The sequence below is a fragment of the Aythya ferina genome, assembly GCF_964211825.1.
Source record: "Aythya ferina genome assembly, chromosome: 6".
Lineage (NCBI taxonomy): Eukaryota > Metazoa > Chordata > Aves > Anseriformes > Anatidae > Aythya > Aythya ferina.
Genome location: NC_140303.1, coordinates 8,382,973 through 8,640,476, shown reverse-complemented (window position 1 = coordinate 8,640,476; position 257,504 = coordinate 8,382,973). Strand labels below are relative to the sequence as shown.

General features: G+C 38.7%; 1 long non-coding RNA gene across 2 annotated transcripts; it reads left to right on the top strand.

The window, feature by feature from the left end:
- Positions 1-87,159: 87,159 nt before the first annotated feature.
- LOC311438508 lies at positions 87,160-255,780 on the top strand. Of its 2 annotated transcripts, none has more exons than XR_014694149.1 (4): positions 87,160-87,259; positions 160,302-160,424; positions 224,245-224,316; positions 255,355-255,780. It is a non-coding gene; the product is annotated as an uncharacterized lncRNA (long non-coding RNA). The 2 variants fall into 2 exon arrangements; XR_014694150.1 differs by lacking the exon at positions 255,355-255,780 and adding an exon at positions 226,556-226,978.
- The last annotated feature ends 1,724 nt before the right edge of the window (positions 255,781-257,504 follow it).

Below are 257,504 nucleotides of genomic sequence, written 5' to 3'. Positions count from 1 at the left end.
CCATGCAGGACTGGTCCCCAGTGGTGCATCTGGGGATAGGATTGTGCTGCTGACTTCAGTGAGATTGAGCAAAGGCCTGCAAGATTTTCTAAGTGTGCAACATAATAGCACGTAGGGTCACATTTCAGTAGATGAAATACAGTTAAAATTATCCATCATAGAATAGTGTAATGGGCTATTGATTTTAGGTCTAACAAGTCCTTTCTTTGAATTGTGTTTGTAAACATATGAAAATGTTGATACAGCAGTGGCAGTTGGCATTCTGTGAAATGAAAGCAAGTTTACTGGGTAGATGAATTACAGCTGTAACAGCATATCAAAATGGGATGCTGGCATAACTTGTTTATTTCTAGAAGAACTGAGGTATCTGACTCTAGATGGCCGTATAATGAACCTTGGGAAATATCCGGAATATCTGTTATACGCACAGTACAATCTACAGTATATATTGTAACAATAAACAAACCATTTCTTCAGAAACTAATAACAATTTTAAGGAACGAAGGGTAGTTCGAAAAAGCTATTGTGAAACTTTTCTGCCGCACAAATATTTGTCATGGCGCCACTTCAAAGTTCAAGTATTAGAAGCTTATGTTTTGTTATCTTCTGCTTCAGATGCATTTGAAAAGTTTCAAGCTCTAACTTAAATTTAACTTTGCAGAACTGTAGCAGTGATGCATTTATCTCAACCTTAGCACCTTGCATAGCAAAATGAGGTTATGTAAATTTATCATTTGCTTTCAGGCCTACTACAGCACGAAGAGTAAGCAATGTGGTTCAGGAATATTTCCTAAACATTATTTCTCTGCCTTTTTTTTTTTTTTTTTTTTGTGCAATTGAAGCAGTGTGATAAGAATTGCCGCCTCTCTTTCTGGAAAAAACTGCCACCTCTGCACTGTTGGAGGTTGCATGTGCATGAAATATGGTTGACCTAGCAATGATGTAGGTGCTTGTAGTGAAAGGACAGCATGGTGTTTTCTATACCTACTATATTTTTTTGGCTGGTGCTGTATGCCAGGTCTTTACTCGTTGGGTGAACAATTTCTCTTTCACAATTAGAAGTGATCTTGTGGGTATCATTCTCTGACCATCTGGAATTGCTGACATTTGAGTCCCTGTAGGATGTACAGAGAACAACTCTGCACACAGTTTGTGTGAAGTCTTTTGGCTGGGGAAAAACTGTGCAGGGATTTGATTCCACAATCTCTGTGTTAAGTTCTGATACATTTTTTTTTTTTTTTTCTCGCTCCACTATCGAAAATTCTGCACTGCGAATTGGGAGAGATCAGTTCTACTGAAAGATGTGCCAGCTTTGTTAGAAAACTGAAAGAAGTGAGATAATGTTGGGTGGTGTTCTTTTCTAAAGAGAGAAGGAGCTGGAAGCTTGGCAAACTTCCTTGCAGCAGCGTTGCTGCACTGCTATTTTAGCCTACTGAAGTTTGAGCTACCAGTGCCAGTAACACCTTGCAGACACCGTGGTAGTTTTAGACTGATTGGAAATCATGGCCCCCATAAGACTGGGGGGTTTCCCTGCAATTATATATTTTTATATAAAAACGCTATATTATGGTAAATGAAGAAAACAGTTTGGCTTAAACTTATTTATTGGAAGTGGTGTGTATAGACTTGGATTTTTTTGGATAAAACTGATTGGCATTTCACTTAAACTGTAAATCTCAAGACTTACAATACTATGTTTCATACCGTGTGTTTTTACCAAGAATGTTTTCCTTCAAGCTTCTTTATAAGTCAGCAGAAATTTTAAAATTGAAATTGCTAATTCTGTAATGTCAGGACGTAAATAGCCAATGAAGTTGGTGCATTAAATGAATTGCAGGTATTTCTTGCTTTAATAACCTTACACAAAACAAATGCGCTAATGACAAAGCAAGTTCAGTAGAAGCAACGTAAGCTTTTGTGCAACTTGCAAGCTAATGGAAGAAGGCATCATGTTTCCAGCACTGCCTTTTAAATGGTCTAAATGTTCATGTGAAACGGCCTTTCCAACAGCAGCCCAGCACTGTTAGGCCTCCTAGTGTAGACTTTTTGTGATAAATAATACACGGAGAATATAAAACTAGCTGTTTGGAAAATAAAAATAGATATTTTCTGCTGCAAATTCAAGCAGTAGAATCTGGTATTTTAGGTCAGTGCTTGCTGACATAAGATCTAGAGTCTGATGCTAAGGTTAAATGTGAACATCTTTTCCTATAGCTATGGAATTTAAAATGATCTGTTATTAACCTGCATACTCTTATTATGGATGGTTGATCATTATTCTCTTGATCACAATTTTCTGTCTTATCCATTATTTTTATCCAACTCTTTTCTTCCCTATTTGTTGTATAGTAAGTGAAAGAAAAAAAAAGTTCCAAAGGAAGCAAAAATGTTCTGCAGTAGAAAATGTCAATTATTGCACCATCTTAACACACTCAAGGGTACTTCAGTGGACCTGTGAAACTTCTTTCCTCTTGTGTTGTTAGCGTTCATATTCTCCAATGCCTTCTTTTCTTATATTTCAGGTTGAACTTGGCACAGCTGGAAAGGTTGTCTCAATTTAAAAAAGACCAATACCTCATAATTCATATACTAAAACCAGTGATTTTTTTTTTTTTTTTTTTTTTTCTTGCCTAGCATTCTGGCAGATAAAGATGCAAAAGCTGCATGGTATTTAGAGTGCTGGGAGATGAATATGATGGTTGTCATATAAACGACAAATCCCATAAAGCATGGTGGCCTAGAAGCTTTAGGTTGCTATAAAAGTGTATGTTTCCAGAGTTACACTATGACATGGAAAGAATCTTTCTCTTGCAGGAGAATCTGTCTGTAAGCCAGGGATCTCCTCTTTTATGCTGAAGATTGTCCTCAGCAGAAGTATCTGGAGTCATCTGCATGGATGTCTGGGGCCTGTTGGAACACAGAGCTGTTTTGGCATCTGTACGTTTTGGCATTTAGACTTGTAATTTTGTGATAGTGCCTCTCCTCAGCACTACGTCACCACTTCATAAGTAGGTACTGGCAGGACTTGCAGCCTGTAAATGAGATGGAACTGCAAACAACAGTACGTTCTTCCTAATTTCTGTCAATTTCTCTATTCGTAAAATGAAAGATTGAGTGACCGATTCCAGATTACACGGTAGATTTGGAGCAGCATAACGCATGCAGGCTGGAGTTTGGTTTAGCACTGCAATAGGAAGAATGTTCACTATCTGTTGTTCCTCATATCACTATGGACCTGGAAAGTTTTTTAAGAGACTTCAGTGCTGGGTAGTTTCTGCTAAAAAAAAGTAATATGATTAAAACTATTAAATCACCTTTTCCTTTGCTGCATAAAAATACACAGAAATGAAAATACCCTCTCCCCATCCTGCCTCTTTGTTTGCACAATATTTGCAAATAGGAAGCCAACCATGTTGAGAAGTGTAGAAATAATGCTTTCAGGCAATACTTTTTACCTTGTCCATATGCAAAAACAATAGAAATCTGATGTTACATAGAAAAGTAGAAAAACACTTCCATATTTTAGGTATTAACTGCATAGTGAGGCTTATGTGAGAGGAAAAAAGGCTTGCTTTTTTCACTCAACAGAGGCCCTGTCAGTTTGAGAGATTAGTTTTGTGGAGGAGTCTGGGTATTTATATCTTTGATGCAAATATCAGGATATACTTACTAATATTTTCCAAGCATGAGCTTGGTAGGAATATTATAGTGGATTGAAATTTCAGTGACAAATAGAATTAATATGTCACTAATATTTTCCTCTTTTTTTCTCCCGTTTTAAATAATCAATTTCAATAATGAGTTGCTGTCTGTATTCACAAGGATAAGGATTGTAAGCTTAAAATTAGCATCTTGGCAGTGGGAGATATCTTAAATATACTCTGTATAAAAGCAAAGAGCAAACATGTCAGTATATCACAGGCTTTGCAAGCCTTTACCTCTGGAGGGGCTGTGTGGGTTTGAAAAGTTGGCAGAGATGATTGCAGAGAGTAATAAGCTCATGACCCAGGCTTTTGAAGCAGTGTATTGATCCAAATGTGGTAATTGGGATCTCAAAAGCGACAGCTGCAGCTAAGATTTTTGCTAGATTTCATCTGGTCTTTCTACTGGTAGTGTGGTTTTAAACAAAAACCTCAGCAAAAAGATACTCAGGATGGCAAAGAACTTACTGAGATGCAGTTTGGAGTATTCTTACCAGATAAGTATGCAATACTTGCATATTTTCTGGTGAGACAAATTAGTCTTGCTTCTGCACACTAGAAATATGAGGGATGTTGCTTTGTGCCTAGTGGCATTAGCAGTCTGACTCACAGTGCTCTAGAATTACTTTATTGACTTTGAGATTTAGGCCCTATTTATAGCAGTGATATTAGATTGATTTTTGAGCTATGTGCCCTATATCATTTAGAAGAGACAAAGAATTGAATCAAATGACCAAAATTGTCACTGTTTTAAAAAAAAAAAAAAAAAAGTTGGAAATTGATTGGTGTGAGAGTGATAATTACAGTACCTGCTGTTGTACTGAAACTAACTTTTTTGCAACATTGAGCAAGTCAGAAACTGTACATCTCCATTACAGTGTGATCAGTATAGTAATGTCACAGTTTTATATTTTGTTTCATCAGATGTTGGCAGTGTAAGCTCTTGCTTTGTTTTTGCATCTGCATGAGGGTGCTGGGAACCTGATTCTTCAGGGAACTGAATGCTTTCACAGGATTGCTCCTTGGCTAAAGGTGTTACAGTAGACGAAAACAACCCCTGAAGGAGAGCATTAGATAGCCTGTCAGATGCCACCTTACAAATTCTCCATCAAGATGACTTAAAACAAAAAGAAAGGAATAGTCGATTTGTTTTGGTGGTCTTGTTGATGATAGTCTACTTGGTTTAAATTTTCACAGTATCGTTAGTGTTTGCAATATAAAATTTATAACGTTGAAATGGGAAATCTACTTGGCCCAAATGAGAAGTCAGGTATTGAATTCATTTGTAACTGGAGTTTCTACTTGTAAATCCTTTGCCAACAGAGGCAGCCTTACTGGAGACTGGACACATGCCCAACTAGTTGTCATGTTGTCCTCTGTCATGTAATGAGGTTGGGCTGCACCTTCCTTATTGTAGAGCCAGAAAGAGAATACTTTTACTCATTGAAGCATCAGGTAAGTTTTTGAAATTGAATAAATTAGAGCTTCATTTTGATAATGTTTTCACTGTGTTCACAAAATAGCCTGTAATTCAATATATATTCAATATATACCTGCTGTCTCACATCTGTCTTAATTGGTTTGTAAATACAGCCTACTCCGAGTAGCTGGCTGGCTTTGTAGAGCTGCCATTGTCCGTCTGGGTTTACTAGTTCCAGTGTCACATTGTGTTAGTACAATTCGGGACCTGAGCTGGCTTTACATGTTCATGACGTGCTGAAACTAGTAAGTTGCCCTGGTGCAGGGGAGCAAGGCACATAGGCCCTGTCCCTCATGGGCTGTGGAGTATACATGTATATTGATAAATAAAATCTTTGGAATATTTTATACTATTTAAATGAACTGCTGAGTACTACTAAACTGCTTATTTCTTGTTTAAACTGTAGGACAGCTTGACAACCATCTTGGATAATACTGTTTCTTGGCACTGATTAGTTCAGGTTCGTGTTCACCCAATCTGAGGATAAGGGTTCTTATTCAAGGAATAATATGTAAGTTCTTATGGAAATCTCCAATAAGCAAATTATTTGGGGATACATTCCACCTAACCAGGTACTTAAATACCATTGACTTAAATGTAAGCTATACAGGGAGCCTAAAGCTTAGTTTATGCATCAATACCGTACTGAATAGAAAAACAGAGGAAGTCAGAAATGCTTAAATATACTTTTTTGGTAACAAGGAAATGCATTAAGAAAGTCTTCTTTCACTTATGTTTACAAACTGAACTATGTTCTAGTAATAAAACACTAACCTTGCCTGTGCTTATGTGCATCCATATACAAAACTTACCTGGTTTGTATTTTTCAGATGTAAAACTATACATAACAATATACACAAAGCAGAGATTTGATTGTTGTCTTTAGTGAAAATTAGAAAGAAAGGCATTTTAAGTTGATTTTTTTTTCTCAATCTGAATGTGAGATGTCAAAGATCAAAACCTGTTTCATTTCTATTACTTAAGGAATGTTATGACCTGATCTGCATAGAACGTGGTATGTTTTCAAGGTAATACTTTAAATGCATCCAGCAACAGCTTAAACTAAACAAGCTGAGAATGTAGAAGTAAACTCTGTTCCATCATTAGCTCTCTATGGTTCATTAGTTCTAACATTTGGAATTGGAATGCCACCTGGGTAAGAATGCATTAGATTATTTTCTGCAGTGCTGTCTATCTTGATATAATGCTGACTCTGTTATTCTTGCATCTAATGTATTCAAGTTGGCATGAATGTGAAAGACATAATTCTCATTACATGTGCTAAGCCAGGCAGCAAGGGAAACAAGCTTGCCTAAATGCTTGAATTTCAACCAATGATGCAGCAAACTAATGTTGGTTCTGAAAATAAAAACTGTATCTATATTTTCATGAGTTGGACAAACTAAGTTTTGAGGTGTTTTTTAAAGAAACTGAGGATACAGTTTTGGCAAGGCAATGCTCTTCAGTTTAAAAGCATCAAAAAGAAAATTCCTGTGAATAATAAAGGTACTTGTTACTAATAAATTGGTGATTTTATGCTGAAGGACGTTGTGTGGCACTTGTATTTTGAGTTGATGCACTCCTTGGCAGCAACAGACAATAAAAAATGGATAAAATTTTTGAGTACCAGTAGTTGCTTCAAGAACTCCTGTAGGTCAGTTTTTCAGAATGTTTTAAAGCTAAGAAAGTTGCATCAGCAGAGTTCCAGTTGTCCTTGAGAGCTTGCTACCAACTTTGAACTCCTTGCTTTCACTGCAGTATGTAATTGTCCCACTGTGTTTGTGTGCTGGCAGTGCTCTCAAGAAGAGTACTGCCCTGCTCTTGGAAACAGGCTATTCTCTCTTACACAGCTCAGCTTCTTCCACAGCTTAAAAGCATTTTCGTCTATTTTTTTCTCTTCCAAATGCCTGCAGAGTGCATGGCTATTTATTAGCACGTGTGACAGCTTAAATGGCTCTTGTCAACAATTACCATTTAGAAAAGTGGCAGTCTTCATTTGTGGTGCTGTAACAAACATGATCTCTGAAGAAAAGTCTTCTGTGACTCTTAAAATATAAAGTGATATCTCTAATGTGTGTTCTCTGTGAGGCTGAAAACAATTCAGAGAAAGTGTTCTAACAGGTCAATATAGAGTATAGTGCTAAGATTTTTTTTTTTCTGTTTACGTTTTGAAGACCAACTGACTCATGTGTTTACCAGTGAAGTTATGGCTCCAACATTATTGCTATAGTCAGTAGAACTTGTTTAACAAAAGTATTTAGGATATAGGGTAAAGCAGGTGGCAATATATTTGTATCAAATGTAAAATAAAATGTGTGTGTGTGTGGGGGGTTGTATTTCTAGTGGTTACAGCAATACCTATATTCCGGAATATTGACTTTTTCTCAAAATCTTTCAGTGTGTTTTAAATATAGTAAGCAATTCTGTGACCGCTGAAATTGATGCTTGGTGAAACTGATTCCTGCATGGTGAGGGTTTGACCTCTAGAGTTGTCCTCATCCACTGCTGACCGTGCATTGTTTCTGAAAACTATGAGCAGAGATTTGCCAGTGTTGTTGCTAAATAGCTGTGTGAATAACTGCTGAAATTCAGAATGGATTTAAGATCAGAAAGTTCTCAGTAAAATATAAATGCATCTGTTCCAACTAATGTGAAGTTTTAGTTGGGAAATGGAGAAAATCATGCTGTGTGATGACCATACTTCCTTAGTCTGAAAGCATATGAAAATAGTTGCTGTGACTTAACATAAATTAACCAGGAGCATTTTAATGATGAATGTAGTATATGTGTGCTTCTATCTCTGTAATAGCAGCCACCTCTCAACTGTGTGTGTAGCTGCAAGGTGTTCAGTCTCTTTTCTCAGATGTAAGCAATTCTCTGTATAATTCTAAGCATATAATAAATAGTTGAGTGAACTTTTATCCATCTACTTTAATGTAAATTTGTTTGTGTTGTTGAGATCAGCCTCAAACCTGTTCAATTTTTCTCATTCTTTTTCCGATCTTTCACTTGACAAATACTTCAAGCTGTTTATAGCTAATTCCAAAGCAGATAGATGCATTGCTTGCATGGAGGGAGAGCATGCATACTTACAGAGTATCTGTCTTTCTGAAACAGGTAAAGTAATTAAAATTATTTAATCATTATAATTTATGTGCATAATTACACGCATAATACGTATGTGATTTATGTGTAGACAAGGTGGGGAAATCCTTTGCTGTGGAACTAGGACTCAGAAAATTAAGAGGTGAGTTGTCTCAAGATGAAAGGTGATTGCAAATTTTAGTTTCACATTTTCTCCTTTCCATTTTAATTGTTGCTATTTCATGGGCATGTTTCTTATGGAATTCTGTTTTGAGGAGAAACCTGAAAGCTAAAGTGGAAGCCTGGTAGATTATGGGGAAAGAATTCAAAATAGTCTGTGTGTTAGGCATATCTTGCTGCATGCTGTATGTTTGCAGCACAATCGTGTTTACTTGATTTTTATTTTTTTCAAAACTGAGTGGTGTAATTGCTCATTGCTATACAGTAGCTTCATGTTAACAGTTTACCAACCAAATACATAAGACATCTTGATCTCATGGATTTATGCCTCTCTAAGAGGGCCCCTATCGTGGGAGTTTCTGGGCATAACTAAAAACGCTGCTGATATAAAGCTTTCATGGAAGTCCATAAATTGTTCACTAACCTTTTCTTAAACTGGAAGAAAAGGTGACCTACTTCATGAATAACGATTGGACTGTACTAAGTAGCCTGGAAACAGGTCAAAGAAAACTATAGCTGTTGTTCTTAATCATATTAAAATACCGCCCTTGAGCACTTCATTATGCTAGCCTGTAGCCCAGGATCAGAGAATTGTAGCATAATCTCTTTTTCCCCATCCCACAGTTTTTGTCTTCCTTAGCTTGTCTGGTTTTCTTTTTCCTGGAGCCAACTGTTCTATTTTCTTTCAAACTGTGCAAAATAATACTGTAGGTAAGCTGGGAATCCATGCTTCATGAACAAAGTTTCTGATTTAGGAAAATATTTTAAGAGGTAAATGCCTTTAATTTCCAGATATACTTGTATTGAGTCAATGTTATGGGCTATGAAGAATGTTCCTGATTGTGCTGCATGGTTTTCAATAACTTTGTTTTAAAACAGGCGTTTTCCTAAATGCAATTACTATACGACAGAAACATGGACATCCAAAAATAACTGCTTTAGATTTAACAAATATACAGACAACCAGACCAGGAATATAATTTAGCCTTTATATATGGTAACAGTAAACAGTGAATATATGGAGAGTTAACAAAAGACATTTTAAATCTGCCACTGGAATATTTCGTTTTAGAGAAACATGAGTTCACTAGGCATTTTTATTAATAGACACTATTGTTCTTTGGTTCTAATGGAGCAAAATCTAAACCTGCACTTTACTACTGCCTTCTCTACTATTTTTGGGGTGTCATGATGGCTTTGACAGAGAACAGTACAACTCAAATACAGCAGTTGTTACAGCACTACTGACAACATCCTAGTTGAAGTGTTCATAATTGCAGTTTTGGTACTTCAACTCTGTCTTCAAAAAAAAAAAAGTGAAAGCGATGTGATAGATACCCTGGGTTAGGAGAAAAAATAATGTGTTTTTGTTCTGTTTTGAGATGTATTTGGCAGGGGTGGTCTTACAGAAGTATTCACTGTCAGGTTGGAATTTGTGTCACTATGCTGTATGGCACTGACAAGAGCCAATTGGTTATGTAGTTCTTGAGTTTCTTGCTGTTACAGGTGAAGGAATCATAGAGTATCTCAAGTTGGAAGGGACCCACAAGGAGCATCAAGTCCAACTCCTGGCTCCACGCCAGACAATCCAAAAATCAAACCCTATGTCTGAGAGTGTCGTCCAAATGCTTTGTGAACTCTGGCAGGCAACAGGCTGTGACCACAGCCCCAGGGAGCCTGCTCAGTGCCTGACCACCCTCTGGGTGAAGAAATTTTTCCTAACACCCAGCCTCACCCTCCCCTGTCCCAGCTCCATGCCATCCCCTCAGGTCCTGTCACTGTCCCCAGAGAGCAGAGCTCAGGGCCCGGCCCCGCACTCCCCTCGTGAGGGAGCTGCAGGCCGTCATGAGGCCTCCCCTCTGGGCTGAGCAAACCAAGGGACCCAAGCTACTCTTCGTATGTCTTGCCCTCCAGATCCGTAACCATGTTTGTAGCCCTCCTTCGGGCACTCTCTATAATAGTTTTATGTCTCTTAAATTGTGGTGCCCAAAGCAGTATGCAGCGCTTACTGCAAAGCAGTATGGCTGCACCAGTGGAGAGTAAAGCGGGAAAATTTGAGTGCATTGAAAGGCTTGGAAAAGTTAGACACTGTCATCTTAGAGTAGTTAATTTACTGTTCTGGTAGAAAAGGATCAAAAACTGTATAAAAGACAACCTATCTATATACTTTTGCACATGGCACATTGAAGATAAGGCAGTGTAATAGGAAGTAGACCATCTGAAACAGGACAACTTTCGTCTGTGCCACTCAAGGCAGCTGCACAGCATTGGATTGAATTATGATAACTTCACCTTTGAGGTTCTTCTTGAAAATGTGGCAAAGTTGTTGGAAAAGCTGTAGGGAAGATTGTGAAAACCAGAAATATGAACTAAACATGGATGGTTACAGCATCTCTGCAGGGGCCAGTGAACAATTAAGATTTGTATACGATGGAGGACGTGTGCCCTAGGCCTTTGCTTTAGGAGTGGATTCTGCAAAATTCCGAATCACTGTTGGAAGTGCTAAGAAAACAACTCCTGCATACAGTCTGTATCTGAATCACCTTTTCAGAGATAAGAATTTCCAGAAGCGGTTCCAACAGACTTCTCTATGAATTACAAGCAAAAGAAGGACGAGACGGATTCTGAGAAGGAATTAAAGGTTTAGTTTCGTTCTTAAGAATGTTACCGATAATTGCACTGTGATTATTATTTAGATGCTGTTTGCCAACGATAGGATGCTTGAACTTCAGAAATGTATCGATAATAACCTTCAGAATACTTTTCCTTGGCCCTGTAGTGAAATAAATGCTCCCTGTGTAGTGGATCAAAGATATTAAGCATTACTAAAAGCTGGGCTGTGTGCTACAGAACTCATCTATTTTTTATGTATAATGCATTTGCCTGTTTTGAACAACAGAGCTGTGAACACAAAACAACCAAGTTAAAACAGAGTATCTCAGCTCAACAGCGGTGAGCACGTGCATGTTTGAGAAGACCAAAACCTTGCAGTGACAGATGCCAGGGATTATGAGGTACTAAACTTGTACAAGTAAACAGTCATACTTGTGGGACTACTGCTTATGAAGTTTTCAGGCTAGATACAATATGGGCAACGAAACCAAACCAAACCAAAATCGGTGAAGGCCTTTTAAAGAGGGGAGGATATAATCCATATGACCAATTCAGTTAGTGCTGTGTCAGAATATTAAGGGTAAATGTGAATAGCAAAGCTATAGCTTTTCACGTTAAAAGCACAATACTAAAAGTAACTGGGCAGAAACTATGCAGTGTGTCTGGGGGATAATAAACTCTGACTATTGGAAACTTCAGAATTTATTTGGAATGGTGGTAGATGCAATCCCATAGTCAGTCTTTCTTTGTAAAGCTCCTTCTCCTTATCTTATGCATGCAAACGTTCAAATGTTTGTCCTGCAGATGCATGGGTGCAGAAAACAGGCAGATAACTTTTTTTTTTTTTTTAAATTAAACTTGAAAATAGGTACTCTAAGGCATTCTTGTTAGAGTTTGACATAAAATAGTCTCATGATTTTTCCAGGTTAGGAGTAACTTGTTTATAATAAGGCCAGGGAAAAAATCAGCTTTGAAATTGAGGGCATCTACTCTTCTGTTTGCTGTGCTACTTACTGTTTGATGAAGATTAATCAATTCACCCTGTGTTCTTTGCTGCAGATATAGAGTCTATGAAAGCCTTTTAATCTATGTCTAAAATAGTCTTGCTATTACTGAAATTGAATCTGCTGTGACCTGTCATCAAATAGATGCACTAGACACATTCTTTTTCACTTTAAAACATGTAGCTTTCCCATTAGCTAAACTGTCCAAATGCTTCGCTGTGTCAATTTGCTTAGGACACTGAGGGAACTCTTTTCCACGTACACTCTTCCACAAGTCTATACAGGAGCAGGGGAGGTGGGAGGTATTGGGCCTGTGTAGGGACAGCAGAATTAGTCATCAGTAGGGGTAGTGGTGTGAGGAAGATTAAAGTGAACTGGGGACTGGTAGGTGAGAAATTGGCATCTTCCCTTCAGGTATTTTCACTGTCGCATAGCCCCTAAATTCTTCAGAGACACAAACTCAAAATCTACCAGTTTGCTTTCCATTTTGTCCAGGCAAGGTAGATGAATTCTGTGACACCGATGTGTTTCACACTTACTGTTTTAGGGAAATACTACTTATTATTGTATCTGCAGGTTGCTTTTGTTCTGGGGATCCTTTGAACTAGAAGGCAGTGGATAAAATTGGTGTTGACTCTTATTTTTTGAAACAGCATTCTGAAGGAGGACAGGAGTGCCTGCATCTGTGGCCTCCGTGTAAAACCAAGAGCTTGTTGGAGTCATGAGGAGAGCAACAGAGCAAACAAGCACTTGCTCTGTAGCCTCAGGTCTCTGTCAAATGAGAGGAGAGCCCTGAAGCAGCACAGCAAACTGGCAAGAGTAATTTTCCCAATAGCAATGATGCAGTCTTTAAAAGAAAATAAAAATTATAGGTTAAAAAATAAGCGTTGAAAGCGTCTTTGCTAACTGGTTAAAATTAGTACAAGAATACTGAGATGGGCATTGTGCTAGAGGCAACAAGATCTCTTGTAGTCTAGCTTCATTGTGGTTAGAAATACTTATCTGTGAAGAAGAGACTTGCCACCAGGATTTTGTTTGTCAGCCTTTTTGAGATAGAGGCATTAGCTACAGAAGGACCTCAGGAGAAGACTGTTGATGGTGTAATAGTATTCTCTTCTTTTCTGGTATTTATCGGAGGCTTCAAGTCCATCGCTCTGCAACTGAAGAGCTCATGCTTCGTGCCTTCCAACCAGACTGTAATCCGTAGTAGCTCGTTGAGCTAATTGTTTGCTTGTTTGAGTGTTTGGAAACAACAAAATGAAAAGAGAAATAGAAAGAGGCAGGCTGCCTTCTTAACAAACTCCCAGAAGTAACAGTCATTTTCTGTGTGCCGAAAAAGCCTGCAGCCCAAGTCTCTCTTGTCTAAATGTGACATATTAGTCAGAGTTCCTTGGGAAAGAGGAAAATTACTGGCCAGTGGGGCCATTTATTTTTGTTTCTGTGTGTTTAACGAAAAAAAAAAACCAACACACCACAGTAGCTATTGCTTGGATCAAAATGAGTTGTTCACTAGATTTTTTTCACCACTCCGGATTCAGAAAACAAATACCCATAGTGAAATTCTAATGATCCTGTTCTGAATTTTGATGCCCTTCCAGTTAAAATACTGAATTTTGAAACTACTAAGGAGTTGCATATGTATAATTACAGAAAATAACAAATTAATGGTTGAATTGCTAGCTATTTCTCTACCACTCAGGGACTCAGCTAAGAGCAGAAATTTATACTTAAGTTATTTTTGATCAAGTTTCTTCCATATTGCAGGCAACCTGTGAATAAAAGAAGATACAGTTTGTGTTGGGTGTTAGAGCAGTGGCCAAGAAGGCATTAAACTCTAAATTTTTTAGTAACTCTTGGAACCAAGAAAAAAAAATTACAAACATGAGAGGAAGAGAAAGGATGGGGAAAAATACTGATATAAAATTAACCTGTCTCAAACTACGTAGTAGTAAATCTTTGAGGTTGGCTGAGGAAGAAGTAGGGCTCATTCTCACTGAACAAAGATGTTACTACCCTTTGGCTGAGTGTTTCTGTCCTCATGGCAGACATGGTCAAGCTCATAGTCCTGTATTTTAGTGTGAATTGCTTCATCACAGTGCGGGTAGCTGGGGAGCTGTACCAGGTTGACACCCTGGACAGCAGCGGCCTTGCTTCCTTGAAAGTCTTTTATTTGATTGCTTTTTCTCTCCTGAGTGCTTACTTAAATTTCCTGATGAGAATGTGGTGATATGCTGTTTTGATTTTTTTTTTTTTTTTTTTTTTTTTAAACCGAAATGATTCATAGTGCTAAATGGAAAAGAGAAAGCTACGTGTATTTTATCTGCGGTGTGCAGAGGTTGAGCTGTTACACTTACTCAGATCTTAAGTGGTCATTTGGATGAGGTTTCAACAATAGTTCTTAAAAAAACAAAACAAAACACACAACACAAAACATCAGAAAATTACAATGAAACGGTAGTTTGGAAGGATTCAGTTTTGTGCAATGCTTTTCTTCCCTAATCTTGAATTTTTAAGCACATAGAGTAGAAGAATACAGCAGGATGGAAATGCTGTGAACACAATCGTTTAGGCTTATCCTTCCTATTCTTGATGTGCTTATCTGTCTGTATTAAAACTATCTGGGATCTGCATAGCTGTGAAATTCCACAAACATGAAAAGCTTCATGCAAATATAATTTCCTTAATAGTCTAACTTTCATCTGCTTTGATTTATCAAGCTTTCTTGTAATTAGTGGAGAAATCCTCCACTCAGTGTGTACATGACAGCAGTGTGCAGGATTTCTATGTCTATTTGAAAACCTCTTTCTGAAGTCTCTGAACTTGTTTGACAAATCAGTGGAGCAAAGTAGCTTTTGTGGAATTATTCCTATAAATAAGAAAAGAATCAACTTGCTATCTGGAGAATTAGATCTCAGAATAGGTTTCACTGTGAGCTTGCACTGTTTTTGCAAAGTCAGGTCTAAACATGGTTAAAATCACTAAGGGCTATGTTATCCTCCTAGATATATTTGAGAAGTAGTCAATGAACAGTATGTACATATCCAAAGGCTAATTTACTTCCTTGGGGAAGTTGTGTCTATTCTTGGATTTCAGGATTTTTCATCTTGTAAAGATACTGAAAAAAGAAAGCGAAGAAAGAATTTCCTGCTGTGGAAGACCAGCTTCTCCTTGACTGGTTATGCTGGCTAGCAAGTTCTGCGGTATGCCCAGATGCAAACCTTTAATCTGTTAATGCATTTAACGCATAAAGCAAAGTACTTTTCAGAGCAGTCATAAATGAGTAAGTGCCTAATTTGCAGCATTTCGTAACTCCTACTTTGTTGGTGTAGCTATAGCAAACATTAATTTTCCTTTTTTTTTTTTTTTTTTTTTTAAGTCTCGTTGAAATGGTGATTGGGCATAGCACTGTATGTATACAGAAACTTGCCATCTTGCAGTACCTCCTCTGCATTGGAAGCACCACAAATGACAGCAATAAGCCGCTAGATGTGGGGTGTCACAGGGAGCTCAGTAAGGTGCTTGGAGTGTGATCAGCACAGATTTGTTCTGGAGGGGATGCAGCTTCCAGAGGTCCTACTTACATGTGCAGGAAACCCATGGGGTTTTAAGATGAAGGACAAAATCCAACTACTTAAGGTAGGGCTGTGCTTGACTAATCCTCAGGACTTTCCCTGGAGGATTTGCATAGAGCTTTCATGCTAATAAGACTCCTCTACATGCACAGGAATGCATTACAGACAGCAAATGCTGTGCTCATCCTATTTGAGGTGGCTGGTGGGGGCACTAGGGTATAATGTGCTTTTTCACTCTTGGAGACCAAGGGCACCATATACCTCTCCTGGAGCTTGTTGCACACAGGATAGTGAGACAAGCTTCTGCTGGTGAAAAAGAAAGGAAAACCAGACTTTACCATACTGCCCTTGTAGTCTTACACAATGTTTGCACTTACAGCTGTGTAGCAGCAAGAGAAAACATTGCTTTGGTTACTAAACTTACAATTGAGCAGCAGAAAGGGTCTGTTTCCTGCTGCTCTTTCAAAGGTCCTATTCGGTCTTTTTCCCCTCTGATATTAGAGGAAGGGTAATCTGGAAATCACAACAAACCAGATGTTAAACTGGTAAAATCACAGTTGTTGCTGCCTCTTGGTGTTTGTGCTTCTGGTAAAGAGACTTCCAACAACTGCTTGCTCCTATGGGTGCTGTGCCCCTTAGGATGATATAAAATGCCTGGAGAGAAAAAACTCACTGATGTATATTTAAGATGTGTTATGTGCAGATTATGTGCTGGAAGTGCTAAAGGGAACAAAGGGGAAGCTTCAACAGAGAGGGTTGGATTTTTTTGTGTGTGTTAAATGTGAAGAATGGAAACCACGATGATGATTTCCTCCACTGATTAATAATTCTCTCCCACACTGCAACAAAACTGTACAAAATGCTACTTTACTAAGATCTGTCTATTAATTTTCAATCCTGCTAGAGTTTCCATTAGAGGAAGCAAAGCCTCTCTGTTCACAAGACGTGGCTTTTTGGAAGGGAGGAAGTTTGTACTTTGGATAGTGGAGGAGGGTTGGATTCTACTATTCTTTCCTTTCTTTAAATCCTTTTTGCTTGAACTGACAGCAAGATTCTGTCCTTGTCCTTCATGTTCGTGAGTCTCAGGAGAACAGCGCATACCATTTCTGTGCTATTTTTATTCCTTCCTCCTGGTAATCTATTGGTACGTTCAGCCCAAATCAGGTCACCTTGAGGATTAAATAATGGTGGTATGGGGAGCCATTTCTGGAAGAAATTCACTTGTTTTATTTATTTATTTTTGTTTTGTTTTGCTTTGTTGTATGAGGAAAGGGGATTTTTTTTTTTTTTTTTTTTTTTCCCCTCTGGAGAAGATTCTTGAGTAGCTTTTTATTTTTGGTAAATTTAAGCTATAATATAAAGGTCTGGGACACTTGATATGTTTTTCATGCTAACAGAATAATTAATCTTAATTACGCTGTTTATTTTACCATACTTTAGAGGGTAAGTGATTAGAAATAGCTTTATATCATGCGACAGAATAAGGTGTCTTATCCAAATGTCTCTGAGTTGGCAAAAAAATAGCTACCATTTGGTGCGTGGAAAATGGAATTGCCTTGGCTATGCTGCTGTAGCGATACAGCCTTCTACATCCTTCTCTTTAGCCTGTTTGCGTGTGGAGCTACCCCCATGAAAGCAGGAGATGAGTTATAGCATGTTTGCAGCTCTGCTTTCCCTGGGTTAGAGGTAACCAAAGCATGGGTTCAAGCAGTGGCTCTTGAAGAAAAATTGCTCATCAGATGAATTCTGCTGCTGAGGGTACTAGTTTTGTGTGTATAATATCTATGTTTTATAGATATCGTGCTTACATTCTGTATATATAAATTATACATATACATATATATATATATGTATATACATATTCAAGTCCTATAGGGAATTACAGCTGAATGCAGCCCTTCATCTTTGATCCTCAAATACCAGAGGTCTCCCCAGGATGTAATGGGACCTCTGGAAGCTGGTTCCCCCCCAGGTCTGTGCTGATCACACTCCAAATACCTTACTGAACGCGCTGAGATGAGGTACATATAAAAACATCAGAAGAACAGAAAATCTGGAAATCCATGTGGAAATTTCATGCAGGCTCTTGGCAAGCAGCCAGAGCAAATGTGAGAGGAAATATTCATATCTTTTTTTTTTTTTTTTTTTTTCCTCCAGGTAGCTGGGCAGTGATACTCATCTATCCCAGACAGTTTAGGGATGCACTTATGTGCAGTAGAGCTGTAATGATGCATATTTCCCCATTATCTTTATCTCTAAACTTGTCTTCCAGCAACAGTGCTGCATGCTGAGAGTCAAGTGGGGCTTTTGACACCCGTATTCACGATGATGTCTATTCTAATGAATTACATTGTGTACTTAATACTTTTGTTTTAGGGCATGAAGTCATTAGTAGGAATGGAGCCCAGTTCTCCAGCCTCCCAGCGGTGTATGTACTTAATAAGCCCAAACCAATGCTTTGTCAGCTCAGATCAGCCAAAACTACTTTGTATTTTATTCTGTCTGGCTGTAATTTCTACCTGGATCATATTACTTAGTGTCTAAGCTGTACCCATGCATTCTGGTGTGCACGTAAGGGATGTCGGGATAAAAGATGCCTGAAATGATAACCACTCATTTTTCCTTTCTGTCCAGTTTATTTCCTAGGGGTTCTGTACTTACTGACTGCTGATGCATTGCTCTACAATTCTAGCTGGATCCTAGGTATTTTGAGTACCCTCAGTCTTGTAAACCTTGGCAGCTGGTTTGTGCTTGCAACAGCAATACTCTTTCAGCCTCTGGAGACCTCTCCATGTATGCTTCCGTGTCAGGGCTAAATTATGGAGAAGCCAATTAGGACCCACACCCAACAAATCCTCTGCTGAGATAAAGCAGTCTTCAGGGAGGCTGTCTTATTTCTGCTTATGGAGGGGTTTCTTAATAGGATGCAGCAGATCCAGGAACTATGTGATTACTGGGGAGTTTTTTTGAGGGGGCCCTTGAAAAATTACAGGTTTCTGTAATTTTTCAGGATAATTTTCATGTTGCCTTGTTTGTGTGAGGCACAGTCAGAGCTGGGATTTCATTGTTTATTTTTTTTTTCCCCTGGATATTTCTTGCTTTAACTCCTCTTTCTCTGCCCTGAACTTGGTGTAACTGAAAGGAGGAGAGGGCAAAGATTTCAGCAACTCAAATGGCAGCAGAACTCGGTCAACTACATTAAAAACAAATGTTAGAGCTAGTTTTACTGCTGAGACGGGAGGGAAGAAAGGATTGTGTGAAGTGTCAGTAGGGCATGAGAGCTATAGCGGAGTCCAGTTGCCCCTGAGCTTTGAATTTCCTCAAAGTTTTTTGAAATTGTGTGGTGTTTCATGTTTGCTTTCAGCCACTTTAGCTTTTAACAAGGAGGAGGAATCAGGGCAATGGTGTCAGCAGAACTGCAGGTGAATAAAATTACAGGGCTGGAGCTGGAAGAGAGATGGTTTTTGGTGATATTTCCTAGAATAGCCTCGGACTGCTGGGCAGGACGCTGCGCTCCCCATTCAGAGCCCCTCAGAGTGAGGACAATGTGGGGCTCTCCCTGAAAGCCAAGGAAAAAAAATAGCTTTCAGGTACTTCTGTCACCAATAACCAATGTCGGGGATAACTGCTCTGTTCACTTAGTTTTTTTGTAAGTAGTATACAGAGCTGCTGAGTTCTATACTGTGGTTTGGATGAAAATGTGCTTTCTCCATAGTCTAGGAGAATCACGGGGTGCTTGAACATAGGCTGACTTTTGGAGTCCGTGACCACCTGATTAGGAGCAAGGAAGAAATTTTGCATGAGATTCCAAACATGTCCACTGTCACTGCTTTTTCTGTAGCATCAAGTGCTGTGATGCACAGACAATTTTACATGGAAATTCAGGCTCAGTGATGTGGTCTTTGGGGGTCCTTAAGTGTGTTTTGTGTTCATCTTCCTTGTTAATTTTCAGCTTTTGCTATCTGCTGCTCAGAAGTCTGAATTTAAATGTAAACCTTGTGATTATAGCAATTACACTTTCTTCATTTTGTTTTCAGTCTTTCTGAGGAAGCATCTGGGGACAGAAAAGGCATCAAAAGAACAAGCTGATGATAAGCATATTTTTAGGAATTTCCAAGTGCTATCATTTCTGTCACCTAAAAAAGTCTGAACTGAACTGCTAACTAAAACAGCTGGACAAATTTAAATGTAAAAGTATAATACACCTCATTCCCTACTGTCTTTTTAAAACAAGATGTTAATGTGGTCGCTTGTAGTGGGTGGATTTGTTTTATCTCTGTCCATTGGAACCGGGAGTTGGAGCCATGTAGGGTTTCTCTGGTAAAGTCAACACCAAAATATGAACTAGAAATCAGCTGAATTTTTATCTGGCAAAATGAGAATCATCTGTGTGTCAGTGGTGGGTTTACTCCTGAAGTCAGGCTGCATAGCCATATAGCCCATGTAGGATTCACACTTGGGGTCGGAGGGCTTGCTCATGCTTCTTTTTATGAGGCTGGCATATCAAAATGGAAAGTGCTCAGAAGAGCTGCCCATGGTGTTGATAAACTCCGTTTTTTCTAACTTTTAGGAGAAATCCTTAAGCTCAGAAGAATTTTAGAGGTTTGCAGTTACTGCCTTTTGACACAGAGCTTGTGCCTGAGCTGAGTCTGAAACAAGCAACGCCTCGTACCCGTGGCCAGCATCTTTTTCAGAACTTGGCTAAAAAGTGTCCAGCAGATGGCGCGATGTGCTTTATTTAGGCGCAGAAACGCTGAGATCGTGAAGTTTCCTTTTGTTTGAAATTAAATTAAGTTTTATATGCTCTGATCAAAAGCTACCGTTTGAAAGAACTGAATTTTAGATCTAAATACACAGGTTCTGTACTGGAACGTAGCATCTCCGTAACCTTCAAGAAATAATAGGCACTTAATGCTGTGTTGGTAGGAAAGTCTGTTCCTCGTACAGAATGTTTGTAGTTTAAAACCAGCTGGCAGTTAAAAAAAAAAAAAAAAAAAAAAGTTACTTTTTACCCCCAAAAAGTAGTTTCCTGATGTGAAGTAGTGCCAGACAAGACCTTTCCAAATTTCTAGTTGATAAGCGTTAGGCAACTTTTTTTTTTGTTTCTTTTTCCACAGATAGATACATGGCTTGCTTGTATGTTATTGATGCTTCTCTTCTACAAAATCAAAGGGTTAGTTTGCTACTGGGAACTGCAAGCTGGAATGCTGTCAACTAACCAAATAGCCTAAGATGCCACTGCTTTTTATGAGTTGTCTGCATCCTGGACCCCTTTACAACTCAAGAAAAACAAAACAAACAAAACCTTGACCGCTCCCACCCTGGCAAGTGCATGTATGTATATTTACATATGTAAGGGTCAAAATTGGTCGAAATCACAGTAGCAGGAATTTTAGCAGTGCAAAGACAACGTGAATTAGTTTTCCTTCTCTGGTTCTCTTCATGTGCCTCCAGCTTCTTAAAACTTCAGAGAGGCTGTGATGCTGAAAAATGCAAGCTGAAAATCAAGAGAAGCTGCAGAGCTCTACAGAGTCTTGAATTCCTTGCAGCAAGTGCTGCTTCTATGTGTTCTGCTCCCTTTTCTCCATTTCTGCTACACAAACTTAGGTTTGGAGCCACAAGTGATGTGGAAGTACAAAAATGGTCTTTTTTGAGGAAAAAAGTCAGTGTCTAGAAAAGCATGCACAAATCCCTTCCAGAGTTGTATGGACTTGCTTCAACAATTTCCTCATAATGTTTAAAAGCCATTAAATTACTTGGCCATCTCCTGTAATAATGGAAAACTTCTCATAGAACTGAAGGGCTGAACAACGGAGATAAATCATTGATTGTCCCAAAAGTGCCATAGGTTTTACTGTAATTGTGAAACCACAGTCTATAAATATTTTAAATCTCTTAAAACTGTGTTTCTAACTCTCCCTTCTGTGGGCTCCTGGATGCAGCACTAATGTAAGTGAAATGCTTCTGGGAAAGCCAGGGAAATGCAGCTGGATTTAATTTAATCCCTACCTACTTCCTTGTGCCTGCTGGATTTTGGCAGTAAATCAGCTGTAGGCCACTTAGTGCTTCCTTCTGCAAATGTGGGTACAGGGAGGGATCCAGGTTGACTTCTGGACTTCAAACACTAACTGTATAAGCTGGTGTGGGATGGGAACACTGAAGAAGTGGGCAGCTTAGTTCGTGTAGGAGGAACTAAAGCTCTTGTTGTCATTTTATACAAGTTTTTTTCAGTTTATTAGGCACTGATGCAAGTCCCCTGGCTCTGAGTGACAGGGCATTGAGTGTGATGTGTCTTAGCTGGAAAATCTGTATGGCATGGACATGAGGAAGCAGAGTGGCAACCTTTGCCAGGTTGTGTGGGCTGGTGTGTGATGTTTCTGAATTCTGAAACACTCTTCAGCCCTTAATTGTGCGACTCGTCCCAAGTTAGGAAGTTTCTTGTATGCCGTGGAGGTTAATTTGCAACATAACATCAGCCTGGCCTTTCACTGAGAGGCATGCTACTGTCAGTTGTGCTGACTGATGTGCTTTCCTTGCTAGACTGCTCCTGATTAATAAAATATATGAAAGCAAAAGAGAAGTCCTCCAGAGCTTTTTTTTCCTGTATTTAAGACTAGCTTACATGCATAGAAGCATCTTCAGGCCCTATATGGTCTTTCTTTCAGCTACACTTAGATTGTTCTGCCTGCGTTTTAAGCTGTTCAGAGGCAGACCTGCTCTACGCTGGACACTGTTGATGCATTAGCACAAGTCTTTGTCCATTCTAATAGCTCTTGGTGAGCAGCAGAGTGCCACAGTAATACAGTGTAATGGCTTCTTGAGGGGAGCTGTTGAGGGTCTGACTGATTTGGAGGATAAATTCTTCCACAGACACTGCCAAGAGGCAATAGACAGGAATGCTGGGATTCTAATGACAGCTATGAAAATATTTCAAAATCCAAACAATGCACTTCTCAATATGTAGTTACTCTCAAATTAAATCAAAGCCCATTGGCTGTGTTTTGCCTGCATAAAGACAATAAATAGCCAGTGCTACTAATAAACTAAATCTGAAAAGTCTCCAAAGTTAGTTCTCCTTTAATAAAAGATGAGTCACTGTTTACTCCCCTTCTGTTTTCCAGGCTGGAAGCAACATGAGATTTATGTCAGCGGGAACAACATGTGGCTGATCTGCATGGTATTCACAAATAGGCAGGAGCACTCTCTTCCCCCAAGCGTCTCATTTCTCATTCCTTGGATGATCCTTCAAATAGATATGCAGCATAGCTGGGACTTCAGAAGTGTTTAAACAGGTGAACATCTTCCTCTAGCAGAGCATAATGGAGCAGAGTTAATAAGGATAATTAGGTGTTGAAAGGCACATTTGGCACTCAGTGTTAAGCAAGTACATGTACATGTATAACGTACCTAAATGGGCTGCCCAGTGGGTGAACAGGTCTGCCTCTGTTTCTCTGTCCCTTTTTTGGGAGATATCCTCTCTTTTGTTGCTGTTTTGCCACTTGACTGGCAGTTGCCGTTTTGCTCTCCTGGGACAGTATTATGCCTGTGAAATGCAGGTTGCTGTAGATGATATGGATTTCTCTTCTGTGAATGAGGATTCGAGGAATTGTTCCATTTCATGCTTGTCCTGAGAGTCTGGGCACAAGACGTTCATTTGGGGAAGTCAGCACAGACTGGTTGGTTATCCGACCCTTGCTTTTCAACTCATCCAGCATGATTACATCAGACGTTTCTGCTATTTAAGCCTACTGGAAGTTTATGGACTCATTTACTGCACAGGCTGTTCTTGTTTTCCCACTTATTGCTGTGAGCCAGAAGGCACTTGCTGTTTTACATGCGGTGCAAGCAACATGGGTCAGTAACTGAAGCAATTGATTCAAGTTAGTTAGGAGAAGTAAAACCAAGTCGGTAGCTCACAGACTTGTGCTCCCAGTCTCATACTCAGAAATCAAGTCGTCTACTCTCTCATATTAACGCCTCGAGCAAACTCTTAATTATTAAATCTATGTACCTATTTCATTTTAAGGTTTAGGGATAGCACTGCTGATTTATCAGTCCAGTGAAGCAGAGAGGTATATACAACCTATTATTTCCTGATAAAAAAATTACATGCTGGTTGTACGTAGAACATGTAGCATTTATAATTTTAAGCTTGCAATTGTCACTTGAGTTGAACTTTCTATCACACCACACTTATGGTAAGGAAAGCATATCCTAGATTTCACTACAAACGAGTGGTAAGTAAACATAACGGTAGCAGAGCTTTAAATACATTTTACTTCATAAAGAAAAGCTGGAAACAGGTAATGCACAGCAATTACTTTTATTTTTTGTCTTTTTGCACTTTGTAGTCTGATTTGAATTCAGAATGCTTTGACTAAGCAGCAATGCTGCTGGACTTGGACCCCTTGTTTCCCTTGCTAAGGATTTAATTTAGAATGCTGATTTTAAATAACTTTTAATGGCAACAGAGCTAGCTGTCTATTTAAATAAATTTTCACTAACTTTTTCTTGGCAAATATTCTAAGATGCTTCCCTTCTGAAACTGTTGTGTATATATCTGGTTTGTTCTGAAAACTCTACTGCATTCACAAAATCCCCTTCCCTTTTTCTTCCTTCCTAGGCAACAGAAAACTGTCATCTCGTATCTTAGAGTAGAATGCTATTAATGGTCCCTTTAGGTTTTGAAAGATGATCGTTGTTCTTTTTTGCTTAGGGCCTTTTCCTATATACCATTTGTATGGCCTTACACAGAGAATGTGGCTCCTCAACCCCACCAGAATGGGAGTGGAGACAGGATGCACAAAATTATCTTACAGACTGGGTCTTGCTTGACACTGTCTTTTACATGTGCTGTTTCCATTACAGAACCTGGCAGGAACAAAGCAGAAGAGATTTATTGGAGAGGCTTACAGTTATGGCTACACAGATTATAGCAATAATCATAATGAATTTGCTATAATAAGGATTTCAGAAAAGGGCGAGTATCTAATCAAAATAGCATTGAATCCCAAAGGAAAGGTAAAATTGGTGAGATAGGAGGCACAGCTTGATTTTTTTTCAGGATTTATCACCTAATTTATTCACTTTACTTCAGATAGATTAGAGCATAAAACGTAGCTATCATCGTGCAAACATCAACAGGATTAAATAATATAGTCTTTGGAGACAACTACTTAAGTCAAGTAATTTAGCCAATCATTTAAACTTTTCCTTCCCAAACATGCATTTTAGCTCTTATCTGCAATGCAGATCACTTGCATTCTGCTCAGCATTTGGTGTGTATGAATAATTCCCATTAGGAGTTCAGGATGCAGAATCAGGTGAGAATGCATGTAGAGCTCTGCCATGGGGTGTGGAAATTGGACATCTCTTTTGAAAAGGGCTGTTCTGTATCTGCAGCTGTGTGATCCTACATATGAACCTACACGTAAAAAAATTAAACCCCGTATTTGCATCTTCTGTTCCACTGCAGAGTCAATCCTGCTTGCTGCTGCCTCCGTTGGATTGGAGGATGGTCAGGTACTTCTTCCAAGTTCAGGCCTTTGGCTGTTTCAGGTCAAAGAGACAACTATCAGAAATATCCTGCCCTATCAACAGTTAATTAAACTTTGTGAAATCTGGAAAACAAAATGCTAATGTAAGCTGCAATATCAAGCAGGCAACAAATGAAGCCTTTGAGACCTTCTGTGGCACGTCTAAACCCTTCTTCCTTGTGATTTATTTTTTGCTTAAGGGTCAAATGATCCCATCTAGTGATTCGAGTGGCCAACCACTTTTACTCTCACTCTCTTTTCTTCCTAATAATCCTTTGGCAAACTCCTGAGTGTCAATAAGGCAGTCCCAGGGCTTGGGTGAAGGTGTAATTCTCAGGATGTGGCACTTTTGCCACGGCCACATCATCTATGTGGGGAGCTCCAGGATTGGTACACCTGCCTGTTTTGGCTTGAATATGAATTTATTTTGCTGTTTAGTCTCAAAGCAGCCTATCTAGCTGCATGTTCTCAGCTGAGAGCTGATCTGGGGAGGGAGCTGCTCTGGCTCCAGCATTTCTGCTCTCTTCTTCCCATTTTCATCCCTGAATAATTTTCACTTTACTGAAGAAACCATCTCCTTTTAATTGTCTTCCAAGTGTTGCAGGTTTCCTTTTTCCCCTTTGTTATTCACATTGTTGCTGCTCTGGTTGGCTTTGTTATTACAGCTGTTAATATTGCATGGTAAAATGAAATGTTAATTGCTGAACCTCTGAAGAACAGGCAACAGGCTGCTTATGGTGGCAAACCTGCCTACAGGAAATGTGGGAGGCTGCCGAGTGCTGTTGGGACCTAGTGTCAGATCAATCACAGGCCGGAGGTTTACATCAGAAAGTAGTTTTGAAAGTGAGAAAGCAGCTCCAGTGTGAAGAATATACCTCAAACTGATCGGTTCCTCCCTCTTGCTGAAAGGCGCTCCTTGAAGTGTCAGTCCAGCTTAGCTGAATTACTTGCTGGATGTAAGCAGTACTAGCTCGTGTTAGCACTGCTAGAAGCTCCTACAAACTGTATTTTCACTTGATGTGGGGAAAATTGGATATGTTTTTCTTCCATAGGTTTGTCTGAATCTGTATTCCTTGTTGTAGGAGTTATTTAGAGACACGGACACAACGAATCATAGCAGTGCGTGAGGATGCTGATTTGTTTTCTCCTTTCCCCTCCTTACTTCAATAGGGACCAGCTGTCTCTGTGAGCACTGCTGCCTGCCATTGTGTGACTGCTGTTATTTAAGGAAAGTTGATGCAGATTTGTTGTTTTCACTTAGTTTTATGAACATGTGAGGATATTTTGCTTCCTAGGCAACACAATTTTTTTTTCCTGCCTCAGCTCATTTTTAGCTCTCCCCAAAGTATTAGGGAACACTATTTAGAAAAACAGAAGAAAAAAATAACACAGGAAAAACTGGAGAGCAGCTTGCTGAGTGGGTCCTTTAGTTTGAGATTAGGCAAATAGTTCCATGTGAATTTATGATGTGACATGGCAGCATAAAGAGCAAATGTAATTTCATATTGCATTATTATTTATTGGATTTATAATAAAACTGCAATTACATGGGAACCTGGCTCATTCAAATGTGCTGAGACATGATCAGCATGCACACTAGAAGAAGTTTGTATTATTGCAAAGTATGCACAAAAATGGGTTCTTCAGCGATAGAGGTGAGTTTTTGTTCGGAAATAATGAAACTGTGACTTAAAAATTCAAGTTCCTAAAAAAGTCTTGTGGTGGCAGTGGTCTGAGAACAGACTGGTGGCAACAGACTTGCAGTGCAGTGACGTTGCTCTGTGTGCTCTTTGAGTCACTTTTACGTATTAAAGAGACTGTCCACAGATGGATGTTCCATCCATTCTTTTGGCTTCTGCTCATAAACAGAGCTGGTGAATCTTCTGACCCACTTTCTACCTCTGAAAAACAAGCAAACCCTATAGTGTATATTTGTGTATTAAAAAAACCCTGTAGTGTATATTTGCTGTGGTGACAACAGAAAGGTAAAATCTTAGTAACAACTCAGTACAAAGGTGGCGTGGATTACTGTCTTCCCTGATTTTCTCAGTTCTTGTAGAACTGGTGGTTATATTTTGAGAGGCCACAGCATTGGAAAATTCACAGGCAAACAATAACTTACTCTTGTAAATGCCAATTCCCATCAACTTCCATTTTTTCTTGAATCTTGTGACAGGACCAACAGAGGAAGGATGGGAAGGGTTCCTGAGAAAGGTCCCGGAGAGGGTCAATCCAACAGTTCATCTTTATTTTAATCTGTATTGATTCATTACAGTGACTGCACCTGCAGAAATTAAAATTGTACTGATCAAATGCAACAATGCTATTTGGTAACCAGCATTTGTGAAGGGAGTCATTCACGTGCACAAAGGTGGTATGCCTCTGAAGTAAGAGAATTGCTTGCTAGTCCATTTGTTTTACTTGGAAAAGGCTGTCAGGATGATACGCTCTGGTGTTTTTTGGAGAAATTGCACCTGGAGAGTATGTTCACTTAGAAGTAAAGATAGTGAGAAGCTGGAGGAGTTCAGGGACAGAACACAAAAGGCTTTCATGACCAAGGTTATCCAGCTCTCCCTATTATTTTCTCCCAATTTACGGTGACGTTGGGTAGTTAGCACAAGCACAGAAGCAGTGAATATCAGGTGTGTAAGATCATTCCTACATCCAGCTGCCAACTCAGTGCCAGAAGTGCAGTGCTACAGGATGGACCTTGGTGGACCTCCACGGATGCTGTTATGCTGATGAAGGCAGATAATACTCTCTGGGCTTTTATTCTGTGCAGTTCTGTTCTTGCTGAAATAATAATAATAATAAATTAGCCCAATATGTTTACTGGAAGAGAGGAACAGCGATATGAAGGAAGAGTAAGGCTCTGCTGGAACTTGTCCATATTTTGCAAGTATAGGCTAATGATCAAATGTGATTGTAGGGGAAACTCATTTTCTTGAGAGCATATATTTAAAAAGAGATATTAACGCTGTAGTGTGGTAATCAGACGCTGCAATATCTGTGGTAAAATGCCAGCGTTCCAGAGATCTGACAAACCCCGCATTTGTTATTTACCTATCCAAAAATCTTGGCTTTGAAAAAACAGTGCTGAGTGCCAGCAGAAGGGCAATCATTACAAATTCAGCACAACGTGCAGTCAGCTGCAGCATGGAGCTAACGGCAGGGGGTTTCTTTGGCACTGCTTATAAAATAGAAAGTATATTAATCTGTCCATAATTCAAGCTGAAATAAGAACAGGAGAAAGTGAGAGAGGATGAATTGTCAAAGGAAGGAGCTAGGTGATTTTTAGGTAACAAGTTGAGGGAAGGGAGCACTTACCCTTGAGAACTGTACAAAATCATTTGTAAAGTAGTTAGTCTTATGACTTATTTTGACTGCTACTCTTATTAATTATTTGTGCTGAAGTAGCACTTAGAGATAAGACTTATGCTAAAAATCCTACTCTACTGACTACTGCAACAGCACACAATAAAAAGGAAATCTTTCCCCTGAAGAGCTTTTAATCTGAAAGCCACTCATTACTCACACTGTTTTTTGCTTCTGATCTTCATCACTTCATTTGGTATTTCATTTGGTATTTCCATCCTTTCTTGTATTCTGGTGAACGGCATCAGAACCTCTTCCTCAGAGCTGTGTTGGTGTTTGGCAAACACGAAAGTCATGCATCTGCACTCTCTCTGACTATTCATTCGCTTCCTTCTTTTCAGTTTGTGCTTCTCTGAGTTAATTTCTCCTTATTTTCTCTTATTTTCTCTTATTTCTTTTATTATCAGTCTTCCTTTTTTAAACTTTCTCACACTTTAGCTTGCCTTCATCTTCTCTGTGCGCTCTTTTTCTATGACATTCTTCCCTCTTGGCTGCTTTTTTTTTTTTTTTTTTTTTCAATTTCAGGGGAGACTTGAGAAGAAATAACACTTGTCTTTATTTGTTCAAACTGCACGTTCTCTAGTGAGCTGTTCCATCCCTCCTTACTTCTTACATCCGTTGAGAATCTGCCAAGATCAGAATTTATTTGGGGAAAGTATGCTTTTTAACAGGAAGATATTGCTTCGTGACTCAGGACGATGCTGGGTGTCACCAACTGCTGGAAGGTCCAGCTGGAAGATTTTGCTTCTGGAGAGTCCTCGGTACAGGACAACTGCACTAAATGCACTTGGGATATAACCTAGTTATATTTTTTATAAGTAAGTTTACTTCATGAACACCCTGGCAAAATTCCAACATGATCTCTTGGATCATGGTAAAGAAGCAGAAACCAGGGGAAAAGGGCAAAGTTAGCTGTTGGCAGCTTGTCCTTCTGCTCTGCTTTTAATTATTGTGGCTTGTGATAATTTGCTTGCAATAATTACAGCTACATTGCCAGAGTAGCCTTTAAACGGGATTGTTGTTGTTGTCATAACTGTTATTGTTCAAGAACTGCATTTTTCAATTAAGGGAAATACATGAGATACATTATCTATAACAATCTCTTTTAATGATAACAACGGATATGGAAATTAGTCCAGAGCATAAAATTAAAGATATTTGAATAATTATAGTGTAATCAAGTCAAAATTACTGATGCCTTTATTTGAGGCTAGATTATGTGGAAAACAGCGCAAGAAAATACGTGCTTTGAAATCTGAAAGGCACCAGTATTTGACAGCACATTTGCATGTATTGCACCAAATAATAATTTTGCTTTGTCTGTCAAATATTTAAAACATAAACAACAGTCACTAGGCTACTTTTCAGATGCTTGGGAGTGTTGACAAACTCCCTTGTAGTTCAGTTTGCTGGCATGTTTGGTGTTTTGATATGGTGGATTTGCAGAATAAAGGTGAATTTAAGAATGCTCAGCAAGGTGGCTCAGAAATGTCTGCATTATAAATACCTGTATTGGATTTTCTTGGAGAGGTTTCAATTTCTGTCAATTCTTTCTCCCTGTCCTTACCTAATGCTACACATACTTTTTATTTAAGTCAAGTAAAGAAAAAGGCCAGGGAGCCTAAGGGAGGTCAGAGACAAATGTTCTAGGGATAAAAATATAATTTTTATTGTAAATAATAATATATCTATATCTATATATAGATATATAAAACTCTCTGTGGGGAAAAAAGCCCAACACTTATTTTCAAATTCTTTACCTTTAATAGTAAATGCTGACTCACCAAGGCAGAAGAACTGGAAGGAACAGTTGAAAGCTGTGCAGACTACCAGCTGGTGAGTCTCAGACACTGTCTGTGTCAAAGGAAAACTGGAAATGGAGCTGTGAACTCCAGACTATTTGTGTAAAAAGGGTGATGAGAAAAATATTTGTATTATTTGACTCCATTGCAGTAGGTGAAAAAGACTAAATTTATACTTAACTTTATTTGAGGATTTTGATTTCAAAATGTAACGTGAAAAGTAGAAGGCAAAACCTTTATAAGAATTCTGTATCCATAAGCCAGCTGGTAGATAGTCATGAGCTTTATGTGAGTGGAAAGAAAGACATTATAATTCAGTTACTTGTTAAGATTTAAAATAACAGCAGCACTAAGAAATCTTCTGGAAAGTTGGTGCTAAAATCAGTGAGCACTGATTTTCATGCAAGCAACTGGCCAAATATAGATGGGTAATTCAGGATTTTCAAATTCCTATCTGTTTTAGATAGGAAATAGGCCAAAACAGCTAAGAGAGAATTCCCTCACACCAGTAAAGTACTGTTGGGAATAACAATGTAGTTATTCTGACATCAGGCTCATAAATCTGATAAAAAACAGAACTGCAAAAGGTAGGAATAAACATGGATGGCAGTGGTCAAGAGGCATTTTAGTGCCTTATGATAAGCTTGTGCTGCATTCAAACACTGTTTTGAAACAAAAATCTGAACTGGAATACCTAGTGAAAACAAGATTGCTGTTTTCCTTCTTCATATAATAAGGAAAGGTAGAGAATGAAGAAGATTCAGGGCTTCAATTCTTGATGCTGGCTCTGGTCCAGAAAGCATAAGAAAAATTTCTTTGGGGATGGCCAGGCAGAAATTATGGGCAGTCTTGGTTAGTAATGGAAAGAAATATTTTCACTGGCAGTTAAGACTTACTGTAGTTGAGCAATTTTACTATAGTGCTGCCTAATGAAAGTTTCACGAGTTGTGTAGTGATCTCTCTGTGTAGTTTTGTGCTGCGTGGAGAGTTCCACCATCATAATGCTTCATAACCTGTAACGTAGGCTCCTCACCTGCAAAATCCCCAGAGTACTGAATCAAAAATGAGCAGGAAATATTCTGTGTTAATAAACTGTATGACCTATTTTTATAGCAAGCAGAACAGTTTTCAAAAGATTAAGTAGCAAGTTTTGGGAAACGGATAAGAAACTTAATAAAGCCGAGTGGTTCTTCAGTCTGGCTGAGGCAGCTAATGTTGCAGATGTATTACAGAGCTGAAGTTGATCCAAATGAGGCCTTTGGCGTGTGCAGCTAATGGGAGGGGGGGAGTAAGCAGCACTTCCAAGTTCAAGAACTCAAGAACTTGAAGTTCTTATGATATTGTACATATTTAAATCTTCCAGCTACTAATTTTGGGAATTACTTGTTTAAAACTTTGTTCGTTGCCAGTTAAAATAATTCACTAATGAACTCGGCAGTGAATCTGCTGTGAATTGGGCTATGGGGTCTTAAATCATGTTGTTGTAGACCATCTGAACTAGTAGATGTTTACTAATGCCTTGCAATATTGCCTTTAATTTGAAGAACCACCGGAAAATTAGAAAAGATTTAATATTTCTATTTCTCTTTTAGTCTCTTAAAAGAGAGGAGTTCAGAGTCTCTATGCAGAGCAGGCATATCAGGTATGACCATATAATAGAACCAATTCCTGAGACCCTAGGGGATGACTGTAGTGAGTTACAGAAGATCAGAGTGGGATTTGTGCAAGGCATGGGATGTTGAACCAAACCTTGCTTTTAGTTAGGGTTATAATTGGGGTTCCTTGAGTCGTAAACTAATACTTTCTGTGTTGGGACCATACTACTGCCTCCTCCTCTGGCCCTGAAGTGCAGCCAGCCCAGTGTTAAACCAAAAATACACTTAGTGAAGTCAAGGGCAAAATTTAATGCAATCTAATGTGAGAAAACAGACTCCTACAACTAAATTATAAACAGAAGACAGTACAAGCAAACATATCTGCATTTCTGTTGATATTCAGGCAAAGCTCGGTGCAGTTTCAGGTGTCAGTTCCACCACTACCTTTGTGGTATCATGGTAGGCTTGAAATGACCAGGAGAAAAAGGGTCATTACCTAATCTACTGGAATGAGTTCAGGTTCATTTCATAACGTGTAATTACTTGTGTTTCTCTGTCACTCCTGCTATTATTTAATTTGAGCTGTTGACAATTACTTGTGAAGAGGTTGGGCTTCTGCTGCTTCAAAAGGTGTTTCATTCGAAGAAGGGAGGAACATGTTTCCAGTGGGAAGAGTCAAGGAAGAAAGGAAACTCAGTTCTGCTGTGGGTTTTCCTTAACTACTACTAATCCAAGGCTATTTAGTTGTCACCAAAATCTTGTTTTTCTTCTGAATGGAAGTTATTGTTTAAATTGTGTCCTCTAATACCTGCATGTGGTTAGAGATAGTGAAAATCATTTCAAAGTTCTTTTGTTCTTGAAGAATTCAAATGAATTGACTTTTTAAAAAGAAAAACAAACTGGATTTGCTTGGGAAAGGGAAGGGTTGGAAAAGGAAGATAGCCTGTTGCAAAGAAAATTTGTTATTGCTTTGCTAGAGTCTAACTTTGAGGGGAGAAAAATATTGCTCAAAAATTGTGATTCAATATGTGTTCTTTTTTGGGGTGTGAGGGGGTTCTCCCTTAAACCCCATTACTCATTTGAAATGCATTGACTGGTCTTATGAAATGTTAGAGTTAAGTACTGGGTTATCCTGAGAGCCTTGTCTCACCATCAGAGGTAGAGATCCATGAAGAACAGTGTTTAACCATCCCGTGTACAGTGCTTTCTCAAATAGTCCTTGAGACCTCCTTCTAGCTCATCCTATAGCAACCACTGGTGAGCATTTACAAAGTGGACTAATTCAGAATTTACCATTTCCTATTAAATGTGTTTTCCTTACTTTTAGTGGATTATACAAATGAGACATCATTATTCCTTCCTAGGAAGAAAACTAAACAGAAAAATAAGGGAACGGACTAAAGAACTCGATTCTCAAAATGCGCATGTGATTGCCGGAGTTAGAAATATAATTGACAGATCAATTATACTTTCATTTCCTTGAGCCATTCTTCCATGCCATTTCAAACCTAGAGCTGGCAGGTCAGAGAAAGTAACTGTCAGCCTGTGTGCTGCAATTGGGTATGTGGCAAAGCCCTCCACCAAGGAGTCACTTTGTAGGAGGTTTTCTTCTTCTCTGCATTTGACAATAATGTGAATGAGAGCTTTGACTCTTTGTTGGCTTCTGATGGTGAGCTACTTATTTTTTCAGGCAGTTTCTTGTCAACTAAGGATCTACAAAATAAGCTCAACAAATAGTGCATAAAAATGTTTATCTAAGATATCCTTCTTCCAGTGTGTCAAACATGAGATGTTCTTTAAGCAGTGCCTAAATAGTAAATCGTTTTTTAAGCTTAAAGCTAGGCCACTTTTATTTGTTTAAAGTCAATTTATATTGCTACAAAATGCCTGTTTTGCATTAACATCTAAGAAATAATCAAGGCTCAGGTTCAGATCTTGCAAGCTTGTTTTACATAAATTTTCAGTTGCACACGTGCTGACTCAAGGCAGTGGGTCGTGCACAGCCAAATGAATCTGGGTCAGACTATTAAATGGAATCAAATCCTACTCTCCAGTGGAGCTGAACATGCATTTGGAAACATTTGATGGACTTAAAATCCTGTCGTGCTATATACTCCTATTTATAACAGAAATTGTGGAATTCTTCCCTTTGTGGGAGTTTTTCTTTCTCCCTTACAGACAGAGAGGAAGGCTGGTCTTCCTCTTCTGAAGACCAGAGGCTGAAGACCAGCCCTTCTTTCAGTGCACAGCTGGCTAGTGTTGGTATAACTAGCTTCTAGGCAAGGAAGTGGGCTTCTTGCAAAAGGTACTGAGGTGGGCCAATACCATTATAAGAAAATCACATGTCAGTGCTATGCTAAAATGATTGGAAACATAGAACAAACTTTCTTTTAAAACTTGGATGACTGCAGAGGTGCTACAATTACAACAGAAAAGGTACTGGCTTGCAGCAAAGCAAGTACATGTTTCTATTTAAGCTGAACCATATCCTACTGAGCTGTACACAACATCAGTGAAGTGCAGATGTTTGTTTTGCTCGTCAAAAATGTCTGTCTTCTAAGTTTAGAAACAAAATTCACTCTCATTCCTTTTTGTCCCTCATGATAGATGCTACTTATAGAAAATATAGTTATTCAGTGTAAAAAAATAAATGAAGCAGCAACTAAAACCCCTTTTTACTTTCTCATTTATTCACATATCCATGTTATCTTGGTGTATCTTTACATTTAGTTTCTGGATATATTTAAAATATATACAAATTATTTGTATTTATGTTGTAGTTATTTGGCAACTCAAAAAAGACTTCAGGATTGTATTTTTCCTCACTAAACCTAAATATCTAAGTAACAGACAAAATACTGTAGTTATTTCCTGAAACCATGAAGGGTTTTGTGGTGATCAACCAACCATAGCTGCCACGTAGGAAAAGCCAGATTCAAAATTCATTCATGCAAAAGGTTTCAATTTACATCCTGCATAGAAATTTGATGTGTTTCACTAATATTTTTCATGCTTTTTGTCCCCTTTGCCTAATATCCATGTTTATAACAGTTCCTAAGGTTTGAGGGTACCTTTTTCAAATTTCCATCTATTACAACAGATCCCTTGCCATATGGTGTGTAGCTTCAGTTGTAATAAGAAAAAAAAATGCAGTGGTGCAATAAATCAGTTATGTTCAGACTGAATGGAAAGCATCTTAAGATGGTGTAATTGCAGAGTCTGAGGCAGAAAGGAGCAAGCTAGCAATAAATGAACATACAAACAGACTGCACTGTCCTTCTGTGTCTGTGTCCTTCTGTAGCTGGACCCTTCTTGAGCTTCTCCCTGATGCACAGAACCCATTTCTTCCTTCTCACCTTGTCAGGCTCTAGCACTTCCCCAGTTCAGGATAGCAAGGCTGTTAGGTAGGTCAGGTAAGATTCCCAGCAAGGGTTCTACAGGTTGGAGTTAATGCTTTCTTTTCCTTCAAGCCCCTTCTGCAGTGGACGTCAGGGCTGAGGATGCCTGTGGAGGGAATACAGATGTCTCCTGAGAAGCTGTTGCTTGAGCTATTGCCTGTTGGATTGTCAAAACATTTTGTTTGTTTTAATTATTTTTCAGCCTGATCATTGATTTTTCTTCACTTGAAAGAGTAGCAGTGTGCAAGGAAGGCATTTATCATTTACCTAAGTCTCTAAAAAGTCAAATTTTACTTAAACATAGGCCCATAATGAAGTGTGTGGTTTCTAAATACAGATAAAATATCTTATACATTAGGGGCTTGTGGTACCAAAAGGCCAGCTAACTTCCTACAGAGTATATTTTAAATCTCGGTGTGCCTGCTGGGTATTACATTCCCCAGAGTCTCGGTAAGAACAGCAGTAGAATTTTATTATGAAATAAGAACTAGGTGGCTCATTACCTTTGTAGTGCATCATTCCCCATAGGATCATCTAATTGTTTCCTGAATGATTCCAGTAGTTTTGCTCCAACACCCTTGCCTGGGAAGAGGCTCTCTCTCAGGATTGATGATTAACTGCATGAATGGATGAACTTTTTTTGTATTTTACTTATGTTGATTTTTAAAAAAAGTAAAATATACTTATTTAAGTGACATGTAGTGCACTTAATTCCCATTACCTTCATCCATTTTTACATCTCCTAGGCTTTCTGTAAATGCTTGTACTTGGAAGGTGACTCTCTTTTAAAAACAGTGTAATTCCACTGTCTGGGGTGCTCTTGTGCTGAACCATGACGAGTAACTTTTCTGGAGTTTGTGGAACTATACTGGAACAGCATCTGACCAGAGTTACTTGACGGATCAGGAAACAACAGATCATGAACAGGATGTTAAATGGAAGAGCATGTCAGACTTGAGGACAGAAAGAAAAGCAGAAATATTTACTCCTCCCAAGATAAGCGGAGGAGATGCCTATGACTCACATGGTAAGAAGATGACTAGACAGCATTGATGCAGTTTCCATGACAATATTTCCTTACAGCTTCAAAAGGATGGAAGCACAAGGAAAATTAAGTGGAGGTGAGCAGGGATTCTTCTAATTATTCGGAGAACACTGGATTGCATGATGCATTCCCAGTTCCTGAGGCCAATGTGTGCTGCTTGGATTCTGCTCTAAGAGCAGGTTAGATGTTGCTCTGTGGTATACATCTATGTCAGGGACCCTACAGGGCTTTGAGGACAAACTTTGGTTAACAGTTTTTAACAGAAATCCTAAGGAGGTCTTTGTTGTCTGAGCCACACCCTAATATCAGCCATTGAGATGGTGACTATGGTATAGTAAATATATTGTTTGCATATTGTTATGATCTTCCTATACTCGTTCCTTCTATAGATTGATTTATCTTTTAAGTTTTTTTTTTTTTTTTCCTAGTATGTAGCCTAAATCAGTTCCAGTTCAGGGAGAATTTGTCCCGGTATTTCTGTCTAAAACCTTACAGTATAACTTTGTGAAAACAAAGGATTCTGATGTGACATCATGCTGGCAAAATAAGTCACTTGGATTGAAAGATTTTTCTCACTAGAATCCTCTGAGATGAGGAATGTAATGATATATTTATACTCTGTCCATGACAGATTGAATAGGATGGCAGTGGGGGAAGGCTATCTCTAGGGAGTCCAAGGAGTAAGCTGTGTAAAATGGCTTGTAATCAGATCATTTCTACCAGTGGGTACCCAGAGAAACTCACAGGTTGCCTAACTCACACGGACTTAGAGATGTCTCTAGCCCATCTTAATACAAGTGTGATCTTATATTAACAGCAAATAAGTGGTTAGAGAGAAAGAGCTTGTCTAGGACATATAAAAATATGTTTGCTGTAGAGAAGGCTCTGTTGTGTCCTACTCTGGCTAGATGAACCTGCAGTAGAGGCAACTTCTGCCTGTAAACCACTGGGCACTTGCACGATAAAATGTTGAGGTGTTTTCAAGTGCTTTCTGGGGCACTTCTGGAGGTCACGTTGTGAGGGCAGACAAGATGGCAGTGGGTGTTAACATTGGCAGGTTGCAGAGCATTGCCTCCAGGTCCTCATGACACTGCCTGTGGTGAGAAGAGCTTCCAGCTCTTAGTTAATTGTATAGGAGTGGTTTTGAGCTTGCTACTTCCAGTCTTTCAAGCAAGCCTGCCTTGAGAGGGATGGCTTGGAAAAATTTTATCCTCTCCTCCCATTAATATAATATCCCTCTACCCTGTATTGCTCACAGGGACAGAATTTTGACCATAGGCCTTCAAAGGTGGTTGACTCATTGTGTCCAAGAATCTCTAGTGGCAAACTAAGAAAACAGTAGGAGATGCAATTTTTAGACAGATAACTGTCTCCTGTCCCTGTCAATCTTTTTTAAAGTCAAAGCTTGATGTATGGCTTATGAGCAATGACTAGGAACAGGAAAGTGTAACTGTATAGTAGTACATTCTGCTATTTCCGTGAGTGATTGGATATATTTCAGACAGTTTTAATTCACTTTAAAATAACACCACTGACTTGTTTTCAGCCTTTACCTGTCAGCTCCCTGAATGCCTTCTTGCTTTATCTTTGTCTGTGGGTTGTAGAGGTACGGTTGGAGAAAGACAGCAGAGATAGGCTTTTAGGATCCTGTTACCTGCGAGAAGAAAAGAAGCCTCAACCTCGGAGGCACTAATGTATTTGCTTGATTGTATACACTCCACTTGCTCCCAGTGAAGTCAATGGAACACTCATCTATTTTGAGTTGAGCATGTGCTTAATTTTAATTACCTTACTAAATCAGGGCCTGTGTGCATAAAATTAAGTATATGTGTAAGTGTCTGCATATTCAGGGCCCTAACGGAAACCAGAGTAAAATACAGACTTGCATTTTACATTCATTAACTGAGGAAAAATCTCCTTGAAGTCAACAGGCATTTTGCCGAGTAAGGCCAAGAGGCATCTGGCCCATACAGCTTGCATCCCCAGCTGTGACTCTCCATGTACAAGACTTAAAATACAGCACTGATGCACCAGGCTGCAAGTGCAGGAAGAGGGGCCTGATCAGCAATTTGCCACGTTTGCGAGAAAAAGTTCTAAAACAAGGCTTCAGAATGGCACAAAATACTCAGTTTAGTCAGAGGGATAGAAGAAAGCAAATTAATTCATGGTTTACTACGTGCATCTAACACAGAGCCTCATGTTGTTGCATTGTGAGCAATGGGTGTTTTGCTGAGGGACAGCACAACTGTGATAAAACGCATATTAATATCATGTAAGTTTTAAAAAGACAAAAGAAGAAAAACCTAAACATATAAAACAATGTGGGACTGTATAAAATCACACCTAGTGAGCAGTTACTATCTAATTGTTTGACTTATTACAGGCACTTAAGGAATGCTCATGGAGGGAAGAGTCCCAGATGTGATTTTTATGCATCTCTGCAGGTTTCCCTTAACAGGAAAAAAATATCAAAGATACCAATATCAATTCTTGACACCCCATTCTTCTGTGTGTACTGAAAGAGAGCTTTTCTTTTAGGAAAAAATGATGTTACTGGGAGAAGACGGCCAAGGGCTGATCTTTGAACCGGGGCTGGATGCCGAGTAAGTACTTAAGATTGTTTCATACAAAAAAAAAAAAAAAAGGGAAAAAAAAGAGCCCAAATGGCTTAGGTCAATAGGTGCCACCTCATTTTGCTAAATGTTTAACCCATGCTAACAGGTTATAGGATCCTGCCCAAAGGCAGAGTAAGGTCTCTCTTTGATTTAGGGCTTACAGTTAGGTACCTGGAGATGCTGTAGATGGCTCTGAAATATTCTGATGTATATTTCTCATTCTTTTTCCTCTCTTAAAGCTGTGGCATGAGAAAAGCCTGCCTTGGGTTAGCTGTCTTTCTCCAGGACAGAGTTTGCTGGTGTCAGTTCTAAGGAGGTGGTAGATGATTAGAGGAAGAGATGGTGTCATCACTAAGCTTCCTGGTATCTAGTTTGACTAGCACTTTATTCAGCCTACTGACTCTAGAGAATTGATCCTTAGGTTTCAGTTTCTCTCCAAGCAAAACTCCCTGCAAAAGAGAGCAACAGTTGGAGTCTGAGCTTAATGAGTTGTAGAGAGGCTGTTTACATCAGAAGTCTAGGAAAAAAGATTAGTTGAAATGATGAAAAAGTCAAAGACATAGTTTTAAACACACAATAGTTTCTATAGCATGTTATAGTGATTGTGTTTTCTATACTATGGTCATAATAAGCATGCAACTTTAATTGCTAGTTTTCTTAAAAACAAAACTTTTCAACAATGCAAAACAAACCCTGCTGAAAAATCATCTCTGAGAAAACCAGAAGCAAATACTTATTAGATTCAGAGTAGACTATGGTAGTTCAAAGACTTGTTTATAACTGATAATCTGATTTATAATCAGTAATTAACTTAGTAAATTAAAATAATTTAATTTTTTGGACCTAAGAAGTTTCTGTAAATTCTAGGAATCTCTTTTTTTATATTTTTTTTTTTATTTTTTAAAATCTGAATTTCTAGTAGTTCTTAAGGTTTTCTTCAGGTTTTTTGCTTCTAATACTGGATTAAAGTCATACAGTTAAGGCAGACCAGAGCAATAATTGAAGGTGTAATGCAGACACTGCCATAATCTATATTTCCAACCTTAAAAGCAGATTATAATCTAGCTCTTGTGACTCTCAGCCAAACTACTCTCTGTCCTCTGGTCTGGGAACTGCATTTCTCAGTTTGACTTCAGGTGGTGAATGTGGTCAGCTTTGCTTGGAGTGGAAACCTCAAAGCACCTCGGTGCTTTTCCCTCCTGTAGCCTGCACAAAGATGTGTTTCAGCCAGTAAAAGCTTTGAGTGCTTCAGAGGGGAAAGGAGCATCTCATATTGCTGATGTTTGTTATCGCAACCTTTAGCAAAGATACGGAGAGGGAGAGGGGCTGAGCCTGTGCTCCAGCTGAGGTAGCAAAAGCACAGAGTCACAGAGGAGAGGCAGTAGGAAAAACCAAGACTACCAGGGCACTAGTAAGAAGCATATGATACAGAATTAAGTAACTCAAAGTATTGACTTAGTCTTGTCCTTGTATGTATTCTTTGTAACTGTATTTCCCTTTCTGCCTGCTCTAAATGGTTGTGGTTGACACCAGTAAAAGGCCTGAACTTGCAGTCCTGGCTTCTTCACTTCTCATGTGGTTATTGAATATACAATACATTGTACAGTTATTACTAAAAATAATTACAAAGTTGAACAAAGAACAATTAGTGGTTTATGGTAAACAGTGAAAATGAAGAAGAACAGATTCAGGAAACGAAATGAGGTTACAAAGCAAGTTGTTTCTACATTTAGGCAATTGGGGGTTGTTTTATATGAAGATCTTTCTGCAGAGTCCTTTTTTTTTTTTTTTTTTTTTTTTTTCAAAAAATAAGAATAACTAGTTAACTAGCTTTCTCTTTATACATTTCTGTAACTTTCACTAGAGACAAGTGTACTCATAGAAAGCTTAGAATTATTAAAAAAAAAAAAAAAAAGAAAAGTGGTGAATTAGATTAAATTTATCTTAAATACCCTTCTCTGCAGGTTAGAAAATGTATACCTCATTTTTGGTGTGTCACACAGAATGAGATTTGACCTGTTAATGACTTTATTTAATGCAGTTGAATAATTTCTACTCAGAGTTTATTTGCTTTTTCATTGTCTTGCTTAATTTGTTTTGTGAATCTCCCTCTTATTTGTTTGAAAGTCACAGTTTTTAATTTCAGTTTTTCAAATGCCTCAGCAGTAACTTCTGTTATCCTTGACATTTCTGTGTCACCATAATGTGAACTGCTGCAGTGGGAAACATAATCCTCTAATCTGGCTAGCTCAGACGCATTGTTCGTATGGAGACATTTTCCAAGTCAGTGTATTTATTAACAGCTCTGAGCGCTCTGTTCACTTCGGCATCTGCACTGGGAACAGTCTTCTGAATGGAAACTGTAGCCCAACAGTGGGTTTGTGCCTATGACTTCTTAAATTAACAAGAATAACGGTGCTGGTTCATGTGATTGTAGGATCCAGATCTCTGCCTTTAGTTTCAAAAGCTGTAAAGTATGAGTATGCACATATGCACGTGTGTGTGTATATATGTTTGTATGTACTCAGATTGACAGTTAATAAACTCTTTTATTGAGAAAGCACATCTGAATCTTTTTGAGTAAAAAACAAAAACAAAAACAAAAAATAACAAACACATGCTGTATCGAGTTAAGAAAGCAAACTCCTTTAGCCATTTTAGGTTTTCAGACGAATGTTCAGTTTTCTGTGGAAACATTGTTTCATGCTATTTATTCAGAACCTCAGTTTTAGAAAACTGAATATTTCTGAGCAGTTTTAGTATTTAATTACCTTAATTTTCATCTATTACAGCTAAAGTTTATGCAGAGTTGCTATCTCTGGGTATCCTAAGCTTGAGCCCAATGCGATGGCTGCATTCAGTTCTAGCATATGTAGACATTTGGCCTGTGAGATTTGTCACTGCTTTTGTGAGACATGTTTTGGGAGTCCATGTTGTGCTTTCTCTGTCACTTCAGTGACGATGTACACAGCTGCCTGCAGGAGGCACTTCTAGGAATCATGCTAGTGGCCACTGTTAAAATCAGGAAACTGGTGTGGATGATTTTGCAGTATAACCAATCTGCCACTTAGGTTTTCATCTGAGAGCAAAAAAAAAGGGCATGCAGCAGAGTGAATATATAGTACATAGAAATACTCTTATAGATTTAAATAATATTTGGATATGCAGTTACTTTTAGTAAAGTCAAGGCAAGCTGTTGCTTAAATATGTACAAAATCCCAGGGTGGGGTGGAAGATCATTAATGATATGATTTAATTTAGAAGGTCATACAGTTGAACTAGAGGTTAATGGCAAATACCATCATGATCTTTAGACAGGAGATAGAATTACAGTACTGTATTTCCATGAAATTAAGATATGTCTTAATATGGATATGATATGCTAGAAGCATGGCATATGTTCCTGTATGTGCATAACTTTCTTTGCTCTCTCCTTACCCTTGGAAAAGCCAAAGGGGGGAAAAAAAATAAATATACACATAGTTTCTCAGAATGAAGCAGAGGATAAAAACATTGCTCAAGCTGCAAAACAAGAAGGAAGGCCCTTGGAGCTAATGATGTTTTCTATTACCAAATGCTCTGAGATGTAAAAATCAAAAACAAGAGCAAATATTATTTGTATTTATCTGTATGTGCTATATTAAACACATGCTCAAAGGTTTAATGTTTTTTGAATAAATACTCATTAATGGCTGTGATTCATTGTAAAAAATATATATATACATATATATAAAAGCTGATTGGGAAAAAGATTAGTTTATAACATGCAGATTTGAAGATTGGGAAAGGAATTTTCTGAAAAGTGGGCACACTTCCTAGGATGTTATAACACCAAGCTTTTGGAGAAACAAATACTGCTAGTTGGTTTCATTCTTTATTGACACTGGCATTTTGGATTTGGACAGTTAAGATTTGGCAGTGTATGGAAAACTGTTTTCAGCTGAAGTCAATGGCACCATCACTTAGTGATGCTATCATTGTAAAGAGAAAATTAATTGCAACCCTACTGACGGCTGCACTGAGATCATAGAAAAGATATCTGTTCATGTTGCAATGTAACATGCTAAAAAGCTGCGCAAAGGTGCATTTTGACCATGTTGGAAGCAAAGGCAGTCTTCACTGGCAGTGTTTCCATTATACTGTTATTAGGCGCTCTTGTTCCCCAGTAACTTAAACATCCATCTTGTATCCATATGTATTGCCCACAAATTATTCCTTGTTACTACCTGACCTTTTGAACCTTCCCTCTTTAGGTCAAAATTTCCTCCTAATTCTTCCCTGTTCACACACTGTTTCTTTCTGTACCTTTGTGCTATTCCTTTCATATGCTAGCGACTGGAAATGTCAACCATGTACTTGTGTATTTAACATCTCCATCAGCTTCCTCACTTAAAATTTCTTGGAAAGCTATACATCAATGTTCCTAATAAAAACTGTTTGAAGAAGTCCTGTGATATCTACAATAACTAGAAATATGTGACTACACCTGTCTACATATTCTATTTACTAATGAGGGTAATCTTGTACGAAATGACAACCCTAAAGTTACTGAATATATTTAGAAAAATCTGTTGTATATCATTGACATTTCCTTTTGTAGCAAATAAACCCTTAAAATAGCTGCAATGTGAAATTCAGTGAGCCTGACTACTCTCACCTGCCCATTGTATTTATCATTTCTGTTCTCGTTGACCCTTTCCCGGGAGTCACTGAGCCCAGTACAATAGTTCGCTGCAAATAGCTTTTATTCAAATGACGGATTGCTCACAAGAATTATGAGTTCATATAGTGATAGCTCTTACAGGATCAGATCTAATAAAAGTTCACCTGATACAATTTCTTATGTAAACGAGTTTTCCACACTATTTCTTTCTGGTTTCTCTGTTGCCAATGCTTCCCACCGTACTCCACAGAAATTAATTATTCCTCCATTTCTTTACTTTAAATGAAATGTTTGCTGAACTTAATTGATACTGCAATGTCTCTTCTTGCAGGGCAAAAAGAATTGTGCAAGAGTAATTCAGTCATTGTATTTGACTGTGCTCTACTGACACTGTATTTTTCTGAAAACATTGGAAATCATTTTCACTGATGGAACCGATGGAAAACAATGAGTCAATCAAATGAGACAGTAGATTCAGAAAGCTCAATGCAAATTACTGTAGAAAGTTCTAAGTGCCTTAGTCCATACAACGTCAGTGTTTTTTTTTTTTTTTCTTCCTCAAGGTTACTTGAAAACAAATATTTGGAGGCTACCACTTATTCTTGATTATTGAGAGCCAGTGAAGAAAGAAAACAAATATCTGCAGTAAGAGAAAAACATTGGTAAAGAAGTAAAGAGAGGTACAGCCGGTTCTGTGGACTTCAGGTATGGTGGTGCAGGTTTTTGTCTGTTCCTGTAAGATAGGTGCTTGGGGTCTCTTTCTTATAGACCCTGATGAGCCACTTAGGTATGAGGGTGAATCACAGAGCATTGCAAATTTCTTTTCTACCCTGGCAATCCACAAGAGCAAACGTGTCATGCCAGTCAGCAACAGTTCCTGTAATAAATTAAAAATACAAATGAATAAGTGGTTAGTCAGACTGTTCTATGGACAATTAATTATTTTTGGCTAATGCTAATGTACACTGCTAGATTTGGTCCCATCAGTCTCACACTCAACTCTGCTTCTGACGGTGGCAGTGTCCTAGGGCCATGCACATATTTCCTCTTCTGTGTGAATGAACACCTCTCGTTTGTTTTGGCAAGAGCTTGCTGGCGTGGTCTCAGTCCATGAGCAACTTGCTTTCTTCTGCTCTTCAAGAGCTCCATTCATTCAGGCAAAAACAAAATTAATAAATTTCAACTATTATTTTATTTTGCATTAATGTAGCATTAATTGCTTTAAAAATATGGTAGCTGTTTTGAATGTTAGTTGATTGTACCTTGTTCTTGATTTTACTACTTATAAAGTTAATGGAGTGCATTCTTCCTGTCTTGGTTCTCACAGCTTACAAAGAGTGAGCATTAAATGTAAACTGGTTTTAGAGTGACATTACTTGATAACAGAAGGGTTATTTTGGTGAAGAGACTATGTCTAAGGAAGAAGATTAAGGAGGAAGTTTAGATGTGAAGTACACTTGTGTTCATTTTCCCCTTTGTCTAACACAGCAATCTTTGTCGTCATGATTACTGTACTACATTCATAAGCAAGGTATTTCATAGTGTGAAATTTTTATTTTCTTCTGATTGCCATTTCTCTTTCCTTTGTAGCTTTGGTAACTTTAAGAAAAAACAATAACAACAAAAAACTGATGACAATCAAAGTGTAGAATACGTGAAAAGCTTAAAGTACACTGCTTTTCTGCCAATTGCCCAACAAATGAGATCCTGTACTCTTGAGTCTATATTTTTTCAGACAAAGGCTGTGAGAACAGCAAGTGGCACGACGTGAGTCTATTCTTGTGTCAATTACTGTAGTGAAAATGGAAAACAGTGCTACTGCAGCCTGCGAGTACCCTTGAAATGGTCAAGAACTGCAAACGTATTAGCCATTCTGCTCAGCACAGCTGGTTTAAGTACACACACCATCTCCGGAAAACTGCTCTGCGGAGCTTAGTAATTTTCTTCCCACTGTGAGGGGATGTTATACAGGGTTGTTTATTATAAACTTTAATGGAATTGAAAGCCAAAGTATATAGACACCTTGTATCAGAGATGGCCTTATGATGAAAGTGCACAGCATGCCTTGCTCTCGATACCTGAGTATAGGCTCCGATGTTCAGGGAAGAATGTAACAAGGCTGAACCGCAAGAAATAGCACAGCTCTCCATCTATATATATAAGAAATAAAACTAAAATTATCTATGAAATACATAAAAAGCAGACGATTTAAGTCAATGTCTGACTCCAGATCTACTGCTATTCCTTTATGGTAGCAGGTTGCTTGCGAATAACTGAAATTAACTTGCCGCTAAACACTTTTTCATAGCTCATCTTTAGAAATGAAATCAGTATCAACTCAGTTGTGAAGCACAGTCTACAAGCCAGTAATATTGTATTGCATAGCCATGTAACTGTGGTTGGAGCTGTTTTTTTTTTTTTTTTTTTTTTTTTTTTTTTTTTTTTTTTTTTGTCCTCTTTCTTAACAAAGACTGTAAGTGCAACATGAAAATTATCGAGCTTGTAAGCAATCCTGTTGATATATGCAATCAGGCTTTATTTTTGTAGCCTTCTGAAATAGGGTATGTTGTTTATGAAACTCTTCCTAGCCTGTTGGAAGTAAATGCTTTCTTGGTGATTTTCTTGATATAGATGTTGGAAATCGAGTCATAGCGAGCACTAGGCAGCTGAATGAACACTTGGACAACTAGTGCCTGGAACTTGAATTTACGGAAGGAATATTTTCCCAAATAACACCAAAAAAAGCAATCCTGACAGCATTTGCCTGCCCTCCTGCTTTTTATTAATCCAGATTCTGTTCTCAAAAAACTTCCAGCATAGATTCAAACCCCACCTTGAAGTTCAAGTTAAGTCCATTGGCACTTCTGAAGACTTAAGTACTTCAATTCTAAAATCACAGATCCATTAAAGACAATTTCAGAATTACCCGCCCAGCAAACCACAATTTTCTCATCTTTCAAAGCTTAGCCAGCTTTGTCCTCAGCTTGAATCTTTTTTTCAAAGCTTTTTCTGTCTGTTGTACAAGATGAAAAGCTGCGAAAAGAAAAATGCGTAAGGAGAGGGCACAACAGATAAAGCGTAGTTACACAGCAGTTGAATTTGAAAGATATGCTCGCTCTTTTAATGTCTACTTTCAGCATTGTAAAAGACTATCCTCCACAATAATCTCTTAAGTGCCTTATCTAGCGCTGGCACTCAGCGCTCACTGGTACAAACTGTGCTAACATCTTGGCTAAACTGATAGCTGGCAAGTTCTGTTACACATGTAAGTTCGGTATTGTTTATAGAGCAGCGGTGGTGGGTCTCTGCCACAGAAACGCTTATTCTAACAAGAAATATTGAACCAAGGCAGAAAGTTCCTATTCTTAAATTAAAAATAGTTTTGAACTAAACCCAAGTGGCATGTGGAGTTTTTGCTGAATATAACTCTTGCATACACGTGTCATGCCCTGAAGCACTGCATAAATGCAATTAGAAAATTGAATTACAGCATTTTGGTTATGAAGAATTGATTTTAAGCATCTCATTTCTGATCATAGAGCAAAAGTTCTTGTGAGGACTTCATTTATGGCAAGGAGGAATTTTATAAATAACTTTTCCTTCTCTAATAAGGCAAATTTGTTTGTGCTGTTTTAAACCAAGTCCATTGTAAAAGGAAGATAGTTGAAGGGATTATAAAAAGTCACTGCTGGCAAACTTTTTTAATAAGTAGTTCATGCTAAATTCTTCTTTGTGATAATATTAGGCCAAATTCTCTGAGAATGTAGCAGGGAATGAAGGTTCCCTGACAACTTTGTCCCATCAAGGATTGTTAAAAAAGCTTACTGAAATGTCTACATCTAAACATATGCTTTAAACCTAAGACTTTATTATGCCAATAATGGTTTTAAACAGGAAAAAGTAAAAAAGTTCCCCAGGGTTTGTCCAGTCCTTTATTCTCAATGATATGCCAGTGGTGTGTACTGCTTTTTGAAAATAACTTATAAGAGCTATTTTATCAGAAATTATGTTCTAAATAGAGAAATCAGGACGCTCATTGAATAGGAAAAGGTGATTTTTTTTTGTGCAGACATTTTTCAGTGTAGCCAGTTTCACAGCATGAGCCTATGGTAGACAGAAATAGAGGTAAATCTGACTTTCAGAAATTTTTTCCAGATGGAGGTAATCCACTGTTTAGCAGAACTGAGGTCTGGGGTTTAAAAAACTGGTAGTGACTTGTACTTCAGTTGAGACCTACTTTCTGTTTGGAGGACTGGGATTTTTGTTCCATCTTTAGTTGGCTGGGTCTTATATGTGCACATCTTAAAAGCACCTGTGTGGCTTTAAAAGTGTCCTAACTGAATTAATTGTAATAATGGTGAAATGGAACTGTACAAAAGAGAACAGGCAGATCAAATAGCTAAGCTGCACAGCATTATATTTTTGGAGCACTTCATCCGTTTATAACGTTGCATGCTTTCCTTTCTTTCCTTTGTAGCTGATGTGTAAGTGTCTATTCTGCTTTAGTCTACAATACATCTTTTGAGGCATGATGTTCCAAAGAAGTCCTTGTGCTGTAGATATTTGAGATCAAAGCAAGGACCTATCAAACATGCTAATGAAAACACCTTAAAGCCAGTTCAGTACATAAATACACTTCAAGAAGAGGAAAAAAGTTACTTGGCTAACAACAACAGTTTTCATGTAGCATGTAATGGAGGATGGTTGATGTATCTACAGCACAAATTAATTCACTTTATGAAGTGGACAGAGTTAAGAGACTTAAAAAGAATTGCATTATACTATTGCAGTGAATATCAAACAGTCATTTTAGGTAGTTTGCATTTGTAATTCTACTTCGAATATTAGGTGTAGGAAATGTTTCTGTTGCTCAATTACATTTAATACAGCAAATGAATTCAGGCAAAATGTGGCTGCCCCATTCAATTCTAAAGTTAACTTTTTATGGAGTATCAAGGTGCTGCGAGTAAATCCAGACTATTTGGTCTAATGTGTAATTAAGAGCTGTAATGCTGTGAATAGATACATGGTCTAAATGAATCCTCTAACTAAGGTATAGCTTGTTAGTGTTTGCTTAACTATGAATTATGTATCTGAAATGAACAGCAAACAAAGCAATACTGCAACCACTACAAGATCCTAAACCCTCACCCAGTGTCTGGACAAGAGGCAGTGGGTGCAAACTGGAACACAGGGGATTCTGTCTAAACATCAGGAAACAATCCCTTACTGTGCAGGTGACCAAGGGCTCGAACATTTGAGGTTTCCTGGAGAGGCTGTAGAGTCATCCCCCTTGGAGATCATCAAAAGCCACCAGGATGTACATTTGGGCATCCTGCTCCAGCTATCCCTGCCTGAGCAGGGGGCTGGACCAAATGACCTCCAGAGGTTCCTGCCAACCTCAACTGTTCTTTGATTCTAAACAGTTCTAAAGGAGGATTGAAGAAAAAAAAGTACATTACGATAATCTCTAGATAAAATGTTCTCAAGTGGAAAATGGAGTTTCTTTCATTTTTTCTAATCTCCTGATGTCTCTGTGTGTGGCGCCACACAGGCTTCTCATAGAAACCACACAAAATAAGGGGTCCTTATTCTTATGCTGGGAAATGTTTTGTTGCACACTTTGGTCCTAGGGATTTCAGTGGGCTGTGCTCTGTTTTCTTCTCTATCTGCTTTAAGGGTCTCTGGGTAGGTATTAGCTGTTAGCTCCAGGGGTGAAATGGCAAACTAGAAAATGAGCTGAAATGCCTGCTTTTCTGTTCCCCAGCTCTCAGTGACAGTTTACAGGAGGAGTGGGTAGTATGTGGTCTCCCCTAGATGTTCCTCTACACTCAGCATACATCTATTAAACACAGGGAAATAAGAGAACTCCTAATGCATCTTCCTGGATGATCATAAAGCACCACTCTGAATTTAGGCTAGAAAAAGTGCTTCTCATGTCAGACAAGGAAGCATGATCATCCTATCAAAAACAAGAGAGAATGTTATTAATCTGTATTAAAAAGACTGATGAAATGGAGGACGATATCCTGCCAGCTGTGGTTTAGAAATCTCCCTTCTTTATTTGCATTGTGAAGCAGGAAAATCCATAATCAGTGCAGGGCATGGAAGTGATGGAGAAGGAAGTAATTTAAAAGTGTTTTTTCATTTCCCACACGTGTAGGCTCGGAGGGACCCTTTCAGTTCTTCATTCAAATAAGAGCAGACATCTGACGGGCTGTATCCAGAAACCACAAGTCAAAGTCTGGGTGGTGAGAATAGAACACGTGAATTTTTTTCTTATGTTTTGATCCTTCATGTGTAGGAATTTACTATTGGAGCGAGATTTCTCTGGTGCCTGGTAGTAGACAAATTACCTGGGCATATCAGAGGTCTGATCCTGCATCTGCAAGTCTGCATGTTCAGAAGCAACCGTTTCTGCAAGTTTTGGTCACGGCACTTCATGGTTCTTCCAATCTTTTATAACATTAAAACAGCTGAGAGATTTTAATAATACTGGACTTAAGCTGTGCTTTGCGATCAAATAAAAATGGCTTTCTGGAGTGGCAGCCGGTATGAGGTGCTGGTATAGAAATTGTTTTCTACGCAAGAAGTCATAATGTCGCCCCTGAAAATATCTGTTATGCATTTTGAAGTGCACTGAACAAATATTCCAAAGGGAAAAGGGCATATGTTATTGCAGTCCTGGGGCAATAACCAGAGTTATAAGATCGATTTTTATCTGGTATTTATTCAGCTTTTCTAAATGAAGTGCATCATCACTCTGCAACACTGCATTATGTGAAGCCCTGATATCTGGTGCAGTTTCTGTCAAAATATACCTCAGTGTATAATTGTGTGCTGCAAATAAGGCCAAAATGTAATGTCACAGGTCAACTCGACCTGTGAAAAGGTGCACCAAATGTAAGCTTTAGGAGTCCTAAACACAATTTTGTGAGACGACTTCTTAGGTTTCATGTTTTTTTACTATCAAACCATAAGAACAGTGTATTCCTAGTCCACTCCTATACCTTTTCTTCTACTGTGTTGATCGCTGCTGAGATGCATATAAATGCAGGTCGGCTGAGCTCACCGGGTTTAGTCTGGGCTATTTATGTGGAAGAGCATATACAAACAGGGCCACTGAAGTCCCCGGACCTGCAGGGCTCACCTGTGTGAGCTGAGTGAGGGACCTGCCTTCTCTTGGAATTAGGTGTCCACAGATAATTATGAGGACAACAATTTTGTGGCAAAATCCCATGGCAGGTAGGACAGCAGAGGGGGAAATTGGAAACCCGGAGGTGAGCTTGCAAATGGACTTACCTATTTGTCTTGTGCAAGTAAGTAGTTGTTAAGCACAGAAATGGTCATTCACAGGGCAATATCCATCCAAAATATTGTAGGTTATCACAGTAGCTGTGTTTATATGAAGTTGTACACCCATAAAATCCAAGCTTGCTTAGTGAAACCTTTGTATAAAAATCCTAGAAAGCAAGTAGCATCGCCTCATCTTAAAAAAAACAAAAAACAAAAAACAAACCAAAACAAAAAAAAACAAACCACAGATGACTGTTTTCCTCTCCTAATGCATTGAGCATCACATTAATGCTTAGAACTATCAAATCTATGATGGATAGCTAGAACTATGGATAGATAGATAGATAGAACTATGATTTTATTATTGCAACAGAACATCATACTAGAACTTTGGATAAATTCTTAATGTTTTCCTGTGTAATCCATGCCATTTATTACGGTTCAAATGGCTAGGATGTATGTGAGGAGACACAGTATCAGCATTTAAGAAGAGAATGTATTTCACTGAAATATTGAAACAATGCAGGAGCTGATTGGACATGTTTGCTGTGTTGCCTAAGCATGAACTTGAACTAAAGCAAACCAGGGAAATGTAACGCTACTGACACTGTGCTCTGCAATGTTGTAACTCAAATTAAGTCTATACGCACCACTTGTTTTCAAATTTGGTGTCATCCCTTTATCTAGAGTGCAATTAGTGTTTGAAAACAAGCGATAACCAACCGAAGCCATATAAATATAATTATTTATATATAAACTTGAAGACATTTATATTGAGCAAAGAGTTCTCCACAATGCCTTGCCTTTTGTTTTAGTATCCAGTATTTCTTAATTCCACTCAAATCTGAGTTTCTGATATAAATTACTTAGATGAAGTAAACTTGTGATTCCAGTGGATTTCTTGAGGAGCAGGGCATGCACTCAAATGAGTAATGGAGGGAAATTTTTAAAAATTGCAAACTGACCTTTGAAATGTCAGATCTTGGATGTTTCCTGTAATCAACGTTCTGTGATAAATGAGAGCAGTAAATGTAAAGATCCTCAGTTCAAAAGTGTGTGTAATCGAAACCCAATGAGGGATCGATGCCCTTTCGATGACCTTTTCAGAAAAGGTCAGATGACAACATTCATAGGAAGCTTTTCTTGTGCTTGGAGGATGATGATAAATGGATTTGTAGTGTTTTGGTGTCCTAGCTGTGAAGAAGACATATGTTTGTATGTCTGAGTTCCATATTTTATATAGATATGAATCTATAAAATTCACAGAATTGTTTGCTTTCCTCATGAACATTCAAATGGAGATCTAAGAGCTCAACTGAATCGTTCTCTCCTTTTGCATCATTCATCATTAATGATATAACATGGCTAATAATGTCATTATTCTGTTCATGATAAAAAGGTTTGATGACTACGGAGACAAGCAACCTGGTCACACACTTTGCTATATGGTTGCTGTACTTGTAAGAGTTAAAAACAAAAAAAAAAAACAACAAAAAAAAACAACCAAACAAACAAAAAAACAAGATATTTGACTATGTAAAATAGTAAAAATGACTGGAGGTAGAAATAAATCTGTAGAAAGGTAAACAATTTTTACCGTGTTCTCATAAAGAGTTGAACTGCAGTTCAAATTGCAGTAGTATGTCTTAGGTGATACATTTCATGGATATGCAAATATATAATGTCAAATCACAGTGATAAAAAGCACAGGTGCTCTGCTTTTAGAGTGGCCTGTACCATTAATACTTCTTTACAGTATGCAACTAATTTGGGAACTCTTCGAAGCTTAAAGATGTCCATTATTTCACAGCATTGTTCTGCGTTCTGAAGCTTGAACCACAATTTTGATGTGTCGTGTTTTTACTTGCATTGCCAGATGGTTTGATGTTGCAGACAAATAGGAAATTGAATCCAATTCTCCTGCGATGGCTGACTGATGCATTTTATACCAGATACAATAAGTAAAAATGGGCTGGGAATATCTCATTTCATGACTATTACAACTTTGATTAAACGGTGGGATACGCTAAGGCAGTTTTGTCACAATCTTTTTTTGAAAGGCAAGCTAAATATCTTTAAGTTCAGGCAGTTCACACAGCATGTTAAATTGTTGTCTTTCAAAATAGAGTGGAAAGAATTACTTCCTTTCTTAAGCATTTTAGACTTAACTATGAAATGAATTTTCAGTAAATGATTTCTCTAACAATAGCATAGATGAGAATAGTAAATTAGAATAGTAGAAGTCAGTGAAAAGGTCAAGAATGCAACCATTTACTCGCTTATTTTTGTACTTTGTGTAAACTTTCAGTGCTCTGCACAATGCACCTTTATTATAACAGAGACCTGGCATTTTAATTCGCTGCACATAGCAAACCTTTATAAACCTTTCTGTTTCACCAAAAATGATAAATGCCAGAACCTTGCATGCTCTAATCTATTGTTTAACCACAAAGGTATAAACAAATTAAGACCTCCAATCTCTCACAATGCTACATACTTCGTTATGAACAGAGAATTCAGTAATAATAGTGATTATACAGAAGATGGCATGTTGTTTGGAGACAACAATGTGGACACGCATTGTGGACATGTCACGTGTCACACAATGCCAGTAAATATTCAGAAGAATGACTTTCTTCATGTGAGCTAATATTTCACCTGCAGTTTTGCACTTATCTTTACAAATCTTAGTTTGATTCTAAATATAAAAGAGCAAATCAGGCACTTGGAGATGCAATTACTGAATTTTGCTTTCATAACTTAGTTTGCAAATGTACATTACATTTCCGGGTAGTGAGGCCAGGCCTGAACTTCTCTGTAAAAACACCTATGGTAGTAAAATATTTGTCCTTCTAACGTGAAACGATTTTTTAAGCTATTACTGGAGAATATTAATTCGAAGACTCTTTTTGGCTGGTACTTTTTACTGTTAAAATAGTGTGGTGTTTACCTGAGGACACACTCCATCAGGGATGTATTTGTTTGCAGAAACAAAGCATTTGAAGACACTTTGAAGCTCCAGCTAGCGTTATGAAATCTCTTTGAATGTCCTCAGGAAGTTGCCTCCATTGATACATGAGAAAATGGGATCTAACTTATTTAAGTATTTATTGTTATCTTTTGTCCTTTTGTCTTCTCTTCAAACTAGATCAATTCCTAATGTTAAACTTGTCATGATGCCCCACACGAAACTTCTGCTGTGCTAGAAAAAGCATGAGTTGTTTCATTACCTGTGTGTGACAGCTGGTTTTAAGAACAAACCAATTCTGTTCAACAAGGTGGGTTTTGGGCTATCAAAAGCTGCCAATAAAGAGTATAAGAGTGTAGCAATAATATGCAAAGTTTTAAAAGTTTTTTCCTTTTTAAGAAAGTCTACTTGCCTTGAATTAAAATTTCTCTCATAGAGTTACAGGCTCTTGATTTAGAATTAAAGTGTGTATTTTGTGAAAGTTCATCTAAAGAAACAACTGCTACCCAGTTGGCTGTTACAGCAAACATATCTGAAATACCATCAAATGCCATCATTTTGACCTCCTGTCATGCGCTTGTCCTTTCACTGTGTTTGGCCAAAGATAACTATGATGATAGAGTTATTTTTTGGGGAAAGATGGTAAAGCTGTGTGAACTGGTATAATCATAACATTTCTGCAGCTTTATCTGATAACGATGTTCCAGTAGAAAAAAATGCTGTGGTAATTTATAAAGGAGACTTTCTACTATCATTACGTTTTCAATTGCTGAAAAGACGTATGGCATTTATAAATGCCAGTTTCAAAAGAGAAAGCTAGCATCAGTTTTTTCTTTTCAGTGTTTCTTTAGATATTTCCATAAAGAGTTTGTCATTATCATTTTCCTTTCATGAATAGAGCTCAAAATGCTGATGCTACCAACTTTCAGCTTTGTAGAAATAAACAATTCATGTTCATACAACACAGTCCCTGATTGAGGGAGTGTAGAGATCTATAGATTGGTGGTGACTTGCTATTTGAGAGGTTATTTGGAGGGGGAAAAAAAGTATTCAGAAGACATAATAAGTTCTCTCAGGGCAATTTCAGAAGTTTGATCCATAGAAATTTTTTTGGTTAAAAACAATCAAAAAAACCAACACACACTTTGTGGCATTTCTCTGCTTTTACCTCTATATTCATTTGGCTTAGCTTTACTCAGAGCTTACACCTATGTTAAGCAATTCATCTTTCCCTGTAAATTATCTTTTTTAGTTTTGATTCGTTTCTGTAGCATAACACAAATGCTTCCTATTAGTGTGAACTGGTTCTAACCTCAGCAAAGGTGGGGAATGAACCTGATATAATACAAATTTTCCATTGGCACAGAACAGTTGAAAAAAACTCTTATGCAACTTCTTATAGGTATGTCAGCACAGAGAGGCAGCATGACTGATGCAAAGGGAAAACATCCAACCGCAGCTGTGCCACAAAAAGCTTTTGCATCTTCATAGCTATCTATTTTCAGCCTAGGTTAGTATATACTTAGTTTTTCCATATTTTCTTTTGTATGAGTGTCAGTCTTGGTGGGTGAAATCATGGATTTTATTCATGTGAGAGGTAAAATAAGCTTGTCTGAGAACTGTTAAAACCATGAGGTTTAAGTTTGGCTTCAGGAAGACAGCAGCTGAGGACTAAGAGGTGTAAAGCAGGTACAAAACAGCACACTGCTCTATAATAAAAAATTAGTGCAGGCAGTATACTTCAGTGTGCAAGGATTTGCAGCTATCTTTCTAAGTTTCAATCCCCATTCCTAAATTGACCAAAAAGGCCACAAGTGACCTTTCCTCCCTTTTGCTTCTCATTATTGGAGGTGAAAAATAATGACATTGCATTTTGTGCTTTTACTAGAATCTGACTCAGAAAACCAGGAAACATTAACAAAGTTAGTAGATACGATGTAGTTTTAGGAAGGAAAAAGTAGGATTCCTAGCATATTTTTATCTTTTTCTTGGATGGGGCATAACCACTGCTTGTGTGGAGTCACCTGTAGCTGAACTAGGAGGTGATGGTATAAGACTGGCTGCTGATGGGCCAACAGGAGACCAACAAGAGAGAGTGAGAGGTTGAGGGCTTTGAAAGACTGTGGACAGCTGCAACATGATCAGTGACTGGTGGTTGGTGATAAAATACTGCCAGTCACTCTGTGGGAGATTTATAATGGTTTCCTTCAAGTACTCACATCTCAGACCTGGTGGCTGAGTGTGTGAAGCAGATGTTTGACTGCTCCTGTGATTTGAGACCACGATGGTGATAAACAGTCTGACATCAAATGAGCAGCAGTAGATTCAAACCTGTTGCATGGGAGATAGACACAGTAACATATTATATGTGGGATGAGCAATTTACTGAAGATTCAGAGCTTGAGTTATGACACTAAGTTATCAATCACATGAGATTTGCATTGAGAGGTGTTTGCTTTCTGCCTACAGATAAAAAATCTCCTGTGAATAACTTGAGAAATTTGCATGTAAACCTGGTCTGCAATGTAAATGTGAGTCAGGGTCTTTTATTTTCTGCTTTGTCATGAAGAGGTATGTTTAAAATTATATTTAAAGTTTATTTGTATATACTTTATATACACATACTTTATTTACATAAAATAAACCTCAGTTTGGGTACCTAGATAACTACAGTGCTCTTTGTAGAAAACACTGAGAAATTTTTAATTAAATCTGCTGTTTTTCTAAACATTCCATCTTTGAGATATACCATTTTAAAGCCTTAGTTATTCTTCAGGGACTCTAATATTTTCACATGATACAATGCATCCTGCTTGTTGGACACTGAATCAGAATATATAGGAAACTTCAATGTTTAATCTGTCTATATCCCTATAAAAATCTGGTATCAATATACTGATGATTTGGTAGGATGAAATCTAATTTTGTTGTTGATGTTCAGGGCTATTTCTGCTTGGAAGGGATAAAGTATTCTTCAGTTCTATGTTGTTGTAATTCTTAAATTATCTCTTTGAATAAGTGATTTTTTTTTTATTCAGATGTAATGAATCTCACTGCAATAGTCCATTATACTAGGATTTTCCTAAGATAAGCAAGAAATTACTTTTTGCAAAATTTTTATAGAAGGTTAACTCAGAGCCTGAAACATGATTGCACTCTATCTATCCACTGAGCGTTTTGAAACAATGAAATCCAACAACAGGAACTTACAATCTTGTCCATCAAAACACTGTGCATGGGAAGCAGAACCCCCTGCACAAATCTGATCATGGCACCAACGCTTGGCCTCATAAATGTCACCTCGTACCGTATATTTTTTTTTTAAACAGCAAATAAGGTTACAGTCAAAGCTGAACATATTTTAATCAGCTCTAGATAACTCATTCCACAGAAGAAAACTTAAATAAACGGGAATCTGTTGAGGCAGAACTTAGGTCTCGTTCTGTTTGTGTTTAAATTGGCAGGAATTTTGCAATAAACTCTAATGAGATCTGGATGCAGAGCTATTCCGAGTTTCCTATGGAAACTTTACTGAATTTCATTTCATGAGATTCTGCTGTCTCCTGGTAAGTGCTGAAGACACGTACATGGTATTTTTGTCGTCTTGAATACAAGAGGAGCTTTGTCAGATAGCTCTTGATAGGATTGTGAGGCCATGGTCATTTGGTCTTTTGGAATTGAGGTCTCTGCCAATTTGTTTAGGAATCAGGTTGCACAGTCCCTCTCCCCTTAGCACTTAATTGTGTTCTTGTCAATTAGCTAGTCCACAGGGCCTGGACGCTGTCGGAGGGGAGGCCTCATCAACCAAAGCCTCAATCATATAAGTAACAGGTGTTAAAGGGAGTCAGGTAAGAGGTCAGGCTTCACCACACTTTGTAGATAACATAGCAATGGTGTCAAGATGACTTTTCCTTTGATTATGGAAAGAGATGAGGTGCCATATTTCTTAGATAAGGTAGTAAGGTGCCATATTTTAGATAAAATGATTGATTTGTAGTCAAGATCAGATTCCATCATTATTTCCCATGAGAGATTTCATGGGGAATAAGCTGTGCCTGGGGCCCTGTTGCTAACGAGCTGTCCAGTTCAAGGAGCAATAACATGGCCTGCTATGGCTCACAAGCCTGAGTAAGACTTATGTGAAATAGAGGAGCAGTGTGTGTACCCATCACACTTCTGTATCGAAACATTTGCATGCAATTGCATGAAGAAGATGGTGCCTTTAGCAGCAGGTTCTGTTTGAGAGGTCTGCTGCCTAAAAGGCAACTGTCATTGGAAGTATCCCAGAATTAATTGTTGTAATTAGATCGGTTGCTTTGATTCTTTTAATGTATAAAATACCACGTATTTTCATTTTTGTTAGTGTCCATTCATTCCTCAAAGGTATTTTTAAAAATCTTTTTTTTTTTTTTTTTTTTTTTTTTTTTTTTTTTTTTTTTTTTAAGTAACTAGTACACTCTTGAAGATATCTTATTTATGGTAAGAATTTTGGCTAACTATTTAAGCTCGCCATCACTGGATCAACATCTACATGTCCCATATAATTTGAACATGAAAATTTTTGTTGCTTACTTATTCCAACTTCATAATACTAGCCACTTTTATTTCTGCTGAACTACGAGAAAATAATAGGCTGGCGATTCAAAGTGGGTTTGGAAGGGAAAAAAAAAACAAACACAAAAAAAGATATAATGTGCAGAGGTCAAGGCAGGCTTCAAAATTTAACTCACAGGAAATTAGTATTACTTAGATCAATGAGTTAATGGTCAAATGAAAAAAGTTACTACTTAGGTAACTACATGTAGCTATTTAGACGGATCTATGTTTCATACTTCAAGAAGTTTTAAGTGCTGCAATTACTATTTGAAATTATAAATAGTTTTCTTAAAACGTATTCTTTAGGTAGGCAACCTAGCAATCAGTACAGAACTACAAAATGCTAGAATAATGGGTTCATTGCTGAGTTCAGCTCACAAAGAAAATGGTTCTTTCCTCAAACTTTTTTTTCACAGGAAAGGAGATAATGAAAGAAAAGGATGTCAGGTGTGGGAGTAAACTGGGTAGAAAGTATTTTAGTTCCTGAAGAGAAAGCTTCAACTAAGCGGTTGATCAAAATGGGATAAATGATCACTTGTATATATTATTTTTTGCTATTTATATTTGTGAAAAATCAAATGAGCAGCAACACTTTAAATTTTATTTTGTTTAACATTTTTTTAAATAATTGTGGCAATATTAAAAATCTGAATGTTTGCAGAACTGGGACTAGGGCTTTCTTTTATCCTTTACCTGGCTGACATCACTAGAGCATACAAAAAGGAGAAATATATAAGCACAAAATATTTTTTCGTTTTATATATGTACAAAAGCTTTGGGTGAGATTAGGGGATCCTTCTGGAAAAAAACACAACAAAAACAAACAAACAAAAAACCACTCAAGAAACATTAATGCTTGGTGGACACTGAATCTGAACACAAAGGAAAATCCAGATGTTCAGTCTGTCTATATTCCTGAAAAAAACTGGTACTGATGTGCTGAAGATTTGGTAGGATAAATTTTGAATCTTTCTTTTATTCTGGGCTATTTCTGCTTAGAACTGATAAAGTATTATGTTTCCATTCTATATGACTGCAGTTTTTAATTCTTCTCTTTTAAATAATTGATTTAATATTTTATTGCTCCATATTTTATATCTCTGTAAAGGATAAAGTATTTGAAGCACAAAGCATTCTTCTTAGATATTAATCTCTGGAAAACAGAAGGCATTATATTACTAGATTTGCTACAAAGAGCAATGACATTCATATTGGACCAAAGCTAATAAAAAGGTTATTCTCAATTTTAAAAGCTAGTAATTGGCATGTTAGACACTGACTATTAAAAAGCACCATAAAGAGTAAGGTCTGATTTGAAGACTACTACCAGCAAGGCTATCTGTAAAAAAAAAAAAAAAAAAAAAAAAAGGATGTAAACGGAAAGAAGAGAATATTCTTTTATTTGATATACAGTCCAGGAGTACACAGAAATAAAGAAAGCTTTCTGAAAGCTATGGCAATTTGAAGATATGCCATGGAGAAATCTGGATGAGAGAGAAATTTATATACAGACCTGAAATACTAGATTGGAGAGGGTATTCATTTTCATCTCTTGCACCTAGTTCAACATGATGGATTATGAAAGCAAAAAGCACAGACTGTGACTTATTTGATATGAACATTTCTGTACCTTTTCTTGATCTTTGTCTTAGCACATCTTTTTCTAACTGTCTGGATTGCTCTGTATTCTCATGCACACGATTAACAACTTGGGTCTCTCCTACTTCTGTGCCATCTTCAGAGGGCTTTGAACTGCACCCTTTTAGGCATTCCCAAAGGAGTTAGGCACTCCTATGTCCTTTTTGTATCTTTATGTGAAAATACTTTCTTTTGTTGTTGTTCTTCTAATCTAGTTTAGGGCTGTGATTCACACAGAACCTTTTTATCTGTTTTTGTACAGATGAGATGCTGGATGAATGCAGGCTCTCTGCAGCCTCCGGTTCCACTCACCTCAATTATCTATTTAAGACCCCAATGACTTCATTAATTCATTCTCTTTTCATGTATCATGGTCATTATCTTGACTACTATTACTTAATTACTATCTTATGTCTTTATAGCAGTTTATAGCCTGACAGTGAAACATGGAAAAACATGTGGGCATGAGCACAAGCATGCATGTAACTTTTCCTGGATTTTCACTGGATTTAGAAGTGGATGGTTATTTCCTTTTTGAAATAACTTTTCAACTGGGGTTGGGGGGGAGAGAGAGAGAAAGTACCTAGGCTTCCTGAAAAGGTTATAAAGTTATTTTTTGGATTAGTCCCGAAGTCTTTTGTTCCAGTAAGTCCCTGGAAGTTGGATAACTAACGGAGCCTTGGATTAGCTGTCTGAAACTAATGGCATTAAATCAATTGCTGCAAGAATATATTTAGGCCGAACATTAATAATATGGCAGGCTGAATGGCATAATGATGGAACTCTGGCCTGGGACTCAGGAGTTCTGGACTGTGTTCTTGGCTCAGCCAGTAACTTGCTGGGTGACCTTAGGAAAGTCACTTTACCTACTTTTGCCTTATTAAAAAGTTCGATGCGGAAAATGCTTTGAACTCCCGTGATGTCAAGTGTTATATCCCTGCCATATACGTTATAAGTGAAATCTGTTAAATGTCAAACAATGAAAGTGGTGAGAGCCTCTGCTTAAAGAACCATTTATGGAAATGCTTTGGACTCCAGTCAAATCTTTATTTATGTAACAATCTTCTACAAGAAATGGAAGCAACACGAAGATGCACAACATTCTGTTTTTGTCTTACAAATAGCCCTCTATGCTGCTAAGAGTGGTTTAACAATGAAATAGTGTACAATGTAAGAGAAAACTAGAATGATGTATCAAGGGGGATTCTGCAGGAGTTCATCCTAGTTATTGTAGTAGTCAGCATTTTCATTAAAGCACAAAATAAGACACCAGGAGGAAATATAGATAGTATCAACCCTGGAGAATGCTGATCTATTGTTTTCGATAGCAATTTTATTGATAAGTAACTGAGAAAACCAAAATGCTTTTTACCTTCTTTATTTTCTTCTGGATCAGAGTTCAAATCTCAGTAGGAAAACCAACAGCACATTACTAGTGGCAAAAAATCAAGATTTAGGGCTACAGCTGGGGAAGGACTCATCAGAGAGAACAAGTTCAGGTTTTGAAATTGGATGGACTTGGTCTCTCCTAATTAGGAGGCCAGGAATGAGAGAAATCAAATGATGCTATTAAAGGCTATCTTTGAGGAAATGTAGAGGATTTACAGAGCCTGGAGAAGGGAAAATGCAATCCTTATCTTTAAAAATATTAAAAACAACAAAACAAAACAAAAAAACCCAGGAGGATCAGAGGAATGAAAGACCAGCCACCCTTCCCAGAAAAACAAACAAACAAAAACAAACAAACACGACTGAAGAAACAACCCAATCGATCATTTGTAAGGAGGAAAAGAAACCAACCAAACCAAAACCCAGCCAACTAAACTAACCAACACAAGAAGTGGTGAGGCAATAAGGATTCATCAAAAGAAAATTATCTGAGTTTTAAATCAACTTTTTTTGCTGTGAAAGCATAGAGTGACTGCAGGAGAAGTAGTCAGTGTCATGTACTTCTGTACTTTTTTTGTACGTTTTACCTTTGTAATTGTAACATGACAGCTTCACTGGAAAAAGTATGACTATAAAGTGCCCTCAGATTGGTGCAAGACTGTGTGGAAAACTGTATTATTAGCGTAGAGGTTATTAATGATTTACTGCCAAAATCTCCAGGATTATGTGTGTTCTGGTTGCAGCAATTCTCAACATCTTCATCAATAACTTGGATAATGAAACAAACCCTATGCTTATTAAATGTGCAGACAATACCAGCCTAGGCAGCTTCAGGCTTGTTGCAAAAATAAGTAAAAAAAAAAAAAAAAAAAAAAAATCCCAAGAACTCGATAATTTAGATAAGTGGCCTAAAAGTAGAGTGGAATTAAATAAAGACAAATATGAGGCACTGAATTTGTGCAGCAATAACCAGCTGTACAGCTTCAGGGCAGTTGGGTGGCAGCTCTGCAGGAGGATCTGGAGTCTTAGCATCACCAGTGGGAGGCTGTCAACTCCTGAGTGAAATGCAAGATGAACAAAAAGAAACACAGGCCGCAGGATCAGCAAAGACATCCTGCTGAAATCCTATGCCCATTTTCAACACTATGCTTCATGGAGAATGAGACTGGAGAACAGCCAGAGTAAGGCAATGAGGATGACTGTACTAGCGAAGAGTTAATGAGCTGGTTCTATTTCATCTAAAGAGAAAAGAAGATAAAGGTGCTATATAATAATTGCCTTCAAATTCATTAGGAGAGCATCACAAAGATGGGGGGAATAATTTTTCTCCATGTCCAAGGGAATGAGACATGAAATAACAAGTTCGACCTGCAGCAACCAATTTTAGACATCAAGAAAAAGTTCCTGACAGTACAGGCTGTCCGGTGTGAGAACAGATCCTGTGCTCTGCCCAGACAACCTCTGCAACGGGAAATTGCTGAGAACAGATTAGACTAGTGTCTGAAAGAGCGAGTGCTGTTTTGACTCAGCCCTAAAGCAACCACACTGCCCAAATCTTACTGCTCTTTGAGGAGGGCAGACGACAAGTTGGAACAGCAGCCTGGGCTTTGTAGGGTTTGGAGCTTCAATTCTAGTCCTCTGTTTTTTTTTTTTTCTGGGGCATGTTTTCTCTTCTACTTCTTGTTACCTCAGTGCAATTTATATACAGCTAGTCTAGGATAGTTTCATTAGAAGGACAATGTAAACAAAAGTGGTGAGAAAAACATATTGAAGTTTGTAAAGCACTTTAAGAACCTCAGATGAAAGGCAGTATATAAGCACAAACATCATTATGGGAAATCAATGAATAAAGTAATAAATCAAATTGAATAAAAAATGAAACAACCCTTTCTCCCCACAAAGTGCTGAATGCTGCACACAAACCCCATAAACTATATATTAAACTTAAATAATAACAGCCCATTTTCAGGATTTTTTAAAACTAATTAGGGCTTTTTCATTTACCAAAGTTCAAACAATTAATCACAGGCCTATGTAATCAAAAGTAAAGTTTGTTTCTTATTACCTATTCATATTGCAATCCTAGCATTTGAGATGATTACATGCTATATATAAACACATACCTAGTATGTAATCATTTAAAGTGCTGGGAGCAGTGTATAGGTAGCTCAAAATGAACACTGTATGTGCGGCACAAAACATTAATAGCATCCCAGAGCACGATGCATTATGAGAGAGAGTCTAATCTGTCCCTGAAATGAATTTGACTTATTCATTAGTGAGATGAAGAAAACTGATTACGGTGAACTATTTTCTTTTACATCAAATAAGGGATAATCTTACCCTCTAGATTTTTTTTTCTTTAAAGAAAAAATATGTTTTGATGAAGACAGTGTTTTTAGAGCTGTAACCGATCAATCCTGGATCCTGTGGCATTTTTTTTTTTATTGATTTTACTTAATCATTTAATTTTAAGATGGTCTGCTCTGCTTTATAGCAAATAAATATGATTTTCCTATTTCTTAAATGATAATAGCTTCTTTGGCATTAGTCCAACGCTCTTTGGTTAGTTAAAGAAAAAATAAAGATGCAGAAGCATTAATTGAAGAATTGTTTGAACTGGAAAATGAGTGAATAGTACAGGCAATAGGGGATGGAGGAAAAAGTTCAGGATCATGGCCTAAAACGAGCAAATGCATTAATCACAAAGAACAACATTTGTTTGTTCATTAATGTTTACAGGATACATAAAAGTGCATAGGAACAAATAAAAAACCTGTGAACAGCCTGTTTGTTTCCTTTCATAACCAGGTTATTCAAATTTGCACTTAGTCTAACATTAATCCCCAGCTGCAGCTGGAAAGAGTTCCACAGGCAGCAGCACCTTGATAAGGACATTGGGAGGAGGTCACAGAGGTAGTTTATGAAATGCATTAATTAGACATAATAATGTATTCTACATTTACAAGTCCTTTCATCTAAGGCTCTTAGAGCAATTTATAAACATTGCTGCACTGCTGCAAAAAGAATAAATAGTTACTGCATAAAACTCTCAGGAGTATTTAAGTATTACTGATCTGCTGTAGTAAATGGGTATCAAAATGACCATGTCACCACAGAAAATACAGCTTCAACACCTGAATTCAGATGCGTTTAATAGCATCTAAGTGTTTTTAATTCATCCCGATTTCCTTTATTTATTAAAGACTACACAGACACAGAACCAGACCTCTCATCCAGTTAGGAGCTGTTGGCACCAACAAAGCTTGAATCCATGAAATGCTGAGTTTCTTCAGTTCATAAAATAAACAGCAGGAAATGGATCTATCTTGTATTTGCAGCATTTTAAAAGGTTTCTCTGATCAGAACCAGGCCCGTAAATGCAAGGTTGCTGAACTAATGTTGCTTAAGTAGTCAAGTAATTGTGGCCAACTATCAAGTTTGTAACCATGCCTGTACTTAAAACACAGAAACTATCTACTTGCAGTCACAGATTACTAAAATTCAGTGAATTGCTTGCAGAAAAACAACAAACCAATTAGCTTTTAAGGATAATTTGTTTTTAGATGGGTGAAGAGAAGCAGCCAGAGTAGGGAAAGAACTGCACACCAAGCACCGGGCTCAGTCAGAGTGATAAAAATTGAAACCACATTGGGACATAAGAATTCTAACTGCTAGGAAGTGATTCAAAACTGTACAAAAGTCTCACTTCATAATTGCTACAAATGAAACATGGTATTGTATGTAACAGGATGTTAGCTAGGTAAAAAAATGAAGAATTTTAGGAAAATCCTGCTGCCCCACCTTCAAGCAGTAGGACTAAACTGTGAGGCCAAGCTGGCAAAGCACTAAGCCAACCTAAGCTATTCCTTCACAAAAATGTGCAAATGCACAAAATAAACATACCACTGACGGTTTGTGACAATACCTGCTTACACTAATTGGGACCCAGAAATGCACACCTCCATCTAAAAAAGTACATGCCTGAAGGTAGGTCAAAAGCTTTCAGATCACACTGGTGGTGTTTGGGCTACAAGTGCACAGACATTTCCCTGGTGTGAAGGAATGGCCTATGAAGAAATGCCACATGGAGTGGGTGGGATAGGAGATGGCCACCAGCTTGGTATGACACGGGATCTTCTAATTTTATGTAATTCTGCTGTTAAAGACACATCAGTAATTCTGGCTCTGCAGAACATGTTCTGAAATACTTCTGCACAGGGGGCTTTGTGTGTGGGCATGTGTTTGCAGACAAGTATGTGTTAACAGCTCAAAATGATGTTTGTCTTCAATTTCTCTTTTTTTGTTTGTTTGTTTTTGTTTTACCTGGTGTTCAGACAGAAGATTGAAATCTGCCAAACGTGATATAAACCATGTTTTTACTGCTGAAAAATCAAGGTCACCCAATGTGAAGTATATAGATGATAACATGATCACAACGCCTTAGGAAAAGAAAGAAAGAACATTTTGAAGAAAGGGAGGAAAGCATCATACACTCCAATAACTGCATGTTAGATGCAAAACACTGTACAAAGCTTTATTATGAAATAATAAATCAGCACCCTGAGGCTTCATTAACTTCAGTAGAACCAGGGTGATTTATGCCAGCTGAGTACACGGCTGTGTATATATGTCTACATAAGTCAAAATTAGCTATATTTGGAAAAATGGAAGCTTCTGGGAATATATCCCAGCAGAGATAATATGTGACCAAAACAAGATTTATAATTCGAGAAATAAAATGCGATAAACAAGAATGAAAAGGGAAGAAGCCAAAAACAAAACTTGTGCTACGTAGGCCTTTTCCATTATCAAACATAGGAGAAACTGCATTGTCTTTGGAGGAGAGAAGACCAGACAAAGCATTTTACCTTCTTTGTTTTCTTGTTTCTTAGATGGTATTTGGCATGGGCCTGCCTGCTTCCCTACAGTACTCGGAGCGACACAACTGTCGTGAGGTGGTCATTTGACCTCTTGCTCGGAAAGAAACAGCTACAGTTAAAGCATTGTGATACTTCGAATGGGTGTTTCTTGAGATAACGGAGGACCATGGGATAGATCATCACTTTTTTGGTTAATATTTCTTCAAAGTATCACAATGAGCGAATACAACAAGCTGTGGGAGCACAGCTGACTTTTCAGGTGCTGGAAATAGGCAGAGGGCATCCACACTGTGTGAGGGTGCTTCCCCCAACGTCTGGGTTCCTTAAGGTGAAATAAAGTAAGATTTATTGGCAGTATTTGGTGTTTGGCACTGAAGTAGAGTACAGCTTCTCAGAACTGATGGTTTTATGGTCTCAAACAGTTCACTGGGATGCAATTTGGCTGGTTCAACAGAACTTGGCTCAGGAGTTTACTGTGTTACATCATGTTTGTACCCAGTTCTTGCTTTTTGGCATTTAGCTGTAGTTTCTGCCCTCTATCTGGTAAAGGATGAGAGGAAATTGTGAAGATTTAAGTGGTAATGAATCAGTATCACTGTCTGAAAGCTTGGAAGTTGCTGACCACTGCCTCAAACAGCATAGTCTCTGCAAGAGGGTGACTGGTTGATAGATACCTCCACATTTAGGCAGAAGACCAGACTCAGGTTCTCATTTGTCTTGTGTTTGACTGGAGATGACCAACTCACTGCTCAGGAAGAGATGTGATGCAAGAGCTTTTGGACCTCTGCAGTTTCTGATTTGTCTGATTGTGAGTTGGAATACTTCATCCTAATTCTGACGTAGGTTTTGGTGCAATAATCTGTGAGTGAGTGTAACGTCACTCCATCTAGCTGTTCTTACTGTCAGATGAAAGGATTAGAATGAATTGGCTTGGCTTAGACCTCTTTGGACTTGATTTATGCAGAGAACACAACCAAAATTGATTGAGCATGCCAGTGGTAATCTCTTCTTCTGATGTTAGAAGCAAATCTGAATCTCACAATTATCTTTTAATTCATATCAATGAAAAATGGGGGAATCCACTGATTTCTTAAACTAAGATGCTGTATGTCTTTGACTCATGTAATGTTCAAGCTTAAAAAACAGGAGACTGTGCTTAGCATCTCTAAGTCAACCATACCACAATCACTCTGAGAAAGGACAGTCTTATAGTTCAGTCACAAAAGTTTTATGAAGAATCAAACTTTCCTGCCAAAATGTTTTGCCTAGTGCTTGCTTTAATTCCCAGTGGAGTAAAACAAGGTGTTCCTATTTGCTAATATTTGGATCTGACTTACAGTGAATCATAGTACTTCAAGTACTGCAGCACAGGCTTTTTTTTTTTTTTTAATTATTATTTATTTATTTATTTTGTAGTTTCCTGTCCCTTTGTAATGCTGACACAGCTTGCATGAGTTTTTCTCAGCTACACATGTCCTCTGCCAGTACTCCACATCTCCAGCATTTGGATGAGGTGCTATTGCTACCTTCCTGTTAGACCACATCCTAATGTGGTTTTCCCAGTAAGAGGAAGAGAGCTGTGGAGAGCAGAATAGTTATGGTTTCTCCTATGGTAAGTCAGAACTGAAAAGTAAAATGTCATCCATGGGCTTGAGTGAACAAATAGCAGCTCATTCTTCAGGATCCTTCCCTACAAATGCAACAGGAGAGCTGTCATGAGTGTAGCCCTGACTAGTGTCCATCTGAAATGTGATCATATACTATATTATTCTTTCGAGATCCACTCCAAGGAAATGAAAAACCCTCTCTTTTTCCAGTTTAGGGAATTTGCCAGTAGATGGTGCTAGCAATTGCTCCATTCACAATGGCAGCATATGGCACTGATATCTGAAAAAAAGCGATGTTTTATGACAGCAGCAAGAATTACTTCTCTTTGTGAATCTATATTCTGTCAAAGAGTTTATGTTTGGCCTTGCTGAAGTGCTGTCATTTTCATTTAAGCTAAAGGCCCTCTGCAGCAGTCAGCTCCACAAAGGGTCTCACCTCGTCAACAGCAATTTCATACAAGTGTGAGATTAGCAGAGAAGCTGCTGAAACAAAAGATACTTGTTAAATACAGCAAGGGTCAACTACAGGAAGGTGATGCTCGATGCTTCAAAAACAAGGCCTCAAGGTGCACAGAATAGGTGCAAACTCTTATTAAGAGTGACTGCAGCCCATGCTAACTCGTATGCTTTGCAAACTGGAGGTTTGGCAGTGGTGCTCCACAGCTCCTGCACTGGACTTGAACAGGAGTGGAGCACAGCTGAGGGAGATGAGTTTAAATCAAAGTTACGGGGCAGGAGTCTGCTGATCATCAAGCTTCCTATTAATAGATGGTACCTTTGCAAATCTGGGAGGTGAGTTAGGAAGCCTAAAAGTCTCCCATAAGTCAGTAAACTCAAAACTGGCTGAGACAGTCCTTTCTGTGATGTACTAGGAAAGTACTCAGCCAGATCCTGTTACATTCTCCTCAATTTTGAAGTCTTAAACAGAGGAAACAAAGCCCACAGCCATACTTTCACCAAAAAGCATGGAACCATGTTACTTTGCTTATTGTTGGTGTACATGGAACAAGCTGGTGTGATGTACTGCCTGGAGGACACCAGATTGGAAAAAAAAGTTAATGGCGTTTTACTGGTGGAATTTCACGACAGAGTTGAGACCTAGGTGGGAAGCAAGTTTTCTTAGACCTCAGTTTAAGCTTCCTGTTCCTCCTGTAAGACAGCAAGAGTTGTCTTCTCCAACTAATCAGAAAATGTTCAAAAACTGCCTCATGAAAACCTGAAAATGCAGTATCTGCCGTTAGCTGGCTTGGTTTTTCAGACAGCATAGCATTCATCATTTCTCTGTTGTTCCTGGGATTGCTAGTTGCTCAGCACTAAATCAAGTTTCTTATTTAAGTTTCTGAAGGTTAGGGTCCTAGTTTAAGACACGCTGCTTTGAAGATTGTGGTCAGCAGCTGTACAGACTTCAAGAAAAAGTTACCCTGATGAAGCAGGTCTCCTCCTGAGTTTTAACCCTGAGAAGTTTTTAATTTCTTTTGTCCCTCCCAGGGAAGGGATTCTCTAAAGATACAAAGAACTTTAAAGTTGTCAGATCAGATGCATGAAATGTATAATTAATGACATAGAACAAAGAGATAAATCCTACCCTGAAAATCATGTATATATATTTTTTTTATATTGCCTCCTGCTTTCACCCTTCCAATTTCTGTAGAACTGTGTAATGCAGTTTAGATGAAATCAATTACTTCAGGGTAAGAAAACAGTGCCAGTGTTCCAGTTTTCATTTGCACTGAAACATTGCTAAACCTGAGAAAGAATCACTGGCTCGTGGCTTTCCTTTGGCCTTGATGTCACCTCTCCAGTTTTCAAAAAAATACCTGCTTGCCATGTGTTGAGCTGATGGTTGTGTTAACGAACTATATCACAAAGGTCACTTTATCTTGCATTCCCAAATCGCACTGTGATTAAGGCAAAGCAAAAGTGAGGGGCTCCTATCTATGGCACATCTGACAGGTACGATAGAAAATGCAGACATTATGTTTTCTTGAAGAATTGCTGAGAAAGCAGATGATGGTTCTGGGGCCTACATGAAAGCTATAACATGAGCTTGTCTTAACTCCTTTCATCTTTAATTAGCAAGTATTCATGTTAAGATGCAGGATGTAGAGTTTGCATAGTTGTTAATTATATGAATTTAGATTTTTTTAAAATCAAACCATAGTTGTTTTAGAAATCCTTGTTTGCCAAGTTACTTTGGAAGGCAAAGTGGGGCTTTTTGATTCTTTTGGAGGTCTTGAAAAAGATCCCATTTAAGGGACAGCCTGCACATAATCTCATCTGGTAATTATAGGTGCAGGTACTACTGGATCTTTATTCTTCTTTGGCTTCTTGCTTTTATAAGCAAATTTAAATAAAATATGGTAAAGGAGAAATAATTTACACACAGAAAAATATCACAAAGAAACTTGAAATATAATAGCCATCAGAAATAATCACCTTAAAACTGCCATTCTGAGAGTCAAGATACCATACTCCGTAAGGGGAATCTTAAAGTTGAAATGCTCACAACCTGCTGAGTAGTTACATTTGTACAACCCCAATGTGCCTTGCAGACAGCCTAAGTGTTAAGGTTAAGGCCCAATAAATCATAGAATCATACACAATCCATGGGGCAAAAAATCCAGTAGAAAGTATTTAATGTGGTTTTAATAATTATTCTGAGGTTTTAATAATTCTTCTTTGGGCCTTTACAGAATCACAGATCGGTTGAAGTCGGAAGGGACTTCTGGAGGTTATCTTCTCCAGTCCTCTGCTCAAATGGCCACTCCAGATGGCTTTTGAGTATCTCCAAGGACGGAGACTCCACAATGGTTACACTGCGGTGAAACTTTACGAACCAGGTATCAATCACATACAGAAGAAGTACTACCTTTTCCTGACGTGGCAGCTGCTGAAAGGTCTAGTTAGTAGGGTGCAAGGGCATGGCCTGACCACAGCTCCCTAGACAGCTGTGTCTTTGGGTATTCAGCTTCTGTTTGAAATTAGTTTTCAAATGCATCAGATGGTAATTGTTTAGAGGAATAAAGTAAAGAAATCATAAGGATGCTTTTGATCTCCTTCAGGCAACAGAATGATTTGGCTTTCATCTCTGAGGGAAAATTGGAAAGTTTAAAAACTTAATTTTCAAGTGAATAGTTTGCATTTTTCTTTTGGCATGGAAACTATGATATGCACTAAATGTATGTCAAATGAAGTGTTCTGCATGTCTGAATATTATTGCTCATGTCAGAAAAGAGGACTCCTTTTCAGAGAAGGACTCCAGGGAGTGAGTTGTCATTGGAAAATTCTCTGTATTTCAGTGGAATTGGGTATGACATGGAAAACCAAAGATGACAGAGGCAATGTTGCGGTAGGGGATTAAGTGTCTGTCGTGATGGCCCTCTGGCCCATAGGACACACAAACTTGGAAGAAGAACCACCATCCATTCTGTGAAGTGTGACTAATAAAACTTGCCGACCTTGGGAATGATCAGGAGTGGTTTACACAGAGATACAGTTGGCATTGCTTCCTTCTTCACAGGGCCTAACTGCAGGGAAGAAGCTGACTTATGGTTAGGTAAGAGTAGAAAACTTGTTAGAGAGTGTTTGATGTTTTTAGTATTTGCTAAATGTGTTGTTTAGTGTTTCTGTTGGGTAGCAGATGTACAACGGAGAACACATGAGCCAAAGGGAATGCTTTCTGATGCTTGATGCAGGGAGAACAAGTCTATTCTACTCTAAAAGTCTCAGTTCATGCAATGTCCTTTTGAAATCCGAGCAGGTTTCACTAACCTGCTGTGTTTAATCTCAGTATGTACTCTGTCATTAAAGAGCTGATTTGTTCTTTCATCTGTATTGAAAATTACAGTGTTCTCATGGAAACTGCCATCGCCTCTGGAGAGGACTACAGCAAGTCTTCTAAACCTTTCTAAGTGGACATTAATGACTTTATATGTCTTTAATGTAAAATAAATAGCGAAAAGCCACAGTTCAGCACAGGAAATGAACTGAAGCTCCCAGTGATTTAGTTTCCAAAAGTTTGCTCATGGAATTTAACTTTGTTATGGTGTCTATTTTAGAAGTTAATTTTTGAGAGAGAAATGTAGAACACAGACTAATAGCTATTTTGGTCAGGAATGCTTGAAAAAAAGCCATCTGCTTCTATAGACACATGAGGAGCGGCTGAGGTCCCTGGTTTTGCTCAGCCCAGAGCAGGCTGAGGGGAGGCCTGATGGCGGCCTGCAGCTCCTTCACAGGGAGCGGAGGGGCAGGCGCTGAGCTCTGCTCTCTGGGGACAGCGACAGGACCCGAGGGGATGGCATGGAGCTGGGACAGGGCAGGGTCAGGCTGGGGGTTAGGGAAAGGGTCTGCACCCAGAGGGTGGTCGGACCCTGAGCAGGCTCCTCAGGGCCTTTGGTCACGGCCTGGTGCCTGCTGGCATTCAAGAAGCCTTTGGGCAATGCTCCCAGGCACAAGGTCTGATTTTTGGGTGGTCCTGTGCAGACCCAGGACTTGGACCTGATGATCCTCGTCGGTCCCTTCCAGCTTGAGAGTTCTGTGAGCCTGTGATTCACAGACTTTCATTAGAGATGGTAAACAGAGAGACTGGATTTGTGCGCCTGAGATGACATGTTCTACCTGTATTTTCTGAGGCAAAGTGGCAATATAGTTTTCCTTCTGGCAGAATTTGTATTATTAATTTATGGAAACTTCAGGCAGAGAGGAATCCAGAAAAGTGTTTTTAAATGCTTATAATCCAGGCATCTAAAAATAAAATGTTAAAGTTCTTTCTATAGCCTGTTTTCCCGTAACTTTTTTTTAGTTCTTTCTAGAGTGAGCTTTTCTTTTTCTGTTGGTAAGGCTACTACAGTATAACCCCATATGTATAAAAAAAGAAAAAAAATGTTTAGAAACATCTGCTCAGATTTTTTGTTTTAATTATTTTTTATTTATTTTTATTTATTTATTTTATTTATTTATTTATTTTATTTTATTTATTTATTTTATTTATTTTATTTATTTTTTATTTATTAACAACTAAATTCTTTTCTGGTTGTGGGGAATGTAGCAACTTGAATTGGCTTCATTTATTCTCTTAAAATTGAAAAATGTAAAGACTTGAATTTCATCACTATCTTCATCCTCAGACCATTTTGAGATGATGCAGTTTCAACTTGCATAGTGTCTCATAATATTTTACATGTTTTTAATATGAGGTTCCAGTTTATTAACTTTGCAGTGCTACAGTATGCTATTAGACAGCCAGGTTATAAGGACAGAACTCAGCACACATTTCAATTTCCTTACCCTTACAAACAGGACTTCAGGTACCACGGAGATGGAGTCCTCCTCATTCTTTCAGACTCTAAGTCTTCATCTTTATTCCAGACACCGCTAGAGTAGATGAGCAAAGTTATGGTAAAGCCTTTTTATAAGGGGCTTATCTTCCCTCCTTTATGTCTGCAGTTTGTATCATCCATCAATTTGTGGTCATAAGTTTGAAAACAACATTTTTCCACTGAAACAAAATAAAATTCTTGACTCGATTCAGAGCAGGGCTCCAGGGTACCTCTTTGGGTTATAAGTTATAGGCATCCCCTGCCTAGCAGGACTTTCTTTTGCCTTTTCTGCATTTCCAGAGAGGTGCAATGTAGAAAAGAGGTGTTCAAAATGAGGGTTTGGGGCTTTGCCACCTCGGGTGACACTGGGCCACCTGGGGTCATACCAGCCAGAGCAGCAACTGGTTCACTCGCATGGCAGCAGAGCCCAGTGAGCACCTGCTCTGTTTGGTCTGGTGAATGCATTTAACTATGGATTAGTTAATTGGTTACAACACAAGAGGTTCTGAGGTGTTCCTCCTAGTTCCTTCATCTTCCTTGTCCCAGAATGTCTTTTAGGTGGGACACCTGGGGACTGAATCAAATAGTTTCATGTTTTCTTGCAGAAGAAGAGACTAAAGATTTATAGTCATCTATGAAATGATGAACGAGGTGGCAGTGGTCCCTCCTCCTGCTATTTGGTGAAATCTGATCTTGCATTTCAATCTTTGATGCAGTCTGTTTTGTTCCAGATCAAATGAAACATTTTGTGTGGAAATGACCTTTTTGTTTAAGCAAGGAAAATAGAACAAATGTATTTGTTTCAGATTGAACTGATTTAATTTTTGGTTCAGTTTTTGATCTGACATCATGGTACTGAGGACAAAATATTAAGCAGTGAAGTAAAGAAGGATACACTGGAGTTACAGCTCATAGCTGAGAAACCTCAGTTGGTCTGAAATACTACCACAACAAATGAAGTGTTAGTGTCTGGAAACCTTTCTAGTCACTTTCTGAGCCATTAATTTGGCGTGCTGTGGAGATCACATAGGAGTTTCCGAATTTGTGAGGTTCTGACTTGGTTCCTTGTCCCATATTTTTTGGTGCATAATGAAGTTAGAGATGTAACAAGAGAGCATGAGAATGTATTTTTGAGTATTGGAAAATACAGCCCCAGTAGCTAGCCCTTTGGGAACTATTTATGTATAGCTAAGGTCTGCCTCCTGCATGTGTTATCTGATGATTGCCTGTGTGGAAAATACGTAATTTTATATGTAATGAAGCAGTGTACCATTCGTACAAGCAGACATGCTAGAAATTAAACCATGAATGAGAGTATTTCAATCCACTATTCTCAATGCTGTTCTGGGAACGTATGGTTTCCTAAATCACAGCTGGACATCTCTGATAGGCACATCTTTAGGTGTTTCATACAGAAGAACTTAGTTGGCGGTGCAAAATAACCAGAATATATCATGACAAATGTAGCTTCAATGTTTTATTAAAACAAAACAAAACAAAATGAAAACATAGTTTTATGTTGCATTATTTTAAATTTATTTTCAGTTTTTAGTATCAATAATAATGAAGAAAACACTTTTTCTTTAATGCACTTTTTTTTTTTTTTTTTTTTTTTTTTTTTTAGCTTCCTCCTTCAGACAAACTGCCAAGCCACTGTCATGGCACCATCCTTTCTTGTGAGCACACAAGTTAGCTGCATACAATACCTTCAGCAGGTTTGGGAAGATGGGAAGTAAATGATATGGTCGCCTGCAGAAATATTAATTTATTTTTTTCTCAGACTGAATATGGGGTTGCTTTTTTTTTTTTGGTTGTTTTGTTTTTTTCATTTAGGACAAGTGAGTTTCATAAAATGTTTTATTTCTATTCTTTTGCCCAGTATTGATTGAAAAAAAGAAAGCCTTTTGGTACAATAAATATAAATGACTGAAATTAAAGGTATCCCGATATGCTGCCAAATAACTAAAATGCATTATCAAGTGATGCACACAGAGAAGTTTTTTTTTTTTTTAAATCTCCCTTTCTCCCTTACATACCTCATCACAACTAACTACTTCTGAAGTATGCCAGATTGATAGCCCTGGAGACAAAATGTAACACTGCAAGGGCCAGAACAGTGTTAGGTACCTGCCTTTTAGGATGCTTCAGCTAGAACAGGAGTGATCACTTTGGAAGTATGTCATCTCACATCATTAATCTTACCCACTCAGTCCTTTCTGAGTTGTCCAACAAAGACACCTTTGTATCAGTTACTACATCTGCTACCACCAAAGAAGCTTTTGTAATGTGAATATACTTTTACTTACAACTGAGTGGAGAGAAGCTCATTTTTTTCTAAATTTAATTTCTATTCCTGCTTTTATTTTTCCATTTTAACATAGATTTAGAACATGATAATTCCAAAAATACTCCTAGCTTGTATGTGGCTCTTTGTAGCTCAGAACACCACCACAGGACATCAGAGGGACAAAATGAAATACAGGTAGATGTGGTATTTCTGTATCCTGCCAGTATATAATGAAAAGGTCCCTACTGATGAAGAGTATTTAATCATACTTTATATTTGAGTGTGTCCATATACATATGATCTCTTTTTTCCCAATTAGATGGAAAATAGGACTATTCATATGGTAAACCTCTTTTATTTATTTATTTATTTATTTTTTTTACATGAAGAACTGCAGGTAGGATAATCTGGGTTTAGTTTATATTCTGTAACACTGAAAACTCTGTAAATTCCATTGTTTTTCCTGGGAACGCACAGCTGCACTTGAAGTTACTACTAATGAAGCGGTATGTTAGGATACAGAAATCCTTACAAATATTTAATCTCTTCTGGTAAACAGACTGTGACTGGGGTTCCTGGAGCTGTTCCTACACACTCCTGTGTGTTCAGCCCTCTCCTAAGGTCCGAAGTGCCCCTTTCCTGGCTAAATGATTTTTCCTGCAGTATCCCTGGCAGACCTTTTTTGACATTCCATGTATACAGACCACCAAATTAATTGTAGAAATAATTTGCTGGAATCTTCCAATCATCCTTCTTTTCACTTTGTTTTGCTTCCATTGAAGGTCTCTCTCCTACCAGATAGAGCTTTGCTAAGCAACAAAAAGTATGCTTTTTCAACAGGTGTATGATGAGAGTTCTGAAGTGTGGTACTGATTTTTAGAAATGACAGTCGTCCTTAATTCCAGCTGAGGTCTGTGGGTGCCACAGAAAACCAGACCTGTGTGAGCTCAGAAGAGAAAGCAAAATGCTGTCTGTTCCTACACTGAGGAATTCAATGTTTCTTGAGCATTGACATGGATTTGATGATTCAGGTCAATGCAGCATTTCCTACTATCTTTTTTACTTAAAAACTTTTTTTTTTTTTTTTCTTGAGAAATAACTGTCTTTGTTCTAGTCATGTGTTTGTACAGACATCACTGCTGCACTGGACCTGATATGAAATTGTTCATAGTCCAGTGAGAAGCCATTTAAAAATCAGTCCTGGCTCCACAGATGCTATAAACATCCATTTTGATCGGTTAGAAAACATGGTTGCTTTTAGTAAAAGTACAATCTGGGATGATTTTGTTTTGATTGTTCAACACTGCTGATGTTGAAAATAGGTATGTCAGCATTCGAAAGATGGTCCTGAGGCACTCAGATTTTTTAATAGCAAGCAAAATTTTCATTAACAGGCAATTTTAAAAAGCAATAACATTCATTTTTTGGACTATTAAGCATATAGAGTGTTTATATTTCCAGCAAAGAATGAACTAATGGAAAATAAAATTCTGTCATGCACTAGTGCCACAGCATTGCAACATAATGTATGTGAGGCTGATTACAATTCAGCCTTTCAACAGGATTATACATGATCAAAGCTTCTGGAGTGAGAACTATGTAACTTAAATGATCGAAAACAGTTTTAATGTTTAACTTAGTCTTCTCTCTCCTTTCAAATCAAAGCTCATTTCTTGTTAATGCGTTAAACTAAAAAAAACCAGCTGTCGATCTATATACCTTCCTAATTACAGGCAGACGTGTTCAGTGTCATCTCCATTAGATATACAGCCTACGCAGGTGCACGTTACTGATAAGATTAACTATATTTGCCTAAAACGATCTGCCATTTTTGCTAAGTAACAGATCAGCACCAGTTCATGCAAAGGCAAAACGCAGTCCTTCAAAGTCTGTTTCCATGCTGGTGTGAGAGAACTTCCCAGACCTCTTCAGGAGGCTGCACCTCCACCGAGAAGTACGGCCCAACTCTTCTGCAGTGCCGTGACTTTCCGTGCTCACCTGCGACCTCTCTGAGAGAGATAATTCACTTTGGAAGGCCTGGTACGTGGGGTGGTTATCCATCACGATCAGCACATCTCAAAGTGTCAGATACACTTCCTGGGGGACTCTGTCAGATGTTAACTTAATGATTTTAAGTCACTAAAGTTTCTTCTGAATTTTTATGGACATTGGCACAATGCCAATGTCAAGAAAAATTCTGTAGTTTTGACAGAAGTAGTAATGAGAGCTAACACCAAACCTCTTATTAAACCAACTGTTAATCAGTTCTCAAAAAAGACTCATGAAACCAAAAGCAGTCTTCTGGTTTTGATACAGAACTCATGAAGACCTAATCTCATTCTCTTTATTTTCCTACAAGCTGGTATCTACATCAAGTAACTTTCTGAAGGGCCTGGTACCTGATGCTGTTTGATGCTTGGAACAAACCCAGGGCTGCTTCACAAGGACCAGAACAGGTTCTCTTCCATGACTACTTTCACAATCACATTGATACATTTTCTTAGCAAATTAAACCTTTGTTTTAATTGCTGTTGCTATTTTAACTCCCACTAAAGCCCGCAAGGCAGAATTCTCAGTTCATCACTGCAATCCCCGTCTATTAGTTAATTATCCCAGACCCAGATTTGTAGAGCTTCTTTCAGTCTTTACAGGTGCACTGCTGAGCTGTCTCAGTGTACAACTCTGTCCCTCAGTATCAGAATATTCATAATATGTGGCCTAGGAAAGACACAGAATCAAATGGCAGAGGAAATCTGCTTGCAAGTGTATTTAACAGACAAATCAAATAAAGGAACGATGTATGTAAGTACTTTTCTTGAACAGACAACGCTTGTCAGGAATATTTCAAAAGCAAAATAAATGGAAACGTTTGAAACACGAAAAAATAGTGTCCCCTCTTCTCCCCTTTCCTCCTCTTTTCCCTTCCAATTTCATCCACCATTCCGATGGAGGAAAATCCAAAGTATTTTGGCCATAATATATCAGTTAATTGGGTTGCCTGCTCTTCTAGAAATATATACTTTTTTAATGAAAAAAATATTTTTCTCATATTTGATGGTGGCACTGAATTCTTCCAAAAAAGAAATTTATGGTACACATGGTTACCTGAAAGTAAGGAAAATGAACTATTTTGTTTTAGGACTGTTATCAAATGTCTTATCTATATCATCATCAGAGTGTTTTATCTTTTTACTAACACAAAATTATGCTTATATTAGAGAGTGAAGAGACAAGTTCTGTAAATTAGCACTTCAAAGGATTGGCTGATGTCAAAAGAGATGCAATTTGCACAACACTTTTTCCATCTATTTTCCTTGCTTCCAGATCTCTTCGGAAATCATTATGGAAAGTGTTGAACTGGCAACTTCTGACATTGATATGTTGCACTACGTCTCTGCAGCATATTAAAACTCTCTGTAAGCTTCTAGCGTACTGATATGCATCAGCCAGAAACAGTAGACTTTGTCGTATTCTCATGTTTTTCTAGTGAGACTGCCCTCGAGGCAATTTACAACACTGCTGTGAACATATGAAATCCTTCTTCCACTGAGAAGTCAGCTTGCCACTGGACTTAACGGAGCCAAGACATCATTTTCATTCACTGGAGTGAGGCACAGCTTGGACAAAACAATGGTGTGAAAATGAGCGAGTCAGCAAGCTTTTGGGATGTTTGCAAATGAGAATCAGACACAGAAATTCATGCCCCAGTTTTAAAAAGCACATAAGGAAAAGATTGGCCCTCACTGTTGTAGCAGCAACATAACACGTATAACCAAGTCCTGAAATCCAAAGCAACATTTATCAGCCCGTCAGCCCTTGCAACAGCATACGTCTACTTTTATTTCTGCACTTAAAATTGTCCTTGTTTCTTTTTCTGAAGGCCCCCAAGATCCTGATTATGCCTGTCAGTGAATGTCTATATAAAATAAACAACTCTTGTAGACCAAGACAGGCAACAGCATTGAACAACCTTTTTTTTTTTTTTTTTTTCTTTTTTTTTTTTTTTCAGTTTCTTGTACAATAACAATTAATCTTTAGGTAAGAATTTGGGTATAAATTAAATTCACTTCTTTTCTACTTTCCTTAAACAATTTATTCTGCTAGTGAGCTGATAAAACTTTTGTTTGGTTCATTCCTATTTAAAATTAGTAACAGTTTTAGGTTACTGATTGTTTAGAAATTGGCAATGTGGAAGAAGAATGCAATTCCCTGTGCTTTTATCTATCCGTTGTGTGGTGTTTAATTTTTTTTTTTTTTTTTTTGAGTCCACAGATCTGCCTGGAAAGTGCAGTAAGACGAGGGAGCTTATGTTGTACTAATGACAGGTAAATCCATTTCAGGAAAGGCTTGCGATTGAACTGCTAGGGAAATTTGCTCCTACCACTGTTAATAGCAAATCACAGTCTGGAACTGGTCAATGACCTTAACTGCATTAGAAACTATTTCTCTTTTTATGCAAATTTGAAAGACAAAAAAAACCTGACTTAGGATTCATAACCTAATTCTCTCTCTCCCCTCCCGATTTCTATTAGTTACTGTATGAACAGGATGGAAAGAAACTGAACTTAGGAGTTTTTAAGAGTTTCTAAAAGCGTTAAAAGTTTTTAAAGATCAGCTCCTAGCAGCTCTGTCATGAATGCAGAATGCCCATGAACTCAAGAAACAACTCTATTTTAACGATGTCCGTTTTCTTACCCAAACTGAAATAAAACATTGCCTCCCTATCATGTAATAGGTTTCTCATTTTGATTACTTGTTCAGATGCCCTTGTGCTACAGCATGAAGGCATCTGAACATTTACCTTTCCCTCTGCTCATGCTGGTCACCAGTGTTCTTTGCCAAAAAAGCCAGGAGAGAGAATGTCATTAGGTACTTTAACAGGCACCAGACATTGGCTAGCAAGGAAATTTGAGGAGGACCAAGTAGTGTTATCAAAGGCAGAAAAAAGAATTTCTCTACAACATTTTTTGTGTCTTCCCAAGCTGCTCTTCACTCTTCAGCACACCGTAATTTTTACATGGCTTTGTGTTTCCCACAGTTTACCAGAAAGTCGACAGATTGAATGGTTTTAGGTTTTCATGGCAAGAGAGGGTATTACAAAAGTCATAAGTGAAAAAAGCAGCACTGGAAACCTGTTTCCTTACGGATGCTCCAGTCGAGCTGTTATAATTTCCAACACAGTCATAATTATTTAAGCAGGGAAAACATCACACACTAAATACATATAATTATTTGGATAATTTTCTACTTTGGACAGATTGCGACAATCTTACATAAACACTGGCACAAAGCATTAGGGCTGTCTGATTTTTGACCCAAATCTGATTATTTTGCAGTACACACAACCGTGCTTCCAGTGGTAGATTCCCCCATGTAAAGTTCCTAAATGCAGTAAATAAAGCCATCTGCTGTGGAAGCTGGGTTTTTAAATTATATGCCCCGTTAACCACTGGTCTGCATATGGAGCTATTCATGTCTTAAAACACAACTGTGTGCCTTTCTAAAAGGAGTTTTGTTCTCCTCATTTTACATATTTCTGGGCCAGTCATCAGATATCTTTATTCTTACATTTACTTGTGTCAGACTGACTTCAGTCTTTTCCCTTTTTATTGACCTTTCTTCTTCCTTTCCACTTCATACATTCTCTTCATCTCTATCATAAATACAAATTCAATAAAAAAAATCAATGAAATTGGATATTTATTTAAAAATGTAAGTGTAGCATACATAAATAGTAATCAAATAAAGTATCTTGTACGGAAGGGATCTCAGCAGCCTCTAGTCCAACTTAAACATCCTCCTCTCTGTTGAAGTGAGTGAAAAGCACTCTTAAGTAAGGGGGAATTTCTATGGTAGTCATGATTTTTCTGAACCTGCCAAACAGCTGTTTAGTAAAGATAAAATCCTTTGTTTTCCTCTTTGATAATTTGTTTAGCTAAATTGTTGTTGGGTGAGCAAGTGGTTAAATTGCTATTTCCAGTACTGCTCTTTTGCTCCAGTCATTCTCTTCAGTCACTAAGAGTGATAGTTCTGGTTAGAAGAGGGGAATGAATATAAGTTCGTGCTGCAAATTTCCATATGGAAGGAGCATTGTGTGCTGTTCCATCAACCATTCTGTCACCTATGCAGTCTGTATGGGTTATTTCAATAGGGATAGTTTAGTATTTGTCCTGTTTTTTATTCTTATGGGAGTAGATATAATACATCAGACACTGATCTCTCCTTAAGGAAACTGGGGCAACATCTGGATTGATACCAGCTAAGATTCTGCTCAGCTGGATTTATTTTTATCTAAGTCCTAGAGACTTCTTATTTTATTTTATATTATGTTATGTTGTGTTATTTTTTTAAGAGGTACTTTTATTTCCTACACCAGAGTCTTGCCCTGTTAGTCTATGCCAAGGCTTCATGGCTCTTGGTGATTCTGGCATTATCATTACGAATGTTCCACCAGTCACACAATTTGCAAAAAGGAAGTTAAAACGACAGAACAGTACTGTGGGTAACAATAAAATGTAAACATACACCCCAATAGTATATGATTTTTTGCAAATTTTTAGATCTCTGGTCTACCTTTCAGCAGGCTCATGTTTCTGTTTGCCCTGATGCCTGTGTTTGAAGTATCAAATACCCTAAATGAGGCTGGAAAGACTCAGTGACATTTTTTAAAAAGTTACTATTCTCATAAGGCAAATCTTCCAGCATCACTCTGAAGATAAGGATTTGAGTTTTTATCAATCAATCCACAGCTTATTGGGGCTTGTTTCAGTGGTCAATTACCCTTGTTGTTAAAAATCTGTGCTCAGTGTCTATGCTTACTTTAAACCTTCATTTTCTGTCATATCTATTAATGAAAATACAATTTTATGAAGAAAATAAGGAACAGGAATAGCTACAAGAAACACCGAGGAAATTAATTGGAAAAGATCTGAGGCAAGTCTTGGCTATTTCTGAATCTCAGAAGCGGCCAGAACTAAACCAGAACTTTTCACATGAACCAAGTACTGAGCAAACATTTTTAAATTATTCAATCAGTTGAATTAAAAATACAAATTAGTATCTTTAAGGTGGGATGTTTTATATAGTAGCTACCCTCACTGACTCCTAGCTTAAAGATTACTTGAGGATGAAATACGTATTTTTTGTTATAGACTGAAAAACGTTTCACATTAATCATTTCAGAGAGGGCAGATAAAAAAACAACACCTAGATAGAAAATATAATGAAATATCCTGATTAGATAGAAGTAACAGAGTGTTTGAAATGCAAACGTTGAAAAATGGCTAAATTATTTGACATCCATTTTTTTTTTCCATGTTCTTTTTCTCTGTAATTTTGCTTTTTTGCTAAAGGCTTAATCCTGCTACTTTTAAAATGGTACATTACCCACAAGATCAAATGAGATCCTGAGGGAAGTATTCAAAGAGAAGGAAAATGGGGATGTTTCTACTTCTTGCCATTTGGCAATTAACTGAAATGTCTAAATTAGAAGAATAGTTTCCCTCAGTTTACCACACGATTGATACAGAAAGGACATTCGAGCAGGCAATTCAAAGTGCTAACCTAAGTTCTTGCTATGAATGGTCTTTTGGAGGTCCTGTATATTTTCCCCTAGACTGCACGAAGAGCTTACAAAATGTAAGATAATTGCTTAAATTTAGGGGATGTTAATAGCCCTGAAAAGTGTTGGTAGACTCCTGAACAAATAAATGCCACCTGATACCAAATGGTGGGCTATTATGCCATATGGGCAGTTAATCTAGAACTGCTTAGAATTTATTGGCAAATAAACTAGTTAGAAGTGGATATAATTCAATCCAACCTTTATCTAGGAATTTAGTGCTATAAAAAAGTACACTGAAAATCTACATAGAGAACATTTTGCAATTAATTATAATGTTTTTTTTTTTTTTTTTTTTTTTTTACATCATTGTGGCACCAGTTTTTATTAAAGAGTAATGTACCCTGTACATTAAGATGCCTGCAGGCATCTTAAGAAAAAAGTCTCATTTTCACAGAGCTGAGATGATCTGTGTTTAGTTAGATTTTCTGCATGCTCACATCAGGAAACAGTTTCCTTAGGATTGCCTTCAACTTTGTATATATTTGAAATATTTCATTTCTTTCCCTTTTTCCTTTCTTCTCATTTTTCCTTGTGACCGGCTACAGCATTCTTCTGAACTTCTTTGTCACAGTAAATATGCTGCAAGAACAGCACAGTGACACAGAAAGCAAAATGGATCCATCATTTATTCAGCTTTGCAGGGACAGGCTCACAGAAATCCGGATTCACTCCCTGTTCAATCACTCTTCTCCATACTAGGAATACGGTTGTAAAGCAAAACAGACCAGCTGCAGTTTAGTAGGTCATTAACTGTTTTGAAAGCTCCATCACGTCTCTTCTTACTGCCAGGCAGTTGTGTGCACTAACAGAGCACCGGTATCTGCAGGGGGAGAGAACTGCATCCTCTCCTCTTACATGACATCTTCATCCTTTTCCTGCAGGACTGCGCCCATTTGGAAAGAATAACCTATATGATATATTCCTCATCATTGAACATACTTTTTTTGTGTGTGTTTTTTTTTTTTTTTTTTTTTTTTTTTTTTTTTTTTAATTTATTTCAGACTAGTGGAACTGTGTTATTTCTGGTTTAACTGGGCTTTTCTCTTTGGTACTTCCTAACATCTTAAAAACTGCCCCGCTTCACAATTCACAACCTGTCTCAACTTGAAGGCTTCTTGTCTCTCACCCTTCAAGCAAGACCTAGTTTTGCATAATTTACACACTTTGCAATTCAGAAGCTTTTTGGATGATATCCCATAATGATGCTCAGCTCTTTTGTTTCAAAGACAGCTTGCTACTGTTTGACGGAAACATCAACAGAAGCCCATAGCAATGAATGATCATCACTAACTCACATTGGAAAGTATGTTCCACAAACACAGTCATCATTGTTAAAAAAAAAAAAAAAAGTGTTAAGAGTAAGAATATAGACAAGGCAATGATGAATAATTAGATAAATAAAAAGATTTTTTTTTTTTTTTTTTTTATATATAAAAAAGGTAAATTGTTCCTTGACATAACCATGATGCTCTGGACTGATTGACATGAAAGCCATAGCTCCACTGTGCCCTATAACCAGTGGTAAATATTTCGCTTTGCATTAGGAATGTTTAAAGGACTCCATGCTGAAACACACAAAAAAATACTAAACCTAACATTAACTATGAAGTTAATATAGCAGAATGTGTAGATTTAAATAACTGTCAACGTGACTTCTGTTTTTCCTTTATCATATTTTTATGTGCGATCTACCTGATTTTAAATGTGATGCTTATTGAAAATGCAAAGTATGCCATACATAAAACATGGACACATGTCCATGTTTTGTGTGAGAAATTTAACTTTGCTTCATGGTCACATATAGTACAGCAATATGTATATTGTCCTCCCACTAGATGGATCCGTTCTGTTCCCTCTCCCATATGTATTCGCATCTGCCATAGTAGGAGGTAACCGGTTTAGAAATGGAGAACAGATCCTTGGACCTAATTCTGATCTAATTTACATCACTTAGTAACAGCGTTAGCAGCCCTCTGTGCTGAACATCCACTTTAGTTGTGATTTCTAACCCCTTCACCCAGTAAGGATTTATTTTTGTCAGGTAATTCCCACATACATTATAATACAGTTTCTGTATGTATGGACACTGGCAGAGGCAAATCTGCTTTAGCATTTTGAGATGCATGGGAAGATCTGAAATATTTTTATTTTTGAAATATCGCCTTCTGTGTCTTCTCTTGAATACAAACAAGGTTTGTAAGTTTAGGTTTTTAAGTTTCTTTCCCAAGGACAGCTTTTTCTGTCTTAATCCTTTTTGCCGCGTAACTTTTCTGATACGGATCAATATCGAGCACAGTATTACCACTGTACCTAAGAGCATTATAAATACCATCGACGTTAGTCTCATTTCACATACATCTGAATATCTTGTTCAATTTTTTGGTTTCATTGAACAGAGACCTTCACTGAACTATCTCTGACAGTTTTGTCCAATTTCAGAGCTGTTACAGTGAACTGAATCCTGTTAAATCCTACAAACCCTGAAATTTGTAGAAAGTAAACAGGTTGGTCATAAGCACCAGCTTCTTTGGTCCCTTCTTGGATGTTTTTAATAGTGTTTTTTTTTTTTTTTTTTTTTTTTTTTTTTTTTTCCCCCAATTGTTCTGTATAATTGCATTTAGCTTCCCAACAATTGGTTACGGTGATGTTTGGCAACACTGACACAGAAAGCATGATGCAAGGGTAAGGCTTTTCCTTTAATTGTAACTGGAATTCTTGAAGAAAAAATAAAACAGTAAAATTGGACAGTAGTAGTTATACAGAAGGACACATAAAAGCACAAACAAATAATTAAGTCTGTAGACTCCTTATTAAAAATGAGAGAAGGGTGGGGCACTAGATGTCACCTTGTACAAAAACTGGATATTGACAGCAGCAGACCAATGGAAGTCAGAAATAGGGAGCATATCAAAAAAGATTAATTCTCAGTGGAAAGGTGATTTTCTCCTAAGAAAATGCTTAATGCTTGCTGTGAAGTTAAAGAAGAGCACACAGCAGAAAATGATACCTGATAGCAACCACAACTTTGCTGCTCATAAAACTGTTAACTAAGCACACACAGTATTTGCAGCTCAGAAATGTGCAACTTTCCATAAAAATTTCCATCTGTGGGAAACTATGTGTATTGAAATTCATAGAAATGTTTGCTCACTGCAAAAATATTCCACGTCCAAATTAGATGCCTTTCGTGAGGCAGTAAAATATTATAAATTCACTATCTTCACCTGCACACTTTCAAGTTGATTTTACACTAGACTTGTAATAGTATCAACATTGGCAGACTTCTACCACTGAAAAAGTAATTAGTATATGAATACTGAGGCCCATTTCTAGGTTCACATAGACAGTCACAACTGTGCACTGAAGGACATCTTAGAGTTGATCTTTCTTCCCTCTCTGAGGCTGTGTCTTTAGGTAGATGTCAGTATCACAAATGACAGCAGGGACTTATTTTCCCAATCTTGTGTGCTTAGTTAGGGAAGATCAGACTCCACTGGATCTTGGAGGCTCTGTACAATTTTTGTTCTCCTCAAGGGGGAACGCTGCCCTATACTCAGGATAAGAAAGGGGAAGGTGAGGCTTTCCTTCCTGCCACCCCCATGCTGAACAATTCTTGCTGTGCTGTCCTCCTGCCTGATACCCTGTATGTCAGCACCGCTAGGTGAGCACTGATTCCACAGCGAATGCCACAGGAGAGCAAGGAGGACACCACGATCCTTCACGTCCTTCTAGCACTTTCCACAAGGCTTCACCACCACACATCCTGTATCATTTGCACCTGCACCCTTAGAGGGCCTGCAGCACCTGCTAGCTGGTCCCAATTAACCAAGTGATGGTTCAGGTGCACTCTGACATAAAAACTGGGGAGAGAGCATGCTGCCCCTCTGGCAGGAACAGCCCCTGCAGCACCAGGTATGGAGGACGCAGGACCACATCCCCTACTCTCCTATGGAAAAAGAAACAGCCTATTGCAGCTCAACCTGGAGGAAGGTATAACTTTTGCTGTGACTACTAATGGATGATGCTCTTCAGGGTTTGTGCCGACTGGAGGTGCTCACTGAGCTGCTTTTTCACAGTGGGGCTGAAGCATTTGCTGCCTTGGAGGCACAGGTGCCTGCCCTCAGGCCTGTGCTGCTTGCTGGGTGGCCTGCCACTGCCCTTAAAAGCCCCTCAGGGGACGCTTAACAAAATGGCCGCCGCCCCAGCCGTCCCCTCAGGGCTGTCCCCTCCCCTCCCTGCCCCAGGCCAGCCATTGGCCGCTGCTTCGCGCCGCTGCTGCTGTGACAAAATGGCAGGCTGGCGGCCATTTAATTCTGATATAAAGATTTAATTCTGTTATAAAGGAGTTCAGGAGAACAGTTTTTCTCCAAGAATCTTTATTTCAAGATAAAGCTCTTTATGATAGTATCCACTGTATATTCCAGCTCTGGAATTGCTGTTTTATTTCTCCACCGAAGACCAAACCCAGCTAGAGATAATGCTTTTGCCTGCATGAACCTTCAATAGATGTGTAAACACGATACAAAAAGTGGTATTACTGTATATTTGTATTAAACTGTGTTGAGAGATCATAAATGAGGATCTCTCTAGAGTGCTTGGAGCTGCTCAAGAGATGTTGGTCTAGACTGAGACCACAGCAGAGCTGAGGTGATGTTCCCAAGGCACAGCACCCTACCAGTCTGGGTACTTTCCTTTCCTGAACCTCACATACAGATTCAGATATGGACCCAGCTGCTCATTGCAGGTTCAGCTGGCTTTTTAACTGCAGCACCCTCTGTTACAAGCTAGAAGCTATTTCTAAAGGGAAAGCTTATGAGAGCTTTACATTGTACTGCAGGATAACTGAGGCTGAAAGATGTGTCTGGAGCTCATCAGCTCCAGGCTTGTGCTTAATGCATGGGCCCATATCAGAGTTGGTCCATGCTGCCCAGGATGATGTTCATTTGAGTCCTGGAAGTCTTGAGATATGGAGGCTCCTCTTTAGACTGGTGATGCCACTGCCTAACCATTTCCACCAAGAAATTCTTATTTTCTTGCATGTAGTTGCAATTTCCTCTCTTGCAACTTGTGGTTACTCCTGTGTGTCATTTTGCTGACTCTGTCTTAGGAGGGTGTGCTTCATTTCTTCTATGTAAACTCGCTTTACGTTGCTGAGAACACCAGTAATATTTTCCTCCTACAGGATATCTTCACAGTGAACAACACCTGTTTGTTCAACCCCCGTCTATAATTACATTGCTCCAGCCTTAATGTTGGTGGCCTGTTAGAGGTCCGTGCCATTTCAGCCTCCATTCAGAGGGCCATTTTAGTGGCCCCGCACTGGGTTTGTTCCAGTTGTCAATTCCTGAGTGGAGAGGCTCAAAGCTAGACAGGGCATTCTGGCTGCCAAGGAGGGGGATGCAGACACTCGACTTCCTTTATCCTTGCTGTGCTCGCTAATCTGCACACTATCAACTCGAACTGAAATCCTTGGCCAGATGAGACCCCAGAGTTCCTTTTCCAGCCTGTACTGTTTGATGGGGTATTCTGTCCACGGAGCAGGACTCTGCATTTGCCTGCTTATTTTATCAACTTCTCTTTCTACTCCTCTAAAGCAATAATATAGAGCAGCAGTGCAGAACGAGAGCCTGCAATCTTGATACTAGGTATTACAGCTTCCTTACTCTCTCGTAGCAGATGCATTCGGAATATCTGAGTTAGCTTTAAAGTTTTGTGCCTCTTAAAAAATGAGGAAAAGATGTCCCTTTCTCAAGTGTCTTCTGGATTACTTTGCAAACTGCAATAAACTACAAAGCAAAATCTGAAATCTGCTTGTATGAGTTCAGGATAATGTGCTAGTCACTGTTATCTGTTGTAGTGAGTGGAATTGAAGGTACATCAGCCTGGCACAGATAATGATTCCTCTGTATCTCTTTTGCTGAGGTACTTGGAATATCCACCCTACCTTCAAAAGACTGTAAAATCTGACAATTTGCAGGTTTACATTCTGAATTTTTATCTTTTGGCAGGGTCTGCCAGCTATATTGGAATGATATTGTATCATGTACAGGGAAATAGAAAGCTATCATCTCAAAATAGACCATAATATTGCACCTTATTAAAAAATACAAGTGGATTTTCTGCCAGCAACCATGACTTATGATAATGACTGTTATCAATATGCAATTACTTCTGTTACCCTAGAACATATTGACATTCATTTACTTAAAGATAATGTAACACATTTGTATTCATTGAGGTAATCTATGGATATGATTAAATGTGAATGCCCATCTTATACCAAATAGTAAAATGAAAAAAAAATATATATGTAATCAGACCTTCTGCAGTGCTAAAAATAGGCTGCATTAAATTCTGGAAATTGTATTTGAGCTTATTTGAAACGGTGTCAAACAACCATAAAGAAGGAAAAGCACAACTTGGGTGATTACTAATACCTACCTCCATCTGTAGTAATGATGTAGGGGGAAAGCTGGCAATAAGGAAGATTTCGACCTGTAGTTCTCTGTTTGTGAACTGCAGAGCACACGGTGTAGGACAGAAGTCCATTTAAATGGTGAATCAGTAGTGCTGAGCGAGAGTGGTTCTCCAGTGTCAGGTTTTTATGATGATGGTAACTTTGAGGTCCACTCCAGAGCCACGAATTATCCTGAATATTTTGAGCTTAGAAGTGTTTTGGTGGTGTTTTGAGAATGAAGCTCAGCACGTTTGCTTCTCTAATTGTATGGTATGAAACGTTAAATGCGTTTTTATAGCTAACTATGTATGCTGTTAGCTGAGACTAGGATTTCTGGACAAAAGCCTTTGGATAGTTTCTGGTTCCTTGCTTGAAAATTACAGGTATCCCAGAGAACTGCCAGCTGCTTCAGAGCCGGATTGCTGATCCATTGTTATTTCTTTCCAAATAACGAAGCTGCATTTTGTCAAGTATCACTAAATGTGCGGATGCATTGCTCAGGATTTTTCTGAAATCCGTACAGATACAATACAGATGTATAACCTTGAACCATATGTTGTGGAAGTGCATGCTGCCTTAGTAGGTGTTTCTAGCTTAATATGATTAAGAAGAGATAAGAAGAGACTGTCTTTACTTCCTTGGCTGTCTCTGTCAGTAACTGCAGAACAAAACAGTGATTTCGAGAGGTCCATCTCCAGAATGTCGTCGTCCAAAGCTGGAAAAGAGGAAGTGAGATTTCTCAGAAGTCTATTTGTTACAGACTGGGCATGATGGGCAGCAGCCAAGAACTCTCATGTGCGCAGTAGTCCCAAACCTGTGCCTACCAAACTAAGCTTTTAAGGTGAAGTTAAGCATCTGTTGCTTTGCATGGGGCCTCACTGCAGTATTACCAATGCTGTTAACAGTTTCTCTTCCCATTTATCTGACAATCAGTTTATTTCATAATGTGGTTCAGGCTGTCACTGAGAAATCCCCCTTCACTTAGGGGGATTTTGCATTAAATCTGGAAGAAGGGTCTCCCACCTGACTTGGGGCTGACGGCTTGTTTGTCCTGTGCTGCAGGGATGTCTGTTCCTCCTATGAATAATTCCTTTTGAATGGGCGATGCTTATCTGTGCTGAGAGCTCCCGCTGGAGCTTGCAAATGCTCGTGAAGCGGTTTCATCCATCAAAGGCTTTATGTACCTCTGTGTAAGCCAGTGAGTGGGTCCTGCTCTGCGCCCTGACCCTAATCGTGGGCACACATTGATGCAGGGAATTTGATGCTCTGGGGCAGCATCTGCAGTCTGTTAATATGGTCAGGCTCGTGGTGTCCCCCCATAGGTCAGCCTTTCTATCCAACATCCTGTGTGGCAAGAAACTGCTATTTCCACTGGGCAGTCACTATGAGTTAGTGAATATGACTGACTTAGTTTGCTGCTCAGACCAGCAGCAAAAACAAAACAAAACAAAAAAAAAACCACACAACCAAACAGAAAAACACTTCTGTTTCTTATCATCTGGAGTTTTTGTGTCTGGAGCCTTTAAACCCTGTCTATTATTTCTGTGCATGGGCTATTGCTACTAAAAGGCACGGTGTCAAGCCGATGGACCTCTGGCATGGGGCAGCTCCAGTAGCAGGCGTTATTCCCCAGGAGGAAGCTGCATTTCCCTGCAGGGCGTCTCCTGGTAGACAGCATTCCTTGAGGAGAAGGCTGTCCGCTCTTCAGAAGCTCTAACTGTAATGCAGCTGGGGTCAGAAGAGATGGCCTAAATTAATACCTGTCTTCTGGAACTTTTCCTTCCAGAATCCTTAGCTATATTCTTGCAGATGGCCCCAGTAACACTCCTGGAGGGAAAAATTGGACAATATTGAACTCTCCTGCAACACAGAAAATGGAGACTTTTAAAATAAACATACTAACAAAGTCTCCTGCCAGAAACTCTTAGAAAAAGCTTGAATGCTGTAATTTATTTTAAAGTGGCCAGATCTCGACATATAATTTTTCATCAATTATTGTATAAACTATTTTGGATTTTGAACAACTGTAGTAGGTTTGACAAGCACTTGACTGACATCATGTTGATTAAATATAATTTCCTCTGACAACCCCAGTGAGACCTCCTACTCAGAGTAAATGTGTGAGCTAATAGAATCATCTCGTTAAATCTGCTCTTACAGTTGAGAATACTGGAGTGACACCAAGCCCCCTTCTTCTCCTGCACAGCTCAAGTATAAATCTTTCTGCTGGTTCATTTTGGTGTTGCCACTTAAGCAACATCGATGTTTGGGCAAGTGCGTCAGGATATTTATACTTTGTTCAGAATGAGAAATTTGGAATTAGAGTTTTCTGGGGAAAGTTAGGCTGAGTTCAAGCACAGAACCATCAATTTCCAGTTCTGTGGGTGATCAAAAGCCTGCGATAGCGCAGGTCTATAGAGACAGTGTCACAAGATCGGATTGATTTAGCAGTGATCTTCTTGTCTCAGTTTCAGTGGAATAAAGTTCTCTTAGGTAATAGGGTTGCTGGGAGGAAATAAGGCTCTACATACACCTTATTGCATAGTCTCTTTAAAAGATGGATTTTTGCAGAACAAAAATAAATTTTTGATATCAGGCAGGATAGGAATAACTCTTCTCATTTCATAGGAATAAATCATTAAAAAAAAAAATCATGGATCCTGTAGCTTTGCTTTAAAAGAAGCCAATATGTTGATATTTGAGCACACATCACTGGTGCAGCCCAGGTTACCTGGCAGAAGCCACCTGGTCACACCTGGATATTGATAAAAGCAGCGAGTAAGGTTGAGGAAGGCACTACTGAGTACTGGTGTTCATGTGTAACAGTGTCTGCATTCCGGCTGCAATTCCTAATGCTGACAGCCATAACTGAGGAACAAAGTCTGAGAAACAAAGATGTGGTTTTGCAGTGGAAAATTCCACTAACCTTGCATGTTCAAAAGTCATTGTGCAGGTGGGGAGTATGTTAAGCAGCTAAAGGGAAGGTCCCACTGTCCCAAAACAAGGAGGATAGCTTTGAGAAACAGGACGAGCAGTGCAAAATCAGTGAAAACAAAAATCACGGGCCCTGTAGTCACAAAAGAAGAAGAAAAAAGAAAGAAAAGGAGATATTACTGGTTGGTCAAGTACAATTGTACATATGTGGTATAGTAGTAAGCGTCGAGTAGTTTGTGAACCTGTAGTACTCAGTCAGTGAGGAAACGGGAGGCATCAAGCGTCGAGTACTAGGGAATATTAGGTTAGGGTGGGCTTCTACTGGGTGCTCCTGCTTGCAGGACGCCCAGCATTGCAATCGTGAATAAAATAGCTTCACAGAAGACCCTTTCAGAAAAAATGAAAAGGGAAAATAGGGCCTGTACACCTTGAGTGCAGTGTATGCCACTGCCTGTCTCTTTCTATTCTGCTTTGTACAGAGCTGGGCACTCTCATCACCTAGATAGCACGGCACACCATATTAACCAGAACGTTTAATGGAGGTACATCGCACTGTTCCAGCTCTGACTATAAATTAATTTTATTTCTGTCTACAGTCACGAGTTTATTATCCAGACATTAATGGTTATCTGGGGAACTCTTCTGCTGGCATGGGCGTGATGCTTTCAGAAGCGAGATACTTATGTTCTGATGTAAATCTGCTTTACAATAACAATTTATAATAACAAGTAATAAAACTGCTTTACAAGTGAATGGTAACTGGGAGTGTACACAGAGCTCCATTTTCCTTCCCCAGCAGGAACTGGCAAAAACTTTTCAGACGCTCAAAGAAAAATGCAAATATAACAGTGCCATTTCACTATTCACAAGGAAGTGAAGATTCACGTGTCTAAATGCAGGGTTTAGAGCCTGAATGAGTAACTCACAACAGCAAGTAGCTTTAAGAAGCTGAGTTACTGTCGTCCCTTTCTAGTCACAGACTGTCTGTGAGCAGGGTTCTGGTAGCTCGGAGCGATGAGCAGCCTCAGTTGGTGTTGGGAACTCGTGTGTGTGTGCTGATTGACATAACCTGAGCCTAATCCAGAGAAGTTGCTGTTTTATGGCACAGCCTGGTTCTCTCTTGGTGTGCAGCAGCAAAAACTTGCTCCACCAAGAGAAATACCTCTTGTCTCTTGCCATCAAGCCTTATGTCTTTCAAGCAAGACCTTGGTAATCCTGTTCAAGGGCTCCAGCTGGCTGTTAGTGTGGCTCTACGTGCAGCTGTGGGGAAATACCTCTAACCTTGAGCTGAATGCTTCCACAAAAGCCATGCCAAAACGCTGCGCTACTTCGGGATTCTCTAATGGGGGGAGGGAAGAGGGTGGGTTGGGGGTGTCTCTTCTGATACTAATTTTAATGTCTATAAATTCAAGATACATTTTTGCTTAAATACATTCAACTCCCATCTGAACTCACCAGTAAATGATCATATTAATCTGCTAATATTTGGAAAACTTGGTTGCTTTTCCTTAAGATGTTCCTAGCTCCAGTGTTGGGTAGTGCTTGGAGTGGGCTGCTTCTGTATCGCTTTCTAATTAGAGACAATGAGTGGAAACTTGTTCAAGAGATCAAATTATGTAGTTATTTTGACATGTCAAGTGTTTCCCATTTTCATCTATTCCTTTATAGCATTGGGCTGCAAAAGTCAGCTACCTGAACTTGTTTTGTAAATAAAATTTGGGATTAATTATTAAGTAACTTGAACAGAAAATTGTATTTAACACCCTAGCATCAATTTAGAAATGATTTCCACCTCAACATTTACTGTAATTTTATGCACACAGGAATAGAGGTAGTAATTGCGATGAGAGATTAATGGTCGTACTTTATGATGGAAGACTCCTATATTGCTGTGTTTCAGATAAATTATCTTTATTAAGTCCAGCTAGTTTGGTTAGCGCTTGACTACAGGAAGCTATTTAATGGCTCTTGTTGTAAGTTGCCTCAACTACTGGGGGCATGCAGTGTTTTGCAGTACCTTTCAGCTTTTCTGCTATCAAGTGTCTTAAAGTCTGAGTAGACTCAAGCTGAATTTTATTTCACTAACTTTGATATCGAACTCACCTCCTGCGTCTTTTGTGCCTTTCAAGTAGGCAACACATGATCCCACTGTCTGGTCATGTCACTGGCAGAGGTCATTGTCACCTTCCACCCACGGTGGCCACGTTGCCTATTGAGGCTCTTCCACTAGGATCTCCCTTCCCTTCAGTAGGTGACGGGAATCCTGGGGGGTCCTGGGTGTAGCTGCTCAGTGTTGCAGCTTTCCTGCTACTTAGTCCCGTTTCAGTGTATGAAGACTGTATATATGTGGTATAGTAGTAAGCGTTGAGTAGTTTGTGAACCTGTAGTACTCAGTCAGTGAGGAAACAGGGGAGGCATCAAGCGTCGGGTACTAGGGAGTATAAGGTTATGCTAGACTTCTACTGGGCACTGCTGCTTGCTGAACGCCTGCCACTGCAATCGTGAATAAAATACCTTCACAGAAGGCCCTGTCTGAGAAAACTGAGGTACTTCTCAGTGTCAGGGTGGAGTAGAAAAATGGCAGGTGTTAAGACCAGCTCTACGGACAAGCAAGGCTGCTCCAAGCCAGTTGTGTCCCCTTGGGTCTCCAGGAAATAACAGGCCCCCCAGCTCGTTCAGACAAAAGCAGGTTAACTCTCTTTTCCCGGACCTTTCTCCAGGGATTTGAAGCAATACCCCAGGCCGGTGTTTTCTCAGCAAACCAGAACAAAAGCTGAACTCTTCCTAAACATACGCAGGGCTTTGTTTATGATGTGTGATATAACACAAATACAAGCAGGCTCTAGAAATTTCAGTTCTTGAACATATGATGTATGTGACAGATGGCAAGGCCATGGGAGCATGCTGGCTCGGGAAGGTGCTAGACATAACAGCGATGTGACCTGCTCACTGGTTTGGTTCGACATGTTGCATAGTGCCCCGAGGAACATCATTTCTGCAATGTTACTAATGGATGTTTCCAACAGCCCACAAATTTGCAGAGGCCTTGCTAGCTCCTTTCTTCATCAAGCAAAGAAAGGCTTGCAGTAAGAAGAGCTTAAAATGATCAAACATTTGGTATGGACATTACTGAGATGTGCCAACTCAGACTTTAAATATCAAGCTATGCTTTCAGGACTGATGTGCAGGCAGCTGCTATGGGCCCCACCTGCAGGCTCTGGGCTGTACTGCTTGACCTCGCAGAGCAAAAGGGGATTAAATAAAGCTGTAAAGAAATGTACTGTACTGAACACAAACTTCTAGAAGGTTGCTGTTTTGGTATAATGTTTATGTATATCAAAAATATATCTAAATAATCTACTAAAGTAAAGATGGAAGTACTGCCTGAGGCGGTTTGTACCACTCAATGAAACTTATTTAGAATTCAACTTTGATCTTCAAGGTTTCATTTCAAAGCACCCGTCCTGCTTTCCTTGCAGGCGATCTTCAGCAAACCTTCCTGACCAGGGTAGATAGAGCAAGGATGTCTGTAGGTGCTCCTTTGCATTTCTGAGCATTGCACCTTTATTTGCAATGACTTTGTGAAAACTTGTCATGTTGTTTTATATTTTAATCTCAACTCCGATAAAATTATGTGGGTGGCCTGTGCTTGGATGGAGTTCATGCCTGCAAGGACACCTGGCTTGGTTCTGACAAAGTCCACGCCTGGAGCTGTTGCTGCAAACTTGTGAGTTCAGGCACAGCTTACTGCAGCAGGTGTTTAGTACCACAGGATTATATTTGCTCAGTCTGAGTTGTGAGTCAAGGCTTCCTTATCAAGTCTTGCAAGAAGTGACGTTATCTGAGTATCTTGGATGATACTGAGGTTTGGGGGTGTTTGGTAGCTTCCTTCTACCAAAGATTTTGCTCCAGTTTAGCTTCTGTTGATTGTGCTGCCTATCCATTTCAAAATTGCTTTGTGGTCAAAGCAGATCTATACTTCAGAGTACAAATTTCTGTATTATTTCTGTATCCGAATCCTACAAATTCTTTTAGGCATCAGTGTTAGTTATACCAGTTCTTCTAGGGCAACAAATAAAACGAGTTTTATCAACAAAAGTCAACTCTACAGGCTTTTCTTAAAAAAAAAAAAAAAAAAATGTTGAACCTCATGTAACTAAACCCCAAGTAACCTGTTCCATATGTAAATGTGAATATATATCCGTACTCTGTCAGACTAGAAGCAACTTTGAGATGATTCAGGGGTATTGGATTTCCAGCCTTCGCTGTAGACAATGTGTCATTTGGCTTGAAAGGGAGATTTCAGATCAGTTTAGCGTGCTGAAGCACCTCTGTTTCTCAAATTTCCAACTAGTTTGTTCAAAATACTGTCACATCTTCAGGTTGACATTTTTGATTGCATTAAATGAGAGCTTTCTTTAGGAGTGTTATATACCATTCTGTTCAGCATTGGCTGGAAAGTAACTTTGGATATTTTTACATTAAAAAAAATGTCCAAGTTCTAGGGGATCTCAAGCAAAGCTTGAAAACAAAAGAATACATTAGCAAATTTAACTTGAAATTAGAAATTGAATTGCCTATTCACAAAATTGGTGGCTTATTTATTAAACTTTACTAAACTTTACCCTTTGAACCAGTAGCAATTTTCTATGGATTGTCTTTAGTTTTTAAGAATTCAGATTTCAGTTGAACCTCAGTGTATGCAAGATGAGCTTAAATTTAGTTTGGTATTCATAGGTTTTCATAGGTTTTATCCTCTTTTTTTTTTTTTTTTTTTGAGAAACTCGCCAAATAAGTGGGTATTAGACGGTGATAATTGGTGTGTTAGTGTAATTACACTAAAGAAAACACCGATCATTATCAAAATTGTGAATATGAAGTTGGTGTTTATAGAAGTGTTTTTAAATGTCTGAGGGAAGTAAGGCTGTGTTTCATGGGACCAGAATGAGCATATTAAAATAGTATAAATGGTGTTGAGAATAAGTGGCTGTGACAATATATTGCAGGGATGTACAGGGAAGCCCTGATCTTTAAGATAACAGGAGTAATCACCAAGGTTTCAGTATGGATGGGAGGGAGAAAATTGACAATGATGTGCAAGTGATGAGCTTGGAGATAGCAGAGCATCAGCTTGCATGACTAGGAGAAGAGTTAACTTGAGTGGGAAGATCAGGATTTCCTTTTTTGTCTCATTGAGCTATAGCTGAAATGTCAACAGCCATAAGGAGATAGCAGAATAGGAAGGTGAGAGATGAGTCATTCCTTCAAATGATGGTTGTATCTGGATTTCCAGAGAAGACTAGACTGGGGCATGGTACAGAGGGAAGTAAAAGAAGAGCAGGTAGAAAGTCCTGTACCATTGCTGGAGTTCAGATTCCCCCTCTGTACCAGAAACTTAGAAGGTTGTCTGACCTTCCTTAAGGAAGATTAAAAATCCAGAAAATTAGATTTTATTATGTGAATTCCTCTGGCTCCTTTATTGAGGTCACTTCTTCAAGTTACTTCTCTTTTTCCAGTTTCTGTGAATACACTCCTCTGAGATCTTTTAAAGGATCATCTTAAAGTGTGCACTGTCACCATGCATCTGTTTTACTTTTAAAGCCTTGAGACAATTTCCGTTCCATATATCACCACTAGCAGCAAGTCAAACTAAAGAGCTTATTGCTGTAACAATTCACGTATTTCATTCCACTGTTGTATTTCTACGTTGGTTGTGGGGCTCTCTCCTTTTTGTCTGAAAATGAGCAACCATGTTTGAAACACAAGTGTGTTGCCTAATGGCAACAAGTCAATTGAGCTACTTTAAAAAAAAATACATTATGATATTAGCTCTGAGCTATTTTGCATTTAGCTACCCCAGAAAGTGATAGTTTTCCCTGTGGAATGGTAGGGGAAGGTGGAAATGAACAACTGAGAAACTTGCGTATGTAAATCAGCATCCTGTCACTGATGGAACAGCAGTGGTTTAGAGCAGTAGATGACATGCTGACTTTCTTCACTTTGTCCTGAAGTGTGCTGTTAAGCCAGAGAAGAGAGTCTTCCTGCAATAACAGCCATGAGTTTTCCTACATTTGTTCCTTGGCAAATTGTTTGCCTTGAGATAAGTTTTCACTTATTGCTGTGTCTTAATAGTTGACCTTGATCCTTCTGAAATATTTGAAGGAGAAAACTCTTAATACAGAATAGGACTGGGAATGTGTTTTGTGCTATGTCATTGCATGCTAGTTATGTGTGTATATCCTGTATATACTTTTTCTAGCTAGCCTGTACTTTGCATCATATTTCTGCCAAGAAATGTGAATCTAATGCAGTTTTAATATTCTCAAGGCCTCATGAGGTGTTGCAGCCATTCTCCATTGGCTGTCAGCTTGTTGGTCAAGCCATGGCCTAAGAGCATACTCATCTGCACTTGGGGTCACTCCTGTATGCAGGTGGACTGATGGCTGGATCTGCCTGTGGTTAAAAATGGACTTTGCAAGGAAGGTTGAGAAATAACAATTTGGGAGACCCAGAGATATTCCAACTGGTAAACCAATTTTACTGGCTTACCTTATTAGAATGTTTTTACTGACTCACTGAGCCGAGGATTTCTGTTCCAATTTCAGGGACAGGAGGCTTTTTTGGAGCTTTTTCCATCTGATTCTCAATATTGGACACTGCTATATTTAAAAAAAGGCACATTGGTTTGCTTTAATCAGGAATGTGTGTGCCTACAGTGACCCAGAACACTTGGGCACACGATTGCTGAAGTCTATCTTTGAGAAATGGGCTCCTAATTCCACTGCTGCCTTCCGTGCTTAGGGCACAGTGGGGGACAAAATGGCGCGCGTGCTTCCCACAGGCAACTCGGTGCTGTGCTGAGGACTGAAATCTGTTTCTGGCCTGTTCGTTGGGGTACCACAGCACTTGTTTGTAGGGTATGTGTAGTCAGTATGTTGTGTGTGACTACGTCCTGCCGAGTGGAGGACTTCTCTGAGGTGAATACACGTGAAGTCCTCGTGCATTCCTTCAGCCTGCGGCCTGTGCTGAGTGTTAGCGTAGGGGCACGTCATCCACTGTAACTACACCGCAAGGGAATGGCCTCCGTAGGAACAGACTGTGACCGCCACCTGGAGAGATGTGCTACAGTCAGCCCAGGCCTCGATTCCTGTTAAAAGTGAGTATAAGTTAACATGTTTAAGTGTTATTTGGTATAAATAAAATTCAACATTTTTTGTTGTACTTTCAAGGAACGAAGTGATTCCTTCTGAATTTTAAATGGATTAGCTTAGATTGTGACAAGATTTACCCAAAAGGTTTGTCCTTCTGACACACGTGAAGCTTCTCTGTAAAAATACCATTGAGTACATTGATACACTGTAAATACCTTCTGCTTTGAAGAGCAGAGTCCCCACTTAACAAATTACTGTCACTTTTGCTATCAACTATGGTGGTCTGCTTAACTTTTCCAGTCATATGTTGATATTCACCAACAGCCTCTTCTATGTATAAAATATTTTCATACTGCAGAGGACTTGAGTCAGGCTTGCATATTTTCCCTCAGGAAACAATATTAAAGCAGTCTGCTAGGTGTTAAAGGATGTTTTATGGTGTCTGTTTAAAGTAGCTCAGTTGACTTGTTGCCATTAGGCAATATGTTTTAATAACAGCTTAAAGCTATTTTGCTGTTAGCAATCCCAGAAAGTGATGATTTTCCCCTGTGGAATGGGTAGGGGAAGGTGGGAATGAACAAAATGATTACTTCTTGAACAAATAGGTATAACTTTCTGCCTTTATTTTTTTTTTTTTTCCAAAATCATAAACCAATGATGAAACAAGTCAATGTAGTGTAACAGCTCATTACCATTAGAAAGTAAATGGGATGATTATATAAGTATTACTGATAAATGAATGTTTACCTAAGCAGCTTGGGTTCAGTAGTAGATAGTGGGGGAGTAGATGCTATTGCTAACTATCACTTTCATGAAACAATAGTAAAGATGAGCAAAACTTTATTTTAGAAAAATATTGCCACACCAAGTTGGTGTGCGTGACTTGCTGTTTTGTCGAGCAGCACTGATTGATTGTAAATACTTGACTTAAGTTGATTACTGAGCAATTATATGCTCAAAATAAATTGTAACAGGGATAGCACAAGCATAGCAAGAGTCCAAGCCATCTTTAGATCCACATATGCCAAGACATCTTTGTTCCCAGAGCGTTAGGTTGAAATGCAACATAGGACAGCACAGCACTGCAGCAACTTTGAGACCTCTGCTGTGTGCAACAGTGATCTGTAGTAAAGATCACATTTGAAAATGCATCTGCAATCTTTGCTCCAAAGATTTCTTTCTGGAAAAAGTTTGAAGGCATATCTCTTTGTACAGGTTCTCCTGGGTGTCAGATGCTGACTGTAACTCAGCAGGTGATACAGTGCAGATCTGTATTCCTGCAGCAGGGAGGTCCTGTCATTAAGTGCTGGATTATGTTCAGAAAGACAAATGCTGCATATAGAGCAGAACCTGTCATCCACTTGTACCATGTGGACAACCTGATTATTAGATGAACAGGTAGCTCCACAACAGTGCTTTTCTATAGCTCAGAAGAATGAGCAGCTAGTGGACAAAGCTCTTGAATTTTGTACTTTCTGATCCTGATCTAGGCTTAAGTATGTTTAACTAGAGCATCCTGAGAGGCCAGGATGCTCAACATCATGTAGGCCTAGTACTGGAGATCTGGTCGAGTTGAGATGTATTTTATAGTAAGGATAGGCTTTCGGGGTTAAATAACTGGAAAAGACAGTGTTTGTCTCAGATAAAAGGTTTATAAGTACTTCACGATGCTGTGTTGCAGTTGGGCTCATAGAATGTAAAGACGAACATAGAAGCACTGAAATAACCCTTCACCTGTAGCTCCTGGGCATATTTTGCTGGAACCTCTGTAAATGGACGGGAGCTAATAAGTAAGTTAACTTCTTAAGGAAAGCTGTGCCTACTTCAGTGAATAGTCTGATGAATTGGACTAACATCCATGAACTGGTCAGTACACGTCCCCTGCCTAGGCACAGCTGTTGTGAGCCACAGGCATGCTCGATGTGTTGAGCGGTTGGTGCTAAGCACACTGCAGGTGAGTGCAGGCACAGGCAAGGATCTTGCCCATCGCCTTGGCATTATTGCCTCGGTCCTGGGAGCCCTGCTCCTTCAGGTGCTTTTCTGCTTGTGTGTGTGGAGTAAAAAAAAAAAAAAAAAAAAAAGGCAGCAGTGCTCCAATTCGAGCAAAAGAACCTAAAATCACTTTAAATTTCCCATAGAATTCTCAGGTTTCCCAAACAAGGCTGCATTATTTAACTGGTTCGGTGCTTTTTTTTTGTGGAAGAGATGGAAAACCCGAAATCATTGCATAATCAAAGATGCTTTAAAAAAGCATAAATACAGCCATGAGAAATGGTAATGAGAAGCAACAGATGTTTTTCTCTTTACAGCAATTATGGGAGGGTAATTACAGATAGAAATAGAGCCTCACAGCAACAGTGAGCTTTATCAGGGAGTTCTCAAGAATGAAGCAAGAATAGCTTTGAACATAAAAGAAAAGAATGAGAAGTTAATTCTTAAGTGAGAAAACTGCATGTGGAAGCATGCATGTTTTGTGTGATGGCTGGAGGTGCTGTCACCAGATATCCTCTGTTTGTTAGCCGCTTTTTAGCGTAGGTCAATAAGCATGGGTGTTATTGAGGCAATAATCACTGTAAAACTTTAATGATTTTTTTTTTAAAGCTTTTATGAAATGTTAAAAGTGGTTCTACTTGCTGCACTTCCAAAGATTAGTGATATGTAACCTTTTTATTTTAATTTTCAGTGTTTCTTCTATTTCTTCATCTGTTGGTTTTAGTGAGGTATGAAATGTTAATATAGCTTGCTAATTCTCACATATGAAATCATCCTGACACCAGATGTGGTGTCACATTATTTCTCCATATTTGCCTTTTTCCTCTAAATTGGTAAATTAATATGAATTTCATATGAAAAAAAAAAAGGATGCTATACATTAGTACAGACTTGTGGACTTCCCTGCTCTTGTGTCTTTGGTCAGCTAATACTCGATGTAGAGGAAAATGCAGGTTCCAGGAAAAAGAAATGTAAAACTGTTATGTAGCATAGGTGAGAAACACCTGGACTGAACTCTGAAGCACTCAGTATGAGAGCAACAGAACTTTTTTCCTTTTTTTTTTTTTTTTTTTCTCCATATGCAAGTAAAGTAAGAAGTGGTTTCTGGTTAAAAGTATTCAACTTTCTCTTCAAATTCTTAGAAAATACTTATTTACCAAAACAACTTGAATAGGTAAGAATTTTTGAATAATGCTAGAACCGATGGTGGGTTTCTGAGGGCTAGCAATGTTGCTTGTTGGAGAGAGATCTTTCCCTGTAGGTAAATTTGGTGTCCAAAGTTCTTATATTGTAAGACCTGCTGCCGCGTGAGGCATGAGGCACTTCATTTATAGCTAGTCCAGCTTTTTCAGAAGCACTGACTCTGTCTCCTTGAGTAAGCCAGCATTTGTAAGTGGTCTTGCATTATCTCAGCTTGCAGATCCAATGCTTGAACAAACTCGGAAAAGCTGGAAGCTGCTCCCCACAGACCATCGATTTGGAAGTTGCTGTGTGGCTGGTCATTACAACATAAGCACTGGTTTGATTTCTCTGAAATATCTGTTCATCAGGATCCACTCTGATTGCCTGAGGGTCTGCTTTTTATATATTTTCAGTCAAAATAAGCTCATTCTTAATATCTTATGGTTTTGAACTTTGATCCAAATGAATGACAGTCATTTGAGAAGTGAGATAATTTTAAAAACAGGATAGATATTAATGGTCAGTTATTATATGGTACTCCTTAAGTATATTGTTTTTATTGGCCTTATTCTAGGAAATATGCAGGCTTTCCTGATGTATCTGATACTGAATATTTTTACTGTCTTGTTGCTAATATTACTAGATCAGTGTATCTGTAAGAGTATATTATTATAATTTGGTCTGAGGAAGGGGATCAAGGATGCGCTAAAACTTGCCCCAGTTTTTTTGTCGTGTTCATATGAGAATCTTAATTTTGTCTGCATTTGTAATCAATTTCCATGTTAAATTTTACAAGTAATAGTAGTAGAAGGCCAATAGTGAATTTGCAAGTCCCAAACAGCAACAGAATCTTGTTAATAGCTGGAAGTAGAGGTGGTGACAGTCCTAGCAGTCCAGCAGTGTATCTGGCTGAATGGAGGACTCTCACCCTCTGGAAACAGACACAAACTGCCTGATAAGCTGTTAAGAACTATGTGCAGTTCCTATATATTTCCCTATCACATTTTTGTAAGGATTTCCCTGTCATAAATAACCTGAGATGTCTGTCTCCATGACTAGTTAAAACATCATGCACCAGAGTTTCTACTAGCAGATGGTACTACCTGCAGATTTTATAGGAACAATACTTTATTCTGTCTGGGCATGGAAAAGAGCTTTATTGATGTAGGTTGTTGCAGGGAGTTCTCAGTCAAATTTCAGTGAGATGTTATTCTGAAAGTGAAGGGTTTTTGTGTTTCCACATGATTTTTTTCGTTTAAATTTTCCTTGAGATGGTATGTTATGCATTTGCAGTTGATGTTGTTGCTTTTTTACCTGTTCATCTGTGATGAAGACTGGCAGCATCTGTGATAATCAAGGATGCAACACTCAGAAGATGCCAGCGAGCAAAAAGGGAAGAAGTTGAGCTGCTGAGCGACTAGAGGCCACAATTGCTGTGAGCTCTTAATATTAATGTTTAACAAAAGGTCAGCAAGACTTCTGCACCAGAATGTATTTTCCCGTGAGCCTTCTTACAGAAAGCTATTGAGCTATTTTTCCTCATAATTCTGATATTCAGGATTTGGGTGTCTTCCCTTCAGTGAATGGCCTATTGAAGGAAATGTGATTTGAAACCCAACTTGAGTCAAACTCAAACAAGGAATAAGCTTTCTGTTTTAGAATTACAAATTACAATTACTGTGATTGACTCGAAGTCTTGAAGTGATCTTACAGTGTTTGAGTGAGCAAGAATTAGTTTCTTGCACTACCTGAAAATCCCCCTTTTTAGAACTATTTCAGACTCCATTCTGTGGGGTTTTCTGTGTCATGTTGAGTCCCGTCTATTAATTCTCATCACCTTCATGTCAGTAATTTTGCAGGAATAGAAACCTGAATGTAAGTAGTCTGCTTGCAGTGTGACTGCCCGTTGTGATGAAAAAATAAAGCTTTCTGATCCTCGAAGGGCAGGCCAGTAATTGTTTGCAGGTGCTTTGTCAGCAGTGTGTATATGCACCTTGCTGTTGGATTATCGTGACCATTAGAAATACAAAGAAATTCATTTGAGCTTGTTTGTCATGGCACTTTGTTCACAAGCTTACCCTTAGCTGACTTACTGCAAAGCAAGCAGATGGCATGTATCGTGTTTATCATCACCAGTTTGTGATGGGAAAGTAGTTTTTCACAGTGTGTGATTAATGACTTTGAAATTGTTTTGTGTATTGAATTCTGTATCAGAGTACTTTACAAACCTGTTTTACTGCTGAATAATCTCTAAATCTCAAGGCATTAGGTGCACAGTGTTTGCTGTTCTGTCTAACTACAGCTGTGAGAGGAGAGATGATGATTTCATTTTCTTCATGTCTTCTTGAACTGCCTAGCCCTGTTGGTCGCAGTGGATAAAGGCATGTTATCCAGGCTGGTTGATCAGGGATTGCATCTCCCCTGGATAAACTTATTTCTGACTCCATTTAGCTGCTTAGCAAATAACGGTCATTTTTATGACTTCAAAAAAGTGAACTGTGGTATGAAAATAGCAGGAAAGCAGATGATCTAGAGACACATCCCTTTGAGTTATTATTCGAAGAGTTGGAAACACTGTTCACAAGTATCTTCTGTACTGTTCAGTGAAGATGCTTTAGATAGACTGTGCTGAAGCAGAAACAGGTAAAATAATCCAGCAGCTGAGGGATCTATCTCTTGCTCAATGTAAGTTGATGAATACAAAAGGCTTGGGGGTGTCGGAGGCCTGGTGGGTGGCACCGTCCTTGCTGCCAGGAGCACTCTCAGTGGCTTTAGAGCCATCCATATTTTGGAGGAGGGAGGATCAATTTTGGTACTTGACCCCTAGGGCTGAAATTGGCATGACAACAAAATGTTCACTCAAACATAATTATTTCTGTGAAGGAGGTAAAAGGCAAGACTCTATTATGTCTCTTTTTACTCATTTGACATCTGGGCATGTGTTGGTTCACTGGAGAACTGGGAAGTGACCAACACTTGGGAAGCTGGATAGTGGGGGAAGATGAACATGAAATAGTCAGTGCACATTAAGGCTTTCTGTTTTCCCTTCAGGAGAAAAGGATAAGGCTATAAAAATTAAAATGGGACTACATAAAATAGCTGTGGAAAGAGATACTATATTACCGATCTGTTTTTATAGGGAACACTAACAAAGATAAAATATGATGCTTTATGAAACACAAAAGTAAAATGTAGTTTATTCACATCGACTATTCCTATATATCCACTTCCAATAAAAATTCAGCTGGTCACATTTTACTTAAAGAAATCCTCACTAAAAACCCGTAAACTTCAATTTTTGTCCTTTTGCCTAGGTAATTTAATTCATAGAAGTTGTAACAGAATCCTAATGCAATTGCATGGCTAGGTTCAGTTGCTGGGTAACATAAGTGGTACAAACCCTGGAGCAAATGATGCCTCCTGAGTTACAGGGGCTGGGTTTGGATGAAACCAAGGGCATGTCATGCTGAAGACTCTGAGTGGCAAGCTACTGCAAACAAATAGGCATTTAGAACAAACCTATTTGTTAATGTAGAACTGGGGGGAGTGTTGATAAATCGAATAGCAGCAATCAGCAAGCACATGTGTGTGCTTTTATGTCTAGGTCTAGTGCTAGTTTTTGTTGAGGTATTGAGAAAGAGCTCGATTCCCTTGATGGCAAGGGATGTGGTACATGTTAGAGCTGTCCTATGTCACTGGTGTCCTCAAGTGTTATGTAGCACGCACACATGCTTCTGAGTGGACAGTCAAGGCAGATATTTGTCTCCTAAAGAAATTGTAGGGTAATTCTTCATTGGTATCCAGTGATTGAACAAAACTTCTGCCTTGATTAATGTTGACCTAGCTGTATTACTGCGCTTTAATACAGGATGCCACTGAAGGAGGAAATACTTATTCTAGAAAAAGCTTGTCACACACCTGTCCTTTTCATTTTCCCTTCAAGCCTCGGCGTTTAGGCCAGTGACCCAGTGAGAAGTGATCAGACTGGATTTGAATTGGTGACTCATTTTGATGTTGTCCACCCTTGGAGCAAAACAGAAGTGTAGCAGTGAGGCTAGTGAGGAGATGCTGGATGTGCAGGTTATACATGGGTTTAAAACAGGTTATACATGGATTTAAGGGACTGCAGACTTGTGTTACCTGGGTTAAGAGAATGAGGTATGCCTGTGGGTTGTCCTGGGTCCTGCAATATACTGCACTGGGCATAACTGGGAGGTGAGGGAGCTCGAGTGTATTATCTACTGAGTCTCTATTTCCAGGGCCGTACCGAAGGACAATGAAGTGTCTCTTGCTGTTCCTTACGTGTGTGATTTGTGGGTTATAAACTATGGTAGCACTCCTGAAGCTTAGCTTATAGTGCCTCTTGACAGGGTGACATACCATTGTCTTGGTGATTTCCTGAGTATCTCCTGTGTACAAGGTGATATGCAAAGCTTTGGAGAATGTGATGGATGACTTTACAGAGCCTCACAAAGTCCAATGACATATCAGACTTGATCTAAGTCACAAAGCAGCTGAATGCTGCAGCCAGGTTTTTGTGATAGATGAGATGTGTGGGTGATTTACCTACAGGGGAAAGGCTGATGGACATGAAACTTGCACTCCCTTTTATTTCCATTGCAGCTATACCTCATACTAGGCACATACTCCAGCTAAACTGATCTAAGTAGCCGTTGCTGTCAGGGGATATTTTGTTCTGAAATGCAGTCAGATTACTGTTTTTCCTTATTTTCAGTGATACATCAAAAGAAATCCATTTATTGTAGGAAAAGATTGGATAAAACTGACTTCATGCAGCTTTCCATTGCAAATGATGCTAGGTAATCACGTTGTGAGACAAAAAAATAACTTTTTAAGTGCAACCATTTGCAGACCTTCAGTTACTTCCCTCCAAGTTCTGCAATCCAGTGTGGTTTTGCTGAAGTTGTGTTGGCTCCAAGAACAGTCATTTCTGCAACACGTCCAGTCTTGTCTTCCTTCCTTGCTCCAACAGGGAATGTAGATGAGAAGGGAGGTGGGTCTCTGAGAAACTTCCCATTGCCAATATAATTGGCTATGAGGAAAATATTCAGGCAGGTTTTCTTGAGACTGTTAATGGAGTCTGTTGGCTATTTTGACTACGTGTCAGATGAGCGTTTGCCTGGTACAGGGTCTCTGGTAGTCTAATTTTCATTAGAACATAGGTGCGAAAGAAGGGGAGGGGAATGTAAATGTGAGAGTCAAGCAGTTCTGTCACCTCTGCTGTTCATATAAAAATAAAGTAGCAAATATCGCTATTTTCTAATTAGGCAACAAAACAACTTAGGATAGCTACTTCTGTTTTGGCGTGTATTCCTATATTTCCATGGAATTGCTTGCAAGTGGCTTGCAAGTGCTTTCTCTAGTCTTCCTTGGGGGAAAACAAGTACTCAAAGGGCTAATTGTATTTTATGGAAACTGTAGGACAACAACTTCAGTATTTTATTTGATAATAACTGAAAATCACTTTAAATTTAATAAGCAGAAAAGCCAACAGTGGTATCAGTATTTCCAATCTGTGAGACTTCAAGCACAAAGATACTGCTCTGGTGCCTCCAAACAGATGGATACAAACTAAATGGATCCTTGTGCCCATTAAAAAAGGGGGTGGTGGTGAACTCAGTTGCCACACAGAGCCTTTGAAGTTACATATATGAAATGAATTGCATAGATTTTTTTTTTATCCGTATAAGTTTTTTTTAAGGATTGATGTGGCTCTTCATTAATCTTATTTCTTTGATTAGAAGGTGTTAATAGAGAAGGTTCATAGTGAGGATGGAATCCTCAGTACTGGTCTTTGCTGGCTTACTATTCTTTTAATAAAGACAGACATAGATTAACAGTGAGGTGGTGTGGGAAATAAGTCATTAACTGCAATAAAGTGCTGGTAATGTGAGGAGACACATTAATAATGACAATGGCAATGTCACTGATGAAAAATGCAACTTCTAGACTTTGAAGAAGTTGTTTTTTGGGGGGAATTCCTATTAATTGTCTGTTCTGTGGTCTCCATCTCTAGCTCTTTTTTTTTTCCTTTTTTTCTCTGACTCTATTATTTTATTAACAAGCTAAGAGAACAAAAAAATCAGTAACTGAGGAATCATCTGGTGAGTACTGCAAGCATGTTGTTCACAGGTAGTACTAAACCCAGGAATAAAAAGCTTTCCTGAGGCATAAAAATGTTAATAGTTCAGAGAGATAAACCTCAAGAATTCTGTCCAAGTAAATTAATACTTCAGATGGAATATATATCACTGCACAACTGGAACTTCTCAGCAGTCTTTCATAGCTGGGCATTGAAAACCTCATTTAAGTGATGCAAAGGGATGTCACTAAGTCTGTGCACTAGAAAAATCCAGTTGAAGATGAATTTTACCTTCAGAAAAGTATTGTTTAAATTCATAGCTTAAACTGTTGCTCTTTGCACTAAGTGTCCGTGTATCACCTATTTATGGTCTATAATTCATTGTTGAACATGTTATTCCATAGAGAGATTTACACTAGAAAAATAGAAATTAAATACAGTCAAAGAATGATACAGTAACTGGCTGTTCATGCGATATTTATTGGTGTTCATTGTTAATGTTCCATAAATACTCAGTTATTTGGATATTAGCACTTCATTAGTCAAAAATGACTATCCAGTTATAGGAACCTGTTACTAAGAACATTATGGCTGTGCTTTCTAAAATCTTTCCCTGGCTGGTACTGAAGTTTGTGCTGGGATGGAGTGAAGAGAGCTGTGTGCTTCTAGGGGTGTGTGTTGCCAGAACCTTGTAGAGTGTGATTCAGGAGGGAGACGGGCCAAAAATGGAGTGAGTCTCTTACAGTGGAGTCTGCCTTGGTTAAAAATCTGTCATTTTAAGTTTCTACAAGGTTGCTTTTGTGTGGAAGGAGTGGCATTTCCCATATCCTGTTATTTCATAATTTGTTGGAACTTGCAAGCAAACCCTCAGACATCAGGAGCATTAATGCCACTTGAGGTACTCTTGCTATGTTACTAAAAGCATGGAAAAATAAAGGTGAAAATAGCTTTCTTAGATGGATTATTTATCAGAATTACTTGAGAGTGACCCAAGTTTTGCTTTTAGCTGCAAAGGAGCTGCAACCCAACGAATGTCTTGTCAGACTTCTGGGAAGATGGCAAAGCAACCAGCTCAGTAGCAGCAACCTGTGATCTTCTAGAGAAAATATGTGGGTGAACGCTTGTTGGACACTTCTTTGGAGCTCTTCCTTCTGCAGTTCACAGATGTGGTGCACCCCTTGCTGGGGTGGGTCTGCTCTTGTCTGCCAGGTGCCCGTGCTGTCTCCATGCTCCTTGCTGTCTCCAGGGCTCTCTTTTGCAGAGCTGTAGCAAGGGACTTTCTTACTAGGGTGGGACTTTATGTTGTCCTTCCTGAATTTCTGGAAATTTCAGTCCATTCTTCCAGCCTGTCTAAGCTTCTCAGGAATGGCAGCCTCTTAAGGTTTTTCCAACCTTAATGAGTCTATGGTAATTAGCTTTTTCTCATTTGTGTCCAGAAATGTGTTGCAAGAGGACCTGCTCTGTGATTTCAGTCGTGTTAGTGCGTAACCTAAAAGCATCAGACTTCATGTGGCAACAACAGCACGGTAAATGACATGCCTAATGTTGTATTTAATGAGTAATTGTGTAAAAATGATTAATGGTTCAAGCTGTACTATTTGGGTTGGGTTTTAATTGAGTAATTAGCAGCATTAGTAAAAGATATATGTTCTTGGTGATACACTTCCAATAAACTTGCAGGGGTAGTTTCTCATGCACTGGAGATCAAGCAATATTTTGTTTCACAATTAGTTTAAGTATTTTCTACCCATTGGAGTAATTGTTTTACATTTTGACCTAGTGAAATACTTACGATTATTAATATGGGCCAAAACAAGAAAGAATGAGGGTGTGGGAGAACATCTTGCCTCAGTTTTGGCAGGGTTCCTAACAGTCTTATTTACAGTCCATGTAATAATATTAATTTGCATGGATTTAGGAATATTGGTGGAATAAAAGACTATGCTAATCTGTCAGAAAAGAGGAAGAAAGTGCTCTGATATAAATTGCTTCATAAGTAAGTCTGGAGAATCAATTTCATGACATTAGGTTCTATATCTCTTGAGTGCTTTTTGCCTTTCTGTGTAACTGGACTATATTAAAAGCGGATGCATTCTGACTGCAAATCTAGGAAACTTGGTACCAAAGTATTTCTTTAGCATAAAATGTATTTGGGGGTGGATTCTTGACTCGCTAAATGTTTGGAAGGTAGTAAGAGCCTCATACTAGTTAAAAATGACAGATCAAAGGTGCCAGCCTTGCAGAGCTGTCTGAGAAGGGTGGGGAAGAGCAGGCAGAGGACAGACTTCACATTTTGTACAAAGTGATGGCAAGAGAGGTAACTGCTGCTCTGATTGTTCACCATTTGACTGTGGGTTGAGGCAATGTCTGAAGCTCTAACACGCGTGACAATGAAAAAACAGTGGCAGTGAGAGCATTTATCCTGCTGTGTTCAGTGGCAGTGTCCCCAGACAGTTATATTCAAGTTATGAAGGGGAGCGTGGTGATAGTGCTACAGGGATGTTGCTTCAGGGCTTTGTGTTCAGTGTAAGTAGAGGTGATGATGAAAAAGATGCATTTGAAAGGGGCCCTTCTTCCTGAAGACATGGAAGCAATCTAACTGGAATCACACTTATGTCAAAGTATCAGTTGAAAGCCAAAAAGCAGTCTTGGAGATGGTTATGTACACCCAACATTAAAGTATAGGTCAAATTCGCTTGGATGTGATGATGCAAACCCTCCCCAGCTCTGGCAAATACTGTGGAGCATTTAATGATGGCTTTTCCAAAGGACAAGCCTCGGGCATCTTACAAAGACCTGTCCTGTCAAACAGGTAAGTGTGGTAGTTGTCTTACCGCTGTAATCAGTGTGTGTTGTCTTAAATTATTTTTATTGAAAAGGGATACTTTAAATAATTGCAATAGATTTTCACTAAAATAAATGTTTATTTTGTAAAAAAAAAAAAAAAAAAAAAATCAATGCATTTTAATTTGTGTTGCTGCATTTCATATATGCCAGCAGGCACTCTGGGCTGATACGGGAAAATATAAAGAAACAAAACAACTTTCACTGGATCATCCTTTCTACTTCATCACTTTTCAGTGCCTCTACCTTGGTCATTCCCTCTTTCCGGGTCAATTGCACTCCTCTTCTGATAGGACTTTGCAAGCCCTTTTCTTGAGTTCTTTGTAATGGGTATCAGACTTCATTTCACATCCAAAACATGTTTAAAGTATAATTGAAACCTTGCTGTACTTCTGCTTGGTGTGCCAGTGCAGCTCTTTTCAGTGCAGTCCCTTGCACAGCATTTAGACTGGGAATGGTTTGTTTGGAAAGTATAGTTCTGCTTTTTTCTCTTTTTCTTTTTTTTTTCTTGAAAGTGAGGACTGACCTGTGATTCTTGCAGTGCATTTTACTGACACCATTGGTCAGTCTTATCATTGCCTTCTTACTGTATAGAACAACTTCTCTCTATCTGCCTTAAGCAGTTCTGATTACTGAGAAGACAGCTGGTGAACTTCTCCCTGAAATGGGCGCTACTGTTGGTGCTCCTTCTTCTGCTTCAAACTGAGTAGTGGTCTTCTCCTTCCCTCCTATGGCAGGAAGGGCTGTGCCTTGATTAAAGCAAGAGAAGGAGATGAGATCTCAGTTCTGTAGGTTTTCAAGCCAAACTCTTGTTTGTCTATACAAGTAGCCACTGTATGAAACTTTGTGGGATCAGCCACCCTTTTTGCCCCAAATATGGCTTGGAGTAACACAATCAGTGGCTGTTTCTTAATCTTAGGAGAATAAGAGGATGTGTCTAGCACCAGGCATGCAAAGTAATGACTGCTAGCCAAAGCTCTCGCTAATTATTTGTAATTGAGAGCAGCATATGCCCACTGCACTCTGTACTCAGTGTCACACCTCACTGGTACAAGGCTTTTGCTGGACTTGAAAACCTGTCTGTAAGCGCCATGTCTCTGGAAATACACAGCTGTCATGAGCAGAGGGGAAACAACAGTCACTTAAAGTAGTTCCTACAAATAGTTTAAAGGGATCTTGTCACTTGGTATGACTGCAGACAGCCGTGTTAATTCCTAGATGAGTGGTATTTTTCATAGCAGGCTCTTTAATTCAAGCATGACGTTTCTAACTTCATATTCTTGGTGCATTTATTTAGAGCAGTGTTCTTTCTTGCTTCCAAAAGGAAACTGGAGGTGGTTTTCTCTGTGGTGTCTTCAGCCTTCAGCGTGCCAATCCTCGGGGAAGAGCAGGCTGGTTTAGTAAGAGCTGTTACAGCATTTGCTTATGTTTTGCTGTGGACAGTTGGTGTGTAAGAGCCAGGGTATGAGTCAAGCTCATTTTTTTAGATGACATGGCTTACGCTGTCAGTGGCTCTGGTGTATTGCAGTAGGTAGAGGTGGTAAGGAGAACTGTGAATAAAAGCGAGCCAGTTGTTCAATAAATCACAGGGCTAGACCTTAATCACTTAAATGATTTATAGATTAAATGCAAGGGGAATAAAATCTTTGTAGAAGAAGGATGGTGACTGTTCTTGTTTTGCTTAGTACTTACACTGGAAAATATGAGACAAAACACTACAGTAAATATGGGTTTGACAAACCAATTTAACTTCCATATGAGTCTCAGGCTTGTGATGCAGATGTTTAATGAAGTGAGCTGATTCCCCACTGACTTTGCATTACCATTTTGAGTCATTTCCCTAACTTGTAGTGCTTTGTAGAATCTCTTCAAAGTAAAATTAACAGCTGTCTAGTCTGGCATTTTTCCTGTGTATTATGTAGAGAAGAAAATCACTTTAGTTCATGCAAACGATTTGATAATACTGTGGTGGGAGAGAAACCTGAAACCCAGCGTTGCAGCTAATGTGAGAATGTTCTACTTAAAAGCTTTCAATATCGACAGTCTTAAAAGAAGTGTACAGTTAAAGCTTTGTGGGGTAATAATTCCATTTTTTTTCCTTAACAGTAGACTTTCATGGTTGTGCATTTACTTCGTACACTGTGGTGCTCAAGACTTCGCATCTAGGAGCAGAAATAAATTTAATAATCTTGTAATCCAAACAATTGTTTAATATAGCTAATATATAGTTAAGTTTCAACAGTTTAACATAGCCAATCATTGATGCTATATTAATGTTATTATAAGTAATCATAATAATGATTCTTAACCTATTAATACTACACTTACAAAGCATGTAGAGTTGATGCTAAGAAGGGAGAACAGTCACTCCCCCAGAAGTGGAACGAAGGGACAAAAAGACCTTTTGTAAGACATAGCAGTCTGTCTGCTGGGAAACAATTACTGAAATGCATTCAGCCAGGAGAAACCACAGATTCTTGGGGAAAGATGTCCTGCAAACCAATTAAACCAATTCTGAAAGTATTTTGGATAAAATCCGAGATACATTGGCTTGAAACATGCAGTCTTTATATGCAGAAGCCTATATAAAAAAAAAAAAAAAAAATTGTATTTGAAGTACTTTGTAAGGGACCTCAGTATGCATTGAGGAGAACTGGACTTTAATGGGATGTGATCAGTTGGAACTCTGTTTCACTGAGCTTCAGAAACAGTAAGTGGTGTAATCCTTTTTCCCCAGTGTTACTTCATAAAGGACAAAATTGGATTTGGTCTCCACATTACGATGGGTACTTGTCCTTCTGTAATGGCGATACACCATTCTCATCAGGTTGAAGGGTAAATGCTAATAAATGTGCGAAAACTCCTTGCTCTAATCACCTGCTAGTACCTCAAAGGTTTAGAAAAGCTTGAGATCAACTTCACAATATTGGATCACCGTGGGATGTGTAAATATAATGTTATAATCAGTTTTCATTGCACTTTTCATCCTGTGACCATTCCTCTTACACACCTCTTCTGTTCGGTGTTGCTGATAATATCCTAAAGTGAAACTGTTTTGGAAGGAACCCTTTGATTCTGTTCATTTGTTTCATAGAATATCCTGAGATGGAAGGGACCCTTAAGGATCATCAAGTCCAACTCTCGACACCGCACAGGTCTACCCAAAAGTTCAGACCATGTGACTAAGTGCACAGTCCAATCTCTTCTTAAATTCAGACAGGCTCGGTGCAGTGACCACTTCCCTGGGGAGCCTGTTCCAGTGTGCAACCACCCTCTCTGTGAAGAACCCCCTCCTGACGTCCAGCCTAAATTTCCCCTGCCTCAGCTTAACCCCGTTCCCGCGGGTCCTGTCACTGGTGTTAATGGAGAAAAGGTCTCCTGCCTCTTGACAACCCCTTACGAGGAAGTTGTAGACTGTGATGAGGTCTCCCCTCAGCCTCCTCTTCTCCAGGCTGAACAGGCCCAGTGACCTCAGCCGTTCCTCGTACGTCTTCCCCTCCAGGCCTTTCACCATCTTCGTAGCCCTCCTCTGGACACTTTCCAACAGTTTCATGTCCTTTTTATACTGTGGTGCCCAGAACTGCACACAGTTTCCTTGTTCTTTTATTTTTTCCAATAACAAGATAACTGTTTGAGACTTTTGCAGATGAAAACCTGCATCTGATTCAGTTACATGCTTTCTGTAACTGGATTCAAGGTGCAAAAAAAAACAAACTAGGGTGAAGTTGCAGGATTGGGATGGCTGTGTACTGCTGCTGACAGCAAACTGCTGCTTTTCAAGGTGAATTTCCAGTAACTGGCTAATTCATTAAGATGCTCGAGTAGTCTTACCTGTCTTAGGATATCTGTTCTCCAAAAGGAGATAGCACTTTGTTCAGTTTTGCCATTACTGAGGATATTTGATACAAATATTTGAAAATACTTTGCTTCAAAACAGATATGTCAGCACTTGATTATTCTCCCTCTAAACTTTTTTTTCTCTTCACTCCTGGTAAGGTTTTCTTTACAGTCACTGATGTGTTCATTGCCACTTTACCAGAGAGCTGTGAACATATTTCTAGTAGTCTGTGAATGTGTCTAGGAATAATCTTAAATATTGTATTTGATTTTTTGTATAACACTGAAAAAAATGGAGAAAGGCGTGAGCATACAGTTAGTGGTTTGGTTCCGATTCTGCTCAACAAAAGCAAACAGCCTGTTTTGAAACTGACAATTTTGCTGTGATGTTGCAGCTATGAAGTTATTTTTTGGTGCAGCCCAATCCCCACCGGTAAGGACACGGAAGGGATGAGGAGCAGACATGATGACACGTGCTGTTGCTGTCCCCAGCTTTTTGCTCCCCTCCCCTGAGGGCTGTTTCTGGCCCCAAAGCAGATGTGGCTGATCAGGTCCCAAAGAGCAGCAGTTCTCAGTGTGGGGTGCTATGAACTTCAGTTTGTGCTTGCCTTACTACAGAGGGCTAAATACGAAGTATATCACTTTATATATATTCAGTGATATAAAATATATCACTTAATACAAAGTGATTTGAGACTAGTTCATTACATCAGAAATAAAGAAAAGTCATATAACTATTGAAGAAACATTTTCTTCAAACATCTTTTACATATTTCTTCTTGCCATATGCTAATTTAAATTTGTTAGTGTATATAGGAGTTCATGCATGTTGCGTATCACCTTCCAAAACTACTTGTAATGGACCTGAATGTGCCAGAGCACTTCTGAATATGTTACTTGGTGTCAGGGAGAAGAATCACAATGCAGAGTAGGACAAGCAGTCACTGATAGTTTTTCATCTGCTGCTTTTGCAAGTTTTAGCAGGTTCACCACTGGAAATGCCACAAGCCAGGGTGCAGTGGTCTGGCTTTCTGCTCTAGTGTGACTGGGTCAGGAAAGCTTGTGAGTACGTCCTAACTCTGTCCTGAATGCAGTTGAAACTATTCATTCATTCCTTTGTTTTCTTTTGCACTTAGACCCGAAACTGTTTTTTTTTTAATAATGACACATGTAATGACTTAACTAGGATCTAGTGAACTTTCATACATTTTTAGATGCATATTAGACCTTTCTTTCTTACTTACATTTTTTTTTCCAGATAGCATGTAAGTAATTTTAAACACTTCTAATTTTGTTAACTCCAAAGGCTCAACAGGGAATAAAGTAGAATGTGAATTTACTGTTTTTTTTTCTTTATTTTTTTTTTTTATTTTTTGCCTGGGAATGATTAATTAGTTGGAGATGAATTTGCACACATTTTCTGCATTTTTTTGGTCTGTAATGTTTCTCATTAGCTCTTTCATAAAAGCATGACTAATTGTGCAAAATACATTGAGAATATTTGAGAATACAAATCAAACAATCAGAACAGTCTTATTTATAATTGGCGAAGACTTATTGAATACTTATGTGCTCTCAGTTTTTGTGTAAGCAAACCTGTGTCGCACATCTAGCATGCTATGAAGTTTGTAATGCTGGCCATTTATTTCACCTGACACAGACGTGCACACAAACCAACACATCTTATCATTGTTTTAGCATGGAGGCCATGAAAAACTGGAAAGCATTGCAGCCCTGCATTTAGAGAAGAGACCTGGGAGCTCCTTGTTTTTTCTGCCATCTTCTAGCAAGCTTGCATAGCTGCAGGAGTGTGTGTCAGCTCCAGTGCAGTATTTTACCCCGAGACAAATGAAAATGAGATGCTCTGGCGTGATTGTTGCTGCCTGAGGTGTGATGCTCCCAATTCTGCAATACCTCGTGTATAACGCTTAATGCGGGGCTAAGATAGGTTTTAATTAGTGAGGGATTTTAAGAACATGGCAGTATTAGAGGCAATACTTCCTGGTTGGCGGGTGGGCATGATTTAGAGATGTCTAGCTTCTGTGATGTTAAAAGTGTGCTGTGGTATAAGCTGCAACCTCTGGGATTCAGTTGGGAAAACACACGTCAATTTAGATTTTGACTTGGCTCCTATTGAGGCCATGTTCAGCAAAGCGCTGTAGTGCTGCAGCAAGTGTAACAGTGCTGAGCTCTGAGATTTTCTGGAACAGAAAGCAGAAGAAAAGGCAAAATGTAGGAGAAATGATAAAATGAAAATACTGAAAGGAAAGACAAATCAATGAGATTTAATCTAGGTATACTCATGTTTCTGGATTACATTTAGTATGCAGGAGAAGTGCATTGTACTTAATTACTTGAAAATTTGGCTATTATGCTATTACTGTCTTTTTTCAATTGAAAGGAACTTTAATTTTCTTCACTGCATCACTTGTCTTTATCAATTCTCATGTTTTAATTGTTACACTTGCTCCTGTGTCCTGCAGGTTCTTGCCTTTAAAAGAATGCCTTGCTCTCCTTACTCAATGTGCTTTTCACAGAGTATTTGAAGGTAGCTCTATAGAGGGGAAGCACCTGCACCTTTTCTTTCCCCTTTCAACTGTAGGAAAGGTCCTCATCTGAATTGCACGCTGTGTTTGTATGCCCAGAGATCATAGTGCATTAGAATACACGCGAGTTACAGAGTGCAAGTCTCTGTCGCGGTGCTGGAGTCATCTAAGCATCACGGATAAATACAACAGCAAGCAGCCGTGGGGGTTGTGTGCAGCCAAGTGTTACAGTTCACTCCTCTTGCTGTTGAAATGCTAAAATGTCTGCTAGTAAAATGTGCTCTACTCCTCTCATTGAATGTATAATAAAAGAATGTTCTTAAAAAAAGCTTTTCTCACAGTAGGTAACTTCTGACCTTAAGTACTTGTCAAACCAGCAGTGAAACAAAAGTAGCTTTGTGGGTTGAAATCAAGCCCAAGCATGGAGCTCATTAATTTTTATCTAAAAAAATCGAAGTAGATTTTCTCGTGTTTAGATGAAGTCCTCTGTTTACCTGTTTTGTTTTAGAATTGCATTACAGCTTGGCAAAGAGATGTTCCTGTATTTAAATGCAAGGCCAAGAAGCGTGCTCTGTGCTGTTTGACTCGGGCAGTGCTGCTGGTGTTACTGGGAGTTCCTCTGCCCTGCTGTGAGCATCGAGTTCGTGCTGTGGGGAAATGCCTTGAAGGCGTCAGCCTTGGGAAGTCGTGTGAGTAGGTTGTAGCTGCTTTGCTCTGTGCCTTCTCCACGCTTCATGCAAGTGTTGCTCAGGCTGCGTGTATGGTGCGAGTGTGGAGCCCTGCAGTGTGCCACTGCCACTTTGCACTCTGTTTGCAAGGCCTTGGGATGGAGGCTTGCCAGGCGTGCCTGGTGTGAACTCTTCCTGAGCTGTCTGCAGCTTTGTTTCACCTGGCGTGGCTGCAACAGCGATTTCTCCAATTGATCCACGGAGTGGATGCTAGAGTGAGGAAGAACAAGCCATCCATGTAGGCATCATCTTCCTCCTGGCAAAGGACAAGGGATGCTGACAGCTGTAACGCCACCCTGTATGTGAGGACCCAGAGGAGCAGGGGAGGGGTAAGCATAACATCATAAAAAGGTGGAAACTGTGCTTGTATAATGAGTTTTATTGTTCATTTTTTCTGTAATAATTAATCCTTGTTAATTTAGATCTAAATGGTTAGGATTTAAGATGGACTAAATACATTCTTGCTGTATGTTTTAGGATATCTCATTTGCATAAATGATGTGCTTCATCTTTTCCCTTTAAATGAGATTTAAGCATAATGATAGCATAGTGGCCTTCTTTCTCAGGGGAGACATTCCTCCAGACTTGAAAGCTTTTTGAAGTCATCTGCTTTCATGCTCAGACAGGATGCCAGGTTGTGATTCTCTAATTCCATCTTAAAAATCAGATGAATAAGCTATCAGCAATCATGAATATTGTGCCAGAACCACATATCGAGTACAAGAGTAGAGATTGATTACGCTGTGCTTTTGCACTGAGGTATTTTGCAGGAAATCTACATCACAATACACAGCTTCCTATTGGATTGAATTTAATAAAACAAACTAGAGGTTCAGCATTTTTATACGTTCCACTTCTGGTGATGGCCAGATCTATTGCTCTCCAAAAATAATGTTATTCTGCAGCTGAGGAATACAGAACGTTCTGTCAGTTACTGCAACATCAGTGCTTTGCCATCTATTTTTCTAGCACGTGTTAAAATGATCCCTTTTATGAATCTGGCAATGTGTCAGCATTATGGATGAGAATAGCAGGGATGGACGTGAACCATAAACTAAAAGCCAGAGCCCCCTTGACTTAAAGGGATCACTTCAAAACTGGCCAAGTTAAGATCCTGGCATCAAGTACTCTGATCCTCTGGGTTCATTTTAAGTAAGTAATTTCCTTTATTATGGTGAAAGGAAAAAAGGTCGCCATTTAAGTGGTAGTTGTTGGCTAACTTCTGTTAGATACTGGAAATATTTTTATGTAGTAGCATAAAAGCTGTAGATTTGACTCTACACCAAGGGACTGAGATGAGCAGACATGAATAGAGCCATACCTAGACTTGGGCGCTATGTTTTGGGGCTATGGCTCTATAACTGGACTCTGAATGCCCAAAATACGAAGTCCGAGTGGGCTTCTGCAGCTGTGATCCAGTTCTGTGAAGTACTGTATTGCAGTGGTGGTGATAAAAACTACTTGAACCTCTAGTAGCTTGTGGCTCTGATGTACATGCAGCAAAAAATACTGAAAGCGTTTTCTCTGTACTGTAATTGAAGTCCTTGGTGGTTGTTGGCGCATCTCCGGAGAGGGCTATCAAATCTGATCGTGAAGCACTTATGGGATGATTGCATTTTTCTGCTTGTGTTTGGAAACTTTAACCAGTTTACCTAAAAATGCTGATCTGAAACTGTCATGGTCCCTGAGGTGATGGAAGTCAAACGGACCTGCCACTGGGATGGTTTGTCATGGGGCTGAGCAAGGGGTGGTGAGTGTCTGCTGCCACGCGTCTGTCAAGGCACCGAATCCCCTGGAGTTCTGTGTCTGAACTGGAAGATAATTGTCCTTTCTTTCCTCTTGTAACCCGAACAGATTGGTGTGCTACTTCTGGTATTCTGGTTATGGCAAGTCAGAATCAAACCCAGTCTTTCTATGGATTTGATTCTGTTTTACACTATTTTAGTCCTGTGTCAAAAAGGGATCCTTGTTCTGTAGCCTAGCTTGATGGCAAACAATTTTAGGTAGATGACTTGTAGCATCTTACCTACCTGACTGCATGTTTATGAAACCCAAAATGCCACCGAGTGTAAAAATAAAAATTTCAGCTGAACTTGGCAAAGTAAAATGTGCAAAGTGTTGAGAAAATCATCTAATTTTGACAAGTTGAGAGTTTTAGAGTGGGAGCTTGTAGTGCATCTAAAAAAAAAAAAAAAAGAAAAGAAACAAACCCTGTGCCTCTACATCATATTTTCTAACAGCTTTCCATCCTGAAAACACATTAGCATTCTTTGTGGAGAAAAAAAAATGTTCACTATATATAGCAGTATCTCATACAGTTTTATTGTGTTGATGTGTGTAATGAGCTGAAGCAAAATACACAAGAGTGGGGAAAAAAGTACATAATAGAGGATGTTATAAATACAAGATTTTAAGTCTGCTAATATTTAACCTGTAGTTCTGACAAGTTGAAGAAAATGCCCTGATGAGGTGGAATTTCAAAAAAGAAACAGGTGAATTTGGCACACCTTGCTTTTAATTTGGGAAACAATAACCTGGTCTAAAGCTTAACCTCCCAACACTTGGTGTAAAACTAGTGACAGCCAGTTGTATCTGAAATAACATATCAAAATCATCTCTGTAAACAAAGGGTAGGAAAGGACTTAATGATGTACTGCGTGCTATTCTATAACGAACTTGTATTGCTTTGACTTGAAATACAACCTCATGTGTAAATACATGCTGTCTATATGATGTGTACATGAAAAGCAGGGCAGATTGTGCTGGTTCAAATATAGCTTTGGTTCCAGTGCAAGCTTCAAAAAGAAATTTTGTTAGAATTCAAGAAGGGTTTGCACATCATATCTTTGCGACAAAGCAGTCGGGATTGTTATTTCAGAAATGACATATAGCAGTAGTCTCTAGTTTTGCAGCTGCTGTTTTGCAGAATGGAACATGAAAAAGCTTCATCGTGTTTGCCACTTCTCAGGACTCCCCTGAGGCTGCTGGGCTTGTACACTCGTGGCCTCATTTGCGTTTAGGAATCTAGATCAGGAGGAATGTAACTTCCCACGGTAGCAAGTTTTTCACGAAAGGGAACAGTTTAAGGTAGGAGAGGGTGCCTGTGAACACTGCTTCAAGCAGAAGTACTATCAAGGGTGCGCTGTTTGTTTCCCTGATCTGACAGCTCCAGGCCAATGGCCACATTCAGCTCCAGGTGAATTGCTCTGCAGCTGCCAGAACTGGCCTTTAAAAATATGCTTATTCATTGGTGCAATCAAAACCAAAACACCCCAAACCTATGTACCGCAGTCCTTTTTGGACTGAACCAAATAGCTGTGCAAGTGAGATGGTGGCATCCTACATAGGTTTTTGTCTCCTTGAGAGACAGAAATAAATTTTTCATTGAAATAAGAGGCTTGTCAAAATATTGTTTAATCAGCACTATCAAGTCAGGCAGGGATGTAAACAGTATGAGTCCAGCCCCACACAGCTCTGTTGCGTTGCCAGGAACATGCTCCTCTTGTGCTTCTCCCAGTGGTGACGTGGTGCTCCTGTCTCCACAACGGTGTCTGCTCTGGGGACGCAGCTGTGCTGCTATTTCTGCAGGAGAGTTGGATGAGACGTCTGTTATCTGGGAAATGCCTGACTAGTATTGACTTCGGAGATTCTGCTCCACTAGCTCTAGTAAAGTATAAATATCACTCAGTGTACGCTTTTTGAGGTTTACTCTTGCCTTGTATCATCTTTCTTCTCTCTACCTGGCCAGCTGAACTCAACAAGGAGCAGTAGGAGATCTCAGGAACGTACCTGTTAGTCAGTATTATCCCAGAAGAGGAGTATGGGAGGAGTGAGCTGCAAAAAACAGATACTTGGAAATTTTTTTAAAGCTTTCATAATATTTTTTTACTTAAAACGAGCCATCTATGGTATGCCACAACAGATTTAGCAGCAGGGTAAATGGTATTATTAGCTTTGCTAGCTTTCTGCTCCTGAAGGCGAGTGTTCAACTTGGTTTTGTCATATCAGACAATTTGCTAATTTTGGTTCAGCTCGCGTTGACTTGTTAGAAAATACAGTGCTCTTGTGCCTGCAGCAAAACACAAATGAATGCATCTGCAGAAATTTCCTGTTGAATTTTTCAGGTGTCCTTAAGACTGACCTCAAGGACATGCATAACCTTTTGGTACATCTACTTGGCTGATAACTTGAAATCACAGAGGACAACTCTCTCTAAAATCATGGCAAGAATCATGAGGTGTTTGCCTACTGAATTTTGAGACCAAAGTGTTAAAGCATTTATGTTGATAAATTGCAGTATCTAATCAGCAGGTCTTATTCTGTTCTTGTTTATAACTATCTACTACTGAGAACTGGTGGGGTGTTTTGAAACTAGGAGAACCTGGAAAAGAATTGATCCTCTAATGAAAATCACAACAAAACTTATGTGCTAGATCTGGTCTTGGAGGAGAACACTCTCAAATCCACCGGGGTGATGTGGTATTTGCACTGATGGTAGCTTACAAGGACAGAATGGGGGGTATTAACTGCTCAAAATCGGCTTCATCTGGTTGTGTGATTGTTGAAGGAACTTAAATGACTCATCTGAAAAAGAAAAGCAACCAACAAAACAGCTTGAAAGAGCAAAGGTAACTATCAGTTAATTCGCTAGACAGAAAAATCCTTCTAATACTTCATATGCCATAATGTACTCAACATATCTTGAGGAAAAGGTATGAATCATGATGGCACTCAAACTACAAGCCCTGTTGAAAGGGGATTGCACTCTATTTTTGGGTAAATATAATTTAGCTAACTGTGGAAATAGCTTACCATCAGGCTGTCAATTGTCTCTGAATAGCAGAGGCACCAGTGTTCAGTTGAGAAGTGCTTTATACGAAAAGCTGTGCTAACAAAAGCAGGTGCTTAGGTGTAGATCCTGTCTTGTGGGAATGCTGTAGATGAAATTCTTCGGCGCTGTGGCTGCCGAGTAGGAGTCCGAGGCTGCTGTGGAGGCTTGATGCTGCTTTATTCTGGTAGTGGTGTCTAGCGGCCAACTGAAATGAAGGCATGGAGATGCCAAAACCTTCATGAATTTAGTCTTTTCTTAGAAATTTTATAATCTTAAAGGATTAAACTCTGGAAGGATGTGGGGAAAAGGAGATAAATGTCATATGTATGCATTATCTCTAAAGGTGCCTCCTTAAACTGCTTAGTTAGACTTATTCTGCTACAAAAGCCCAGGGACATCTTGGGAAGGGTCTGCAGGAGAGTGGGTTTGTTTTGGGAGAACGCTCCCTGCATAGGGGACACAGCAGGAGATGCATAAAAACGGTGAGAAACTAGGTGGAAATGTATCTGTCACTTGCGCCTCTTGTTTCTCACCTACCCTTCACCACTGTCCATACCCTCCTTAGGAGGCATTCGGTGGTAGCAAAGGAGAGAGGAGGTGACTGCACCATAATACCACTTCTCTGCTGGGTTAAATATCAAGCTTGTTGTCAGTGAAATCAGTTCAAACTGACCCTGCTTTTAGAAGATGCAAAGGGGATCCCTTGTGGTTCTGGTGCTTCTCCTAGTTTCTGTGGCCACAGCTACTAATTCTCTTAGAGATGCTGTTTATGCACTCATACTAATATTAAGAAAAAATATTTTTTAGATATCTCTGGCCCTTCAGATATGAAAAGACACATTAAAGTCAATCTTATCTAGGTAATGTGCGTGTCACTAATTTGATATGAAGTTAGTAATTACTAGGAAACTCTCTTTTTTTTATCCGTAATGTCACTACATTATAGGCTGGTAATCTCTTATAATCACTGATAAACTACCAGGAATACACATTACACATTTATCAAGAAGCAATACTGTGGCTTGAAGTAAATGTGTAGTGGTAATATATAAGAAACAAAAACTGTTTCAGACTGTTAATTAAGCTGTTGAGTCAAAACACCAAAACTTAGGAAATGGTGAAGTTGCAGTGGCCTAAGCAATTTGTTATTTATTTTGAATCCAAACCCCACTAACTGAGGTGGGCAGCTGGGTGGTGGTGGTTATGCAGTTAAGGACTGTTTCATAGCCCATCTACAGAGTGGGGAACGAAAAGACTTTAAAAAAACAAAACCCCTTTAAATCCTAAAGGAAATCCTTTGTATGGAGAGAAGCCGTTCTTTAAGGTGATTCAAGGTGAATTATCAGGGGGCTGCTCCATGCAGTAGGGATGTAAAACGATTGTTTCTCAGCCTATTAAAATAGGAATTGTCACTCCCTGATGAAAGGCAGGTACTGTGATGACCAGAATTAGTGAAGTGTATTTTTCAACCCTCAGTCTTGGTCTCGGTTGCATTCAACACTTTCATATGGTGTTTTCCATTCTGGTTATTACCTTCTGCCTCCCCCTTGCCTGCAGTTCATTCAGCATTTCCTGGGTCAATGCAACACTGCACACATCTGGGCTGTGGTGGATTGATGCAGGGTGCTTGTGGAGAGGCCCTGTCCCCATCTGCTTGAAGCCCACAGGCTGATGTTGCCCCAGCCCTGCAGGTCCATGTGAGCTGTTCCTGCTGCCAAAAATTAAATACTCCTATCCCCTGTGGTCTCTACCCGCCTGTCTGTGTCCAGACATCTGTCCTTTTTTGCCAGCCATGAATACTTCAGCTGCCTGGCAGTAAACAGTATTAGTGCAACTGGTTTGTTGTATTAGCTAATTAACTGAGCTCCCCAGCGTAGTTCATCGCTTGGCACGTAGTTGGCAGCGTAATGAAGGATGGGAAGTGGACTATTGCAATTGTACACTGAACTATGGCAGAGTTGTCGCTGTTTGCAACGAGCTTTTACTGTGGGATAATGAGACTTGGCTTAAATCAGTGAAATAACACAGCATGTCACCTAAAAAGAAGGAATAAATTTGAATAGTTATATTAGAACTTTACATTTGGTGTTATATTGACGGGGTAGGAAGGTTTTAGGCTGCTGAACAGTTTTGCCTAATTGCCAAGGAGATGCTGAGATGGGGAGGGCTGTAGAAGGAACAACAGAGGAAGCAATTTACTGATACCTGGGTCTAGAGCTTGTCTGTGGCTTTAGTTTGGCCCTGGGACCTACAGCGTCCTCAGGTTTCTCCAAGAATGCTGTTTGGCCTGGAGCTAGAAAATAACTTGCATCGCAGATTTGTAGGATTGCATTGCAGGACCATGACCTAAAAAGGAAAACAACACACACAACTTCCGACAAAACAAACTTTAATTAGGTCTGGGACTTATCACTGAATTGCATCTGAGATGCTGAGCTCTTTATTACTAGCACCAACTTTTCAAGAGCCTTCAACAAAGCAAACTTTATACGAGTCTGACGTTACTTACTTGGCTTCTGATTTGAGCACTGTTAAACTACTAAACGGCATTGTATTTGTACCTGCATTTTTGTCCACTGCATTTATATTTGTACGTGAAGGAGAACTTCTGAAGATTTTCTAATAAAGTAGTAACTGGAATTATTACCACCATTGGACTGTCAGGACAAAATTGGAATGGTTTTCAGGTAAAACTTATCAAAACATCCTGTTGAATTTCCAACCATTTTAAGAGATGCAGGTGAATGAAGACATGCTTTTTGTTACCTTTCACGAAAATACAGATGGAAGGTCCAGCTGCAGCAGCTAATGTTCAGTTTTAGTAGAAGGCTGAGGTTTTTCGAGTGCATGCAAGTAAACAATTTCAGTGTATGGTGTTGTAGAATACTTTATGGCTGTACTATTTGATGTAATTATGGTACAAATTTTGTGCTTGCTGGTGCTTCCCTTTCAAATGGCAGGCGGGCAACTCCTATGTATTTCCAGTCTTAGCTATAGTGCCAGGTTTTCTCTTGAATTGCTAGAGGAGACATACTGGTCATGAAAAGCCCCAACTTGTGTTCATCATAGCAATTTGAATTGAGATCATAGCTAAGAAATCTACATTTAGATGGGGGGGAAAAAAGTAGGAAAACTACACAGCACTACTAAAACATAGTCAAATGTGGTGCCCCAGGTTTTAGAAGTTACTTCTGGGAATAATATCAGTTGATAATTGGTATTTATAAAACTTCTGTTATGCCACTGCTTAATTACCCTCGTGAATATGTATGAGAATTTTCAAATACTATCAATACAGTAAATATAAACTGGGAATGTACTTATTTGCAGATATAACAAAAAGGATTGTGTTGTTCTTTGTGTACACAGTGCTAAAGAGAAATCTAAATAATAGCAACAGCATTTGTGATATCTTAATGCTGTTTACCCCTAGCTTTTGCAGGACCTGGTTTGGATCTTGATGTGTTTAAAAGCACATTCACTTTATGTGTGAATGTTTGTTTTGGGGTTGCTGAAAGAAGTATGCTGAAATAGCGTACGTATTTGATGATGTTTCTTTTATTTAGTGCAAATGGAATGGTGTAGGCAGGTGCATTTTAAAATATGTAAGTACCAGAAACTGAAACAAGTGCGTTGTAGTGGGGGGTATCTTCCGAACTGGATGTATATGAAGCATTTTATAAACACTGTTTTCTTAAATGTGGCTGCAGCTCATGGATTGAAGGCTGCCTCAGTTTTGCAGTGAAAGGAGTACTCACGTGGATGCTGTTTGAGGGAGAAGGAAAAAAGCATAAACACTGCTTGTCTAGCAGAACCAGGTCTCAGCTGACCGGCACTTCAGAAATGATCTGGGCTTTCTGACCTCACAGCTATGTTTTGCTTCTCCATGTTAATCTTTCTGGTTTACTGTGTCTTGCTACAGCAACATCAGCCATCCTCCCTTAGCTTCTGAGCACATCTCACTTGAGTTAATGCTGAGATAAAGACCATCAAAATCAATATTCATGGGGACCTGAAGCAGTATTACTTGGACCTCAGAGCTTCCATGCAAGCGTAATTTGTCTAGCAAAAGGTTAACAAGATGGAGGGAAAGAGGCTGTGGAAGTGGACAATTTGAGGCAAAGTGCTAGACATAATAGGAAAACTGCCAGGTTAAAATCAGTGCTTCAGAGTAATTATAATCAGTGTAAGCTGGTTCAACTTCTTACTGTACCCTTCCCTTTACTCTGGCATGCTTCTCTGGCCCCTGTTTTCAATAGTTGGAGTCCTTGGCATCTCTCCCGTAGCTTTTCTGTTGTGGCTGTAGGTGACAGATCATCCAGGTGAACTGGAATGCTTCTATATGGGATTGGTACCCTCTGTACTTAATAAAGGATAAACCTCTGGAGAAAAGCATTTGGAACATACGAAGGGCTTAAACAGTACTGATTCTAGCCTAAGGATTGCCCTCCAGTGCCAAGATTAAGCCGTCTGACTTTGATAGTGTGACACTGCGTGTCATCACAGCGACTGTCACCTGCCTGGGGCAAGGAGGAATACTGGTCGGGCTTCCAAGAGGATTATCATCATGGAAGGGCAAACCTTAGCATCTCTCAGTTCACATCCATCACCAAAAGGTCAAAAAAATAAAGTAAGTAGAGCCTAGTCTGACTTTTTTAAAAGCATTTTAATGGCTCTGCGCCCCTCTGTTACATAAATCCTTAGCAAACAGGCTGAGCACTAGGGATGGCTTCAGTGGAAGGGCAGCAGAGCTGCCTCTACAGCACATCAGCTGGTCCTGGTCTCTGTGGCATCTTTAGCTGCTGTATGAGAAAGGATTTGGGTTAATTGAAACACCTAGGGTTAAGAAATGCTCCATTCGTGTCTAATCCATTCTAATTGCTCTTTCCATGGGTTTTATATGTAGTGCTTATAAGGACTTGTTTTGCAGGTCATGATAGCTCATGTCCCATGTGAACCTGTTGCATTGCTCCTTTCCCTTTGAGCAGATGCTTTTTTGGTTAAATGTACTGATGAAAGCAGGGTTAGGGTATAGTTGAATATTTGTCTTATAATTAACAAGCAGATTCTTCTTCCCTATTCTTAACACAAAAATCTTCAAGATAGGGAAAGTCTGTGTTAATGTTGAACATGCCAAAGAAAGGTTACCATGGGAATAGCTTGTGACCTGGTTAAGTGCCTTTTTTTTTTTTTTAACAGTATGCTTACCTGTAATTGAGTCTTTTAATGAATACCTCAAAGAAAATAAACATTTTTCTCAAGACTATTTTGAAATCATTAAAGAAAGAAAAAGACTACAAAAATGTTTGGCTGAAAACAGCTCATAACCAGAGACAAGAAAGATGTGATAAAGTGTGAAAGGCAGAATATGAGCAAAATATCCAATAACCTTTCAATCCTTCTACAAGGTGGAAAAAGTAAGGTAGCAATAAAGATTTTTAAGTCTGATAAAGTACCTCCAGAGGACCTAATTTCTTTGTAATATTGTGGTTTTACTAAATCAAGGTCAGAAGAGAACTAGATTAAGCTACATGATTAATGTGCATATGGGGCCTAGCATAGCAAAGTCAGCCAGCATATTGAGGGAATTTTCTTCATAAAGATCCTTGCGAGTAAGCGGTGATGTTGAACCATGCAGTAGATTTGACTGAAGCAATGAAGTGCTTCTAAAGTTTGTAGTTCACTCATTTCAACAGAACTTCATTCACAAGAAACTGGCAACTTCTAAAATGCTTATTGGGAGTGCAATAACCAGCAATAACTGATTTTGGATTGTTTTTACCAAGAATTAACATCTCATGGAATAAAAAATGCACTGTAAAGGTTATAGGAAGAAAATGTGGCAAGCACGCACAGACTTGTGTACATCTACTATGCTGTGCTTTAATGTGAGTCACCTGTCTGGTGTGCTAGAGTTGGTGTGCGTACCCAGCAAATAAGAATTAACCCTTAGGGGCCCCCTCCAAAAAAAAAAAAAAAAAGAGAGAGAGAGAAATATTCAAATTACGAAAAGAAACAAGCTTTAGATCTAACTCCTTAAAAAGGATACAAATGTAGGTTACCTGTTAGTGACTTTTAAATAGTTATTGCTTTAAGTATAGTCAGGCAATCTAGAACTGATGTAGAAAATATTGATCACCCATTTTCTTCCCAGAAGAAACACCTTTAAAATGTCAGCATAAGTTTCCCTTAACTTTCATCAGACTTTCTGACACTGATGTGAATTACTAATCAAAATGTCACTTGTGGATTTTTAATTTAATGCAGATTCTATTTCTGTGTGTGTGTTATATGATGTCAGCTGGCCAAGTCTGAGCTGTTAGAAATGCATGTTCTTTTGCTGGGCTCATAGGATGGTCATAGCTACAGCCAGTGGTTTTATTAACCCCACTTGGAAGCTCCCAGGAGGATATGGAGCTCTTGGTATCAACATCAAACCTGGTCTGGTGGGCATCAGAAAAGCCTTAATTTATGGATCAGTTACTTTTCTTGCTTGCTTTAGACTGAAAGCTTGTGTGAGTGGAGGCCATGTGATCCAAAAATTAGGCATTTCTGATGCTTTTTGAATAAGATAGATTTTGTGTATTTAGGATCTGGAAGGAGAGAATTTCTCTCTTGGAGATTGACAATGAGTAGGAACTTATTTATTTAATTTTCTGAGAATAAGAAGATTGTTTCTGCCGGTGTTTAGGCAGTCAATACTACCTGAGTACCCGTGATAACGACAAGCTATTCAGAAGGTTGTAGTGTTCTGAGATAATGCTGACACAATAATTAACTTATCAATCAAACTCAGTGCAGGGCACTCCAGAAGCAGTGGTGAGTGTGTGAAGACTGGTAAAATGTTACCCAACAGAAATTCCCCAACACACCACTGGAAAGGATCGTGAAGAAAGTAGTGTGTAAAAGTCCCTCTGTCTAGAGGCATTTACCCCTGAGGCAAGTGCAACATAGCTCTGCTGTGACAGAAATGATACACGTGAAAGTGATTTCTGTCAGTAAACGATAGCAATAACATTTGTATACCCAATATGCATAAATTCAAATACCTGCATATAGGCCTGCATGCCTGCATTTAGTGTTTGTGTCCAGTATGGAGGTGGTTTTGAATTGTTCCTTCATGTGGCAGTGATAATTGAAGACGAGTTTTGCTTTTCCATTTTTTTCCCATACTGTCCCTTTTCTATTTTTTTCTTTAGGGTTTACGTTTCGCTTTCAAATGAAGAACATAATTGTGATGAAGGCTTTTTCTCTCCTTACCGTTACAAGTAAAGAGTATACTTCTGGACAGTACTTAAACATCTGTTTAAACTGGTTTAAGAAAGGCTGCTCAAGCATGCTTGTAACTGGTACTTCAGAATAAAACTCAGAATTAGTGATCTGAACGAGGACTGGATCCCCAAGGTGGAGAAGTTCAGAGCCAAAACCTGTCCATGCCTCCCAGTGCTGTCTCCTAACCTGTGGCATCTGCAATTTCTGGGCGCCATTTTGTGAGGGCGGGCGCCATTTTGTGAGGGTGGAGGAGCTCGGCTGCTGCCCTGTGAGGGCTGGTGGCTCTTCTGCCCGCACCCTTACGTACCAGCAGGTTCAGCATGGTACGTGGCATTACAGCAAGGTACAGCTTCTCAAAGTGCCTTTTATTTTGTGTGTGATGGGAGAAATGTCTGCCACTTAGGTACCTGCCTCCAGATCAGAGCAATTACCCATGCAGTGAGAAAGCAGATCATAAAGTTTCTTCTCAGAAATTGCCATATTTCTAACAAAAGGGCAAGGTGCTCACTTCAGGACACCCCTCTCAATCACTGCTGGCTTTGAAATTTCTTTTCATGTGCTTAATGTTCTTTATGCACAGTGCAGGGATTTATGGTTTTAGGGATGATTATTGTAGACTGGATACCTAAAATTGGGCATTGCAGGCCATGACTACTGGCCTGTGTAGAGCCCAGAGCAACTTCGGTGCATTATGTGTTGACACCTTGACCAGCAGGTTGGCCTGTATGCTTTCTGAAGGTCCCTTGCACCCTGAACCAATATATGACATAAAACAGGAAAAATACCTGTGCTGAAAACCTCAATAGGAAAGAGATTATAACTTAATGCCTATATTTTTTGCAACCTCCCCATGTAGATTAGTCAGTCCCAATCAGATGCTGCTGAAGTTTTACAATGGTAAATTGCCCAGGTCTAAATTGGAAAAATCCATGTCCTTGGTAAAGGGTTTCTTTGAGTACCTGGAACAATTTTAAACTAGCTTAGACATTTTTATAACAAACTATAGTTTAGATGTGTTCTGAGATTCTGAGCTATATAACTTTTCCTTCGTTTGGTTTGAAAACAGATGAGGAAGAAACTTGGAAGAATTTCTTAATTAATTTTCAGCGGAGTTTTCCCTTCCCATGGGCTTCCATTGGAACTGGATTACATTGTGCCCCTGGTAATCATTGAATAAATATGTTAAAAAGTGCTCAATCATTTTAGCAACTACCCCCCTGTGGCTTCTACAGTGCCTTGTTTGAATTTTACAAGATGTTCAACATTCTCTGTGCCTTTTTGGTTTGACCTTTAAGTATTATTTAAAAAGTGGTTGTGATATAATCTGCTACTGGCAGATAGAGGCTTACAAGTAAAGGACAATATTTTGTTGGAGGATTGCTCTATTTAAGTAAGAATGGAGTTGAAGGTCTTGTGAAAGTGATAAAATTAGTGTATTTTGTAGTAGGAAAAAGTAAAAGGTTGAGTAGTAGTTTAACTGGAGCTTACTTGGAGGTTTTTCCACCGTGATATAAACTGACTTTTATTTTCTATTTTGTTAGTCGCATGCTTTGCAAATATATGATTATAGCAAAATAGTTTAGATGTAGAAGTTTGCCATTTCACTGTTAATCCAAACTGACACAAGATATTTTACACAGTTTTAGGGCGCATGTGAAGGTTTTGCAGCTTCTTATAGGATGCTAGATAAAGAAGACCATGAATTAAATATGAAAGATTTGATCAATTTCATTAACTTAAAAATGTATTACCCTCTGGGTAACAATCAGATACTTATAATATTCATCACTTCATAATTATTTGGGATTTTAGTGCCTTTTTTATGCTGTTCAATAACTGTAAAACCTGTGGTTTGCAATCTGACTAGGCTCAGGTCTATCACTGTCTTCCAAAAGGAGGTCAGAAATGTAGTTTTCCTGCATTTTCATGTGCTGGATTACACTTTGGTTTCTGCTTTGGTTTTGCCCATGAGAGGCTGCTCCTTCTGCTGCAGAAACACCTAGCTTCACTGAAAAGCCATGTTGTGGTGAGGGGTTTAGAAAGCAGAATTTATCTGCTGTGGTTTGGCCTTTGGAACCTGCTTGGAATAGCCAAAATTGTGATGCTGACTGAAAATACTGTATGGGTCTGTAATAGTACTAACTAAACTATGCACATGCGACAGAAAATAATACCTTTGTTACTTTCTCAGGACATTTTAAAGAAATTTAAGCATCGATATAACATAGATCAGTTCTGCTAGACATTTTTGTATGCCACAGATTTTATTTTATTTATTTTTTCTTAAGAGCTAGCCTTTCTGTCTGCAAGCCTTGAGCTGTGTGTAGCAAAGGAAGGACTTAAAACCTTTCTCCTGCAAAAACAGACCAGAAGGACCCTTTTCTGCCAGCTGGGACTATAAGTGCATCTGCTTGGTGTGGTATGTGGGCTCTGACTCCAATTGCTCCAGCTGGGAGAGCCCAGAGCATGCAGGGGCTGTGAGCAGGATTTCCTGCTCTGACCTTGATCCAGCAGCAGAATGACAAGTGTGTAAAATACGGATTATTTTAAACATAACTGTTATCCTCCATCAGCCTCTGGTATTTAAGAGAGAAACATAAGCAATGAAAAGGATGTTGTAAGTGGTGGAGGCAGTGAAAGGTGGTTTGGCTTTTTTAACCTGCATAAAGATTAAAAAAGTAATATGAAACATGAAATACCTAAAGCAAAAAACAACAAGACAATAATAACACCCCATCACCACACATACCCCCTCTATATGTACTGAGGTCAGTTTTTTATTTCTCAATCCAGCGTTTTCAGTTTGCTTAAATGATAGCTCGTAGGAAGTGAGTTTGTGTTTACCACCAGGCTTCATCTGTTCCCCTCAGGTGGGAATTCAGGTTGTGCCCATGTTGGTAAGTGTTTACTGGGTCCCAAATACAACTAAATTCCATTTCTGATGTATGAATGTGAAGGAAAAAGTGTGGTAACAAATGACACGGAACACAGACGTTGACAATGTGGTAGGTCAGTCTAGAGGCTTAGGTAATAAAACATCTTTTATATTCACTTACTTTCTTGATGCTTTTCACACGCCAGAATTACCAACACATCTGGATGCTCCAAAAACTTTTGGTCAGAATACTTGCTCTATTTTACACTCCTCCAAATTAAAAACATTTAAGGGATGTTTCATTTCAGCACCATTTTCTGCAATCCCAGGCACAAGGAAAGATGAAAACTCTTTCACGCTACTGAAAAATCTAGGAATGAAAGCTAGAATAACTAAATAGTTAATCTAAAATACCTGAAGTGATGCAGCTTTGGTAGCTGTTTGTCACTTGCGATATCTACATGCAGTCCTGCATGTGTTCCTGAAAAGGAGGAGAATGTTATGGCCACACATAAAATGATCTGAAAAGGATTAATGAGTCTTGCAGACAGCCGCTGTGGGAGTCTGACCATCCTTAAGGGAAGGACTCCTGCAGATGAGGCTGCTGTGATGAGAGATTTTTTCTTTGTGAGGCTTGTCACATATCCGTGCACCTGAATGTGTCTTTTTGGCTGTCATGGACATCAGTAAATGCTCCCTAATGAGAAATGTGGTGACAAAAGCTGTACTTCTGTAAATAGCAGGCTTATTTTAGTAGTTCAGTCATTCGCGAGTTCCCTTGATGTTCCTGAAGCTATTCATTTAGAGATGCTTTCTTTGCAAATCAGTGTTTTGGTGTCTCTGGCAACAGAAGGCCACATGAATTCAAAAGGATTGGGACTCGATAACCTTCTGTTTGCTCCTGCTATTGTTTACATGATGCTATGCTGTTCTTAAAGATCAAAATCGCACTGGTGCTTAAAAGAAAGCCAGGAAACAATCCCTGCTTCCTACTAATATGTGTGGGATTAGGGCAGTCAAATTTGCTCTTATTTCCAGGAGGGGAGATCTCCAGCTGTGCCCTCCAAAACACATGCTGCCAGCTATTTTTCTCCCTTGCAATACTGTAGATGGGTGTGGTACCTTTTATTTTTAACCAGAGCAGCATGTAATTTATGTAAACTGAATGACAACATTTGTTATTCATAATTTTACAGTAAGAATACTTGTACTGATTTTTTTCTTTGTGCTTTTTGCTCGTCTAAGAAATACGTAAAACTTCAAGTGAGGGTGCCAGCATCTTGAGTTGTTTAGGTAAGCAAACATTTAAACATGCTTTATTTTCAGCAGTAATGGCTAGTTTGTCACTTTACCCAGAGCAAAGAAACATCATTAGTGTCTTTTTTTCTTCTCAGTAATCTCACCAGGATGTTTCAGCCATGCCAACATGAAGAGCCTTGAATTCCAGCATCTTTAAGATATTTAGTAGTATCTTTAATGATGCATAAAAAGTGCTTGATATATATTTCTGATTGTGGTTTAAACACCCTCAAATCTTGGTGGGACACATCCCTGCAATTTAATTTTTGTATTAATTCTGTAGCATTAGGTGTGTCAAAGCAGAAGTATGAGCCAATGAAGGGTAGATTTTGTCCCTTTTTGATTCAAATGCAGACATTTTTTATTAAAACTAGTAACTATTTTATAACCACCACCACCAATACTGATAAAAAGCATATTCAGTAATGCTAGTTTTATATAAGTTTTTATTTATGGATGGCATAACGAAGACTTCAGCAGGCTTGAGCTTACCAGAGGGTAAAGGGGTATTTTCTCCTCCTCTGTGAGCTCTGTCATGCATATTATGTTCATGTGTGCTCTGTGGGTGTCTAATGGAGCATTTGGGCACGCTGGGGACCTCAGAACTGGGTCTGTCCCTGGAGTATGTTACCTCTAGGTAAAGACACGATGGCCATCAGTGAGCTCAGACTGGCCCATAAAAGCTGTTAAAAAGGGAATTAGAATGGTGGTTATTAATTTATAATTTAATTCCTCTTTTATCTAGTACATACCAAAAAGTTTAAATTGGATGCTAGAAAACACCAAGCAATGCTAGACATAAGCAAATACCCAGAAGTTTTGCTTTCTGGAAAAATCAGGATGAATCCCTGGAGGTCTTTAAAAGACGTTTAGATGTAGAGCTTAGGGATATGGTTTAGTGGGGATTGTTAGCGTTAGGTAGAGGTTGGACTCGATGATCTTGAGGTCTCTTCCAACCTAGAAATTCTGTGATTCTGTGAACTCAATGAAATGGTTGGAGTGATGTAACTTTCTGACCCAGTTTTGGGCAGCACATTGCGTTAAGAGCTTTGCCATCATCTTGTGTGTCTGGGCACCTGAGCTGTACATGACACGCGGGGGTAGTGGCGTTGTGTTGAGTTAGTGCTCTACACGGACTGTGGCAGAGATTTTTGGACAACTTTCTCTCCTCAGCCTGGCTAGAGCACCTTTAATTTACAATGCAATACCTGCTTGGGCATTCAGCAGTCGCTTAGGAGACATTGTCATCTTTCATTACTGCATTAACCTTTAGAACTGACAACAGTGTGCAGGCTTGCAATAATTGAGCAGAGGTCCACAAAAATGAATTTCTTGCCTTGTGATTGCACATATGGTCAGGTCATTCACTCGCTGGAGTGATTTTGCCAATGACATTCCTCTTTCACTAAATTTAGCTTCATTTTTTAATTAATGGTTTAGATAGTTATCTTTCTAGAGTACATATCCTAGAGCACGAGGGAGTATAATGAAGGAAATGCCTCTGCATCCTTTGAAACTTAGAGCTTACAGCTTTTCCAGCGCAGCTTTTACGAGATTTAGTAGAGCATACATTTGCAACAGTTCCCATTACTGTGTTTTCAGGGGAGGAACAACCGTTTGGGATGTTATGCCCTGAGGAATAGAAAGGCTGTAATTTTATATTGCATGGTCTGTCTCCTCTGCCTCTTTACTTGTGCCCTAACCCATACACCCCTCCTCATGTAATAACCTAGACTTAGCTATTTTTTCTGGTTTTTGGTGTGGCTTTCAGGAGTCCTAAATTCACAGTGTGTAGTGGAAACTGAGCATATGCAATATCCGTAATAACAGGGCGTTTCTATTACGTGAATACATTTATTTTTAATTAGATGTAGCACTGTAGGTCTGATGTGAAAGCAGAACTTGTGAACTCCAGAGATGATGTAAAAGGAAGTGCAAAGCTGTGTATTTGTAAGTGGGTCCGAACAACCTGAAGAGCCGTGTGAAAGAAGCAGTAGAGAAAGAATCTTGCATACCAAGCACATTGCTTTGAACTGCATGTTGTTGGAAGTTTTTCAGATTGAACAGATGACTTTGTATTTCTTCTTTTGAGAGCTGTTAAAATGTACAGTTATACTGTATCCCTTGATTTCTGACAAATATATATATATATTATATTTTCTGACAAATATATATATATATATATATATATATATGCACATTGGGTAGCTTTTCATGCTTCAATTACTAGTAACAAGTTCCAAACCAAGAGCCACATCACACCACTCCTGCAAGGGAGCTATGCAGAGTATTCACATCAAAAGTGCTGCAAGTACTAATATTAAGAGAAATTTGTGTAAAAGACTGATATCTTCCCGTATAATTTCCCGTTGTGCAAAGTACTTGATCGAAGCTAAATATTACTTTCTTCAGCTCTGGATTATTTATTATGTTACTTTAAAATTGAGAGGTTGGAAAATTGCATGTGGTGATTTTCTTTTCTTAAAACCTATTTGTTTGTTTATTATGGAGCTGATGAGTGTCTCAGACATTTAACAGGCACAATCAGGCAATTTCACAATGTACTTCTCAACTGAATTAGAGTCAAGTTGGAGCTGCCAGTAGGATGATTTCACTGCTATTCAGTTAAACTGTCTTAATTAAGGAAACAAACAAACAAAAAATACAACTGGTGTCCAGCCCAACCTGAAAAAAAAAATAAAAAAATTCCCCCCACTTACTCAAGGAGAGAGATTAGTGATTTATTTGCTTTTGCACATATGTTAAAATCACTGATTTGGAATAACTTTCCTGAATAATTACTTTGATGTAAACTTCCTGTGCAGGCGGTCATAATCCAGAAGAAGAATGATGTGATTGGTTTAACTTAAGAAAAAAAAGTGTGTTGTTATCCTAAGACAAATGTGACTTTATGGAATTTTACTTCTAAATAATTCTCCTTATTAATTATAGAGTACTGACAAGCTTAAAGAGCCTAAGCACTCCCATAACTTATTTAATGTTTTTTTTTTTACAGAATTTAAGGCAGGAAGGAGCTGCAAAATCGCCTCTTCTGATGGAGCATATGTCAAAGCCCCTTAAACTTGACCCTTATCTCTGTAATTTATTGCCCTTGTTCATAGCTAACCCAACCTTCTTTTAGGATGAAGATGGATCTGTACAAAGGTAGGCAGCTTCTGTGTATTCAGGAGATGGGGGAAGTAGTTTCCCCAAGTTATTTTTGACATTTGAAAACAAAGTTTGAGGAACAGATGCACCTTTCTCAAGCTTATAAGCAAGCTTCTACTTTCAGCCACTACTTCAGTTTTCTCAGTACCTATTTATTGTGATGCCTAAAGCGTTGTTAGTGAAAGTTCAACCTCTCCCAGATGCTTTTAGCAAAGTATTAATACTGCTTCTGATTTCACTAGGTAGCTGATGATTCCGTTACTTTTTATGAACACCATTTTTTAGGTCAGCTTTGCATTTTCCAATCCTCTTTGTATAACTGAATGCTACATGTGACATGAACATGTGTGCTGGTGCTGAGGATGCTGTGAAACTTCTGTTGTGACTTAGCTACATGTATGTTTTTTTCTTTCAATTATGTATAGATTTTTAAAGGACAAAAAAAGAGTTTTTGGTATTGTAAGCATCACTGTGGATCTTCAGTTGTTTCTTTTGCTGTGGGTTGCAAAAGCTACCCAGAGTGTTGAATTGTTACTGAATTTATGTATCTTTTCATAGCAGTGTCAAATTAGGAAACGATTTAGAGTAGCCATTTTACCAATAAACTCTTCTGTTTACAAATAAATAAATTCTAAGCCTCAGAAAGCCAACAGAAGCCAGAGCTGGCCCATCACATTAATGTCATCTGCTACCCTAATGCTCAACTGTGCTGAACTGCTTTGTATTGACAAACGACTCGGTGGGGGCCATTGATCTGGGCAGCAGTATTTAGATAAGTGTTTGATGTGCAGGGTTCGTACCATGCTTTAACAAGTGCTCACTGCTGGACTGGCTGTGTAAAAGATGAAGGATGTGATAAAACTGATTACAAAGAGTGGAAAATTCCTCAGTGTGGTGGTTCTGTGGGTTGTTGTTTTCAGTTTGTGACAACAGGCGTTTGTGGAAACAGAACCAAGAGATGGCGGAAACGTAAAGGGTCTAATGTAAAGCTCATAAAAGACTGTAGAAAGCTTCTGGTTCTTACTGGTGTTAAAAGTTTTTTTTTTTTTTTTTTTGTGTGTGCTTTATACTGAAGGCAGAGAATAGGGAATATCCTCTAGGAATACAGGGAATATAATAACAGGAGGTCAGTAAGGTTTTGTTTTTTTAGGATCTGGCATGTTCAGGAAGAGCTCCTTGGAGCTGCTTGATGTTTTCCTATGTCAAGAATGTACTTGAGCAATGTGCAGTAGAAAAATGGGTGTTTTTTTTATTTCTTTTGGAAAGCACTGTAATACTCACAGTGATTCCAGTCTTTTCAGTTAGTCCTTCAAAGGCGAACATGTTTCCTATTCTTCTTGGTGTAACATACATACGTACATCAATATTTTTATATACATCCTATTTTCAATGATTTGCTTTTTTGAAGCTTTATAATCAGACATGAGAAGGATGCTTCTAGTCAGACTGTTACCTATTCAGCAGGATCTTTTAAAGTCGCATGTGTTATATCTATCTACTGTTTAGAAAAAGCACATATACAGGCAAGTTGCCAGTGGGGTGAGTATTTACAAAGGAATTTTCTAATTTGACAGGCTTAGAGTCCAGGTAGGTTGCTACCTGCACACTGGTTTAGTGGTTCTTACTGGGAACCAATTAAAATATCAGTATCTAAACTGTGTGTTGGTATAAGGTGCTAGATGCAGCCAGTACACCTTTGATGTTTTACTATAATTAGATCTGTTTAAACGTAAGAATGACATTTTGTTAGTGAGAGTAGTTGGAGAATTTCCACCTTGAATAACCATGAACTAATTGGCAGATTGGGAATATTTTGAAAACGTTCTCCTGCTTTGTAATGGAATGGTGCTATGAGGTTTTCTGTAATTATCCTACACACTATCCAGCTATAAAATCACACCAGGGTATTTCTTTGTGTTGAATCCAGTACCTGTGCCAGTTCAACTATCACCAGACACTGGTGCAGTTAATACGTTTTCCTGTACATACATGCAACAAATAACAATTTTTATGGGCAAACCTTTTTGTATTTTTCTGTGACAATAAGCAAGTTTATTTCTGGTCTTTAATATGAACATAAGATCTATTTTATCATTTGCCAAGGAATAAATCATGAAAATACTCTATGGCATCAGTTACCTAAAAATACCTGCCCATGGTCCAGGGGTTCTGTTTAGGATAGTGATGGTCTATGTTACATTTTCTCACTTGTTGGGGATTTCTGAAAAAAAAAAAAAGGACTTATTTATGAAAGTCTGTCAATTATATTGATCATTGTAACTTGTGAATGTTAAGAGGAGCGGGGTCACATTCTTTACAAATCATACTGAGAGGATGGTATTCATCTCCTTTACTTCTAGCTTCAGATAGTCAGATAGTTACCTGGACTTCCTTTGTGCTTAAGGAAGAAAATGAGGTTTGCCAAGAGGTTTTCTCTGTCTGCTTAGTGAGTTGATCTACTGAACAAAATGTTGCCTGGTGTGCATCAGCCTCGACTGACTTGAGAGTGCCTAGGTAATAGGTTTGCCTATACCTAACCTGATACGAGCAGTGTTGATTGATGGATCTTACCCTGCAGTGTCTGTGTGAGTTTCACACCATCAATTCTGTAATTCTCAGCATTTAGTGGGATAATCTACTTATTCTAGTTTAGCTAAAATGAGGGGAAAAAAAAAATCCCTGTCATTTCAAACCAGAATTACAGTCCTGAAGTTGTGGGCAATGTACCCAACCACAGCAATGAAAGTTTGCTGAAGTGAAAGTAGAGCTTGCTGCAAATATTTCCTACTCCATAAAATATTTTCAGTTATTCGCTAAAATTCAGAACTTCTGATGGGGGGAAAAGAAAACCAACAAAACTAAGACTGGTAGAAAGCAGTGGGAATAAAACCAAGTTTAGATCCAGATTATACTTGTCAATTATCTCCATAAACTGGTGAAAGGGTCCTAACTTTCATACTAGGTGAAGAAACCAAACTTGTAAGGAATACTTTTTGAGAGTAAACTGTGTACATCTAGATTGATAGAACAAGAACTGGGTAAGAATAACTAATGCTGAGAACTTGTGCTGGCTTCTGCAGATCTGGGCAACTGTTATTTTACAAATACTGATTTGAGGAGAATAATCCCTTACCTCAACCTCCTGGCTGTGGCCTTGCTAATAGTTGAGGAAGTGGACAGTCCTTGTTGCACTTCTGTTACAAATAACACTTTCATATCACTTCTACAAATTGAAAAATTCAGGGACACACAAAATATTTTCTTTCATGTGGAAGAGGGCTTCCTGGCTTCATGTTAGTTTGCAGTTCTGCTATTGCTGATCTTGGTTGCAGCTTTATTCAAAAATAGCTAAATCATCCATCAAAACTCATGCCAGTTATCTAGAATTGCCTGTTGTTGACCTTCATCTCCCGTGTGGAGCATTGTAACGAACTACCAAAAAAAAGCCAGCACAGCTTGAGTTGCTGTGGGTATTATTGTAATTCATAAATAGCTACCAAAATGTCTTTTTAGCTCCTCTAAATAAGCTTAATATATGCCAAATGGCAGTGATGATGAAGCTTTCCTCTGCTGAAAACTGTTCGTTGAGTCCTGATTTTGTTATACAGAAGTCCTAATTCAGTTTATTTCCAGACTCAGAATTAAATATTACTTTTGGGCATCAGGACCATGCTCAGGTCACTCTTATGGATTTTGGGTGCTTGTTTTAGTCAAGGCAGTAAACCAGCTGTCATCTGACCCTAAGCCATACCCAGTGGCAGTCAAAACAAATATCAGAGCTTCAGTAGGACTGATATTTCTAATGAGTAGAGACTGTCTACTTTCTGGTGGACACATTTTCCACATTTTTTTTTTTATTGGATATGTTCCTTATGGGTAATACTTTCTTTCCCATGAATATATTCAATAGTAATGAAAACTCTTGTTATCAGACTACAGTTACTATTAGAATTCAAACCAAATATGAATTTTTTTTTTTTTGATCTCACTTCTCATACCATTTTTTTGCATTATCTATCTCCTGGGAATTAGCATGTAATAATCAATCCTCCAGCTGGGTTTTGGGCATTAATGAAACACGCTTTGCAATACATATATTAATTTTTCAGAGGCAGATGAGGTGCACAGACACTGTCTGAATTTCTCAAGAGAATCAGGGAAATAAGAATCCTTCCTATAGCTGTTGGTAAGTTTTCAACATGCTGGTTTTGGGCCTTTGGTTTAGTCAGTTATATGTTCATTTTTTGAATTAAAAAGCTATAAAAGTCCTGCACTTGCATCAAAAAGTCATGCTCTTCCTGAAACTTATCGTACATAAGTATGACATAGATTCAAGCCTCTCATTGGGTAGGTTTTTAGTAAAAACAAAGTTATCAATGCTAAATACTCCTTAATATCTTACTCTGTACTTTGGATACTTTGCTTTGGATGTTCTATCAGTGTCAGTAAGTTCTGCTTACAGTATACATGTATCTGAGACTCAGTTGGCTGCTATTGTTTATGAAGCCATAAAGAATTTTTTTTTTTTTTGCTTCAGTTAAAATACAATCGGGATGTGAGTGCTTGTGAATGAGGCTGCCGATTATGAATATCTTTAAGGATGAAAATTTAAATATGCTGCATATTCAGCCACATATATTTCCAATGAACAAAGTAAAGTATATTTAAACTTTGAAGCTACTAAATTATGTAAAAGTAAAAATTACTACTAAAATTACTATTTAAAAATGACTAATAAATTATTAAAAGTAAGCAAGAGGGAGTATAGCTTCCTTTATTTATCAGATCATAGAGAACAATTAGCTGGCAGCAAGGAAGTTATTCTTCAGATTTAAATGTACTTACAAGAAAACAAAACAATTATATCAGATTCCTCAAACCTGATTTAAAACAGGTATTGAATGTGATCCAGAGTTCCTTTGAGCATCACAGTGGCCAGCAATGAACCCATGATTCTTTGATGCAATTCTTTGGTTCTGTGCTTCCTTTTTACAAAATATTTCTTAAGTAGTGGCTTATTGTTTTTCAAATGCACTCCTTTAGTGGAATATCTAAATATCAGGTGAGACTTTTTGGGGCCTGATGAAACTTATTTTATTGAGCCAGCTCATGACTCATGTCTTGGTTGTTTCTAAAAATGATGTTATACTATCTGACAAAAACTTATCACAGATGTAAACCTACTCTACGGCTTGTAATCTAGAATATTTTAAGATAGCTTCTCAGATATATCTAATAGAAAGCCTTTCAGTTTTTAATAAACAAAAGATAAAGGGATTGACTAGATAGCAAATTTCAAGTACGTGGGATCAGAGCATGAACATCTTTACTCACTAGATTTGACTACAATCAGAATAGCATGATCTAACATCAAAAAGGCTTGTGGTTTAAAAGACTAGTTAAAAATCTTAAACTGTTGTAGGACATACAAAAACCTCAACTAGAAATCATCTTATTCAAATAAATCTCTTCCTGTCTTTGTCATAACAATCATTCTTTCTTGCAAGTGTGACTTGCTCTAACAAAGGATGTGCCTGCTGTGTGAAATCGCATAAATTTGCAAAGCTGAGCATCTCAATCGGAACGGGAGGTTGTCCTTCAGTAATTTATACAAATGATACACTCTATCATTTGATTACTCATTTAATATGCTTTTTTGATCTGCCAAAGCTGATCAGATATTCACGTGGTGGTACCAGTCTTTCAGTAATGAATGCATTTTCATGTCTGTGAAGTAGTAATCATGGGGACCTGTCTTTTAATAACTGGTAATTAATATAAGTACATATTCAGTCTTGGCTTTCATCATTATCATTGTTTGACACTTGGCATAGAAGAAAATACCATGTGTGATATATTGGATTTTGTGAACTTGAAATGGCTCAGGACTGGGAGATGCCCAAGCAGATGTCGACAGGAATTATGTCAACAAAACAAAGGTCACTAGTAAATTTTCTATTTGATATCTGAATAGTTGTTCTCGTTTCTTGATTGCTCTACAATTTTATACTTGAAAGCTAAATGTACTTCAAGATACAAGTCTTAACCAAGCAAGCAAAAAAATAACTAAACCAAACCAAAAAGGTGAGGAAGACGAATGGAGGAAGCTTGCTCCTTTCTTTGAGAATTCAGGTTGTTCTGGGTACTGACCATGAGTCCTGACAAGCACGGGAGTGAGCTTAACCAACAACTTCTGGCCTTGAGTGGCCCACAGTTACTTCAGTTTTATCTTAGTCTAAAAGCACAGTACAACCACTTGAAACCAACAAAAAAGAGAGAAACATGTCATGTGGGAGGAGAAGCTCATCTATGAGAGTGAATTGAGTGCTGTAAGCAAGTCTCCTGTGTGTTTTATTTATTTATTTATTTTAATCAAGGCTATTTAAGCAAGCTCTGATTTGTCTCAGAATCCCATTGCAGTTCTGTGCAGTTGCTCCTATTCTCTTCATTTTTGGAACTGACTCTGTTCCTGGCATGTTAGCGACTTGTTAAGGCCATGAATATACAAACAGGAGCGGTTAGAAACACAAGAGAATTGGAGTTCAAGCTAAAATGTTCTGCTTGTATTTTTACAATCTGGAAAGCAAGTGAAGACCTTGCGGTACTTTCACTAGATGTTATGCTATAAACAGTAGTGCATTTGCTTTCAGTAGTATCTATAATGTAATAGAAGTTGTAGAAACTTGTAGCAGGTCCTTTCCATTTCTGACGATTTTGCAAACAAACAGAGGTTGTAAAGTTTCTTTGGCCATATGTTTCTCTGTTTTTTTCTGATGTGTGTCACCCATGTGACAGTAAAAACATTGTCACTGCAGATCATGATTCAGTTGTCAAACACATACAGAGGTACAAAACAATTTAAGACTCAATGTCAAAGTTTTTAGAAATTCTCAAACTATCAGTTTTGAGTTGTCTTTTATCTTCAACTGCAAATGCTACCCAATTCATCTCCACGAGTGCCTCCTGTGGCTGTTTGACATTCTGCTGCATTAGTACTTTATGCAAAACAGACTTGCAGAGCCGTGATGCTTATGGAATGATTCTTCAGTTCTGTGTTGCCCACTGCAAGCACACCTTTTGTAGGCTCCCTTTCCAGCTCAGTAGGATGGCAGCATGACCTTACATAATTATTCTAATTATTCCCCTTTGATAACAGGCCATCTTGGCTGATATATGACTGTGTAGCTGATGGCAGCCACTTGAAGGAATGCTCATGCTAAAGACATGTTTTAATTAATAATCAACCACTTGACATTGTCACCTCCACTAAACGCTAGCTCTACCTAGGCGTTGGAGCCATGTGTCGTGTGCCAGGGATGAGCTTGGAGCTGTGTGGTGCTAGCAGCATTGGCACCCTGAGAGGTGCTCAGCTCCTCGGCAGGGACACCCCAACACAGCAGGGCGAGTACCATTTGTAAGTGTTGCTGGTCAGTGGCCGACTCTTGGGAGACTCGCTAACTACAGGTCTGGGGGAAAAAACAAACTACAATTACTGTTTCAGGTGTTAATTTCTTGACTTTTAACACTGCAGCTCTTTGCTGATTCAACAAGTTCGTAGTTGTTCCTAACTGGTAAATAGCACTGTTAGCATTTCAGAATTGTATTTCCCAAGCTTGAAATAACACCTTGTGTATGAGCAGCAGCTCAATGTCAGTTAACATGGGTGATGTTGGTGTGTTTATTTGCCAGACATCTTCCATTAATGCAATTGTATATTAACAAATCTATCATAGCTGTATACTTGGTGACATATTAGGTGGTAATTTTTCAGCTTCTCCAATGAACTGGGTGGTTGAAAGGCTGTTTATTCAAAACTTTTTAACCTTGATTTTATACTGCACATGTAAGTTAAAGACTTAAAGGGAAGATCAAAAATAGCTTCAGCCTTGCAAGATTTTTGTACAGTGACCCTGACTTTCAGGACAGCACGTGTGCATCAGAGGGGTGTATTCAGGAGAAGAATCATCCAAGTTATATAAATATGGCTCCCATCAGGAATATTTACTGTAGATATCTCACATAGGAAATATTCCAGATGTTCTCCAGAGAGAAGCTTCTGTACGCACTACTGATATATAACGAAAAAAACCAAAATGATCTTCAGAGTATTTATGGAAGTTCCCTGTAGAGTGTTTTCCATGGGCTGCAGATACTTCCAATATTTTATAATAATCCATCCTAACGTGACTTGATTCACTTATTTTACATTGAACAAATTAAAATGTTTTTAGAAGTCCCCTTGGCACACTGTTGTTAAACTCTTGCATTTTTTGTGGTATGTATTATCAGGCATAAACAAACATTACAACTATTTGCCAGACGATCATTTTATGATTTTACACTATGCAATGTTTTAAACTCGGAGAAGCAAATTAATTTGCATATATCCCTGGTGCATTATAAAGGATTAGCTAAAGCTATTTCTGTGTAATATAATTCTTTTTAGCTCATTTTCGTTTAGGGGTAAATCCAGGCTAAATTTGATGAATAAATTGTTCCCTGCAAATAACTTGCTCAAGCCTAGCTGTGCAGACTATTAAAGACTTTTCAACAGAAAACTCATTTTCCTAAGGCACCCAACATAATGTCTCAAGACTTTCTCTATTCACTTTGTGTATCTTTAATCCCCAAGGAAATTTGTGAAAACTTGGTTTTTTATACTTCATCTTCTCAGAAGTAAGGTGGAAGAGGCCAAACCCTGTACTCACCTCCATGTATCTTTGTTGTGAGTTGGCTGTGACTATTCAACTGAGACATCTGGCAGTTGCTTATCTTGGAAATTCCTCTGTGATTAGCAGGCATAGGGTCACTCTGTCCTCTGGTGATTCCCAGCTGTGTCCACTTCACTCCTCGGTGTGAAGAACTGACACTTAGGTGCTTAACTAATTTCCCCAGGCTTCCTTCTGTCAAGTAGTTTGGGAGGAGGTTGACGCTTCATGTCCCAGGCCTGCCGTGTCCATCTGTATTACTAAGTATGGGTGATCTCTGGGAAGATGCCCTCCTCAAATGGTCTGGGTAGAAGAACCTAGGGTTCTTCTGGAGCCCTTCACTGGAAACTTTTCCTCTCTGGATGGATTTGCTTTGGTAACACTGTGCAAGAGGAGAGTAGCATGCATCGTGGCTGGGAGAGCAGCTACGTGCTGCGACCAGAGGCTGGACTTGTGGGGCGTGGGATGGACCGTGGTCACAGCCTGTAGTGCCATCTGCACTAATGAAAAGGGTGCTTGGGCTGCTCTCAGGTGTGTTCAGGCAAGGCTAACATCGGACTCCAACACTGTACTCAGAAAAACAAATTCTGTTGCTGAGAAGGTAGTCCTTCCTATTGAAGTCATCTGCCTTTAATCAATGGTCTGATTATGGCAAGTGGTAGGTCAGTAACCTTTATGGTTTTCTCACGCTTCATGAAGTATCACATACAGAGAGGTTTATATGCTTTGCAATTTAGGTGCTAATTCATAATTGGGTTATGATTTCATTTCCATTCTCTTGAATGCACCAAGTATCTGGTTTGAAATTACAGGAGGAAGCAGGTTTATCTTATCATCCTCTCGACTGATACCTATGCATTAATAAACCTTGAGAGTTCACGAGTAATTGCAAAAGTGGATAGCCAACAGAGCAAAGCTGCAAAACAGGGCTATGGTCTCCTTGTCCTTTCCCTTGAAATAATTAAAAAGTTCTGTAGAAACTAAGTTTCCAATATGTTAAATGCCTATTTTATAATAAAGCTTGAAGAAAAAGAAAACAACCAAAACACATGGAAAGAAAGAAAGCAACCAAAAGAGTAAGGCTTATCCTGTCAATAGAAGTTGAAAAAGTGGTTAAAAAAACATTGGGGCTGGCAGAGTTTATAGAGGACAGCCAAAGTAATCATTAGTCTTTACCCAGGGAATAACACTGTTTTATCAGAGGAGAAAACATCAGGTGAGTTCAGTTTGCACTGTATATTAATGAAATGCCAGTCAGTAACTACTTCTGATTTAGGCTCCGTATGTTTCATAGGCATTCTTCCAATCATTTGGTCACATGGTACTTGTATTCCCCTAAATTTTAAGCATAAGAAACATAAACAAAAGTAACTTCTCAAGCAATGCATTCATATCTTAAAATCGACTTCTTAATAAAAGTGCATCTCTATTATGATCAATAAATATTATGAGGGAGCTAATGTTGTATGTTAGCGGTGGTTGTTTCCTCCTTGATTGTCATTTATTTTAGATTTCAACATGTCTGTTAAGTGGTCTTAAATACTTTAATGTGTTTAATATGGAGAAAAATTCCATCTTAGAGCTGGGAGAATTTTCTTTTTTATACGTTCCCACTGGAAAATCAAGTTAATTAAATTTTACTTTTCCAAGAAAGAAGAGGGATTTAATTAAAAGTACTTTTCAAAACTGCAGTGAAATTTTTAGATTGCCCAAAGAAAGCAAAACATTTATATGTGAGTTAAGATGGATTTCATCGTTTTACTTCCAAACAGTGACAGGTTGCACCTCTGAAGGTGCTGCCAGTATTTCCCAGTACAGCCTCTGACTCTGCACGTTGAGCGCCCTGCATCTTCTGTACAGCACGATATCGACCGGAGCAAAGCTCCTTGTTGCAGCCCTGCCACAGAGCATCACAGAGTTCCCAGGGACACTGATGCTCTGACTTCACCAGTTCCAGCTTGTATGACAATCAATATCGCTGGAAACGCATTAGGAATGTCTGAGTGTTAGTCAGCAGACAAAGCTTCAGAGGGCATTAAAGGCTGGGAGCAGTGGTTTTGGCTGGCAGATCTGAAATTGAGCCTCCCCCAAAATGCATCGCCTCGGGAGGAAGGCAGAGGACTGAACAAGAGTATAGAGTGTCAGGGTGTTTGGAGGGAAATAGTTTATTCATGTGAATTCTCCTTTCCTTGGGCAGCTCTACTGCTCTCTAGGGAAAATTGTTTTATTGCTGGTTGACATTTTCCTTGAATAAATTGAGAACCAGACTACATGAACTTGTTCTGCGGCTGGTTTGGGAGGCTGCAAACACATTGCATTAGACTGTCTTTCTAGAATAAATCCCAGGGAAAACCGCTAAGTTTTATCACCCGCTTGCTAAAAATCAGTCACATGGAGCTTATGCTAGGCTGAGTCTCCTGTATTTTTACATTTGTTCTGTATTTGCTCACCTCCTAGGTATGCTTCATCAAATTCTTGTGACATCCAAATCACTATCGTAATCACCTCCTGCTTTCCCAGTAAGTTGACCAAAATGTTTGTTCCACTGTGTGCCTTTGTCTCAAGTGCAATACTTTATTTCTTCACCAAATATTTTTTCCTTTATCAGTCTCCAGCAGTCATTGATATCAGTGTTCTTTCTAACTTGTCGTTAATCTTTTATGTCTTTTACGTTTCCTAGAAATATTTCAGCACTTTACACTGTCATGAGATAGCATTAGTTCTGTTCTTTGTTTTACTCTTTCTCTGCTCACACCCTCTCCCTGCTTCTTCTGACAAACGTGGAACATCTCTGAGGTGAGTGATCCTGGTGCTGTGCTGCAGTGGTGATAATGAAGCTCTCAAGAATAGGTTTAGCTCTTAGCAATGCCTTTGCTAAGAGCTCCTTGCATGAGTTACTGTCGGTTCTTCCAGAATTCCCTCAACTCCTTCTTTAAAAGGTGAGAAGCTGTCCCAAATACATGAATGTGTAGATGCTCAGTCAGAGGTCTGGTTGCTGCTGTGACTTGCTGTTATGTACACACTATGTTGCTAAAACTCCTTGACTTTGTGTTAAACTGCATGTTGCTTGAGGAAAGGCTATATGACACGCGGTGTAGCCAGCCCATGCTTCTGAAATATCTCGAATATGATAGAGTAAGCCAGGAGCTGATTGATAGAAATGGATTAAGAAAAGGAGTACCTGTCTCAGAACAAGGAAAATAAACCTTGGTGTGGCTTAAATACTCTTTTTCCTTAAAACTGAGGTAATCCCTGAGTAAAGTGGGTCTTGAATTTTAGCCGCTGTGTATATGTTCAAGGCTATCATGTACAAAAAAAACCAACGCTATAAGACATACGTGGCAAAATATGAACTATCTGAAGTAGAATAATGGTTGATTTCACTTGCTGCTGGTGAGCTTTGTAATAGACATGTTTCAGTGCTGTTGTTTGAATCTATTTGCGTTGAAGGGACACGAGGTTTCTTTTTTCAGTTTTAAGCAGAATGTGCATCCACTGGCCATGTATCTCTCAAAACAAGGAAATGTAACCCAAGACCACAGCTTGGCTGGTGAACTACAGGATTCATTTCTGTGTGTGCTGGTTGTGAAGAGAATCTGGGTACTGTGATGCCTTCGTGTCTGGACTTAGTCCGTTGAAATCACAGATGAAATAAGGAAAAGATTGACAATTGGGCACTGTCTTACAGAAACAGCATGGTGTATCTCAAGATCACCCATAAAACTGATAGTTCTTTCTTCTCCCACTTTATTGATATTTTTAGTTGTAAATTTGAATCTTTATTCTTTGATTTGACACCATTTTAAGATTACTTAAACATTTTTTTCTTTAACTGTGAAATTCATTATTTTTAACTGCATATTGACATTTTTCATGTTTGGAGAAATGTGTTCTTGAATAGCTGCCAATAAAACTTTTCTCCTAGATGCCATTCCTGTCATCAGTTATTGTTCCCTTGTCACCCCAGACACAAAAATAACTGTAGTTATCCCATCACCATTTGTGCTGGGGGTTTTGACCTACTTAGCAGAATGCATTTCCTTCAATATATTCTGGATTCGTGCAGGGTTTCTCTCCCTCTGCTTTTTATTTTCTCCAGGTTATGTATATGGCTAGGGAGTTTGTGACCTGTCTTACTTTGGTGGAGCTTCATTATTTTTTCTATTCTATTGATTTCATGATTTCAGAACTACTTTAACTTAGATTTTTTGTTTATTGGATGGGAGAAACAAACTTAATGGATTCAGTGTTCAGACAGTATTTGTTGTTTTACATCAAAGATGTCTCCAATTGACTCCTGTATAACTGCTTGCCTACGCAAGATTAACTTTTATTGTTCTTCTAGTTTTGTAACTGTTTTTCTTTACTTTCTAGCATATAATTGAATATCTTATAAGATCAGTTGAAACGTGTCTAATATGAAAAAAAAAGCCATAAATAGTCTTTCTCTTCTGATGTTCATCACTTTCCCAAAAGATCCTGGATGTCAGTTAGGTTCTTTCAAAGCAGGTCTGACCACTGGTAAAGAAAGAAAGCTTTCTATTGCAGGAACTAGATATTAACGTGTATTTTTTAAAAGTCCTGGTAACTGCAAATGTGAATGAGCAGCCATTACAGAACTGTCAAATCAGTAATGCCAGACCTAATGGAAGCACTTGCGTGTTTGTAAAGAAATGCTTTGAAACACCATCTATACTTAGCTAAAGGCATGCTTGACTTGTATAAAGGCGTGTTTGCCTCGGGGAGTGACAGGAGCTAGAGACTTCTGGTCTCGGAAGGGCAGAAGCCACCAAGCTGTATGGACACCATAAGGCCGCCTGAGTGCCTATGGGGATGCTTTTTCTCCATTTTCTGCCTGTTCTTGAGCTGTGTGGCTGTGATGGAGAATGCACTCAGCGTTACGCTGTTCAGTTCCTGCCCCCAGGTGCCTGGCAGCAACGTAGCATCAGGAGTTCATAGGAGACCTGGGGGCAGAAGGGATGACAGGAGGTCATCTGCAATGCTAGTGTAGTCGAGCATATTTAACACCATCTCATACTGCTGCTTCTCCTCTCTTTTTAGATCACAAATACTTTGAATTCAAGGTTTTTCCCTTGCTGTGTATATCTGAGTTTTCTGAATCTCAGGTGTGGATATAATATACATGATAAATAATGATGGGATACAGCGTTTGTGTGCTCCCAGCTATGCCGTTTTCCCAAAGACATTAGAGGAATCAGATCTTACGTTCTCACCTGAATCTCTGATGCTTTAAAGAGTCATCTCTTTAGTGTCTCCCGATGAAACGTTCTCTGAAGCATCATGTATTTGGGTCAGAAGAAGCCCAAGTCCGAAGCTTTTAAGCTTCTTATATGAAAAGAAGATTGAAGGAAGCAAAAATGATGGAAATAAAGTAAAAGTAATACTGTTGCCCATGTGAAAGTGCCAAATTGCCCAGTTCTTAAGATACAGCAAATACCTAACATTAACATACTTGTTCTCTTGCCTGGTTCAGTGATAATACTCTTCTTTTTTTTTTTTTTTAACTGTGGGTTTGGGGAAATTTCTGTTCATCATTTTTAAACAAAATTCTCTATATTCAAAAGTCTCAGCTTTGTCACTGCCATAGTCACTGTCAATCCCGTTGGCGTGTTAGTAGGGCTGTAGAAATGAGCCCCCCGGTGCTGTATGTTACATGTGCCCTACACCACCACAAAGTGCTGAATCTTGAACTCTTTGCAAACAGCGTGCATGTTTTCTTGGAGTTAAGGTTTGAATCTGACTGATATTTCTGTTCTGTGGAGTGGAGAGAGGTATGACTTGTAAGCTGTGAGGCCAGTCCTGCTTTGGTTTTAGTTATTTTTTTTTTTTTTAACTGAAAATACCAGACTAACTGTCCCTGAAATCAGTGTTTAGATTTGTCCTCTGATAATAAAGATCCCATACTCATCCTTGCCTGTCTTCATGCAGCCTTAAAAATGAATTTAAATATTTTCATTTCTGCATAATTTCTTCATTGTGTTTTTCACTAGAGGGAAAAACAGTTTGATAAATTGCTTTGATTTCTGATTTCAAGATGGTAGAACTATTAAAGGTACTGCCCTGTGAGGATCAGCACTGGAGGATTCCAGGATCCAGAGACTTTCTACTTCAGTGCCCAGGATCCACTCTCAGATCAGTGGAGGTTAGCTACCAGAAAGCTTCTGTATTGAAAAATATTTCGAAGTATGAACACTTAATTACTCTCAAAGATGATCATTTCAGTCACAGGTTTTGTGGTTAAACCTTACTTTGTGTTTTTACTTGTTTGTCTGTCAACTTAAAACAAAATCAACATTATTTAATCAGTAGCTCATTTCACTCCCTTGTGTATTTGTATGAATTTTAACTTATTTTTGGTTCAAGAGGTCTATATAGTCTGGTAAACTTTAGATTTTACAAAGAAAATTTTCTCAAACAAAACCTGAGGTTTCTTCTGAACTAAAAACAAGCAAACCAACACCAAGATTTTTAAGATCTAAATGATGTTATTCTTGTAAAATTGCTGGAGGGCTCTCAGTCGCACAGCAGAGAGTAGTAATTTCAGTATTTATATAATTCTGAACAAGTTTTCAACAATATGTAAATGACCTGAGTTGTCATTAATTTCATCAAGCACTAACGAGAAATCTTTTCACGTTCTTCACCCCTCAAAGCCTGCTTCATCAGCTGAGCTTTTCCTTTCAAATAGAATCATTAATGCTGTAAGAGTGTTGAACCTTTAAACTGTTTTGAATTCTGGACTCAAATGCTGATGGCTACCTGTTGTCATATCTTAATGTATGATGGAAGGAGCTTTACAGAGAAGAAAACATGGGATTTCCACTCAGCTTAATGGTAGGGGTAAGAAAACACAGCCAGGGCTGAAATACAGCTGTATCTGATTTCAAGGTCAGGAGAGATGGAGTCAGTTACTAATTAGTTCAACAGCAAGAAGTCTTGCAGGACTTGACCAAGGAAACTGAGCAAAGAGGTCTCTGGGGAACTTTCTGGCAGTAGTTTTCTATGTAGGTGTTCAAGGACCAGTCCTACTCTAATTCAGTGACTTTATTCAAATGGAAACCCTTCATAAATTTCATCAGTACCTCTTATGTGGCTGAATTTTAGGCTCTTGTCTAATGCTTTTTTTTTTTTTTTTTACACGTGATGCCATACAGTTGCTAAATCATGAATTTTAATCCATTCATCTGAAGAACTTCAATTGCTCCAGTATCTAAAACTTTATGAAAACATTTTTTTTTCCGTGTAAATTACTTTGAATTCAGATGTGGCCTAATTTCAGGGGAGGCTTCCTTTTTGCTTCTGTCAAGGAATAACAATAACGGCAACGTTGCTGCTTCTTTAATATAATGAGAGGCGGAATTTTCTAGGTTCCCTGGAGTCTTCAGCCCGGATCTAGTTACTGGAGAAGGAAGATGCTCTGTGGCGCTCACCAAGACACCAGGCCCTTGTGCAGGCTCAGTGCTACGAGCTGCAGTGCTTGAAAGCTGCTCCGAAGGGGTGGCAGCTCCACTAAACAAAGACTGGGTGTTTGCAGGTCTGAAAAATGAAAGATCTGCCAACCTGTCAATGCCAGTGAATGCTGCTTGTTAGACGTGCCTGAGAGGAGGAGAGGGAGGGCAGGTGGAGAAAGAGCCTTTGACAAAGAAAATGATAATTCAGCTCTTTCTGAGTCACGTCAACTTTGATTTCTTCGTTATCTTTGTCTGCATTTCTAAATTATCTGCCACAACTGCACAAGTGGTTTGAATGAATGAAGGCTTTGCCTAATGAAATTGTGAAAGGCTAAAATGCAGGTATAATTGGGTTATCCAAGCAATATGAGAATATGAAAATAACATGCAAGCGATTGCTGTGACCTATTGAACTGAAATTTAACTTGCTAGTTGCCTTACTGGCCTTACTGCTTTGAGTAAAATTGGCAATGCCTTGCATATCTACAAGATGGCACATGTAGTTTTATCCTCCTTGTAAGATTATGATCATCAATTAATATTTGTAATGCACATTGAGATCACTAATAAGCACAAGAAGTCAATTAATAGTCCCCCCCCCCCTTTTTTTTTAATTTTAAGAAGAAATATTAGCAATCTTTTTTTAGTGACGCCCCTCCATCTTTCACTGTGTCCCTTCATGGTAGAGTGGTTCTGATGCTGGCCCAGAGGCTGTTAGTTCACTGCTCAAGTACTAAGTTTTAATACATGATGATATCAAAGTTTTTGGATCAGTTTTCAAAGCAGTCATATTAACATTTTAATTAATCTCTTGTGATAAAGTATTTTAGTGAGAAAATTCAGTGCTTTGTGTCTGTGGGAGTGGGGTGCGAAGGAGGAAGGGCCTAATTATTCAGCCCTACAATGAGGGGTCAGATTCTGACTTCTTACTGCATGGGTACTCAGTGACTCAAGTGAGATGCTTCATAGAGTGAGGTTCTATTCTGAATCATCTCATATACATAAACGTGGCAGAACCTGGACAAAATAATTTTACCTTCATCAAAACTGTTTGGATTTAAAGTGCTGAAAGATGTGCTGGAGTTCTTTTTTGACTGAAATATAATAAATTAATAAATTGTGGTTTTAATGGCTGCAAGGTAATTATTCCTTGATTACAAAGTGTAACTGAGATCAGAAATGTTCCCCCCCCCCCCCCCCCCCCCCCCCCCGTGATAAAAGCAACCCTTAGAAGTTTTTTTTTTAATTCTCTGGTGGTTCAAGGGAGAATAAGGGAGAATATTTCAACCAAATTGATGCAAAAGATACTTACTACTTGGTAAATTATTTAAATTTAAATGTGCAACTTAATTTGAGATGGGTCCTGTTGCACTAGGTAAATGTATGAAACCAATATGCAAATCAATGCTTTTTTTGCCTTCCCTTGTTTGAGCTGGGTTTAAGAGGTGTTCATGCTGTTGATTACCATGTGTTACGTAGGATCAGGATTATATGTCTTTGTATGGGACTCTGCCCTGACATACATGACAGGAGGGAGACAGACGTTTGCATTGTGAGAGTGCAGAGGGTGGCTCCTTCTCTCAGGTCTTCTGCTACTCAGGAGGAATTTCAGCAAAGTCAAGGACATAGCTACAAACCTATGTTATTTCTCCCAAAGGTCTGAATTTAAAACTGGGACCAAGCAGCACCTGCCAAGCACATTTCGGTGTAAGAAATTCATTCTGCTTGGGTTCTGAATGAAAAGCACACGGTGACCTTCTCTGCCAGTGTGCTAACTGCTGTGCTGTCCTGGCTGTGCTGTTGCATGGTACAGTGTTGGATGCTTCTCGTGTAGTCAGTTCTGATGCAAAATGCACGTAAGCATTTCTTCTTCAAGCTTAAATTTCTCTGTCTAATGGATGCAAAGTAGTTCGGGTTATTCTAAGGCTACTCAGGGGGTAGAATAGCTTTCTTTACTGTGCTCTCTGCATTTTCCTTTACAGGGTTTCTGCCTGGTAGGGGAACCAGCAAATCCCTTTCCATGTGAGCCATTTCCAGTGCAATTTTTGCAGTGTGGTCAGTCTAGCTGGTGACCTGTCCCCACAGATCGGATGGTATTTCTTGTGTCCTCCTCTCTGCCTACATGCCACCTTGTTTTCATAAACTGCTAATCGGGCAATTTTCTTGTAAACGTTACTGTTCAGTCTCTCTGTCCTTGAAATACACTTCAAATCACATGAAGCACACAGCATAACCTTTTCCATTTTCTTGCAACAAACACAAATAGTCAGAAACTGCTGAAAGAGTGAAATTACGTTACTTCCCTCGTACCTTATCTGTGCCTTCAGGCAGCAAGACTCCTCCAGACCCAGCATCTCAGCCTCATGCGATGTGCTTAAATCCTCAGTCAAACTTCAACCTCTGTCATGTGGATAAGGCTATTGGCTGCCTGCGTGTCTGCAGGATTAATTATTCCAACCAGAGACAAGCTGTTGGGATAAGTTTGGTTTGTGTAAAGGATTACCAACTTATATCTGAAGAGATTGTTTTTCTTTATTCATAATTAAGTAATCTTACTTCTGATGACAAAAATGTGTCTCTAAATATGTAATTAATTGGAAAAAAATCAATTACAGTTAAATTGAAGATTAAAATAAATTATATTGATTTCCTTTCAAAAAACCAACATATAGTACTGAGTGTGTCTCTGTGAACTGCAGATTTAGATGTCTGACTTGTTCATTGGCCCAGAAATTAAGATCCTTTTGATACTTAAAGGAGGAAAAGATAAAAACAAACAAACAAAAAACCTTTTGGTGCACACTGTGGAAAGGCCTGAGGAATACAAAGGGAAGCTTCTAAATCCAGCCTCAGCAGCACAGGATAACTTCTGCTGTGTTCAGGGAGGATGCCAAGGGCTGAGCAAAGCAGTCCTACCTGCTTCAGAGTCCCATTTTGAGCATTCAAATCTGATCCAACTTCAAAGGAATTATAATATTTGATTTGCAGTCTAGCTGCCTTATGTTTTCTTTGCCCTACTTTAGAATTTTCTTAAATATTTTCTTAAATATTTGGCTGGAGAAATCACGTGTGCAGCGCATAGGTCTGGGCACAGGCTTCGTATTCAGGCCTGATATTCTTTGTCTATGCCAGAGCAATTAGAGTAAGTGAAGTGATGGTGCAGAGACCAAATCATCAACAGTAAAACATTGGAAGTCTTCAACTTTTTAATGCCTGCAAATTGGAACCAAGACAAACAAACCTTTTGGGCTTTAGTCATTCATTGGCAGTTTCATATTACTTCACATCTTTAATACTTTTTTTTTTTCTTTTTTTTTGGAGTAATCAGGAGGCAATGACACTTGGACGTTATTGGCCGAAGAGAGTGCAATCCTACTTCTGAATTGAATTGGGGAAAAAAAGTAACAGCTCTTTTCAAAACTATTCCATTGTAAGTTATGATAGATAACTATCACGCATGGTATTGATTGAATGCATATTTGAATAGCTAGTAAAGTATTGATTCTGCTGGTTTTTCCCTCTTAACTTAACTTTATGTAGCCCTCTGTATAAATGCTTTTGTGACAAATGTGTGGGGAAGGCAGAGGTGTTAGTCTTAACGGTTCTTCTGTTGAGTCATACGGATCCCCAGAGACTCCTTATGTCTATAAAGATATAAGACTCTTTACCTTTTCTTAAATAGACTGCTACATTGGTTATATATATGTGTCTAACCTAAAAGGGAAAGAAAACAATTTCAAATAGTGTTTTTTTTCTATATACTTTTTCTCAAAGCAGAAGTCAACTCTCACTTAACGTTGCATCAAAATGGCATACCTGCTCTGTAAGTATAAAAATTGCAATTTCTGAGTGTAATTCAAAGCCGCCGAACGTGTGCAAGGAATGATTCTAATGCCAGTTTGTGTGGGGATTATCTTTTCCATGATTATTCTTGCTTTAAAACAATCATTTAAGCTTCACGTAATTTTCTGGGTCCTTATTTGCTCATGCATGAAGAAGTAATCTCCATCCTGTTGACCTTCTTCAGAGCAGAGAGAAAAAGCACCTGGCTTGCTTGATGTGAATGTTGATACCCAGACTTTCAGCTTTCAGGAAATAGGCTATCAGAAAATGCTTATGACACTGCAAGTGCTGCTTCTGATCTACAGAGACACCACGTATCTGCTTCTCCCCACACAGCTCTCTTTTCAAGGATGATTTTCTCTCAGCTGGTAGAAAGGGAGCACTCGGTAGCTGCTCTTAGCTGGGAAATAGCCAGGTTGTTACTCGTGTTAGAAAGCTAAGATGAGTTGGAGCTTCTGTTACCCTTCTGCTCCTCAGTAGCAAAGGGTCTGGCAGTGCTGATTAGCACATGTTGATATCAACTAATCTTCCAAATTACTAACTTATTCTAGGGTTTGCAGTATGCATTTATTTGCTGTGTTTACAATAGCAATGCTGAATGCTTGGTTATGTGCTATTTATATTTGATGTGATATATTAAAACAATGTGGAGAGATGAAGAGGAGGACTTAGTAGTAACTCCAGAGCAGTGTTTCTTTCTAGCTCCTTGTAGCACACTGAGAAATGGAACAATTGTTAAGTCTGTACCAGAGCCCAAGTGTAGCTGGCTGATTGTTTTCAAAGTTAATGGGTTACAAGGTGGTTTGTGTTTTTACTGCAGTTTTGGTTTTGATTTTTACCTCCCTCTGTTGGTAAATGTGCCCTTAATCAATTCATGGGAAGATTCAGTGCTGCGTTACAGGGCAGCACAGCACTGAGTCACAGCCTCTAGTGGAATGGATGGGGAATCTGTTTCCAAGGTCCCAGTTCTTACCCCAATCTTCAGCCCTGTTGAGAAGTTCTCTGCCAAGATCCTGAGGTGTGATTCCTCAGCATGTTCAGAATATCTAAGATTATGCAAATGTGAAAACAAATCACACATCAAAGCTTTGTTTCCACTCAAAAGTGTGACACATGGTGCATAATGCATTAAAGCAACGTGGTTTTGTACAAAGGCGTATATCATCAAAAAGGGAAAATGGAGGAAATTTGCAGCAAACCCCCAGAAGTAAAAGGGATAAATGTGGATTTGCATTATGTTAAAGGAGGGGGGAAGGAGGGAGGGAAGATCTATGCATTTTAAAGAACTGCAGGTCAATCTCTTAGTTATTGGCATTTAATATTGGCATTTAAATAAAGTAAGAAGCTGTACTTAGCGTTTTGTTTTGCTTTAACCAGAGGAATAGTGAAAGCCAGTCTGCAACCAGATGCAGCTGATACGCGGAAGGATGCAATGGTGATGTGACTTAGCAGAGAGGGGTCATGTTTTGGAGGAGTGTCTGAAAGTCCTGCCTTGTGCATCATGGCAAGAATTCAGAGCTGTGCACTGCCTTCCTGCTCACTGCAGTGGGGCAGCAGGTGTAACTAGATAGATTTCGACTGTCTGGTGGATTATAGTTGTATAGATACCAGTGAATGTGGTAATGGTCTAAGAGCGTGGCTTTATCTTCCCTGTGCTATTCCAGCACCTGAGGGAGTATGAGCTGCAGGAACCTGCCTCAGCTAATGTACTTAGGCTGAAGACTCAAACAGCAGATGGTACCAGTGCCTATGTCTAAGGCAAATTTGTTTGGTTTCTTCACTTTTTGCAGGCCTTGTGGAGAACTTCATGGCTTCATGTGGAACTTCAGAACTTCATGTGGAGAACTTCACAGCCAAAACATCGGTAGTGGGAACACACTGAAAAGACCAGAAATCCTTCCCAAGTCCTTGAGGTAAATAGACATAAAGTGTAGGAGTATAAATGTAAAAAAGAAATGCTTTCCCCCCAGCCAAAAACAAACAAACAAAAAAACCCTGCTCCTTTCCACTCAGAAAAAGGTAAAAGGATGTTTGTGATGCCTGCTTTTCCAGTAAAACCCAAGCTTGACTGAGGTGGTCTGAAAAAAGACTAGGTCTAGAGTTGTATTTGATACTTGTAAGTTAGACCTATTTATGCAAACTGGTCTTTATGAGGTGTTAAGAAATGGAAGTTTTTGAAATTGAATGATTTATGTCCTATGAAGTGAAGGACAGAACTGTGTTCAGAGTTAGAGCTCTAGAGCTATGCTGTCAGTTCCACTGTAGTGTTCTAAAATAGCCTAGAACCTGCTGGCTGGTGGTCATTAGTGACCAAGAATACAATGTTTCCCTCTGATTAATTAGAGACCAATTAAAATCTTCTGAAATTCAAGTGAAATTTTCCCTTCCTGACAGCAGCAGGTGTATCACAGCAGTAGCTGCTGTCAGACTTGGCATGTGCCTTCTGTCTTAGGTAACTTGTCAGGAGCATTGTGTGGTAAATAACATTTATTTAAGGGTTAACAGAGTTTGAAAATGAATTAAGTTTCTTCACACATCAAATGTTTCTTAATGTCAAGCCTCTTTTTGAAACCATAGGATATGCGGTTTCTTCTTTCCCTATTATATCATGAGGTTCTCTTCAAATGAGATTAAGTGATTACTGTCTTGTAACAAATGTGATTGACTAGAGCAGGCATTTCCTGTTCTCTAAAAGAGAAACTTTTTAAGATTTTAAAAGTAAAATATAGGAATAGCTAACATGTTTAATATCTACTTTTGAAGTTATTCTAAGTGTATTTTTAAAAGGACAGATAAGAAAATAGTAATACTATTTTTGTGCCTTCTTTTTTCTAATGATTTGTACTTGGAAACTTCAGCATTTAGGAAATGTTATTACCAGGCTTTCCTCAGCAATTGTTTTCTTCTGAAATTTCAAAATTCTCATACCTGTATTGGGCAGCTCAGATTGGGATCTACACTCATTTTTTCATTGTCACAACGTAAGCTGCTCTTGCTACTCTGATCATTTAAAAATTATTACTCCTACAATGCTTTATTTCAGATGTAGTCTTTGTGATGAAAGAAGTGATACAGAAATCATTCACTAATGAATAAATCATTAAGTATCTTTTAAAAAGTCTTAAATTTCACACAGACCTTGGGATGTCCTCCACTGTATTTGTTATTTTGCAATCTGTATCAAGCAGTTAGTGTGGAGAATTCTTGGGGTATAAATTGCTTGTGCATAATTAATTCCAAGTACTTGTCATTTGAAACTGAAACTGTTTGATAGGATTCAGGAATCACATGGAGATTTTTTCGTCTTGCAATGAATCTTTGTCTTAAAATTGTCAGAATACTTTGGGGAAGCAATTTATCTAAAAGTTTATATTTGTAGAAACATTCCAGAAAAAAAGTTTGCCAGAATATTTGCATGAAATAAATCTCAATGGGTGACTGTAGAACTAATGTAAATGCTTTTAAGAATGTAGACAGCTATTTGTAAACATTCTTTCCATATTCATCTAACTGCAATTACAAAAGTGAGCTATGGATCCTTCGTGGATACAGGTAAAGCGCCTTTATTTCTTCATTATCCTTTCTGATAAAATAAAAAATATGCTGATATATGAATGTCACTTGAAGCTTTATTGCAAACAGTTGGGAGTTACTTGAGCTAACACAACATCTGTGCATAATTACGCATCTGTCACTCTTCTGTGGGCTACTCCACACCTCCTATATCAAAAGTGTTGGGGCAATGTTGCAAGGATAATGGTGTTCGCATGTTAGCACAGACATGGTAAACAAATCTTCATTATCACAATTAGAAGAAAACACCTTAAAACTGAAATTTAAAAATAAATTTATTTTGTAAGTTAAATAAAATATTCTTAACGTATTCGTTACTCTAGATGTGTTCATGCATATGTTTGAGTCAAGAAAGAACTTTTGGTAGTCTAATGAGTCTTCTGATCACTGTGACCTTCTTAAACCATTGCTTTATGTATTTGAAATGTGTTCAAAAACACCTGTAAGAATTTTTCGGAGAAACTTGCTACAGGTAAGTCTTAGAGAAATGGATCAAATCAAAAAAAGTATTACTTGTATTTGAATGAAAAAAAAGAAAAGCATTTTAAATACTAGCATTTTATCAATATACACATTGATCATATTTTTATTTTGTTTTGAATTCTGGAAACATGTCTAAAATGATATACAAGCCACCGTATTGTGGAAGAGAAAAGAAGGGATTGGGGAATTAATGACCGTTTACTTCATTGTGATGAAACTTTCCAGTGGTTGTTGCTGGAAATATTTAATACTGCTGAAGTATTTAAAGAAAACAAAGAAATTGTACAAAATAATGTATAACCTGAGTGAAAACTGTACGGTGCAGTCATGGAAGATAACATGATATTCTACTTCTAGAAATACAGACAATGTTTAGTTGTGCTTTTTTGGTGGTGCTCCTTGTGTTGCAACTTATCATTGACTACAGATCTTTATGGTTCTAGTGAATTGAACGAGGGTTTACACCTTTATGGTGATGCGCCTTTATTTTGCTGAGTCTTGCATGCTGTAGCAAATATGTAGATATTTCCTGCTTGGCATCAAAACCTCAGCTTTGTATATGAGTTTAAGCAGTGAACAATAGTTCTAACTGTAGGAGTTCACACCAGACCCAAATAAATGCAATGTAGTATTTCTCATTGTGTGTGCCATATACTTCAAAGAGCACCATGTTCTTAAGTTTCTTGGTAGTGTGCCTCTGGAAGGCATCACTTGCAGCAGAGATGATAGTTTTCAAAACTGCTTTTAGCAGGAGGTTGGTTTCACTTACAGCAGTTAGGACATTCACCTAGGTGACACGTGTCACTTGATTCTGCTTGAGGTGTCTATGGCATCACCCTCTTTGGAAGGTGCCTGGGCTACACGTTAGTCTAGGGTTGAAACTCCTTACCTGGTGTGCACAAAGTGTTGATGTATCTAAAATATTTAAATATTTGTCTTTTAGAGAAATGGAGCAAGAGAGTGAATGTGTTTGTTATCTGAGAGACTGGGACCCATCTTTGTATTTATGCTCTCCACGTAGTTGTTCTAAAGAGGAGCTGGTTGTCATTACCCTTCAGTGTGCAGTCACTATCTTGTATATCCAAACGGTTATTGAGAATCAGGGAGACGGGCTGACTCCATATGCTCATGTCTGGCTCTCATGCAGAGGGATAATAAATATTTGTGACAGGTATTTTGAGATAGATTTTCATGTCAGCAGAATGTGTTTTGAGAACCTATTCCAGAGGATGTGAAATGTTATTCTGATATTCTCTTGGAATATGAGTGCTAAGATTTCAAATCTCTTCACACAATACATCCTCTATACTGATTTACTAGGGAAACAATTCTTTCCTCTGCATGCAAATTGAACCATACCTAATATGTGATTTCAGCTAAAATTTGTATTTTTCAAGATGATAGAAACATTTTTGAGTAAGTTATTTTGGAAAGGAAAGAAGAAAGCATCCAGGCAAACTTAATACTAATAGTCTTTGTTCTTTGATAAAATGGTTACAAAACTACCAAATAATTTTAGAATACCTATTCAGTTACCTGAAAGGGAAGTGTTCTTTAAAAATGAAAATGCTCTGTCAAATTTATTCACTGATATTGAACAGATTTACAACTTCCTACCTGTATTCCTTTTACACCAAAAATTGTAATAGAACTTCATCAACTAAGTGGTTCTCAATGGCATCCTTTAGACAGGATGTGGCTCAACCATGTCTCTCTCTATACTGTTCATGTTCTACACATTACATTTTGATGTAGTGTCTGTACAGAGGACAAAGAACAACGGAATATAGTATCAGGTTGTTTAAAGCTCTTTTAACAGGTAAAATGCAAACAGATTATTTTTATTTTTTTTAGACCTTAAGAGGTGAGTGTCTGGGTGAAGAATGACAGACAAAATAAGTAACAAAAGGTAATTCCATATGAAAAGGTAGAATGCAACATAGCACGTTCTTTGCATGACTGATGGTAGGTGTACTAGGGAGTTGTCTGTTTCAGCTTTTCTTTTAAATTATCAGCAAGTACTGTCCAGTACATCTTGCATTTCAGTTAAGATTTATATAAGTGCTTATGATAATTGTAGTGTTTGAGGGGGAAAGAGATCTTGAAAAATAAGGATGGGAAATTTTAATACTCTGTGGATAATCAGCCTAAATTTCACCTAAATGCATAAACATGTTCCTGAATTTTCAGAGAAAACAGGATTACTTGCAAAAATGCTAAAACCCAATTATTAGCAAATAGGATAATATACAGGGACACTAGGAAAAAACCTCGTGTGATACAGAATAGGTATTTGAATTCAGCAATGTGGGAGAAGGTATTTCAAAAGTTGAAGAACAGAATGCTTTCCTAGGACCACTATCAGCAACTCAGATGGAATGACTCCTTGAACTGCTTATTTAGGTGTGGTAATGTGCATTTTCTGTATGTTGTCTTACAGATCTAGGAGGCTGAATAGTATAACAGGGGCAAATAGAAGGAATGTTTTAAATAGCTAGTGATAAACTTTCCATTAGCTTTACTTGGAAATTTGCTTCTCAAATTTCTGTTCTGCTTCTCTGTTTACTTACAGCAATTTAGCAACTTCACCTAAATATACTGTGTGACATGCTGTGAAGGTGGTCACTTAGGTGTCATTCTTCAGTTAAAACTTTCTAAGATCTTTCATATAAACAAATACAGTTTGTCAAGTGATGCCTCCTATGATGGAGGTTTATGTATGTATAATTAAGGTGTTTCCCTCCCTGTGAGTCTTCTTAACCCTAATGACAGCTTTTAAATGACTTTCAGATTTTTTTTTTGGCTTTTATTACATATTTGGTAGTATAGATTTCAAATGCAAAAGTGATGTTGTACGTCCCATTTATTTCATTGCCCCAACCAGGTGGTTGGATTTTACTGGGAGTTAGGTGGATGGGTGAATGCATGATGTGGTGGACAGAGAAATAAGAAGGTGTACAAACCATATATTCTGTTGCTCTTTGCCAGCACAAAGTCACAAATAGTAGAATAAAGTAGAACAAACATTGCATGTGCTGCTCAGCCTGTTGTTTCTTGACTGTAAAGTAAAATTGGCTAAACTGAATGCTTGCAAGCACTCTCATGATAAAATAATAAGCTTCTTAGTTATGAATGTATATGCAATTTACCTCAAAATGAGCTCAAAGTTCAGCATCTGGAAAATAGTTTTTCCTCTTCTCCCTGCCAAGAATTTCCGTTTCATAATGTCAAACTAAGATAAGCACATTGCGGTCTGACCGTTGAATGCTGTGCTGACACTAAGAAACAGGTTTGGGAATGGATTTGAGAGTCTGCAGAGCAGCAGATTTCACACAGGGAAGCTGCAAAAGAAAAAGAGAAAAGTGGTGTGCTGAAGTGTGTAATGTTTGGATTTATAAATGCTACGATAAAATTCCATTTATCCCTGGTGTGAGTTTATCAAAATAATTTGTATCTTATTTCTAGTGTAAGAATAAAGAGTGGAGTGGTATTTTGGGAAAACAGGGTCTTGGAATAAATACCTTAAAGAGAACTGGCAAGGTGAAAAATATGAAAATCATAGTTCTTTTACAATGAGACCGAGTGGCATAGTGCTAAGTGAAGGCCCACTCCCAGCTGCTGAAGCTCAGCAAGTGCATTCATCTCAAAACACAAAATTACATTCTGTTGCCTGTCCCATTAACTTCACTGGGACTTTGACTTCTGAACAGTAATTTTTTCTGACATCAGAAAATAATTGCTAAAGTTGCATTGCCTGACAATAGGCATTTTACCATATTGGCCTCCTTTTTTGGCTTGTCAAACCACAGATGCTGTGGTTAGCATCGATGCTGTACAGGACGGACCTCAGCCCTGTGCAGGCTGTCTTATTAATTCTGCTCAGACCTTGCGTTCCCAAATCAGTGCAGCCTTGTTTTCTCATCTCTAACCAAATATTCATCATTAGTCTACTTTGGCATACAGCATGGTTTATGAAATGACAGTAATATATCTGACATAACCAATCAGGTGAAACATTATTGTAAGGCAAGCGGGCTGGAGAAGAGGTTTTAAAAATTAATAAGGGAATAAAATATGTGCATTTTATATCTGTTTTTCTTCAAACAGTTTATAAAGAAAATGGTTTTGATTTTGAGATCTCCTGCATGCTGCTTGTAATCTAAGTGCACCTTGGGAACTGCCGTCATTCTAATGATGGAGAACTGATTAAGTTACACTTTCCAACTTTTTAGAAGAGCACTTGTACTACTTCATGGAGAATTTTTTGAGCAATGGTGGATAATACAATCCCTATGTAGCTTGTTGATCAACTTGGACTTAAAGATGAACTTTGGAACTCCTGCTAACCAGGGATAAACTCCTGTTTTATTAATTAAAGTTTTTTTTGTCACTCTGAGCTGTTTTTTTTTTCTTCAGTTAGTTTTCCTTTCTTGATATTTTTCAACGTGAAGTTGATCTCTTGTCCTTAAAAAAAAAAAAAAAAAAAAATACTCTTTAGCATGTTTTGGGCTTTTTTTACAAGATACAGTTATAGCCACCCAGAATAAGAAAAGATGGATTCTACTTTGGGGTAAATTTACCAATCTTCATTTTGGAATTAGTTAATAAATAAAGTATCCTCACTTGAAGACATAGACATAAGGTAAATAAGTTTGTAGTCCGCTCCCACAACAATAAGAATTAATGGAAATGATACGGACTTTGGTAGTGTTAATGATTTATATCAGCTGAGAATCAGTTATGTGTTAGTACAGTAAAAAGACAAAAACTTTTATCATACATTCATTGAGTAGTCCCTTCTGGATCTTTTTATTGTATTTTGCCTTTACTTCTTTATACTATATGCAGTTTTTAGGAAGGAATCATCAGAAGGGGGTAGGTATTGAGATGAAATGACAGAGATACTATTGCTTCTTGTGCTTTTAAAACATCATTTGTCATACAGGTATTTAGAGATCATGCAGTAGTTTCTCATAGTATCAGTGGAAAAACTATACAACTATGAAGTACTTATAATCTGTGAGATTGGAACCCCAATCTGAGTGTTTTTTGTTTGAATTTTGTGCCAAAGGTTACTGACTATATTTCCTTGTCACAGTAGATCTCTGCCTACTCAAATTGAAATTACTACAGTGAAATAAGGGTTCTTTCAGAGAGGAAGTTTAAATTCAGGCCAAGGAACATATTCAGAAACAAACACTTGGAAAAAAGGATTAAATGAACTTTTGTCAGTGTGCTTGCAACTACTTTTATATGAAAACTTAGACACTCCGGCTGTTCTCCACACATCTTCCTGTAGCCATAAAAGGATTCTCAGGGAAAAGTAATGTTAGGATAAATATATATGGTCCTTCTGCTCCCTCATACTCTGAGCTTCTATTTTCAGCTAGAGGAATTCCTCAGCCTTGATGGGCTTATGCTGTTTGACATATATTATATATCAGTGCCACTTATTCTTCTTAAGTACTGTTAAGGTGGGGAAAGACAAAAAAAAAAAAAAAAAAAAAAAAAAGGTAAAAAAAAAGGCTTTTTTTTTTTTTTTTTTGTGTGTGTGTGTGAGAGGTGAGCAGCAGCTCGTTCATTACCCAAGGTGCTTTGTCTGCAAACAGATGCTGCACGGTGTAGCTCCTCTGACCCGCTGTTAACCAGATTCATCCCTCTCACAAAAACCCTACACAATATATGGCCTTTCACCTCCATTTGTGAAACCAGCCAAATCTTCACCGTTTTTCTAGTAGATCTATTCACTTACCCACAACTTGTTGAAAACTAGTGAGGACCCCTAGGATGACAATCCAGCAAGGCTTTTCAGGCTTGTCTATGCCTGAAGCTGTTGAAAAACACTCAGTTTCTGTGAAGCTTCTGCTTGAGCATAATGGGACATATGCCATGGACAAGGTGATGCTGAAAGTCCCTGCTTCAGGCATCTTCTGAAAGGTGTCTACATCTCTGTTCCCTCTGTGAAAAGCGTGATTTGATCTGCACAGCAGCTGAAACTGTGATCTACTTTGCCAATTTGGTGCAATAACACTAGACTACTGTCATTTCCATCAATGAGCTGGTACCTGACCAGTGCTATTTTATGCCTTGGTGTTTGGTAAGATGGTGACACCAACACTCTTAGAGTTGGAGCTATCCTGCCATGTAGGAGTGTGTTGTTCAGTGAGTGGGATGGATTGAGTCTGACTGAAATTGAATATTTAGGTCCAAACACCACTGGTACCTTGTATGTGTAAAGGCAAACTTGTGTTTTAGGTAGCTGCCCACTGAGGTTTAGGTGATCTCTTGGAAGAGACCTCCTTCAAATGAGAAATTGATTCCAAGTAGGATGTGTGCTGCAAAGAGAGGGGTATGTACATTTGACTTTCTGCCTACTGCTTAGGTTTCTGTTAAAAATTAGTCTTGGTAATACGTCAATCATGGGAGGAAACTGGTCTAGATAAGTTTCAACCCCTGGTCTCTAAACTGTCCATCTGAGTTGGGCAACAAGCAGGCTTTCTGAGCTTTATATTACTCCATGGCCAGAGTACTAATTTAAAAAGTCAGCTTTGATTTCACACCTCTGTTATACACACGTACAAATATACACCCCCAGAAGCGTGTTGAAAAAATGGTGCTCAGTAATTTTTTTTTTTTCAGTACAGTTTTTGGAATATCAGTAGTGATGTTTGAGTTTGGTTTCTTTAATGTCAGGCTAGGGGAGTGGTGGAAGGGAATAACAAAACTGCTTTTTGAAGCTGGGGACTGATAGGTGCAGTTAAAGCTTTGTAGGATGTGGTGTTTGCAATGGTGGTAGGATGGTCTGGGTGTGTGAAGGGTGGCAGCTAGCTCCAGGTGCCCTTTTTCCCATTGGATTGCATTGTTTAAAGGAAGATCTTACCACTCTAAATCTGTGTTTATGTCGTAGTAAGTTAAATGGGTGAGAAAGGAGGTTTGTACATCTCTAACTGTGAAGAAGGCATGGTGGAAGAAACTGGCTGTAAGAGTATGGTGAGGAGATCCATGGTTGTTCACTTATTTTCTATTTGGATAGCCATTATTGGCACATTACTTTATACTGATACTTTGTGCTATAACACATGGTAATGAGGAAGAGGTATCTCTTGTGGTTTTAAAGATAGTTGACTCAGTAATTTTTCTTTTGGCCTAATTTTATTTTGGGAGGCAAAGGTAACGTGTAGTGCTGCATTTCTCTGCAGTGACTTGTCTGTAGTGGTTATTTGTTTCTCTCTTAATCTACTTGACTGCGACTAAGTGTTCATTACGTGACCGATTTCCTCTGCCTTATTCTATGTTTTCCTTTAATACTGAGCTGGAATATTCAGATTATTTTGTGAACAGCATTAGGAACAAGTACCACTTGTTGTGGGAAGCTGGCAAAGTGTGGGAAGATGTTTTGACATATGCACCTGTATGTTTTACTACAATGTGCGAATCTTTATCGTTACTAAACTTATATAATTTTTGCATATTAAGCACCATCAAATGTAGAATAGTGGGATGCATTTTGTGAGGGATTTGTAGATGGCACTTACCCATACGATAAGGTGCATCTTGGTATTCAATAACGCTACAATGCGTGTAATCTTGCAACTAGACAGATGTTTGGTCTGTATAAAAGGTAGATGATAAAATGAAAGGTGATATTGCTCCCAGTTTTTCATGAAGTTCTCTACAAAGATTCTGTTTCTCTTTATCTGCTTCTGGTAGTTCTGGAATATGTTCCTATGGAATATGTTTGCCCTGTTTCTATATTAACAGTTCCATGTTTGTCCTCCAGTGAGGTGAGCTGCTGTTTTCACTGCAGCTTGTTTTTCTGCTAGAGGTCTAATTTGGCTTCATGACTTTCTTTCTCTCTATTGATGAGAGGAACGTTGATATATAGTACTATATTGATCTTTTTTTCTGACATTAACACAAAAGAACTAAAAAACGATCCCTAGAGTTGAGAAAAACCATTTCCATTTGTTTTCTTCTTCCTATGAAAGTACGTGATTAAGAAAAATGACACTACTAAAAGTAGTAGTTTTCTTCAAGTCCTCTTGATTTGAATTAAAATACCTTTTAAATTTATGTGAAATTAATCTGTCCTCTTTCATGCTCTAGTGTTATTATGGATGCAGCCTCCTTACCCATTTATACCTTTGAATTGAATATTTGAATGTTCTGCTTTTATTTATAAGCACGCACACCTTTATTTGGTAAGAGAAACATTTTGTTAAGAGTTGATTGTACGGTACTATTTTAATATTATTAAACTGTCCTTTCCTTTTGTAAAAGGAAACATTACATTCATACTACTTATCTCTTCAAAGAAACATTACAAGTGAGAACGTGCCTTTAAAATGTTCGCATTATCTAATTGTCCTTGTGCCTCTTATACAAGTTATCAGTGGCATTACAGTTGTCCAGAGTTTCAAGGATAAATATGTACATATACGGTCCATTTTTAGGATAATTTTCTTATTTGTAAATTAAATATACTTTATACTTCTGTTGTATAATTGAATGTTAGGAAATATAATGAAGCATTTGACTTAAATACCTAGGAGTTTCTAGAAGCGCGTGAAGGTTAGGAAAACATTGTAGGAATGGGATGAATATAGCTGATCTGCCCAGGGAACCCAAATGGGCTAGGCGACTTGACCTTTTATATATTTTGCCTGTGATTCTGCTGTTTAAACTGATATGAAGAATTTTTACAATCATAGTCACATTTAGTTCTCTCTTCAAAGGACATCTGAAGTGACATTGCCATGTCAATTATTATCCTCCATCTTTTATATTCAGAAAACCCATTTAATTTCAGCATGCAATAGTGCTGATAAGCAGTCTTAATGGAGGCAGAATGGTATCCATACACTGGCTATAGAGATACAGGGTTGGGCCACACAGCTGAGTTTTCTTCACTCAGTGTATGAGTCCTTTAAGCATATTAAAGCTTTCTCTACCCACCTGAGTCTCTCTTGAACCATCTCAGACTTTCATGGAAAGATACTAATTCACTCATTCAATAGAAAATAGCTGTGGGTATATGCCTATTACAGTAAAGTAGGTAATGAATATCTAATGATATTCAAATGATTGGAATAAAACAATGTCTGTTTTTTAAATGTAGTGTGATATAGCATAAGCTGAATAAAGCCACATCTAGAAGTCACCAAATATGTACAAAGATATACTTAAATCCATTCTTTTTTAATCCTCCAGGTGCTTTCACAAATTGGATTAAAAGCATACAATTACATGCATTTTAATCAGAAATAATGATGTAGTTTTTAAAAAGTGTTGAAAGTAGTATCTTAAATCCTGCATGAGATAAGAGAAGCAATGAACCTCTGAAAGTGGTGAAATGCTATAGAGTGAAGACCTCAGATTTGACCTCAAAGGCAAAAGCTAATCAGCAGGTATCAGCAGGAGGGTGTTTCAGACACAACACATACTTCTCTGGCTCATTTTGTAAGCATGCAGCCTCAACCCTGTTAAGTCATCTAGCGTATACCGTAACACAAATGATTTATTTTAATACAAAATTCATATATCCAATAGGGGTATTTCACATCATATGCACAGAAGAGAAATACCAGCCATATGATGAATGGGCTCATCTGCCTGTGGTTTTTCCAAAACTTAGTCATTTTGCTGCAGACTGAAGCTCTCCCTTTGCAAACATGTTTAAATCCCAGAAATCTCTAAACATCAGTTTAGCAGAACTGTTCAATTACATCTCTTCCAAACGAAGGGATACCATTAGCTTCCTTTTACATAAGGTATCTCAGCCTCTTTCTGTTCATTTGTTAGCCAAGTAGAAGTTCAGTTCAGCTTTTACTGCGTACTGCTTTCCGCTGTTCACATGTCAGTAGTTTGAATTATTATTACTTTTGCCTTCGTCTTCACATATGTTACCTGAGAGAGCTACAAACTGTCTCCTGCTTCCTTCCAATCTGATCAGCAGAGTTTGAGCAATTTGCAAATGTTTCGTAGGATTGTTGCTGGTAGAGAACCATAATCATTAAGAGCAATGTGTGTGGTGTGGAGGTGTATGCAGTAAGAAGGTGGTAGACACCCTTAAGTTGTCAGTTATTTCCCACCAGTGTTGATTCTTTTAGCTGGGACTTCTGCTCTTTCTTACTTTCCCTTTTTTCAAGTAAGCCTGCAGCAGTAGACCTGCAAGCATTAATCCATATGGAGGAATGTATCAGGGTCAAAACGCTTCAATCGCTTCTCCAAAAATGCTCATTTTGTGCTAACAATAGTACTGCTTGAATGACTTGCCAGCTCAGGTTCAAGCTGTGGCATGCCGCTTATCTTGGCGAAGGTGAGCCAGTGTGGTGTTCTGGGGAGACAGGCCAGTGGGGAGAAGACATCTAATTTTATCTCCAGCATATTTTGGTAACAGTGGTGGGTACCGCCAGCTCTACCAGAATGATGAGTTCTACTTCTGTTTCTTGCTTGTAGGATCTAGGAGCATGTTTGCTTGCTGTAGCAAACTGAATCCAATCCCTTTCATGTTTGGAAACCATCAAGGAGAGAGCATTATTTGCCTTTGTGTCTGGCCAGGGTCTCTGTGCAGTCCCTTTGCCATCAGACTATCCGATCAGCTGTGCATATTTCCTGTTCTGGAGGCATGGCGCAATCATGGGTGGCTTGTTAAACTCTAAATATTATTTTAAAAGTTTGGACAAAGCCACAGTTTCACACCTTTTGGACTAAAACAAAGCCTTGTGGTGATGTTACTGCTTTGCATAACACATGGTGGAAATAGATATCTCATTCCTTGAACTGAGATACATTCTATGTATAAAATAAGCTATCAACATTTAGTATACATTCTTGTAATTCAAGAATGACTCACTTGTTTTACCTGCTGTCTCTAACCAAATTATGTTTCCTACTACAGAAAACCTCTTTGTTCTTCCATGCTAGTTGTAACAATAAATGCTATTTTGCTAAAAACTGAAAACAAGTCAGAAGGGAGGAGTTTAGGTAATAAATATGTGTAAAGAGTATGGGATTTCTTGTGCTTTACCAGTTAAAATGTGTGCTGTTGCAGATTAAAATGAAATGTAGGCTCTGCACTGGGAAAAGCTATTTAAAGAAAGCTCGTTTTTGCTCTGATACTGTGGGTGTAGAAGTAGGTGAAGGCTGATCAAGAGTAATTGGTTATGAATATTTTATCCATGAAGAATGATTTTTTTGGTGTAAAAATAAGAGGCAGACATGGGTGAAGAACAGAAGCCTTGGGACACTAGGAAAGGGATGTTGGGGAGGGGCGACACTTGCCATCCTTATATTGGAAAGGGTGAGTGGGGCTGATGCTATAGGTAGGAAAACATCATACCCTTTAGCTTCTGTATGGAGCCCGCACATACTTCAGGTTGTGTTTTACCGCCTACATACTTATCTGTTGGTCACTGCCCACAAAACAAACACAGTAAAGGAGAGATCAGTGTTTAGTTTTTTCTCCAGGTATAACTGGATTTTCCTTCTTGAGATGACTTTTAATTCTGTTTCCTCGTGGTCCACTGGATGGCTCCCTGATCACTCACATGCTGTGCCCAAGCATTTCTCCGCAGCTACAATCATTTACTTAATATTGTACCAGTTCCTTGGTTTCTAAGCGTTGAAGGCAAATGCTGCTACTTTCAGCAGCAAGAAAAATTAATCGAACATCATTTCCCATACCAAGAGCAGGCTGGGACTCGTGACTTGCAAGTACTCCTATCTGCACTCAGCGCCAGAGCTGCTGCAGCATCCGTGGTGAGGATGTGCAGTGTGGATGGGAAATGTGAAAAGTGGGGAAATGTATTGGCAGGTCCACGCTCCCCCATTTGCTCCCTGGGTTTGGGAGGTTTTCTGTTAGAAGGGACATGGCGAAACAAACAGATGCAGGATAATCCGCACTCTGCAAAATCCATGTTGTATTTTAGGGAGATACCTTGTGGGGAAGTAGATCGAAAAGGCCAATGATGCTGTAGTCAATTAAAACTGAAGAAAGCTGGAGCTTTTTAGAGCTGTCTCTTGCTATAAATCACCTACTTCCTCTTCTTGGGAAACTGCCAGCTTAAAATCCAAGAATTTCTTGGCATTGCTGAAATCAGAAGAGACCCAGTTTATTTTCCCAGCACTGCACAGAGCAGAGCTGGAAAGTGTTTCATTTCTGCACCAAAGCAGAATGAGCTTCTTCCAAAAAAAAAAAAAAAAGTACATTCACAAATTAGTCTAGCACTATGTAGTGACACTACTATAAATTGTATCATAGGGAACTACTGCTTAGGCGCTGTCTCTTTAGAAATGATTTAGAATTAATGCATAGGAAATTCTTCATTTCTATCCAGTTTTGCTTCAGTGATTATCTTGAGCTGTGCCTGTACTTTGTTAGCAAGGTCAGAGAGCACATGATTTGTACCCCAGTTGTCTGCATTGCTTTCCTCTAACGTCTTTTGGCTTTGTTTTTGGTCGTTCCCTCCAGTCCTTGCCAGAACAAACATTGGGAACAGTCCAGAGGCTGTGGTAATCTGGGGTCCATCCCTGAAAGCCTCAGGGATGGGATGCCATCAGGTTTGCTTTCTTCCAGATCTTGCTGCACTGCCTCAGCAGGCTGTGTCCTCCAGCACAGCCATAGCAGGGGAATGCTACACAGTGCTCACACTTCCTCTGAACTAAAAGCTTTCAGCTGCTTTCCCCTGTCATTGCCTCAGTGGCCCTAAAATGAGTTTGGTGTTTGGAGACTGGAGGGTACCCAAGGTGTTATGTTCTATAGTGTGGGCTTCATACCTGGCCTTCAAGTTCTGGGCCCATTTGGTCATTTCTAGTTAATGATTAAGGTATGTAATAGCTCACTTACATACACTTTTTCCCAGAATAGTGTATTGAAATGGCATGTGTCAGTGCTGAATGCTAAGCTAATGTAAATTAATTGAGCAAAACTTGTTTTCCTCCACATCTGTAAGGTCTGCAGAAGCTGATGCTGCAAGCAAGGGCAAAATGCAGAGAATTGAGTGTTGTTTTCTCTAGTAAATGTGACAGATCCAGGCCTGAATTCAACTTTTTTAGCACAACCAGTGTTTTCCATGTCCCTGCTGTAGATAAAATATTTAATAAGGCTTCAGAAGAAGCTTCACTCTTCTCAGTGATTATTGATCCTCTCAGCCTTAGTGAAGTTTTTTTTATTATTTTTTTTCCTGTGCTTTCCTCTGCTTTTAGTTCTACTCTGAATATTTTACTGTATAAGACCTTTTACTTGCGTGATTTGGGAGTTGGAAATGTGTGGGGTTCATCTACTGTAAAAGTGAATGAGAGTAGACTGGTGGAACCATGCAGCTGCCATGCAGTAGATGGGTGACTTAATGCAGTCAACGAGTCTATTTATAACTGTTTGAGAAGTGTTCAGTAGTTTTCCCTAATTGCTAAGCAGCCTGAAAATAGTTCCAAGGTCTTAAATGATAGAACCTCTTTTAATTAGCAAGATGACATTCTCTCCTTGTCTCAGCAAAATTCTCTTCAGGATTCTTTGAAGCTCTTCGGACCATATTGCGCTGGAAAAAAAAAATAAATCCCAGAAGTCAGCAATGTTTTGGAAGGTATGAATAAAGAAACAAACAACACAAATGTGCACACACACCAGCAAGCCCAAGCAGGAATTCATGCTAGTGCTGTATGCAAATAACATTTCTGACTACGTGAATGGAATTATTCTAATTTCCACCAAATCTTTCCCTATTTGGGTTAGACGTAGCTTAATTATAAATAAAATAATTAATTGCTTGGTAGCTGCTAGAGCAAAGCTAGTTTTGAGTTGGCAAATATTTTGTTGTAAAAATTGACCTAATGCTTATCTGTATATGAAATATTTTTTCCCCCTTGAGAGGCAGACATGATTTTTGCCTGGTGGGATGGAGACTGCACAGACTGTTGGTCCAAAGCAGGCAATGAAGCTTGCTGAAAGAGGTCTGTTCTTCCATCTCTCCATCATAGACTCTTTTGTGGCTGCGTCCTCATGCACCAGCCTGCTGCTCAGGAAGATATTGCCCTGTGCCAGTGTAAAGAACCTCTGTCCTCTGGGTGCTCCCTGGACAGCCGATACAAACACCAGGCAATGCTCCGTCTCCTGGGAAGATAGATTAACATTAGCCACAAGAATATTTCAGTCTCAGGAAATGCCCTCAGCTTCTCTATTTCCTTCAAATCAGAACCCACCATCAATCAGTTCTCAGGTGTGTGACAAACACTCTGGAGGAACAATTTTTTTTTTCTGTTTCCCATGATGTGTCTCAATGATCAGTGTTTCTGACTGTCACCAAGACTTTAAGCTGCTGACCAAAAAAGGGTTCTGTAACCTAAACCGCAGAAGCAGAGGAGGTGATTGAAAGATACATATCAGTTTACACCCAAAATTAAAGTATCTCGATAGTATTCTTTCATAGAAGAGAATCTTATTTCTAGTTCCAGATGGAATGATACTCACGGAAGTGATTCATGTCCTGTCTTCAAGTGCTGGCTAAGCTGAGGCTTGTGAAGGGGAGGAATGGTAAGAAGTGTAAGCCATAATGAGAAAAGTATTAAAAAGCAAAAAACTTATCTGGGAGTAAGAACGTAATCATAGAATTAGAAATATGAAAATATAATTTTCTTCCTTAGCTTCAATTACTCTTGTTTCACTTAAATTTTAATAATTTAATATTTATGAGGTATTTTTGAGCTGGTACCTTATCTTGTAGTACTCTGGCAGTGGTAATCTAAACCGGAAGAAATTGCCAATTAACTAATATACTGCTAATAACTTCTAGACTGCTAAGCAAAACAAAAATAAGATTATTACAGATGGATTTTAAATTATGAAAACATAAAACTATAGAAAACCATTAATATGAAAGAAATGAGGCCAATATTGTGGCTGTTTACAAAACCTGACAATTAGAACAAATAGGATTGCTCTTGCTAGGTAATAATTTTAAGGGGCATGTAGATATGTGGAAATGATCTGGTTTTAGTGGTTCATTTTCAACACAAGTGTATACATCTCTACCCACATTTTTTTTTAACTGATATGTATACTTAGGCAGAAATGCATCTGTTAATTGCAGATATAGGAAATCCATATACTCGTCTCTGTGAATGACAGCTATCTCTGATTGTTTTCCTCTCTTTACTCTATTAGACAGTAATCATTCTGTTTCTACCTGTATCTGTCTACTGTTGCAGTGTTTAGAAAGTGAGCAATCTGATTTTGCCCTAGAGACATAATTTAGTTTCATATACTGCTGTTTTAAATTCTTCTCTCACAAAATCCTGATCTTTGTTTTTGTCTTGCACTATGAGATAGTAAAATATATTTTTCACATTTATGCCTCTGCTCCTTTCACTGTATATGAACTCAAGTGCTGGAAGTAACAATATGTGAAAGGGAAGGAATAAAGAATTTTGAAAGTTTTTACCTAGGAGTATCTTAAATATATACTAGAAAAAGTAAGCTTGGTAAGGTAAACATACAGTTTATATTTATTGTGATTAGTGTGTAAAATATTGTAAGTCTTAAAATATTTTAAGACTTCACCTGAGGTCTGAGTGCTTTATTTACTTTGTTAGCTCTTGGTATTTAAGACCTTATTTATAGCAAAAGGTACAGGAGAAGCTCATACTCTAATCCTAGGGTTTTAGGAAGAACACTTTTTAAAGTGCTTGGTACTACTCCAGCTCTGATGGTCAACGAGTGACTTGTGAAGAGAGAGGGCAGAGATTTCCATATTGTACCAAGGAAAAAATTGTATTCGAGTTACATTTCTAAAAGCTTTTTAGTGCAAGTCAGCCTCTAGAGTGACAGGCAAAGGGATGCACAGGAGAGGCAGGAGGGATGGGTGTGTTGATAGCCCTGGCTGACCTTGGAGGCTGTGGGATTTCCAGGACCAAGATGTAACACAAAGGTATTCTTAGTAATAGGTAGCAGAGGTTTCTAACTACTACAGTCAAGCCTTAATATCTCGATGGCTTAAACTCTTGGTTTTCATTTGAAGCTTTTGTAATATTTAAAGGGGTCTGGCAAAACTCTCTTCATTTTCCTCAGGTAAAGTAAAATTGTATGCAGTACACCAGACAGTATAAAAAATACTGGATAACTGTGGTGTAACTGTGAGATCTTGATGTGGGCTATAGTTACCATGCTTCAAAAATCAGCCTGAGATGAGGAATTTTGGGGGAGAAAAAATTGTTTCTCTCTATAAGGACCAGAAAGTAGAAAGACAGTTCACGTGGTCTGAAGATTATTCCTACAACCTTAATACCGATGGTGAGTCTTACTGCAGTTTTAAAGAACATTTTCCAATTGAATCGATACCATGCTGGTGTAAGAAAGGATCAAATGACTAGTACCTGGGGATTATTCTCTTTTTGTTTAATGGGAGACTTTATTGGGAACATCAGTGCATTGGTTCACACTGACATTTGAATACTGTTGTGGTCATAGGGCAAAGAGAAGTCAGATCTTGTCCACTCTAAAAGATTGCAGCTTTCACCCTGACTATTGCCATAGTGGCTCCATGCAGGAGGTGTATTTAAAATACATAAGAACTGGTAAAATATATGGTTTTGTTCAGAACCAGCATGATCTCGTGGCAAAACTGAATGACTGGAATTCAGATCTGCAAGCATGGATTGGTAACGGAGCAGCAAATGAATGTGGTCCAGTAGCAAGACAGCAGTAACTGTTAATTTGGGAAACAAAAGAGGAAAAACACCTCTTAGGCAGCTTGGACTTGAGCTGAAATAGTACAGCAAGATGAAAATCAGCAATTGCCAGGGCTGTTAATTAGAAACGGGACCACATGTACAAAGCGTGTCTTGTGGAGTGTTCTGAAGGAGTCAGGTTACAGAGAATATTGGTTTTGCTTTGGCATCTCTCTTCGTATTAAATACTTTTCTTCTTCCTCCACACAGTGCATGTAGTCATCAGGGAGCAGAGCTTATTAGAACTTAAACTGCAGCCAGTACATCTACCTGGATCATCTCAAATTTTGAACTCCTGTATGGTAGCTCCAAAGCTGCAAACTGAAAGAGGTCACAGTATTGAGGATATCGGAGCCCCAAGGCAGTGATCCAGTGTTAATAGAAATTCCTCCATCTTCTTTAGGTTATTTTAAAATTATTGAGAAATCAAATGATATTATAGAGCCTTCTTATTAATATTTAGCTCAGTTTTGTTAATTCTTTGGTGGAATAGAAATATTTGATTATTTAAAAGGAGAGGGAGATAAAGAAGTGTGTTTACCTGTGAGCTAATTTAAGTAACAAATATTAATGTGCAGAATTTCTTCTCTTCAAAATCTCAGCTCTCAACTGTGGACTTCCAAAAATAAATTTGTTGGTCTTGAAACGTGGTGGAAGACATGCATAGAAAACCAAAAAGCCCTAATACATTGTCAGCTCAGTGTAAAGGTTCTTATATTCTCCATTCATGTGGATTTCACTGCTAATGAGTGTTTATATACAAAGTTCATTTGCAGTAATCTTCCATTCCATGGCATTAGATTAAAAAAAATAAGTTTCTAGATGTTAAGAAGCTTTTTATCCAAAGAGTGTCTTTTTTTTTTTTTTCCTTTTACAATTCCTACAAGAAATCTTCCCATGCTAGCATCATTGTACCATTGATATGCCTTGCATAAGAAAATCCAAGGGCTGAGATGTCTGTGGCCATGGCATGGTGGTGCAGAGGTACCCGTTCCTGGAATCAGTGGGATTGGGAGCGCCCTTAGGCTAAGGAAATGCTCATTGCAGGACCAGCTTTGCCCTTCTGATCGCAGAATTAATGAAATAAAATTCTACTGAATGTCAGATTTTTTTTTTTTTTAAATAAAGCTTTTTTTTTTTTTTTTTCTTTTGCTATTCTAATGCAAGCCTGCATTACATGAAAATGTTTAGTTTCTTTAACTGTTAATGCATGGGTAAATAATATTGATACATTTCTATATCTTGCATACGCTCAGAGTTGGTTTGAGTAATGATAACCTCTGTGGGTGGTGCAGCAGGAGCAAAGCCAACACTCCACCCTCAGCAGCAGCACCAGCCCCTCCATTTTCATGCAAAGCTTCTGCCCCATGCAGTCCCTCTGTGTGGAGGTTTGTTTCCTTGCGAATACAGACTGGGATAACAAGATCAGAGCTCACATCAATGCTGCTTTTGATCCTGAAGTGTCTGAGATTTGTCTAGCTCCCTTCTCTCTGCAAGGGAGCCCTGACCGCAGTGCCATGTATTTTTCAAGTCAACGAGACTATTTATGTGGCCTGGCGTGTGGCTGTTGCCATAACCTCCCAAAGAGGCAGGCCTAGTCTGAATGACTCTGCATTGCCAAGGCAGAACACTCTGGTTATTTTTCTGAGAAAATAAGAGAAATGGCTACCACACACCTCTCAAAGTTAAGCCAGTCCTGTAGGCAGCTGATATACTAATCTCAGTTGGGGTGCGTGAACCTGTGTAAATACATTTAATCCAGCTTCCTATTTGTGGTGGGAGCTTAGTTACCTGACTCAAAGTTTGTCCATTGTGTGCCAGAGATGTGAAGCAACACCGTTTTCCTTCCAAAAAATATATTCCTAGTAATGATTCCAATGTTAAATCAAGTTCCTATTCTTCCTGTTGGCACCATGCAGTCGGGCATAAGGCAGAACCATATGTGCTTCCCTTAAGTGCTGATTTGCTGAAGTGTTGTTAGCCAGATTTGTGTTCTCCTTTAACTGCTAATAACTGTGTTCTGGGACACTCAGTTATGGTCCAGAAAACCACATTTTTTCTATTATTTGACAGTCTGATCTGATTCTAGTGTAAGAAACAACCAAAATGAATTAAGCATTGTTTAAAGGTATATTTGGTGTGTAATTTCACACATCCATACAAGTCTATATAATACACAAAGCCTGTAGCTATAATATGTGAGAAGAGGAAACCACGTGCATCAGATGCAAATAAGACAATATAAAAGAAATACACAATATACAACTCCCCAGTCAGATGCTTCTCATCTGGTAGCTTTGGTCAGATTCTGACCAGCCTTGTTGTGCACTACGCAGCTCCTCTTCCCAAGCCTTTAGTTTGCTGAGCACAAACAGTGCAACAGCCCAGAGGTTCAAAGCTGCAAGGCTCATATCTTCAGGAGTTTTTGTAACCTAGCTCTACGTGTGCTGAGTAGTATGCTAAGAGTACGTCTTAGTCTACTCTACTTATGTCATTTTATCTAGTATCTGCTCTGAAGTATCTGAAAGTCTAATATCTGAAAATAATGCTTTTGGTCTTCACTGTACTATAAGTGTCACCGGAGCTGGCCAGCCTTTTTTGACCAAACTCAGGAGCCACAGACTGATAAATAGCCAGTGGAGCACGCCTTTATGAAGAGCTAAATTCATATCAATGAGACTAGTTCAGAAAAGAAGTGTGTTTTAACTTTAACAAGCCCTGCTGTAGGAGGAAGTATTTCTGAACTTGAGAAGAAGGAAGCAAGGACAAAGGGGAAGGGATCAAATCAGCGTGGGTTTGGAGCAGCAGTAGATAAATACATGGAATGTAGGCTGAGAGCAGCGTTGCAGAACAAAATTGGGAATCTGGGGAAAAAAAATATACTTCCCCAGTCTTGTTTTCTTTCAAAAGAACAGGTAAGAAATTTGGAGCACAAAACTCTGAATTTCTTTTTGGAATTGAGCTACAATCTGTGCTGCACATCTGTGAATGCAGATGGTCATTGTTCTTAATAATTAAGCATAAAAACGAACACTTGAGTTGACTCAGGTAAAATTCATGTATTTAGCTTCTGTTATTCACTCAGCTGTCCTGGTACCACATTAGTAAACTAGTAGCACGATGACTATTTTCACAACAAGAAGAATCTATGTTCATTTAGTATAATTTAAACAGCTCTAGTTTCTTACAAAATACAGCAAAATGGGTGCTAAATCTTTCAATTCAGTTGTTTGTTTATTCTTAGTCCTTGGCTACATAATAAGTGGTGGTGGGTAAATAAATAAATAATAAAGAAGAATTTGTGATGATCATATCAGCCATTAAAACTTTTTTTTTTTTTTTTTTTTTTTCCCCGGATTGCTTTTTTCCGCAGATATGTGATTTCTTTAAAATATACTTCCAGAAAATTTAGGAAAAATGAATTGGACATTCTTTATTAATGTCATTCTAATGCAGGAACTTGCTAACTTTTTCACAGTGGTTATGGTTAGTTTTTCTTTTACATTATTTTTTTTTTTTATTGCCCTGAATTAGAAATAGCACCAACAAAGTCTAGAAGGCTATGGTAGTGTAAAGGTGATACAGTGAAAATGGAGAACAGGATCTGTCAGTGCTGCAACAAGGTCTTTTCAAATCGTGCATTTCCTTGCACCCAGTGATTTTCGCTACCTATCAGCAATATGTTTTCTTTTTTTTTTTTCCCTAAGTCTAAAAGTAGTTTTATTATAATTTAGATTCATGTTCACATCAGCGCTATCTCTAGGGGAAGGCATACTTCTGACTTGTCAGGTAATGTATGATTAAACCTGTGGATAAATACTTATTTTGGCCTGAATGGTTTCAGCAAATCTATCACTTATTCTGCTTCCTTTGAAACTCTTACACAATTTCAGAGCCTTGGGAAGATATTGCTCTGTCAATAATGGGAACACAGCCCTCTATGTAGATAAGAAGTGAAATACACCTTCACTTTCCATGTAACTGCAGATTCACCTTTATTTACCTTTGAAAAGAAATCATCTGCTCCATAAAAAATGCTGCTCTAATTACTTTTCTGTGAATAGAGTCCAAAATTACAGAATCACAGAATCACAGAATTTCTAGGTTGGAAGAGACCTCAAGATCATCGAGTCCAACCTCTGACCTAACACTAACAGTCCCCACTAAACCATATCCCTAAGCTCTACATCTAAACGTCTTTTGAAGACTTCCAGGGATGGTGACTCCACCACTTCCCTGGGCAGCCTGTTCCAATGTCTAACAACCCTTTCGGTAAAGAAGTTCTTCCTAACATCCAACATAAAACTCCCCTGGCTCAACTTAAGCCCATTCCCCCTCGTCCTGTCACCCATACAAGTTTTTCTTGTATTTTCATTTGAAGTGCTAAAACTTGGATACAAAGAGATGTGAGTTTCTGCCCAGCCTTCCTGGACCTCCCCCTTGGGAAGGGGCCTTGGGCCTAAGGGTGCTTAATGCTGCAGTGGTGCAGGGAGCCTGCTCCTTCTGTAACCTTGATCTGGTACGTGCAGATATGTATCTCAGCCATGTTCACCCCATTCGTTTGCTCCTGAATTATTCAACATGCAGCCTGATATATAAGGGGAATGCATGCTGAAGACTGGAAAAATTGTGTGACGGTGTGTGGCTTTTGCCACAGCTTTGTAGTCCAAGTTGGGCTAATGATGATAAAAGATATCCTAGACTAATCCCCTCTTAATGGATCTCTGAGATCTGTGCTACTGCATTTCCTCTATTTGCAGGAATCTTAACCATAGCCTAGGGATCAGCTGGGGTTGGCATGCTGAAAATGTGTGTGTGTGAGGGGAAATCAGACTCTTTCTACAAAGGGGGATAGATATAGAAATGGACATTGATTTATTGTGAAATTCAAAAGCCTTTGGCCATGTAGATTTCTAGGTACACACTTCCAGAGATATTTTAGGTGCAAATATAAAAAAAAGAAGTAAAGTAAGGAAATGCATAAACCATGGCCAGCTTTATTTGGTGGTGAAGGTTTGAGTGAAAAGTATCAGCCCTGTTTCTTCTGCTTGACAAAAGATGAGGATAGAACATAAACTATTTCTTTATTATGGAGTATAAAAATAATTTTTTTACACAATTGTTGAACTTTTTCCACATCTCTCATATTTGCTAATTAGCCTGTAGTTACTTTGAGCTTCAGGGTGCTTTAACAGAGAGGTTAAACAGTTTTACTGTGCCCTTCACACAGACTGAGTTCTGAATTCAGCTTAGCTGAAAGCTGTGGGTTAAGCAGGTAAAATTTTCAGGCCTTAAAACTGCAGATCAGGAACTGCAGTTCTTTAGAGAACACTGCACTGCAAGCCAGCTGCTAGAGAGTGCAGTACCCCATACAATTATAGGGCACGAAGCATCCTCAGCCCCTTTTGTCAGTGACATGTAAGAATATATGTTGGCAGCTGCTACGGCCCCATAGAACTGGGTCTGGTTTGGTGGAGTAGCTGGTCCTGAAAACACCACATCCACATTTAGTATGCTGGAGGAGCGATTGTTTTGTAGCATCTGTAGTTGTATCTTGTCAATTGAAAGGAGTTTTCTGCTTTGGCTCCTGGTTGCTACCTCTTTGCTCAATTTCTCCCCCAAAGAATTTTCATTGTGTGCTACAAGGCCACTCTGTTAGGCAAATTAAAACATGGTAAATAGAGGAATAGAGGAGTCTCAAAAAAAAAAAAAAAAAAAAAAAAAAAAGGCGCTTTTGATCTGAAGCAAGTGGAAGTTCTAGCTGGAGCAGTACGCCCGTGGTTGTAAGGATGGTGTGCATTTCACTGTGTGGTTCAGTGTGGTGTGTCACTAACAGCACAAGTGTTTATACCATTGTTTGTCACCTTTCTGTGCTGGGGAAATGGTTTCTGGGAGAACGGAGGAATCTTCTGAGGTAAAATGAAGCCCAGGAAATCTTCAGGCTTTGTGTTGGTGTGCAGGAGTGGGCTTTCTTCCCTGTCCTGATTATACCTGGCATAAAGGATAAGTTGTTCTGGTGTGGATAAATTGATGTTTATGGGATCCTTCCACTAAAGATGGTGCTAAGATGATTGTGGGAGAACTTAGTGACTTTTTAATATCATTGCTATCTGCGTTGAGGAGCCTGACACTTAGGGGGAAAAAAAAAAATCAAAATTTGGAACATCATAAAGTTGGTGTTGATTTTTGTATGTAAGGAGCCTTTGGTTTTCCTGTTTTATAAATTAACTTTGTTTTTCCTGGTTTATAAATTAATTTTGCAGGATTTTTTTTGTGGATTTTTTTTTTGGTTGCTTTTTTTATTTGTTTCTATCTTCACTGCATCTAGGCTATCCTTGCAAAGCAAGTTGCCACTCAAAATCCTTTGTGGATCACAAAGAAAATCCTGAAAGTATTTTGAGAATGGCACTCCAAATTGTTCATTTTATTCTCACATCTTTGCTCAATAGAATTTGGAGCTTGCAGGAGATACTGCTGTTGCCTTTGGCTTTTAATACTGATGTTTCTGTTGGCAGAAGTGCACCACTTTGTAGTACTGGTCTGTTTTCACCTTGGTGGACATTGAAGTCTGTAATGAATAATGCTTGTCTATGCCCCCTCTGATAATGTATTCTTTAAAAGACATTCATATAACAGTAAGACTGGGTAGAGTTAATAGGAAGATGTACCAGACTGATTCTGTCACCTGGTACGATAATGATTCTGCTGGATGCCACATTGTAATTATACAAATGAATGGAAGATGTCTGTCTTGGTTGGGGTTTTAATTGATTGCATGGTACAGGTGGTTAATCAAGCTAGAGGGAGCATTAAAAGCCCTGTGTGGGAGTATTTCTCGTACTGTTCCTACTTGCATGTTTTATTGACATTTTTTTTTTTTTTTATTAATTTCTCTAAAGACTAAAGGATAAAAGCCCAGACCAGAAGAAGCAGAATCTTCTCTTTCATTTTCCCTGGAAATCAAGACAAAAAGCAAGTGTTTTACTTAATTTTCCAAACAAGTCTCTTATAAAGAACATAAAGTGAAGATTTTTTTTTTTCTTCCTAAGGAATATATTCATGAAACAAAAAATGCAGATTCATGCAGGCTGGAAGTATCTGGAAGTCCCCAGAAAATCAATTCCTTAGTCTATTCCAGTGCAAATTATTTATGTAAGCACTAAAGTAAATGGCATCAACTCCATAACAATATAAGTACATTGCTCAAGTTAGACACCTTGCATAGATTGGACTGTCAAGCATTTCCCTTGACTTGAGCGATATGATAAATATTTCTCTGAGGGTAAGAGGTTGTTGGTATCTCCCAGTGCTCTGGGCATTTTGCTGGAAAATGGAAGACCAGCATTCAGTTGTCTGCTCAGATATACGTTTGGTTATTTATATGAGTGGAACAGCTCTGGGAGAGGGATGACTAAAAAATAGCTTTTAGTGAGCCACTTGATACTGAAAGGCAAAAATAATTTCAATTTCCAAGACAGTATTCCCTGGGCCTTTTGCTCAGGTGTGCAAGGAAATGTTGTGCAGCCTGGAATTATTTGAAATTCCTTTCACTTTGGAGGGCTCGTCCCTGTCTGAGCTTAAAAGACCAGTGTTGAGAAAGCCCATTAATGGCTTCTCTCCAGTATGGCAGTTCTCTTTTTGAAATGGCCTTCATTCTCTTTTTGTCCGCTTTTCTCAACATAGCAGTTTTTAAACTTAGTTCCCAAGATATAAATGTGATTCCGTTCCCTGAATATTATAACCATCATTAATTTATCACCAGGACTTGGCATTCGGTTCCACCCCCTTTAGAGATGGGGTGGTATTTCTGTCTTCTGCTTGTCCTTACCCTTTGCCGACCTTTTGCCCCAAAGAACCTTTGACCCATTCTGTGGGTGGATGTTGTGGTCCATGCTGGAGCTGTTTAAGTGCTTTGGGGCCTCTGTGAAGGACAGGAAATGGGGAAAATTAGCTGATGGGGGAGTGGAAGTCAGACTGAATGCACCTTCCTGCTCGCAGTGTGTCTTGTGATCCGCTGCAGCTGAAATGTTAATGTCTAAGTGGGTTTTTATTAGAAATAGGTCTCTAAGAGTCTAATTCAGATGTCAGAGGTTGATGGCAATATCAATAAAAAGCTAGCAGCATGGCCTTTATCCCATACCCCTGCGCTGACAGGTGACAAAAATAAGCGTGATAATTTTATAGCTTCTTTTTTTCTGCCCAAAACATAGCTACATTAATCTGAGAGACAGCTGATTTTTCAAGGTCAAAAGTGCCTGGCTACAAATTGATGAGCTATTATGCGTGTCTGTGGTTTCTTTGATGGTTCTATATTAATAATATGCGTGCAGAACAGGCCATAAAAGTTCCATTTAAAGGCATTAAAACATACTGGGACATTTAATCAGGTTAGAATTCCTGTCAGTCGGCTGTAGGCACGGTGTAGTTCAGTCAGTCATTAACACAGTGTGCAAAATGTAAAGATGGGTGCCTGTTCCTTCACTTCAGACTGCTCTGGAGTGCCCTTTCAGTTTGGGGTGTCCAGCTAATGGATCGGCAGAAATGTCTTGCACGACCGCAGCTGCGCTAGTGACTAGCAGAGTCGTCTGCAGTTCTTACTGTAAGCAAACATAATGCAAAGAAACAGGATGAGAAAATATTTCCAATGTCACTTCTGCAGCACACACGTTTTGCAACAAAAGTTTATTAAAACATAGATTGCTTCATCAACTCACGCCGTTTGGTATTTCACTGCTAACTTTGGGGTATAATGCACGCAACTGTTTTTAAGGCACCTAACCGTTAAAATCAAGCTATGTTAGAAAATGTTGCTGTTTAAAATAGTTTGAGATACTGGAAATTTTACTTGGAATGTGGTAATTCTACCAAGATTAGATCCTATGTGAAGTCTGTAAGGTATTGTTGTGCGTTAAGTCCCATTACACTAACTCCAAGTTAAATCATCCTTTATTGTATTGAATTTGAAGTAACTGCAAAAGTAAATCAGTCTGGGAATGAAAAGAAGGCTTAAAAAAAATAAGTGCAATCCCAATGTCAACGTACCTGATACTTTTACACGTAGTAAATGCTTCTGCTATTTAAGAACAAAGATTTTCGTAATACAATGAATTCCAATTTAGAACTGTTTAGCAGATTAATTATTTTCAGCAGGTGCTTTAGAATAGGCAAAAGAAGATTTGTTATATACTGTAAAGCCTGAATACATCCTTCACTTCAATTTTTGAAGCATAATACCAGCACAACTCTGCCATTTTTGTTTCTGACTGTGATAGTCTTACTTACACGGATTCACTTTAGGTTCAGAACATTCAGCTTAATAAATTAAAATAGATACACTTAATGAATGTTTAACCTGTTTCAGTCTTGCTGAGAATGCATGGTACTCGAAGATTCTTTAAGTTTGGTGCTTATGTGCTTTTGTGTGTATATTTTTAAAGCCACAATTTCCCCTCCATTATGCAGTTGCTTATGCTTTTCTTATTTTTAGCCAAATATGTCCTTCACCTTCATTCCTTCTGCCTGCAGTTCTAGTAATGCCCACTAGAAACATATTCTAAGTTCAGAATTGATTCACAATTTACCTTTTAATAGTTCTTATTTATTTATTTATTTATTTATTTATTTATTTATTTATTCCTTTCTCTCTCCAAAAAGGAAGAGAAGTAGGCTGGATGGGCTTCTTTACATCGTGCTTAGCTCAATGTCACTGTCTTGGAAATGCTCCTGGGCCCAATTCTCCTCCTTGTCAGAGAACAGCTGGCCAAAGGGTGAATAATGCTGCTGCCTGCCGCAAAACGGACTGCTTATACCCCAAAATACTTGTCACCTGAACCTGTGGTCAGTTTGGCACCAAGCAGAGTTCGATGGAGCAGTTCTCCAGCACTGCCCTCTTGATGAATGCACGTTGTGTGAGCTGTACCTGGGCTGAGGCAGGGGTATTCTATTCACAACTTCCCTGAGAAACTAAATAATTGCAGTAGGGCTCAGGAAGCAGAAAGAAGAGCAAAGATCTGTCTTTAAAGGCTCCTCTGCTCCCAAGTAAAGTCCTGTTCATCACACATTTTTCTCACCTTAGTGGGCAGAATCGTTCTTCAAATTGTTAGGGAAAAAGGAAAAAAAGTTAAATGAAAAATTGGGAGGGAATGAATGGTATATTACACCATGGGACCTTGTGAGGATAGCTGGAGCCATGCTTCAGCTATTTGCTATAGGATGTCCCAATGCTCCCTGTAAAGGGCATCTTAGAAAAAATGTGTCTAAAATGGAAGGATTGTGGACATATCCCTGTGGTCCTCCATAGTATACAGGATGAGAGAGAAGGAGGCAGCGCAAGAGAGTATAAAAGGCTTTGTGTTAAAGTGATACAACTCCAAATAATTCCCTCTGTTCATGAATACAATAAAAGCTAAAGCTATTTGGCAAAGCAAATCCTGGAAAACTGCTTTAGTTCTGAGTACCTGATGTGCTTAATTACGTGATGTCAGGGCCTTGCAGAGGAAAAAGTGTCTTGAGACTCATTGATAAATATCGGGAGACATTTTGGCAAAATGCAAAGAAAATCTTTCCAACAAAGGGCCTCTGTAAATAGCCTGTGGGTCTCCAAAATTATAACCTTTTTGCAGGAGGTGGGCAATAATGCACTGGGGGATGAGCAGTCTTCACTCATTCCATTTTACTACTTTTTTTTTTTTTTTTTTAAACATGCTCTCTATTATAAGCTAGCCATTGATTGCTAGTCATATATCAGACTTTGATTTTTGCTGTATTTTCAAATAATGACTGTTAATCTGTTAGTAGTTACATGGTTTAAAATCTAGCCATGGAATGAAATGTTTATTATCCATTTTCTCTCATCCTGCTTTAACATTTTTGCAGTGTGACAAGTATCATTAGAACAAAGCAGTCAGATTTTACTGCATACTGTAAGATGCTGCAGAGCTGTTGGTATTAACAAGTAGCAGCAGTACTAAGAGCAGTAGTCTGTCTCTATCACTTGTCGTAAACCCTGAGATTTTTCTGTACAACCTTGAACAGAAATAGCAGTGAGATTAGTCCAATTACTACCTTGAGTAACAGAGCTTTTAAAAAATAGTACTGTAGTATTAAAAGAACTCTTTCAAATGCTGGCTTAAGACTTTTGCACTACTCCTGTGTGCTCTTCTCTGTAATTTATGTACTCAAACCCAATGTTTAAATGCAGTTTCAAATTTGGCATAGGCTTTCAAACTTTTTGCTGTTTTTAAAAATATATTCAGAGCTGATTGGCTCCCGCTGTTATTTGTAGTAACAGCAAATGTGTTTCTAGATTTAGATTGCGAGGATAATGCATGCCATGTCACTTGTAGCCATCAAAAATACACTAGTGTCACTTGGAAGTATTGCAGCATCTTCAAGAAGTGTGCTCAAAGCACTGTGCGGTGAAATGCTGGGCAGTAGCACAAGGGAAATGTCCATCTCCTCCAGTGTTTGTTCTTGTGCATTATAAATAAGGCTGCAAAGAGCAGCGAGATGTGTTGCTTCTCCTGCTCAGTGTGTGATCAGTGCGGGATCTCCTTGCGACCTGGCGTTTTTGCCCTGGTGGTCCTGGAGCACTGGCCCTCTGTGGGTTTTAGCTTCCTTCTGAAGCTCCTAGGCAGGAATTTGGCTGTTGTGCAGGCAATGACAAAGGAGGTCTTGCCTCCTGCACTGCTTCCTTCCCAGAAAAATATGCAGTTTTTCTGATTTAAATGTCCCCATCTTCAGATTGTGTATTGAGATCTATAGCCCCGTCTTGTTTCAATTATGGTGTATTCAGATACCAATTCCACGTATTTACAAGTATGCTCATAGGCAAAGCGAATATTGCTGAAAGATTGTCTATCTAATGAAAACTGAATTATTGCAGCAGGTCTGCTAACATCTTGTCTAGTTGTCAGCGTGCCAATTTATGTTCCTAATGAATGCATTTCTCAGTAATTTTTATATGTACAACTGCAAATAGAAAAAACATTTCCCTATCTAAATGTAAAACAAAAATAAAAAAATTATTGTGGGCAACTCAAAATGCTCTGAAAGAAGCCTGTTATCTGCAGACTGCTGAATAAGGATGGAGAAGCTAGTTAAAATTCTGCTTCTCAAACAAGACAGCTGTCAATACATCATTCTCAGTCTTTTGTAGAAACAATTATAACATGCAAATTCTAATTCACTTACGTAGCCTGTACTTTTACTTCTACTGATAGAAACATAAGCACGTGACCAGTGTTCTAGTTTCTATAAATCTACCGGTTCATAGCCACTTCCCTTGTTTAACTGAAGTCTGAAAAGTATCCATTTCTTCGTACAGCTACCAAAATATTTGTTTTGAAAGTTGCTTGTATTTAGGCTTCATTTTTTATTTTTAAGCACTTTTCATTTTTTACCTACATTGCTAACTTCAGTTTCAGGTTGTGTTTCTAGCTGGCAGCTTTTATTCCCTGTGCATGCTGGTGTGGCACAATGCAGACTCCTACCCCTGGTGCACACAATTTTTTGTGTCTTACTGTTTGTTGTTTAGATCTATCATAAAATACACAGCGCAGCGCAGCCTGAGCAAACATTGCAGCGCTCTCCGTTATGGGCTGAGCCCTTGGAATTGAAATGGCAATTAAACTGCGTGTGCTGGGGGCTGTGCTGGTGGCACAGCTGTCCTCGGAGCTATGCAGGGCACAGAGAGTAGAGGTTCCTCTGGCTGGGCCCTGAGATGTGAGCAGTTTCGTGGGAGAAGGATGTGGGGAAGGATTTTGTCTCCGATATGTGGACGCTCTCAGTTCTTGGTGACTAGAAAGGAAGGATGAGTGCTGAGTAGTGCCTGGGGATTTTGCAGCGTGTTCAGGAGTAGCACCTTGATCCATATGGATCGTCTCCTTCCTGGTCACATGTGGCAGCAGAGTTGTGCTGGAAGATCTTCAGATACTGGGAGCTGAGCCCTTCCTGGGGAGGAGGCACGGGGACTCTGCCTGCAGCAGGCTCGTTTGCCCATGCAAATGCTCCAAAAGGATAAATATAAATCCTCTGGTTTCTTATGCAACACTAAGTTAATGGATAGATCCTTCTGAAACAGGAAAATCCTAACAAACAAACAAAAAAAAAAACCACCAACAACAACCAACCAACCACCACCACCAACAAAACAGCTTTCTATACAGCAGCTTAGCATCCAAAAATTGCAGGCGTACATTTATTTCTATGTGATACTTCATATTTCCAGCCTTGCTCATTGCCAAATATTAGAAAAACATACTGTACTCTGGTTTCTTATAAGTCACTGCAATCTGGTACTTGGAGCCATTGTATAAGCCAAGTAGCATCTGTTCCTCAGAAAGATCTCGCAGCGTTTTATGATGCAAAGCATTTACGAGATGGAAGCTGGTGTATGGTAAAGTCAGTCAGCTGCAAGGTTTTGGTGAATTGCTCTCCTCCTTTTTGAGGACAGATCCTAGGGAACTGCAGAGTGTGCTGGGGAAGCATCCCATACCTGTCTGGATCCTTCTTGTTGGCGTTTCAGAAGTATTGTGTAACCAGTGCAACCTTGTGAATGGGCATGCCTCCAATTTGCCCACCTCTGCGTCCGGGAGGATGGGGCTGGAGCTGTGAGCTTTCAGTTGCCTGTTAATAATGGGAGAATAACACTCCCCAGTTATCTAGCAGTTCTGAGTTTCCTACCACATCTCAATCATTGCTTTCTTAACACATCGAAATGTTGAAATTGCTCTAGAAGGCACCTTGCCAGTCACTGCCTGTGCTTCTCTGTGAGAGGTTACCATATGAGCAAATGTCACAGAAATTGTGTCCTTATTGGCATTCAGCATTATGACAACTTGCTGTTTGTTGTGGTTTTGGAACTGGACGTATCTCGCATGTCTTGAAGTTTCAAGGAAAAATAATTACGAAAGGACAGTTTGGAGATGAACGCAGTGAAAGTTGGCTGTCCAGTGACAATGAATTGTGCGTTTTTTGCCTTATCTTATGGACAGCCTGGAGAAGTGAAACAATTGTCAGTGATCTCAATGACTTCAAAACTTTTTTTCTGTTGCAATGCTATTTCAGCATGTAGAGGAGAAAGGGGGATGCTGGTGACGCAGTCAGATGTGTCATCAGGTCCCACTGCTCAAAAACTGCCTCGGTGCATTTCTTCTGGACATGCAGTGTACAGGATTTCGCTCTGTGGCCTTGTTGAGATCTGCTCAGCAGATAGCTGGCTACGTGAGACTCATGCTATAAGTGATCCCTGTCCTTTGTCAGGGATATGTAGTCAGGTTCTGTCAAAGCTGTGCTTTGGGTAAGATCTCTAAAGTTGGCATCCTTCTTGCTGCCTTCAGGAGGCTGTGCAAGCCCTGAGGACTGGCCCAGTGTCCTGAGCAGGTGGTGTAGAGGCTGGAACCCTGCTGGAACAAGAATGTTCAAACAGTTCAGCATTGAACAGCATTTAGGTTTTTCAGTCAAGGTGCTAATTCGTAATATGTCATTTTCTTCCTGTTCAGATTTATGGGTCTAACATTCAAAAGCAATGAAAGTATTCTGGAATAGACTTGCTCTGTTCCACAAAAAAAAAGATAACTTCTTTAATGTTACATTGCTGTGGGATCTTGCAAAATATTAAATCAAATGATTAATATTCTATATGCATAATTATAAAACATATTTCCAAGTAGATATAGTGCTATGCAAAATAACTGGAGAAAGCGGAAGAGAAAATGTAGAGCAAAGAACACATTCATGAATTTAGCTTTCTCTTGCAAATTTTTAGTGGACTCATCCTGCTCTCAATTATTCATTGTTTTGACTGCGTTCTAAAGATAGATTTCAGGCAGTAAGTATTTTCAGGTTCTTTACCAGAGGAATTGCTTCTAATATTCAGTATTCATGGTTTCACATGTGAACTGTTTATAATGTGCATAGAGATAATAAACTGATCTGAAATAAATGTTTTAAAGTACTTTCACGAATATTTTTGTATGCAGAGTTGTTTGCTTGGCTACACTTACAATGTAAATGACTTAAAAATGGGGGAGAATGCAGTCAAAATGCATTTGTTAAAAGATGTGGAACAGAATGCAGGAATCATAATTTTTCTCTATTTGTCTATTTTAGTCTAGAACACTGTCAGCTGGTATGTCCTTCACCTGAAACTTGTTTAAAATTGATTTCCAGATAGTGTAACCTACGGAATTTGGTGCACATTTGCTACCCAAGGATGCAGGAACTAAAGCTGGGTGGTGAAACACACCACTGAAGGTTCAGCTACTTGCATACTTTCAAGTAACTTGAGACTATTTTGGAAACACAGGGTAGAGTTCTCTTCATCAGAAGTAACAAGACTACTGTTCAGAGCTTGCAGTAAGCATCTCTATATGTGTATGCAACCTTATGCAAGGCCTTCTCAGCTCTAACCATGCAAGTATTCTTGCTACTTCGTTCAGCTGAGGTGTTGTAACTGTATGCAGTCTCAAACTCTCATGCTTTCTACTTTTTGTAAAGAACTGTAATTGCTATTAGGACACTTGCACTTCCCTCTAATCCATTTACCTGACTTCTGAATCGTTGGCAATTTGGTGTAATTAATCGTGTCAGGGTTCTCCTGTTTTTGAAAAATTAGCAGACGTACCTATGCATTAGATGCAGTCCTCTCTGAAAGCAGCCCCTGACTTTGGAAGTGCTGAAGGGAACCATGGCTAGACCCTCAGGGTGCTCTGGAGGAACTGGCCTTGTGTTCTTCTTTGCTTCTTGCATGCTTTCCCAGGTGCTTGTTGCTGACAACCATCAGAAACTGGGGACATGGCTGCATGGACTTATGGCTCAATACAACCCTTGTGTGTTGGTTTTGTTTTACTAAACAAATTAAATCTAGCTGCTTTTCCTAGATTTAATTTATTAATTGCCTTATTGCTCTCTATTTGTTCTTAATATCTCTTCTTTGCTCCCCAAGAAAATTGTTGGAGGGTTAGCAGCTCATTAAACATGAGAAACTGAAGTACATTTTAGCCATATTTAGCTACATTATCACTTGGTTTTTCAAGCTTTTGACTTCAAGAGTGCTTGAGATGTAATCCACCGGTGAGAGATGGATTTCTTAGCTGGCATCTGGAAACCTGGCGAGCCCTTGTGAGGGGATGGCATTCTCTGCTGTAGTGTCACGGAAATCGTTGTCAAATGACACAGGATACATGACATTAGGAAAATGATTCTGCAATGATAGTTAGCAGTCAAGGAATATTATATATAAAAGCTGTACAAACATCTTTTTCCTAACAAATAGCAGCAATTTTAAGGATGAGGTTACATGCACAGCAATGCCCTGCTCTTTTCCATTGGCTTCGTTATCTGTTTGTCTGCTTAGCAGTATAAAAACTTATTTGACATCCTCCTCTATTTAATATTGCACTATAAAGAGTGTGTAGAGCTTTTAGAAAGATAGCACATACAGGTCTGAATTGCATGTATGATGTGTCTGGGAAGCGATGTGATCTTCCCTAGTGGTGTCTGGTTGAAGCCACTAGAGATTTGTGTAGTCCCTCACCCTCGGGGGAGATCATAGACTCTAATGGCCTTTCTGGAGATGGGCAGAAATAAAAAGGTAAATGCACATTGCTATAAAGATATTAACTCTGTGAATTCTTTTTTATGCGATGAATACATTTTTACGGTATTGTAGTTGAGTCTTTTGAGCAGTACCTCTTCACTCTAATCTGTTTTTTTGGAGAACCTGATAGCAGCTCATTGAATTTATAATAGCCGTTAACTTAAGTGGTTTTGAAGCATTTAAGAAGTTAAAGATAATAGATGACTGTGAACTCCTTGTAATCACCCAATAAAGACATTTCCCACGTTCTTTCCTTATCTAGTCTTCTGGAAGATCTGCAGATCCCAAATTCAGAAGTTTGTACGAAAGGTGATCAGCATGAAAACTGTTACCCACTGATTACCTGGAGAAAAGCTAATGAAAGTCTAGAGGATTTGCCAAGGGTCAAGTAAGCAGATGGTTCTCAAGGATGGACAAGAAGGTGAATTGAGCATGTAATGAGCTTTTAGTACTAGTCCGGTCAGTGGCTACATGGTCACAAACCTTATTTATTTTTTTTTTTTTTAGAGCTGTGATATATTCATAGCATTGTTTTCTTTGAGGTAAGGCAAAATGATCCAGAGTCTTGTTTTAACATAGGTGTGAATATTGTGAAAAATGTAGAATTATAGCCTTCAGAAATGGAAGTGTCTGAACATCATCCTAAAAAGCTGCAGGAGCTGAAATCTTCTCTCGAAGGACTGTTCTTCATATTTATGTGATTTAGCTTGCTTCATCTAACAGCACAGTTGAACTAGAATTAAGATAAGAGTTGTAAGTATGAATCTGTAGAGTTATCGGGGAGAAAGAACTTCTTTTCCATCTAAAATTTGCAATGACTTATAAATCTGATACATGTTGAATGGAAAACCTATTTGTCACATTGAGTTTTTAACATGAGGGACTGTTACTCCTTTTGTAATAGCACAAAGTAGAAAGTGGCATTTTGAACTGCTTTTTATTTGAAAAACTGCATTCTGAGTCAGGATGGTGTCTCAGAGTCTTGTTAATTTTTACAAGCCCCTCCCAAATCTGCTCTTGTCAGCTATAACAGAAAATAAAAAAAATAATCACTTTTAGTAAAACTTCAATTTCCAGATATGGCAAAGGATGTTTGAACACATCTGCACCAAAATGTCAGGAAATGTTAAATTTGATTTCATGTGTATTTTGAGGATTTGGTATCTGGCTTTATTATAACTTGCTAAAAGAAACGTATTATCTGAAAAGTCCCAAATAGCTCTAATTAAAGCTAACAGCTCTTTAAAGGTGACATACTTGAAGGTCTTTTAGCAATACCACTTAACAGGCCAAAGGAGGCCTAAGCAAATTTTTTAGTCAGGGATGCCATCAGAATGAATATCAGCTATATAAGAGTAGTGTACAATTACTGTATTTTAATGCAAATTTACATGCTTTTGCCTGAAGTGTGATTTTATATTTTTTTTTTAGGGAGGAAGTCGGGGAGGAATAAGCATAGTGTAATGTGCATTGATTTTAATTAGTATTGGTAATGTCATCTTAATATAGGTATTTCTGCTAAATATTTCCATAGATTAAGTTGGCTCTTTACTTTCTAAAGCATCACACTGCTTAAGCTTATGTTTTAGTGCCTTCCACGAATTCAAATTCCAAATTCTGTGATGGTTTAAGCACTGTATTACTGAATATTGTATTGTTAGAAGTATTATCATGATTCTGTTATGGCTTAGTAGCATATATTATATCCATTAATTCTTGGAAATTATATATTTCCAGAAAAATAAATACATACATATATAAGCAAACTTCATCCAAGCTTAGGTATCAGTCCAGATGGAATTAGAGTTAGTTATCTATGACTTTGCAACACCCGAGACACATTTTCAAATATGTAAGAGAAAACTAAAGTAAAGCATCATCATAATGAAAACAGGAAAATGACAACATACTAGGCTACAGCGTATGCCCTTTCTTTCTTCTTACTGGAAAGTTGTTTAAACAACTAATCTTCTTAATATATCTCTTTTAAATAATGCAGTGGATCTAATGCTTGTTTTAAGGAAAGTTTTAAAACAGGATTCCTTCACCTTTCATTCTTTACTCTTTCATTGTGGTTCTGGTAATAAAAAAAAAATAGAATTAAAAGAAAGTTACTTTTAACTATTAAGTACCAAAGCTAAGTGGCTGTAAATGAAGTGTTTAAATATATCCATTCAAGCAAGAAGCATGGGAGAGCAGAAATGGATGTCTGACACACCTCAGGTTTTCCAGAGTCCCCTTGTTTTTTCTTAAATTACATCAGCAAATGGGGAAAGACTTGATACATCGCACTCTTCGGATGAGCAAGCACAATGTGCTATATTCTTGTAAATGTGATTATCCTTCAGAGCTCTGAGAACTTTGCTAATTCTAATATGCTGGAATTTTTTATCTTTTCAAAGTGTGTTTTTTCTTGTTATAGGCTAATAGGTAAATCCTGAATGTTAGCTCCTGGGTATCTTGTAAATCAGTAGAACTGTTGATTTTACACTTTTTGTTTTCTTAATCTTTAGAAACAATATTGAATTTTATTTCAACTCTTGTACTTATTTTTTTTCCCCTGTGGTGTCTCTAAAGGAGATACAAGATGTTTCCTTGAAAAAATTTGCAGGCTCAGGCCTGTATGTTGATACAGGATGAGGAATTTGAAAGCATAAATGCAAAAGTGATGGCTGATGCTCGAGTGATCACAAAGCCTGAAGTTTACAGTATTTCAACCAAAACAAATTAGAAATGGAAATGCACAACCGGGTTAAAAATGAGCAAAAAAGTTACCAGAGCAGTGTATGTTTTGTTATTCAAACAACTTCTGTGCGTGACATTTTTTAAACATGATTAAATTTAAATGAGTATTTTCTATTATAAATGCTAGAGTTTCAGTGATAAATTGGTGATAAAAATCCCTGATTAGCAAGTATAAAGCAGGAGCTCAGGCACTGTAAATTTTTATAGGAAAGGTACACATTCACTGAGGAGGAACGGATATTTTCAGATATGTAAAGATGTAGTTGTATCTAATATCAGCTAATCGTTCCCACCTAAAGAGAAATTGAATTATTTCTTTTTAAACAAGCTCCTTGTTTTTCCAAGTTCTGGTATCACAGGCTGATTCTTTTCACTAAAGGCATTAAATCAGGTTTGAGTTAGCAGAGAGCCATGGGACAGGCAGAAGTGGTGCAGCTGCAGGCCAGTTTTAGCCTCTGATTCAGTGTAAACCTGGAATGTCAACATAGCTTCTCAATTGCAGGCTATTTGACCCAGTCTAATGCTTTTCAAACTGGGGCTGTTAATTCACATGCCAGAAAAAAACAAAAACAAAAACAAACAAACAAACAAACAAACAAAATCCCTCACTTCCATGCTTTTGATCTGTTTGATAGCTGCCAAATACTTCTTTCCATGATATATGGGCTAAGAATGTTTTTGAAACTATACATCTTCTGGTCCCCTCTGAAACTGGGACTGAGATTTCATTTTGTTTTTTGAAAATTGTTTTTTAAATAAAGTAGTTTTCTATCCTGCTGGTATGTTCTGACAGAATATGCTCAGCTCTGGGGCAAGAAAAGTTCCCACAATATTTTACCACGCTGCTGGAAAATAGCATCCTCCTTCATTTTGTGTTGTGGGACATCCTGGAGTTCATCTACCTGATGCAGTTGTGTGTGAGGGTGAGGTTACCCAAAGCGGCCAGCGTGGTGCAGGAAGGGGGTGCAGTGATGCTGAGCTGGAGGGGTGTTCACCTGAATGCTGGCATATTGCAGTGGGGCACTAAGTCAATAATATTTTTCAGTTGTGTGTGTTTATTTTTAAATCCTGAAGTGCAAAAACTTAGAAACTTTAAACTATTTAGAAAGAACAGAGGAAGATGGAAAGAGAATTAGAGAACAGAGGAAGATGGAAAATGAGGAAACGCCAGCAATATCCTTTCAAAATCAGACATAAATTTACATTCCAGGGTCTTAACCTCATCAGACTAATAGATTTATATTTAAACAGGCATTTAGCAGAGCAGAAATGTTTTTCCTGTCCAATATATTTATAACCTTGAAGGACTTTCCTCTTTTTTCCTTCCTTCTCTTGACCTTTTATTAGAGCACACTTTCAATCTGTGAAGTGGTGAATGTCGTAGAGCTTTGCTGGAGGCACATGAGGCCTGCTCAGAGCACAGACGTTACCGTATGAAGTTCACAAACTTCCATTTATTTTCTGCCCCAAGAAGAAAGGTTAAATATTCTTCTTTTTGGGGCAGTGGTTGAACAGTGACAAGTTGAAAGCCTGTTAAATGCAAATGACTGTTGAAAAGCAGGCTTTGATAGTGAATGGCTATCAAACAGGTTGAGAAATGAAAACATTCAATTTCCATGTCTCCAGAATGTAATGTTCAGATATTTTTTTTCTTTTATACGGTGCTTTTGTGCAAGGGTGAAGAGGTTCAAATCCTGTTGAAATAGGCTTTTATTACTGTGAACTCACTTTAGTTGGGATTGAATGCTTGCTGCCAGTGGAGAAGCTTTACATGCACTTCTGGAGCTCATCTGTTGCTCTGTTTCACCCCCCACAAAAATCCAGGTTGTGCACTCCATGAGCACGCCATACAGGACCTGAAGCGGGGAAGCCAAGTGTGGATGATGGTGAGCTTGCTTTGAAAGCCTCCTCCTGGTTCCAGCTGAAATGCTCCCCTGACAATCCCCCACAGTTTCAGTTTTGTGAACTATGAGTTGGGTGTTTGTGTCCAAATCCCATTTTTACCTGAATCACAAGAAAGATGAGGTTTATAGAGTCCTGTTGTTTATTGATTAGAGTTCAGTTCAAGCAATCAGTAATACTTCTGAATCTGTGTATCCACGCTGGCAAAGATTTGGTCATTTCTTAAGTGAGTGTCTGCTGGTGGATTTAGATGATTTTTATTACATTTTATTTATTATTATTATTATTATTTTTTTATTACACTGTCCATTCAATTCCTGCTCTCAGGGCTCAAATGCTGCATTTCCATCTCCTTAGTACCCCCTCCAGGGTGTGAAAAGGACATCAATCTGCACTTAGTGCCCACTAGAGTGGGCTTACAGAAGATCTGAAATGGTTTTGCATACAGAAGCTAAACCAGCCTAGGACCCTGTTTGAAACGAGTTTTCACCAATGCAGAAAGCACTGAACAGGTGTGTCGTCTTCTGTGTATGATGCCTTGGATTTCTTTCCCATTTTATCCTCATGGTTTGCACTCACTCTGACAGAAGGAACCACAGTATTTTTGTACTGTTACTTTCCTTCCATCCTTATCTTCTTTATGGTGTTTGTGCTCCCCATGTTGCATGCAGATCCCAATTCTAAATGGCATCTTTTATGTCCCCAACACAGCTACACCATCGGATGTCCTCACCACCTTCTCCTCTTATGGGAGTTAGTAACAGGTGGGACTACACACTGGAGATTATCTGCGATTGTTTTTGAGGATTGTTGTGTGTTTCAACAGTCTTTTGGTCATTTTCCTTCATGCAAGTGCTGTGGAGTGTTTCCTCCAGTATTTCCAGTGCTCTCCCATTTTTTCTTTTGGTCAGGTTTTTGGATAGCTGGCAGTTCTGGCAGCTGTGCAGCAAGTTCAGCTCGGAGAGGGTCAGCGTTCCTCAAACAGCGTCTGTTTTCTGTATATCAAGCTGGTCATTTTGTCTGAACAATTGGGCTTGTTTGACTTATTGATGCAGTAGCTGCTGTAATGAATTCATGAAATATGCATATGGTGGACTAGAGAAACCTATCAAGACTCATGCATTTTGCATGGCACTCGTTGACTTTTCTCCTCCCACCAGTCTCCTCCCTCCTGGACGGTGCGGCTCAGTGTGTGGGAGGCGTAGATGTTCAGTCACGGTGTGGGGGGAAAAGGCTCTCCAAGAGCCTTGTTCTTGAAGACTTGTTTGCGTTTTTAAGTGTGGGTATGAGGCCAGTTTTATTCCAAAGCCTCAACATCAGGACAACGCCCCCTGCATGTGCAGTGAGTTGCACAGAACACCTACTTTTTGCTGTGTGAGGGTTTCCAGTGCGGCTCAGATGCCAGCGAGCAGCATCGCAAGTGAGATTCAAAGCAGAATATTCAGCAGCACATCTCCTGTGCTGTAACTAAAGCCCTGGTGCAGGCCTCCAACTGCAGCCGCACCTGGCGTGGGGTGCCAGTGCGCTTGGCCAGCGCTTCCTCCTGCCCTGGCTGTCCTTCAGCTTCCCTGCCCACACTTGAAGGTTTCTCCTGCTCTTTTGTCCAATGCAGAGAAGAAAAAATAGCTCTGTCCTGGGCTGTGCTGTGCCAGGGATGGGGTCACCTTCTCTCACTGCAGTGCTTAACCCAACAAAGACCACAGAGCACAGGGCGGCATTTTTCAGGGAGAGCAAAGGAGGGGGAGGAAGAAATCTCTTCCTTTCTCCAGTCCTATAGTCTGGAGAATCTGAGGACAGAGTGTGAATGACAACAGTACTTGTCTGATATTGCTCTGGCTATGATATTCCATTCTTAATTTCTTCATTAATTGAATAGGAAATCTCTTTTGCTTGGGAGAAAGAGCTGTTTTATTTATTTATTTTATTTTATTTTATTTATTTTATGTTTAAAGTTGGGCTTTTGAATGAGAGTTTTTAGTTGCCTGAACAGGGAACTCAGCTGCTCCCATAGCTAAACTACTGGTAACATAACAGTTATAGTTCAGCTTGGGGGGAAAAATAAATAAATATTAACCCTAAATCCAAATTTCAAACACTTCAAAGAACTTGGAAAATGATACTAAGTACAGTTTGGTATAAAATGGAAGAACGTGACTTATTCTGTCCTACCTATTTGTGCTATATTTAGTATTTGTCTAGCACCTGTATTTGTGCTATGCTTAGCATTTTTAGCTTTGTCTCTGGAAGGATGAAATGTCAGGGGGACAGAAGTGACTGCATTTGAGGAAAAACTGAAAGAAACGCAAGGGTAGGCTAGGCTCAGACTTCTAAATGCTGATCTGCAAACACAGTGCAATAAATTATCACTTGCATCCAAACTTGGGAAGAAAGCTGGATTCTTCTCTTGTACCTATCGTGTTTCTGCACTTAAAGCTTGCAGTGATGAGCGTTCGGCCAAATGACTTTGCCTTGGTATTTGATATAAAAATTTCACTCAAAATGATTGATGTGTGCAGAGTTCATGCGTGATGGTGACATACTGCTGTAACAACAGCCTGCGGGGAACCTTGAGAGGTGCAATATGATGACTTTGCTACTTCATTTATTTTGCAAATACCGTCTAATCTGGTCTGTTTGTTGTTGGTATCTCTAGTCTGCTCTTCATGTCAATGTTTAGGTGCTGATGGCATGGATCTAGTTAACTTCTTACAGGGAAACATTTTTTTTTTCCCCCCTTCACCCTTATTTTGCTATTAGCAGAAAGGAAAGCTGAAATATTTTAAAGGAAATTCCTAATGCAGTTTTGTTGAGGGTCTAGCGACAGTGTTGTTTAGAATGTTTTTAGGTGCTCATTCAGATTAAATGGAAACTGGTAAATGAAAGCAAATAAAATTAGGAGATTAAAACTGTGTTCAGTTTTGATTTATTTCTTTACCATGAAAAAGACTACAACTTATCCCAAATCTTGGGCAAAGGTTGCTTTATCTTTACTGTGATTAATTTCTGCTGCTGTGCTTTTGTGCATTTTTTTTTTTTTTTAAAAAAAACCTACATTGCTCTGGCAGACTTGTCACTTGAATGCTATAGTATGTGTGTCTACACTGAGCAACAGCTGACATTTTGAATCCAAGCCATTTTATCACATGAAATGTTGAGCTTCAAGCAGAATTGCCGAGTCCATGGAGCTGTGTTGTATGGGGAGCGCTGTTACTGTTGTATGTATTTTGGCCTAGTTTTAAGAAATGCAATCATGTTACATGTTCAGCTGCACTATCTGTTACTTCTCCCTACCATATTGAAATCTAAAAAGTTTTGAAATGTGTTTGCACCCACGTTCCGAATGATACAACCAAGACTTGAATGAAGAATAAAAGTCTTTGGGATCAAGATCTGATTTTTAATATCTCATAATTCAGGGATGTAATGACCTCTTCATTCATCTGTGCCTTTATTTATAAAAAAGGGATAGCAATACTCTTATAATTAAACAGTATTTTTAAATGCAGAAAGCAAGGCTGAGATGACAAGAGCAGAGATTTTCATGTGCCTAAATGACGGTGCTGCCAAATGCTGCTTTGAAGGAGTACTGGACTCTGATGAAGGAAAGCTTTGGCTAGTATTAACTTGCTAGGAATTATTTAATTTTAGATCGAGAACAATCCTGATTATTATTATTATTTTTTTTTAACTTCAGTGAATGGAGACCCTTATCAACTTTTTTCTAGTTTCAGAGTAGAGTCTATAGCAGATAATTCGCCTTTTATCTCCCTACCCCATTTTCTGAACATTTTTGAAATGCAGATGTCTGTGGGTTTCTGTCTGGTGTTAATCTATGGGACTTTGAAAAGTTGACTTGTGAAAAGCAAAACAAGCCTCTCATGCATTAGAGGCTTTAATGTTTTTTTTTTTGCTGGCACCCTCCCAAAACAATAGACTTCAAGGACGCAGCAGGTACTCTGTACTTAAAGGAATATATTTCTTTCTTTTCAATCCAGTGCTGTTTTCCTGTGTTTACACTGCTCGGCAAATTGCCATCTGTGAAATGCAAAATGGATTATTTGATAATTAAAATATTTCAAGTTTACGAGGGAGTTTGAGATCAATAAAATATTCTTATTTCAGTGGAATGGAGCTATATGTCTGTTGGCACAGGATCCTGTAAGTTATAGAGGAATGGGAGTAAAACTAATAGGTGCTTTCCATCTCCTTTGGGATTGTTTTCTACTGTACGGTGTATTTATTACCAGTTTTGTTTCCCCCCTCTAATTTAAATATCCCAAGAGATGGGCTTTCTCATAACCCCTTCTGATGTACCTATTACTTTTAATATGTGACTTTAAAAAGCACCTCTCTTTGGAGGAATCATTTCGCACTACAATTGTCATTTGTGATACGACTCGAGGTCAGAAATGCAAAGTGGCACCGAGATCCGTGGGCAGCCCAGCACCTCTGGCTGAGGGCTGTAATTCAGAGAGCTCAATAGCAGAGCTGAGGAAAATAAACATAAAGATTTCTTTTAGTGCTCTGAGATAACCCATTCTGAAAGCAAAAATGAAAGAGAAATAGAAAAAATAACCCTTCATTTTTTATGTATCTGTTACCATAGTAATTCTCGTCGTACGTTTATATAAATGTCATCCACCAGAAATATAGCAACTTCCTCTTTGAAGAGGAAAATAATTTGAGGTGTATAATTTTATCAACAGTAATGTTTGCATTTATCATGGCCAAGTCTTTTGCAACTGATAAATATTATTCTGTTTCTCATTTTTCATTTTCCCCTACTGACATTTTTAAACCAATATCCTGTAAATGTCAGTATTGTTAATTTTTCATCTTGAAAGGTGAGAGGTTAAAGAGTTACATTTTTGTTATGCAGAAATATAATAGAAATAAATCGAAGTCTAATGAGTCTTTCAGTAGAGTGTTTCTAAGACTGCTTTTTTATGGGAGGGTTTTGTGTATGTTCTTTATTGTGCTGCAGCACTTATGCCCACAAAACCTTCCTGTTACCTAATCTCCTGATTTGGATTTTTTTAAATAAGTAAATATATCTGTAAAATCATAAAACTAGCAATCAATTGAAGCAACCTTTCCAAATCATATTTAAAGATGATGAGAACATAAGTAAACTCATACGAAAATGACTATAGGGATATAAAACATGAGGAGGTAAGCACTGAGAAAAATCATAGTTGTACTGCACCTACTGGAAAAATTGTCTGAAGGAAAAGACTTCTTGGATAATTTGAGGCAATGGCATCAACGAGTAGACTTCACTATATTAATCACAGACAGGGATACCCACCAGTGGGTTATACAGAAGTTCTCTTTCCTTGGTTAAGAATAAGCTTCTTTCCATATTTGTTTTCCTTCACCCTTCCATCTGACATGGCATGACCTTACCTCCCCTGTTTTTGATGCACTTCACCCATGGATGAAGGGTTGACATGCTTGGAGGCTGAAGGTGAAAGTTGCTGGAGAGTGAAGTAGGCAAACATCCTTAATTAAAAACAATCAGAAAAACTGTTGCACTACAGTTTATATTATCTGTCATTTTGGAAATGCAGCTGTGATTTAAAAAAAATAATCCTATTTCACTTAGAGATGCTCTGAACTTTCATTAGAATAATTTCTGTTGGTCTTCAATACTAAAAGTGGGATGAAGATCAATCGATTATCACAGCATGTAAATGTGAAACAGCATAGATTTGCAGATGTAATGTGGCATAAAATTAGTAACTTGAAGAAATTTTTGATGTACTATCCTGTAGGAATATTTAAGCATCCCCTTACTCGGTGTTGAAAATACTGAAGGGCAGGGATGACTAATGAACAGAAAGAATGAACATTAATACAGAATTACCTGGGTAGCTGGTTGGGTTGGGAGTGTGACAGGAGATGCAGAGCCTGAACAGGAGAGGGGCTTTTTTTTTTTTTTTTTTTTTATAATTTATTTTAATTTTTAAAAAAGGCATCTGGAAAGAAAACCAGAATAAGTTGGTGTTGGTACACAGACCAGAGAGGTGCTTCAATAAAGACCTGACATACAAATGTTCAGCTAGAGGTTTAAATCCGAAGTATCAGGGAGTGCTACTCATTTTCTCCATATTTTGAGACTTGTGCCAAGAAATGTTGCTCCAAATATATTGTGTTTTACTCAAGGTATCTGCAAAAACAAAACACAAGACACTGTTTTTTCTTTTCATAACATTGTGTAGGGATTTTTACTCATTAAGGATTTCCCTGCTTTTTTATGGTTATGAATTGTTTTACTTAAGAAGCTTAAGACATACTGCTTTAGTGCTTTCCACTTGGTTCTTCGCAGCTGTAAAACTTTTGGACTGATTTCTGGTTTTATTGCTAATGCTGTAACAAAGTTTTGATGAAAACCTGTCATTTTGGGAGGTGTGGTGCTTCTAACCTGAGTCTTCATGGTGATGTAGTTGATATCCCATTCTGCAAGCACGCTGGGGAGTGAATCAGTGAAGGAAAAATGAAGGGCTGGATGCCACGCGTGTGCTGTGCTCTGGGCTTGTGCTTGTACCAGGTTTCTACTTATCTGTAGTAGCCCTGCCCCAAGCCCAAGGCAGCAAACCCCAGTGCAGCCCCACTCTGGTGTGGTTCCTCTGCTTGCCTGGTCTGCTCCCTACCATTTCTAATTACTAGAACAGTAATTAAGACTGTGACTAGCTTCCCTTGTTTTTAGGATATATAATTTAACAGGAATACAAATGCTTTACAGTATTATTCTAGGGTTACCGGCTGTACCAATCCCTCTGAGAGTAACATAAAAATCAAAATAATTTGGAGTCAGGATTCTTCTGCTGGAATCCTTGAAGGATCCCATACCCATCCTCCTGGTGAGGAGTCTCTTTTCACGTGGGAGAATAATACTTATATTTCCTGTGGAAAATTATTAAAATGTTATTTCCTTTTGGCTGCTGAACATGTATGGGAAATACGATCCTGGAAAAAAAAAATCAGTTTAATATTGCAGAAATACTAGTTTATTTCTTCCTTTCCCAATTTCAGACTGTGTTGCAGAAGTTACCAACAGAGCAGGAAGACACGTTCCCAACTCCTAGTGTGTGTTAAGAACCTTCCAAGCATCGCAGTGATCAGCATCTGTTGGGCAATATCCCCCCCCCCCCAACGCCATGTCAGTTGCTTTAAGAAAAAAAAAAAAGCTTGCTGACTAAACGTGTAAATTCATTTGACCTTTCATTTTAAAATGCTATTTCAAGTCAAACCTATCCATTAAAAGCTGTATCACAGGTTATCAGTGTTTATGAAATGTTTGAGTATGCACTTGGTATCTTCGCGCACATCTCAGCTTATCTTCACTCTGTCTGCAAGCCATCTGCTCCTTTCCTATGGTCATTGTTTTCCATATTAATTAGTACAGAGTGTCTGCTGACTAAATAAGGATTTAAAGACTTAATTCCTATGTGCCTAACTATTTGGGGAAAAAAAAAAGAAAAAAATGCAGCAATGCTGCGTGGAATTTGCAATCATTAGTATAAAGCTGTGAGTGCACTTCTGGGTGTTTAGGCAGCTTGAATAATTTAGAGCCTTTATATAGAGCTGACTTGTCTCATTTGATTTATCTTCTTCACATAGGATTTTGTACTATTTCTGGGTATTTTATTATCTCTATTGTCTCTTACATTCGTAATATGGATAGAAGCAGAGAGAATGAGCGAAGATAGAGTGTAGCATCTGCTTACCATCAATCGATTTAGCAATAAGTGATATATAAGCACATTTAGCCTCTCCCATCAAATGCGAAAGTCAGGCTCTGACTAGGAGACAACAGAACCATACTTCCTCCTTTCACATTTCTCAGCCTGCTATTTTTCCAAGTTTTTTTCCACTTTTTCAAGTTAATGGCATTGACGACCACAAAAGGGGATAGCTCTCTTAATAGAAATCCTTTGTGCTGGTTCCTGTGACCATTTTTCTCTAAGGCGTATTGCCGCTCGCTTGGATCGTGGCTCCTCACAGCAGGACGCCTGTGTGAAATGAAAGGCAACATTTGGGTTGTGGGAAAACTTTTCACCTCCTCTGTCATGTGAAAATTATTCGCCTTTTTGCCACAGAAAGTGGTCTTTTGTTGGGAGGGAAGCTGCTGTGTTGGTTCTAACAGCAGCTGGTGCGTGGCGACGGGCTGCGCACCCTGCAGGGTGCTGGTGCGGGAGGATGGGACTCCTGAAATAGATGCTCAAGGAATACAGGACACAGACCTGAAGTAGCAGGGCTAAGAGTTGGCCGAGCTTCAAGCTGAAATTTGATTGTCATGATTACAGCATGTCTCAGTTTTTTTTGGCGTTGATTTTTAAGTTGCTGGAGTTTGGCTATAAATGATTATCTCAGAATTTGCATCGTTAAAATGCAAGCCCATTGCTTTTGTAGCTACAGCATCAGCTTGAAAACATGCTACCTAATCGTGTTACCTATTCTCTAGTCTTGGGATGATTCTCTAATCTCATTCTAAGTGACCTAATGATTCTGAGGACTGACCTCACTCGTGTTGGATATGAGCGGACGAGGGAGTGTAATAGAGCTGACAAGCAATGGTACAAGGCGTTTGCTATTGTTGCACCGGTGTTTGCCCTTTCTGGTAAAGAGATATTACAGCCCTGGATGTTGAGATGGTTGCCCCATTTGGAAATGTGTGTTTTTAGTCTGCCTTCTTTAGGAGTTTCAATAGAACTTGCACCGCATCCACACTGGCTGTGCATTTTTGGTAAGTGTATCCAATGTGCCTCACTGGAAAACCAACAGCCATTTATTTCCCCAGGTACAGAATAACTCACAGCTGCCCTGTTGCACAGTCATCACGCTTTTCTCCTCAGTGGTTGCTGAGATTTCCCTAAAACATGTGGGATGGCTGTTAGGATGGGACCCCGAGGCAGGCAAAGGCTCTGTGGCCAACCACATATGGGAACAGCCATGGCTGATGAAGAGCTTTCCCCATCTGCAAAAAGATCAGACAATAAGCTGTAGGTAAGAAAAGCTCCAGCCACCTCTGTGTGCCTCCTCACAACCACAGCTCTCACTCCATGAGGTATTTATGGGAAAGAAACACTGTATGGAGGGCCTGGGGTGTGATGCCACTGTGCTATGATAAATTCCCTTTGAAGGGGTGAACAGTTTGGCTGCGAAATGGTACATACTGAGAACGTGCAAAATGCGGCAGTACTGGGCAAACCCAGAAAGCTCCAAGTCTCTCTCTTTCATGGCTGTGTACAGCATGTGTGCCCAGTAAAAACAAAAAAGCTTAATTACACCAAATCTAATTTCATGAACCATTTGAGTGAGGAAGCACATCATTCTTAGCATGTAAATCTATTTTATCATTCTATCCTACATTTTCGTAGATAATATTTTTTTTACACGCAATTAGGTTTTGTGTGCAAAATGCAATTGAAGGCATATAGGTAGCTATTGGAAGTTTTTGCCTACTTTTGCTGACACGTAACAGGTATTGGGAATGCCTCGTGTAACAACATAAAAGCCGTGTATTTACTTGGTTCCTGTAAACATTCTTCCAGTCCTGAAAGACCCCTTATCTGACAGATTCTAATTGAAAAATGTGATTTGATTTTGATAGCACAGTTTCTAAATGCTTCTCTTTAAACCCAAAGTTCTCCCATTCACTTGCAGTTGCTGGCTTTCGGTGACAAAGTGATCATCATGATTGTAATTAAATATTTATCACACAGTTCCCTTTTGTCATTTGGATGTTACAAGGCAGGCAAAGATATACTTTAAAGGCTGAGTAGTAAGCTATATTATGATAGTATATCAGGCAAATGAGTGTTTGATGGGCTGCGTTAATGCGAGCTAAAAATAAAACCCCATCTGTTCACCTTTCAAACTGCATCAAGACACTGCATATGGGTTGCGGAATAATTTAATGAAACGCAAATGAAAATATGTTTATTTCCATCTCGATGAAAGAAGTGAAACAGGCAACTTGTTAGTAAAGATGTTTTAACAAGCAAGGAATTGTGTGCTTATGGTTTTTCTGGAATACAGTAGCACTGCATTAATTTAAAAGCATAAGTGAGTAGACGTAGAAACAGATACTCACCGAAGGCACTGCCTCTGATAATCATATAAAGCTCAAAATCTTGATATCTGGTGCCAAGGATTTGAGTTACTGCAACAATTAAGGATGTGTGCTGCTAGCATCACTTCTACAGAATGTTTGTGTATCGTGATCTTCAGAATTACTATTTGTCAGTGCTCATTTTTCTTACAATCTAATGAGTTCTTTTAATTTATTGGTAGAATATAGAGAAACTCCAGAGCCACATGCTGCTTTACCCCAGCTAATGATCTGATATATGCAAATCAGCTCTCTCAAGGTATAATGCGTGCTCTGCGTCATGCCAACATGCTGTGTGATGCGAAGAGATAAAGGGAGATGCTGCTTCCTCTGGTTCATGTGGATCCTGGTGGAAGTTGAAGCTGCTGGAGCAACAGTAATTTTTGTGTACTGAGGACTTTTCACTGCTCTGGCTATCGTAATACTTTCAGCTGATTGATTTTTGTCACTTTTTCTGATGATTCTATCTTTGGCTTGGACAAAGGTTTTTTTTTTTTTTTTTTTTTTTTTTCAGTGCTCTTTTGTGTAATAGTCACACCAAAGACTTCGTCTATTGCTTTTACCAAGCATTTCCCATTGATTCTCCTTTCTGTTCAGCCAAAGCTCAACCACTTCTAGTGAGTTCAAATCATACAACTTCTTTTGCTGGATTTCTGAAACAAAATTGAAAGACCCCACATAAGCTTTAACTGCAGTTGAAGGGCACAGGAGGATTTGGGTAGCTGTTGAAATGGGTGACAGATGTAATCCTGGAATAAGGAGTTAGCTTCCTCTGCACATCTCTTACAGGTGAGGAAATGCTTAGCAAGGCAGGGTGAAGCATGAAGGGTCAGTCCAGTTATGGAAAAGAGAAATAGGAGAAATATAGAATCACAGAATCATCCAGGCTGGAAAAGACCTTCCGGATGATCAAGTCTGACTATCACCCTGACCTCCTGAGTCCCATTGCGACACCATGTCCCTCAGTGCCACAGCCACTGTCTCTTACATACCTCTAGGGACAGGGAATCCATCAGTGGCCTGGGAAGCCTGTTGCAATGCTTGACCACCCTCTCTGTGAAGTTCATCCCGTTATCAGGTGTGCACCTAGAACTTTGTGTATTCTAAGCCATGTAAGCTGAGAAGAGGAGAAGAGCTTGGAAAAAAAAAGGGCTTGGCTAAGATGTGCCTTGTGGTTCAGGCTACTGGACGTCACTATTTCTTTTCAGAGGAAAAACTGATGTGAGTTTGTAGGATGCTTCAGCAGGGTCACAGGAGGATGCTGCAGACTGCTACCCCATGTACTCTCTTTCCTGACTTCAGCTTAGCGGTTGCTGTCAAGAGGAATATATTTTAAAAAAGGTGCGCTGAACATGCGAGTCAGAAGGGGTGTGAGCATACATAGATATAAAAAAAAAAAATTAAAATCATAGTATTCATGTGAGTTGAACAGATTGGCTTCCCAAATAGCTGGGATGTGTTAGAACAGCTCTGAAAGCCACGTGCAAAAGCCTTATGTTAGCAGGGAGAAACTGTCTGATTGATCAGATTTACCAGGTCTCAGACCTCTGAAGCTGTTTGATGGGATCTGTTAGGCAATTGCTTTCTGTCAGTCTTAAATGTAAACTTTTTTATTATTTTAAAGATTTATACAAGCATTATTTTTGGATACTGGGAGGTACAGAGAAAAGTGATGGAATATATTTTTTTTCCCCATAAAAAAAAATCTTATTCAAAATCAAAGTATTTTAATGGAAAGCTTCAAAGAAAATGAGAAGTTTTGAATTTGTGAAAAAGCAATGTTTCGTTCTTTGACTTCTATACAATGTAGTTTTCAGAGAACTTGTTCAGAGATCAAAGATCTCTGAAGATGCCTTCAGCCTGGTGTTCAACCACCTCATGTTAAATTGTGTCCACTTTCCATTTTACTTTCTGTGCCTAAGGGACAAATACTATCTGGTAACTTAAATACATTAATACTAGGGTAACTTAAATACATTAATGTCAATCAAATTTATGAAAGCAAGTCTACCCAGGTTTAACTATACGTATAAGTCTGCCCTTCCTGGAAGCATGGCTTCTGTCTAATGGATCAAGCAAAGGCTAAGCTACAAGAGCAGTCTAGGAGAGGTTCACTTCTCATGGTCTTGTTCTGTGTTGGTACTAAATGTCATTGTGTTTGTATGATTGTTTTTTGGAAAGTGTTTTTCTTGCTCTTGATTTTGTGGTTTAAGTTTTGCTTCTGTGCACTTTCATGGCACTCCGTGCAAAAAAATGATATTGCTACTGCTCTTGAAGTCTAGTGCCTTACTTATAGATCTAAAGGTGGCAAGAAAGCAGCCCAAAACTTTTCAGGTAACCAACATAGATTAATGTAACGAAGACTAACGTACAAGTTGATGCAAGCGCTATTTATGAGCTGTTTTATGCATTACATGTCAGCTAACTTTTTTCCTAATGAAAAGCCCAAGTTTCTTCATAAGTTTTCTTTTCTCTTTTCCTCTTCTTTCTCCCACGGCTGACCTGTTGAGAAAATGAAATCTATTCAGCATTCATATTCCTTTTTCCCATTGTTCTGGTGATGAGTTCAGTATTGTATTACATGTGCGTGCTGTTCCAAGTACTGTTAGGGTTTTTGAAGTCTGAAGGTTTTTTTATTTTCGATATGCAAGTTGAAAAAAGGGTGTTACATTAAAGATTTCTTTTCTTCTGAAGATAGAGCCAGGAAGAATCTTTTCTTGCTTTACACTGTTTCCTTCTTTTCCCTTCTCCTTACAACCTCAGGATTAGATAATTCTCTTAATATTTTTTTTTCCTCACATCTACAACATGTTTTCCTCTTAATTTTGCTTTTTATATTGCTTGTTCTCATCTGTACGCTGAACTTTCCTTGCCAATACAGATGCACGTTAATGCAGTGGATTGAATGTATTCAGAATAAAACAGACATTAATAAGTGTGCGAGAGGGCTTGCTGCTGGCAGGCTGCTTGCCTTTCCTCTGCTGTAGACACCCGCTTTGCACCATTCTGGTTTTCTTCCTCTATACAACCAGAATGCAAAACAGTGAGAAAAACGTGCAACTTGGCATAGGAGAGCATTCCTCGAGTTTCTTCCTCAGTTTGTTAAAAATCAGCTGATAACAAGTTGTTCTGAAACAGAACCCCTTGATTTACTTTTATATACTTCAGACATTTATTTCCATTTAAATCCTGAAGCCAGTGCTAGATGCTTCCCTTTGCTAGATGCTTCCTGAGAGCTCCAGCCCATTAATAATAGTGGGCGTTCTGTAACATCCGAGTAATGGGATACAGGCTGGCACTTTGTTTCCTGTCTTGCCATCACTCCTCGCACCAGGAATCAGTGTTTCGGGAGACGTAATGAGCTGTCCCGGCAGTTGATAATGGACTATGAAAAATTTAGCTGGCAATCTAGGGGATGCCTGCGCAGATTTTAGCTGAGCAGTCTTAACTAAAGCTCTAAGCAGCTTAAATGAAGCTCAGTTGCTTTAATGGGAAACCTTGAACAGAAGAATCTGGAGGCCATGTACTAAAAAACTGGATTAAGGAAACAAGTTGTTATTGAAGGAAATACTGAATGCTCTTTCAAAGTAGTCAGCACAGTTTGGTGTTGTGGTTTATCCTTAATTAGCAAAAAGAAAATGGTAAGTCATTCAGGGATACAATAAGACGTGAAAATATGAAAACTAACTTTGTTCTTTGAATGTAAGCACTTAAGCATTACCAACTTATTTATTCTAGGAATGTAGCCTTTGCTGATTTATTACACGTCATCGAGTTCATAAGGTGGAGATGCTATGGAAAGTATACATTAAGCTACTGAAAAGTATGCATGCAAATATTATTCCCATTTGTCTTCTGGAATCCAATTAATGTCTCTTTCCCTCTGGTACCAGGTAGCCTTAGCTCATCAACATAATTAATGCCTTGGAAGCAATATTTCATGGAGTCTGATATTCCTTTTATTTAAGACTAAACATTTCCAACATTCAAGTCAAAAAAATCAGGTTAAGATTTGTGTTCCCTGGAGATAATTCAGGTGCTTTAACTTAATCTGCTTGTATTTCTCCCGGAGGACAGGTTGGTACCACTGATGTCTGCAGTGGCAAGGATTTTAGACAACTCAAATATCAAAATGTCACAACTTGCTGCTCTAGTGCTGGTTTCTGTGTAATTAAGTAATCTTATTCCTTGGGTCACAGTGTACAGAGAGAGGTTTGATGTTCCACTTTTAAAGCACAATGAGCAGTAAATAGCATAAGCAACAATTTTCTGAGCTATATGTTCCTCTCTGTGACACCCTGTGGTTGCACTTAGCTCATCCCTGGTCTGCCACAACCACTTGTGAGTTGATTGAAAACACTGTGCTCTAAAGGAAGGGTTATTTACCCCAGTAGTGTGGTTTGAATGGGATAGTGGGACAGTTCTGGTCAGTGTGCATAGAAAGGGACAAGGTCTTCACCGACAAACGAGAAATGGGTACTTTGTGCTTGAGGATAAAAGCCTCGATGTGCATCTACCACTGGAAGGTCATTTCTAGAGCTCACTGGTCTCACTGTATGAATACAGCCCAGAATTTCTGGAGCAGGGAGGCAGCTGCTGGCTGTGTCTGCAAGTGCATGGCTGGTCATCTGCTGTGCGCTTCCCCCACTGAGCAAACACTGCCTGCCCCGAGCAATGAATGGGCAGGCAGCTCTTAGATTTCAGTGGAGCTTAGACTTTAGCTAAGTAGGATCCATACTTTCTTAAGTGAGAGGAATAATCAGGAAACTCTTTGGGGGTACTTCAAGCCTGTTGTAACACTGCCAAATTAATTTTGTATCTAATATATTACTTGTTAAGTATCTGATCTATTCTGTCAACACACTAAATTCTATTCTAATGCAAATGAAAACCAAATTAAGTTAGCCAAACACCCATATCCTTTTGTCTCCTTTCTTCTATGTCTTTTACAACATGTTCTAGGGTGATTATGGCAGGCTTATTAACGGATTTGATTTCAGTGAATGCCACTGTTGTAAAATGAGAACCTTTATTCCTCCACAGCTTGAAAACAGCTCGCAGCTGAAAAGACATTAGTACAGATAAATCCAAATTACTCACGAGTACGTGAGGTGTTCCCTGGCTCTGTGGTCCTTCTCTTTAACCCCTTTTGTAGTTTAATCTTAAATATTTATTTGTTCTCTTCAGATGCTCTGATTCTTTTGTTACAGTGTAATCTCTTTAGTCAACCCCAATGTTTGTTTGTAGGTAGATAGGCATAACCTATAGGTACCACCTCCGGTCCTATGAATGTTTGCAAAAATAGGTGGCGTGAATGCTATTATCATGTAAATGCAATAAAACAAAGCTTAATAGTTCAAAATGTTTGATGTATATGAAGAATAGGTTTTAGAGTGTAAAATCTGCAACACCCTTAGAGGTCCAAATTTGCAGAAAACTTATTCTTAGAGAGTAGCTTTGAATGAACTAGTCTGTTAAAGATATGTATAAGCACTGAAAGTAATACTCAGTGTACAGGTTTGGTAGAAAATATTTACTAATTGGCAAATTAACTCTTAGCTAGATCTTTTTTCAAGTTGTTATTTTGGGATTGTGATTTTTAACACTATAAAAATAAGCTTCATAGTTTTGCGCAACTAGAACGTGCAATCATACAGCATAGCGGAAATCTTGAGGCAGGCAGTGCAAACTATTCACAACGAGACATCCTCCTGGGGGTGCCCCGGAGTCGTGGTACGGAGCCGTCCTGCACATGGGGTCTGCAGCCTGGCCACCAGGGTCCCTGGCTGTATGAGGCAAAGGGAAGAGGAGGAATGGGAAAAAGTAAAACTCTGTTACTGGAAATTCAATACAGCAAATGGATACTTGACAACGAAGCTACTCTTTGAGACAGCACAGTAAAGTAGGAAAGGGATTGTAGCTCTGTCTTTATAAGGAAGGATCTGGGGCAAGTGCAGCAGAGGAGATGAACAGGTATGGACTGGGAAACTCCGTGACTCTTAGGAGTGAAATGGTTCCTAAAGTATCACATTATTTTCTATACCGTTGTTCCTGTAAACTTCAAGTGAAGTTTACTTTCAAAGGGAAAGAAGCTGTAGAGGATAAAAGGCTGGAATGTATTTGTAGAAGAGAGAAATGGATCCTGCTGCCTTCACCCTCCTTGCAGCCGCCTGTATTTCCTGCTCCCAAACCACCAGCCCTATGTGGGGCAACAGAAGCTCATCCAGTCAAACTGCCAGACCGATTCCACGGTACTCGTGTGATCAGTCATATACTAAAACTGCTCAGAACTTAAGTCCCAGCTGAAGTGAATAATTTGATTAAAGAAAAATCTTCAGGTTAACCTAAGTATTCACATCAAACCTTAGAGCAGTTGCAAATACCAAATATTTTGGATGAGCATACGACAGCAGCAATTTTGAATCATTTGCTCAGCTTTACATATCAAACAATGAGGGCTGAGATGCACGTTGTTTAAATGCTTATTGCTAAGTCCTGATCTCTAAAATCTCCTGCAAAAGCAAAGATTTTATTTATTGGACAGGAAGAAGCCCGTTTCCTCTAAATGTCACATCCCTCTGCCTCAGACTTCTTCCAGTCGCAAGAACGTGGAAATGATAAGAAGCGTTTATATAAACTGAAGCCCTGTGAGCAGCTCTCTCCTTCTCAGGTCTCAAACACAGAGCGCTGAATTTGTTAAGAGTAGCTTGAAGCAGCTGACAGGCAAATGGAAGGGGCTGCATTACCATCCATCTCGAATTGTGCATTTCATTTGGTAAATAAGTAACTGCTGAGAATCTCCAAATATTAAAGGCTATCTCTGATGGGAAAAAAAAAAAAAGAGCAAAGATGAAGAAAAATATTTTCCAGTAGTAGGTGCTTGAGATTATCCAGATTTTGATTTTCTGTAGGGAAAATTAGCACTTTGAAGATTGTTTATTTCTGCTATTAATACATAGCCCAGAGCTCAAACCTTGGTTTTCAGAAAAGTAAAAGAGAATAATTGTATTAATTAGGAGATGGGAAAATAAATTTTCACTTCCTGGGGGAAGAAACAGATTGTGTTTCCTAATGATTTTGCATTTGTTCAAGTAATTTTGTAGTCCGTTTTGGAATGGATCAGAATTGTATCAACATTTATTATTATTATTACTAATATCTGGACTGTAACGATCAAAGCAGGAGTATAAAAATGCTCATGAACTGTTGATAGTAGTAGGGGGATGGAGTATGTGCCCCCCCCCCCCCCCCCCCCCCCGTAATTAAGGATTTATCCAAACGTTCCAGCCAAAATGAGCCGGATCCTCCTTAATTTCCTTTTGTTTTCTTCTACACAAACCACGCTTGAGAGACACTGATTTAATTTGGTAAAGAATGCACTGGCTGCCTGATGACTTGCTTTCTCCTTGCTCTTGTCTTGTTAACAATTATCTTGTCAAAAGGTAATGTAGGCAACAGAAGCAGTTAGAAAACTTCTGATAGAGGGAAACTTTTCTTCCTTGCAGCAAAACTTAATACAAAAACAATCAAATATTATTACTTAAAGGTCTTACCAGATTGTTTTCCAATAAAGCAATCGCTGCCTTTACATTTTTAAATTTTCTGGACCTGAAACCCTGCACAATAACTCAGAATATGGCACAGAACAGATCTAGACCTGAAATTACGTTAGAGATATGTGGTGCAGAGCTGGGTCTGTGCTGTTCTCCTGCCTGATCTCCTGAGGACGATGTATCTGGAGTGCTCCTGTGATGCTGGGACATCATACTGGGGCAGCACAAATTGCTGCCTCCACTGGATGGTACTCGCAGGAAGCAGCAGTAATTTCTAGTAGGCTTTTCTTGATTAATCTAATCTACTTTAAACTCCAAGCAATTGTTCTCTACATCTGGCTTAACTTTTAAGGGTTCTGTTCCTAGCTCAGATTGAAGAAAGTTTTAGTGCCCAAAAGATGTGTTTCTTTCCAAAAATATTAATTGAAAATATCTCTCTTTCTAATTCCTTGTGTTATTTATATCCTTAAGTCGTCGTGGGTAAAACACTGTTGTGATTTCTGGTGTGTGTGTGGCTATTTCCCAGCTGCCCAGGGAGGAGCTGGGCTTTTGTTTAAAGTCTGGGCAATGTACACATCACGTACAGATGCTGTAAATACACAGCTAGATCAACAGAAAACCAAAAATCCCTTTAGACATCAGGTTTCTTGATGCAGTGATGTTTTGGGCTTGGCTTTTCTTCCACCTCTTTGACAAGTTTAGGGGAGAAGAGGAATCCTGTTGCAGGTGCAGCTGCAAGTGCTCTAGATCCATCAGCACTGGGAAGAGGATGGGTAGGTTTTGCTGGGGAGCAAAACTTAGTCTGTCACTGACTTTGGAGTTGCAGAACAACAGTTGATGGCATTATTCTTAGCAGCTCATGGTGAGCTTTAAAGATTTATATAAGTTTTTCAGCTCTCAGGCAATGTGCTAGCTAGTTTTGGTCTGAAGATGTCTTCCACATTCAGATGCAGTAAATTCAAGGATTCAGGCTAAAGGCAGAATCAAATTGAATTTACTGCCTAGATTTTTCTTTCAGGAAGACCTGGAAACTGATTATACATTTAATAATGCAGAAACGCATGCTAGCTGAAAAATAATTTTCATTCTTTACTTTTGTAGTTCTTCTGTAAAGGTTACAATAACAACTTTGGGAGCAAGTTCAGGTGCTTCAATTTTTATTTTTATTTTTTTTTTTTTTTACATTTACTTTAACAGCAAATATTGAAAGTACGGTAATGTTATTTGCCTTACATTTTGGGGAGGAACACCGGTGTTTAGTAATAGAAGGGAAAGCTTATACTAGGAAGTTTGTATCTGTTGATACTTGTAATATATACAAATTTAAAACAACTTTTTCTCGCACCTTTTTATTCAATAAAGAAGACACTAGCAGGATCTTAACTAAAATATTTTAACCTCATTTACAAAGTTGTGATTTTGATTTTTTCCCTAACAAATGCAAGTGAGAAAAAAAAAATATGTAACAAAGAAAATATGAAAGGGAGGAGAGTTGAAGGGTGAGAGAGGGAAAGAAAAGGAAGCCGCGAGACACTAGTCCAGTCAGAGACATCGGTGTCCTATTGTTAGCAAGGTAATTAACATTGGCCTCCCTTTTGGTCTGGCAGTTCTTGAAATGTGAGTGCATTGGCAGAATAACACCTAACTGATACGTGTATCACCATAACTCATTTGCTATGGTGTAATCTTATTATGAGACTTCAAAAAAATGGGTTTTTACTACATCTGTATACCTGTTGTATTGTCTCTTGTTAGTTATTCTGGAAATCTGTTTCCTTTTTTGCTGCCTGGGAGGTTTGGACTTAAATGACAGTATAATTGTACCAGGTTTGCACAGAAAGCGTGCCCCTGTTTCTTCAGACAGGGAACTGAATTGTGACCTCCAGTGCCAATTAAAGCAAATCAGTTTTGAATGCATGATGTTCTGCAATAGCACCCTGATGATTAACTCGTGATACTTGCCAACACACTGAGGTCACAGCTATCTTTCTGTTCTCTGTTTTTGCACTGTCTTCTGCAATATGACCTTATCCCACAGTTCTCGTCTCTACCTCATGGCTGTAATTCAAGTGCATTCCTAATAATACCAATTATATTTTTAAAAAATTAATCTGAAAATGCTTGTGACTAATGGGAGGCTCTAAGAAAATCTTGGTCCTACTCACTAACAGCTCATGAGTTGAAAGAGAAGTAAAACATTCTTGCAGAAATATTTTTGTCTTGATCTTTTCCACCTATGCTTAAATATTCCTGAAAGTTTGGAGATGCTTTCTGGAGCCTCATTGCCATGGTGATCAACTCCATGCATGACACAACAGCATGAGTCAGTGCAAAGGAGAAACCCAGCCATGCTTTCAGCCCCTGCCTTTGTTTACATCAACATAGGCTGGGAAGGAAATGTTTTGCCTTCCCTCTTAGCCCTGAATAGTACCTAGTAGCGGGAGCCGCAGGAAGATGTAAGGGTGGTAGACAAACACTGGAGGAAGAAAATACAGAGGTAAATATAATCTTTGGTTGTTGTTCACGAATTATGGAAATGCAGGGTGCAGCAGCTGTCAGAACAGAGGTGCTAAAGACAGTATGTTGGCTGGAATAGGAGTCTTTCTGCTAGCACTGAGTGCGGTGTTGCAGTGTGTTTAGTGACTGAACCTCAAGATCAGAAACTGAAGATAAGGTTTTTATTTCTTGCATCTTTTAAATTACCATGGGGCTCCTTTTGTCTAGAATTTGGTTTCTGCTTGAATTCTCGTCTTGTTTTTTATTTTTTGCCTGTTTGATTCATAATGTCAAAAATCTGCCTGAAAAGACTTTAAAGTACATAATAGAGGCTATGGTATTTCTAGTGCCGCATGGAAAGGTTAGTTAAGCGGGGCAATGTTCTTGTTTGCTCTGGGTCTGTCTTTTCAGCTTCCTCCCTTCTGAGATGTCAGGTTGTTAAATATGAATCGTGTTCTCCAGATTGATTCATTTTTATTTTTTTTTCCTTCACATACTCTTCAGGAAGTATTACAAACAGCAGGAACTAGTGGAGTCGAATGAAGGGACAGTGGAAACCAGATTATACAGTTCAATTGCCTATAAAATGTTAGAGCAGCATGCTCTGAGCTCCCTTCACACAAAGGAACAACTTGGAAAAAAGTCTGATAGCTCTGTGGGGTGGGAGGAGGAAAGGGCAGAACAACATGTGGTCTTGTCCCGTCCCCTTCGACTTAGCACTCAGTGGTAACTGGTAGTCCCTAAAGACCTCTGCTGAGCTGACCCGTGTCCCCATCAAATGTACAAGTCAAACTCAACCCATGTCTTCTAGCAGGTAATTTCAAGGAAGCATGAACAATCTGATCTCGTATTGTGGCTGATTTTACACACCTTGTGGAACACCTGCACCCTTCTGAATTCTTCAGGCAGAGAAAGGGGTTCCTGGCTGCCTTGAGTACTGCCATCTACTTGTGGGGCAACACCTGTAAATAAAACAGAAGCTGGCGGTGTTGACAGAAATAATAGAAATTATCCAAATAAATTATTTGGGTGATTTTTATTTTACTAGTTTTGGTGTTGTGGTGTCTACTGTCAGACCAATGCTGTCTCATGCTAACTTCTTGCCACAAGGTCCAACAGTCCTGTCTTATTTTTCCTTTACTTTTAAAAGTACAAAACCACATGAATTGCACTACACTTAGGTTTTTTAATAATTCCTTTTTTTTTTTTTTTTGAGCACTTTATCCAACATGGGGTTTCACAAAAGGCATGCCGTTCAGCATCAGATGAAAAAGCTTTGAGAATGAAAGCCCAGCAGTGTGCCCCAACTCCTGTAGCAAATGAGAGGTGTTTACACAAAGGATACCTGTAGCTGTTTTCTTCCCCTGGCCCCTTTTTGTGCCCTTGTGCAAGCAAGAAGCTGTAAGCAAGTGCCTGGAGCACGCTGTTCGTAGGGACTTCCAGCTCTGCTTCTAGAACACGGCTCCAGGGCCGTTTGGGCATTTGAACTTTTGGATGTTTATTTGATTTTTTTTTTTTTTATTTTCCCCATTGGCAACTGTACAGTACTGTGTAAAAACAATGGCAGTGCCCAAAATGTAACGCAAAGAACAAAAAGCTATGAAACTAATGTGAGCTGATGTAAGTTGCCAAGAAAAATAGAAAGGGTTTTAAAAAACAAAAAAGGAATATATATATATATATATATATATTTTTTTTTTTTTTTCTGACAAAAAATAAAAGGCAAACACAAGGCAGAAGGCTGTGCGAGACCCCCCTGTACTCTCTCCTGGATGTCTGCTTCATCCTTATGCTTGCAGTAAGATCTCCCCTGGCAGAGTGTGTGAGGAATATTTTTAGTGAAAAGCCAGTTTAAGAACTGAAGCGGTAAGGGAAAGTGGAATTACCATGAATTATTTCTCACTCGCTCCCATCTGATTCCATTTCTCTCTCTGGCAATGCTGCCAGTTGCAGAGCAAGGCAGACGATTTTTATTTGAAGATGTAGATCTTCATTTTCTGCTGAAATTTAAGTTAGAAGTAAGAGTTTAGAGGCTTGCAGTGGGTGAAGTTTACCTGTAGGCAGTTGCATAGTAGCCATCCGTGCTGTTTTTTCATTGCCATCCATCCCCAGTTCCACCTTATCCTGTAAAACTCATTAGTGGCAGCACGGTTTGCAACACACAGGGAATACCTGGCATAGTGATAAGTTGTGAGAGAAGAAACTTGCTAGTCTGAAATGATTTGTCCTGAGATATCCACTTCACTCTCCTACTTACTTTCCCCCTTTGTACCATGGAGCCTTTGCTAGATGATGAAACCACCGCCTGATAGGAGAGCTGATGTTTCTGGGGGCAAATGTTACGTTGCTATTTAAAAATTAAGGGTAGAAATGAAATAATATTACTTCAAAATATTTGAAGCCGACTGAGCTCCTGATCTTGACTGAAATATTTGCTTCTCACTTTATAAAGCAAGAGTAAGCGTGCCTAGAGATGGGTTCCTGCCTGTAAAGGGCATGCTGTTTGCTGCTCCTGTTTGTACGAGGCAGTGCAGGACTGATACAGTGTGTGCTGGATCATTTTGATGCTACTGATGTTCCCGCTTGTCTTTCATGGTTGCTTTCAAAGCTGAGGCACCCACAGCCTCCAGCAGTCTCATCTGATTTAATCTCTTACCGGAGATTAAACAAACATTTGACGATTTTGGCTGTTCATAATTTCCAAAATACATTGGCCTTTGTAAGTGTCTTAATATGGGTGTTTTAAGAGTTTGCTGGGTGCTTTTGCAGTATCTTGTGGTAGGTGCCACTGTAGGGCTTACAAGCTGTTTGAAGGGCTGTTTGCTATAGTATCATACCCTAAATAAATCATGCATGTTCATGGGTGGCTTTGATTTGACTGAAAATAAGTGTTCAAGTAGTTATTGACCAACAGAGCTCTCGTTATTCCCTGCCAGGTCTGCCAGTGCTCTGCCACCCATTACTTGGGTCTGTGGACCCTTTCCAGATGTCATATACAAAAAGCTGAAAGCAGAAATATAATTTATACTATCAGTGATCCATTGCTGACAGCCATCGTGATACAGTTCAGGCAAACAGTGTCTTACTGAGCTGGAAGCTAATCGCCTGGAAAGCTGGATTTCAGCTTCTCCTGTATGTAGGAGTGCTGAGCTTTTAGCATGAGGATACAACAGAGAAATGTGCAGCGCAAGAAGAAATTATTAAGATAATACAAAATAGGAAAGAGGAAAGCATGAAGAACTGAGAGGAGATGTTAAGAACCAGACCACTCTGCTGTATCTATAAAAGGAATAATTTTCAGAGCCACTCAGAGGACTGCAGTTTAATTGAGCTTAACAGAACAGGCTAATAGAGAGTTGTAGGTGGACAGGCAGCTGCCCTGTGAAGGAAGGAGTCAGGAACTAACTAACTAACTAAATAAATAAAATCAGAAAATCAGCAGAAATAAACGACATCCCATCACTGAAGAACGGAGGCAAAAATGACACCTGGTTAGAATGATAAATAAAAAATTAACTCTTTGCTCTTGTTTTTCTTCATAGGTTTTGAACAGGAACAACTCCTTGTTTCTCCAGTTTTTCCTTCACATGATCTGACACATTTTCTGTGTGCAAGTGAGTACTAATTCATCACATATGTTGGGTAGAAAATTGAGAGTACATAATAGGTGAACCAGAAAATGCCACATTTTTTTCAGCCTATTTCATTTCAACATCATTTCAGTGATGTGCAGTCCTTAGGAAAATTGGATCTAAAACTGTTACTATGCTTTGTTAGGAAAAAAAATGAATTTATCGAAGCTATTTAAAGTATGGGTATAATTCACAAATCTCCATATTTAAGCAAGTAAGGTCACTTTTCAATATGTGTTTCTAGCTAGTTGGTGCACTGTAGTATGTTATGCAGCTATATTAGGCAGCAGTTGAAACCATAGATATTTATATAGCACAAAGAGAGAAAAGCATCTTTGGAAGCAAGCTGCTTGATGATATGTAATACTAGGAAGGTTCCGGTAAAAATAAGTCACTCTGGTTTGAAGAGCTTAAATTTGCCACATAATGTTTACACGCGCATGATGCAGTGGCATTGCACTGGAACTGAGGAGCTGCGGAGTAATCCAGTGTTCAGTAAAATTGTAATTGGCACAGAAAACAGTAAACAACTGTCTTTTCAGCAGGGCCTTCGATTATTGTAATGAAAGGGTAAAGAAACTGCAAACATGGAATCAGAATTCGGAGCTCAGTTTTCATCTCTACAGTAAAACAGCTTTTCTAATCCAGGAGGCTATTCTAGCTGTTGGTTTTTAACCCTTGGTTGGAATTGCCCATTCTCTGTCCCGTTTTCTATTCTGAGGCCCTGCAGATCTCTAAATAGTAAGTATCACAGATTCTTTTAGGAGAAGTCAGGCTGTTTGGCATTTTTTTTTTTTCCCTCAAGGGAGTCCTGTCAGAGCTCAAACACCTCAGCAGTTTGAAAATAATTCATCTCCAACAGCTCTAATGGTGTGTGTTGCAGCGTAAGAATGATCTTGCTATGTTGTCATCTCTACATTGTTGGTAGAGCCCAAAAAAAGAGTTTTAAATTCACAGATAGATTCACAAGTCCATGTAGATGTGTATTTCCCATTAATGAAAATTATGGGACTTGAATTGTCTAAAAGCATAAGTGTATTTTGAGTAAACAAGCAAGCTGTACATAGCACTTCTTTTTATTTATTATTATGCTGCACTGAGACAAACTGAAAGAAATCATGTTACTCCTACAGAAATCACTGCAGGCTCATGTCCACAATACCAGCAGTGAAGATGTAGCAGGCATATGAGGCACTTTTTGCTGCCAGAAGGGTCAAAAAACAGGGAAATCATGAAGAAAGGGTTTTAATTAGGTTAAATTTTGCACTAGGCTTGTACTGATGTAAGTACATATGAGATGCACTTTACTCCTGGGTGCTGGCTTAGAGCTGCACTGGTGTTGTGTGTACTGAAAGCAATTTGTTCTCGCATGAAGTGTAAGCTAAAAGGTCTTACAGAGTTTGGGAAAATCAATGTGAATAGGAGGGGTTAGCCACTCATAATTTCACTGCTTTCCTTACTGAAGGGCTGCATTGCTGTACAGCTGGGACAGACACCGCAGGGGCAGCAGATCTGTAGACTTCGCAGCTCCTCATGCAGCTGGGCCTTCTGCTCCAACCGCCAGCTCCATCCTGGAGCAACAGCTGTTCTGGCTATAATAGCCAGGATTCACAAGTTTCCCCCAAAGCCTAATCTCTTTAAGATCTACGTGGATTTAAAGTCTGGGCTTTTCATTCTACATCTCTAAGGTATTGCCAGAAACCATAATAATAATAGCTGAGGTAAAATAGAAAAGAAAGGAACAGTAGGAATTCCTTTAAAGGATGCTTTTAATACTGCTTTTACTGCAGATGCTTTCTGTCTCACAGCTAGGTGCAAACAAGACTGCTCTGGTAAGACTTGCATAGAGGGAAGTGACTTGTGTGAGGAGGGCAGAAATTTTAATTAGAGAAATACATGCTGCTTTACTCGTGGCTTTGCGAAAATTTCCCTTTATTATTTTTGTAAATATAAATGCCTTTTAGACAGTCTTTATATTGATTGTACAGTAATTGGGAACAAAATTTTCCCCATAATGGAAATGCTAAGAAAGAAAAAAAAATATTCTGAAATAGCTAAGGTGATGCTGGTAGTTTCAGGCATGTCTTACCATAAACCAGCAAAGTGAGAGAGAAACAGGCTTTTTATGTCCTGCAGAGTAGATCCTGCCAATCTGCATCAGGACAGTTGACGTAAACCCCAGGTTCTGAGAGTTTTGCATGTCCCATTTCGCTTTGCTTAGGTCTCAAGCCTCCAGCTGAAGAGGTCACCAAGCACTTCCTTTGGAAGATTGAATCATACACTGTCACATTTCACTGTCAAAAATAACTCTTGCTGTTTAGCCTGCATTTGCACTGTCAGGAGCCTTTCTTGATGCTCAGTCTGTATTTGCACTTTCTTAAAGTTCCTTGTACGTTCTTGAATACTCTTGAAGAACTTTCCGTAAATAGGCTTCTACAAAGCTTTGTTCTTGGTGGTATTTTTTAAAGTCTCGCCATCAGTAGGTCCTATTTCTAATTACACAATGTAACTTTCTTTGATCCCTTCAAACATTTGTTTGTTTTTGGAGGGAGACTGTATAGAATACCTGGAGCATAATTGCAATGTGTGTGCATACGTACAGGATAAGAATCAGCTGTAATAAGAGGGTGTTTGCGGTGGGATTCTTCCAGGGGTCAGTCTGAATGCAGCAAGTTGTATTAAAGATTTATGAGTAGCTTGTCTGTCCAGAATCATTAACTTGTTTCTGACCAGCAATAAATGTGCAGTCTTGGTCATTTGCTACTCCACAAGACCAGGAGATAAATTTGCACCACCTCTTAGAAAGCACAGAGCTCATAACCAGTTTCAGTAGAAAGCAGAAGTAGATGTAATTTTTTAAATGCTTCTTGTCTGGTCAAATAATGTCTTGTAATTGATTACTAACTGTGTTGGTTAATAACTAATGTTTCATTCTTCTGAAATATTCCAAGCAAATGGCTCAGGCCAGTTAAGGAACTTTGTTTATTCATCTATGTCCTGTTCCTTCATCTTGCTGCAAGTCCCTTCATTCGTCTCTTACTACTGGTATTCATCGGTTTCCACTTACATCTGTATTTGCAGATGACCTTGAAAATCAAGTGCTATGTTTCTTGAAGGTTGCCAGGTATCCATGGGCTTCACCATGGATAGAATCAGAACTTGTGCTTGGAGGATGCTGAGGTTTCTCTCTCTCTTCCTGCAAAGTGATTACTTGCATAATCAGAAGCACTTAGTGTATGGTTCTGTAAACTTTTTAGTGCCAGTTTTTGTTTGGCCTATTTATTCCACCAACAGCAAAATGTGGCCTCAAAGCAGCAACAACTGCCTTTTGTAAAAGTGGAAATTTAAACGGGTAAGAGCCACGCTGCAAGTTAATGTGTGTGGAAATATTAGAAAGTTGCCTAAAATACATCTGGGACATTCAGCACTTGTATCTTTACATGAGCAAGCGATTGTTGCTCTGGCTGTTTGCATTTGCCTAACCTTCTGTTATCAAATAAAATCATGAACAAAATAAAATTTCTGTCTGAGACAAATATGACTGGAATCCCAAGAAAGACTCCAAAGGTCAGATCAGCTGTTTTGAAATATTGTTCCCTGGTATCTACAAAACCTTAGTGACATTAAACAGTACAAAGTGGAGTTTGCTGGAAGGTACTCGGGCGTTGTATATTTAAAGAACAAGCTGTAACCCAGAAATAATAATAAAACAGTGGTGCAAGACTTCTAACTCTGACCGGTATTTGCGGGGTAAGAATGTTGTGAAAACTCTTTTCTTTTCCAGCAGGTGAACTCCGGCCTTCAGGTGCTCCTGGCACTTTGCTGGTTTGGACAGGCACCGGCTGTCTGAGTCCAGGGACTGTTGATAAATCAGAATTCCACGCTTATTTATCTTTGAAAAACAAACAAATAGAAAAACTGATTGCTGTATGCCTAAATGGATAAATATTTGCATTTTGTAATTGTTTACACAGATTAGGAAAACTGAATCATAACAAGGCACTTTTCTTCCTTTGAAATGGAGTAGAATTTTAATTAGTCTTATTTCTCTTATTTAGGGAGTATGGCAGCATGGGAGACTTGCTGCTCTTTTTTTTTTTTTTTCTTTTCTTTTTTTTAAACTTAACGTGAGTTTTACCAGGAAGCTTCTTAAGTAATATTAAAATCTTGTCCTGGGCATCTACTTAGTTTGAATTAGAAAATAATTTAATCCTAAGTAAAGTAGAGAAAAAGGCAAGTTTATATAAAAAGATCAATTTGAAAAGAGATTTTTAGAGCTTTCTTTGCGGAAAAGAGAAAGATGGTGATTTTTGAGTTTACCAAATACTGCAAGCTCGCTGCACATACAATTTACATAAATCTGTCTACTTAACTAAATGTGAAGGTTGTCCTATAACACGTGTGATTATTAGGATGAAAAACAGGTAAGGCAAAATCTTTGGTGATGAGCAAAGCTGTGCAAATGTTAAGCAACTAATTTCTTTGGGACAAAAAGGAATAGTTCTGTAAATCAGTGGAAGTTGGGCATCATGCCTTTGAAAATGTCCTTCCTGGAGTAAATGGGAAAATATGTGAAAGATGGGTTGAATATGTGTACATGTATGTAGGTGACAACAGGCGTGTACCATGTACAGATACAGCTCTGATACAGTGGTAAGGCAGGATGAGAGATGAACAGGGGAAGAGCAAATCCAAACAGCAAGCAAAGCTTGTGTGTGGGAGGGGTGCCTCTGCTGAGCAGAGTTAGGGCTGAATCGAGGGAGGTTTCTGAAAGCGGCTGCTTCCATCTTAGTACAATAAGATTATGTTTAGCTTCTCAGGGGAGACTTTCTCTGATTAAATTTTACTCCTGAACTACCCTGGATTCAGCACATGATGGAGTCACCTTGAATCCAATGATCGTTTAAATGAGAAAAATCATATTCAACAGTAAAATAATCATTTTTACTCCGTGTAACTCATTTATAACATGCCTCTCTGTTAACACACTGCTGCCAGAAACAGTTCCCAACTGTTGGAAAAGAAATAGGAATTTGGGTGTAAATGACATTTTACTGCTCTTAACTGTACAAAAGTTATATTTGGAGCATATTTGTTTAGGGGACTTTTCAAAATGCAGAGCAAATCTGAGACATGATTTTAATGTCAGCATACAGATATTCCGAGGCGTTTGATTACAGAATCACAGAATCACAGAATTTTCTAGGTTGGAAGAGACCTCAAGGTCATCGAGTCCAACCTCCAACCTAACGCTAACAGCCCTCCACTAAACCATATCCCTAAGCTCTACATCTAAACGTCTTTTGAAGACTTCCAAGGATGGTGACTCCACCACTTCCCTGGGCAGCCTGTTCAAGTGCCTCACAACCCTTTCAGTGAAGAAGTTCTTCCTAACATCTAGCCTAAAACTCCCCTGGCTCAACTTAAACCCATTCCCCCTCGTCCTGTCACCAGGCACGTGGGAGAACAGGCCAACCCCCACCTCGCTACAGCCTCCCTTGAGGTACCTAAAAAGAGCAATAAGGTCGCCCCTGAGCCTCCTCTTCTCCAGGCTGAACAAGCCCAGCTCCCTCAGCCGCTCCTCGTAGGCCTTGTTCTCCAGGCCCCTCACCAGCTTCGTCGCCCTTCTCTGCACCCGCTCAAGCACCTCGATGTCCTTCTTGTAGCGAGGGGCCCAAAACTGAACACAGTACTCGAGGTGCGGCCTCACCAGAGCCGAGTACAGAGGGACGATCACCTCCCTAGCCCTGCTGGTCACGCTGTTCCTAATACAAGCCAGGATGCCGTTGGCCTTCTTGGCCACCTGAGCACACTGCTGGCTCATATTCAGCCGACTGTCCACCATCACTCCCAGGTCCTTCTCTGCCTGGCAGCTTTCCAACCATTCCTCTCCCAGCCTGTAGCTCTGCTTGGGGTTATTGCACCCCAGGTGCAGGACCCGGCACTTGGCCTTGTTAAACTTCATGCAGTTGACCTCAGCCCATCGGTGCAGCCTATCCAGATCCTCCTGCAGAGCTTTCCTACCCTCAAGCAGATCGACACACGCACCTAACTTGGTGTCATCTGCGAACTTACTGAGGGTGCACTCGATGCCCTCGTCCAGATCATCGATGAAGATATTAAAGAGGACCGGCCCCAGCACCGAGCCCTGGGGGACGCCACTAGTGACTGGCCTCCAACTGGACTTGGCTCCATTCACCACGACTCTTTGGGCCCGGCTATCCAGCCAGTTTCTAACCCAACGAAGCGTGCGCCAGTCCAAGCCAAGAGCAGCCAGTTTCTTGAGGAGAATGCTGTGGGAGACGGTGTCAAAAGCCTTGCTGAAGTCAAGGTAGACCACATCCACAGCCTTTCCCTCATCCACCCAGCGCGTCACTCTGTCATAGAAGGAGATCAGGTTCGTCAGGCATGACCTGCCTTTCATAAAGCCATGCTGACTGGGCCTGATCGCCTGCTTCCCCTTCAAGTGCTGAATGATGACTCTCAGGAGGATCTGCTCCATGAGCTTTCCTGGCACTGAGGTCAAACTGACTGATTGCTGCTATTGGATACACCTATGCTGGTTTTTAGTGGCTTCATCATTCAGTAATGGCTAACTACCTCTGGTGAGTGGGTTAGGATAGCAAAACCCAGACGTTTTCCACATATTTACAGGATTTCTTATAGCTAGATAACAGTCTGCTGTCTGGTGGTGAAGACCACCAAACTACAGAATTGGCTGTGTCGGCTGAGGTCAAATCCTGCCCCTTGTTATCTTCTAAAGAAACTCTGGAAATGGCCCGAAGCTTAAACTAGAAGACTTCCATTAAATTGGAAAAGCAAACCCGAGTCTCCTGGTGTTGATCGCAGGCTTGCAGAATGACACATTGGGCTGTCACTGTGCCAGGGTTAGGATCACACTCCGGAAGATTAAATTCCTTGTTTTTACTCGCTTTTTTTGTGTATCTCTCTCAGCCTAATTGAGTTATGTCCTAAGCCTAGACCTCTAGTTTACCTGTAACAACAAGAACAAAAAACCCTTGGAAGTCCGAAGTCTTATCAAGTTTTTATCAGTGGTGCAAGCAGCTTGAAACACAATTAACCTGTTACCAGTATCAGGTTTTATTTATCCTGGAGCTCAAAGCATTGATGTTATTGATCTGCTTTAGGGCTAATCGCTCCACTGTGTAATCTCGGAAGTTGTTACATTACTTCTTATCGTGGCACTGATGGTTTTCGAGCGGCAGATGAGGACCAATGTAGTCCAAATGCTAACAATTCCTGTGGTAAGGTTGTGTGCACCAGGGAGAGGAGGACGCTTTGTCACTAAATGTATCTCTTTCTGGCCATATACCCATTTCCACTCCTCCCATTAATTTAAAAGTGGGAGAGTAAGAAAGGTTGTCCTAATGGTATTTCAAAATCACTAAGTGCTTTTCTTTACAACTATGAGGTAAAGTACAAGTGAAACGCACAGCTTTGAGCCATTTGTAAGACTAGAGGAAAGATGTTGAATCATTTTTTCATACAAAGTATGATGTCCTGTGGTATTTTTTGATGCATTATATTTGAGTCTTCAATAGGCAAAACACCTGCTGAAATACTTTTGAATCTTGAAATCAGTAGATGTGTGTTGATTTGTGGGTGTTAATCAGATCCCTGCAAAAGAAAGAATGAGAAGCAGCTAATCATGGAGGGGGATTCCTGAAATGGAATATTGAAAAACTCCTTGCCAGTGCTCCTTACTCCCATTAACATTCAACATTCGTTCAACAAAGGTTGATGTTTTGTAATTAAATTTTTTTTCTTATGTGATGTTAGTAATCAAATACTGTCTTTCATCTCCCACTGAGGATGTGTATTTAAGGTCATTGATATAGAAGAACGGGTCATAAATACAGACTGCAGCACTAAAGGAAGTGAATTTATATGGAAAACTCAAGATGTTCAGTAGTCAAATGTAAAAACCAAGGTAGGTTATTGAGTTTTCAGTGAGGATTTTCAGTGAGGAACTGTGAATCGAGGTGGCCTCACCTGAGACAGAGCCCAAGCAAAGGCTGAGCTTTCACTACTTGTATCAGCAGGCAGTTAGAGAGCCAGCTGTGCTTCTGAGAGTAATGGTGATGTTATGGATCTGTCCGGGGCACTATTAAAAAGATGCATGATTATTATCAGGGGGTAATAGCTGCTATCCCACAAAGGTTTTTTGTGATTGACGTTCCATTATTTTAAGAAATGGAAAAGTAGCCATTGAGCTGTGTTCCTACCTAACCAGCAATAAAATTAGTTTTCACACACAAAACATTATAACAGGATTGCTGCATTTTATTTTTTTTTGCAGGTGACTCAGTGGCCAAATTAAAAAAATATATATCTAATTTTTGCCTGCAATAATATTCATAATTTTAGCTGAAACTAGTCCAACACAAAAATAACTGCTACTGTTTTATTTGAAATACCTGATTTTTAGCCAAGCATTTTTATTTAGCTTATATTAATGACCCTAGACCTGCTGGTATTAATTGAAACATGCTGGGCATACAAACCTGATTGTCTGTCAGTCCCTTCTATATAGGTCTGTACTGTATCATAGGATCGATAGGTTTTTATCTTCCTGGTTACATTTGGTGTTGAACAGTTTAATGACAGCAAAGGTTTCTTTTTTTTCACTAAATAGTAACACAACTTATAACCTTAGAACCCTAACATTTAGAAACAAGATTCTATCGTCCTATAGAATAGAAAATGTATGAAAATGTGTGGCCATTGAGTTTAAGGAAAGTTTTAAAGTAAATTAGCGTTGAACTACTGTGAAATAATTTCATGAGAAGAGTGAGCCAACAGAAGGTGCAGAATATTAACTATCTGTCTGGTTTTGGTTTTCCCATAAAAGGTTAATTATTTTTAATACAATTAAACAAGAGGGGACAGGAACAGAATACAGTATAGGTCAGAGAGCTCGTACATCATCTAGATGCTTTCAGCTAAACAGGATCTGATGAATTTTACTCTCGGGCATTCAGAACTAGCTAAAGCATTGCCTGCACTTAAAATTGGGTGAAATCCCAGAGAGCTAGACAAGGCCCAAAATAACCCTTATTTCCAAAGACAGATGGAGTACAGAAAGTCTCAGGAAATATTAGGCACCATAATTACAAAATGCAAAGAAAATACTGTTAAATGCTGCGTATGCAAATATGCAGAAAAAGAATTAAGTGCAGATACAGTGGATTGTTCAGAACAAATCATAATTCTTCTTTGACTCCCATAATATGCTCAAATGAAAAGGATGGGAGGTCAGGTAAAGTAGCAGATGTAGTATTTTGGCAAAGCTTTGGACATAGCCCTCTCTCTGGCTACTGGTAACTAAATTGGCACATGAACTGAAGGTGGTGGGACATCTGCAAAACCAGAGGTGGTATGTCCTATAGCAAACATTCTGCCTTAAACATTTTCCATTCTTTTAACAAATTAGGATAGGCAAATTATTGACAAAGCTGACAAATGAAGCACATCCCTTCAGTGTTTTTTTTTGTTTTGTTTTGTTTGTTTGTTTTTGAGAAGCTTCCATACTCCTGGAATTCATTTGCAAGACTGTCATTTGCAATCTGGAATTTTCCTTTTTTCTGCAGTGATAGAGGATTAAAGACCAATTAGGTTTCAGTCTGAGCACTAATCCAAGCTTTGGACAGCTTTCCATTTTTCAGCCTTATCTTCAAACGTAAGCACAATTCCTTGTTCCAGCTTTTCATTTTAGTGCGTCTCCACAAAACCAATAAGATTGCCATACTTCATATATATATATATATATATATGAAGTTCCATTATATATAAATATATATATTTTATATTTATATATAAATATATGTATTTTAAATACAAGTTAAATACATATTTTTATGACACATGGACCTATAATATTCTCCTAAGCTGTACCTTTTTAAAGTGTTTAAAGACAGCTGTTTAAGAGATTTGAGTAGGAAAAATTCTTAAAAGCTGAATTTCAGCATACAGGATTTACACTGCTTTTCTGAAGACCTAATTCTCATTGATGTAATTATCTGGTAATAAACAATTTTGACCTTGTATTATATAACTTTTTTTGGTAAGCAGAATGGCAATGAGTAAGACAAGATGACACTCATCATTAATTGCTTTGAGTCCTAACTTGTAGGCTGCTGTGGAGGGGGTGGGGAGGTGTGTACTGAATTCCTTGAGCAAGGGAGTGCTGCAGCAATTACCTGAACTAAGTAGAGACCTTCAAAGAAATCTTTGATATTTAAAGCACTTTCAGTTAGTTATGAGACAGAAATATCATCCCTGTGTGGACAAGGGCTAAGCTGCTTTGAAATGGTTTTCAAGCATGCTTGGAAAAAGGTATGAGGCCCCTGGTATTCATCTCTTGCCTTCCCCCTTGAATGTGGTGTTTGCAATGTCCCTCAGCAGCAGTGCTGAATTTCAGCAGGAATAGGATTGTTCATCATTTGGAATCTTCCCCTGCCCCCTGTTTCCTATGGTGTTCATGCTTTTTCTACTTCTATATAGTTTTATTTTCTCAGAGCTCAGCGAAATGGTTGACCTGCAGGTATGTCCCAAGAAAACCTATGGGAATGCTTGTTGGGTTAGCAAAAAGTGCTCTGAGACTTGTTCTGAGTCTTGCTGTCCATTTTGAATGATGGTTATCATTATAATGACACCCTGTGATTGTACTGTTTTGATTCCACTCTGCCTTGGAGTGGTGCACCTTTGGGAAGGGGGCAAATTTGGGAACTGGGACTGAGGCTCATTACTGACATGTTTTTCTGCTTGCAGCAGAAGCAGTTTGCCAGGAAATTCTTATTGTCTTGTAAGTCACAGCCTGACTTATGAATTTTAACATTCAGCTGTGCCATGGTCCCAAGAGAAAATCCCATTACCTGTCTCGCAGGCAGTCGGCTGGGCTCCTCTCTTGTACTGATGGTACACTTCAGTGAGAGTCTCTGAACATTTTCCTAGCAGCAGGAGAACCTTGGTCTTCTAAAATGTACCTACAGGATAAGTCTGCCAGGGTGTGTTTCCCTCCCATGGGACTGACAGGGGCACCACACTGTATCTGTGCAACTAGAAACAGGGGTTAGAGACAGCTGTGACACTCACCTACCCACCACATACACTACTTTTAGACTAACCTTTCTGACAGTCCTTTATTTTTCCTCCTTGAATTGGATTTCTATATTTTCAGAACTCTATGTACAAAATAGCTAAATAAACTTCCCATAAGTAGTAAGAATATGACTTCTAAAGGCTGGACCAGGCCATGTGCAAAGTCTTCTAGCTGTTTATCCTGTCACCAGCAGTGGTTGCCTGCAAATTCCTGGGGAAGGTTAGGACTCAGAGTGAGATAAAATGTTATTTATGAATATTTTTGTGCTGTTCATTAACAATTCTGGTAATTAGGCTATAATGTCAGAAACTAGATATGCATCAAGAAATCCTATTCCTCTCTAAAAATGCAAATCATCCTCTTAGTAATGCTTTCATTCAGTAACACTAATACCAAATTGATAATATTGCACAGTAATTGTCAAGGTTCTTCTCTCCTGTGTGAGGAAAGTTGGAAATGACATGATTATAATAATTAGTACTGCCATTTTACAAAGGAGAGAGCTGAAACATAAAAAAGTGAATTCCCTGAACCTGCATGATACGGTGGTTTCCAAGAAGCATTAAAATCAATAACCATTGGCCTTGTAATCAGTCTATCACAGCATCCCATAAACTGGTATTTGCATAGATTTGGATGGGAGTAGAAGAGGATTTGCATCCAGCAGTTACTGGCAAGATGGATATAAAAAATCTCAGGCTTATCATGTCTGATGACAGGAGATACTCATGAGACCAAGAAAATACAAGAGGAATTGCACAATTTATAGTGACGTTGCATCATTTAGTGCTGTAAAAGTACATGGGATAATATTGAAATTAAGACACAGTTTCCAAAACTGTTTTGGAACGTGGTTTCCATCGTGCTATGGTTTAGAGTCGGAGGTGGGAAAGGTAATTCTCAACAGCAGCTTTGAGAAACTACTCTACCCTGGCTTCTTCTTCCTTGAATTTAAGAGGGTAGCTAAAATTAAGAGCCTTCAGAGTAGTTGAAGATGAAATCTGACTCTGAACCTTCTCCTAAAGGAGTTTACTTTGTTATTTGGAGGGGGGACGTAGACTGGGAGAGCTAAGCTCAAGTCAGTGTTTCTGAACACTTCTGTAGGTGCAGAAGTTATTGCATGTCACAAAGTATCTGCATTATATTAAATTAAATTCAACCTTCCAAATTTCTGCTGTCACACAGCTATAGAAGGCCGCATTTTCTGTGACCTCAGCAGAAAGTGACTGCAGCAGGCAAAACAGCTGACTGCACAATTCTGCTCTTGGCATCAAGCTGGCAGAACAGCTTTATACTTTGTGGCGGGCCCCAGCGCTCTGTCATTTTAGGAGTAGAAAAGAGCTGGCCGTTGGGATTGACAGAAGTCAGAAGGAGGACTGAAGCAGATGTTTTCAGAGGTGAGGACGGGGTGGCAGGTGCAAGACCTGAATTTGTACTGGGGGAAAGCCAGGGCACAAGATGCTCCATCTGTTGGTGGCTGCACGTGGCCCAAGCAGCAGCGAACTCCATTTTAAGTGTAGTTCACCTCTAGGGCAGGAAATCCCCCTCGTCACAGTGGATGAGAGCAATTAAAAGGGACAAGACAGGATGGTGGGAGAGAAACTACAAAGAAAGCAAAAATTGTCAGAGGTGGTTGATGAATCTCTGACTGAACGTTGATTTATCTTTAGTGAAATGTTTTATTTATATATATATATATAAGCAAAAGTATATGCTTCCCCCATTCCCTTGTTGAGGAATGAAATACGCTGTAGAGATGAGAGAGTTATACCTGGGGTGTCCAATGGGATTTTGGATCATTGTCCATCAGCAGCAGTAGCATGCAGCAGGAAGCTGATAGGAATGGGGTTCATGCTTGCAAGAGATGAGCTTTCCTAGACAGCAATGCACTTCTCAGTAGTTTGTCAAAAACTCAAACATGTACGTTTTTCTACAGGAGGGTCTGCTACAGGGGAATGCTTCTCTGTTTTTGTGCTCCAGCAAAGACTTCCTGAAGTCTTTGTTAGTTAGTTTTTTGCATGTTAGGCAAAAAAAAAAATTCTGAAAGTAGACTGTCTTCTTGAATGCTGTTCAGCTTCCTTCCTTCCAGACTGCTTTTGACAGAGCTAAAATAAGTCACATTTAGAGCCTATCCAGATTGCATTTTTCTTGTTTTTGCTGAAAGCCCAGACACCTACTGTCCATTGGTAGAGAGAGAGCAGAACTGAAGTCTGTTTATGGGAAACAGAAATGTATGCCATATTTTACAAAATGCTGTGGATGTCCTAATATTTAGCACTCTGAGAGCTTGGCTGGCTGGCTGTGATACCTCACAGAAATGTGCATCTCCTCTGCTTGAAAAATAAAGGCTGCCTCCCTAGAATGAAAGGAAGTTTTATGATAGGAAAATAAAATGCTTCTATTTATCCTAATATTTCTCAAAGACACAAGGAGCAGTGTAGGAAACTTAATAATAACAAAAATCTTGCTGTCCCTTTTAGTAGCAGAAAACTTTCAAGATTGTATAAAATTTGTCAATACCTTTTAATTGACCTGAACAACTATGCAGAACAGGGAGATGTCAATAGATGGTCGTTTTTAATCAATAGTCACTGTAAATAAGAAGAGATGGGCCTCAAGGATGGCTTTATGCTGCTCAGAGAAGGTCTGGAAATGAAATATTCTTTGTTGCTATAGTGTTAAAGGAATTTTACGTGAGCGTGGAGGAAAAACAACAATCGTAAAGGAGCAAGTGAGATACTCAGGCATTTGTAAAATAAAAGCATCTGTAAAAACAGCTGCTAGGTGATGAGGTAAAAGATGAAAATGTTTCAGAAATGCGAATTAAAGACTGAATTAATCAAATTTCTGATTATGGTCGTGGACCATAAAAAAAAAAAAAAGCTCTGCAGCTTTTGATCTAAACTCGCTAGCTTCACCTCTGCCCTGTGATAAATGCAGTGCATTCCTTTGAGATCCACTGAATGATAAAGCTTCTGGATGGTAATTAGCAGCAAGTCCTGAAATAAATTCTAATCTAACATGTTACAATTGTTCACCATAATTGATTACATTATTGGGAGTGTAAACATAATTTCCTCTGCTTTATAGCAGGAAACTTAATCATTGGGAAAAATAGTCTAGCAGTACTTGGGTGCTGGTGCACTTTAGTCCATTGCTGTGAGTGTGGTGATGATCCAGCTGTCTCCTACTTTTTGTGTTGTATTCCAACAGTGACAAAAATGCTCTTGTAGTTGGACGTTTCTCTCAGCTTCATTTCTGTGGTCTTTTGGCTTTTTCCTTTATTCTCTACAGCAACCTGGCAACTTCTTGGAAAAATTTTGATTAAAGTGAAGAAGGGGTGTAAGATCCAACAAGTTTTAGTCCTGTTTAGTATTTCTTTGATTTGTGGTTCTCCTCGCATTTAGAGCATTAGTCCTGAGAGCATAGGACCATTTAGTGTCTGAAAGGAGACTGGGTTGGATGTAACCATGTAAGTCAAAAGAATTTTATTTCATGACTCAGTTTGTTTGTCCTTGTTCCATAGCTGCATTACTATTCTACTGTGAAGTTCCCAGGGATCTGGAGTTGCTCCCTCCTGTATCTTCACATTCTCCCAGAGGGCTCTGACAAAGACTGAAACCAGGTGGGATTTGGAAATGTAGGTGACTTCATAAAAGAGCTCAGTTCAGTCAGCAGACTCACAACATGCCCCCTCTTTGAGGGATCCCCGTCTTGTTGAGTCATAGGTACTTCATGGTCATCTTGTGGTTTTGGGGTGGGGGACCTGACTTCTGCTTCAGTTACAACCTTCATCTTGCAAGAGATTAGATGGTATGAACATCCAGCTTCTTGATAGCTTCTATTGAAACTTTTTGAGGATGTTTTTTCTAAAATTGGACTTTCACTGCACCACTGCCATTTTTCAGTCACTCCAGACTTTCAAGTATTAGTAAATAATTAAAGTTGGAGAGCTATAACTAGAGCGTAAGCTCATCAGCTCTATGCATATGACCCTTATTCAATAGAGTAATTGATTCACCTATAGCACGTTAGCTCAGTTCCATAAGTGTGAGGGGAGTGGAACTTCTGACATTTTTTTTACGCTCTTACACAATAAATTCATATCTGTTTTCATTAAGAAAAGCAACAAACACTGAGCATCTGCTTTAACTGTACTCTATCTGTTTACAGAAAATCTCAGGTATCATGTATAAAAAAATGAATAAAAATAAGCACGAATGTGACTGAATAATAGGTTATTAAATTTGCAGGAAGACAATAGGTATTTAAATTGAGGAGACATAAAAAATCTGCATATAAAAATGTTTAGTGTGAAGACTACACCATCTAACAAGATGAGACAAGCAAGGGCTCATCAGCAGAGGGTGGCTGTAATTGGAGTGGCACAGTAAGAAAGGCAAAGAAAACAGACTCTTGAACCTAAGTTATTGGAGTTTTTTAGGGAACGAAATTTGTCAAGAAACCTAGGAGAAATCTCGTTCCACTGTTTACTGCTGTATCATCAAGGTAACAGAACCAAATGTGTTAAAAGACATTCTGTAAAAAAGAAATAGTCTGGGATAGATGGAAATGCTCCCTCTGAGTTAAATCAAGCCTTAGAGCAGAATAATAGTCTCTAACATGTTATCTTCATTAGCGACTATTCTGTATCCTATTTAACAAGTATTTCTGTGAGTGGCAGAACGTACGACGCTTGATTTTCTCCAGTGCCATCTGTCGCATGGAAGCTCTAATCATGGCTGAATCTGCTCTGCAAACACTTCTTTCAGTGAGAGAATCAATCTGTGTCTCTCTTCTTGGTCATGCCATGCCACCTTCTCTAACAAACCTGGGACCTGAACACCTTTGAAACTTCTGTGTGAAATGGGGTTGACCTTGCCCTAAGTGTGGATGGGAAGGTTGTGGAGAAGGATGGATAATGGGAATTTATAAGCTATGTTTCCTAAGAAAGGAGGTGATCTGTAGCTGGGATTAGCAACTTCTGTAAGCGGTTCACACTTCGGTATTTCTACACAATTAATTGATAATGCTCAATGACCGAGCCACGTTCAGGAGGCCCAATTAGATCCTAACAAGCTGACCGCATCTCTGTGCACATTGCAGTGCTCACTGCCATTAGTAACAAGTGCTTACAGTCGTAGTAAATGTGATGCTAGGTAACCGTCTGTCTTTCCACAGACCAACTTTCAGCCTTTACCCAGAAAGTTCCCCTGCTGAGAGCCTGATTCAGTTGTCACATATAGCACTGTAATTCCATTAGCTCAACTGCAATGGAGTTAATCCTAATTTACATGAGCATCAGCAAGAGGAGAAGAAAGCCTTCTGTGCCTCATCTGAAAAATGTAATTACTCTGCACGTATAGAGATTGACCAGATCCTCCTGGAATCGAGGAAAAGCCTCCCACTGATTTCCCCGGTCTTTGGGCCCTTCTTATAGCCTTCTATTTCATTTTGAGGTACAAATAAATATTCCTAACAGTGGTGATCAAGCAAAGCTAGTCCTGTTTAGAAGATGAATTAATCAGTGAAGAGAAATGAAAGCTTATATGAGAGGTACTGTAGTCTAAAGAATATAGCATTGCTTTCTTAACAGCAGTAGTTATTTTGGTGGACTGTACTTTCATCACTGAATAACAAACCCTATTTAATTCTCTGCTCAAAGTTGGCTGTCACAAAAATACTGGTAATGCTTTGAGCAGGTAGCAAAACATTGTCATTAAGGTCAAGGATCACAGCCTTCTCTTTGGTAGGGAAATCTCCATCATGTGAATATGTCTCCATTATGATAAAATAAGGAAGTAAACTACAAGGAGGTCATTGTCTACAAGAAGCAATTTTCCAGCTCTTATTGCTTCTGATACTCTACAGTGTAATTCACAAACAAAAGCATAAATCAACAGCAACCTTTTCCAGCAGGTTAGTGGAGAATCAGGAGAGATGAAGCCACATAACACAGGATATTAAATTGCCATGACCAATTTCCTGTAATCGTTCTTAAAAGAAAGCAGAACACTTCTTCCTTACAATTACAAAGATATTTTGTAAAACCCTGCATATTTTAGAGATGTTTCAGAGCACCCAATATAATAAGTCTGTCTGCTGTAAAAATAGGAACAAGCAAACAAACAAATGCAAGCATTCATATATATTCCCCCGCCACGCTAGTGAATTTTCCTATCACATGCATGGTTGCTCCCTGTTCTGGCACTTACTTTATCACAACATTTACAAAGGCTTCTAGGCCCACAAACAAGTAGTTTCAAGAAAAGTATGCGGAGGCTGCCATGTCTCATAAATACAATCCATTTTCTTTCATTTCTTGATAGTGTATGCTCAGCTATAATAATTCTGCAGGCTCAGCAATTGGGACTTGCAATTTATGAATTGTATGGGTTTGTTTCCCAGCATCTCTCAAAGAGGAAAAATAGTCCAATAAATATCTCAATGTTTCTTCAGCCTGCGGTGCTGCTCTGTCCTCACAGACCTGTGTGGTTGAGGTTAATCCTGAGCTTAACACTAAATGGTAGAATTGTGACCCTCAGACGTTTGTTTTTAACTTGATAAAACTGTTAGCTTAATTTCAGTAGGATTTTTTATTATTTTTTGTAAATGTCCCGGAACCACTCCAGGATGTAGTTGCTTACATAGGTTCATTTGCTGCTATTGTCTCCCTTAACTCTGTCACAATGTGTGGACCTTCAGTGGCTGATGAGCTAAAAGCAAGAATGAGGGAAAACATGGTGAGCCTTGAAGCTTTAAAACTATAGTAACAGCGGGAAAAGATATATTTATGCTTAGAACAGGAGCCTGAGACTGAGGATTTGTAGTTGCTATTCAATACTGTCATTGACTTGCTATGTGAAAGCGATTACTTTTGGGGTTTTATTTGTTGAATTATTTTGGTAAGGGTGAGTTATTTTGGTAAGACACTTTCATCATGAGATAGAGATGTGAAGTACTGTGGTGCTAGCATAGCAATTCTGTGGCTGAAGATGAAACTCACTTGTTATTCTCAACTTGATGTTTTGGGGATATATGTTTTTAATATCTCCTTCCTCCATCATTTCCCTCCATACCTAACTTTCTTAGAAACAGTCTAATATCCCCTCCCCATATGCAACATCTTATAAAAGCTACTTCAGAGAAGTCCAGATTTCCAAATGGCCTTGCTATTCCCCTTTTCAATGATATAGTACATTCAATTCCTTATATTTAGAAAATATTTTTTCTATAAATTAGGCCTATAATTTGCTTTTTTTAAGTAATGCTGAGAACAACTGTTGACATTAAGATTTTCTTTGGTATCTCCTTAAAATATAGTAGATTCCTCAAGATGTTAATGCAAGCGATGAGGTTTGTGCTGTTTTGGTGGAGCTTCTCAGACCATTAAGGAGTGTATACTTTTCAGGGGGTACGCATGCACATGTGGATGTATTTTTTTTTTTTTTTTAATATGTAAAAATGTCAGAAATAAATTGAAATTTTAGAAGCTCTCAGTGAGGGAGAAATTAAAATGAAAAATAGAATATAGAATTTAAATAAGCTATATTGCAGGATCATAAATAAAAATCTGCTCCTGTATTTTGAAATTAAACTGTGTACTCTCCCATTCCATTTACAGAACTCAAACTGTGAACAGGGACATTCATAATGAATTTTGCCCTTTAGCTGGTAAAATAAGCTATTTGTAATTGAATATATAATTTTCTTAATTTGCTCAGTGCTAGCATTGGAGAGAGCATGTTTCTCACTTTTTAAAAGGAGCTTATGTGAAAAGCTGAAGTTTACAGAGTGGAAAAAAATGGTCTGAAGTGGAAGTGTTTCAGTGTGCTGTTTGTAAGTAACTTCCAGCTCCCCGGAGTGGGGATGCCCTGCAGTGATGGTGCTTCTGCTCATGATAGCCCAAAGGCTGCAGTGGGCTGAAGCGCACCCAAGGAAGGCATGCTGATGTCATAAGAGTTGTTAATGAGCATTTTATGTTCTAGAGAGAAAGCAACAAATTAATTAGGAGCAACCTATTAGTTAGCACATACTAATTACATGTCATCCTACTGCAAACATGCCTTTTGACACAGGCGATAGGAAAATGATAAGGGCAGGGGATCCACGTTCTTTATTCCGTGCCAGTGCTTCTCTCCTTCTATGTAGTCTCTTAATGTTTTACTCTTCCCACATAGCACTCGCGTTTTCTCCATCTGCTTGAATCACAATTCAAATTACAATTAAATTCAAAATTAAGTGTCGTGCACACAGAGTGAAGTAGCTAAGCAGGAGCAGCTTTACCATTCTGTGTCCTCACAGCACTTGCAATTATAAATAGTTGTACTCAAAGAAATAAGCAAACCAAAAGGAAAGAAGTGTTTCTTTTGCGTTCCAGAATCTTGTTTTCTCCCCGAAACCAAAATTTGCTCTGTTTACTAGGTCAAATTTTGAGAAGAACCTTCTTCATTCCCTGTAACAGACTGAATCGGGTGTAATTTTAAAAGCTCACCTTTTTTCAACCTTTGCTTCCCCTTAAGAACTGTTTCAAAAAGGAGGCGACATTTTATTCTTTTCCAGAGGGTAATAATTTCTTTACCTATGCTAGGAAAACAGTGCAGAATATTTCACTTGTGAAATTAAAGTTGAGGAAATAACTAATATCAGCAATATTCTGTGAGCAATTTTGTTGTTTGATTAGGACATGAAAATTGAAAAAAAGCCCACAACTCATACAAATCTATTTCTTTGGTATTTGCAATGTGCTTTTGTAAGATAGAAGTTCTAAAAGAAACTTCTAGAAAATATAGAAGCATTTTTCTTTTAATCTAAAGGAGACTTAAGCTCGGATATCTGTGTAATCTCTGGATAAAGCCTTTCTAAATATTAGATGATGAAACAAATTCAGCAAAAATTAATGGGCAAACAAAACTCTAAATGAAAGAATGTGACCACTAAAAGCTTTTTCATCTTATCAACATATCAAATTAAAATGTAATTCTAGTAATAATCTTTAGTTTAGATACATTTAAACCTATCTCTTTCATCTCTGTGCATTTGTAATATGTTTTGTTACAGCATTCAGGCCTCCTTGAAACTACCATTCACCTCTTGCTAGATGATACTGTTTTACTGCTTTATGAAATAGTGAGAAAGCTGTATTCTCGTTTTAAAATGCCACTGGTTGCCTGCAAAAACTTAACGCCTTTTGTTGTGGGTCAAAGCAAGGTGCACCGTACTGATATAGAAGTTATATTTCTTAAGTAGTTTTGAAATTGTATTTCCTTGTGTATAAACAGAAGGACATTGCCAGCAGGACCCCTCTTTTTAGACAAGAATCCCTTCTTATAAATTATCCCAAGCCTGCATAGTAATGAGGCCATTTATATGGAAATAGATGCGCTACTCTTCTTTTGCCTGCTCTCGAGCAATTCATGAACTGCATTTCACATTATGAGAAGTGCTTCATGAATCAGATGAAAAGCCAAATTGAGACACTGGTAATTTCCAACTTCCGTTGATAAATACTGCTCCAAACATGAATTCGGTGAAAGAGCCAAGAGGTGCAAGGCAGAGGAGGTGTAAGTGATAATAATGTCAGTGGAATCGAATGCTATTGCAGATAATGGTCTCTTCTTCTTGGCGTGATAAATAAAGAAGGACAGCAGAAACATTTATCAAAAGATAAACAATGAGCACAACTGAGGTTGTTTATTTTCACAGAGGGAGATGCTTTTTATCTTCAGATCTGATGATGTATTAGTGATTTATGAATTATACTCAATAGTGTCTCCCAGTACATTAGCAGAGCAGGAACTTACCCAACTAAGACGGCTACTCCTTCTGACTTCTTTAGATAATGAAGATTTCTGAGAGAGAAGCAACACACTATTCATAAAAATATAGTTTAAATGGGAATTGCTAGTATGGGAGCATAGAGGGAAAGTTGACTTAGATTTTCTTTGCAAGCAACTCCTAGCAGCTTTCTAAGCAAATGCAAGCAACTTCAGGCAGACTTAGCAAGTATTTCAGGTGTGTTAACTCCAGTGAATAGCAATAATTGTGACAAAGTCATGCTAAAATCTTAGCCTGCATGAATTCATTTTGAACTTCATCATGTAATAAACTAAGGCTAGAATTGGAGTAGGGATGCCCTGGAGTGATAAATCTGTAAATAGGTAATTTGAAACTAATTTCTGATAAAGGAGTTACTGAACTAGGAATTTGTGACCTCATCTCACCTACCAGCTATTGAATATCATAACCACTTCAGGTAATTTTGGCATCACATACTGAAAAAATATTAGTCATATGTAACATTTCATATAACAAAAGAACAGCATTATATATACCTGCATGTTGTCAGCTTTTGTCATTTTGAATTTGACAATATTGCTTTTGGTTCTTAAAACTGTTGTTCTTTGAGTCTTGTAAATTATTTAAAATAAATTTCTTCATGATTGAAAGGAACACAGTTGGAAAGCAAATCAGTGAAGATGAGATCACATTTTAAGTCTCAACACTGTAATGGAGAAGAGACTGGCTTTTCTCTGGACTGAATTGCAATGTATTTATAACTCATGTTGGTACCGTATGATTTTATTATTATTATTATAGTGTAAGTGAGCACTTGCAGGGAGTAGATGTAAAATAAAAGGGTGGATAAGTGTTGTATTTTACTAGTGATATTATTAATGGAGTTTTGAGTATTTGTGTTAGAAAGGTATGTTGGACTGGCTACCTCGGTTGACTATGGTTGAACAACGATTTACCAAAACCCACAAAGCTTGAACTCCTGCCACCCTTTGTACTTGAGGGTACTTGAACAACATATAGAAAAGATTCAGGGTCATCCTGTTTCTGAGGTGGGAAGTCTGCTGTTGGGCTTTATTTATTTATTTTTCCTGTAACTGAAGAAATCGTGTTTAGGATATTCCATATTTTCTTTGGGCAGTGAAGGAGTTTTACAGCAAATGCTCCTGGAAAACAAAATGAATTGGAAATTGGAGGAGCAAGGAAGAGGGGGAAAAAAAGAAAAGGGAAAGATTACGATGATCCTTCATCAGTAAAACTAGCAATGCGTCTTCTTCATGGCAGCCTGGTCCATCTTGGAGCTCCTGATCTCCTGGGAGGAGACTCATACCTGTTCTTGGTGACGTGGTCTAATCTCTAAGGGGGTATTGCAGAAGCATTGATTTGGGGGAGAGGCTTAACTTTGTTTATCAGACTTGGAGGAAAAAGCTTGACAGCACCTCCAGTAAATATAACAGATGAACTTGAGAATAAACTCAGTGAGTGCTTAGGGCTGTGAAATGGGGCTGTATATCTCATGGGGCATACCCCAAACACACTCTGCTCCCATTGTCTTCTGTGGAACCAGAAATTTCAGCTTGTTCAGGGATTTGTGCCTGTAGATATGAATATAACTTTCAGCAACTTAAGACAAAAACTTGCTTGTCTTTCTCAAAATATCAGTTGTCTGCTTTTTAGATGAGATCTTTATTTTCTAGAAAGGTTTATGTACACAGGTGTACACCAGTGTATATTTATACAGAGATCTGTCACAGATACTCATCTTGAACTTTGTCCACTTGGTTATTATTGCATCAAGATAAAATATTGGACAATGGATTTTCTTCTTAAAAAAAAAAAATAAAAAGTGCAAAGGCAAGAAAATAAATGGAATAAAAGTGGAGATTTTTCTAACTATGTCAGTTCTGTATTTTCTTGATATCTTCTATTTCTTTTCGAGAAAATGCAATTCAGTATGGAGTGTACAGAAAAGATGCCTTAAAGAGTCTTTACAAATTGGCAGTGCATTTATTTATACACATTTCACCCTGACTCATTACATATCATCATGAGGCTCCCCAGGCTACACATAAAGAGAAGAGCAGCCATAAATCAACCTAGAGGCAGCTCTTTCATTTATTCACTGATTTTTCAGATTTTTTTCTTCTAGTAATACACACAGAGAACACGCTTTTTTTTTTTTTTTTTTTTTTTTTTTTTTTTTCCCCTTATTACTCACAGAGGGAATAATATTCCCTGTATTGTCACTCTTTCTATCCAATAATAATGGTAATAATGATGATCCTTATTGCATATGTGTTTTAAAGCAGGGTATAATTCTGTGGAGATACAAGTATGTTATTTTTGCCATCATTCATCTAATCTCTTGAATGTTTTTATTTTTTCTTTCTAGCCAACTATTGGTTAATCTTAAACTTTTCTGTTAACTTCTAAGATTAGAAGTTTCTGCTGAAAAACTCTTGGTTAGGTGTTTTATCCTTCTGATTTTAAGTATTTGGAAAAAAAATCTTCGAAATGTGACATACATGCATCTTTTTTACTTTTATATAAAAACGAATCAAAAAAATTTGAATATTTGATTGCAATCAGAATTGAATTCAGTGTTTTCTGAGCAATCTTTTGCAACCTGTATCTTTAGTAATTTCCATTGTTTCCCTGTGGGTGGTATTCTTTCTGCCTCATTTTAGGCTAGTCTCTTGAAACAATCTGTCTAGACTCTTAATGCTCAATGAAGTGAGCAATGCTGCTCTGAAGGATGCTGCACAGTACCTAAGTGAGGATTCTACTCTGAATTGCTTTCTGGAGAAACAGGGCTATATCCCTTGTCAGTGTAGGAAAATGTCTCACTTCCCTATAGGAAACAGATGACTCATTAATGAGTGTAAGCATCTTTATCTGTGTTGTTGTTGCTGTTTTTTTCTCCAGTTCAGATACTGATCTTCTGGGCGTTCGAAATGTATTGCAGAAGGGTCTGTCAATGCAAGCCAAGAAGATATGGCTTCATCAGACTTTGTGTAGTTCACCACAAATATGAGAGTGTGCTTTCAGAGGCCTGAAAAAGCAAATGTGGGTGCCTGGGCAACATTTCAGAAACTGTAGTTCTTGGAAAGTGGCAAAGTAACTAGTGAGGCTATGAGGCAAGTTCATACAAAGGGCGCAAAAGGGAACTCTAGGCTTGAGGCAAGAGTCAGCAAGCTGCTGCTCCTGAGCATAGTCTGAAGCACAATGAAGTGAATTGTCTTATTCTTTTATTTTTTCTTTCTTTTTCTTCCTCCCTACAGGGTTGTTTAGTCCAAGTAGGGAAGAAAGTAAAGATTTATTCATGTAGGAAAATAAGCAGGGATTGACAGGGCTGAGGGAGGCAAAGTCCTCCTTCAAATCTGGTCGCTAGCTGTGACATTTTTAACTTCTGAGTTGAGCACATGTGTAGAGGAGTTCATTAAAGAATGATATGTTTAAGATTCAGGCTTATTACAAAATAGAATTATGTGAGACGAGAGGAAGGGGCAGAAATTGTAAGAAATATCCCTTCCCACAAACCCATTGTAGTCATCTTTTGATAAAAGATTATCTTTTCCTGAAGGAAAGTCTCTTGGGAATTTGCTGGGGCATGTTTGTTCAACAGCTTAAAGATCATGCCAGAAGGTGGCTGGCATAAATTTTAGATGTCAGTGGAGGTGAGAATTTAATCTCACTGATGTTCAGGTTGGCAAAGATCATCCAAAATGGGAAGTATTAATTAACGTTGTTCTTCACCCAGTGGAATATCGATCTTCATGGATTAGAAGGAATGTTTTCTATTTCCAAATAATATCACAAGAAAGGTTCTTTTTGGCACTGCTTTTGGTACATTTTGATAATTTCTGTTATTGTAAGTGATTGATGCTGTTCTTAATACTAAATGTTTTACATTTTTTTCCATCAGTTTTTGGAAGTGAGATAACTGAGCATTTCTTTCCAAATAGAGCACAACAATGATTTTTGATCCATAGAGTTTAGATAAATGTCTTAATTAGGGATTAAGAAAAACAGGCATATTTTGGGGATCACGAATTTCTTAGCTATTAAGGCAGATCACTTCTTTTTGTAGCTCTGTAATATACTGCCCGTCTCGTTGGTGTCTTACTAGAATGAATAAATGTACTCCAAAAGGAATTTCTGCTGGGGGGAGAGCGCTTCTTTCAACAGCTTCTCGTGCACTCCTCAGCTGGAGGAAGGATGCTGGTGCTACCTCAGCACTAATGGATGTTTCAGTGAGCTACAACTGAGTGGCAGGGCCATGTTAAGTTTTAGAGAATAAGGGGCAGTGGAATAGATTTCTGTATCTTGGCGCAGAAGCACCAAACTTGTGAGGTGAAGACTGTACGTGAAACCTCACTGGAGTTATTTGTAGAACATTTCCAGTTCGACTTCTAGCCTGCCTGTTGGAGGAACGTCCTGGGGATGTCCTTTCCTTCTCCTTTTTCAGCACCGTTTCTGCAGCTGAATGGGATGTAGCCTTCATTTGTAAAAAATATATGTAACTTAAATAATATCCTTGCAGTTTTATATTAGAAGGATAAAATTAATAATTTTTATTATCTGGTTATATATAAATGTTACTTGAAGGGAAAACAATGTAGTGCTCTTCAACTGTGATTTGTTCTGAAAACATTTTTCTTCTATGCTTGATTCCTTGTTTATGGACCCAGTGCATTACAAACCATGATCCCACTATGTTTATCAGTGTGCTCCAAAGGATGGTAACTTACAACTGTTTTAATTAATTATCACGTTACGTAAGCCCACCAGATGTGAGCTTGGATTTCTGGAACCAAGTATGAACACTGATGCTTAACCACATTTCCGTCCCTCTCTGCCCCTGCTCCCTGTGGGGTCCCTCCCACGGGATGCCGTCCTTCCCAAACTGAGCCTGTGGGGGCTGCCCACAGGCTGCAGCTCTTCAGGAACTGCTCCCACATGGCTCCATACCATGGGGTCCACCCCCAGGAGCAAACTGCTCCAGCACGGGTTCCCCAAGGGCAGCAGCTCCCCCCCAGACCCTCTGCTCCTGTGTGGGCTCCTCTCCATGGGCTGCAGCTCTGGCCTAAGGTCTGCTCTGTCAGCCCTCCACAGGCTGCAGCGTGGAGATCTGCTCCATGTGGCACCCATGGGCTGCAGGCGGACAGCCTGCTCCACCAGGGGCCTCTCCACAGACCGCAGGGGAAGTGCTGCTGCCTGCCTGCAGCACCTCCTGCCCTCCTGCACAGGCCTGGGTGTATGCAGGCCTGGTTCTCACTCCTTACGCTCCCAGCTGATGTTATGCCTGGCAGAGAAGGACCTGGGAGTGATGGTGGATAGTCGGCTGAATATGAGCCAGCAGTGTGCTCAAGGTGGCCAAGAAGGCCAACAGCATCCTGGCTTGTATCAGAAGCAGTGTGGCCAGCAGGGCTAGGGAGGTGATCGTCCCCCTGTACTCGGCTCTGGTGAGGCCGCACCTCCAGTACTGTGTTCAGTTTTGGGCCCCTTGCTACAAGAAGGACATCGAGGTGCTTGAGCGGGTGCAGAGAAGGGCGACGAAGCTGGTGAGGGGCCTGGAGAACAAGTCCTACGAGGAGCGGCTGAGGGAGCTGGGCTTGTTCAGCCTGGAGAAGAGGAGGCTCAGGGGCGACCTTATCGCTCTCTATAGGTACCTCAAGGGAGGCTGTAGCGAGGTGGGGGTTGGCCTGTTCTCCCACGTGCCTGGTGACAGGACGAGGGGGAATGGGCTTAAGTTGAGCCAGGGGAGTTTTAGGTTAGATGTTAGGAAGAACTTCTTCACTGAAAGGGTTGTGAGGCACTGGAACAGGCTGCCCAGGGAAGTGGTGGAGTCACCATCCCTGGAAGTCTTCAAAAGACGTTTAGATGTAGAGCTTAGGGATATGGTTTAGTGGGGACTGATAGCGTTAGGTCAGAGGTTGGACTTGGTGATCTTGGAGGTCTCTTCCGACCTACATGATTCTGTGATTTATTTATTTTTTTCTTTCTTCTTTCTTAATTCTGCTCTCACAGAGGTGCAAACAACATCTCTTATTGGCTTGGCTCTGGGCAGCAGTGAGTCCCTTTGGAGCTGGCTAAAACTGGCCCTTATCTAACACGGAGCAGGTTCTGGACTCTTCTCAGAGAGGCAACCCCTGCAGTCCTCTGCTACCAAAATGTTGCGATGTAAACCCAATACAGTAATAAAAGTGCAAATGTAGGCAAGGTAAAGGCTACTCAAAGGGAGTGAATGTAGTCTGGGGAAAGTCTCGGGAAATAAATGCTGGTTTCACTTAATGATTTTAAGGTTCAGCGTTTTTATTTGTAGGCCCTTTTAGTAAGGACCTGCCATCTTCTCATGCTCTTCTTGTACTTTTGTTTTAGGAGAAATAGGAATAAGCAGACTTTATAAAGAAGGAAACCTGTAGATCTTAGGGATATGGTTTAGTGGGGACTGGTAGTGTTAGGTCAGAGGTTGGACTTGATGATCTTGAGGTCTCTTCCAACCTAGAAATTCTATGATTCTGTGAAACCTGTCTACATGGGGTTCAAACTAATATTGCTGGAGGATGCTTTCTGGAAACCCCTTTATATTCTGTCACAGCATCCAGTTTCTTGCTTCATGTTAAATAAGGTCCCGCTAGTTTTAGTTGTCTTCCCCATTGTTTACTGCATAGCTCACCATTGCTCTCATTGGAAAAGCTGTAAGATCTTAATCATAATGGATATGTTATATGCTTTATATTCAATTTTAAAAAGTACAAACACCCTCTCAAAATACTTTGAAGTAAGCTTAACATTTTCATGAATAATTTAGTACACTTTTGTATGATAAAAATAGGAGAACTAATTTCATGATAAAAGTGCTGTTTCTGGAGATCAGCATTCATATAAAAATAATTAGAATATTTTAAAATTGTGAGGTCAGATCCTATCTACTGATGTTATATTTAACAAACTTTCAGCTACGAAGTGTGGGTGAACTTACACTGCTTGTGTTGAAGCTGTAAATGTGTTAATGATCTTGCAATTCCTAGACACAAAATATTTGCCCTATATACATTGTTTCCTACTAAATGTCTAGTAGAAAGCTATTGTCGTAATTCTACTCTCTTCTCAGTATTGTTTAAGTAACACCAAGTGTTCTTAACTGTAGGGGATCAAATGCTTTACTTCAGTAATGCAAACTGAACAATGCATAAATCGTTATCTGTATCACCTTGCGTTGTGCTACGTACAGTACAAAGTTTTAACAGTTCAGTGCTCTAAATTTTCTTCAAAACCCTTGTTTGATATATATATATTTATATATATATATATATAAAATGTATTATTTTTTTTCTATTAACCTGAAAACAACTTTTAAGGGAACCACTCATTATAGATGCTTATGTCCCATCTTTCCATAAGCTCTGACGTTAATCACGTCATCTGATGTGACTTGATCTGACTACTTCTACTATTTAAAAGCATATAAGGTAGTATGCTTCCTCGGTTTGTGATCTGCTGCGGTACAGCCAGAAGAAATAGTTGACATTCCACTAATTTTGCAGCGATAGGCTGTCATCTATATTGATCAGTATCCGCTGCAGGTGTCAGCCCAAAGGTGAAGTTATTTCTTGCCTTTAGTGCTGTGCAAGGGAGGGCAGTCCTCTACATATCTGATGCCACATTAGACCCATTTCTTGTCAGTGAGAATAATGAGTTTTTGACATGAATGTGCAACAAAGCGATGTGGCAAACAGTGCCAGTTGTTTACAACCCTAAGACATGGTAGATTTGGCAAGATTGGAAGGATGTATATGAAGTGGGTTACACAACTGAATTGCGTAAACTTACTCATGTTCTTATCTAGTTCCCAATCAACTTTGTGCAAATAAGTTCACATTCAGCAATAAGGAGACCTGATTTTAAGCTTTGATGTGAACACAGGCAAGAAAATGCAATTTTTTCCCAGTGTATGAGCATAGAACTTCCTACATGCCCTCATCAAATGCCATGGCAAGGTTAGAGAGTGGTTAGGCTTCCTTGTTTTTTTTTTTTTCTGATTTTTTTTTTATTATTATTTTTTTCTATTTCACTATTCTTTGGGATGGGTAGAATGAGTCTATTGTAAATCTGTTTGGGAAATCAGCACCAAATTTAGTTTGCTGATTTTACAGGTAAAGGAAAAAATTGTGCTTGAGTATGAAAAAGAAAGAAAATGGACGTTTAATTGCACTTGTTTTTGTGGCTATCAAAGTTCAGCTTTTAGAAAGTGTCTATCATTGCTCTAATAGTGCTTGGAAGTGATTTACTGGTGGGTTGTTTTTTTTTTTTTTTCCATCAGCAACTGCCAACATGACTGCTACACAGATGACAAAAAGTGGAAAAAATCAGTTTTTATTACTGTCGCTGCAAATTCCAAATTTCAGGCATGCTTATATCCATTTTTCTTCCCTAAAAAAGATTCTCTTTAAAGAGGTAGTTGGGTGAGATGATATGTTTGCAGACAGGGAATTGTGTCCATATACATCACATAGGAAATCTCCCATTTTCTCAAAATGCCCATTTCAAAGTATTCACGAAAGTAAATCATTTACATTGTGGATCTCTTGAGATCATTTAGTCCAACGGTATCGTTCAGCAGGGTTTAGTCTAAAGGTATATGGTTAAGATCACCAATTTAATTTTGTCATCTAAAAGTTTTTCATTCAAATCAAATGGCAGAAACAACATTATATGAATAAAACTGTTGTCAATAAATTATCAAAAAATGAGTTACTGGATGCTTTAAATTACATAAAGGTTGAAAAATAGCACTAATCCATGTTATTATCCAATATTTAAAAACAGCAAACATTAGTATAATCAGATTATCAGGTAATATTTAATTGATTATCCATACCTGTCATAAAGAAGCAAGTGCATGAGAAATAGTAAATGAAAAAGCCCAGACATGCAACTAGGGAAATGCATGTTCCTGAAGCTATTACCAGGACAGACCCCTAAAGCAACAAGATGGGTTTTCTTTAATTGAATTCCACTCCCAATCTGGTTGGTGTTTTGAACCTCTATTTAAAAGACTTGTCTCCAGGGAAACGAGATCTATGTGGGCCCGAGAGACTCTGACTGACAAATTAACGTGTGATTATAGTCAGAAAAGTGACTCTGGAAAAATGACATTGTGGGGTTCCATATTTTTCGTTCTCTAGGACTTCCAGATCAAATTTGCTCAGATGACAAGTCAATCAATGCTTTTCTAACTGGCAGCATTTCAGCTCAGTGTGGGAACTGAAAATCAAGCTGTGTTATTTCTTCCTCTTATTTCATGGCTCGCGATGCCAGCCATCAAAACCGAGATGGCATTATTGCTTACGATCTGCAAGCTGAAACCCAGCTCCATCTCGTGCAGAGCGGTGCAGAGCGTTTCTGATCAGCAGCAAACTGATAGCAAGTGCTTGGGCCTGGGTGTCAGGATGACAATTCTCCAAAGCTGAAGTGTTGAGCAACGGTGGGTGTTGTGGTCTTACTTGATTAGTCTCACTCTTCATCTTTTTTAAACAAGAAATGATCCCCTTTCTTTGTGGGTCTTGTGCCTACTATAAGGTGTCCACCATTCAAATTGAGAAGCCACAACTTAGACTGTGGTTAGTTTTTTAATCTGCCTTCCCTAATTTATATTGATCCTTGGTTAGAATATTCCTTGTTTTCAATTTGTGGGACTATAACTTCATAAAAGTTCCCATCTTGGAGCAGGTTAAGTACGTAACACCTTTCTCACCAGATAACATAGCTACTTATTCTTAAATAGATTTTTCACCTTTCGCTGCTTTTTAATCTCTTTTGCCTACTTTCATGTTGTGAAGGTAAAGAGTAACTAGAAATGGAGAGCAGGAATCTGCTGAGGAAGTTGTGCAAGATGTTAACTGGAGGATATAGAAATGTCATCAGAGAATACACACTGTTTCAAAAGCCAAAAGGAAAACTTGCAGAGAATCAGTTTGGTTATAGATTTGTTAGAGATCCAGAGGAGGGCCATGCTAACAGGTTACCAGAGTGTTTCACAGCTGAAGGAGAGTAATTAATATGTTGTTATTCTGACTCTTCCACCTAACACCCAATAGTGTTGCTGCTGTGATTTCCAACCACTTCCCAGAACTGCATTAAGATCTCCAAGTCCCGCTGGAGGCCAGAAGGCTGGACCTGCCTGCAGGATGCTTCTGTCCCACCTGAAACTTCCCCACAGGAGCAGATGAGAAGGGGATGACTGTCTGGGCAGGACAGTGGTTGGGAAAGCCAAATGCTTCCTGCAGTAAATGGCAAGTACTTGGAAAGAAGAAACAGATGGTGTTACATTAATGCTTCTCCTGTGTACATGGACACGTCTAGGAGCTCACGTTTATGAGGAACTCGTTTTGTTTTCAGGGAGAACAGTTGGTAGTGTTTCAAAACAGAATAAGCTTCAGAGGTGAAACTGTTGCTCAATTAGCAACAGTACAAAAGTTGTTTGTGGGTTCACAATTTTCTTTCTGGAAGAACTGTTTGTGCAAGACAGCAATTTATTTTGATGGTTTGGTGTTTTTCACTTTTATTTGTATTTCTAGGACTAGGCCACAATATACAAAATACATTATATATACAAAATAAATTAAATATACAAAATACACAAAAATACAAAAGGACTAGGCCACATATCTTGTATTTGGACTGGAATGGCATGAGATTTGTGGAGGCCAAATGGAAGCATATTGCTCCATCTTGGATCAGTGGGAAGTCCATTTATTGAAAATGCATTGTGCACTGAACAGGCCAACTGCACGTCAATGGTTAAAGACTGTCCAGAGTTGTCTCTGCATGATCTCTGCTGTACTCTACGGGATCTCTTACCATACGGACCTCGTTCCAGTAAGCATGCTGGACCAGAGGATCAATATTTCATGCTGAGTTTATATTCAACCTTGCCTTGATTTTCTACAGAAACAAAAGAAAGATGTGTTGGGAGGCTTATCCTCTGTATTGCTAGCGGGTTGAGGTGCACCTTTGTGCACTAGCCGGTTTCTCTCACTCTTCTCATAGGTAGTGGCAGTGGTTGATATTTTTCACGTGCAGTGACTGGCCCTTTCCGGAAAACATAATATACATGTAATTTTAACACAAGCACTCTTTTTAATGCTTGAGTCGGGTGAAACTGTTTCTCTACTTGGCTATTTCATACCAGAAAGCATATTATCTGTAAAATTCATCCAAATCGATACGCTTTCTTTGTTACCAGTAGTGCCATTTAATGATAGCAATATTGTTTCACTTTTTACTTGTTTTGTAATCTACTAAAATAAAACCACTTTTTAATATTATTTTCCAATCAACCATTGTCAGGCATTTTATGTTTCAAAATTATTTACATAAGTATATCATTATTCCAAAATAATCCTTTTTGCAGATGAGTGCTGCACTAAAATTTCCTCTTATTATTACTTTTGACATCAATACTTTATTGAATTGGCTGTTTCCAATTTAATTATACTTGCTTCATTGTCTAGGTCACCTTTTAAACAAAATTCATATCAGTATGAAATTGCTGGTATTACTAAACTGGATTGTGATGTTTCTATTCTCATGAAGATAATTTTTCTTTTTCACTCATGTTTGTGGAAAGCTAAATTAACATTAATTTATTGAAAGAGTTTAGAAATTTATTATTGCTGGTAGTAAAAAAAAAAAAAAAAAGATGTACATAATGCTTGCTTGTTTAGCTTTCATAAAATATATGGGATGCATTATTCTAATTAAGTAATCCTTTGTTTAATTTCTCTTTGTTCCGGAAAGTGAAAAGATGAAGTAATATTCATATATTTTTTACATTTTAATTTCTGAGAGATGTAATCCATTAGGACTTCTTACAAACAAGCAAAAACAGTGGTCTTTACTCTGAGGAATATAAGGTAGTGGGCATCTCTCCAGCACGTGTCTAAGCCCCCAGGCAATCCTACTGGGCTTGGATGAAAATAATTACATTCACAGTTGTTTTAGGATTAGGTTCTAAACTCAAATTTGGCACAACAAATAGTGGCCATAAATAAATGAACTCAAACGTAGGAGGGCGGGTTCACTAATAGCATAGATATAACTGTGATGACAAAATAAATGGTGGCTATAATAAGACCGTGTTGGTATTTCAGACTGCTTATAAACATCTGCATAGTCTCACTATCCTTTCAAGTTGAGACATGTTTTTAATAAGATTGTTTTGAGGATAGTATTAGCTGCATTTTAT